Consider the following 288,358-nt stretch of genomic DNA (forward strand, 5'->3'; position numbering starts at 1 on the left):
AGACTTCCATTGACAGCTTTCACATCAGCCCAAAAGAACCATACTAACTGGGAAAACAGACCTGAGTTTGTTTTAACCCCACAAACCATTTCCAGACAGTTTACTGGAAATTACTTAAATGCTACATCTCTTTGGCCGTCTTTCCACTGTACAGATCTGGTCGACTCGACAAAATTTTTGGGTACAAGGTCTTTTTCTCTTGTAATTTTCCACTGTAGAAAGTACCGCCTCAGTGAAGGATTCTCAGCTTATCACGGCGTGAGGACTTTATTATCGCCTCCAAGGAAGTTGTATTTTTGGACCAAATAGGCTGTGGTAATACCAAAGAGTCCCTGATGCTCTATTAAACGTTCATTTAAGTGACACTACACATTCAAAATATTGACCCAAGTTGTACATCAGACAAATTAAAAATATAATAAATTTATAAGCATCAAGAAAATCATCTTTTGACACACCAAGGTCCTTACTGTAGTACCACATGTTGTAGTAATTTATTGAGTAGATCTACAGATGTACTGTAGATAGACTGTGCTTTGTTTCTGTTTGAAGGCTCTGGGAGTTTAAGCTGGAGGACTTTAGAGGCTGAATGGCCTCACCAAAGGCCAATGGCGCCTTCTCCACTTCCTGTCCCCTTACTTCTGGCTCCCTTGCTTGGACAACATCCATCTTTAAACATTGCCTTTACTTTCATCTCAACTACACACCAGTAAAGTTTCCTGACTGTGACTGTGTCAGAAATATGAACACCTCCAAACCTTTTCTGTGGTAGCTACAGTAGGTGTCTGCAGGAACACATGTTGTCATGATGACTCATACACAGACTCACAAGGTGGAAACAGTACCAGCCACATATTGTCGCAAATGGTAAAAATATAATAAATTTCAATAACTCCATAATTCACAAACGGCAACGATAAGTGATGTGTGTCCCAGCTGTATAAATTCTGCATGTTGTCAAATTGATGTTCACATGTGTTGAAGATGCGTCTTCGTTATGCAAAGATTAGACAAAAGTCCAAGATGAGAGAACATATTTGTGTCTTTTCTTTCCTCTCCCACTAATCATCTCATGACACCTCAGGAGGGCCGGACCCCTTGGTTAGGAACCACTGGACTAAACAGCTGGACTGAACCACTTCACTGTATTCAAAGTAGTTAAAACTAGCTCCACCTACATCAGCTACAACAGTAAAACGTACCTGTATCACCAACATTCTTACTGTTGATGCTGTAAGTATATTTACCGGATAATAGGCTACTTTTGTATTTTGACTTAAGTATTAAATACTTTATTGTAAAAATAAAATTTGCTGAAGGAATTGTTGCTATGACAACTGCAGAAGCCAGCCTGATAAATCCAGACATGAGTCAAGTCATCAACTATCAGATTATGACTATTGTCATAAAAAGAACAGAGCCCAGGTCCTTCTTACTGTAGCTAACTTGTAATGAATTCAGCCACTGAGTGGATTCAACAGCTTCTTCGGTCGGCTGCTGCTTCCTGCCTGAAGATGAAAATCCTAAAATGATTTACAGAATCCTTAATGTCAGTTTCATCGTCCATTATTGTAGTAACACAGTAACATTAAGAGTTTAAACATACTGACTCCACACTCAAGTCCGACAAAACCACTACCAAAGATTGTCCTGGAAATGTAATGGTTGACACAGCATCAGAGGTCAGAATCATATGGTTTTAAATGTCTTCCCTGGTGATGGGATGTGCAGCATTGCAGTGAGTGTGTAGACTGATTAGAGAACACAGAGTTTACACAGAGTTATGAGTCTGTAGTGACACTAGGGCAAATTCTGCAGCTCTGCTGCTGCACCTCCTCTGAGCTGACAGCTCGGGACTCAAGTTTCCTGAAACCAAGACAAAAAACATTGACGATATTGAAACCACATGGATGGCTCAAACCTGAATCGAACATGTTACTTTTGTCAAAACCTTTAACAATATGGTTTCAGGGTTTTTCATGTACTAAAAAAATCATGTGTGAGACCTTGCCTTTTCTAGATGTGGCATTAAAAGAAACTGAAAAGGGTGAATGAACTAGTGACTAAACATTTGGAGGAAAATAAAACAAACAAACAAAAAAAATATATAAATGTATGTATGTATATATATATATATATATATATATATATATATGACTGACGGCACGTATGAGCCTTCCTCGAGACGCACCATCACAAGAAGAATACATGAGTTGTATGAAAAGGAGAGGACTACAAAAGAGACGCCGTTACAACGTGCACCAGCTGATGCTCTCACCTGAGGCTACTGGACATCGCCGGGTAACCATCATCACCTCGGAGTTACAGTGCATTATATTGATGAACAGTGTGAGCTGCATTGACATGCTCTGACTGTCATGAAAACAGAAGACAGACATTTTGATGAAACGCGCGCAGAACATCTTATTCATGTTGCACAGCAGTGGAACGTTTCAAATAAAGTCAACACACTGAGCACAGATAGTGAAGAAATATAACTGCTACTGTGTAAAGGGAATACTGCTGTTAAAAAGAACCTGATTTGTTTAAAGTGTTTGTAAACCAAATGTTATTGCACTTTTGTTCATATAGCAGTACTTTTAAAATAAAAGTGTGTAATACACTACCTTTGAATTCATTATTGAACTTTGTGCATAACAATGAGATTAATCGCAGAAAATCATGCGATTAATTGCAATTAAAAAATTGTAATCGCTGCCCAGCACTAATATATATATATACGTATATATATATATATATATATATATATATATATGCGTATATATATATATATATATATATATATATATATATATATATATATATATATATATATATGCGTATATATATATATATATATATATATATATATATATATATACGTATATATATAATTATGGTTATATTTATGGTCCTCCCACCTCCCTGCACTTGTATTTTGAGTTTAAATCATTTGCAAAAAAGAGACAAATGTCACAATAAACAAAGTTAAAGATGAATTTCACTGATAGCATTATTATTTGTTGTATTACTTAAATAATATTCTATAGATATTGCAATACCATTATCGTAAATTCTTTGTATAATTGTGTAGTAAAAATCTGATATCGTGAAAGAGATGAATTTATGCTTCTTAACCTTGTTTTTCAGGTATTTACAATTACGGAATGTTTTTATCAAAACATAAAGAATGGAATAAAGGTTTGGAGCACAATGGGATATTGAAGGAAATTTTATTAAAAAAATAAAAAAGGAAACAGGGATAAGAAAGTCATTTTATTTTTACCAAATATTTTCAGGCAATTCAAAGACAAGGAGAGAATTCAAATGGGAGGTAATTATGAGATCGGACACCAGATATAGTGGCTAAAATGGGCCCAACACAATTAACCAATTTTGGAGAAACTGTGGTACACAAATTTTTTTATTTTGGACATGTCCTAAATTAAGAGGTGTTCAAGGCCCCTAAAGTAGTGTTACACCAAAATTTCACAAATCAACGGAAAGCATTGATGGAAGAACTAAAAGCTATTTTGGACATATTGCTAACAGCAGCAGCTAAATGTGTCACAATTAAGTGGTTAAGCTGATCCCCCCTACGTACAATATACGGCCTGAGAAAGTATGGCAAATTTACCAGATCCATCCCACAGGTCCATCGCCAAGCACCAACCAGATGGTAGTCTCCCACTTACAGAGATAGAGTTCCAGGACAGAGAGCGGGTTGCAGAAGCAGCACGGACAATGGAGAGAGGATCATGGCACAAACATCACACAATAGTCTTCCCAAAATATTTGAGGCCGGTCGCTAAGATGAACATCTTGTCAAATTCTCACTCATGTGTTCTGCTATACCAGACCTGGGCATTGTACGGCCCCCAGGCCATACCCGGCTCTTTGGCTGTCGCCGACTGGCCCACCCACGGGACGTCAATGGGAAATTAGGAATAAAACGTAAGTAAGTGTACATCATGCACAGAATAAAGCTGCATTGCTTTTATTTTGAAGGCGACTGTTTAGTACGTTAGTACGTTGGTGAATGTGTGCGAGCAGCAGTGTCACTGCAATGTGTTGGTGATCTGAGCTTACAGGAGATGTGAGTTAGCTGTTAGCCCTCAAAAATGTCAGCCAATGTTAAAAGAGATTGATACAGAGTGTAGAGTTTTTAACAAAACATGGACTAGTGGATAAGTATTTATTTACTGAAGTCAAAGGTAAAGCTGTGTGCTTAGTTTGTGGAGAACAGATCGCAGTGTTTAAGGATTACAATTTGAATCTCCATTACGAGCCGAAACACACGGAGAAACACAAAAACTTGACCGATTCAGAGCGGCACGGACCTCTGAGTCTTTGTAGCTAAGCTGCTTAAGCAACACACTCAGAAGATGTTGGTTCTCTTTGGATCGATCTACATACGTGAACAAACATTCTCCGTGATGAAGTTTAACAAATCCAGATCGAAATCCTCTCTCACTGACGATCAGCTGTCAGCTGTCCTTCACATCTCCACCTCACACATTCATCCTGACTTCAGAGCACTTGTTCAAGCCCGACACAGACTAGAGTTCTCCACTGAACGGAAACACAGAAAATTAGGTAATTGGACTACAAACAATAGTGATAAAAGTACTCATTTATCAGAAACATGATCCCTGTCAGTGTTCTACTATCATATATGGATATTACATATGTATATTTGTTTGGATCATTATTCCTGCTGCAGATGTTTCAGGTGGAGCTCATTTTAACTCCTTTATACTCTGTTGTTCAGTTTGGTTAGGAAGGCTTTAAAAAATGATAATGTGCAAAGTAACTAGTAACTAAAGCTGCCAGACAACTGTAGTGGAGTAAAAAGTACAATATTTCCCTCTGAGATGTAGTGGAGTGGAAGTACAAAGTTGAATAAAATGGAAATACTCAAGTAAAGTACCTTGAATTTGTACATAAGTACAGTACTTAAGCAAATATAATCTACATTCCACCACTGATCATAACATTTACTCTTACCACTCACAGCTTATCAAAACCATACAATGTACTGCTTTATAAAGAGGTGGAATAATATTGATCAGGATTGAGTTCCTCCACAACAGTCCTTGTTTCTCATGTGGCCCCTTGGGAAAAATAGTTTTTCCCTTTTCATGCACGCCTTTCTCACTGTCTTTATTTATGTTTTCTCTTTGTTTCTCTACAACCGTATGATGGCACACATTCTGTTGTTTTTGAGAGACATTTAACAACAGATCAGAGAATGCAAGCACGCAATAAAAGAGGGTTAAACTTAATGACATGGAACATAAGGGGAATGCATCAAGAGGGTTATGTCATTGCCAGAAGTGTGTTGTGTTTCTGCAACCTAATGCTGGGTTTGAGTGGGTCATGTCTCTGCCGCATGTGGGAGTAATAGAATCACGGGTGTTGTAATTTGTAATTAATAAATAAATGTTGGTCAAACTGTAACACTAGCCAATGTTTACTCAAACTTACGGGGGCAGAATTCAACAAGATTTAGTCATATTTTGGACCGAACCCACCTGTCCTTCACTGAAATAGACGAGCTAGGTCCTTAAAAGACATTTGTGAGGACTCTGGTTTTCTTGATGTTTGGCGATTGCTTAATCCTACTACTAGAGATTACACTTTTCTCATTCCCTCATGGTACACTGTAAAGATTAGATGTATTCCTTATCACAAAATATGTCACTTCCTCTGCAGTATCTTACACTTTTGGTGACATACTACTCTCTGACCACGCCCCGCTATTTCTCAGTATGCTCCTCTTTAATAAAACCTGTGATAGAAACTCCTTTCCAGCCTCTAAGGGCTCCGATTTATCTTTATAAGATGACTAACTTACCTTCTGCACCCTCTGCAGGCATAATTTGTGAAGCCATAAAGGCATTCACCAGAGATTATATCATACAACATTCTTAATAAAAAAAAAGACGAGCATCATCAAGCAGCTTTACTGGGAGAAGAGAAATTAACATAGCGGGGATTACTTTTACCCAAAAAACATCTTCTAACAATTTGATCTCCCTAACCAGATTAACCAATTAAATACTATTTTTAACCCATAAAGATGAATTTAATTGTTCAGGACTAGACAAGGCCTAGCAGACAAGGGGCACATGCTGGTGAGCTACATTAAACAAAAGGTGGCTCTAAGCCCCATCCCAGCTTACAGGGAGTTGTAATATTAACTGAACCCAATGAAATGAATGGACCATTCTGTGATTTCTACATCCGCCTCAATTATTTTGAGTCCCATATAGATAGGCAGAAGATTGATGCCTTTCTAACTCCCTTCGGTCTTCCCACTGTGTCAGAGGATCAGGTAGCATCAATTGATCAGCCAATCACTAAGGAGGAAATAACTGGAGCTATCCAAAATCTCCTATTTGGTAAAACCCCTGGCCCCGGTGGCCTGAGTTTTACAAGAGGTATGTAGGAGAGCTCTACCCATTACTTCTGGGTATGTACTGTCTCCTAAGACACAGAGAAAGCATCTAAAAGGTTGGAATAGCAAGTTGTGTTCTCCACCCTGGAGTCCTTCTGTTTTGGCGCAAATTTATTTGGCTGGCTTAATCTTCTTTACACCAATCGCAGAGCAGTTCTAACTATCGGTGTTCTCACAACCATTTATGAGGCGCAAGACAGGGTTGTCAGTTATGCCCCCTGATGTTTGCACTAACACCGTACCCCTAGCTGTAGCCATATGAAAAGATCCCAACTTCCCTGGTATCCAGATAGGTAACTTCACACATCAACTAATGGTGTATGCGGCCAATGCGTTAATCCGGCCGCATACACCCGAACGGCATGTCCCATCTGTATTTACAATGGTTGATCTATTTTTTTTTCATTTTCAGGATATAAGTGAAATCTGAGGCTCTTCCTCTTATATCCTGCTGTAACGTAAATCTTGTGATTTTAAATGGTGTGCAGTTGGAAATTAAAACAGAAAACTTCTAGACCTTGTACGTATTCATTTCTAACCTCTTCAGGAAAAACTCTAGAATGACATTGAACGATGGAACCCCCCCCCGTCTCTTTTCAGGGAAAGGCTGAGGTCCTTAAAATAAATTGCGTACCAAAATTGAACGACCTATATCAAACAATTCCTCAGATAATGCAACATATCTCTCTGGAAACACCGCAGACTGTATTTGAGAAAGCTACGAAGACCAGTAGATCAGGACTTCCCAAACCATTTTTTATATAATTTCATCTTTGGTCTCCAGCATACTGCTTGGTGGTCGTTACCCTTAGAACAAGCGTTGACATATTATTTAGAGCTCCATGTTTAGATTGCTTCACCTTATTCAATTTGTCACAACCAAGCTGACAACTGATAAGCAAACTCATTACATTTTGTCTCATATGCAATGGATGTGGAAGAGAATCAAATTTGACCATCTCACTCAGCCTCTATTTGGTTAAACCTCAATTCTTTCCCAGTCATTGGTAACAATCCACAGCCTTCTAAAGCTCCCAAGGCATGCTTTGGGAGCTTCTCATGATTCAAATTTGCAGAACAATTATGTAGATTACCAATTGGTAATACTATAGCATGATATTTTATGACATTTTTATAACATTTGATACTATAACGTTGTTTTATGACATACTTAAATACAACACATCATATGTTTTAGTTACTGCTAGTCTTTGAGAAACCACGTGGTTGACCATGCTGATCATTGGTGTCACATACTTACTATGGTGCTGGCATTGATGTAGTCAGAGCGGGAAGGGTTGATCTCTGCTTTCAGCTTCACCCTCGAGTGGTCATCTTCAGGACAAAAGGGACATTTAAACCCTCAACATCAATTTTTCGGAGTTATTTCTTCTTGTTAATATTCTAGATGTCTCGTGCATCATATTCAGACATGTTTGGTATCTTTACACTCACAGGGTACAGAGTCGGGGCAGCGGTTCTTCTTGGCGTTGGCGTCGCTCTGAGCCACGGAGACGACGCTGGGCTCGGCCTGGTAGGAGCACAGAGCCTCCCACTCCTTCATCAGACGGTCCTTGTTCCTCAGGTGGTCCTCCATGTAGGCCTGAGGGACGTGAGCAGTTTATGTCTCATGTATTCTCTCTAAACATCCATTGATTCGTTAAGTTATATTACATCTTCTTTTAAAAGTAAACAAACAGCAATGTGAACGGATTGTAAAGCATCCAACACAAATAATAAGAAATGACATGGATCACTGACATATTCTACATATTTGAATGTACTAAGAAGCTTCTACTTTAAGAGGCCGTAACATCCGGTACTGACCAGTACCATTGGTATCATAAAGCGCGTCATGTATCCCCACATCATCTTTGGCTAAGGGGAGGACAGGAGCGCCTTGGTCCTGGTACTTACCAGGCGCCATCAAGACGTCCTTGAACAGCAGGTGTAGGAGGCAGTTGATGCCATCTGTGTGTTTATGATAATGCAGCCAAGATATATCTATTCAACAATTGCATCAAAATCACATAAATGTTGTATTACTAATAACTACAATAATGTCTTTAAGTTTAACATTTGCCATCTCACAGCAAGTAGGCTTTGCTTTTAAGTGACTAGTCGCTTCTTTTCTTCTTAGGGGAGCTAATCTGGAAGCAGTTTTCCATCTGAATCACTTGCCTGAGGTCTGACAGCATTCTCATTGTAATGGATGACAGTGAGAAGAAATCTGAAACCGAAATGTCTAATAAGATTAATTGAGGTTAATGATTCCAGAAATATACATCTAACAACTGTGGTTGACAGAACCAAACACACTTGCATGTCTGCAAAGTATAGGATTCTTGGGACAGAACTCCAGAACAAGGCTATGGTATGCCAGAATAGAAAAGGTTTGATACTTTAGGCTCATTTTGCTGATGTCCTTTAGAATGCTTTTCTGCAGCTAGAGGCTATTAGCAGAGGTCAGTACTAGCAAGAGTTAGCATGATAAAAATTTGTATTGAAAGCAATATTCAAACCGGTAGGTATGCATTTTCTCATATCTTATAATCACCCATAAAAGATGAAGGTACCCATGTGCCACATCACAGTTGTGCTAACAGTCCCACAGACTGACCCCTGTAAAATCAACTGACCAAAATTCGAGACATCTTCCTAGCAAGGCCAATACGGGCCCCCTGGCACAGGCGCACAGTGAGTATGACATCTATTGCTCACTGGCACCCCGCACCTCATCCCCAAAGGAGATACCATCTGCCACATTCAAGCATAAATCTGGCAAAAGTAGATGAAGGTGATGAAGCTACCTTAGAAATCTCAGAGAATTTGAAGCCCTGTCATGAGGCCCAGGAGGTTGTTTCACTCTGTGTGGAGTGTGCCCTTGCTCCCTCTGGCACTGGTGCACCAGTCCCTTTGTACGCCTGCTGAATCGTTTCCACAGCCCAATGAGACAGCCTAGATACTGGCTGACCCAGGCACTGGGATTTAAAGCAAACAAACAGTCTGTTTTCTTGAATACCTCTGTTTGCTGAATGTAAACCTTTAGGGCTCTGACTTGGCATATCCATGACCCTTCTCGATCCTCCTCGCCCAGGCAGAGGGATCGCAACTCCACTGATTGATTTAGTTTACAGTTCAAGAGCACCTTTTGACAGAATGCTGGATTAGTCATCTGGCAGGAATCGACAGCAGCTCTTGTGCATGGACAGAACCTGGAGCTCTCCTAATCTGTTCACTGATATCTACGAGTAATGCATCGCTTAAGCAAATTCTTGATAAGAAGCAAACTAGTGGCTTTGAAACACCAACCAGTTTAATGGAGCTCACAGTCTTCCTTGAGCCACATTAGATGTGTTCCACAAGATGTTTAAACTTTAAACTTAAAATTACACTTACACTTATTACACAACTGTGAGCACTGCAGCATGCGAGTGCAGTTTTTGTGCTGACAGTAATCAAGATTGTCTTGACAAATACAATTAGTGACAATCAATTGAGTAATATGTGGGTGTTATGTGTAGAATCAAGAAGGGCTCGTGTCATAAATCTTGAGGATGTTTGACAAAAGACAGTAATTGAAAAATTTTGTGAGCCTAATAAAGCACAGATATCAATGGTAAGGTATAGGATAACACATCCTAACAGTTCCCACAGCCATTTGTGACCAAGTGGCAGTAAACATTGTAGCAGGTTTGCTTACCAATCTGACGCACCTTCCTGCAAGTTGAAATGATCACTTAAGAGTCTCATCTCATTAGTGGAGGACTGGGAGACACCTCCAAAATATCAGAGAACCATATCAGATTTGAAAAAGAAGTCCAGTTATCCAAGTATTAAAGGATCACACTGATTAATTGTAACTAGCATCTCTTTTCTGTAGTTCTGTCAGTCATTTCTATCGACTGGTCAAAAGTCAGTTGATCAAACAGATTATAAACAAACAGTTCATACACATTATCTAAACCACTTTAATTGGAAGTAAAATTGAAAGTGAATGCAATATTAAATAGTCCTTCACTGTGCAGGAAAACTGTGTGCGTCCACAACTATATTGAGTACAGTAGGTCAAAGTTGTACCAGGAAGTTGGTCTGGAAGTTGTTATGAATGGCGAGCATTCACATAATTTTTTTCTTTCAGATATTTTGGTTTTAGTTTAACCTGTCTAATCTTTCCCGATGGAAATTCTTTCAGCGATGTTGAGTTTACTTTGTGACCAATACTGATTGAAATGGACAAACTATGGAGCTGAAGTTGCAATAAATTGGAAATATCTTTAAAGTCTGAAACCTCAATCAAGGCAGTTTCAAATATATTTTCAAAAGTTATTATTTTTCCTCAGTCTTTCATTTTTTCTGTCCATCTCAGGCATGCAAAGTAAACCCACCTCTGTCAGACGTCAGCTTCACTTCCACCTCGCTCACTGTGTTGGATTTGATAAAGACCTGTTACCAGAGTGTGTGTGTGTGTGTGTGTGTGTGTGTGTGGTGGGGGGGTGTAAGAGAGACAGTTAATTACAGAATGCAAATTATGTTGTCAGAACAGACATTCAAAAGGTGTATTTTTCTGCTTTCCTGCGTTGCCTGTTCAGGCAGATTTAAAAAGCATCCCTCTCACACACTCCTGCAAGAAATTCTTCTGCATGAAACGCAACGTAATCGCTCAGCTCTGTTCTGGCCATGACAGCGTAATTCATGCTAAGCAGAGTCATAGTTGATGAGAGACCGAGACACAGCTTCTATCACTTGGTTGGAGAGCACACTGGCAGTTTGTGAAGGAAAGGGTCACAGCGGAGGATTCTGTACCATCCCAGTTCTCAAAGCACCACTTGTCTCTTGTGCAATGTCATCGGACTGTAGACATTGACTACCTATACATGCACACTAATATTGCACTATTATTCCAAATATAACAATATCTTAAGTTGAATACGGGTCACGTAAATAGCATATTCCATTTGGATATAACCAATGTGGCCTCATTCCGGATGGAGCATTTTCCGTTTAAGACAGAGATGTGCTGATATTATTCAGGGTTTAGAAGCATTCTTTGGACATACATAGGGCACATTCAGAATATGCATCTGAATAGGGGTTTTTACCACAGTTTGCAACACATGCCTCTTTTTCCTACAGCCTGCTCTGTGAGTTTTATATAAAGCAACTAGCTGGCAGTTTGCAGAGATGCTTATGTTACAAGTCTCAGTTTGAAAGAGCCTGATAACAGATTTGTGCCTGAGAAAACAGGAAATAATGAGACAGGCAAACGTATGGCTTCTTCATTCTTCATTCCATGTCTTCTCGAGCTATATTCATTTCACAATCTCCTGTATATGTTTCTTAATTTTTACATGACAAAGTACAAGAAAAAATACATTAAATTATCTTAAACAAAATAATCAAAGTTTACACTACTATCATTCAGTGGCGGACCGTGCATTTTATACCTGGGCCTTCTGTGCTGTCCTACTAGACTTGAGCCATGTCCTAATAAGCTCATTATGACACCACAGCTATGGTTATTTGTTTCTAGGAGTGTAATAATAAACGTATTCGTATTAAACCGTTCGGTACGAGGCTTAAGAACCGGACAATACGTTAGAATAATACTAGTGCATTTGGAAAATGCAGAAGCTTAAATTGTGGGAAATATAATGTTTTCGGTGGACTGCGCTCACGTAACAGACAACAGGCTTTGTGACCTCTGAACCCGGAACAATAACAAAAAACAGCTGAGGCTCAACAGCAACAAAGCAACAAATCAATCCAGCGACACTGCGGCGCTAGAGCACGAGCCATTCATATTATTCATAAAAACACGATAGACAAATGAACACAGTAGAAACGCTACTGCAGATGTAAAGACTCAAAATCAGTTAACTTACCACAGCTGCTCTTCACTTAAAAAGTCCACTCAGGTCTCTCCAAAGGTGTTCAAAAGCACGTAGCTTGTGCGTGTCCTGTTGTGTAGCTGCCTTGGTTAGCGAAGCGTAGCTCCAAACACCAAGAGCTCAGTTGCAAATAAAAAGCATTCTTAGCCATAAAATGTGGAATGCTTCTCCGCCGCTGTCAGCCAGAAATACCGTTCGTACAAATCCTTTTCCATGCTGGGTCAGGGCTGCTAGCTGTGGGCTTGACCGACCCTTTGATACGATGTCCAGCTTTTCTGGAAATGTCCTTCTCCAGAAATCCATTTAAAAACGCTAAAAATGTCAGGTCAATGTCATAACTTCTTACATATGTTTCAACTTGAACCCTTACTAAACACTAAGATCTGCTAGCTAGCTTTCTGTTTGACAAAAGTCACGCTGGCCCACTGACCAATCACGGCACACCTTAATGCTGGCGTACTTAGCAGGCTACCTGGGTAGCTCTGACACGTCAAAGAATACGCCCAGCATGTCAAACTAAAGATCTGATTGGTTGAAGACGATGACAATCAACAATATCGTCCTCATATACTTTAATCTGCAAGGTCTAGCTAGAGGTCCTCGGGCCTCTCTCCTTACATAGAGACATAGAGGCTGAATCTGATTGGATAAAAGCTCTCCTTAAAACAAGCTGCACTGGAAGCAGCGCTGCAGGCTGAAAGTAGAGCAACTGAGGAAGACAGGAGCTGTGCAATGAGAAAATAAAATAGCTATAACTTTGTGATTCTGTTTAAGCCAGCAGAGAAGGCTTAGTTGGCCCTGATGGCCCACCACTGCTATCATTACATTAACAAGTTACATTACTATGTTTAATCAACACACTTGTCACTTGGGACAAAACCCTTCCTAACTGCACTTTTGCAATGAGCTCACAGCTACTGTGGCGTACGTGAGGAAGACACTATTTAAAATGGCGGCGCTGCTCTACCAGTATAGCGAACCGCTAACGAATGCTAACAAACATGCACAACACTTATATACATTTTTCAGTCATATGAATTAACATATTTAGCATGGAACAATCTACTAGAACATAAAGAGTTTATTCTGCATAATGAGTACTTTTACTTTGGATTATTTAAGTAATGTGTTAAATTGAGAATTTTACTTTTAACAGAGTATTTTACACAGTGCTATTACTACTTTTACTTGGGTAGAGATCTGAGTACTTCTTCCACCACTGTATGAAAACATCAGTTTATTGAAATATTAGATAGTATATATTAAGTTTTCAGATAGTTAATTTAGTGTAGTGTCTGTAAAGTTTACCCCTCAATCATCAGCTGCTGTCTCTCTCTATTTTCTCTCTCTTTCTCTCTCCACTGTGACCTTAAGCAAGTGCATTCGCACACAGAGTTTTCACAAATTAAATTTAGTCTTTCACCGTTTCATTTAAGAGTCACGCCGTAACGTAAAGCAATCACATGGCACCTACAATCACAACGAAGAGAAATGTAGCCTACTTCATATAGGCTCACTTCTTAGGCTAAACTTCCTTCTCTACCAAACAATTTAGATATTTTACCACCTGGAACTGTAAGCTCTGCCATTTCTCCTCTAGTCTTCCCACTGTGAGCCACTCAGCACTGAACTGACTGTCCGATCAGAGCGGACTGTTTTTTTTTATTGTTAAAGCTAGTAAAAACCTAAAATATAAGTAAGAACCAGAAATGAGTATATGTCTCCTTTAAGTGACCTCAGCATGTAGAACCCTCACAGATCCTCATTCTGAATTAGCATTTCACTTCATTTCATGGAGCACGAATCCCTTCACCTAGTAATGTGGGGGGAAGTGGGTGTGCCCAAATGAGAGACTTAAGGGGTCTGAATCCTGGCGGTTACAACAGGGCGCTAACCACAAAATGATGATAATGCTGTTGGACTGGGACACTTCAATTACTAGTATTACACAATGAGCTGATGCCTGTCCATCTGCAGAGACAGACTTAAGTCGGTGCTGTTAACATACATGAGAAAATGTGTTCTCAATTGTGAAAAAGGAATCTATTTGTATTGTCATATGTGCAGGGTTGATAAAGTTAATGCAGGTACTATGTGATGGACAAAGATAACAGCCAACAAGTGGTGTTGAAATTGACATGTGTCGATAAAGTTTTATTTTGGAGAGAGTTCCACTGAGCAGAACTGATGCCCCACTGTGTTTTTTTCCTAATTTCTGATTCATAATTACAGTATATTCGGGCTAGCACTGGGTATGCACGCCAGAATCGCTGAACAATTTACAATCTGCTAACAGGTGCAGATCTTTCTTTTTTTTTTTTGTACATTTGCACCAAAGTGAAATGAATGAAACGACACAAACCCAGAGCCTCCCGAACATTCATCTCACAGCGAGGCAGCTGGCCCTCGAGCTTCAGCTTGCACAAGCTCCACTCCTCAACTCTTAAATCTCCACAGAACTCTGGAGAATTTACAACAAAATAGAGATAACGCTTCAACGGCGGGGTTGCAGGCTTCCAGCCCTCCCACCATCAACCACCCTCCCTGCAGGTTATCTTAATTGTACAAGACAGGCAGCCTCATACAGAAGAATCAAAAGAGATCAACCCGTTCAATTTAAAGCACGAGACCATGCAGGCAAAGAGGAATCTCTAATTACTTATGCTAATAGGGTGACAACAGAGGATCCTCTTCCCTGAGGATCCTCATTCCCCCCTTCCTCCTGACAGAGAGGATGGGGGGGTATATCACTGAGGGTGTGCTCTAATTAAAAACAGTATTAATCTTTTGGACGTACAGGCTGGAGAAGAGGCAGACTTCTCTCTCACAGCGTGTCCCCCATGAGGAGCAGAAGCCACTGAGAGGTAATTACTGTTATCTGCTGGTTGTTTTATTAACATGTGTCCTCAAAGAATGGAGAAGCTTAACTTGGCCCCGGCTCCGACTGATGCCACGCTCGATAGACCAGCACAGAAAATGATTACAAAATGGGGGAAAAAACGTCCCCAATTCCTTTTCTCTTGATCCTGAAAAGAAAATTGCGGTTATTTTTTTATTTTTTATTATTTCCTCTGCACTACTCCCACTCTTTAAATTCCCTCAGGGGCGCGATATTTCCTCAGATACGTGGATCGAGTGAGAGGGAAGAGCAGGGAGAGTTGGAGTGCGAGGAACGGGGAGGAGATAGGAGGGACACGATAGGAGAGAGGAAACAGACGGGTTGAGAGGAGGAGGTGCAGAGCGGAGAGGGGAGATAGATTAACACAAAGACTTTGCAGCGAGCAGAATGAGAAGAGAAGCCCAGAGAAAGCACACATGCCAGCAGCCGGTAATTACACGCCAATCATCTGCCCACAGGCCAGTGCAGGGATTAACTTAGAGGGGGAACGGTGGGAGAAATTCAATTAAAAAAAACAACAAATTAATAAGCAGTGAGTTTTTTCTTCTGGCCACAGGGACCGGCCAAGGGGCGGGATTGGACCTGTACGTGCTGGTCAGCCATTGGGAGGGAGGAGGTGGAAGGGAACGTGATTGGTGGTGTTGAAACTGAGGAAAAATGGGAGGGAAAGTGTTATGATGGCATAATAAATGCATGTTTTTAACATACGGAATTAAAGTCATGAGAGAGAGAAGAAAATATTCAAACCATTGGAAATGGAGTGATTATCACGTCTTTCAACACTATTGTGATCAAATAAAACAAATAAAGGCAACTAATCATTCATTTGGGGGAGGTTGGGGGATGCAAGGGCAACAAACAGAGCCCCCAGCATTCAGCTGTTTTTTCTTTCTCTAATAGACCCTACATTCTTTATACAAGGGGTCAATAATAAGCAGGCCGCGGTCCGGATACGGACCCAGATGCTGTCCTATCCGGACCCGGAAGTATGACTGATGGATAATTGAGAATTATACATTTTGAGGGAGCGCTTCTATTTTAACCTGTGCAGCTTTTCCAGCCTATTTTCGTCAATCGCTTAGCAGTCCAAGAAACACACCGGCCAATTACATGCGTTGTAAATCATATTACGAGACGCTACTCAGCCAATCAAATATGTGTATTCTGAAACACATCGTGAGTCGAGAGACGGGGCGAGAGAGAGAGCAGTGGGAGAAGTAAGTAAGTCCGAAGAGCAATTTCACATGACGTGCTCTAAAAAGAGAGAAGTGGACCGCGAAAACAGAGCTTTAACAAAGAATGAACGGACTCTTATTTGTTCATTCTTCCTGCTAGCGCTACAAAACAACTCTGTCTCACATAAATCTTTTGAGCAAACATACCCACTCCAGTCTGAACCGAGGGCAAGATGTTAAGATGAGTAGAGATTGTTTTTTATAAAATTGACTGAGACAGTTATGATTTTGATATGATATGAGTTAACAAAAGAGAAGAAAAAAGTCCAGCCACACTCTTTCATCTTTCATTTTCATTCATTTTTCTAAAGTCAAGCACTTTCTTTTTAAGATGCAAGTTTTTCAAAAGTTGTTTTTTGTGTATTTTATTTTAAGATGGAGCCTTTATTTTACTTGAAAGGAGAGAACATTTATTTATGTATTTCTTTGTATTTATAATCCAGTTCAATTTGAAAATGGAGTAATAATTGTTCAAATATAATTGATGTGTACTTTCTTTATTTGATTTGACAGTTGTTGACTACACAGAGACTACTAGAATATATATATATATATATATATATATATATATATATATATATATATATATATATATATATATATATACATATATATATATATATACACACATATATATATATATATATACACACATATATATATATATATATATATATATATATATATATATATATATATATATATATATATATATATATATATATATATATATATATATATATATATATATATATATATATATATATGGCACTAAATAGCGCAAGTTTATTGTAATGTTCCAGACCTTTACACGAGGATATTTTCTCAATCTGGATCTTTTGGAATTTTAATTGAATACCCCTGCTCTATACAATAGAGCTAAAACGATTAGTCGGTCATTTGTTTGGAAATCAATAAAGGGAGATAGATTTGTATAAAATGGAATTGTCTTCAAGTTTCACCTAAAGTAGACTATGACGTACACTGCAACAGCATATTAAATCAAAATTCATATAGACTGCATGTCTTTAGTGTTGTTATTTCCTACTTTTCCTACTAGCCCGCTCTCACCAATTGGCGTAAGAATGGAACGACAATTGTAAGTCATTTTGCGTGCAATAAGAACACAGTTCTTGCTTTTTGCGTGCCATTCATATCATGTAGACTTTACTGAAGGCAATGTAAATGCATCTATGTGAACGTGCTACGCTTTGAACATGTGGCATAGTATAAAATGTGAGAGATGGATGGATAAAACAGACACAGCACTGACAGACCGGTTGTTGGTTTTTGTTTGTTAGCAACATGTTTTCTTGCAACGTTGTACTTAACTTAGTTTATGTAGTTATTTTAAGTCCAGTCATGATGTTTTTCTGAAGCAAGTAGTTTTGTTCCTTAAACATAACTGCGACCGCTTCACTGTAACGACGTGGCGTTGAATGGCATGCAAAAATACTAAAATGCGCAATAATGACACTTGTATACATAGTCTAGCTATTTATAAGCCTTCCCCTAAGAGTGGCTTGAGCCTACAGACAAAGTATAGACCAGTTATGAACAACATGGATCAAAGATTTGTGGCTGTGTTTTAGTTGTTGCCCCGCTCAATCTATTTTGAGCATTGGGCTCCTTCAACAAAAGGCTCGACGGATCAGAGCAGAGAGTCGTTTCTGGGTTTTCTTCTGAAACAAGGGACTGTGATCAACTCCAATTCCTCAGCTGCACCCGGTGGAATATCGATCTTGAATCCACCTACAGCTGTCACTGGCTCATCAAGCATCATTGATATGTTATCTCTGCTTCGCTTCACATTTTATTTTTATTTTCACCTCTCTCACATTGTGCTGCTCATTTCCTATCAGCTCATTGATATCAATCCATCCATCTAATTCAGCTGCTATAATCGTGACATGATGTTTACGAGTGCCGACGGCTGCCGACGTCAAATTATTATATCAATAAGAACATCCTCTGGCATTCAGCACAGATTTGCTGTATTTCATGTTGTCATCTACACATAGACAGGAGTGTGTTAGTGTGTTTATAATATATTGTAATATACTGTGTATATATATATGACAAAGCAAAGCAATGATTTGAGACAGATTGGTTTTATTCATCAAGACAGTCCAGGCCTGTGGAGTGTGGCTCTGGTTAACTGAGCGTCAGCTCAGCGACAGGTCAATGGACTGGCCCTGGAAAAGCATTATTAACCAGGTAATTGGCGAGTAATTAGACCATTGTTTGTTGGCACTTCACTATTATGCACTATTGCCTGCCCACCAACATGATTTATGAGTCCATAATTTACATTCTGCCACTCCAATTACATCCTCTCAGCACCCATTACTGGCGCTCTATTAACGGTGATGCCTCAGTGATGCATATGGGGAAATTCTCACATAATACATTTCTGAAAACAAAAGGCACAATCTGCAATGGCATGACCTGGTGTTTCTCTGCTGTATTTATGTATGTACAATGCATGGACGTCATAGTGCCTCAGCTCAGGTGAATGGATGTTAAAGTCAAATTCTCAAACGTGCAGATCCTGAGAGGACCGCTGTGAGATTTTACGGTGGAAAAGATCACATAATCGCAGTATTTTGAATAGTTCAGATTCATTTTCATTTGTCTTGGTATTGGTTTTTCTGCAACGTGTAATCACAACAAACCTCAACATGGAGCCAAAGGCCAGCACTTCTGTACAATTACTAATGTATGCACTTAGTGGCATGGAATTAGTTAAACCTCAAAGTATATAATTTTTATAAGCAGCCCAAGGCTTATCTTGAAGGGAATTGTAAAGAACTCAGCCTCCCATTTGTAAAGAGTGGAAAATTACAGGTTTTAAGTATTTTCATGTGCAGTAGGGGCTTGATTAAAGCTTGTGTTCTCTCTCTCTCTCTCTCTCTCTCTCTCTCTCTCTCTCTCTCTCTCTCTCTCTCTCTCTCTCTCTCTCTCTCTCTCTCTCTCTCTCTCTCTCTCTCTCTCTCTCTCTCTCTCTCTCTCTCTCTCTCGCCTTGTGCTTTCAACAGATTGGTGCATTTTCCTCACCTATTCTTCTAGTGATAATGTGGTGATGATATTTTTAGGGCCACCCACAATGTTCTTGTTGTGCATCAACAAAGACAATTAGCTCAGTAACTCAGAAGCCAGGAAAGACTAACAATATATTATGAATTGTAATCATGATAAGTGATTCTTCCTCTTCTGCAATCATAACATGTTCTCCCTGTGATGAGGGAATCTATTGTTCAACTCACTGTCTGGTTTTCAGACTATACATTGCAATGACCTGTTGTGCAACTTTCATGAAGAATTAGTTTGGGACTTATTTAAATCATTATGACTTAACTTATATGCTGGTGGCGCTGCACTCCAACACACTAACGTTATTTAACACCACGAGCAATACAAGCAACAAAATGGCCAAGCGCGGCCATACATTGTTGGCGAAGTTGCCATTGAAGTCTTGCTCAAGCATTCGTTGGCTAACTGCATTTATTATTTTGACGGAATGGAACAGGGTGAAACAAAAACACATGATTGGTTGACGCTTCATTGACATTGGAAGCGCTGAAAAGAGTTGAGACCAGCTCAGCTTTGATTTGTAGCGAGTCACACGGGGGCAAGTGTCCAGGGTCAGTTAGTGTGTAGCTTCATGTCACCGGCTTCAACTGAAAAGGACTTGTAGACTGTTGCTGCGTCGCTCATAGTGTGAACACTGCATCAGGAACCAAAGCTCCAACAGTTGGACATAACAATGACTAACCATATCATTTTATCAACTGATATTTTTGCAAAACCTGGAAAAATGATCGGAAAAGTGTAAAAATAAGGGCCAATTTGAAAATAACTGTTATGATCCTTTAACGAAATATATGGTGAATCTTTTATATCAAACCATTATGATTGATTGCACGGTTTCCATATAAGTGACATATTTACCAAATGGAAGGCTAATATTCGATCCTCTCGGGAAGAGGAGGCTGCATTAACAGTTGGCGCAGAGCTGCTGAAAAGTATTATTTGACAGTAACCACATAGGTTTAATATAACTCACCGTGGGTGTATGATTACACTGATATGCACTATATTCCTTCTCCCAAGCTTAGAGGAGATGGGTTTCAGTCTGGCTCTCCTGCAATAAGTACATTGGAGCTGGAGCTTCTTAATATAACCCAAGCTTGGATTGCTACATCCTGCTTTAGCCCTGAGCGAGAAAAGTTTGTTTGTCAGGAAAGTGTGAGACGCCCAGTGAGACCTGGTGTCCACCCACCAGTGACGACTATACCTGCTTCCACCAGGGAGGGCCATTCAAGTTAGAGGCTCACACTTGGATCACACTTGAGTTGCATACAAATTGGCTTCAGACTTGATGTCTGTTTCAGGAGGTAGGGGTTGCCGAGCCCAGCCTCCGTGTTACCCAAGCACAGGGTTCAGACTGTGGGCATCGCCACATTATCTGGAGGTATTAACCTATGGGGCGGTGCTGGGACTGGAAGCTGCACTGTTTACACACATGCTGGGTTCAATTGAGGTTTTCTTTTACCATAGTTTTCCTTATCTAATTCTTATAAACTGATGGTCACCTCAGTGTAAGCTTTCCATATGGATTATGTTATCGGTGGGTTGGGAAAAAATGGAAGCAAAGCAACTTCACACTTAATCCAGTCTTGTGCTATAGCCAGAATATCGTAACAATAACCAGGGAGTGGGCCAGATCAGTCTATTCACAGTGTGAGGTGAAGACAAGGTGATCTGCACTGAATTGCACTGTCTCTTACCACACATTGTAATATGATTCATCCTCAATATCAAGATCAATTTCAGTTTTATGTTGTAGTTACATCATCTCTGGTGGGACGTTTTACCAATACTTGTCAACTTCTCTGTAGTATTAGTACTGCAAATGTGGTTTACTTAAAAAGTAATCAATCAATTTTAAGAAAAAAAGGCCACTAAAAAAATTCTTAATAATTTCATATTTACATTTCATCCAAGACAATGCAAGACTGTTTGACTTAATTCAAGGAAATCTCACTTGCCTTGTCTTAATGAGCAACTTTATCTGATTAGGGCAGTGGCGTCCAGTTCAAAAATAATACGCGATACATACAGTGGCTTGCAAAAGTATTCATACCCCTTGAACTTTTCCACATTTTGTCACATTACATGCCACAAACATAAATATATTTTATTGGAATTTTATGTGAAAGACCAACACAAAGTGTCACACAATTGTGAAGTACAAAGAAAATTATACATGATTTAAAAAAAATGTCACAAATAAAAAACTGAAAAGTGCAGTGTGCAAAAGTATTCAGCCCCCCTGAGTCAATACTTTGTGGAACCGCCTCTTGCTGCAATTACAGCTGCAAGTTTTTTGGGGTATGTCTCTACCAGCTTTGCACATCTAGAGACTGAGATTTTTGGTCTGGACTTTGACTGGGCCATTCTAACACATGAATATGTTTTGTTTTAAACCATTCCATTGTAGCCCTGGCTTTATGTTTAGGGTCGTTGTCCTGCTGGAAGGTGAACCTCCGCCCCAGTCTCAAGTCTTTTGCAGACTCCAACAGGTTTTCTTCCAAGATTGCCCTGTATTTGGCTCCATCCATCTTCCCATCAACTCTGACCAACTGCCCTGTCCCTGCTGAAGAGAAGCACCCCCAGAGCATAATGCTACCACCACCATGTTTGACAGTGGGGATGGTGTGTTCAGGGTGATGTGCAGTGTTAGGTTTCCGCCACACATAACGTTTTGCATTTAGGCCAAAAAGTTCAATTTTGGTCTCATCTGACCAGAGCACCTTCTTCCACATGTTTGCTGTGTCCCCCACATGGTTTCTGGTAAACTGCAAACGGGACTTCTTATGGTTTTCTTTTAACAATGGCTTTCTTCTTGCCACTCTTCCATAAAGGCCAGATTTGTGGAGTGCACGCCCAATAGTTGTCCTGTGGACAGATTCCCCCACCTGAGCTGTGGATCTCTGCAGTTCGTCCAGAGTCACCATGGGCCTCTTGGCTGCATCTCTTGTCAGTGCTCTCCTTGTTCGGCCTGTAAGTTTAGGTGGACGGCCGTGTCTTGGTAGGTTTGCAGTTGTGCAAACCTACCTGTGCTCTTTCCATTTCCGGATAATGGATTGAACAGTGCTCCGTGAGATGTTCAAAGCTTGGGAAATCTTTTTATAGCCTAACCCTGCTTTAAACTTCTCCACAACTTTATCTCTGACCTGTCTGGTGTGTTCCTTGGACTTCATGGTCCTGTTTGCTCCCCAATATTCTCTGAACAAACCTCTGAGGCTGTCACAGAACAGCTGTATTTGTACTGAGATTAGATTACACACAGGTGGACTCTATTTAGTCATTAGGTCAACATTCAATCATTCTGCAGTCATCAGGCAACTTCTGAAGGCAATTGGTTGCACTCAGAGAAAAGGGGGCTGAATAATTTTGCACACTGCACTTTTCAGTTTTTTATTTGTGAAAAAAATTTAAAATCATGTATAATTTTCTTTGTACTTCACAATTGTGTGACACTTTGTGTTGGTCTTTCACATAAAATTCCAATAAAATATATTTATGTTTGTGGCGTGTAATGTGACAAAATGTGGAAAAGTTCAAGGGGTATGAATACTTTTGCAAGCCACTGTACATAGATACAGATTGAATGACAAATCATGTTTGCTACTTTTGTGTTGTGTTGTGTATACATCTCAGTTGTTTCTCTCACATAATTAATACATTATTACAGAAACATGCAACAACTAATGTCTGTGCTAAAGGGCTTTCTTTGTGTGCAATATGTTTGGATATTCCTGATGCCCAATGATTGGTTGACACCACATGCTGAAGATAACTGGAACTTTACTTAATTTTATCTGTATTTTACAGATTTCTCTAAGGCAGCTGTGGTACCAATTCTGAGACCCCTTACACTAATATAGATGAACAATTTGCTGAAAATAGTACTGGGACATACGATTCTAGGATTGTCTATAATAATAACCTACATATTTGTGAATTCGGGTGCATTTTATTAACGTAAATATACGTTTATTGTCTACTGACTGTCCCTGGGGCCCTCCTGACGAGGCACAGAGATGAGAGCGGGCGGGAGTGCGGGTGTCAGATCCGTGTCGCGCCACGTCACTGTATTTGGGGTGGATGTTTAGTAAGATAGCAGAGACATTTCTGTTACAGGACCTCCACTATGCTTTAACACTTATTTTAGCACTGGCGTTTCAAGAATTTTGAGCCTTTTGGGGCCACCGAGGGTCTGGGGCAGTTGCACATTTTGCCACGATTGGTAATCCGGCCTTGAATAGAAGATTGTAATCCTTTTCATTTCAAAGTCTTAATGTTTTTAATCTTGACATATTAATAGTGAATAGGGTTTGTTAGTCATAGTTTTTTGAGAGTTAACTCCAATTTCATTTTAAAATTCAATCAAGGAGGGATGCAGAACATCCTGTAAAAGACACATGCTTGACCCGCTCATGTAGAAAATAAATGAGCCTACCAGATAAGACGGGCATTTTCCAAACACCTCCTGCAGCGTTGACAGCGAGGGTCGATGCGGCCTGGTACAGGCGAACCAAGAAGGAGACAGCTAACTGTAGCACAGGCCAGGCAGACCACTCAGATCTGAGGAGCCTCTCGGCAGAGATGCCTTCTCTTTGCTGCCTGTGGGACCTGACTGTCAGGACAGATGAACGGCTCTGTGAGCGTCCATCCTCCCACCAAACTTTCAGAGCAGAGACAAAGGGGAGCCCTCTGAGAACGGAGAGAACTCTTCATTAGCTTGTGTTTGCATGGATAACTTTCTCTCTCTCTGTGTTGTCTTTTTTGGTGTCCTCTCTCCATCCCTGATGAGACTGGTTAACTGCGAGGTAAGTCATTTTTCAGTATTATTCTAACACACACAGGAACTAATGGCACAGATGAAAGCAAGAGAGGAACATATTGTCGAAGGGCTTAGTGGAAACAAATTACAGTACAGAGATGTTGTTTATTCATTAAATGAATCTGAATTGCTGTCTAGTGTAACAGTCTTTACCTCCAGAAAACTTTTACCCACTGAAACAGAGCTGTGATTTATCTGCATATAACCTTAAATGGAGTCTCCCATTTAACAAAAAACAACAACATGCTGATATGGAACCAACAGTAACTGGGCGAAAGCCTTGCCAGCCCCCCCAAAAAAACTGAAATAAAGAAAGGCACAACTGATTCTGACCTTTTATTTCATAGTCCCAACCTTATAATTCCTCCTGTACAGAGTACAAATACAACAAATGGCTCCCACATTGTGCTTGTCTTTGCATATTCACTATGCTCATTCTGTTCACGTATATATGAATATGTGGATAGCCATCTTACACAACCCAAGTATTAGACAAGAGACTTCTCACTGAGCAGGGCAAGATTATGCAAAATTCAACCAAACTGGTGAAACTCTAAGCCGATCAGAATAACACTGCTATCTTAAAATCTCCAAGTGTGGCAATGGCCTATAGCTTACGTTGGCCATCTGTGTGTTAACTGTCACTAACTAGGCCTGTGTGGTCCGTATGTTTTCATAGTTTGTTTATTGGAAAAAGTGGCAGAAACGATAAAACAACTTGTATTTTTGTTTCTTCCTCTGTGCTCCGGGAGAAAGACCCTCAGTCAGTAGCTTTGTAGCAACTGGAATTCAGCCAGCACAAACCCCAGCTCTGGGGGTCTGATCTCAGGGGACGTCCCTGACTCCCTACCGGAGCAGAAAATGTTGTTGCAGCTGTTACACAGGTTAGACCCAGCGTTCCACCAGCCCCTGTGACTCCAGGCGCTGGGGTTTGTGCTGGCTGAATGCTAGTTGCTACGGCTAACTGCTAACTGAAGGTCCACCCTCCGGAGACGCTGCCCACTGTTCTCCTTGGGACGTGGTGTCCTGGCGGCAGCGATGACAAAACTAATATACAAGTTGTTTTATCATTTCTGCCCAAGAAAACGGTAGTCTATGATTTGGTCTGTATTCATAAACTTACCGAAGTGAAAATGAAGAGTTTAACAGTGAAATGAATGCTACTCTCCCCCTGTGTCAGACAGCTCCGGAGGAGAGACGACTCACCGCCTCCAAACAGCTGAAGTAAAGAAGCAGCAAGTGGAGAAAACTTGGAGTCAGAGTCTGCACTTGGACTCTTTTTCTCTAACCTTCAACGCATACATAAGCGTGCAAACTCATACGCGCACACATGCAGACACAAACACAGGTATACGCACACACAATGAACACACACACACACACACACACACACACACACACACACACACAGCCTTACCCAACTGCACTCTGCTCATGTGTGAAATGAGCAAGGGTCTTATCTCTTGGAAACACACCACTGAGCCAGAGGAGAAGTAGAAAGAGGGAGACACACAGCGGGAGAGGAGGGAGGAGAAAAAGGAGGAGGTGGAGAGGGGGGAGATTGAGAGAGAGGGAGGCATCACGTGGTGTGCATGCTGATGACTGTGGACTTGGGAATCTGCTGCAGACTCTGGAGGTCTGAGGCTGAGCCATTATCAACCTTCTGCTCCTCTATTAGCCTGCGCCTCTTTACTGACCTCAACAAGCATAGCACCACACCCTCCTCTCTCTCTCACACACACACACACACACACACACACACACACACACACGCTCTTTCATAATTCCATGCTGTGTGTGTTGACAGTCATTTTTAAATGACTGTTGCATTCTTCTTTTAAACTCAGTTTAATACTATACAAGTGAACTGCACTAGATGTTTTTTTGATTCAGAGTATTTGAGAGGATGCTCCGGTTATGTCCTCCAAAATCAGGTTAAAGAAGAATCATTTCTGTCTGTCTTGGCCACATTTCTACAAACGTATGGACTCCCTTTTGTCCTGCTCTCTTTTCTCCATCCCTCATCCTGATATATTTAGTCTTGAAATGGAAGCTTTTGAATGAAGCGCTCCCATAACGATGCAGGATTCAGCGTATAAAACGGAGAGCCATAGGTCAGACATACAGCTTCACTGGGGTTTCGGTGTGGGATGGCTGATTATTTCCTGCCTTGGTAAACAAGATCTGTGAGACTCAAATCAGGAAACTCTCTTACGCCCTGCTGCACGACTGGTAGTTTCCAAGGTAAGGTGGAAGCTGTGTGCTGGATCATTATCTAGTGACAGACTGGTTGTTGACTACAGATTGGATCATGAACGTACAGACTTGTGAGCCAGCCACTTCCCCTCACATGTTTCTTTCTCCCTCACTCAGGTGTCAGCTGTGTACCTCCACCACAAAGAGATCCAGAATAGTACAGTTTTTCTTCCACACATACTCAAAGAGCTTTGTCTTGCACCTGGAAATAGTGTGTGTTTCCCCCAGCTGTGCTCAGTGCCACAGACTTTAACCACGTTAACTTTCTGTTGACTCAAAGAAAAATCCACAATTGAAATCGGTTAAACAGACTTTAAAAAGACAGTAGACGCCCCACTGAGGGACGTAATGAGGAGAATTAATTAAGGCGACATGGGAGAGAGGGAATAGGATATTAAGCTGAAGAATCTGGAGGGGAAATGCTAAGTGAGCTCAGTACCACTTCAAGATTGAAACGACAAAATATAGCAGTTTTTAAATGATTTAGCTTTATCACAGAACCTCTTTGTATTATACCTTTGCTCTAGATTGTTAGATTGAGACATTTCACATGACACAGTATATGATGGAGAAGCCATCCTTAAAGTGAAACAACACGTTAAAGCGTCTTTAGCTTCTGTGCTGTGAAGTGTTTCACAGCGAAACGGAATATTTGAGTGACACAGAGGGATTTAAATTGAATCCTTGGTGTTCCATTGGGCCGATATAAGGAGGTAGGCTCTGAGTTTTGCACGATACGGAGCTACAGAGGACTCCACTCACCCACCTCCCTCACCCTTTCTAAGATCAGGAGGAGGAGAAGATGAAAGGGAAACTTTGCAGATTTTTTTACCCGTGTCACTGCAGTGCAGGCAGTATGAATGCCGCCAGAGCACCAGAGCTCCCCGCTCATTCAACAGCCAGCAAAACTCTGCCAGTCTTTTTGCCATCGTTTCGTTTCATCCAGCAAAAGTTCCCACGCATGTGATCCCCATGCTACAGTGACACAGAGCTGGTTGAAAATGGACAAAGTCTCCGTTGAATGAATTACACCTCAGCCACCTTGTTTTTAGAAATGACAACAACATTTTTGCCAGCTGATATTCAAACACACATCTCTTCCTCTATCTCTCTCTCTATCACTCTGTTAGCTACTACCAACCACAAATGGTTAAGTGCAGTTTTATGGGACAGGTGTGGCTAGATCGTCGATCAAAGTCTAATTTGATTGGATTGTTTCTTTTAAAAGCCCCAGAGTGCAGAATGAGTCATCAAACATTTCTTTTACTGAAGAGAGAATACAGTATGGTGATGGAGAAATATCTTACATATATTTCGCATATAACAAGAGATACATGAACAGAGTTAAAACTGTGAAAATTTATTTTTCATTTCACTGGGTCAACACATTTGTCCTGAAAAAATAATCTCCACCTAAATACATCAATTCATTGTGTTTAGAGGTATTATGAAAGTGATTTGAGTACCTTAAAAAAATGGCATCTTTTAAAGGTACTGAATGCTGGCTTTGTTCTATACGCTGTGTTCAACAGATGAGGCCTGAGAATGCACCTACAGGTGGATTGGTGATATTTCTAAAGAAAGACGATCCTCCTTTTGATCCATGATCGACAGCGATTACAGTCAATGTGCTGGTCTGAGTCAGGAGCACGTTAAGAGGAAAATGCACTCTCGTTTGCCAATAATTGATGCTTCAATTGATCCCCGCTTTGTCCCTTCCTTCTCACGGGATCGTTGTCGGTCTCTACATGATTGCTGCTGAAGACTGGCTGCCTTCTGCAGGCCCCTTACTCCACCCGGTGGTAAATGAGAGGCATTGTAGGTTCAACATGAGAGCAACTGTAGCTTTGTGAAAAACTAGCATTAATAGAAGGGTAGAGGGAAACCCGGAAAACATTTATGAAACATACAGAAAGCAGAGGCATCCACACAGCTCACAACAAAAAAAGGTTGATTACTGTAACTCTGTGACACAAATGTTAGTGAGTAACTAACTGGGGCTACGTTACACTTTCTCATTAATCTGTCAGCCATGCAAGGAAACACAGATTATATGAACTCAGCCAGTTGTATCATATTTCTACTGACTTGATGTAAAAACTGGAAATGTCCAGCCCAACTTCCCACCTTCGTCTGTCCAGCCATGTGATTGGACTGAAGTGATAACATGGGTAGTACTGAAAACTGTCAAGTGCCAATAGCTGGCACTGAATGTTTGGTCATATTCTTAGTTGAGTTTCCAAATTTTTGATAAGATAGTTCATTTCAATCAGACTGTCTGATAATTTTGGACTGTATTTTAATACATTTAAAGCATTAATGTATTCTTCATGTACTTCATGTTTAGACACAATGAAACAATGATACTTTGGTATTTATAACATAACTCTAATATTGTAGTGTATCAACCCTTGTATTGAAAAAAGTAATACCCCACTCTATAGGAAAAGTGTTAGGTCTGACACATTGGGACTCATGGAGGAGTGTTGCCTTGTTCTTACCCTAAACTTCCCACATTGCTCATACGAGTTTTTCAAATCTGATTCGACCATACCTTGTAACTGCACAGACTGTGAATCACACTACTACAACAAGACTACTTCTTCATAGCAGGTGAGCATTTCTGAGATTCATAATGCAGATATCCTGCCGTTCACCATTACCACGCCAATAAAATCCAAAGAAAAGGATTAAAAGTTGTTGACGCATTAAATCAGCAAACATAATTTGCATCACACTGTGGTGAATCAGATATTCAAAGCAGGGCTGGTAATCTTTAGAAGCCAGCAAGAGTACGCTAGATTCTAAAAATGATCCAACCTAAAAATCCAGCCACTGCTGCCAACTCTTTTCCAAGGATAGTAGCTAGCAGCACTTGTTACAAAACGTTCCTCAATTTATCTTTAATTTGAATAAAATTATAGCGACTGCGGCTCAGTGGTAGAGCAGGGTCATCCTTCTATCAGAGGATCGGTGGTTCGATTCCCAACTCCGCTAGTTCAAGTCGATGTGTCCTTGAGCAAAACACTTAACCCCAGATTGCTCCCGTAGCTGTTCCTACGGTGTGTGAATGTTGTATGAATGTTAGCTAGTCCTGATGGGCAGGTAGCTCCTTGCATAGTAGCTCCTGTCATCAGAGTATGAATGGGTGTGAATGATGACCTGTAGTGTTAAAGCGCTTTGAGTGGTCAGAAGACTAGAAAAGAGATAAAGTGCAGTCCATTTACCATTGGACGGACTTATTACAGTCCTGCAACAGCTACAGATCCATTTATTTTTTGTCAGAGCATTTGATTCATTCATTTCTGTCAGGATGTAATAAGAATTTCAAAAAAAAATATATATATATATATATATATATATATATAAAAAATTCAAAGGAGATTACCAACCCCGCCTTAAATTATATATATTATTTGGATTCATAGACTTAGGTGACATCATAATTCCCTGCATAACTCAATCCAACTTCAACCTGACTATGTACTGTATGCTCTACTGTCTGCTAACAATCCCACAATGCAATGTGTTGTATTTTGTAGAGGTAAAAAATACAGTCATGTGACAGTAAGTGTCCAAACTCTGAATTTACTGCTCAGCCATGAGTTGAACGAGGGAGTGATTTTGGACACAGCTTAGAGGTCTAATTAGCCTTGCGTGAGGCCATTGCATGGTTCACATACTGTAGTGTACGGCCATAGACATCTGTCTTCAGACTTTCTAATGAAAAGCAAACAAAGCAAACTTTCTATTATAAATCATAATTCATATTTAATCATTGGCTAAAATTATAGTTTTCTAGATAATCTCTTTTCCTAAATTACTGCCTCCTTGATAATGACAGACATTTGTGCCTCTGTGTAAAGGTGATACAATCTAGACAGAATGCTCTGTGTTGTACGTTCCCACACTTGCTCCGTCATTCAGACCATCAGCCCTTATTATCTCCCAGCGATCAGCCTCTCAAATGAGCGGCAGAGAGAGAGAGTAAAAAGGGCCTGAGGAGACGACAATAATGGGCGATTAGGACCATTAAAACATGACTCAGCTGTTGGAAAAGCTGTCACGTCAACTCTGCAGAAGTTGAACTTTTTTCACCCAATACAGCAAAGCTGACTGATGCTGCACATTTGAAAATCAAATAGAGGCGTGCGGTCAAGTGAGCAGCCTCAGTCAACGATCAAGATGGAGAGGTAGCGATTAGAGGGCGCAGTGGAAATTTTCAGATATTGCTTTTTGGAGGCAGACGTCGAATTAGATGCTTTCAAAGCTGATGTGCCTTTAAGACAAAGCCAGGAATGAGGCAATAGATGACAGAGTTCTTTCAACACGTTGTTGGGCTTTAACACAAAAGATTCACATTATGATTAAGATGCCAAGATGAAATGTAAATGAAGACATTGCAGGCAGTCTGGTTATAGGAAGGAGTCCTAAAAGCCGAGCCTTGGAGTCCGGTTCTCTCGTTTTGAAGTCAGTAGGTTTTTCAGATGGGTTTCTAGTTAGATGCCTGAAATAAGGTCTGCAGTTAACACAAGCTGAAGAGATTTTAACATTTTCTTCTTTTGACATGAAGTCATGTGACCGTGGTGTAGTTTGTTTATAGCTAACGTTAGCTTTATACTTCTGCTGATTGTATTTACGCTTCAAAACTCATGTATACTCATTGCATGTACCATAAACATTTGTTTGCCACATACATTCTTTTCTGCAATAATCCAAAATGCAAAAAGAAAAATCCCATTGGCTTTTTGTGAAGGGAACCAGTGTGATGCTAACTTCTGGGTGACAAAAACACGTAATCTCTGCAGCTCCCTCATGTGCACTAGGACCCATTGTAACTATACGTATCATTATTAATAACATAATTAACTAAAAGGTACTAAATGTTGGACTTACATTCATCATACATACATACATCGTAAACACAACTTCTAATTAATGTTAATGATTCTCTTTCTCTGTTGGAAGTGAAAATGTGTCAATGTTGTAGCAAGTGCATGAGAGGTTTCGGCTGACTGACAGGTGAAAGTGAACAGTATACTCGCGCATAAAGTGTTGAGGAATGAAAAAAGAATAACTAATGTCCCTGGTGATGCTGCACTCACTATCCAGACGTTGCTTACTTCAATGGCGGTAAATCCAGAAGTTTTCACCACCCTCTGCAGTGACTTCTGGTCCGGGAACAGGGCAGTTGCCAAAGCATACTGTGACGCAGTTGCCAAGGATGCTCTCAATGTGCAGCGGTGGAAGTTCACCAGACTCAGAGGAGATGGATGGACTTTCTCCAGTCTCCTCAGGAAGAAGGGTATGGCTTCTTGATCAGGGTCGAAGTGTTGAGGGTCCAAAAGAGGTTCTTGGAGATGTGGACTGTCTGTGTGTTTTATCTAATTTTTATTTCCATGTTATTCCATGTGTGTTAAATTTACCATCAATAAAGTTGTATGACAATGATCATTTTATTAATTATTACTGTTATTATTGTTGTATTATTATATTATTTTAACGTTTTATTATGTATTAATAATATTAATAAAAAGTTTTTTTTTTCTGGGGTGTTTTAAGGCAATCCATCTTGCAGCTGCCAGGACAATTCACATAAAACAAACAAACAAGTCAACCTGATTATTATGAGGCTGATATTTCAGTCTGGGCCAGTGTGGTAGACTAAGTGTGGCATAAAAAAATGTACTTGCCTCCTCATTTTTCAATCAAATTGATTCTGTAAACACATTTTGGGCCTGGGGTTTCTAGAGCTGGAGGTGTGATAGGTGTTTTGGGGAGTCTAACTGGAAGTGAGCCATTTACAAATGAGCCTAAATCCATGACGAATACAGCGCAGGGGCAACTTACAGCCTCAGAGTACCAATAAAATCCAACACTAAAACTGTCTGGCGAAGGCAATTGCCTGTTTGTTAACTTTTTATTTAACCGCTGAGATTTCCACAGTTGCTATTGGCGTGCCAGTTTATGTTAACCGGACAATGTTCGGACATTTAATTTCCTTTAAGTACTCCATTTTACTCACTACTGTCTCTCAGACCGTTGTAGAACTCTCATCATTTGGATGTGGTCCACACTGAACGACAAATGAGATACAAATGGGTTTGTTGCATTATAGTTTGGTGTGACTGAATATTGAACTGATCTTGGATGCCTGGATGCATACTTTTATGTTGATATGTAAACAAGCAACTGTCACACTTCTGTCTCTTCTCTCCATGTGTCCTCCAAATGGCATTCCTTTTGGAGACAGGCGTTAATGAAGATGGAAGACAAAGACAAACAGAACACGCCCTATGCTAAAACATGTTCAGTCTCAGACTCTCAGGGTTTTTGAATCAGGTCCATATTTCACCATGAAATGTGTGAGTGCACACTTTACATTGTGAAACGTTAAATAAACTACAGTAGCTATTACACATGCAGGCATTCTTTACATTACGCGTTAGAGAACATAGATTCTGTCAAACAGCCAATCAACAGACAGACAGATGTAGTCATCACAAGGACTGCTGTAGTCCCTGCTGAGCAGAGAGTCAGAGCTTGTGTGACATTACACCGCCACCTACTGATCACACAAGGGGCCTGAAGCTTTTCATTTCAGTCTGCATTAGAATCCCACGGAGTGATTCGGTTGCTGATGCCATATCAGAAAGAAAAGCCAGCCTGTGGCAAGGAAACAGACCAGACTCATGCTCAGAAAGCGTCACATTAATTTTTCTCTCAAACATAATTTTCTCTCTGATGGACCACAAGGTTCAAAACCAACAATGTCCTTCATGTTTCATACTAGAAAGGTATTACCATGCCACGTCAAATTCATCAGATATGCGCCATGACAAAGTTAATTATTTAAAACTATGTCATAAAATGGTGACTGTCTAGATGACCAACTAAATACAATTAATTCATGCATAGCCTATACAAATACATAGAGTAAAGGGAAAAGAGGACATGTTGGTTGTTGTAATTATTTTCCTTTTGTTCTTGGTTTGTTTGCCATGAAGCCTCTGGCATTTTACAACAGCCCATAACATCTGCATCTTTATTTAATGTATATGTAAAATGGGTTTACTAGCATACTGTAAAATAATCACATTACCATGTCACAGCCACTTCCGATGAAAATGTGGTTCAAAAGAATATTTAAAATAATAAATGAATCAGAATTTTTGGCATTAGAAATTCTTAAAAAACAAAACGGTATCTATAATCTGAATGAGTAAGCAAAAGTTATATAATTCAACTTTTAGCTGTTTTTAATACCTATGAAACAGTTTGTATTTTGTGTTAAAAGCATAAACTCCTCCCCCCCGGGCTGTCAAGACTCACCAAACGCGCTAACCCTAGATAACCAGGAAGTGACAGCAGCAGCAGACTCCAGGCTAAATAGAAACAACGGTGTTTATCAAAGGGAAGCGGCTACTTTCGACAGGCGGACATTGTGTATTTATAGACGCAGTTAAGCTTCAAAAGCTCTTCTTTTTGTTTTCACAATGGCTCCTTTCAAAAAGGAGAGCTCGACAACATTGACCACTTCGGTGTTTCTTGGTGCCGTCGTGCTGTTCGTTAGCTTTGTTAGCTGGGGGGAATGCCAAACAACTCCACCGCCAACTCGTAAGTTGATTTGTTGTTTGAAAAGTTGGTCAGTCGTTTTTAAAGTTCACAATGGTGACATTCCACTGTTATAACGTCATGTATATACGTAGTTCACTACGTTAGAACCCAGTGAAATAGTTTGTTTATTGAATACGTCACCGTTATCGTGGCTTTTCTGTATTTAACGTTGCTTTCGGGTTAGCTAACCCCACGTTTCTGTTTCTCTCTCCTCAGCCTGCTCTGCTTACAAGAGCTGTGACAAGTGTGCTCCAAATGCAAAGGTGAGGTGTTAGGTAGGATCGGTTTGAAAGACTTTGCCCGAGCTTATCGAACTGCTGTCATAAATCATGCGTTTGTGCTCCATTGTTTGTGTGCACGTGAAGCGGCTCACTTCACCTCCCACAACATGATTTACACATCACCCCGTCCTCTGCAGTCACCAGGGCTCATCAGTTCAGTGCAGCAGTGAGTTAGTTCTGGTCCATGTACTACCACCAAATCCACCAGAGTGGGGCCCTCAAACCTGGGTGACTTTGTTTAGTTTAATTTGTATTTAATGCAAGTACTGCTTATTTTAGATGTATCTAGTTCACCATATATTCTAGTGGTAAATGTCAATGGAGTTTGTGAAAGCTTTTCCATGGTAAAGAAGTATGTTGAGGACACACTCTTCATGTGAACACACAAAGTTTTTAATTGAACGGGGCTGCGATTTAAGCTTATCTTTGTTATGGATTCATCTTCTGATTACCCTCTTATTTAATCATTTTGTGGAATAGCTCGTCAAAATGTCCTGATTTGTCCGACCAATCGTCCCAAATGTTCACTTTACTGTTGCGTTAAACAAAGTACCAACGAAGCATGAATGAGAAGATGGAAGCACGGCATGTTTGGCATTTTGACTGAACAACTTATTTGCTGTCGATTGATGAAATCGACCAATCGTCGTCAAATAGACAGTTTGAGGTATTAATAGAAGCGGGTGCAGAGGGTTGATCTCGGTGTCTTGTCTTCACAGTGTCTGTGGTGCTTCACCACCAACAACTGCACAGAATACCCAGTGAGCTGGTTGCTGCCTCCGCCCTCCGTGTGCCAGCTGTCCCAGGCCCGTTGGGGAGTGTGTTGGTGTGAGTGGTTCAGTCTTCTTTAAATGTGGAAGGTGGTGACTACGTCTGCCCTTCTCTTTTATTTGTACAATTTCAATACTGCGATAAATTATCCCACCGGTGTCGATCGTAAAGGGGTGTAAACGGGACGAAAGCTTTATTGGATGACATTGGCGAAGGGAGCTGTCAGTCAAGTGGTAACTTGTTTCATGGTTTTGACTCTCAGGGAAATAAACATCTTTTGGTATCAAACCTGTATAGAATATATGCAGCAATAAGAAAGGTGTCCATAGACATCAAAACTATGCAACTAAAAGTAAAGTAATTGTTGTCGCATGCCTGTGTACAGGTGGATGTCCTGAAATGATCTAGCTCTGTGAAACACTGGTTAAATAGCTGAGGGATGCTTCTCCTAGACAAACACCGGCATGTTTGTTAGCCGAGGGGGAACGATGTGCAGAGATGTAACTGGTTGTGTTGGAGGAGTCGGCCAAAGCTCTGTGTTCCTCTCACCTCAGGTTGCTCCAGTGTCACACAGCTCATGATGCTACATCTCATTCCTGCAGGACTACTACCTGCTGGCTCCCATTTGTGGTTGATTTACAGCTCTATAGAAGTGAACCACTGCCTCGCTGCACACACCAAAACATGCTCAGTAGTAGAGACATAGAAAACAAAAGACATCAGCGATGGGTTGGGAGTTCCTTTAATATCTGAGCAGCCAGCCAGATGAAGAAACTATCAAGCTACGGCACTTTTTGTTGATGCAAATTGTTCAGGTGAGGTCATTTTTAATGAGATTACTGGAGCAGACTCACAACTGTGTTCACTACTACACAACGTTGGCTGGAGGAAGAGCACCTGCCTCCAGTGTTGAGGAGCTGAACTAGATGACCTGTGTACGGCTTTCATAACGTGCTTCCTGTAGAACTGAAGAGAAGGACTGGTCCGACTGTGACGACATCATTTAGTAGTCTAGCTCACACTGTAGTAGGGTGAAGAGTTGTGGCCATATATACAAACAACTCAAACTCGTTAATAATAATGGCCCAGGGTCAAATGCATATCCCTATATGCATTCATGTAACTTAGCTTTTAAAAAATAAACTAATTCATAACTTCAACAGGAGTGGATAGCAAACTATAAGAATGTGCTCTAAGCTACTGTAGCTGTACTAAATGTTGATGTTGAGCACAAAGTGGAGCCACAATGCCTTAAAGAATGAGGAAGCCTGTGGGAACCTCATCAGCTGTTTTATCTCTGTGTTACCACTCTCCGTCAGCAGCAGAAGCTGATGAACAGGTCGTGCTGCTGCTGCTGCAGGCTTCCTGGCTTTGACTCAGAGTCTCATGTCGAATGTCTCGGTTATGTTTTCACTGGAAGCGCAGGTGGAGCGTTTAGTTTCGTCGTCACCATCTGGCGACTTGTAGTGTTGCCCTCAAGTCAGCAGGTGGCATTGCTTCCAAACAAGTGGAGTTTGCATCCTCATTCAAAGGAAAGAGGAACCCAAAGCTCCCGCTTTCATTCATAATAAATCCCATTGTTGTCAAGAATGTGAATGATGTGTCCTTGTGTGATTCAGTGAACTTTGAAGGCCTGATCATTGCCCTGGCTGTCCTGGGTGGAACCATCCTCATCAGCATCACCGCCTGCTGCTGCTGCTGCTGCTGCAAGAAGCGCCGCTCAAGGTAACGTCGAGTCGCAGGCATTTAAGTGCAACTGTGACATGTATTCTTTTGAGTGGATGAAGTATTCAAGAGATGTTCCACTTTCCTCTGTAGGGTGTATTTGATCTGTGGTATTGAAGTTGCTGGTGTCCACACAGTGAGGCACACAGCATGTTCATTATTATTATTATTATCAATGAACACTGGTGTTAGGGTGCTACTCGATATTGGTAGATATGCAGAACCCAGCAGTCGGGACTTAAACATCAGATTTGTGCATCTTTATTCTTTTTATGTCTAAGTCTTAATGGTTTCATGTTTTCATAGAGAAAGAGCTTTACACACACAACCGTATCAAAGACACATTCTGTGTAGTCTGGATTGTGTCTACAGTGGTCATTTACATCTGACAGGGGTTCTTAAAGTCAATTGCAGCACACTAGGCATCTTAAATGAAATAATAACATCATTTTCCAACAAAACAAATATGGCTAGTGAAAATGCTGTGGCTCGTAAACCTTGGAAAACCACATAGATGACAACTCTGTCAGGCCCTGAAGACACAAGCCAAATGTATTGGTAAAAAACTGTGTATGAACTCTGAATACAGAAGGCTTCATAAAGATCCGATTGGATTCCATTGAATGTGTCACCTGGTGTGAAGCCCAGCTCAAACAAAGCGATGGATGAAAACACTTCTGAAGCTGTCTGTGGATCACAGCTGTGGTCCTCTGTGACGTTCCCTCTTCACTCAAGTGGAAGCAGCTCTGTGTGTTCAGTGCAGTAGACGTCCCATGAATCTGGGCTACGGGCACTCCACTGTTGCTCTTGTAGCCTCATCACTTTGTGTGTGTGTGTGTGTGTGTGTGTGTGTGTGTGTGTGTGTGTGTGTGTGTGTGTGTGTGTGTGTGTGTGTGTGTGTGTGTGTGTGTGTGTCTTAAATGAAATGAAACTGTCATGTCAGTCAATCAGCTACAGGACGGCCCGTCACACACTGACAGTCCTGTGGGTGTAGGAGTCTCGTTCACGTCTATCATCTGACAGAGGAACACACACACCGAATGTCAGTTTAAATTGTGTCCCTGTAGTTAGATTTCCGAGAGGCGCTTTGTTTTTCTCCCCTCCTGATTGCTCAGCTTCAGTTAAATGACGTAGTTCCGTTATCTAAGACATTTGTTTGTGTAGCAAAAGCTCTCGCTTTACTTTTGAACATTGATTTTCCTCTTTTGCATCTCGAGCTGCAGACAAAAGCATGAATAAATAAATAAACCACACTTCAGAGAGTTTGATTCACTGTAACTTTTATGTTGTTGAGCTTTGTGGAAAGAACCTCCCTCAAGCAAATGTGGCAATTGGTAGACGTATGTAATGAGTGTTTCTGTAGTTCTGAAACTCTGTTTGTGTGTCTTTTAGTCCAAGGCCTGACAGAGATGAGGAGAGGTTTGTCAGGAAGAGAGAGGAGATCAAACAGCGCGCTGAGGAACGGTAAGAACTTGACTCCAGCCTTCAGTAAAGACCATAACCGTGTTGATTTCAATAACCGCTTCACTTGATTCTCTGCATTCAATAAGTCTTTGTTTGAAGGTCTTTGTGTTTTCTATTGTCATGACTAATGCTGTGTCGCTCCCCTCTGGTTCAAGTGAAAACTACACACAGGCCGAGTTATTGAAATTGTAACTAACTCGCAATATGGTCAGCTGCAATTTGTTCCAGGCACAATTTGTGTCAAAATACAATTTCAAATGAAATATTGTGCTAAAGATGTCCTGACCTACACATCGTATTCTACAGCCTTCAGAAAACATCTGTATTCGGTACACATCCACACAAACATCAAACCACAATCATTTTAATGTGTTTTACATGAGAATTACAATAACAATGTCAAAATGATTGGAGATGCACCGATTGTTTGATGTTTTTTTTTGTTTATAGTGGCAATAACTATAATTTACAGCAACGCTCCAGACTAACTTATTCATCACCATCTATAGTTTTTTCAAATGTTCAGAAAATAAAAGATTGTATTTTAGGAAGTTAAACAGTTCATATTTCATCTGTAATATCTATTTGTATTTCTGTTCAAACGTCTTCAAGTTGTTTCGCCAAAAACTACATTTTACAAGATTACATCGCAGATCATAAACCACAATTCGATATTTGTCCTTTCTACAAGATGTAAACGTTGTAGGGCTGGTAGATATGATTATGATTAATATCACAATGTTATCAGGACACTATTCTGATATGTCCACTATATTTTGTATTCTCTATGTATATAGTGAATAATAGCAAAATCACATATACAGTAATACAACTTTTATTCGTTAAATTAGACAAAACTTCACTTAAATAAAACAAACTTAATAACTAATTTAGTTTTTCATTTGGACAACAATAACATGATGTGATCACTGTAATACTTAGGTGTACATTACAGATGGAGCTACAGAAACACTTTGACATGATGGGGAGTTTCATTGTAATGGTCGTAGCTAAATCCAAATACAGAACAACTAAACAAATGTTCCTCTACCTCTCAGTTCTGAGTGAAAGCTTGAATTATTCTTCCTTTGTGGTTTAGAGGACACTGTTAGAGCTGCAACCATCAATCAATTAGCTGTCAGCTACCACATGAATCACCGACCGTTTACATAATCCATTCATCAGTTCCTTTAAAGGAAAACAGAAATCTGAATCCTCTGCTTCTTCTGGTGTCTTTACTGCTCTGGTACAGTAGACGGCATGTCTTTGAATTCTGGACAAAGAAGACATCGATGACGTCATCTTGGTCTTTTTGGGGACTTTGGTCAGACCAAACAACTAATTGATTCATTGAGAAGAAAATCTGTTGATCATTATTTGTGGTGTGGAACTTGTCTTTGGTTCAACTCTCACATGAAAAGTTCTATTATGAGACCACAGGAAACTAAATTAAGCAAATCAATTGAATTGAATGGGCCAGACTGTCCTGTCCTAATCCTGTTCTTTCAACGCTTCGGTATCCCAGCAGGACATGCTCGGGATTTCCTGCAACCGAATCGTCCGTAGTCCCCAACAAAAGGGCCCGTTGTGTGTTTAGGATACAAGCAACTGGTGTGTGTGTGTGTGTGTGTGTGTGTGTGTGTGTGTGTGTGTGTGTGTGTGTGTGTGTGTGTGTGTGTGTGTGTGTGTGTGTGTGTGTGTGTGTGTGTGTGTGTGTGTGTGTGTGTGTGTGTGTGTGTGTGTGTGTGTGTGTGTGTGTGTGTGGAGTCCCAACAAGTCCATGTCCCAGAGGAGGCGCTCCTCCGCTCGCATCCCAAAACACCAATTGGATTGTCATGGCTGAGCAGCTGCCGTTGGGTAATGTGGTCATAAATAGAGCGGGCTACATCCTGTGGAGCGCCATCCACCGTCAAAGAGCCAGTGTGTTAGTCTCTGAACGCATCAGCATCAGTGTTTCAGACTCATCTTCCTAGTTAGTAGCTGCGCTCCCACTGCATCCGTCCTCCGAGCACGGCCGGGCGGTGTGTCGGTGAGAGGGGCAGTCGTGCGGAAGGAGAGTCAGGAACTGTGTTCTCACACAGAGAGTGTGTGTGTGTGTGTGTGTGTAAGAGCGAGCCTGGGAGTTGATTTTCCAGCCTCCCCCTGAGCTGTTCTCTCACGTGCCACAGACTCTACTGGGTTTCCTGCAGTGAGCTTGATCAAATCTCCCAAGTCTGAGTTAGTGCAGTGACCTACATAGACGCAGTGAACGGGACATTGAGAAGAGACCGGCCCCATCATGGGACAGACTCGTGTCTCTGGACTCTGCTGCCTGGCCCCTGGAGAGCCAGCTCACAGCACTGAGCCCTCATCCTCGTATATCTGAGCGGGTCTGGGGAACCATCAATAACTCTCTCCCTGTTCACTGTTGCAGTACATGGAAAAAACATTTGTTCTGCTCAGTAAAATCAACATGATATCTTCATGTTTAACCATCATATCAACAGTTGTAATCATCATTTCTCTACATTTGCTTCAGTATATTTTGAAAGCAAAAGCAGTTCTATCACTTCATCAATATCCTGCCTCTTAAAGGACACACAGTCCAATGTGGTGGTTCCTGCAGCGGGCTTGTAGCGCCAGCACAGCTTCACCCATATGAAATGTCTTATTGCAGCCAGCGGTGTGTGTGTGATGGCTTATTCAAATCCTCATTCTCACCTGCAATCACAGCTCCCCTTCCTGTGCCAGTCACTGTAATCTTACATTTCATTTCCCCAAGTTTCATTAAAGTGATCTCCAGTCAGCTGTGACAGAGACCAAACCAGAGTTCAGTGACGCTGGCTGTAAAGCGTCTCCTTCCTCTGGCTTGTGTCTGAGGACGGGAGGGGGACAGGTGTTCAAGTGTTCCTTGAGGTCCACCTGTGAACCTGTTCAGGGTGGGTTGACATGGTGAGGTTGTGCACAGGTTGGGTGAATACGGTGAGGTCCAATGAGCTCCGTGTACACAGCGGTCCCAGCCTGCTCCCTTCACACCTTTGAGTTTGAATGGGTGCTTTCACATGTCACATGGTTGGCTCAGTTCAAACAGTTTGGTTCGCTTTAAGCTGATATTCTACCTCCAAGCAGACTCAGGTGTGGTTGGTGGTGTGAAAGGAGAGCAGACCAGCCACACAAGTTCGTGATTTTTGTGAAATTAGTGTCATTTCATGTGATGTATGATGTATTTATGAAGGAGAGACTTTGGTTATCAGTGTAACATACTGTGTAACCTGCTACCTGCTCGTGCTTCTTCTGTCTCCGTGTCCAGAGGCATTATGTGTCCGTGTTGTCCGTCCGCTCCACGCTCATGAACGCCACAAACGTCCACCTGGACTCCAGGATGAACTGCGTACAATGTGCTGGTCACAGGTCAATGTGACCTCACACAAATGTCTACAGAATAACACGATGACGTGATGACATTTCAGACGGACATGATGTTTGAGGACATCACCAAATTGTCCGTATGCCTTCCTCTTTACACGTATGAAGTCAGTGTGAACACAAAACGGACCAGAACTAAAACCCAACCATTACCTGACTAAATAAATCAAACTGCGGGTGTGAAAGTGAAATATTTTGCTGACCTTTTTGTTTCTTTGCAGGAACGTGGAGAGAAAGGCGAGGCACGACCAGATCCGCAAGAAGTATGGTACGTGTGTCTCTCCATATGTCCTCGTCTCCGTGATGTAGAAACCTGCTTCTCTGTTCCCTCCATGTCTGCTTTGACTCGGATGCACGCTGAATCGGTTCCAGAGATTTTGTCATTGACTTTCATTTCCATACTCTGTGCCAGCAATGCATTATTCAGCAGTATTCAGGTCACCTATAGGCTGCAGACTCCTGTCTGCTGAAACCAGTGTCAGCATAATTCATCCTGCAGCGGGGTCAGGAGTCAGAGCGGGATGTTACAGGTCACTGAAGCAACAGACGAGAGGTTGTCCGTGAACAAACTCCTGGTATCATAGCCTGTACTGAACAATAGTGCTGAGTCATGAATCAAACGTTAACCATGTTGTTATCAGACAGCTTAAAGGTTCAGAGATGAGCCACGCCCCCTTCAGTAACCACGGTAGGACGATATCAGAATAGAAAGGATCGCTCTCGTCCCCATTTCATGTTGCCTTTTCATACGTCAGCAGGCTCATTTTGTAATCTATGTAAGTTCTGAAGTTTTAGTAATTTGTCAGGTGAGAAAGCATCCAATTAGATTGTTAATATGTGCTCAGCTTATCTATTTGGAGCTGTGAGGAGCTGCTGGCTGTGTGACACAAACATCACTTTAACAGTGTTCTTTGAATAACTCTCACACAGAAGGGTAGACACAGGTCTGCCCTGCATGTTTAACAGCTCGTCAACATTAGCTGTTAGCAGCAGAGGCACAGTCCGAAGACTTAAAGGAGGTCCCATTGAGTGCCTTTATGACGCGTTGAAGCTCTCGTCGGTAAACATGAGAATTGGGCGATGTTAAATTCTAACGGTATCGTGATGTGTTCAAATGTCATCTTGTAAAATGTAGTTGTGGTGATTAACGTGAAATAATCCAGTGGTTTAAAGGAGATGTTTTCACATAAATATAAAATAGGTATTAGAGATGAATTATGTTTAACTTCTTAACACTGGCTCTAAGCAGTTTATAATACATCATTGCAATTACTAATGCAAAGATTCATTTATCAATGAAAATACAATAGTTTATTTCCTAATAATTTGAAATCTGTTTTTTTTTGCAAATCACCTCTATAAAGGACCTAAACAGAGTGAAAGTAAATGAGTTGATGATGATAATGATACACGTTAGTCTACTGACAATAGGCCTGTTAGAAATGGACTGAAATGTCTTAGATTAGACACGTCATTCGCTCCATCATTCGCAGTTCAAAATGGGTAATTAATCGCAACATATGGCAATGTTTGATATCGCAACAGTCGGCATATTAGCATCTTGCTAAAGTGTGGGGGCCCTGGCAGCATGGTGGCAGTGAGATGGTTCAGTGTGTGGACAGCATGACGCAGTGATGGATGCTGTGCTCTCCTGCAGTCTCTTCTGCAGAGCACAGTCCAGGCCTCTGTGAGAATAAAACACTCGGTCGTGTTCGACGTTTTCCTTTAAGTGTCTCCTCTCAGCTGAGGTCAAGGATCTCTGAAGGGATCCGGTTCCTTCCTTGAGGGATCCAGGAGGCCGTTCAGCAAAAGGAGAAATAGTTTCACGTCACTGTCAGCAGAGGGAATATCATCTCAAGCGCCTCCTAAGCCCACAGCCAGCCACCAGGGGGCGATCCAGATGTTTTGGCTTCACTTTTGGGGAGCTGTCGTGCTGCAGCAGAGTACAAGAGTGATGCACACTGTAATTTACCTGTTCAGAGAGCAGGTGGGCTGAACCCAACACGGCTGGAGTCATATTCTGATGTGTGAAGTCGCCCCATGATGCACAGCGTGATGTGGAAGCAGCGTCTGTTGTTCTGTTGAGTTCATTCTGGTACTGTCAATGAGGACCAGTCTGATTTAAATGCATAGATTTGTACATTAGCAAGAATTTAGAAGCATAGCATGCATTATGGGATCTAGTGTTTTTGAAGCTTATTCCAACTAAAAGTCAAGAAACCGCGGCCCTTGCTGCTTTTATGTAGATTGTTGTCTTGTTGTTTTGCTTCTAGTTGTTTTAAATCCCTTAATGTGTCTGAGGTGCAGCACTAAATCACTTGAGGACCACCTTCATCCTTGTTTCCATCTTTGGGGATTGTTGAAAAGTCATTTTGGGAAAAGTAGAAAGACGGGGCAGATGGGGGAACAGATTGGATTGGCTTAATTCAACCATTTCAGCCATGCACTGAACATCAGATTCATATCGTTATGAAAACATTCATGGTCGAGTTTCCACTTAACTTAATGAAATGTGTGTCCTTGGACTGATGGGGTCTACCGCTGAGATCCACGGAGGAAGTAGAACGTGTAAGCAGAGGAACTAAGCATCGCATCCTCTGATCCTCTGAACTCGCTCTCTCCCTGTGTGCAGGTCTGATGAGTGATTCGGACCACCCGTACAGCAAGTTTGAGAACGAGTAGAGCGGCTGCACCGGTGGATCGTGTGGATCTGGCCTTTTGGTTCTGGCTCGAGTGATGCACGGTTCTCACACATACTGCACTGAGGGCTCTCGTTCAGTGACACCACTCAAACCACCATCTCACTCTTTTCAAACAATAACAAACTTAAACAATCTCCATTGGCTGAGGATGCAGCAATATGTTTTTCCTGCTGAGTTCTTTTGTCTTCTGAAATTTCCTCATATGAGTTTTCTCTTTTTAAATATTGTAGTTTCATATCGGTCTTTGCACTTTGTATATACAGTATTGATTTATGAAATAAGAAATGATGATTGTACCGCAGATGAGATCTGACATAATAAATTCCTTCTTTTAAACCTTGAGGTGTGTTCATTTGTTCTGAGACGACTGCTGCTGTTTTCTGGTTGCACTGTTTGCAGGCTGTAAAGAGGATCTGTGGTTTACTCTGCTACATGTATTTAGTAGTTGCCTCACAGATGTTTACTCTGCACACAGACGTTATCATCTGACTATAGATTATGATATATTGGTACAGAGTGTGAATCGTTAAATCAGCTCCATCCCTAACCAACAACATTAAAAAAGCAGCTGTAATTAAAGTTGCATGTCTGCTCAAAGAAAATGGGCCCAAAATGTTCAGAGAATGTCTCTGCAACTACATGTCTATCTTTGTAACATAAGAACGGTCATGTGTGAGATTTCTGCAGAGGTGGAAGCATCCGTATAGTTACAGGGTATATGCAAATTAATATGGAACGCAGCATAAATAGAAGATTTCATTTCCGTCAAATACAACTGCACTTTTAGATTTAATAGTTCCTTTTAGAATGACGCAGTTGCAGCCATAAACCTCCAGCAAACCACAGCACAACACACACACATACACACTGCTGCTAATAACAGGAAGCAGGGGTGTGTTATGGCGCAAGCTTGGCTCCATTTGTGCCATTTGAAATGTTCTCAGGTAACTCATTTCATTCACCTGTAACTGGATAATATGTTGTGAAACACCAGTCAATGGGACCTCCAGTCCTGCTGGGATGACATGCTTTTGTTTGCCAACCCAGAAGTTGGCATCCTACTGGTTCTCCTCCAAAGAACGGGATTATTTCAGAAAGTAATCTCTGTGGCAAACAGAAGTTTCTCCGTGTTTTTAATAATAAAATGTAGTATAAATGAGTCTCTGAATGATGTGTGAACAAACCCCTCTGTAGAAAGCTTCAGAACTTAGAGAGGAATGAAAGTGTAAAGGTTGGTGTATGTAAGAGCTACTGAAGTGGAGATTTCTGGATCAGAGTCTGAGAACAAGTCACTTAGAGTACAGTACAAGTACAGACAGTTAAGACTCTACAGGTGAATCGGGTCCAAAAATTAACTCATAGATATCAACATGAAACTTCACCTGTTCATTACTGACATTAAGAGAATATTATATTGTATTACAAGTTTTGTATTATGTTCTGTTAAAATATGCAAATGAGGCATTATCTAATGGTAACTTTTGGTGAATTTAGGAGAAATCTACAGACGCATTTAGACAAAATAGTCAAATAAACACCTGAATGTGTGTGTTTTCCTGCCACTAGTCTGAAAAAAGACAATATTATGGAAACTAAAATCAGCCCAAATCTTAAAATTGAGCAGTGGATGAAAAACAATGTGTTTGCATGCAGCGTCTCCCCAATATACTTCGAGACCTTTCTCCGGTTTTTGGGTTCTCCGTTCACCGAGAGAAGAACAGAACAGAAGTTTCCTCAAAGAAGTCAAGGTAACACGAGGTGAGTGATGGATATACAAATGATCATATTGGGTTTGAGGTTTTCCTTCAAAGTAGCGCTATGCTCACGAACTTACAACTGAACTGCTGAGATGTACACAAACACTTCATATAGTTACAGTATATCTACTCTCATCACCTGATGGGATCCTATCAACTCTGAAGCTCGTCCACTTCTTCAAAACCTCAACTCAGCATTTTCACAGAAGCCTCATAAGTCTGGAAGTCATTGGATAATATCCTGTTTCACACCATACATCTGCTGTTTCAGACTGCAGAGGCGGCCTGTTCAATGTATGTCAAAAGCATCATTAACAATGGCTCTATAATGAAGGACCAATTCAAACTAATCAAGCTGTACATTTGTCTCAATTATCAGCGCGCTCCAGTCAAAGCAATTAGGCATCTCTGCATTCCAGAGATGTCTCCAGAGCGCGCCGCTCTCCAGCAGCTTACCCAAACCGAGACATATGTATACATATACAGTGCTGTATGCCATTGTTCCTCTGGTGCCTCTGAATTACTCATGCAGCTGCTGTGGTGACTGCAGTACAGACATGATCACACTGGAGATGTCAGCCGGCGCGTAAAGACACATGACAGAAGTGGAAAGGAGCTCCGGGCCCACTGCTGCAGGATGTAGAGGGTTTGGAGAGCTCCGATCGCTTTAATCCCAACTATATGTTATTGTAAATGAACTGACAGAATATGGTATCATTGTGGCAGACATGGGCTGCAGTGTTACATGTCAGCTGGGAGGTTTTGCTAAAAAAAAGGAGGCCAAAGACAAAAAACGTAATGAAAGAAAAACGTGCAAAAATGATGCTGAGGAGTCACATTAAGGGTTTTATATGATCACATGTTATGTGCATGGATATAATACATAAAGATGTTCATCTAATGCACGAGGAAGACGTGGAAGAGGATCAAAGTAGAGATTCATTATATCAAAAGAAGTACAACACGGGTCCCAGCAGAGCATGGGCTCATCTTTACTATAACTAAAGGACCCGCTATGACTGCCAGGTGTGTTGAGGGATACCGCCGGTGTTCGGGGGGGGGGGGTTGTACCTCGAGCTGCACACGTTGGACGGGACTTGCAAGGGCAGCGGTCTCAAGCAGGAGCGCCGCTGACCATCAATCTGGCTTTCCGGTGAAAATATTCCTCCTCCTGCAACACGGTACAGGGCGGGCTCGCTCCAGTGACGGCCAGTCCCCGGGACGAATGGAAACGCGGCACTCCATGGGAGGGCTCCAATCCTCGTGTCCAGGGGCGGGGTCTGGGGGGGTAGAAACCAGAGAGAGAGAGAATCCCAAAAATGACATCTAGATTGCGGTGGAGCAGGGAGCGACTGGGACTCCGAGAGAAGAAAGAACGAAGTCAGAGCTAGATCCAATTTAAAGGATTTTAAGCAACAGAGAAAGACGCAGCAGACCACGCACTGTTTCCAGCTCGGATGCCTCTGCTTGTGACTTTTATTGCCTCTTTTGGAGATGTAGTTGTGTTCTTGAGAAAATCCCGAGAAGGCATTTGTTGTTACTAGTTGATGAGAGAGCAGTGAGAGGCTCCGTTTCCTGTTTGCCAGAAGCGCTGCAGCTGGGCTGAAGAAGCCCCGCAGGGCTGACTCAACCACCGGTCCTCCAAAACCCGCACAGACGGTCCGCTGCGAAACTCGGTGGAGAGAGAGAGAGAGAGAGAGAGAGAGAGAGAGAGAGAGAGAGAGAGAGAGAGAGAGAGAGAGAGAGAGAGAGAGAGAATGTGCGACCTGATGCCAGCCTCCCAGCCCCCGGAGAAAATCGGCAAAATGAAAAAGTTGAGGAGAACTTTGTCGGAGAGTTTCAGGAGTATTGGTGAGTAAACGGGAAGTGTTTCCATTTCTCCTGCTCTTTGTGCCAAATGTGAGAGGAGCAATGTCTCCAGCAGCAGCAGTGGTAGGAGGCTCCTCTGTAGGAGGGGATGTCTGCTCTCAGTTTGGGGTTAGCAGCCATGGAAAACCTCCATCAGCTCAGCCTGTCCACGTTCCCTTCAGCTCAGCTCCTGTTCTGACTGAGGAGACCGATGCATGGTTTATAGAGAGTTATGAGGACAATACTGGAGATCTGCTGTTGCGTTTAAGGTTGATTGCTCAATATCACCCTCAGGTCACATGCTTTTCCAGAAATACTACCATCGTCATTTTAACATAGTCATCATCATCATCATCATCATCATCATCATCATCATCTCCTTATTCACATTCTAATCTCACATAGAGGACTTGACCTCAGCATGAGTTTGAACTCATGCAGTGAACCGTCACTGTGAGTAGAAGCGTAGACCCAACTCTTCTGTTTCCACGGTGGTCGCCATTTCTCCTCAATGCACACTGTGATAACAAGGCTGAACGTCTTTTTATTAATTATCCATTAATGAATCTGCTGGTTTCCTTAAACTCAAGGTGACATCTGTCAGTTTCCTGCTTTGTCCCTCCAAAGGTCTCAGATATTCACTTTACCGTCACACATCACAATGGAGCCAATACGCGTTTTACTTGAGAAGTGACTCAAAGATAGTTGTTGATTCATGTTGTAGATCAGCTGATTGATTTATTTACTGACGGCTCAATGTTGTGTACGTATGGACTGAGCAGGACGGTCTACAGTGTGACTCTCTGCTTACATGACTACAAACACACCTTTGACATTTCTGTACTGCAGATGTACCTGTGGTACTCCAATCATCAAGCGCCATCTTCTTCATTGCTTTCTGTACTTGATCTTTCAATATCTTTTATCGTTTGGACACTTATTTGTACACCAATAAATGACATCATCCATTGATATTATCTTCATCTAAAAATGGCAGACCACTTCAGCCCATCTGTTCCCCAGTGAAGAGGCGTGATATACTGTAATCTATATGTCATATAATATATATTGTTGCTGCGGACCACTGATGGATTTTCTGAGGCTGATACTCAAAGCGGTTTAGGAGTTCATAAAAGCTGAGAACAATTCATAGGCTGATATGATGAGTTTTGGACATACACACATGACATAAACATTTTGTAATGAGGATTTCTTAAAGGTCCCGTATCATAGGAGGTGCTATTCCGCAAGTCTTTTTTGATCATAAAGCAGGTCTAAGTGCTATATAATACTGTGAAATTATTAAAACACTCAATCCACAAAGAAGTGCACACAGCCTGTATTCATATAAATATGTACAAAATCTAATTTATGTGAGACATAGACGCCAATTCTGGTACATCAGTGATTAGATCAAAGTAGGGTTTTAGTCAAATATTTCTTTGTATTAAATAATCTGCTAATCATTTCTTAAATAAATGATTCACTTTATGTACCAAACAATGTTTTCAGTGCTGGCCACTGCATCAGTTGTCTGATAGTAGAGTAATATGAAACAAATGGGTTTTGGTTTTTTGCCAACTAGAGCTAAAACCCTGCATCATCTTCACCATCATCATCATCATCTCTTTTCACTCCCAGTTTTTAAAATCTAGTTCTCATCCAACAACCAATGCTCTGCTAATGTAACCACGTATGAACAAGAATCATCACGCACACATATCACATCCCAGTTCATCTCTCCTTCTCACACACACACACACACACACACACACACACACACACACACACACACACACACACACACAGAGGGCTTTGGAAGAGATCTTCAGTTCAGTGGCCTTTGCAGCAGTGTGTGTGTAGAGAATGAATCGCTGGATGCAGCATATATGAGAAATGAACAGAAGTGAGTTTGGGTCGATGATGCCGGAGAAGAGAGATTGGCATTGACTTTCCTGCTGACGCTCGTCTCCTATTGGCCATCTTCCCTCTCATCTGAATCAACTGATCTGCGCATCGATCTGCTCCGCGGACGCTTTTAACAAAGCACGTTCAAGAGCCGGCCTTACTGTTTACGTCTTTGGGACAGTGTTGATCCAACCGTCCCAGTGGGCCGGCCCTCGTCACGCGTCAAATTATGGCCCACCTGCAACATGAAGCACTGTGGATGCATTGATTTGAATAGCTTCAGACCGGGTTAGTGGACTGATGCAGGGTTCTTCAAGCCATGTTTGATGCTCATGAGCCAAGTCATCAGAGAGCTGTCAGGTGAATGCGAGGGGGATCATGTGGAAATGATAATACACCTTTATTAGGGGTGTAACGGTTCACAAAATTCTCGGTTCGGTTCAATACGATACAGTGGTGCTACGGTTCGGTACGTTTCAGTACAGCAAAAAAGCAGAAATGCCAAATCCTCGCTGGTGAAACTCTCAAGTAGTCTTTACTAATGAAAGGTTGTGTTTGATACTTAAGATCTTCTCTAAAATCTTCCTCTATGAACTCAAACAGACACGTTTCCTGGAAAGTTTTATTTTTCAGGTTTAGTAACAGCGCCGCAGGTCTCTCTCACCTCATATTTACTTTAATATTAACACTTACACACAAAGATTTACTAGATTATGAGTCCATAAATGTGGTCAACACACGTCTCTCACTCGTTTCCTCGGTGTCATTGTGTCTGTTCTCACTCGTAGCTCTGCTGGTGACTGAAGTCTCTGTGTTACTGGAGAGCAATCCGTGTTTTGTTCCTTTATAGTTTATGGTTGTTAACTTGTACATAGTTGTACAGAACAAAATAATAATAAATTCCTTTTCTAATAATAAGAAAAGGAAAGTCCTCCGTTTTGTGTTCCATCCTCCCTAAAGCCGCTAACCGTGACTTCAGCTGCTTCCTCTGCAGACATGCAGACTTTAACTGAACAACAGCTGCTAGTAAAGACAACACGGTCAACAACACCTGTAATCAGTTGTTCATATTGAATTAACCTGGTAGTCGATCGATAATCAATGCTGTTGTTGTTTGTGAACATCCGGTCACGTGATATGACCGTGGCGAATCAGGGAAGGACATCACGTTACGTCGGGTGGGTTGCCATGTTTGAGCACAGTGGCTCCCCCAATTTCAGCTATATTTTATTTAATAATTAATTATTTAATATTATTCAAACGTATTGTTCGGTTCATAATGCGTACCGAACCGTGAGCCCCATACCGAATGGTTCAATACAAATACGTGTATCGTTACACCCCTAATCTTTATGTCTCAAATATCAAATAAATCTGCCTGTGTTCCCATCAGTCAGGGACATGTGGGGCGCTGACCCCGAGATTAAAGGTCCCATATTCTAAAGAGTTGAGATCTTCACTCTTTTTATTGTGAAGCAGGTCGAAGTGACACATTAATACTGTGAACGTTTGTAAACACTGCTTCCTTCTGGAGAAGTTCTCACAAACAAGCCGTCAAGATCACGACTTTATAAGATATTGACCGTTTTACAGCTTTAAACATGTCCAAATGTGTCCCACTTCATGTTCACTTGCAGTGTATGTGAATAACATCAGCTGACAGGAAGTAATCATGGACCCAAGCTGTTGCCTGGCAACACAATTCTGTTGAAATGTGCCAAAACGGAGAGTTTCAGACATGCTGAATACAGATGTCTTCAGACAGGCAGTGTGAGATCAAATTCAGAGTTTTTGGAACATGAAAGCATGTAAACATGAAACCCCAAACACAGGTATGAACCTGGACCTGAGCATGAGACGTCTCCTTTAAATGACTGTGGTAAAGGGATCTTTCCACAATGATGCCATTTTATGGTCTTTATTTACTCTATATTATAGAAAACAATGTTATTTGTGATGAAAGTCAAGCAAACATAAAACCAAACATAAACATAAGGCAAGCCTCACAAATTCAGCAGAAACATAAAATGAATGATAAATCTGGACAGTGAAGTAAATTAACTCAGCATTTCTGCCATTGAGATGCCCTTGAGCAAGGCAATTAACCTGGAACGGCTCCCGAGGAGCTGCAGAGCGGCCACCGGATCAGAGTGAGGACGTGTGATTTAGAGTATATGCAGTCTGCATTCAGAAGGTTCAGAAAGCTCCTTTCACTGCAGGTTGTTCCAGATTATACGACCACAGGCGACTTATTTATGTTTCATTTCTAAAAAGAAAAAAGAAAGTCACTTTGAGAAAAAACAAAAGAATCTGTCAAATGTAATGTGTCCCTTTTCTCACTCCAAAATCCATCTTTTTAAAGATGTTTTTAAGAGAAGTGTGAAAACTCTTCTCTCTCTGTGATCACCTTTTGATTGGTCAGACACAATCAATCAAAATATTGATCAATGTCTATGTACAGTGGTGCAAGGGTAACTATTAAGTTACTGGCCAATAATGACATTTTCATATCCAAATATGATTTGGGCTTCCAATGATTATTAAAACAAGGTAATCCAGATAAAGCCATCGTTGTGGCGCATTCCGTTTTGCAATGCCGCTCTCGCTTTGTCTTGTGTTATAAATGCAGCGCACCCCTTTGCTTTAAAGGGGGGCAGCTGCTCGGTGTCGTGAGCTCTACAGCGCCCCTCGCTCCCCAGACCCCCCCTGTTCCCAATACAACCGTCACCTGGCGCAGGGACCCATAGAGGGTCCGAGGTCCACCCACCACAGTCGAACAAAAGCCCAAACTCAGCCAGCTGGAGCCTTCATCTGATGGAAGAACTGTATCTGAAGGAAATCCTCTGTGTGTGAGACTATTCAATACATGCATGATGTTTCCTAGTTAATGAGTAATGTTAGATAATGGTGATCTTAATATTCGCCATAATGGAGCAGCCATAGGAGGAACTGTTTAGCAATCTGTCTTTATTTATCAGCACATCTCTGATGTTCATTTATGTAAGTTTGTTTGTCTTGTTTCAGAAAAATTACAATTAATTTTTATGAAAATCGTTCATCTCCTGTGTTGTCTACTTAAAATGTGAATGTGGGAAAAGACTTGATTAATATTGCAAACTACAGCATTTTGAATTTCCCCCAAAAACATTGCAAATAATGTTTGAATGAATAATTGAAAACATTTAAAATGTGTTTCCTGCACAGTGAGCACTAAATCTAACATGTCAGCCGGTGCAGCATCTCTACTGTCTACCTGCACACTAATCCATTGTATTGAGTGTGGATTTGCGGCTGTGATTGTGCTGTCTGGAGTGTCTGGGGAGTCTTTGGGGAACGTGTGTGTACTCACCCTCTGAGGAGAAGGAAGCAGCAGTTTAACGGCTCAGTGGCCGGACTGACAATGCTTCCAAACCCTCACTCCGACATCAAACGAAAGTCATTTCACCACGAAGCAGCCCCCAGAGCCCTCTGTCCTTTGGCCACCTGCCTTTCTCGTTAGACAACGTAATCATCATGAGGAGTTAATAACTGAAAAATCACCATTTGCCTGTTAGTAATTCTCTCTACAAGCTTCTTGAGCTATGAGAGTGATTCAGAACTCAAAGTTAAACAGTTTATCCTCTTCATAAAAATAAGGGATATTGATGCAACACTGTCTTCCCCTGCAATCAATACAGTGGATTGTCACTGTGGATAGACATAACAAATGTACTTTTTAAAGTTTTGACATTTCAGATGTTTAGTGTATATGGAACATTTTCTATATTAATGGAATCTGAAAGTTTTTCCCTGACTTTCTCAGAAAGAACAAATTACCTGCAAAGTCCCGCCCTCGAATGCAGACTGGCCAATCACAAAGCAGCATCAGCCAGCAGTTCCGACAACCACATTAGCACATCATTAGCTGGTGTTAAGTGCATGTACACATGCTGCTTTAGCTTGTTAATGATTGTAACAGTGAATAAAGACTGTCCTGACTTTACAGCAACAGAGTTGTCCCTTAATTTCATTGTCCTCTGTCTGGATCTCCAGGTGATGTGGTGGTTCACTTTTACACGTCATCATAGCTTTAGCTTCTATCTTTGTCTCTTTAAGACGCTGTATCAGTTTGACATCCAAGATATATCCTTAAGACGCATATTATAGACCTTTCTGTTTCTCTCTGAAATCACTTTTTTTGTTTCATTTTTTCCCTCAAAATTAACTAATAGTTATAATTTTTCTTGATGAAAAAACAATCTGTTGTTCGTTTTGGGTTACCTGTGTGTGTTTAAGGCGCGGTTTCACACACACACACACACACACACACACACACACACACACACACACACACACACACACACACACACACGCGTACATTTGTCATTTCTAAAGAATATCAGGGTCAGAGCCAATCAGAGGCAGAGTAGGGAGCAGGTTTGGACAGACTGCAGGTGGGAAAAAAAAGAATGGTACACACACACACACACACACACACACCCACAGACCTGCTAAATGCCAGGCGCCGGGGACCAATGAGAATGCTTAACTGCATATGACATATTTTTGGTCACATGTGAAAACAAAATGGTCGTACTTTATTTTTCCTCACCCACTGCTTGGGTAGAATGTGTCAGTGATGTTTCCATCCCTGTTAGTGTTGCTCTCTGCACTCCTCTGATGAAACTCCATGATGAAAAGTGAGTTGACACCAGGGACTGGTGAACTCCTATTCAGCTCAATCCAAACCCAGACCTGCACTGCTTTAATGAGTGCAGAAGGAATTCCAGTGACAAGGTTTATGTGCCGCGCTGCATCTCTACCGTTAGACTCTTTTTATTTGGTTCATTCTTCAAAAGATGTCAATACAGGCAACTGTCTAATTCTCTCTTCCTTTCTTCTTTTTGCAGCTTTCAAGAAGGAGGACAGCAGCTTTGATGAGGTAGGATGAAAACAAGTGAATTTTAGGGAGCTGGTGTCATCGCTGGCCCACTTTCAGGGTTACACCACAGTGGTGAACGCTGTATTTTTCACTCAAAGGATTGTCTTGTCGGCCAGATGTTGTCAGGACTGCATTGCAGTTGATTTCTTCTTTTTTTTTCCCATGTGGATCCTGCCGTTACGCAGTGCATGTGGTGTGTAATATATTCATGTGTGGAGCGTGGTGGTTTTCACTCTCATCTCAGAGACGTCCCTCAGGGTCAGGCTCCGTCACAGGGCTCCTCTAGACGACCAAATGAGACCAACCAAACACAGCTACGTCCTGAAGTAAAGACGGTCAAATGTGAAATCCTAATGTGATTCTCTCTCAGTGTAAATGCACAGTTAGTCCACACAAAGTGAACTAATGACTACAGACAGTTCACAGTTTGATAGCTGAGGTGTTGTGCACATTCATGGTCTCCTCTCATTCGCTTTGAGCAGGAACTGGGTTCTGATCTCTTTCCCTACACTAAAATTCCTAAACACACCCCCATTCCCCTGAACTGTTCAGAACAATGAAATGGATGAAATATGATGTGTAAAGGTGCCATTCATGTGTGTCATCAACCAGCCACCTACAACAGCAAACTGGGAGAGAACAAAGAGGAATCAATACGTTAAACAGGGCTGCAACATATCACAGTGTTCCTGTAGACAACAGACAATAACACAATTATTTTAGCAATACATATCTTTAATTCCCTAGTCATTAGCATAGTGACGTGTATGCAAATAGCCAGCATAGATGACTCTAACACTCTAAAAAGATGACATTTAGAATTTTTAACTGTTGGAAATCTGTATGGCTCAATATGGATTACAAAAAAATGTGATATCTGCCGATCCAATCCATGACTCAACACCTTGATGTGGTCCGAAGCTTTAGCTGTGTCGTCTGTTTCCCCCCTTGTTTGGAACCTTGCCAGTGTCTGCAAGAGGCAGCGGCATTGTTTATTGAATTAGTGATAAGACACCAGTTTTTGTGTTGATGTGGCAGACATGTTGATGCTGTGTGTTAACCATATTCATTACCAGTCAGACATAGTGTTTGTGTTAGCCATTTTCTGTAAATCAATAAGGAACACCTCCCAGTAAAAAGCAATACAGCGCCACAAACTGCATCCTCTTAAATGAACAAACAGCTGAATCAACACCTCTAAAACTCTTTCAACAGAAACATTGTAATTATCCTGAAGGTGGAATGTATTGCAGGGTAGTAGTATTAAGCCTGGGTTATACTCCCAAGCAGACCCGGACATGGACAGCTGGACACAAAGGGACGCATAGGAGTTCTGTTAATACTGTCCACTTGAGGACATCCGCAGTACATCCGCAGAAAAGGAAAAAGCAATAGCTGATAGGGTTGCATTATATATTGGGGAGATGGGGAGAAGTAAGCTCAAAACGGGTCAGATGACTCGTCAGCTAACTATAAAATCAGCTGTTCCCGGGGAGTTTTAGTCCATATTTTCTAACCCTACCACCAAAGTAATGGATTGAAGTGTTTTTCCGAGATTTACTTTCTAAAATAAATATCTTGAACGATCCAAATAGAAAATATCTAAAAAGTAATTTAAAATCTGTCGTGCACTTATAGCTGTTAGTGAGAGCTTCCCCGGTCAAACCTCTACAACTGAGTGTGTTAATCATCACGTGTTCGATTGGCATTAAATGGGCCATTGAAGTGAAACTCGGAATGCACTACAGGAATTGCATGATGTCATCAGGAGTCACATGACCAAACAACTGGATGGTGTTTTTATTGTAGCGGATCATTTTAATAATAATAAAACTCAAACAGCCTGTTCGCCCTGCAGCTGTCTGGCAAACCATACAGATGAATCAGCTGTCGTACCATCAGACTGCAGAGCAGCTTCTCTCTTCAGGCTGTGGCTCACACTACGAGTTGTGTTGTTCTCATTGTGCAACCCTGTGTTGTAGAATGATAATACATGAACATGTATACTAGATGTTGGGTTGGTGTAGATTGGGAACATTGTAAGATTTTCCCATTAAGAGGACTTTTGGGAAATCGTTATTGTTGTTGGCAGTGGGAGATGAGAGCTGGGATGTCATAGACGTCACATGTGTTTGGCACCAGGGCATTTTGTCTGGCTTCCTGTGATTATTTGGATAGGAAGATATAGCCCATGTTCTTGTTCAGCAAGGGACTTCTGTAGTGAAACAACGCGAAACAGACCATTTCTAGAAGTCACTGCCATGGGAATTAGCTCGGACCATTCGCTATAAATGGGCCTTGCTGCCAAGGAAGAATGTAAAGAATCTGGGAATGAAAAAGACTCCTTCCTGTCCGACAATGTGATGTTTGCAAGAAGCTGAATGATGGTCTACAGCTGGAGTATGTGAACATTTGGGCCTAAAACAACAGAGCGTGATTGGATATGTGTGTGTGAGCGCTTGTTTGTCACTTATGTCTGTTGAACCGATGATCATTTATCATAGTGAATCGGAAACTATGTGTCTGTTTAAACCATAAGGTAGGCAGGTCAGACCGAGAGGTCAGAGACCACATTCAGACAGCTGAGGAGTCTTTAATTGCTTCTTTTTCATAGGTTTGATGTCTTGACATAAACATGTGAGGGATTTGATTTGAGATTTGATAAAATAAAGGCCAACAAATCCTCCAACCTGAATGAGAAAGTAGGTTATTTGTCATCAGGACACCAGTGTTCATCAGGGGCTTTTCAAAAATGCCGGTCACTGTTGAAACAAATAGTTCATATGAGCATGTTCTGATCTGCCACTGCTGTGGTCAAAGGTAGTGGTTCTGAAATTAGTGGACACCAAACAACCTAGAGGGTTATTGCAGAAAACATTTATGATACTTACATGTTTTGTTCTGTTCTCTCTGACCAATCAGTGGTCTGCAGTGTATTAACTGCTCCTTCTAGTTGACTTCTGGCTCGCTTAGAACCTCCACCGAAGTAGTACCAAAACAAATACAAGGTACAAGGTGCTATTCACAACCTTCTGGAAAAGAGGGAGTCGAGTTGAAGAGAGCATTGGCGTACCATGCAGTGGAAATGTGTCGGAAGACTTCTCAGGTATTGTTAGGGACCAATACTTTTGGACGGCCTACATTCTCCCTACGAGTTTTTGTGGCACTACTTCCACTGTGCTTATCAATAGTAACTACGCCACAAGAAGTTGCATTTCAGAAAAATGTGAACCGAAGACGTCTCCAAGGAGTTTTATTCCATTAGAGAGTTCTATTCTGCCTCAAAATCTCTGACCAAGCGAGGAAATCTCTGCTCCCATGTGGGTTATTCCAAACGGCCGATAGATTTGCCCTTCTCTCTCCCTCTGTCTGCCGCTGTCTCCAATGGAAACGCATACTGAAACCCGACTGGCTTCATCTGAATCTGTGGTAAAAGTGCAGCACTCACCAGAAAGAGCCTGTGGTGGGCTTTGATTATTGAGGATGGTCTGTCTGCATGTCTGCTTTGTCTGTGGGATTGTATTGTCACAAAACAATTTGCTGTCACAGAAATGGTCTATAAAATTTAACTTAAAGTGTCAGGTTTTGTTTGAGGCTTTTGATTAGTTGACAGAAGTCGTGATTGCCGCTGAGGTAATGATTTTCTCATTAGCCATCTTTGAGTCTTTGTTCTCTGTCTCTTGTGCTTTGTCTCTTTTTCTGACTATTTGTCTCTCACCATTTTGTCTTTGTCACGCTCCAACTTCATTATCTTTTCTCACTCCAATTGGAGCTGAATAATCTCATGCGTTTGGTGTCGGGATCAAAAATGAATGCAACAAATGTGTTTCTCAATTACTGCAAGCCCTTGGAGAATCCATTAAAAGCAAAATGCTGCCATTAGTTGCAGGAAGCGTAAATCACTGTTTTTTTTTAAAGGAAAAAGAAAATCCGTGATTCTTGCTGCCCTCATCTGTTTTTTGTCACGTTACGAGCCTGAAATTATAAAGGAAGTCAACCGTGTTCATTTTTTTTGTTTTACCACCTTGAATTAGTTGGTATTTTAACACTACACAGGAAATTCATATTCATAGTTTTCTTTTGATGATACCCTCATCAAAGAACCACACAGTTAAATAATTTAAAGGAAAATTATGAATTGTTATAACTTTGGTTTTGTTTTGTATTTTTTTCTATTGCCATCATTTAGTTGGAAATGATAACATGGTACATGTTGAGATCTCCAAACGTGGCAACATCGCTAAAAATAGATAAACAGGGAAAGACTCGTGAGCACAAAGACGCTCAGACAGAACAGGTTGTACACAAACCATCATTTTGTAGGTTAACCACTCTCAGTGCACCGCTATGGTAGAATCAGCAGGTCAAAGTTGAAGCAGTTAGTTGTTTGTAATGGACATTTTGCGTAATAGTTTCACGGTTCACTTTCATTTCCTCTTCCAAATAAGTTTGACTTTACTTAACTGCAAACCCTTTGACTGGTTTAATGCCAACTTGTCTGATGGACTGATAGTATTTCTTGCCTTGTTGTGGCAAATGGTTCCAATTTCTTTCATACTAACAAGCCTCAGCTACTTTTGCTATAGAGAAGAAGACAGACAGTGGAGTCAATTAGACCTGTAGCAAATTCAGCTCGGCCACTGCCAACGGGAGCAAACTATGACTGAGCACAGTATTAGTGTCAAGCTCGTAGGTAGGCACAGTATATGCTTGTTTTGTGTCACTAATAAACATAAGATAAGTTAGCCATGCTTCCAAAATGGGGCTATAGTAGAAATGTGATCACTGACCTGCTAGATGCATATGTGGATTCTTCAGTTACCAGGATTGCTCCTTATTCTTGTGGCGGTGGGCGGTAACACTTACATTATAAATAATATTATATTATTATACCTGAACACACAAACAGATGATTGAATTAACCATGACCTCCCACTCTCATCCTAAGCTGATCTGGAGGAGGAAGCTGAAGAAGAATCAGAGTGAACAAAATGGCTGACATGATGCGTTTTCCCTTGTGAGACTGCCTCAAAGATTGAATGACATGTTTGATCGCATTTAACAAACATCTCTCTCCGACCCTCAAACCCTGATGAATATAGAAATGTCATCACTGTCTGTTTTCAGTGAGGCGGATGCATGTGCAGATTCTCCTTCCTTGTACGTCTCTCTGGTCTCCCTCCTCTTCAAGGTCAGAAACGTGACTATTGGTTGAAGCTTTTCTCAATACCTGATTCTTCTGGATAATTAGCATGCATAGAGGGCAAAGCCGCGAAGGCAAAGGCCTTTCAATTGATTTTTGTTCTGGTTGAAGTTCAATTACAGATGTTTATTTTGACGGTTTTGAAAATTCCAATCAATGGGGCGATTTGATAACGTTACCTGAAATAACAAAGAAAAAGCCATCCGTTGGCTGTTATTTCCGACATGGTTGTGGATGTAAAGCTTGACATGAATTCAATAGTGTTGAGCCAGAGAGCACCAGAAATGACTGTGGAGGGCGAGAACATTCATTAGGACCCATCAACCTGTAAATCAGCAAAGGAGGCAGTTCAACCTGCAAAGTTGAGCACATTGTGTCATTGTGTGTCGTGATGACGGTGTTTGTGGCCCACGGTTTGGATCAGTTCACCTTGCTGTGGAATGTTACCTTTCCATGTCCTCCTGTCTGCTCTGGACACACAGTCCGCCCACATGATTAGACCCTCAGCTTGTGTCTTTTGGCTGCATCCTACAGGAAAGAGTCATGGTCAGAGGTCACATGGAATCAGGATAAGAGATCAGTCACAGTAACAGCATGATGATTAGAAATGAAAGACCAGGGTTTAAGGAATGACTTTCACACACTGCAAGGTTTAACCTTTGTATTGGCTTGTAAATACAGCGCCAAGAACCCATGTTCATGAGCAATTTCTAATACTAACATAGTAACATTTGTTTTATACGTCAAAGCATGTTCTTAACCAGAGGTCGACATATAGTGGATTTTTAAAGGACGATAAAATAAGGAAAGTTTGGAGCAGGAAAGCCATTAGCCGATTAATTTGACTAATACCCATCAAGAGCTGATAGTTTGCTTTGTATATTTGGGAATTAACTTTTGTGAGGAGAAATAGATTGAAAACGGGTTAGATATGACACAAATACCACTTGTAGGCTTGTGTTAAGATTATTGAAGAATGACACTGAGCCTTTTTTTGAGTCCGTATTTTAACCATGTGAATGAAATTGACCACTTTTGGTCAAATTTAATGGATTGCCATGAGATTGTGAACAGAAATTCATAGCTTCTAGAGGATGAATCCTACGGACTTTGGGGTTCCTCTCACTTTTCCTCTGGCACCATCGCAGTTCCATTTTCAATTTTTCCAGTACTTTTATTTATGACCATATATTATAGACTTAATAAGACTGCGGTTTTGAAGCCTCTGTCACCATTTTTCCATTGCCATCTTGGCTTTTAGAACCAGAAATGACACAAGACGGTGGAGCTAAGTACAACCGAACACTGATTAGGACATTTTTAGGAGACCTAATTGTTACAATTAACTTTCATGAAGTGAATAAACACTGTGAAAGGGTTAAAGTTCTAAGACAAAAACACAACTCCTAGACCAGACAACGCCATGGTAGAGACCTATCAATCACAAGGTAGCCCCATCGTATAGAATACCGTCATACCTTTTTGGTCTATTTGACTCTAAATGGACAAGAATCTACTAAATGAACATCATGCTGCATTGAAGAAGACTTGAAACTAGAGATTGAGACCATAAACTCATGTTTACAATGTTTACTGAGGTAATAAATCAAGAGAAAAGTAGAGTCATTTTCTCATAGACTTCTATACAACCAGAGGAGTTGCCCCCTGATGGACAGTGGAAAGAATGCAAGTTTAAGTCACTTCCTCATTGGCTTCACTTTTCAGACCTGGAAGTCACTGCCTTCCAAATACTGCAAAACTAATGGCATTCCTATCAGCTGTTATGGGTGATCACTGACCATCCAATGTATGAATGAATGTAGTGCTCAGTTATGAGTATCATGTGTAGCCTATCCAGTGTCTCATGGACTAAATGCCATTTCACAGGCTAGCCTGACATAAAAAATAACATGAGAAATAGCTCATAACATGGATTTAGTGCCATGAAAATAGTCAATAGAGAAAAAGAAAATATAAAGAATGCCTAAGTATCTTATAGTTTCTTATAGTCTTATAGTTAGAAGAAATGAAAAGGTACTGATTGAACCCTAAATGACTACCAGTGAAAGGGTTCAGGAACACCTTTTAGACAAAGGACCTTTGATACTTTGCATTGTGAAAGACTTCACTTGACTGCAGTGTTCATCCTAATTCACCACCGCCACCAGACATATGACACTCTGCATCTGCTGAAGGACAGGCAGCCTCCGTGCCGTTGCTAATTGCGAGCACAATACAAATCAGATAGCTATTGTCAGACACTCATTGTCACTGTCATATCTCAGACACAACATTTCCAGCCGGTGGCCCGGAGTTAGCCGGCTACTTAGCAGAGGATTACAACCAGCCCCTATATTTCTGCAGGAGGAATGAGCTTTCACAGCAGAAAACATATGGATGTCTTATTTACCTCAGGCTTCAATTCATCCATTTTGTTCATTTGCTCCTTTTATACTCCTGGGAAGTGTGGTTATGTGAGGTCACGCTGTAACTAGTATATTGAGTATTGCTTTCTGAATGTTCTGTCTGTAACCAGCCAGGAATTAACACATTTCCTTCATGCGGTGTTTCTAATATAAGCCTCTCTAGATGCTCTCAGTCACTTCAATGGAAAAAAAAAGTCAGCTGTAGTAGAAAAGAGATTGAGTCAGAATGAGTACAGTGGTGGCAGGCTTTTTGCCCTGTGTCTGATTTTGAAGCTTATTACAACTAAAAACATTTTTTCTCACACTCTGGATGTTGCTCTGCCTAAGCTGCATCCCTGATCCCGTGCCAGCCTCTATAACATTCAGCTACCTGGCTCTCTTCCATCAGGCCTATAGAGAGACAATCAGTGTCTGATTGATCGTAGCAGTAATACAGTACGGGAGAATGTATCATCCGGCCGGCCTGAGGGAGCTCTGTGCTGTCAGCAGCAACCTTTGACTCCGTGCTTGCTTAGAGGTAGTGATCACATGAATATAGTGCAGTGTTGAATGTCTAATGGAGTTTAGTCGGTGTGTAGGATATGTGATCACTCATCACATTTACACCTCTTTATTTACAAGTATTGCAGAGCATGTTTGTGGGAGTCGGCAGTGAACATGCATATAGAATAAAGTATGATCTTAATATAACATACTGCAGTGTTGATGCAGTAAGATGCTCCCCTGGCTGCTAGCATTTGAAGCTATCAGGCAGGCAGCATCACTGAGTGCGTTGTATGTTTTTTCTTTGTGTTCATGTTACCAAGTGTTAGCAGCAGGATTTAACGGCGGCGGCAACTTTCTGGTCTGGAAAGTGAAGCTACTTTAGAGTCAAATAGACCATAAAGCAGGATATGCTTTCAGGCGTGGCTGCCATATGGTTGACAGGTCGCTACCACGGCATTGTCCAGTCTGGGAGTTTAACACTTTCGCAGTGCGTTGTCAGTTCATGAAAGTGCATTGTCACGTTTTAGTCACCTGGAAATGTCTTATTCAATGTTAGCGTTACTTAGCTCCACCCTCTTGTGTCACTTCTGGTTTCAAAAAACCAAGATGGTGATGGCCAAAATGCCGAACTCCCTGCTTCAAAATTGTTGTCCATAAACCAATGCGTGACATCGCTGTGAATGTATGTATATATATGATCAATTGACATGTGATGTTTTAATACTAAAGCTGCCTGCAATTTTTTATTCTTGTTTTTCCAGAACACTGTTCTTGCAGCTTGGCATAATCACTGAAACAGTGTTGTCAACAATAGGGTTGGGTCCCCAGAGAGAGTTGTTATGCTTTTTTTGCAAACAAGCTGTCATCAGAGAACCTGTGAGCTGTCAGTTGAGTGGAAATCAAGAAAAATGTGATAAAGCCCGGCAGGTATCAAGTAGAGAGAGAGAGAGAGAGAGAGAGAGAGAGAGAGAGAGAGAAATAAGTATCCTGCACACAAACAACAAGTTCTTGCTTCAACTACTTAATCCACACCCTTGCATTATTGCAATATTTTTGTAGCGAGCAGAACAGAGTGAAGACAACTATAATTGGCATTTTAATACTTGTTAAAGCAAAGACAGATTCATAAAAGACTCACACAGACTCACAAGGTGAAAACAATACCAGTGTCGCTGCTGTGGCTGGTAATTATGGCAGTATCAAGAAAGACACAGTGTCAAACCCTGCTATTTGCTATTTCTCCTTTTAACTTGACAAGTTGACAAGGACTGCCAGAATGCACCATTGAGCCTTGGGTTTTGGGACAGTTTTACATGATTGACATGTCTCCTATTACAGCAAGTTATGGTGGTTGCTGCTTGTCCCAACTCAACTCCAGCTAGGCTCTCTTCCTGTTGACCTACTTAGAATGTTTCGGCTCTAGTAACTGACAAAGATGCAAAGGGGCGGTGAATCAACAGCTCCAGAACGTCCATTATGCATCCACATTTTTCTGCAGCCTACAGCCGAGGCCAGGGACATAGTGGTGAGGGTTAAGATTAGGACCTTAGAAATAAGTAAATTAATATACTTAATGGAAGTTAAAAATATCCATGTGGTTGTCTGCTGTCCCGTTCCATGATCCCAATTTTAGCATATAGCCTTTTAGCTTCAGTGAACTCATTAACGTCTATTGCCGTGCACGGGTCTGCCTCCATATGACTCCCACCCTAATCCTGACCGTCACAGTTCAAGTTGTCGCCGCAAGCCATGTTTACTTGGCTCCGTCGATCTGACTCGAGACAGCTGACAGCTGGCTAATCTGCGTGTTAGCTTGCCGTGTTAGCTTCCTCCAATCTGAGGATGATGGCTGAGCTGAAAGCGAACTGAAAGACTGTTAAACCCCCCGTTTGCTCTGGAGGAGTCCATGTTGAAGAGTGATTTAACATTACTCAGTATGACTTTTCCTTTGCCTCCATCCCAGCATTAGCGCTATCTGTGTAAATTAGCAAGGCTTCCTCTACCATCACTCACACCGGCCTCAGGGTCCTGGAGAGGTAATTCTGGGAGATGTAGTGTTGAGTGTATTTCTAGATGAGTTCTCTTAGCCGTCATGGTCAGCAGGAGGCCCCGAGCGTTAGCACAGGGGCAGGGATTGCATCTCATTATAAATACGGAGCGGTCTAATCGTGTCTTTAATTAACCCTCCGCTAATCGGCCCTGGAGGAAACCTAATGGATTAAATATTGCTGAGGTATTAAAATGTAAATGGAGACGAGGAGCCGGCCCACTGGGCCTCTGTCGCGAATCACGCGGCGATGATGGTGTCGGATGTGATGTCACATCCATCATGTTGAAGGCTGTAGAGCTCCCCCATATGCTCCGAGGTTCCATGTTGTTGGCGTGTGCAGGTAGGAAATGGGGCCCTGACTGTGCACCAGAGGAAGTGATAGAGGAAGGTGATCCCAGGAAATGAGTAATAAGAAGGGTAATGGAATGGGATCTAAACCTGACGCTTATGTTGTGGGTTTAGTGGGTAAGGCAGGCAGCCAGGCAGATTGCTCGTTACCCTCGCAGATTTTAAGGCAAAGTATGACTTAAAGTCTGCACCCCCTGCCAGCTTTTAGAGGGTGCAATGTCCATTATACCCAACACAAGGAATGTGAGATGGTTTATCTAATTGTACAGCTACAGAAAAGGGAGTCTGTAGCATCAGTCTAAAGAAAAGCTGTATGTTTATAGTCTCTCTGTCAGGAACAAAGGTGAACGTATTCCATGACAATGGTAAGGCATCGCTAAACCCCTTCAGGATGAGGTCTGCATGGATAGTTGGGTCGACACAGCTTGTGACATTGTTACAGGATTCCTACCAACAGACATTTATTTATTTTACTCATGACCATGATCGGTCTCCAAACTTAACAAAGTATTTTTTCTTGTATTAAGATTACAAACTTAAACCTGCCGGCATTTGTTTTTGCCACTTGGGGGCAGCGCAAGAAGCTGTTAGTTAACACAACGTTGATATATTATCACCTTATGATGCCAAAATTGGCAAACAGTGGTTCATTTACACATTCATCAGACATAGAGCAACTATGCTTTTGGTCTCTACCAACTACCGTATCCGGCACTTTACCTGCTAAATGCTCCACTAGGTTCATCAGCTAATTGCGAACTGTGTTTGCCATTTTGTGTTGGGCAGCTAGTGCACAGTGGATCAGAGCGTTTTCACTGAAAACAGACTCCAATTAACTTGTTTAAGCTTTCACAAATGTTTGCCTATGATGGACAGTGGAGAGTTGACAGGAAATGAGGCGGGACAGATGAGGGGATAACATGCAACAAGTCCCCGACCGGAAACAACGGGGGACATTGCCATTATGTGGTCAGCGTCCGAAATCCACCATGATGCCCATTGGCTGTTTTGGGGGTCGCTACATGTTTTACAAATAAAAAACCTTCTCAATTAGTTGCTTTTCAATATAGGCATGCTACACATTGTTTGATCAGTTGGATTCTTCACCATTTATTCAACAGACACCATGAGCTGCAAAGTATCTTTCAGATTTTACCGGCAAGTCTGACTGTGTCCATTCCTTGATTATTTATATTCCTTTAGTCCGTAAGGGTCCACCGATTAAAAGAATTAAGTTGTGAATAGCGTCATGTAAAATCCAATTTTCTAGTATTTCCTATCTTTACCGAGTTTTGTGCAAAAGGAGTTAAATATCTGTCCCATACACCGGTTGAGCCCAGGATTTTAAATGCAGTTTTACATGCATCTCCAAAACTCAACACGTGCAAGAAATAAGCATCAATCATGTAGATGGTGTTGGACAGATTGTCAGACCAGACTGATAAACTCATTACTTCATAAGGAATTCTCTATCCTTCATACCAGGGCAGAATTCAGTCTTTCTTTGTTTTGTTTTCCATCACTGCTTGTCTCTCGTACCGAGCCAAAAGAATTGATGTCCGCCTCAAATGTCAAGGTAAATATTGCCTTTAATGAATGGCCTGTGTGTAGGAGGAGAGAGGAGGAATCAAATCATACTTTCTGACCTTTGCAGTAAGATAAATACCAGCTCTTCTCTGAGATTATATTGTTCTTTCCTTTTCTAAATAAGGCTGTTTTCACCAAAACCATGAGAAAAAATGGGGTCATGGTTTGGTCATGGTGTGTATTACTAGGGTATTGTGGGAGTCTGTGTACCTGCACGTGTAAGCTTGTGAAAAGCTTGGCGTTGTGTGAATGTGTTCTTGCTCCAGCATCTCACCCCCATCTTTAGACCCAGGAGGCCCTGAGAGGGAGCATGACATTTTTAGGAGGCCAGAAATGGAACATTGTATCATGGTTGGTGGATTGCAGTCTGTGAGTTAAGGTTTGACCGGTACATTACTTTACTGATGAATTGGGCCAGTTCTGGCTTTTTTGTACATTAAGTTATTAAAGGATATGGTGCAGGTTGAATTTGTATTCTCGATGATATGATTGGCAGTGGAAAGCCCTTTATCAGATGGTACCTAAGTATGTGTCAGGACTTTTAGATTATTCTTTTTATAATTTCTTTTATTCAGTATACGCCTACCCAACTCTGCCAGGAACAACCATCTGTTAAAGAAAATCATTTATTTTTGAAAATTTCATAAGTATTTATTGAGTTTATTACAAAGATATAGAGATGCCTGCTGTCTTCTCCATAAAGACAGCATTGGTTTGAAGTTGGATGTTTATTCTAAACCTCAGAGTTCCTTCTATATGTGACTTAACTTGTCATCTAGCGCTTTAGATGTTTTGCTTTAAATGGGACCATTATCTACTAAATGAACATCATGCTGTATTGAAGAAGACTTGAAACTAGAGATTGAGATCATAAACTCATGTTTACAAAGTTTACTGAGGTAATAAATCAAGAGAGAAGTAGTCATTTTCTCATAGACTTCTATACAACCAGAGGAGTCGCCCCCTGATGGACACTAGAGAGAATGCAGCTTTAAGACATGAAGCATTGGCTTCACCTTTTAGAACCAGAGGTTGCCGCCTGGTACAGCCTCACAGAGCCTCTAGCATGGCTGTAAACTCTTAGTCTTGTATTCATGTGACCAACTTTGCACACTTGCATAAGTCATTTTAAATGTAGGGTCATGGTGGACTGGCACAAGAATCTCGAGGCCATTTCACCTTACCGTCAGAGATCTGGTTTAGGAAAGATTTTATGTCGAGGAAATATTAAAGAACTTGACTAACCCTAACCTGAAGTCATATTCAACCAAAACCAATCATTTCCCAAAGTGTAAGTCGACTAAACATAACTACATAAGGACACAACCTATATGACCTACAGTTTCCTGACAAGCAACATTCTGAAATTACTGCTATTAATGCCCACTCCCGAAAAATTTAAAATTTAAAATTGGGACAGTTGAGATTTTGGTATTAGATTATAAAACCCATACCAATGAAATCCTACCTGGTTTGTCTTGCATGTACTCTAACGTTTTAGAGCCTTTGGTGTAAATTTGTACAGTGACATTCTGGTGAAAAATACTAAGTTCTGTGGTGTAAAAAGTAATACTATACATTTCAACAATAATATGGGATTGTGATGCAGCCAGAGAAATGAACCGTGACTATAGTGAGGCTCCTGTAGGTGGTAGGAAGCTGCACAGAGCTCGAGGCTCTTATGTTGATACTGGTGATTAAATGGTGTGCAGCAGCTGCTGCCTATATTAAAGCATCTAATCACCTTTGAATGATGGCGGCGACACGCTCCGTCTCCTCATTCAAATCTCGTTTCAATCAAAGCAACAAGCATGAACATAGATATGTGTCGGTGGCCTCGGACCGCTGCACTGCAGCGATGTGCCAAACACTCCACGGAAAAATGTCAAAGTTTGAATATTTAATCGACGCTGCAACACATGCTGACATGACTGCAGAATGCTGAATAAATGGACTGCTAATTAAGCAGCAGGTTAAAATCAAACATGATGTGTGTGTGTATTTGGTTGCATATAGGCAAACTACTGTGGATAATAAAGGAGCAGTCAGTTTCATTCTGAGTGAAATATATCATTGCCACAGTAATTTTGAAATGTAAGTGTAATATCAATAAACAAGAACATGACTGAATTATTTCATATGAATTATTTTGGATGGATGCAAGTAGCTAACGAGTGATCCGTCTCGCTTTTATCTCATTTCTATTGATAATACCGATCATGCATATGATCAAAGCAGCCAGCCACTAACCTTTGCTTTGTTCATTCAGACAGTTTCAGTATTATGACCACCAACTCTGCAGTTCTCCGAACCCTTCCACAGCTTTTCAGTGTATTTTTTTCTCACAGCTCTCATTAGCCTTGTTTCCAGCAGCACTCACCATTTTTCAGTGGGGTTATGTGCAGGACTATTTCGTAGCTGGGAGCAATTGCAAGGCAGCTAGCGGCAACTCCAGGAAGTTACTGCTCCCAAAGAAATAGCCCAGCACATAAGCCCTGGAAAAGTGGTCACTGTTATACTTAGATTTGTGTACGGATTCATCAAATGAGATATAACGTGTTAGTTAGAGAGCTTTATAGGTGATGGTAGGCAGATTTAGTTACCGTCAGACAGAGCCAGGCTCACTGTTTGTCGTCTCTGTGCTAAGCTCGGCTAACATGCTGCTGTCTGTAGCTTGCTATGTAAAGGGCAGAGTTTCTCATCGCTATTTCTAACAAATGGTGCCGTTTGGAGTCTCAGTGGATAGCAGGGACTTTTCGGGGAACAACCAAAAGTATAAATGTGGTTCCCTGTGTTCAATATCCCCAATAAGTTCTCCGTTGGTTCGCTTTTTGATATGCAAGAGAAAGAAGCGTTTGAAGTTTTTGGTAAAATATTCTAGGGTAATGTGTGTTTTCACTTTTCCGACGTGTCCTTTGTTATCTTTAAAAAACAGGTTTATGGGAAATAACCATTGTAAATTTAAGAAACACCATAGACAAGGCAAAATCGAATAAACATAATCTCTGCAACGATAATTACACAAAAGCATCAACGTCAGCTGATACTCTGCTTTCTAACTGTCACATATCAGCAGTGAACCTACAGTATCGGTGCACTCACTCTGTTAAATACCTCTCACACGACTGCGAAATCGACGTCTGCACATCACACAGCAGCACAATGAGCCCACAGTAGAGTGAGGTGGCTGTATGACAATCTTTTTTTTGTTTTCCCTGCCGCAGAAAGCCAGCAAAAGCCCGCTTTGTTGACAGGCTCCCTCGCTGAATCTGGGTTGGCAACAAAGGATGTCTTTCATCCTTGGCGGCTGCGTCGCTATCTGCGGGAGGCTGCAACCTTCCCTTATCTAGCTGCAGATAAAGCACTTTGTCATTCAACAGTTTACCACTACCACCGCCAGAGGATTCAAGACTTCTTCACTCTCAAACGGAGAGCTGTTTAAGATGCAGCACTTCACGTTTATAGCAACACAGAACTGTGCATCATCCCAGTCCATGTCATTTTAACCTGAGCCATGTGTAGATCATGGGACAAAGAATTGAAGCAATACACCGTTCCTTCTTCTTATTCCAAAGTGGTAATTCTAGATGTTTCCCACATCTGTGTGTCTGTTCAGTATTGAGCTTCTGGACTTTTTTTGGAAGTGGCTCCTTTCACACCAAGTCAGGCGTTGCAGCGATAACGTAGACTAGTAGGGTTCCTCACTTTTGCTTACTGTATGTAGTTTTTTGATGAAAACATATTTGAGTTTTAGTAATCTGATCAGTGTTACAATAGTTTTAGTCTTAAGTCTTGTTTTCCTCAGTAGTATTCAGGTACCATTCTGTGCCTTTTCAATGTCTGTGTCATCTCAGCATTCTGAGGCTGCAGCTGCTCTCATCCTTGATGTGTAGAGCTACAATGGTCCCGCGTTGTTCTCGTCTGTCCCGAGGTTAACAGAAAGGTTTATTCCAGTCAGCGATACAACAGACCGACTCATCAGTAAATCCAATCTACAATCCCAAACTCTGACTGTTTAAAGTCACCGGTGCTTTTGCTCTCCTGTTACCTGAACTCTCTACTGCGGCGTCATCATTCAGAGATTGAGTTGATTCACTTGTTTACCAGTCAGCGTCAGATGTTAATCTTGCACTTATTCCTACCAAAGAACAGAATGCCCCATGTTATAGCCACAGTCCTTGACAGTGTCATCTTTACATTTGAATGAATGAACTCGTCTGTTGCTGCTTCTTGTCTAGTTTTGGTGGGATTGTAGATGACTTTTACCCTTAAATACGTTACTGTTTTCTTTCCAAGAATCAGTCAAGTTGGCCAACATTACTGAAATGGTAGTTGCTGCTTATTACTTATTATATTATAACAGGTCAAATAGCTAAATAGCTTTGTCGCCGTTCACATTATGCCACTCTTTTTATGTGTTGATGAAGTGAGACATTTCATCATGGCATCATTTCTTTGGTCCTAGCTTTTGCTATCAAAATGAATACTGCTCTGCTGTGCTGGCTTATGTTGGGAGTTCAAGAGATGAAATGATAAGAAAATGTTCGTTAAGGATGCCAGTGTTTCTAATTGTAACATCATTGGAGACCTGGGAGTATTTACTGTAGAAGCTGCAGTCACATTGAGTAAATCCTCCACGGTGACACCAGGACTGCACATATAAGAGATAAAATAAGATTAGATAATCCTTTATTAGTCCTGCATGGTAAAAAACAAGAGCAGCAAGTATTCTAAATAGCAATAAACAGTAAAGAATATCAACTAAGTAAAAGTCCACAATTACTAAATATAACTAAAAGTAAAATAAAAATATAGTATTTTTATTGCACAGTAATTATTGCACTGATTTTTTGTGTTGTTAGTGTTGTGTGGTCTACTGGGAGCACAGCTGGTTGTGCAGCCTGACAGCAGCAGGAAGGAAGGACCTGCGGTGCCTCTCCTTCACACACTGGGGGGTGAATCAACCGGTGGCTGAAGGAGCTGCACAGAGCTGCCAGGGCGTCCCGCATGGGGTGGGAGGTGTTGTTCATCAGGGATGATAGCTTATCCATCATCCTCCTGTCTCCCACCACCTCCACCGTTTCCAGTGGACAGCCCAGCACACTGCTGGCCTTCTTGATCAGTTTGTTGAGTCTGCTCCTGTCAGCTGTCAAGATGCTGCCGCCTCAGCAGACCACTCCATTAAAAAAAAAAAATGGCTGATGCCACCACAGAGTCAAAGAAGGTCCTCAGGAGCTGTTGAATTGAATTCAACAAATTGAATTGTTGAAGCTCCATCCGTCAGCTTGGTCCACAGAAAAATCAAGACGGATCACTTTCACTATCTGCGGTTGTTACGGTGTGTTTCTATGTTGGCTAATAAGTGGACCTTTGGGAGACATGAGCAGAGCTCTGAGACAGACAGACAGAGGGTCTATATTATGTCTATATCTGACAAAAGGTGCAGAGAAGCTCACAACTCTTAAAAGACTGTCTGATATGGACAGTGATTAAGTGACACATTAACCTCATTATGGCCAATTCTAGATACTTCACAGTCATTACCAACATTCTGTCTGGGCTGTTGTTGGGTGGATCAGCAGTGATGTCATCCTCCCAACATTTCTCAGAAAACAAAAATGTTCTGTGAAATACCAGAGGATCATGAGACTCTAGTCACATGATCACCAGCGCTCTCATTTTACTGAATATATGACTCTTCGTGTGTCCATGCATCAGGTCACAGCACAGACGTCTCTAATTCTAAAATCGACAACAGAGCATTCACTGTTTATGGATCAAAGTAAATCAGACAATGGAGAAAAAAAAAATATATATAAAAAGATACTAGCTTGTTCCGAGTCACCCCTGTCTGAAGTGTCTGATGTAGCTGGCAGTCTATGATGACACTATTGTAAAGCTGACACTTGATAAAGCTAACAGCTGCCTACATTGATCCAATAAAAAGTGGAAAAAATACCGACGGAATGTTTTTCTATCGGTTTGTTTTCATATTCTGATTCTGATTCTGATATGAACTTGTAATCCTGTGTCAGTCAAAACCCTATTTAGCTGAAATAGGGTCAGCGAGACACTGAAGTAATAGACCAGTTCACAGTTACAAGAACACAAGGAATATGTTTTGCTTTTTAACAATAAAAAACAGAACATTTCTTTAAAAAGAAAAAATCTGATTAATAATTGATTAATCAAAGTCACCATTGACAGATAAATCGTCAACATATTCAGTTGCAGCCCCAGTGGAAGTGTGAGTGACAAGTGTAGATGTTGTCAGAGCTTGTTGTGTTGGAACACAGAAAGCGTAGCTTCATGTTTAGCTGATCTCCTTAATGTGGATGTGACGTGACATTTCAGAATGAGACTTCTCAGAGCGAGACTTGGTTAGACACGACCACAAACTGACCGGATCAAACAAAAGGTAAAGAAAGAGGTTTTATTTCTCTGTCGTGTTCTTTATATAATTTAAATATAACAATCTGAGTGGCAAACACAAGCTCTTTTAGTGGACGTACGTTGCCCCTAGCATTACAGCATTACAGCGTTCTCCTTCAACACTGGACCAACTTCAAAAACTGTTGTCTTCATTTGTCCTTTAGACTCACAAAGAATGGAAAAAATACCAAAGCTACTCTTTAAGGGTTCATGATCATTGACATGTTATCTTGTAGAAGAAGAAGAATACATACAAAGAGTCCTTTATCCGTCAGTGTAAGGCCTTTGAAGGCTTATTGGACCAACCTGTGTAGGAGACTCATTGCCATCTGCTGGCCACGCTGTGTCTGAGCTGAATGGCTACACTTTCAGTCAATCTGTCATCCTTTACAGCACTGTGACAGCCTCCCTTTACATTTGTCTCCTTTTCAGCAGTCCACATGCCTCGCAGTAATGCCTTGGGACAACAGTCTGCGTGACTGATTTATGCAATCAAGGCTATGTGAGACATTTCTCTCACCACAGCGCATGATTTAGTAAGCATCAGTACCCCAGCATCCAAGTATTCTCCTTCACGTGAGTCTTAAAAGCTGCAAGGCTACAGGAAAGGAAGCAACGAGTCGAGCCAAGGTCAGTCCAGCTTTAGAAGTCACACTTCTTTAACGGAGACCGTGGCGATGTGTGCAGGTTCACTACGGTAAAACGTAAGCCTCATTCCGAGGAGCCTGCAGTGATGAATAGGGATTATAGCGCTTCTTTAAATTCTGCAGCAGCTCTGTCTGTTTAATGTGCTCCTGTTGTATCCTCCTGCTGATTTGCATTCTGATGCTCATCGGCGGCACAAAGCTGCGGTTTCATCCCTCACGGCGAGGAGCAGACTCGTGAGACGTTTGACCACCGCTACGAAGAAGCAGCCGTCTGGCACACCCCCCTCAGGCCAACCTATTATTTTACGAATTAGTCCGAAATGAAATTGCGACGCTTGAGCTCGGGAAACAAAATGTTTTTTCCAATAAGTAGTTTTATATTTCTGATTGGCTGTACGCGTGTGTTTGTGATTTGGTCTGCTCCTCTATCGATCCGCCGGGGGCCCCAGAGGTGGCGGGCAATGGGGCGAGTGCTGCAGAATAACAATGACAGGGTGATAGAGGGGCGACTTGGAGGCTCTCTTTCTTCTGGAGAGAAGCCAGAGGCATCAGCATGGTCCTAAGGCCTAATACGGGGGGGGGGGGGGGGGGGCTGCACAGATGTGCTATCTGAGTTCAAGGAGAATTTAGGTCAGGCCCTGGTGTGAATATCACTGAACATTTGTCCACATGCACACATGCACACGTGCGCACATAAACACTCGGAAAACCCATAGAAACAAACAGCTGGAGAGCTAAACGCAGCAGCTGGGTGCTTCATCCTCTCTAGGTCATTCTGTTCCCCGTGATGGCCAGCGTTCAGCGGATATGGTGCTTCTGCGACATTATTCGCCTCTGTCCTTGTCAGTCGATTGACTCTCTTCTCAGAGAGGTAGGTTAGCTTTTTTCCTTCACAAGGAGGAGTCAAGGTCAGCGGCAGGCCTGAACTCAGTCCTACACATTCTCTGCAGCTTCTCCTTCAAGAATCTGATGGAACGTGTGTCGGCGCCCGTGCAGGGTGTACAGCCAATTATGTCATGCAGGCAGCGTAAGGTATGATTTGGGCTCTGAATGCGAACACACCGGGCTCCATGTGAGGGCCACCTGAGGCGGACCCCGCCTCTTTGATCTCACTCTGGACTTTTCCGCTTCAGGTTTGACTCCTGTAATGATATCCAGCTTCAGCTGTACTTTCTGTCTGACCATGTTGACTAAACACAAGGTTGATGGGAATTCAGTGAGGGGCTGCCGACTGTCAGTGTGATCGTACAGCTGCTGTTCCTGTGACACCATTCTATTTGATGTGTTTTGACCTTGTGTTTCTACTTGTTTCACTTCATTCTGAGTGTAATATAACATAGCATATGTTATATTACACTCACAGGCCTATTCCAACAGGACAAGTGAGAGACTATATTTACCCTGGGTATGTGTAACTAAATGTATTGTTCTGGATTCTATTTCAACCAGTGCTGGAAGTGGTTCTGTGATAGACAGTCTTCCATGAGACAATCCTGAAACACAAAAAACTGTATTTAATCTTGTTAGGGGTGACCTGGAGAAGTGGACTATTCAATGAAAGGAGCCTGATCCCTGATAATCTCACTACTCAGTTGAACGTTATGTGTTAAATGTCTGATTTTACATTGAGTTGCTTGGTTTCTCCCAATAAATCACGATACATAGTCTCTTCTGTTGTACACATCAGCATATTAATAATACTGTGAGTACAATTTGGAAAATAATGCATGCAAAAATACATGCGCTTTCAATCAATCTGAGTGACCATGAATAAATAAACTTGTAAACTAGTCTCCCAAATTTGCGGAATAATCGTAGCGTCATCTTGCCGGCAAATTAACAACAACATCAGGCTACTGTTTCAAAATCAAAGAATACTTTTATTAATCAGAGCATTCACATTAGAGCATAGCACTATCATAGCGCTGAATTTATTTTTAATTTAAACAACATATCCTCATACAACGGTTTGCATGATATCATACGAACTGTCACTTTGTACGTTTTCTTACTAAATCCAGCAACACGTGTCAATGTACACTTGTTACATGCATACGGTCTTTTCAAAATAAACTTCCGTCTTCACAGGAAACTACTCGGTTAGGTTTCGGCATCAACAGATCAGCCTGCCCAAGGCGATGTGCATTTCTTTTATTCAGTCTGTTTGCAGCGCTTAATTACATTTTTATATTTCTTTTTGTCACAATTTGTATAGAAAAATACCATGTGGACCGCTTGCAGACAACAGCACCCCCCTGACTCTCATTAAGGCTGCTGGGGTAAATGAGAACAACCTGATGGGGTCATTTTCTACTCTGTGCCACAAGTTCACACTCAAGTGACTTTACATCATTTAAAAGACAGAGCAGTGAAGTCTGGCTCTTGGGTCATCATAGGGCTTTCATCTGTAAACAGACCTCAGAGTCACTCCTGATCCACATCTGTGACCTCAAATAACTGATGAGTCTCTCTGACCTCGATATCCCAAAATATATATATATATATATATATATATATATATATATATATATATATATATATATATATATATATATATATATATATATATATATATATATATATATCCTTCTGTCAAATCCATCTGTGGGTCCCAACACATGCCACACAGCCAGACCCCATCCTGTGTGTTCTAGTAGAGACTCAAAAGGTTCCTAAGACACCAAACATGTCTTGCTGAACTACAGGACACATTTAATGAAGTGAAGCAGCCCAATAGAAGTGGATTGGGGTAGAGATTAAAATCCCCAGATCCCCATACATTACAGCCCAAATTACCAACAGCTTGTCAATTTACTCCAATTCCCTATAATTTAAAGATATTTTCATTCATCAAAGCCTGTTTTTGATACTATTCAGACTCTGATAGAAGCTCCAGGTCGCAGCTGCTCACAGCATGATGAAAATGATCGACTTTCGATCGACTTCCTCAACAACGGGACTGGATTCCGGAGAAAAATAACTGCAATAGTTTACTTTTACATTAGTCTTGTTAAGAGTTAAAATTAAAAAGAGAGAGCGAAAAATACTCACACTAAGTATGGTTGGTATTCCAGGCAAAAGTTAGCAATTGTGATATTAGAGAGAAACAGTGCTCCTAGATCGCCTTTGAGACTCACAGCTGCTTTAGAACCTGAAATGCAGTAGCTCACTCGCCACAATGTGACCTCTGACTACCCGAGCCAATCCCAATACAACTTGTGACGCAGACTACACTTGCGAGGCTAGTGTATTTTTGCTACAAGAAACCTGATTTACTCAAACTGACTTTGTAAACATGGCTGTCCATGTAGCCCTCTGTTCTCTAAACCGAACCAGGTTCAAACACTTCTCCAATTTTTCATTTTCTAACACATGATTGTAAAGAGTTGGTGACATGTCTTTGCTTGCATCTTTTCTTTCCTATTTGCATCTTAACTCTGCAATTCTGTGGGGCTCCGTCACACAATCTGACACCCCTCAGAATGATTCGTCTTGTACACCGTGTGACAGATCGCCACCAAGCCTTTATTAGATACCTCACACTGTTTGACACCTGCATCATGTTGTTAATGCTCAATGTGCAGGTGTCACTAAAAAGATAGGAGTGAAATAATATTAATAAATGTCCCTTCATAAATATTAAAAATGTCACCCCAATAAATAAATAAAATAGAATGAAATATATTTATTTAATGGTGTAAAAATGCCTGGAAGTAATTACCAATTTTATATTACCATTTTGCCAATCCTTCTACGTTAGCATCGTTTGCATCATTGTTTCCCTTATGTGAAGTGAAAAAATATCAAACTATGCAAGAATAACTGAAAACGCTGTAAAATGAATGGGTGTTACACATGCTCGGGCTATATATTATTATTATTATATATATATTGAACTATTCACATTTTTATAAAATGTGTTAATACTATCACCTTCTCCTGTCCTCTCCTCTCTGCTGTGGGGAAACATCAGGCAGTTCAGTCAAAGTTTCGCTGAGTTTTTGTCACGTGACTGTCTCAGCCAAGTCACTCATGGCTTCCCAGTTAAGCTGAGCAGTGCAGTATTTGATGTTTTTACAGGACCTCGTTGGGGCAGGCTGTTTATTTTGGGCTAAATTTCAAATGAGACATGCAGAATAAAGTGATTTTGATATAATATCATTATTTTAAGTTTGGTTGTTTTTCTTGACAGAGACGTTCATCATATATGTCTTGTTCAAGGACCATCGTGAATTTAAAAAACCCAATGATTAGTTCTGTTTGTACAGTTCCTGGCCCTGATAAATGGTGTGTTTTGGGGGATTTTCTTCAACATTCAAAACATGCTTTTTAAAGCGGCTGGCTTGTTGTGGTGTTCAGAGGGTTAAAAGGCTCAAATGCACAAAGAAAGAATATGATCCTTCAAGCGTAGTGTGGGATCTTATTCACAGTGATCAATCTTCTTGTGTTAAACGTAGACAGTAACTTTAACAGTATCAGATTTCAGACAGTCGTATCACTTAAAGCAGTATTAAAGACCCTCAGGGCAGTAAGAACATGAGCAAGTATTCAGCTCAGAAGAAATCTCACTGTTCATTCAGACCAGACGCCAACCATCAAGGACCCAAATGCCACTGAAATGAGTCTGTGATGGATAAATCAATAGGGTCTCCTTCCATGCTGGCTACTGTTTAATGAGACAACATCTCAGTGGTTGCTTTAGTGCCGTCTGTGGCCTCAGACTGTTTACACACTGTCTCCGACTTTGATCCTGTTGAATCACTTCTGGTGGTAAATGTCCGCTAACAATGCTAGTAACCTATGCTAGTCATAAGTGTTGTGCAGAATAATATGCTTTCATTAGACATCACCTGATTGACTGTTTCATAGTCAGAAATTGTAAATCCACTTCTTATAATAATGAAGTAAAACATGACTAAAAAAAAAAAATCATTCCTTTTCACAACTTCATGTTCCGTGTTCCCTCACAATATGCTTTAATACGTTTTTAAAACGCTTATTAAAGCACCAACATCAATAGTAGACCTCACATGATCCAAACTCCAAACTTGTCTTCATTTCCCTGGAGTCAGCGACAAATGAGCAGCACTTCCTGTGGCAAAGCAATCAGCTCAAATGTGCTTATTCACTTTCTTGCCGACGGTTAGATGCTGGCTTCAGCTTCATATTTACTGCACAGACATTAGGGTGGCACCAATCTTTTTATTCAACTCTAAGAAAGAAAACAAACGCACAGATTGCCCAAAATATTGTTCTTTTAAGCAAAGAAGAAATAATTGGTTTATGTTTTATATTATTATGTATTTTCTCATTGCACGTTTTGGCCAATTGTATGCATACACACAAACAATACAATGGACATGTCTGTCATTTCAGAATCATGGGCATTAATGTGCTGCGATATCAGTCACCACTCTGGTGGTTCACGCTTTACAGCAGAGTTTAGCCTTGTAGTCTGGTTTCCAGTTCATTGAAAAGGTGTTGGGTTTGGGATCTGGACTCAGCCCAGTCAAGTTCAGAAAACAAGTTCTTTATGGATACAGACATACATATATATATATATATATATATATATATATATATATATATATATATATATATATGTATATATGTATATATATATATATATATATATATGTATATATATATATATATATATATATATATATATATATATATATATATATGTATATATATATATATATATGTATATATATATATATATATATATATATATATATATATATATATATATATATATATGTATATATATATATATATATATGTATATATATATATATATGTGTATATGTATATATATATATATATGTGTATATATATGTATATATATATATATGTGTATATGTATATATATATATATATGTGTATATATATGTATATATATATATGTGTATATATATGTATATATATATATGTGTATATGTATATATATATATATATATGTGTATATATATGTATATATATGTATATATATATATATATATATATATATGTGTATGTATATATATACAAAATGTGAAACAAATGATTTTTGATGAGATGTGTTCAGCACAGGAACAGCTTTTTTGTTTTGTATTAGCAAAACAATTTAGTTTTTAAAACCCAGTTTTGTAACTTCTCTATCTGCCTCCTATTCTCCTCATTCTTTCTTCATCACACATCCAGGCAGGTTGTTCATTGTCTTTCTGAGCTGTCTCACCTTTCACCCTCGATGGACCCCCCCAGTGACCCTTATATAGTATCTGTATGTACGAATGTCTGTGTGTGTGTGTGTGTGTGTGTGTTATGCTTCCGGACTGGAGTTGGTTGGGAGGGCTTTATGTGTGCAACGCTGAATAATGAATAACCTACAGGCTTCCACCCCCACTATTCTGCCCCTCGCTTGCACACATTAAAACCCTGTGTGTGTGTGTGTGTGTGTGTGTGTGTGTGTGTGTGTGTGTGTGTGTGTGTGTGTCTGTGTGTGTGTTTACAGGGTTAAATCCTGTTAAAATGCAAATAATATCCACTGCAGTTTTTTACGGTTTTAACTGATTGCCGTCTGCTGTGACTCGGAAATCGACTCCACTTTAGGTCCAATCCGAGCCATCTTATTGTGAATTTCACACCTTGCTGCCTCACTACAACACCATAGATATGGTTTGGTTCCTGTGGCAACAGGCCTGTCAGTCAGGGTCATCCATGACGGAGGGGAAGAGGGAGGAAGGACAAAGGAAAAAGTCTCCTCCATCCGATGAATAGTATTTTGTCGTGTGACATGATTTGGACGGAAGCTTCTCCTCTGTGTGTGTGTGTGTGTGTGGAATGATGAATAGAGGGAACAGGTTACAGTGGCGTACACTAAAATACACATTGGCTGGGTTGCACCAACATGGATTAAGGCTTAAACTCAATTCAATGATGGTTTAACTTTAAATCCTGTTGCAAACTTTTAAACTTGCTTAAATTTAAGAAGGATTCAATTTAAACCGCAGTATTAATGCTGTAATGCACCAAAACCTCATACTCCAGTATTAACTCTGAACTTACTCTTGAGGAGGTTTAGCCTGAACAATGGCTGCCTTTTTGTCATGGATTGAGCAAAGTGAGTTTCTCTAAAAACGTTACGGACAGACTCAACCAATTGAGTTTCTTTCCAGTTGCTGCCGGGCAGTCTCTTCTTTCTTTACTGTGCTGTTGTCAGCTTTTGTCTTCTATTATTTGGCAGTATTGCTATTTGGCAGTTTTCAAGGTGTATATTTCAAATTGCATCTATTACACACATGAAAATAAAGATGTGAACACTGGTTGAATATCTATTATCAGAATCATTATAACTGTATTATAACTGCTATTGTGTAAAGGGAATACCTGATTCGCCCCTCGGCCAGTATGTCCGATTTACTTGAAATTCGACACACATGTCCAGATCCGCTAGATCTAAAAAAAAAAAGCCTCTCAGACCCCTAAGCTCCGCCTACCAAAATTTTCCGCCATCTTGAATTTTGTGAAAAACCCATTTCTGAGAACTCCTCCTATGCACTTGGTCCGATTGCTACCAAATTTGCTGTGGATCATTATTGGATCTATATCACAAAAGTTATCAAAAGCTTGTTGATATCTTATAGCGTTTAGAAGATACGGACCAATGAACTTCTTGGGGCGTGGCTTGTATATCAATACTCATAAATTCTCAACCGTTTGTCACTTTTAACATGCTGTATATGTGCACATCGCATGGTGGAACATACCCTGCAATTTTCAGTCCATTCAACCAATAGGGGGCGCTACAGTAATTCACTCAATTTCAGTTTTTTGGTGATTTTTCACGTTTTCAGCCTTTGTATTTTAACAAACTCCTCCTAGAGAATTCATGCGATCGACTTCAAATTTGGTCAGGATGCTCTTAAATCCTTTGTGATGAAAATCTATCAAAAGCTAGAGTTTTTATCGAAGAACCTTGACGTGGCGGGGCGGCCATTTTGCCTCATTGGCCGGGAGGAAAGAAGTTGTTATAACTCCAAGGTACATTATTCAATCTGAACAATATTTCTTATGCATGATGCTACTTCAACCCTTAGCACATTTCAAATGAAAGATTTTCAATAACTCATAGTGCCACCTACTGGCAAAAGGAAATGTCATAGTTTATACTTTTATTTACTCCTCCTAGCCAGTTCACCAGATCAGTCTGAAAAGATAGCCTTAACACGTTGATGATGCATCATCATGAATATTGTGAGTTTTCGTTGAATGCTGTTGCCGTGGCAACCCATCATTCGCCATGAAAAAGGAAGCTGATGGTTCACTGGCTTGGGATGCTCAAAAACTCATGGAACTTTATACATGTGTCATAGGTAATGGGAAGACATATTTTATATGGGTGTTTGGCTTGGCCGTTTTAAATTGCCTCAATAGCGCCCCCTACAATATTTCAAAAGAGCAGCCCCAGTGCGAACTTGGTAGGAACATGTATCTCAGAGAGACTTACAAATAAGTCTCTTATGACCATGCTCTAAACTGTACCAGAAGTCGGCCATTTTGATTTATGTGTCATTTTTCAATAGATTTAGGCTTATTTCTAGTCGCTATACTTTAACGAACTCCTCCTAGGGACTTTGTCAGATGCACTTAAAATTTGGTCAGTACAATCTCAAGACCTTTGTGATTAAAAGTTATCAAAAGCTTTACGTTTGACGAAATGGCTTAGCCGTAGCGGGCGGCTACTTTACGTGATTTCGCGTGATTTGAATAAAAGTGCGCAATACATTACTTTTTAATTCATTATTGAATTGTGCGCATAACAATACGATTAATCGCAGAAAATCATGCAATCCATCGCAATTAAAAATTGTAATCGTTGCCCAGCACTAATTTAAAACAAAAAATGAAGACGAAAGTGGTGCCAAACCCCCCAAAAAGTCAAAATTTACAATCCTGACTTCATTAAGTACAGCTTTGTGAACGGAGGTAATGAGGCAGAGCCGAGAGCCCAGTGTGTGGACTGTTGTGACTGTTGTTATTGTTCATTTGTCACAGATACGAAGAACAACTTTTGGTTCTACCATGCAAAAATTAAGACTGCTGAAGCATATCATTCGCAAATTATAAGGCTATATTTTCATTTCCACTTTATTTAAATTCTATTTACAGTTTATTTAATTTGAAAGTTATTATTTTGAATGTATATATTTTATCACCACATATTATTTATTTATCCAATTTGCATTTTTTTTGTCAGTTTTTTTGAGAGTCCCTCCTTTTTTTCTGTAGTAAAATCTAATTATTAGTTATTTTTGTGTTAATAAGCCTGACTTGTTCTTGTATTAGCTTGATTTGTTCCATGAATTGTTAGCCTGTTGGGCGTCTTGTTGTATGCAGGTTTACATACACACGATAAATAAATGTGATGATCACATTGTATCATGCCATTTATTTGACATGGTTTTTGCTTGTTAAACTGTAAGTGAATTTGAGTTAATTATTGAATACAAATCAAACCAAGAGTGAGATCAATTAGTTAAACCAATACAGTGTTAATATTTGAATGGGCCCTGGGCCACTTTGTTGGGCCCCGGGGTCAAAAAGGTTAAAAACCCCTGCTATAGAGTACTTTGTACTATTATTCATGCCAAAACATTGTTATTGTAAAGTTTTAGTATGTTCCCTAGTTGTCTTGTGACAGAACATGTTGTCCTCTTTAGATGGAGGAGGCAATAAATTGTTGTATGTGGTACTATTAATGTAATAGTAAACAGCCTGCAGTGTATGTGCTGTAAATCAGAGTTTTCAGGGATAATATATTCTCTCAGAGTTCCTCGAAGGTCATGAGCAATCTGCTAAAGAGGTGCTGCTCGTCATTTTTACTGGTAAAGTTGTAACTGCCACTCCAATTGGAGGTTAATGATGATGTTGAGGGTTTAGTGAAGATATCTGTCTGTAATTATGTTGATTCCATCTAATCTTACAATCGTCTGGCAATAACTCAATGCTTTAGGCTGGTCAGACACCCAGGTTTCACTTTTCGTCTGAGCCAGGTCCAACGCGGCTCATCTTCCCTTTAGCTTAGCTCAGCTCAGACTCACACACATTTGTACTGTAGCTGCATCACTGTAGCCTCAGCTGCTAGCTGCTGCTGCAGACACTGTTTGCTTCCTTAAACTCCTCTGGGCTGTACCATCTCTGCCGAGCAGGGGTCCTCTGGGCTTTCAGGATGTCCTCGCGGACGCACTTTTCCCCTCCGATCTGCTGCATCGCACCCGTTCTCGACCCCCCCTCCAACCCTCCGTGTTGTCCCTCACAACCACGAGCTCGCAGTCTCGCAGGGCTGTCAGCCAGAAACAACGCAGCCTCCTAATACCCTCCTTCGCCTCAGATTTCACTCCCCCCCCCCCCCCCCTCTGCTCATAGTACAATCTCATCATTTCCAGCTTGCGAAAGGGAGCGGAAGAGAGGAAAGAGAGAGAGAGAGAGAGAGAGAGAGAGAGAGAGAGAGAGAAAAGGAGGGAGGGAGGGAGATGTTTTGAGCTGGTTTGCAGGGAGAGAGGTTGGCCTGAATGCGTTCTGTCTGCTCTTCAGAGGCATCCAGGTGAGCTGTTTCCTCCTGGAAGGTAAGAGGAAGGCTGAGATTGGTGCTTATTTTGTCCTGCATCCCCCCCCCTCCCATTTTTTTGCCATTCGGATACATCGCTTTTGATTTAGAATGTGTGTGTGTGTGTTTGAGCATGGATAGTATTCCCCAGACATACCACACACATGTAATATTGTACGAGGCGATGTGCAGATGTGCACACGATGTGCAGATATGCAGACGGCATATTTGTAGGGCAACTATGGACGGTGTGTTTACGAGTGTGTGTGTGTGTGTGTTGTGGTTTTTGTTTGGGAGGGGGAAGACTGATTATGAGCTCTCATGCTAGCATGACAGCTTGAAAGTGGACGGCCCACCTGAGTCTCAGTGGTGAGGATGTGACGAGACACTGGGGATTGGAAGGAAGTAGCGGGAAAAAGGAGAAGGCAGTGTGTGTGTGTGTGTGTGTGTGAGTGTGTGTGTGTGTGTCTGTGTGTGTGTGTGTGTGTGTGTGTGTTTAGCTTTATCTGCAGTTTTTGCAACAAAATCTCAACATCTGCCTGAAACAACATCAGCATTGCCAGTTGTTCTCCCCCCCCATCACCACCAGCCATCCCCTCTTTGCTAATAGGTAGCATTTCCGTTGTGGTGGTGAAATGGGTGCTGATGTTGTCTAATGGACGGGATGCTCGGGTGCAGCATTCGTACTGCTCACTCTACGCCACACAAATTTGCAACACGCTCGTCTTTTCTCAGCCCACAGGGGATGGAATGTGGACACCGTGGGGAGGACGAGGATGAGAGAGAAGGGGGACAGGCCATTTACCATCTGTGACAGCGTTTCGTGGATGCTGCACGGCTTTTCTGCACGGCCATATGCAGCTCCTCGGGATGACAGCGGACCCGGCTGTTAGGAAAGAGAGGGAAACAGGAGGAGTGGAGTATCAGGGTGTCATGTTCGAGAGAGGATAAGTGTTGTCAGGATATGGGGCCAAATCCAAAGTGATGTCCTCTTAACTGAGAAGTAACAAAGACTCTTTTTGGCAGAGCTTCAAATCCAAAGTTGGCCTCAGTAAATGTAAGAAATAGGTTGAATCAAAGCTTATCTGTGTTTATACTGCTTTAATTGTATTTGTATTATCTGTGCATGTAGAGTTCACTCAATGTGAACACCTTCATCATCAACCTGGAAAGTACTGGTTTTCCGGAAATCTTTTCAAATTTCTGAACACTTTCTCAGTATTGGTCATAAACTGAAGCAGTTCTTGGTTTAATCCTGTTCCACTATATTAGGCATTAAATCATTTTCACTTCATAGAAAAGGTTTTGAGCAAGAAAATCTCCACGTGTCATCCTGCAGTTTTTTCCTAGTTAGTGTTTAAATTCGGCAATAGTTCATCCTCAATAATCATTTTTGTATCATGAATGATATGGCTTCCTATGACCAATCGTCACCTGCTTCCCGCTAGACCAATTAGGCGGCCGCTTTTTGAAATGTGAAAGCCAAGATGTCCGCACCGTTGCTGTCAACATCTCGTAGCAAAGAAGAGGAAACTACGTCAAGACCTCCTCCACAAGTTTGAAAAAATAAGTTGAATCAATCATGTATGCATCTTACTTTCATGAAAACAAAGTGACGTTAGATTTTTCATGGACACGCTGGGACACATTCAGAAAGGGCATCAAGTGGAGGCTTGGCTTGCAGGGTGAGAGTCCGAGAACAGCAGAACAAATACAGACACTTTATAGAAATAGAGTTTGACAAAGTTTCTACAGTCATTTCATAGACAACAATGTGGTTGAGGAACGTATCGCACGGCCTTCTGAAGCTCAACATGGAGGATAGTCTGTGCCATCGAGTGGTAACGTCTCAACGAGTGAATGTCCGACAAAGACACTTAGGTCCAGGAGGGGTTTGTGCTGGTCCTGTGCTTCCTGCCTTGTGCATAATGAAGATACATTTATGGCAAACAAAAATAGGCCAGTCAGTTGAAAAATCACATTTTATTTCTTATCCAAAAAAACAACTAGATCTAATAGTTGTTCACGCAGCTCAGGAGGAGTTTTGGGAATTCGTTAAAGGACTGAATTGAATGCTCTTCGATAGATTCTAGTGTCCCTCCGGAGGCACTTCCTGTACTGGAAACTACTGGGCAAACTTTGTGATTTAAATGTACACATGTTGTTGGAGCCACAGGGTTTGTGTTTGACCAATAAGTAATGTTCAATACTGCATAGTAAGAAGCATTGTGTGCCACTAGTCACAGTTTTAAGACATGGAACAAACATTGCTTGTACTTTGTTGACCTTACAAACAAAGTTATGTGGTTTAAAAGGATCTTCTGTCTACCTTGTCACAGGTTACATATGACTATGAGCTGTGAGCAGTTTATCCAAAGAGGTTGGGAGCCACTGATCCAGACACCACCCATAGATGACCAATCGGTCAAAAATATCAATATCAATGATGGATGTTTTCCTGACTGAAATCACATTGTGAAAACTGAGCTTCTGGATGTAGGCGGGCTTTGTGAGGCTGTATTCAAGCCGTGACTAGTTGAAAGCAAAGGTTATATTCCTCTGTATTTAAACCGCCTCTTTGTTTTCGTCTTGGTGCTTGTTTGTGTAGAGGTTACTATCCAGAGCTTCAGTGCTGGCTCCTGGAGGAGAGGGTCAGGACTGTGTAAGCAGACAGCAGACACAATGCTTTTATTCAGATGTATTTCCCCAGAGATGGTGTCAATGGCACACGGAGTGATTCATATGAAGTGGCTACAAAATTAAGGTGTTTGCTTAAGTGGCACTCGTGCTAATGAGTCAGCAGTGAATGCCCAATTAGACCTGCAATCCGCATCCAGTTAATGCCATTTTATTATGCTGATTTCATGTGGACACTGTTATGTAACATCTCTTCAGACACCGTAAGGACTGCACGGCACTACACAGCGCTGTGTCCTAATGGTCCTCAAAATGTCTTTTGATTTTTAGCTGTGCTTGCGGCTCTATTGATGGCAATCTAGGTCGACCCACTGCTTCTCCATTAAAATATCTCACAATAATGGATCGCCATGGAAATATGTACAGGCCTTCATGCTTCATGAATGATGTATCTTAATGACTTTGGTGATCCTATGTGTTTTCATTCAGCGCCAACATAAGGTTGACTTTTCTTGTTGGATTTTGAAATACACGTGAACTACTGGATGGATTGGCACAAAGTTTGGTACAGCCATTCATGCTCCCCAATTATAATCACTTAAGTGATCCCAAAGTGATCAGTACTTTGGTTTATGACAAAATACTTGACCAAAACTAATTGCATTCCCATCACCCTCAGCTGTTCTTTGAAAACAGTTGTTTAATGTTGAATGTGTGATGTATGTATGTTATAAAGATCTGCAGGAGCTGGATGATGTCATCAGAGTTAGCTCAGTTTGGGCTCAGCGATTACTCGGTAACAAAAGAAAGCTTGTGTTATAAACTGGTGACTTGGAGTGGATACTTACCAAGCAGTAAGCAATTTTCATTGTTAGCAATGTATGACCCAGCATTTTTTTTACCCGCCGGCAGGATTGAAAAGCGTGTTTTCTTAGACAATCGCCAAAACTACACATTTAATCGTAACCAAAAGCTGTGAAAACCGTCAGAAAATCCGGAACTGTTTGGGATTGAGGTTTACCTATTTTGGGATTTTAGGCACTGCTGCTTTGAATGTGTCCATTATATTTGTAATCTGACTCCTGAGGGAATTACTAAATCACTAGACTGTACCTCTAATCAATGTGTATCTATTGGTATAAATATGTTGCAAACAACAACCTATAAATGAACTAGCTTACATCAACAAGTGCATGAATAACAATGATGAATGGAATGGTAAATTATATTATATTTGTGTCCATGTGTGTTTTTTCCTATCTAAACCACTAGACTTAGTTACTGCACTTTAAAGAAGAGCAGTGATGCTGGAGAGTCTTCAGCGATGACAACTCATTCTGATACTTCTCCTGCTTAATGGTGTATCCAGAAGCTGTATGGAATCTCAGAGCAGCACTTGTCTTTAGGGAGACAGAATGAAAAAAATATCCAAAAGAATTGTAACAAAGTGTTCCTTTGTTCAGTGAAGCGTTTTCATTACAATGCTGTGCTTCTGGCTTTAGTTTCTCATCCTTAAATGACTGTTTTTGAACATGAGCTAGTGTAGAGACTGCCAGGGCTGTTAAGGAGAGAAGCTGGTGAGGTGGACGCTGAGGTAAGGAGCTGGCCACATCACGGCCATTCTCCTGAGTGACTGCGCTCTTATGAACCCGGAAGTGCCGGGAAGCCAGCCAATTTAGTCATTTATATTTCGCTGCTTCCGGTTCTCCAGAATCCCAATGAAAGGCAATGGCCGGTTGTACTACTTAGGCGGTAGAAGGCCTGGCTGAGTCACTAAGTGGCCAGAACGTCTCCTCCTCCAAGAAGTCTGCTGTATAACAGAAACATTCTTCAATCTGGAGAAAAGGCTGGCTTTGTGGCACTGGCCTCTGAGTTTGAGCAGTTAATTTGCTTACATTACAGCATAGCAGCTACACAGTGATAAATGCATACAATAAAACATGTATGAAACATGTCGGCTCATATACGTGTGATCATCACAAAGCAAAAAAACTGTCCAGACAAACAAATTAGATCTACCGGCAACTTCTGGCCAGAAATCTTAAGGAAACAGCATGTTAATCAATTAAATAATATAATTTTCCCTACACCAGTACAAATTAACAACTTGTCCAGGGTGACCATGGCTAAGTGGAGAGCAGGGCCGCCTTTCAATCAGAGGGTCAGCGGTTCCTGCTCTACTAGTCTCATGTCAATGTGTGTCAATGTCTTATTTCTCTGTAAAGAAACTGTCTATAGATGCTCATTCATTAGAAATAGATGACAAATTAAACAAAGTTTAATATATCAGTAGAATGTTATTTGTTACATAACTAGAACTTTTTGAAACATTTCTACACTAACTGATGTCGTCACTCATCGTTCATTGTATTTATACTATCCAAATGTATTATTTATTAGTTTTATTAGGAAAATACATTCAGAATGTAGAATACTTTAAATGAGTTAATATTTTTCATATAAACAGTACAGTGCTATTGTGGCTGTCAGTCCAAGCCAGAACCTCTCAATGACAGGAAGAGATGGAATATTTAAAACACACCCACATCAGGATCTCTACCCCCAAAATGATGGTGTTGACAAGTGCACATTGTTCAAATCTGTACTGATTTTGTACTTGTCTGATATCCCATTTTTACAAAATAAAGAGTGGTAACGTACTATACTTTTTTGGAAAAGAAACCTTGAAAACCTTGGAATATACCATTTTATATGTTCCCTTATATCCCAAACGTTACGAAGGCAGAAAACACAGAGTAGTTATGTCATGCAGTCCAACTACATAACCCCTTTTTTTTAGATAGAGTGCATGTCAATAAATAGCAACATATCCTTAACCCAAATAGTGAGGGTGACCACCACTCCAGTCTTCTTTTCCTTACAGCTAACAGTGTTCCTAAAATGTCAAAGACCAAACAGCATCCATTAAGGCGGGCTAATGCAAATGTTCTATGAGCTACAGTTCCACTGAATGGCTCCAAACCTTTGATTGTTCAACAAGTAATTGGAAAACAGAACCTCAATAGCTAATTTCACCTCCTCTAATGAGTCTGGTGGCCATTTTGTACTGATAAATTAAAAAAGGCTATGTTTTGGTTTTGAGGAGTGCTTGTGTGACGGGTGTTGCAACCTATCACAGTGGATATGCCTTGCTCGGTTCACTCATAGACTGTATATAATATAGACGTAGTCTCCGTGATGTCACCCATAGGTTTCTAAAGAGCCTGCGGCTCCGGCCGTCGCCATCTTGTTTCTCTGGAACCAGAAGTGACCATACATATCACGAGAGGGTGATGCTTGGAAGAGCAAGGTTCTGTGGAGGCACGTCCCGTTAGCATGATAGATGCTAAGTTAGCAACATTAGCACTCACAATCCAACTTTGTTAGTAAGGTGCCACCGTAGTTCATGAACTGATATAAATTGGGATGCTTATTTTGGCGCATTCTGCCAGACTTTAAGAACAACAAGCTAAGCTAACAAGCCAGGGATGGTGAGCGCTGATACTTGCAAATTAGTGCTGTGATGTTCTAATAAAGTAACACTAGAATTCCACTCACCGGAAAAACTGGACAGACTTGTTTAATCAATGAATCACTCTATTTGACATATTAAATCTAAAAGGTACTAGTGAAGTGCAATCCCTGTCTCAATAACATAAATCTATCATCTCAGGGAAGTGTTTTCAGTTTACTGCAGTGGTGATGTAGGTGCAGTAACAAAGAGCCACTATCTGGGGTATCGTTGGTTGTTGGGATATTTTATTCCACCACATATGCTAATAACGACTTTCATCCACAATATCTTAAGGCTTGTGTTTAAATTCATAAAAGGGTCACAGCAAAGTAACACAAATGCATTTGCATATTTTATTTTGCTGGTGCACTTAATGAGAGTGACTTGCAGTGAGAAGTGACATTGGCTTTGACAAAAGGCCAACAGAACTCAAGGATATGGTAAACTAGGTTGGTCTGTGCCAAAAAGGAAATTACTGCATTATATCACAAAATAACCTCTAAAATATATTAAAACCGATTTAAAAAAAATAAATCAATGTTTCTGTATTCGTGTGTAATGATGCACAGCCGTTACCTATGTTGCAGACAGTATTTGAAATGTATTGTGATGAAGTTACCAAGGAAAACACACTGCTGGATTTATTTATTGTAGGAATGTGAATGCTGGGAGCCATGTGCACAGCTGGGACAAAGAGATGCTCCTTTAGTTCTCCCAGCGAACAATCAAATAGACAACTGCAATGAGTGACTGATTGAACCGGCCAGATTGTAAGACTATCTAATAGTTATGTGGAAGAACAGTATTGTATATATATTGCCAAGATATAGGTTAAATTATATATGGCAACAACTCACCTCTGCCTGTTTCTTCTTCCTAGGGTGTTTGGGCAAAATAGTTCCTCGGGGGCTTGAGCACCCATTTATATTTCCGGGAAGTACCAACTACAGGAAGCGGGTAGGAGTGAAGTACATTGTTATCAATCTACTTACCTGTAGATGGTATGTCTGGACTAATTAGAGGGACCAGGCGGGTCAATATCACTATAAAGTGCCTTTGGTGTCCTCATCAGAATCACTCAGTCATCATGAAAATGTAGCAGAATAATGAAACTCTGAGGTCTTATTATAAATGGCCAAACATTTACACACATATCAGTACAATGATAAGTCTCTTGAAATGTGTTTCCTTCATTTTATACAGTTTTTTTTCATTGGATGTACGTGATTTTGGCATGTCCCACACACTGCTCTGCTAACTACAGTTTGCGTAATAAGTGGTTAAATGATACTAAATCCCCCAAAAATGTATATGGTTTTATTGTCCAAAACAAGCTATTTGATAAAACGAGTCATTTTGATCATGTATAGTCTATTTTCATAATCATATTGAACATTTTGCATGTGTCCCTGAAATTGCTGTCCACCCTGTCATTATGGGGTAATTGCCCCTTTAAGAAACCCTCTGATGTTTTCAGTTACATTACTACCACCATTTTGTCTTTCTTCATTGGAGGCTGAAACAGTGGCTAGTTGCAGAGTAAGTATTTACACTTATATTTCGTAATTTTCATCATATTATGTGTGTAGTTGGATGTTGTCAAGCTTAACATGTCCACTCTGTCGTAGTGAAATATCAATTAATATAAAAACCTTTCAGAAATTTGAAAGATATTTGTTAAACAGTACACAGTCACCTTGCTAATTGATTCATGTTGCTAACTGAAGGTCCACCATGTGCTCATTAAATGCTAACATTAGCCAAAAATGTCCACCCTGTCATTGTCCACCCTATCATCAAGCCTTCCATGACAGGGTGGACATGGTTCGTGACAGGAAGGACATGTGCGTAGTTTATGCCACAAGCTGATAATGTTACACATATTACAACAGTTATTACACACATTTTATAACAGTACATGCTATACATAGTAGGAGTGGACAATATGGACTTTTTTGGCGGTATCAGCAACCCTAGTTTGATAAGGCAAGCCTAGTTAACCTGGACCGCCAATTAGTGTGTAAGGGAACATTTTGAAGTGTCTTTTTCAAGGAATGAGCTCAAAAGGAGCTGAGATAGCAAGGAGATATCGGGAACGTCGTGATGCTGACCCGGACAGAAGAAGAAAGTACCTTGAGAAAGAGAGGGACAAATGGAATAAAGACAGAGAGACTGGAAAGAAGAAGGGTGTCAATGAGCTCAGTGAGAGAGAGAAGAGGGCAAAAAGAAAGAAATGGAGAGAGGCAAAGAGTCAAGCCAGAGCCAGAAACAGGGCCAGTGCTTTGCTACAGTCAGAGACACCACCCAACTCCCCTGCAGCTCCTGAAAATCCTGAAAATCAGCCTGAGCCAGGGCCCTCCAGGTTAGATTATTGGAAGATTAGCTAATAAGACTTATTAGAAAGTTTAGATTTATTTGAAGGACAATTATCAACTGTTTATGTCCCCATAAAATGACGTATTGATAACTAACTCGCTAAAATCTTATTAAAAATCCTTACAAGTATTTTGTGTTTCAGGCAACGGCGTCAAGGGGAAAGCATTCGAAGAAGTTCGAAGAGGAAACTGAAAAATCAGATAGAAATATTGGAGGCACAGCTCGCAAAAGAGAAAACTAAAACTGAGAAATATAAGAAGAGGTTCCATAGGGCCAAGAAAGAAAGTCTCAAGACACTCAAGACAACCGAGAACCATGGGGAAATCACCACGTGCAAAAGTCAATGCTCTGTTGGGACGTCTAAAAGTGAATTCACCCATCAAAAGAGCTCTTCTTTTCCATACATCCATGATTGAAGATATTAGAAGAAAATATGAAAATGCGAAAACAAACAGAGAGAAGCAATTGATAGCAAAAGTGGTCTGTGGAAACATTCTGAAGAAGTACAAGCTCCAAAAGCATGCCCAGACTGCTTTTGGCTGCTCTAAAAAGAGAGCAAAGTATCCTGTGGATCTTACCTACTGTGGGAGGAGGTGCGTCAGTCGAAATGAGATTAAGAAGAACGTTACATCGTTTTTTCTTCGAGATGATGTTAGTCGAATGACGACTGGCCGCAAACAAACAGTCACACGGCTGAAGAAAAAGATGCAGAAGAGGTTGCTTACTGATACAATGAAGAACTTGCATAGGAGGTTTCTCTCTGAGCACATTGGCCATGTGTCATACACCTCCTTTTGCCGTCTCAGACCCTTTTGGGTGGTAACCCCCTCTTCCTCTGACCGTGACACATGTCTCTGCAAAAAACATGAGAACTTGCAATTCATGGCCAATGCCTTGCAGAGCCAAGGGTTGCTGTCCTCAAAAAACATTGAGGAAATGTCTGAAGCAACCATGTGTGACCCGAAAGCCAAGGTCTGTGCTTACGGTGAGTGCAGTGAATGCCTCCTAACTTGTCACCCGATGCTGAAAACTCCTGGGGAAGAGAACATTTGTTTATCGCAGTGGATGACAGAGAAGATCACGAAGGATGAGAAGGTGTCAACAATCACAGTGAAAAGGAAGATAACAACAACGGAGCATGACCTTAACGCAGATTTCCAGGAGAGGCTTCTCCATTTTAGGCGCCATGTCTTCAACATTAAATGGCAGTTTGATGCCTACAAGGAGCTCAGGAGGAGCCTGACGCACAACGAGTCTATCTTGCATATAGATTTTAGCGAAAATTACTCATGCAAGTACAGCAAAGAAATACAATCTGTGCATTTTGGAGGCTCACACCAGCAGGCCAGTCTGCACACTGGAGTGCTCTACACTGCTGGTGAACAAGCGCCGCACACCTTCTGCTCCATATCACCCTCCAGAAGACACGACCCTGTGGCCATCTGGGCCCACCTTGATCCAGTTCTGAAGGTAGTGAGAGAGCGACACCCTCAAGTCAGCATACTTCATTTTTTCAGCGACGGGCCTGCAACGCAGTATCGACAAAAGGGAAATTTCTTCTACCTCTCAACGGAACCCTACAAGTATGGCTTCAAAGAAATAACGTGGAATTTCTTTGAGGCTAGTCATAGGAAGGGGGCACCAGACGGTGTGGGTGGGGCCCTCAAGAGGTCAGCAGACCGGATTGTGGCCCATGGAGGAGACATCCCTGATGCCCAGAGCTTGTATGACAAGCTCTGACATTTTTTTTTTACATAATTTCCGTTAGATCTATTGCATTTATTAGGCCATTCAATGACATTTCACAACGTGTCCACCCTGTCATGCCCAAGGTCCACCCTGTCATGTCATTGTCCACCCTGTAATTTTCATGTTTTATGAAAATAAACTAATTATTTTCACAAGTTAGCAAAACCCTTTGTGTGATTCCTTTATAAACAAATGAGGGCCAAATAAGATTGTTTGAAAGTTTGACCAGATATCTTTGTTGTTAGATTTTATTTAGAAAAGAAAGTGCAACTCTCGCAGATTTTATAGAGAAACAAATAGTTTGCCATAATTTCATTATTATCCAAATATTTTTCCCATTAACTAAAATATATTGTTGAGAAAGGGACTAAATAGCTTTCTGAAAATGTACATTTTATAATCACTACGTAATTACAATGTATTTACTCTACTTTGAATTTGTCCATGACAGGGTGGACATATTTTGCTGTTTGCATGTACATTATCTGCTTGCAGTTAATTTATAAAAAGTGTTGGAGCTTGACCAACATGCATTTCTAACAGCATAACATTTACTTAATACAATGAATATGAAGTTCAATGGAAAATCTCAGGGTTTTTTTTGGAAATGGGGAAGTCTCAAAAGCACCTTATGGTGATATTGACTCAGGCGTATAAAAGGAGCTCAATTTGTTTGTGTAGGGTGACCTGAGGGAGGATAGTAGACACTGGTGTGGTCCATGGCATGGCATGGCATGGCATGGCATGGCATGGCATGGCATGGCATGGCATGGCATGGCATGGCATGGCATGGCATGGCATGGCGGGAGGCTAGTAGACACTGGTGTGGTCCATGGTGTGGTCCATGGCGTGATGTGGTCCATGGAACGATCCATTGAACGAGTGTTGCCATGTCGAGAGGCAAAAGGGTTTATAGCTGTTCACAATGGCCATGCTTGAAGGTGGGCTGAAAAGCCTGTCATCATTGTTCAAATGGGCGCAGAACAGCGCACTCTTATCGGTCCGTCGTTCCCCGAAAAAAGTGATAACATTATAGTTAACTATTTTGGTTGCCTAAAAATGTGTTCTCTAGCATTCAGTTCTACTTGGCTCCACCCTCTTTTGTCACTTGTCCAAAAAAACAAGATGGCGACAGAGACATTGCTGAACGAGACTTCAAAACGGCAGTTCACAAACCGAACGGGGAAGTTACGGAGACTGTGTCCACAACTAATATTGTTCAAATAGGCAACTGTTTGCCAATACATGAGCCACATCAATGGCATGACATATAAGGCAGCCCGTTCCACTCAACACTACTGCTACACTACTTGATACACCTTAAGAACACCTAACTCTAACCACATGTAAGCACCATAGTGGTCAGCGATGGCCTAGCTATGACTCTTACTGATGTTTCCACACTGACATGTCAGCTCAACCCTCAATCACATATTCTTCTGTTAAACTGTCATAATGGTCCATCATCGCTTTCCGTATACCCGTATATAGTTCAAATCAACTGGCAGTGACTGATCACAGAAAACGCTGCTGCTGCTTGAGGAAGCATTAGCTATATTTAGCACAGACACTTACACACATACACACCCCTGCTGTATATCTGCCATTCAAGAACACTGAAACAAAGGCTTCGGCGCCACAGACAACGTGGATGGGAGGACGATGAGGTGTTTTTGTTTCCGATCTCTCCTCTGGTGTATCGTCTCGCTATCTTCCTAACCCAGAATGATGAGCCCAGGCGAGCCGACAGCTCCGCTTTGTCTCTGTGAAATGGAAAAGCGTTCTCACAGCCCTGAATGTGGCCCAGTTAATATGGCAGATAGCTGCGAGTTAGCAGAGCACATAAGTAGGCTTTATGGCTGATTGGTCTTTTATGGCCTGTGTGGTCCTTGTCATCCTTCAAGCTAATGTCATTAGTAACTACTTCTCTGGACATAGTTGCATTAGCCTGTGCCTGCCCACTGTGCTACTGTCTACCTTTTCCATTACTGTATGACAACTCTGAGATAAGATGAATCTCAAATGATCTCTGTGGGCCAAAGGGGTCACTGCAGCAGTTTATAAATAGGAAAACGATGCTGTTTATCACCCATGTGTGTGTTTGTATATCGTGGTGGAGACAGAGGGGGGTAGTAGTGATTAAAGAGGCTGTCCTTCTACAGGAATCAATATGGTGTAATTGCATCCGTGGCGGGGTGTTCCCATCCTGGCATCAGAGGAGAGCCAGATGTAGCAGGAAATCCACATGCTGGCATAAACCAACGAGCAACGTGCTTATTTTATTTCTCTCACTTATTTTATATTGGAAAATATTAATAAGATGTGTTTTGTGGGAACAGTTTTACTCTCTTTTTGCACATGCTGATTATTTTGGGCATGTTGATACATTTATAGTTAAGCAGTACATAATGAAGAGGAACTCAACAACAGAACGAGGAAGGCTTCTCTCGGTGTCCATGGCGACAGTGATAGTGTCCTTGATGCCTGCAGTGTGATGTTCTCAGTGCTGACTTATGTCTGCAGAGCGCAGCAGTAACGTCTCCCTGAGTTTTGGATCCACACTGCTCATTTTCATCTCAGTTAGAAGTGCCTTGTGCCCGTCCTGCACCTGTGACTCTAATGCAACCACCAACAGCCAGCAGAAGCTAAACAGGCTTTTGATTTGGTTTCAATCAAGTTCTACTTTGTATTCCACTCCTAAAGTTTGGTTTGGTTTCAGTAGTGAAAGTGCACGTGATGCATCTGTCCATTCATCGATCTATCCAGCTGTCCCATCATCCATCAGTCCATCCATTTCTAGTCAGAAGCATAGCGGCAACAAAGCAGCCAATTAGGGTTGGGCTTCAATAGCTGCTATTGAATCAGAATCCAGTTCCTAATCCACTTATCCAATCAAATCCTTTTAGGTAGTGTGTTTGGTGGGGAATGAAGACATTAGTGAAGACGAGACACGACAGGCAAAAACATTTTTATGAACTGGTCAATTTAGAGATTTGGGGCTATTTAGCTTCAGTAACATCGGCGGGCTGCCGAGTGTGGATGCCGTCTCCCCGCCGTTGGTTGAACACAGAAATCAGAGGAGAGGGAAGAAAGAGGAACGAGGAGGCTAGCACAACTGTAAATGAAACGACTCCTGATTATGTTTCTGTCACTGTATCCGTGCAAAACGATCACGTCCGCATTATAGTCTAAAAATGTCCACAACTCTGATATCTCTGCAGAGGTTTGTGCCAATCCATGTTGTTGTTGAGATGTTAAGTTACTTCAGATCAATCCTGATGCATGTACATGGAATGGTTCATTGATGTAGTGAATATGTTGGGGAGTGACCCTCTGTGAGTGTGCAAGCTGGCAACTGTAACCAAGCACAGGTGTGTTTTAGAACTCTAGAGAAGAGCAATGAAGCTAACAGAGGGTATCATATTCCAAACACAATACTCAGCAAAGAGGCTGTTGATGAAGAAGGGGCTCACGACAGGAGCCTTCCACTTAGCACTTATTGTATTCATACTAGTTTGTTGCACTTATTGTATTCGTATTACTTTGTTGCACTTCTTGTTTTGTTTGTTTCTGCACTGTACTTTGGCTCTGGGTTATGCTCTTAGATGCTTGTTTGGAAAAGGAGATGTACTTATGACTCCTGGTGACCAGTAGTACTTATTGTAAGTCGCTTTGGATAAAAGCCGGGCTGCAAGAAAAGAGAAAAACAATATATATATAATAATTTAAAAAAGATATGCCAGTATGGCAGTTCGTCTGGTTTCCTGTCACCTGACACGCACAAGTTCATCAGTGTCATAATCATCTGCCACATCATAAAGTAGATCAAGCTGAGCCACTGGGGCTGTGCTGAAGTCATGTTTTACATTGAAAGTTTCTATTGTGGCTTTTAAAAGAAGCTTTGAAATTCTGTTAATACTGCTACTTACCTTCCTTTGTGTGGGGCGAGTGGGTCATTAAACAGTTTTGTAGCTGCAATGAAAATGTTGTTTTTGAAAGGCTGAACGACAACAAAGATGTATTGAAATATAATATTTTGTTGGATAAAAATACGCTGTGAATTTTGGAAGGGGATTCTATATTTCTATTTTCAATACATTTTGACTTCTGGACAGAAGACAGTTACAGAGATGAGGATGCAGCACCTGCTCTGTGTTGAGAGAGAGAGAGAGGGAAGAGGAGGTGGACTGTAACTATTGAACCCAATGTTTGTGTAAGACGAGTGTATGGCACTAGGGAGCCCAACACCTTTCTGAAAAGTTTCTACAAGAAGTCTGAGCACTGAGAAAAAAAGCCACTATATGGGCTTAGTTATTATTAGTACAATTAATAAATGAAGCCATGCACCTCATGGTGCATGATTATAATGGGGGTTCCAATCACGACATTTTTAGTTTTAAAAAGGCTTGATCAAATCACATTCATCACATCAGTAAAAATGTTTTTCCATCATCAGTCATGACATTTCACTACATCATTGGTCAAATTATTACATAATTAGGTTTTTGTTAATTTGCGATCAGGTGTAATGCATATTCTATAATGTTTACAGGGAATGATTACATTATTGGTTGCTACATGGCTTTTGTCAACAATTGCACACGCCATGCCAATTAACTGGTCTTAAGTCTGAAATGTGTCCCTGAAGGTAGCCTAAGTCAGAAACACACACGCACACACACACATACGGCAGGATATCCATGCACACCAATAAGGTATCATTTACAGCTGACACAAGACTATCACACACTGTCCTGTGATGGAAGACGTATTCAGATCCTTTACATAAGTAAAAGTAGCAATACCACGGTTTAAAATACTCTGTTACAAGTAAAAGTCCTGCATTCCTAATGTTAAAATACAGAAGCATTATCAGAAAAATGTACCGTCAAATATATATAGTAAAGTAAAGTAGAATGGAAATACTCAAGTAAAGTACAAGTAACTTAAAATAGTACTCAAGTATAGTACTTGAGTAAATGTACTTGCTGTTCCTGACTAGACATCATGGATGTGTTGGCAGCTGTTGTTTGGAAATAAAATATATCGGTTTATTTTGCAACATGCAGGATTTCAGAAACTTGTCACTCTTCATGCAGTGCATTAAAACGTCTGTTGTTCCCAGTATTCCGTCTCTCATTCCTACTTTTGAAGACCCTTTGTGTCCTCTGTATAATTCTGTACCATAAGCCTGTGGGGAGATCATGTGTTTTTGCTCGTATGTGTGAGTGTTTCTGTCTGTCCACTGCTTGTCTTATACCGCTGGACCCTTCAGCCTAATATTGTTTGTGCTTATTTATGACTGAATGCTCAAGGACCACTCATGGTTGCTGTGTTCACACTTTTTGAAAAACCTATTTATGATTTAGGAAAGCAATATCTAAGTCAAGCCTGATGGTACCACTTTTGAATATCATATAATATAATTGTTAATCGTATTTAATTGAATAATGTGAGGTACACTAGTAATGTAATATTTGAATAAATGTGTGCTAAATGGGAAAAGGAAAACTAGCCAAATTTAGGTCAAAGTTGACATCATAAAAGTGAAATAAAAGCTAACCCTTGGGGTAGCTGATGTAAATATATTGTCTGATACTGTTTATCTATTAACAAGATACAATTCTGATTATGCTTACTACAAAATAAATACATTTAATGTGATGTCGAACACGCATGGAGACCTCTAGTTTCATTTACAGAAAATAATCACCAATTAAATCACAATATTGTTCAAATAAGATCACAATTCTTGATATGTTTGTAGTAATTGATGATGTCTTATCAGCACAAGCAGGAATATCATATTTTTATGGCTGACACAATAAAATAACGTCATCTGTGTCACTATATATTTTACACTATTATTATAAGCAACCACACTATCAATAATTGTTGCTTTTGACAAGTTTCCATATCAGCGTCACAGAGAAGGGAGCCTGTGTGGTGGGAAACGCTCTGTTGTGTCCAATGAAACCCGGCCCATGTTAAAGAACAATCCAACCCGCTGTAAGATGACTCCTCCTTGTGTATTAGAGTAATTAGAAGTTCTTCCTGCAGGGGAGCCCAGGCCTAAATATTTAATCTGGAGGGAGTCGTGGCAAAACATGTCATGCCACCTGCGTCTTTTGTGTCCGACACACACAGTCCGTCGTGGAGGAGCAGCCGCTGAGGTGCTTTGTGTCTGGAAAAGGATGGGGACGTGTGCAGGGCTCGACGTGTTCCCGGTGGGCTTGTAGGAGACAATCTGTAGCGTGTCTGCACAATTGTATGGATGTGTAGATGTGTGTCAGAGATAAGGCGGAAGTGTGTGAACATTGAGCCGGTGTTGTGTGTGTGTGTGTGTGTGTGCAAACATAGCTGACAGAGGCTGAAACTGTTTTGATCAGAGAAAAGAGAGATGGAGATGAAACGGCTCTCATCCTAGCAGAGAGGTAGCAGCAAGGCTCTATTGGGAGGGAAGAGGCCCAGACTGACAGAGAGATTAAAAACAGGCAGGATCTGGAAGATATTTCTTTAATGCTCTTTAACGCTTTTCATCTTCTCCTCCTCTTCTCTTTCTCATTCAATTTTTGACAGATATGTGTCACAAAGATGTCCACACGCAGCTGCCAGGGATCGGACTCGGTCATCAAGCCCCTGGACACCATCCCTGAGGACAAGAAGGTGAGGGTGCAGCGCACGCAGAGCGGCTTTGACCCGTTCGAGAAGCCTGCCAGCCAGGTGAAGAGGGTCCACTCTGAGAACAATGCCTGCATCAACGCCAAGGGCTCGTCCGCCGGCAAGGAGTCGCCCAAACTGCGCCGCCACTCCAGCCCTAGCTCTGTAAGTACACCCTTCACACCCAGGAGGAGCATATTGTAGCATGTATTAATACACCAGTTAGCCTTTTCTCTATGTTTGTGACCCTCATTGAATTTTTGTAACTGTACACTTGGTAGTCACATTACACAACCCTACACCAGTCACATGTCAGAGTAGCAAGAAAATAGCCCGGTTACAAATTATAGTAAAGACAATGAAGCCAAATCAAGTCCAATTGTATTGATGTAGCCAAATATCAAACCACAAATTTGCCTCAAGTGGATTTACAATCGGTACAGCATTTGACATCATCTGTCCTAAGATCATCAATTCAGATAATGAAACACTCCCTAAAAGGAAAAAGCTACAGTGACTCACTATTGCCCCTCAAGGTGCAAGTGGTATTAAAAACAGATTTTTGCATTCATGTACAGTGGTACAAGATTTTGGTATTGGAAGCGTTCTGGTTGTTGTTTGTAGTCCAAATGGTATTGACCCATTATGTCCAAGCAGGCTTTGGTTGAGTGCAGGTTAACGGTCCATGTGAAGAGCAAAAGAGGCCAAATCTATTGGCCAAATCCTCATCTGAGGACAATTGTCTATTTTAATGGTTTTGTATTAGCTTGTTAACTGGCTACTGGTGAAATGATCCAGTTGTACACATCTCTCAACTCCAGTCTTGCATCTTTATTTGCTAATTGTACTGTAAACAATGAGCATTGCATGAAAAAGGAAGTCTTGGCCAGACCTTCAGACCAATAGCCGATAGATTCATAGGTTGGTGAGCACTGGTCTTAATTTCCATACAGGAACAATGCTAACAAACCTAGCAACCTCACTGTGACAAGTGTTGTGAAAGGGACACAGAGTCACAGTGTCTGACTGTCGTTCACCAAGAAACATCACAGAATGTAAACCCCCAAAAATAAAAGCAGAGATAACACGAGCAAACACATGAACTGATGATGCGGTTTAAGTTGATGAACACTGGCTGAGAAAGCAGTCACCATGTAAACACAGCTTGTAGTTCTGAGGGAGGATGGGATAGAGGTGGTCATTTTTTTCGTTAAACTAGTTTCAGACTAGTTAGACTAGTTAGAACATTAAGTCAGGTGTACAGCAGAGCTTCCCTTCAAAATAGTTAGAGAAGTATTAACATGTAATCACAAAGAAGCAGAGGAAGTGTTGAATCAGTAAACTGGGCCTTGGACATTCATTGATTCTCATGTTGCATTTTGCTGTATATAGATGTAGAGTCATTTTCTCATTGACTTCTTTACAACCAGAGGAGTCGCCCCCTGATGGACACTAGAGAGAATGCAGCTTTAAGGCACTTCTGCTTCTGCTTGACTTTTCATAACCGGATGGTTTGCTGCCTTGGTGGTAACAGTAAAAAGTCTTGTATCGGGTGGTTAAAACAGCTTACCCAAGAGGAAAACCCAGGGAAAAAAACAATCAAACACTGCTTGGAATGATGTAGTCAGATACGCCTTTGTCTCCCAAGTCCAAGCAAGAAGCAGGCTGGATGTATACCAACCACATTGCTCCCATCCTGGCTCTCAAAGTGACTGCATAAAGGAGAGCCTCACAATTCTGCCTGTCAACATGTATTCAATTAGATTGAATTCAGCTTGAATTGATCCAGGCGGGGTCCATTTGTGTATAAAACTGAATATAAGTGCGCTTCCATCCACCATTTTCATTTTGTGCATACAAAAAACCCCTGAGTGGAAACGGAGGAAATTGAAGAATAATGGTGGAATATTTCTAAAAAAGGTTTTTACACATGACTGAGGTATAAAAGTATCGATTGAAGCGACAAACAGCTGCACACATAAACATCTGTGTGGAGCGATGAACCTTCCTCAATCTAATATGTGAAACAAACATTTCCATCATTTTTTCCACTCTTTGAGGTTTGACTCAAGCTCTTTTCCTCAAATCATCTTGTTGCGACCTTTTCCTCGAACATAGTTGAATGGCTGCTGACTGGAGACTTAGAACCACCAGATATTTATTTTCCTTTTTAGATCCTCTACAAATTTGCGTAATATCAGTAAAGGGCAGATTTTTTTCTAAAACATATTTTAACATCAAACCCGTAAGACTTCAACAGTAGCATGCACTTAACTTTGTCTTTTCATTTTCTGTCAAAGCACCAATTACCTTTTTATTTCTCAGGTGTTATTTCTTTTCTCCACCTGAAACTCATTTCTGGCCTGTATTCAATCACATGGTTAATTAAAGGCTGTATACAAACACCATCATCTTCTTAATCATGCAAATGAGATTTTCAGGTTTTTATACATGTTTGGTTCCTTTTATAATTCCTACTCCAAATGTGAAATGCCTAATGAATCTGCAAACAAAAAAGATTTAATAAGTGTGATATGAGGCTTGACTGATTGCCTGCCAGCATCGCTGCAAGACATTAATGAATTGTTTCATCTGTGATTATGAAAACGTCTAAATCGGCCCTTTTTGTTGAGGTAGCTTGAGCCACGCAACCCTCGTGTTTCACACACAGCCTCTTAGATTGTCAGTGTAGTGGATTAGATGTGGCCTGTAAATGGAGATAATCGGTTTTAATCAGCATTGACACTCTATGTGAATGCTGCACTCGCGTCAGTTGGCCAAGTTAGAAGCTTCGTAGGAGAAACCCTCCTTCCACCATTGTACATGTTGTATAATGCCACTTTTTTATGCCTCGGCACAGGTGATAGCTGTGTTTTTTTTTTTTTTTGTTTGAATCACAAAAGATATTGCACTCATGATGTTACAGCGCAAACACGCCACTAAACTTTTGTAGCTAAGTGCAGTTTTGCATATTTTTAATCAAATACCTTGATATCAATATTGCTAAGATATTGTATGGTTGACTATTGGTGCTTTCACACAATATTTACAACATACCATATCGTATCGGCAATATGAGTAAGCAAAAGTTTATTCATAGAGCACCTCTCACTAACACCAGTCCCAACCTGCTACACCAAAAAATAAATACGAAGTAGATAATGATAAGTCCAGAAAAGTATAGCACTTTACTGCTGCCTTTAAATCCAGGAAAATGCAACACTTGTGCCATACTGCAATATCCAAAATCTAAGATCATTTCACTATATCGATATATTGCCCAGCTGAACCAAACAGGTTAGGTGTGAGAGCAAAGGTATTGCTTCATGTATCAAGAAGTTTTTAATCCCTCTTTCAACTGTTTTAATCCTGACTGGAACAAGGCGAGAATAATCACACACACGCACATGCACATTCACACACACACACACACACACACACACACACACACACACACACACATATATACTGTGTGAATGAGGCTCTAGTCTCTCTGAGTCTGAGGGGATGAAGAGGAGAACCTTTGCAGATCTTCACATACACACATACACACACAGCAACAACCCCAACCAGAGAGATGACACATACAGAAGACGGGAAGACCTATATATAGATATGGCAGCTGTTGGACTTTGTGTGTGTGTGTGTGTTCTGTGTTCTGTGTTCCGTGTTCCATGTTCCGTTCTGTGTTCTGTGTTCTGTCTGTTTTCTGTGTTGTGTGTGTTCCGTGTTCTGTGTGTGTTCCATATTCTGTGTTGTGTTCTATTGTCTGTGTTCTGTTTTGTGTTCCGTCTTCTGTTCTGTGTTTTGTGTTCTATATTCTGTTCCTTGTTCTGTGTTTTGTTCCTTGTTCCGTGTTCTGTTCCGTGTTCCATGTTATGCTCCGTGTTCTGTTCCGTGTTCCGTGTTCTGTTCCGTGTTCCATGTTCTGTTCCGTGTTCTGTTCCGTGTTCTGTTCTATGTTCTGTTCCGTGTTCTGTTCTGTGTTCTGTTCCGTGTTCTGTTCCGTGTTCTGTTCCGTGTTCTGTTCTGTGTTCTGTGTGTGTTTCGTGTTCTGTGTTAAGTGAACTGCTTTTGTGTTTTTACATCTGCAGTAGCATTACTACTATTGTGCTACTTTGTCTATGGTGTTGTTTTTATCATATGGTTAATATTGTTCCCTCTGATGTGAATAATATTTGAATGGTGCTCTTCAGTGTGTGGATGAATATGTGTTTTAGCGCCGCAGTTTTGCTAGATTGTGCAGAGGCCTGTTGAATCGTGTTATTTGGGTTTTATGTTATTCTCCATGCTTTGTTGTCATATAAATATGTGTGACTGGTTCTTGTGAGTTTGTTCTTGTCATTGTGTTAATTACATTTATTTTGACTAAATGCATTGTCCATTAATGATGAAGCATCCCGTTATGCTTGCGTCATAATGAGGTTCTTAGGAGGTGGTTTAACCTGAAGGCACTGAAGGCCCAGGTATAAAATACACGGCCTGCCACTGGAGAGCACCTTTAATCATGGTCATGAAGAATACATACCACATTAGGCAATCACGTAAAGCTTCCAGTAAGTTGAAAGTTTTAGAGTTGCGCGAGTTTTCATATCAACTCATTTCCTCCGAGCTGTAGTTGTTGCTTCTTTCTCTCTGAAACGTCGACAAAGAAAAGTGTCTAAAAGTTCCAAACTGACGACTAAATGAAAAGTAGTCTTCAGAGTTCTTACATAAAGACTCTCTCTCCTCCTCCTCACTGACATTACACCTCCCAGATGATCCAGTGGGGAGCTTCCACATTGTAATATCTCTCGAAGACTTGTAACGTCTCCTGCAAAATCCTCAGAGACTTTTCTTTTCTGGGTTACTGAATTAATTCTTTCATATTTCCTTCCTTCTTTCTTTTTTTTTCCTTTAGCCTACAAGCCCCAAGTTTGGAAAGGCTGATTCCTATGAGAAGCTGGAGAAACTGGGAGAGGGTTCATATGCTACAGTTTACAAAGGAAAGAGCAAGTAAGTAGAGTGTGCATGTCCAATCATGCCTTATCCTCTCACTCTTCTTTATAGTTCATAACTCATGCCAGGCAGTGGATATTACATTATATTATACAGGAGCAGTGCTGCAACTGAGTGAATTCATTAAATATAACAGCAATAACAGTTACACTGTGTAATTTTTATTTAAATAATTTGTCTGTTGTCTGTAGAGCATACAATGTCATTTCTTTGACTATAGGACGGATGTTTTTGTTTATCGATTCAATAGTCATGTTCTATTTTTTATGGTTTGGTGCTTTCCTCCCAGGTTCTGCTAATTGAATTCTAGAAAATGAAAAGTCCACACAGTGTAAATGTGTGAAACTCCACGAACTCTAATCTTCTCAGTAATGATGTTATTTCACTACAACAGTTTTGATTGGTGAGCTTCATTCAGTTGTAATCCTGTGGCCTTGTACCCGGGTCTCACTCCACTGCTGCTAAATTACATTTCATTGACTTAACAGTCTTCGCTGTTCTCCGGCTTCGCTGATTTTAATAGATTCTTTTTTCAGGCCACAAAAAAAATGCAAGGAGACAGGATTACCATACTTTGTTGTCTTCTGTGTCATTGCCAGGGTGAACGGGAAACTGGTGGCTCTGAAGGTGATTCGTCTGCAAGAGGAGGAAGGGACACCCTTCACGGCCATACGAGAAGGTAAAAGGTTCAGGATTGTCACTGTAACTACAAAATAAAATAAAAATGGTGACGGACATTATACAAGATGGTCAAAATGCCAAAAACCAGTGTGGGATGTCACCGTGATTACATCCGCTTCCTATATAGTCAATTATTGTATCAAAGCAAAATATTCCTTGAGCAAGACTCTTAAATGGAGCTGGTCAGAACTTCCTGTGGTTATACTGTGAAGCCTGCTGTAGTAACAGTTTTAAGAAATGCCTATCGACAATGTTGATAATAACCTATGGAAATAACCCTCTAGCTGGTTTAAAAGTTGTGGTTTTTTGGAAAAAAACCCACCCAAAATACACTGTTGACCAGAGCTAGAAGCTTTGAAAACAGAAACTTACTATGGTCCTTGTACAAGTCATTTGTGATGAACGCTTCCATCAGGAAACATAAACAAAATGACATGGACCACACTTAAACAGAACTTAAATGTTGTGTTCACATGTCTGACATGTGATGACTTACTGCCCCTGCACAGACCATGTCCTGCCTCGTGTGGACTGTCAGTCGTGTGTGTGTGAAGCACTTGAGGCTCTTCACTTTACTGGCTGCTGAACTTTAAGAAGAAACACACTCACCTCCACACGCATGACTGCCATTTGAATTTAGATGAGAAAACGATTGTGTCTGTTTGATCTGTGTATGATCCAGGCCTGATGAAGTGAGAGTCATCCCAGCCTACACACACACACACACACACACACACACACACACACACACACACACACACACACACAGTCCAAACTCTCCCTGTGAGCGGATCAGAAAGCCGCTTTGAAATTGAACTAATTCAGCAATTACTGAGCAGGAAGCTCCGAGCACTGCCATGTGAGCAATATTAAAGACTGCTGCTGAATAAAGTAATATATCCAGAGTACAGGAGAGGTGTGTGTGTGTGTGTGTGTGTGTGTGTGTGTGTGTGTGTGTGTGTGTGTGTGTGTGTGTGTGTGTGTGTGTGTGCTTATTAAAACTGCACACACTAATGCCCATTACTAGAGATGTGGTGGGTATGTGAGTACAGGGAGGGGGTTGGATCTTCAAACGGGTGACAGGATCTTTGAGGTATCATACTGTAGCGCTAACCTCCTGCTTACCGCCATATCTGATTTTCCCAACAACCTTTAGGTAGTCATACAGGATGAATGCATTCATGAGGCCCCATCACTCGCCAGCTCTCTGAGGATCTGTTTCAATGTGCCCTTGGAAAAGAACTTTGTGTTTGCTAAATGAATCACATTGGCAACTTTGTGAAAATCCCATTCCTGCCTAGTAATAAGAACTGCACCCATTACCTTTCTCTCATTCTGCCCTAATGGAACTGTTCCCTGTACTACCTCTGCTGTGGCTGGAGGACACATTCTGTCATCTGTTTGTTTGCCTGCAAATTTGGTTCTGTAATGACCACAGAGAGCTTTACAGCATTGCTTAAAGTAGCCACAGACAAAAGTGACATTGTTGGTGCCGCTGTCGCAAAACCTACGTGATACTAGAACAGCTTCATGCTCATTTTAGAAAGGCCACCGAAAGAAAACGTGTTCTTTCTCTCTTTTATAAAGTGGACGGTGAATCACAGATTAGTGTTAGCGGTAACTAGCAGAGCTAGCACTGCTTTCGCTAGAAGCCACAAACCAATATAGATGTTTGTGTGGATGTTTCTTTCTGTGTGTGCGTTTCCTATGCGCTTTATAATTAATTCTCAAAGGATAACATGACACCCTTTAAGAATTACACATTTAAGTGAACTTCTATGAAACATAATGACATAGAATTGTAATACAAAGGGACTGCAGTCCCTGCCATCCTAATGGAAATAACCACAGTGTATTAGCAGCTTAGGTATAAGGCCAAGGATTGAGGCTTTGGTTTAATGGCAACTGACTGCAGCTCTCAATTTTCTCTTGGTTTGGGGTTCTAACTCTACTGTTTGCCTTTGTAAGAAACCGTGAATAGTCAAGTCACAGGTCATTATGTTTTACATGAGTGAGGCCTTCAAATAGGCCTGGTAATAAAACATTCAAGTCTTTCAAATCTCAAGTCAAGGTTTTTAGCTGTGTAGAAGTTTCTCACCTCGGAAATTCTGTAAACCTTTGCTTTTGTATATCTCGTCCTATTATTTGCAAAATCCTCCCTGCTCTCAATCTTTGACTCAGATGAAGCAAATCTCATGTGAATGTCTTAATAAATCTGATCCAGAATGTGCTGATCACACCAAGCCTCCCCAGTAAGACTCTAAGCTTTGCCAGTAAAGTAACCATCTCCCCAACACATCATCTCACTGCTCCACTTATTACCAATGTCCATTGCATCATAAATATGTTGACAAAGAAGTGTGAGAACGCACAGCTGTAATTCACCCTGTTATCTTTCTCTGTTTGGATTGTTTCTTAATCCCCTCTAACTATGTAGCGAGGCTTAAGGAGGGGCCGCGTTGCATTCTAATGATGCAACTAATGAAGGATACAGATCACAGCAGTTCCTCTGGTATCTCAATACGTGCCTCACATCAACTCTCTGTCTGTTCCGTCTCTGCAGCATCTCTTCTGAAAGGCCTAAAGCATTCCAACATCGTACTCCTCCATGACATCATCCACACCAAGGAAACCCTGACTCTGGTCTTCGAATATGTGGTGAGTCTGCACGTTGCCACATTAAGATCAGCCACTCGGACCCTTTATGGGTGGATGGCAGCGGTCTGACATTAGGTTTGTTCTAAATGAAGGGAACGGAGGTCAAGGCTCGGGTCTTGGTCGTTTTGACCTCGTTGTCTGATCTCAGATTGAGTTTCAGTTTTTAATACTGTGCCCACAGAAAGATGAGCTGTGGGTATTTTCACTGGCATACTCTTGTTCATAGGGCACTTTAAGAATGATATAACAGCCTGAACTTATTCCAATAAAGGATGGAAGAGAGACGCACCAGAGGCTGGTATGTCTCTGCTCAGTACAGGAAGTCAGACCGACATTTTAATGGAAGGTTACTGTTTTACAGCAAAGTATTCTTCTCTGTGGACTTATGGCTTATAGGAAAGCTTCCTACTACAACACACTGTTGACTGCAGTTTAGAGATGGTAACAACTCAAATATACCAGGGATAGAGGTGGCCACTATAATCCAGCTATGTTTGACACTTAAAGGTGTATTTGTAATTTGATGAGTGTCAGAAGCACAATCAAATACTGAACCTCAGTTTAGTTTAAAGATCGACCCGTTTTAAATGGAAACGCTCACTCAGCTGTCATCAAAAGCAGCGACGTAGGTTACCAAAGCAAGCTAATCATCCATTTCAATACCAGCAGTAGCTCAGTTAACATTAGCTGTGCTGAGTCTGAAAATAACTTTAAGAGTAAGTTCGGAAAGAGATGATATGTATATATTTTGAACTATAATGCCACGTCTCATCAGAGAGCATAACAACGTCCTCCCATAGTTCAGATTTTTTGAAGTGTGGGTGAACTGTGTTTTGCGAGGTAACATTTCTGGTTTTGTCAATGGAGTCTGTGGCTTTGAAGAGAGCTATATAACTTCTTCAGTTCAGAAAAGGCTGAAGGTTCTGAAGGCAGCAGCTGAAACATGTGTTAAAGCAAAACAAAACAAAAAAACAGGCCCACCTATATTCAGTGATGTTTTTTATATTTTATGTGTAATATTTTTACCTTGAACCCAGTTCCTCCGTTTCAGAAGCATTTGGGTTTGTCTGTAGTCTTTGATGATAACACTAGTCCATATTCTTCTAGCAAGCAAAAAGCAGCATGAAACTTTTTCCAATGTTGTGAAAACTGAATATTACTTTTTTTTATTTTCTTGAGCTGAAGAGTCTTTCAAAATCTTGTCCAAATCCCTTAAAGTCAGAACAATAATACTGAATTGTTGGTCAGGCCCAGGGACAGAAAATCTTCATCAGACTATTTCTACTAGTTGATATAAAACATACATTTCAGCTCAGCTTTCACATGGTAAACATTGTACGACTAAAAAGAGTCAGTACCTCAGCCTTTTGGACAGAAGTGATAGCTGTGAAACTACAAGGTTCAGAATAGTTCAGATCCTCTGGTATCCCTTTGCATATGTAGCCGCTGACAACCATCGATGGTCACATTGATATTCAGCTCAATCTTTGATCTTCAAACGCTGAGTGAGGCCAAATCTCTCAACCAGAACAAGCTTACTCAGCCTTCGTTTTAATGAGACTGAAAACGATGCGATGCTCCCTTTTGGTAGATCGAACGCTCGTCAAAGGGTCAGCTTCTCAAGGAGGTTTGGTGAGACGTGCTTGGAGCTCAGCAGGTCATGTTTGAATAAATAATGAGAGCAGAGGTAGGAGGTCAGTTAACCCTCCTCATAAGATCCTCCCTGGTTATTCATGTCTTTGACTTTTTTCAATTTTGATGCAACACAATTATTTGAATATGAGGAATTACTTGCTTTTCCATTCATGAATTCAGCCTGGTGGCAAGTGGTATTCATGTGACCTAAAAGTTTAATTCCAAGTTGTGCAAATGTGGGACTACTGGTTCCATGTTGATTCATCATCTGGTGTTCGGAGCTGTAATCAGTCTGTGCTGTTTTCCATACAGAGGGCATTCCAACCACAAACATCAGTTAATTGTTCGCCTCTCAACACTAATGATGATTGACAGGGTGAGGGTGAAATACATTGTGTGGGGAAAAGACAACAGTGAAATGTATTACTGAGAGGTAAAGGAGAAAGTGAGATGGACAGGCATGTCCATGCTGGAGCATCCGTCTGAATTATTCAGCAGAGGAGGCTCCGATGATGCCGGCAGCAGTAGGAGATATTTGAGATTAAATTCCAGTGTGATTCCAGAGCTACCGCTCCTCCATCCTCAATATGCTATAACACAGAGGTGAAGGGAAGGCCAGTGTAGCACTGCATGGATGGGATCATATCAGTCAGTAGATGGAGGGGGGGGGCTTCTAGAGAAGCTCCGATTTTAAACAAATCACCTCACGTCTCGGATGGTGAACACCACTATAAAATAAACTACATCAGCCTTTAGGAGCGTCATGAGGAACCCTTGGTGGGTTCTAGATGAAACCCTTTGGAATATAAAAGGCTTCTTGGTAGTAGCCTTTTATAAAAATACGTTTAATGAAATATAAATAACAAAATACATTTTTACAATCAACACTTGCAAATTACAAGGTAGTACAACATGTAAACCATGCTTTAATTTTTACCTCTTTATTTAAGATTAGTTGTTTTCTTTTTACAAGCTGTACAAAAAACATGCACAGACAATAATGAATATGAAACAACATTTAAATCATACTAAGATGAAATGATACAAGATAAAACTACTGGAATATAAATGGGTTCTTTGCAGAACCACCTGGGTGGGTTCTTGTTTGCACCCTTAGAAGGTGGGAAGGTTCTCTAGAGAGGGTTCTTGGTGGAACCATTACACCATAGAGGGGTTTCCTTTAGAACCTATCCTAGCGGGTTCTGGTTGGAACCTTTTACAGATGGTTCTAGCTAAAACATTTTATGTTGGCTTCTAAGTAGAACCGACTGAAAAAGTTCCAGGTGTAACTGTTTAAAAAATATTCTACCAGAACCCAAAAAGGGTTGTTCTTTGGTTACAAGCAGAGGAACACTATGTGATTTAAATCAGCACCTTTATATCTTTAAAGTGTATCGATCTTATTCTTTGCCTGATCAAGGGCGCTTCAGCATTTACTCATGTTGTAATCTTACCTCCACTGTAGAGTGGAAGCTATATCATCCTTTACTTGCCAAACATTTTAAGCTTAAAAAAAAACTCTTAAGTTGAATATGTTTGCATGTGAGAGAGGACCCTTTACACATTGTGATCGGTTTACATAAATAAGTGGTAGACACTAGTCTGCTCTGCATGTTTAACAATAGACTATTCAAATAAATAAATGCATTACATCAATAACCACCTATTTGGTAACAGCCAGATAGCTAGCCAGCAAGCCTGTCATGTTGGTTAAACTCTTGATTAACTACTATTCATGAATTTCAACTCTCTGTGTGGACCGTTGTCTACCCTTCTGAGAGTGAGAGTAATTTAGAAAAACACTATTGACATGTGCTTTTGTATGCCGTGTCCGACCAGCAGATGCACTGATATGCTTCGATACTTTTGAAGTTCCTCATGTCAGAACTACACTACAAAGTAAATCAAAATGTCCTCACATTCGGCTTCAGGCTATGTCCCTGTGTCGTCCTCTCAGTCACTGATGGCTGATGGATGTGCTAGCGTTACTGTAAAATCATCCGAAGTGTGGCTGCTGAATGTTCACAGATATCAATCAGTGTTTACAACACTACTAGCAATAAACAGGAAGAACTACTCATTTGTGTTCAAACCAGGAGTGGAAAAATGGGTGAGGCAGCATTAGGTGGATGAAGACAAAAGTATGTAGACAGACCTGTCCGCGAAGAGCAGTTGATTTTTGGAGATATTCCCTAGAGATGTCCAATTATGGACTTATCTGCCTCGCATTGACATCCAACCACAGTAACGTTGGGTATTCTCAGACTTATCTGTCACAAGCTTCTAGTCTTTTTCATGTTGCAGTATTAATATTATGCTTTCTTGCTTTTATTTCACAGCACACAGACCTGTGTCAGTACATGGACAAACACCCCGGGGGTCTCCATCCAGACAATGTGAAGGTAGAGTATTGTGTTGTTATTCTGGTCCCAAGACATGTAGTTTAATGAGCACGCTATTTAAAATGCTAATACGGTGTGGATGGAAAAAGCAGAAGCAATGTTTCCACCAGGAACAGATCAGGAGGACGACATAACAAGAAACAAGCAGCAGTGTAACCTTGAAACCACCAATAGAGTCATGTGACCTGATATTTTAGCAGTCCTTCCCATCTGGTCTCCTCCAGTCCATATCAACTCGCGGGGCAAGGTTACCTTGCAGGGTTGTACAGAATGAAGTTGTGTTTTTGTTTTTCTGTGAAATATATCAGATAGTTTGACCTCTTCAGGCCGAAAACTGATTGAATAAAACAATCTGTGAGGAGAAAATAACTGCTCACAGCTCAGTGTGACAAGGTTTGACTTCATCTCAGAGGGCCACAAACCCAAACGTTTGGTCCCTCGTGGTCCAGTCGTTTTGATGGCTCCTTTCTTATTGGCTATCTGCAAACAAGTCATTGGTTTCTTATCCGTCTCTGAGGAAACTTTGTACAACAAACCAGAGCAGAGACCAGAACAAAGTGCTTGCAGCATTAATAATATGAGCATTTGTGACTTAATTTACTGTGATGATGTGTTAAAAAGCTAGCAGGACAAAAAATATTATAGTATTATAAGCATAAATTATGTGATGCTGATTTAAAAATAAGAATACTGAGGTGAGTGGGTTGTCTCTCCAACACACATTTAAGCTGCATGAGTCTGATCTCACTTTAGCACAACTGTATCTGTTAAAGACTCTGTTAGTAAAGACACTAAAAACAATTTCTTTGTCTTTCCACTGGTCAATTTTAAGATTTTGCTGCCATAGCATATCTTCTTTCAGACTAGAGGAAAGAAAATGTTTAAAACACACATGTACTGTATTGGTCCCTCTGTTTGCATCTGTAGATGTCTCAAAATGTCTCAATGTAAGTAATTAACTGGATCTGTTTCATTTATATCTGTAGTGTCTCCCCTTCAGTTCACACTGAGATCATCAGCCTCCACAAACATTTTTAGCATCAACCTCATATATTTTGTAATATTTGTAGTTTTGTATTTTGGGACTAAAATGACAAAAATTATTTAGATTCATCTCGTAAAACTAACACAAATATTCTGCTGTAGCTACTCAACAGTGCTGCAGTTCAGCATAATGTCACAACAAAACACCAGACTAATAATTCTAAACGTTAACCAGAAGGCCATTTTAAGTCAAAGTAGATAGCCCATGAAAACAATAAAGAACATAATGGAACAGAAAACATAGAGGCCTGGCTACACACAGATGAACCCGTTCAGATCTCCTTTTCCAATGGACTTCCATCCATTTGATTCAATCCAACCTTTTCTAGGATGTCTGAGATCTGAGATCTGTGATTGCTGTCATTTGACTCCACCCGCATGCACAAACCTACTTGATTAGATGTCCTTAAACCAATCGCAGTGTTCCACATCATCTACAGTGGACTGCAGGTAGAGCCACACCTGCATCTTCAGAAAGATGGCCGGCTGAGTGGCCTAAGGCACATTTCAACCTTTTAATAATTTTGTTTAATGTATGTTTAAAGTAAACACAAGGCGTTTTTATACGTATACATGTCAAAATATCATATGAAATAAGTATTTTAACCATTTTCATTGCAAATGATTTAGGATACACCTTGACAATATATGATTTGTTTGTGGTTGGAACATCATTTGGTTCTTAGCAGGTTAAACTATATTTAAACCTGGCTAGTTTGTAGATAGGCTGCCATCAAACTCCACTGCAGCTCAAACAGTAAAGAATCATTTGAATGACAGTGCCATCTCATTGCCTGTCCCTGACGTGTGGGACACAACCCCCTGTGAGACCGGTGATAGGATGACGGACTGGTCCTCTCCTCTAACAGGACATGAGTGAACACTCTGATAATTCCCTCTTAGCAGTAACATAAATGAACAGGTATGAAGACATGATGATGGAGTGAATGAGGCCGGGTGATGATAATGATGTTGGTGTAGTGGGGGTGTGAGGATGTTCCCTCACGCAGGAAGGTGACAGTTCAGGCTGCATCTGTTATGTAACAGCTCGTACCTTTTACCACTGAGGATTTACATAAGTAGTACGTGTTCTTCCTGCTGACAGCCGCCTCGTTGAGATTCAAATGAATAATTAAGGATTATTCCGAGGTGTTGCTTGGCACCCGCTGACTTTGTTGCTTTTTGGTGAGACGACTGAGCTGTGCTTTCTAATCCGTTGATAAGGCTCACGACCCGGTTCCTGTGCAGTCATGTAACAGAGGCTGCACGGGAACTCAGCATGAAAACAATGGTTTTAATAATCCGCCACACTGAGAATGGCATCTCTTTTCTTTTGGTATTTTCAAGAGAAGGCAGTAACAATAAAGCTAGGGTGGGTAATGCATTTTGTATGCATTTAAATTGTCTTTACTAACTGACAGCAACCGATAAATCAAATGATCTGACAAAAAAAACTGAAAAAAAAACTAGACTGTAGTGAGCCGGTCCAATCATTTAATTTGGAATTAAATGATATATGGATAAGGCAGTTGTACTTATTCTTAGCTTCAACTATACAATTCCCTTTTTTGTCCCAATAACCAGATAGACCTCATTAATTGCTTAATACAACACGTGATTATCATTTTCTTAATTTCCATGCAATGGGTCAAATTGACCCCTGTAAGGTATTCAAATTACATTTTTACTGTCAGAAAATATAATTTTGTAGCCAAATATATCATCAAAAACACATGTGAACATTTGCAATCAGTATGTAATCTTTCAAGTTCCCTTTATTACACTCGACTACACTGTTTTCCTTTACAAAAGTGACGTTGAGGTGTCAATGTTGTCATCAGTGTGATGTTGCCAGGTTTGGTATTACTGTACTGAACATAGACCAAAAATATAAACCTGTGCTTACTGACTGCATCTGGCAACATGTCCCCTCGCTGGAGACACAGCAGAGAAGTACAGTTCCAACACAAAACCTCAAGTTACAGTTCAGATTAATCAAAAGAGATACATGCCAGTTAATGATTTTTAGAGATTGTTTTTAAGTTTCTACACAGACACAAGTTCCATATCAAATTGCTCATCTCACTTTAAAAGAAAGTGGATATGTATGTTTGTCAAACTGTTGCACTTTTCTTTTTTGAAATGCTCATATCATCCATTTTGAGAATATCATCAAGTGTCACAGCGTTTATGGTTGTTTCAGTTTTTGACCTCAAACAGCACCATGAACTGTTAATGCCTGTTATTAGTGTGTTGTATAACTGTGAGGGAGTGCAGTCACTCAGCCATCCTCTTATTTACTAATCAGAAACCTAGAATTAGTGCCTCAACTGGTGCTAGATCAAATTAACATGTAGAGACACACACTCAGACTCTCACTGCTAATGTAATTATTGGTCAAGGACCAGAGAGCTGTGTGTGTGTGTGTGTGTGTGTGTGTGTGTGTGTGTGTGTGTGTGTGTGTGTGTTCCTGCAGTTTAAAATTGAAGTTTCTGCTTGAACTCGAGGAGCCAGAGTAAAATCTATCGGAAACTATCTTGTTGTACTGCACCATTAAGTCTTCTCGCCCCATGTACTCAAACTGCAGTTTGTTAGCTGCGTTGCTGTAATTGAACGCAAGTGAGTATGACCTCATCCAGACTGCTGCTGAAGTGCTCTTCTTATTAGATTATATGCAGTCAGCTGGATGGCCGTGTCTCAGTGACATCTCCATAGATCAATGGGAAACTGACACCCACAGACCACGTCTACAAGCCAAATAACAGCTTGCGTTTGCTCTCACAATCACATTACAAGGGAAGCTACTGATAGCACATTATAGTGTCATGTCAATATCAGGGACGGGGCATCGCAGCAACCATCTGATACGTGGTGATTGGTCTTGGCTAGTCGCCGATCTGCACCTCAACAGAGATATGGGTTGCACACTCTATATGTCTCTATAATACTTGATATAGAACACTCTGTGTCAATGAGTGAGCATTGAGTGAGCAGCCCAGCACATGAATTGTTGGTTGATAAATGTAACTGATGATGTAACTGAACTTTAAAGACTGACTTTTGCAATAAAAAATGAGGCCACCACCAGGTTACATGAACCAGGTGTTTACCAGGGACTACACCAAACACCACTGTAGGATGTAAATAATAGATGCAAGACATAAACTCCACTGTTAAGCACTCTGAACATTATTTTCATCAACACATATACAGTGAGCTGCTTAACATGAAACTATGCCATTTTTAAGAAACAGCTCCAATAGAGGACCAACTACCAGGATCCTACTGACCCAGAGCAGCATCTGAAGGAAACCATTGTGTAGTCTAAGCTACTGTAAGATATTTTATTGACTTTCCCTTTAGAGAAATGTGAGTGAATTTCAGTTTTCTCTGGTAAACAGTTATGCAGTGAATATGTCTAGGGCTTTAATTGTGAAAGGTAAGGGCGCTAGGAGTGGACCTATTCTGCACTGCCTTTGTCTATGGAGCCACTCCGGTCTTTCTACTTGATGACATCACAAGTAACATATTGGAATTCTTCATTTAGGTGGTGTTCCTCTTTACCAAGGTGGGGGGAACCACTGTGGAGTTACAAGATAGAAATAGAAATAGATAGAAATTAAGCAACTTCAGAAGTTTAGATTGGTGAAATTGATCACAACCCATAGACATATGATATAACATGAGGGACAATAAACAGAGGTTGCTTTTTTATGGAGTCACAAATAAAAAAAATGGTTAAGATAGCTACTTTAATCGTGCCCTACATTTACATGGGAATGACGTCACACTTTGTTAGCAATACCTGTGATAACGCATTACGTGGTGTTTTGCCCATAAAAACACAGTAGCAACATGTCCACAGATAGAAGTTTGACAATACTGAGTGTGTGCGACTGATTTAATGAAACACAAATAAGACATAAGTGCTAATAAACAGTATACAGCTTTCATAACTGTTAATGCATGGAGCGGCCATCTTGGATTTCGAGGTCTGGGTTGGTGAGCTTCTTCCAACTTTCTGTGTTAGAAATACCTAATAACCCTAACTTCAGGGGCATAGTTGAAATTTCCGACTGGCAACTTGGAAAGTCTGACTTCTCAGTTCAAATGGAGCGGACCAAAACACTTGCCGTACAGGATAAATGGAAATTATATAGACCCATTTACCACATTGTGCCATTGTCTGTCATTTGTCCATCTGCCTGAGGTGAAACAAATTGTACACTATGCTATAATGGAACGTGTCTGAAGTTACCACTTTTTCACCAGTTTGTTGGCACCATCCTGGTGGTTAACTATTCCTGACTTTATGAGTTGAGTATGCAGCACAAGACATTTTTGCCACAATAAAAGTCCCTTATAATGGCTGGGGACAATGCACCCTAGAGGATACACTTTGTTTCTCATCTAACTGATGAGCATCTAAACTGTGGTGTTTCAGTAGTCCTATAGTTACACAAAGAGGCCCTGCAGAACGACACAGCTGCTCATTAAAACATCAGCCAAAGACAATTCTGGGCATATCTGGAACTTAACAGTCCTCAGTGGCCGGTGCCACAGTGCAGGTTGATGCTTTCTCTTGATTCAGCCCATTAAGGACATCACTGTACAGATGCTTAGTGGAAAAAACGAGGGCTCTTTCCAAGCCTGCAGGCAGATGGTGGACCATTTTCACTCCATTTAACACTCCTTCATTTTAGCTCTCCCTCACTGATTTCACCACTTTTATCCATTTCAGCAAAACACTGCTTTGGAGATTTGTCAACGAAGCCATCGGTTAGTGTTTTAAGTAATTTTCAATGTTGGATTCATCTGTGCTATGATAGTCTGAATCTTAAATCTATTATTTAACCAAATAGACCCCACATTTGGACCAATAGAGTTAAAGCAGCTTATGTTAATACCCATTTCACAATAAAAATGGGTGACTCATATTTATTGTTTGTTTTTCACTATGAGCTTGCAGATGATACAGTGACCTGCTTCATTCGCAGTTGAAGCACAGTTGTAAAAAGATCACATCGACACACCATTTCTGATATTTGTTTAAGAGACCCTAATCATTGTTACGCCATGTTTCTTGGGATTACATGAGCCTTGTGGTTACATTGGTATTTATAGCAGATTCATTAAAAATCATGTCAAAGTTTGATGCAGCCTATAGGGAAAAGTTGGGGATCAAATATTTTAGTTTGAGGTCCAGATTTGGAGCACGGGCTGCTACTGCTTACTATTGATCTATAGTAGCCATCTACATGATTGAAACAATAATTGGTACATATACTTTCCTGTAGTGTCACCAGCAGGTTGACATTTGTGGTTTTGAGTAAAACCTTCTCAACAACCATTGAAATTTGAAAATTAAATACAATTTGGTTCAGACATTCATATCCCCAAATGTTGACTTTTACTAAATTAAGAGACCCGTGACTTTTTCATCCATCATCAGGTCAAAATTGCAGTTGTCCAATACGTTCCTTTGGTATATGACCAAACACATTTTAATCAACATCAGCTAGATCTTTTGTTAAGTGTTTGTTATCTCTGCCTGTAAACGTTGAATGAGAGCAGTGCAGAGCAGTGGACGTGAGCTAAGCAGTGGGGCACGCTCACATGCACTAACATGCACTAAAAGGCATGCACTTAAAAGAATGTGCACCTTGTATGGCAGCCTCTGCCATCAGTGTATGAATGTGTGTGTGAATGAGTGAATGTTGTGTAAAGAGCTCTTTGAGTGATTGAAAGAATAGAAAAGCACATATTAATGTAAGTCCATTTACCATTTATCATATTATTAATCGTTACCAAGATCAAACCTTATATCCGTTGATGACTTGACTGTTTCTGCATCATCAGGACAATTTCATACTTAAGCCTACACAAGAAATAACGCCGAGTGTGCAAAGTGTCATTAAGTTTACTGAGCATGCTTGTATTGTGTGAATAAACTTTACTGATAGGGCTCTTGGAATTGAAACATTTTAGTAAGTATGTTCTCTCTATTTACCTTTTTGTAATGCTACTAGTGGGACTTTTGTTTTGTCCCAGATCAGTCAGTCTATCGTGAAGCTTATGAGCTAGTGTGTTCCATATTAACATCCCATTAAAACACAGCACCTTTCTTCTCTTCCTGTGTTCTGTGCCGTCTTGCTTTGTCTTTGTGTTTGTCCTGGTGAACCCCACCGTGCTGCTGTCACTTTGATGCATTGCCTCATCCCTCTGCTGCACATTGAATATCAGACAAAAGAGCCCAATTCCACTGCATTCTACGGATAGACACCTCAGAGCTGACCAAATCCACACACTTCTCCTTATTCCTTATCTGGGTCCACTACTTTATCATTTGAAAGATGGGGTGTGTGTTTATTGGTTTGCTGATGATGGATTGTTGTTCCTGCAGTAGGGTCACTCCTCAGGTGACAGAATATAATAATGGTTGATTTAACTACCATCACACTGTTTATTTCCCTGCAGTTATGAACTAATAATGTATCATGATTAACACATACACATACACTAGAGATCCTGCAGGGTTTTTCTCTTCATTGAAAGACCCATAAACTCAGAATCTCAATGTGTGTCATTAGCTCGTTTTACTGTAGCGGGCGTCCAGGGTTCTTTTTCCTACAGATAATGCAACAATGCAACAATTAGATTAGCGTTAATTATTAGCGTTGGGTACAGCATGTGAGTACAAACAATGAGACACTGTATTGAAATTAAAAAGTACAAAAAGTAAAATGTACAAGCTTGTATATTTTGGGAGGGAAGCAAACTCCCATAGCGCATTGCAGTAGGAAACAACCAATCCCTGCGCTTAAAATCCCGTTGCTATGCAGCTAATGACATTAGTGGGCTCTCCACTGATTATACATACACAGATCAGTTTAGTCTTCATCAGGATTACCAATCAGCCTGCTGAAACAGTCGAGGACCTCGAGACGAGCTCTGTCGCGTCTCTAATAGAAAACCTGTGATACAAACCCTAGGTGTTTTTATATATACATTCATAAGCACTGTAGTATTTACTGACATCAGACATCACAAAGTTATTGTGAAGATCTTTTAAAGATTATTTATGAACCATGTTGCTGTCACAACCCTGTGTATTGATGAATCCTCAAGTAGATCGGTATTTCTTTCTTAAGGAACTTTTAGGTTGTTACCTGAATCAAATTGCCACCATCACTGCAGTGGCAATGTGATTGTGAGCAAGTGCAATACTGTAGAATCAGAATCTGTGCTTTTAGACTGAACTACAGACACATTAGCTTTTCCACTGCCACCTTTCCTGCCAACACATTCTCACTTCCAACTCATCAAATACGGCAGCTTGCTCAGTGGCCCTACGCTTCAAACTGTGACTACATAAACCTCTAGCCTCAGTTTGGCACACCTCACCATGCATACATGGATACACTGTCTTTTCAAAATAAACTTTTTTTGCTAGCTGTGGGTTTGGCCAACCCTTTGATACGATGTCCAGCTTTTCTGGAAATGTCCTTCTCCAGAAAGGCGTTGACAGTAACTCTGCCACCAAATCTGTTTCTCCTCCTTCAGCCATTGAGTGTTAAAAAACAAAGCTAGGTAAAAAAAAATAATCTACACCAAGGAAAACGCTAAAAATGTCATAACTTCAACTTGAACTCTTACTACTACTACTACTAAGTTCTGCTAGCTAGCTTTCTGGTTCACACCAGTGACGCTAGCCCACTGTCCAATCACACCGCACGTTAATACTGATGTACTTGTCGGCCACCTACACAGCTCTGACTTATCAAAGAATACGCCCAACATGTCAAACTAAAGATCTGATTGGTTGAAGACTATGACAATCAACAATATCGTCTCCATTTACTTACTGCAAAGTCTTCCTAGCGGGCCTCGGGCCTCTCTTCTTACCTAGAGACATAGAGGTGAAATGTGATTGGATAAGAGCTCTACTTAAAACAAGCTGCACTGGAAGCAGAGCAACTGAGGAAGACAGTAGCTGTGCAATGAGAAAATAAGCTAATGGGAAAAATATTTACAATACATGTAATGTATTTGTGAAAAATGATTAAATTATAAAATAGCTATAACTTTGTGATTCTGTTTAGGCCAGCAGAGAAGGCTTGGCTGGCTCTGACGGTCCACCACTGGTTCCTTTCAATACGTTTGCCCAGATGGACATCTCAGTCACTTATTACACTTGGTGTCAACCAGCCAAATGTTCACCACTGGCATTACTAAGCCTGTCTGAGGATGAACCTACGTAATTCATCTTGAAGATTGTCATTCAGAATAATTTTTGTTATTATAGTCAGAACAGTGCATCTGAACGGCCTCCTCAGACGGCTCTCAACACTTCACTTTTCCTCAAATATTAGAATGCAAATGCGCCGTTCCAATTGAAGCAGAACAATAAAAAGCCTCTTTTGAGAAAGCTTTGATTTTTGAATTAAAGAGCTGACTGAAGAGAATGAAAGAGTGATTTTTTTTCTTTTTTTTTTTTGTTTCATTACCGTGCAGTTGCACTCCTAACAAGGCAAGAGCTTTTCAGAACTCTATTTGATATACATGAGTAAGCACACATTTCCCATGCTAATTTTCTGCCCTGCAGTTCATCTCTCACCCGCCGAGTGCAGGAATAGTAAACTGTTGACCCGGTGACTCCAGATGCCAGACAAGGCCCGTTCCTGATTGGGCTCCACGGTGCTTCAATCAGCTTAATTGGCTGGGACTATAGTATCAGAGTGAGCAGAGAAATGAGAGGGGAATGCTGGAACTGGAAAAAAAAAATTTGAATGCTGGTTTGTGCACGCCTCATTATTTGTTGATTGACACGTCTGCAGGGGGTGGTGTGTGTGTGTGTGTGTGTGTGTGTGTGTGTGTGTGTGTGTGTGTGTGTGTGTGTGAATGGGGGGGGGGGGGGTCTCAGAAGGAAAACAAAACAAGTTTAATGTAGCTCTGACTTTGGATATATTAGGATTTTGTTGATCTTCATTTTTGAAAGCTCATACCGACAGCAGCACTACACTTCATGCAGCATGCATGTTTTAAAAGCTAAACTTGTTTTTTGGATGCAGTTTGGGTTCATAAGCTCTGGAGGCTGGTGGAGGAGCTGTTTAATTCCAGCAGTAGCATAATTGGCTGTAAAAAAATAAATTTCACTTGACATCTCAGCAACAGTGCAGTAGTGCATTTGAATGGGTTTATTTTTTTATGAATGAATTTGTTCCGTTATTATAGTTCTCATCCAGTTGCTTTATTTAAAGTACTTTAACTGTTTTTTAGCTAACTTCCCTTAAAAGCACCCGTGAGCATGCAGCACACAAGAGTTTTGCTAAAATACATAATTTCAACAGAGAGACAGTGAAGCCGTAACATCTGGATTCTGTTCCAGAGGCTAAAAAGAACGTTTATTGCAAATTACCATCTCCAGCAAGCACATAAGCCTCAGGTTAAACTTCACAGTTGGGAAAAAAAAAACAACCTTAGGCCAGTCAAATGTACAGGACAGAGACAATATTTAGTGATCAAAGCAACCATGGGGTAAAAAACGACATTAGAAGAGAGGGTAAGTAGATTTCATGCCTATTTTACACATGATATTTTGTGGCCACCTGGGCGCAGTGGAAGAGCCTGTGAACATAACTCTGACATATTTTCACTTTCCAAAGTTGTTGTACCAAACTAATAGATTTATTTATCATTGATAACCGATGGTACCTCAGGAAAATGTCTTTCAGAAATACTGGTAAAGGAAACTTTCAGTGAGAGACTGCATTGAGTGATACATAAAGAAATAAGTCAAATCAAGTACAAAGTTATCAATATTACCAGGGTAGTCAACACAACACAACGTTCTCTGCTTGATAGCACATAAGGGACATGGAAAATCATTTGGTGAGGGACAGAAATGTGTATTTTTCCTATCCCTCTGGGTCAAAGTTCACTGGTTCTAACTGTTCTGCCTCTTGCTGTCAGCACTCCTGTCATGCTGTGTGCAATCAATGCGCCGCCCTTCATAGAAAATGAAAAGGAGGCAGAAGCCCAGCTCAGCTCTGTATGTCTGCTGTGATTTCAGCTCACACTGTCACACCTCCATACATTGCTGCTACCACTGTCTAAACCATCCTCCCCCCCCCCCATTAATGCAATATGTCACAATCCACAATGATGTACTGAAGAGGTCATTTTGAAGCAGAAGTAGACGCTTCTAATTTCCGACTTATTTCACTCCAAGTCAATGCAGCATTGTCCCATCAGTTTTATCACTCTTCAAGGCAAGGCAAGTGTATTTGTATAGCACATTTCAACAACAAAGCAATTCAAAGTGCTTCACATAAAACCATTAAAAGCATCAAAACATAATGTAAAAGAAAAGGAGATTTAAAAACATTAAAAACAGTCATTAAAACACTAAAAAGCTAACAACAGAATAATAGTTGCAGTGCAGTTTAAGAAATAAAATACAGTAGTAAAATGCAGAAATTGATTAAAATCCTTGAATCTGGTTCAATCAAAGGCAGCAGCAAACATAAAAGTCTTCAGTCTTGATTTAAAGGAGCTGAGGGTCTCAGCAGACCTGCAGCTTTCTGGGACTTTGTTCCAGATATGTGGAGCAGAAGAACTGAACACAGCTTCTCCATGTTTAGTTCTGATTCTGGGAACAGAAAGTAGACCGGTCCCAGACGACCTAAGGGGTCGGGATGGTTCATAAGGTAGCAGCAGATCAGAGATGTATTTTGGCCCTAAACCATTCAGTGCTTTATAAACCAACAGCAGGATTTTAAAGTCAATTCTTTGTTGGACAGGAAGCCAGTGCAAAGACCTCAGAACTGGAGTGATGTGATCCACTTTCTTGGTCTTAGTGAGGACTCGAGCTGCAGCGTTCTGAATCAGCTGCAGCTTTCTGGTTGACTTTTTACAGAGACCTGTGAACACACCGTTACAGTAGTCCAGTCTACTAAAGATAAATGCATGGACAAGTTTTTCCAAATTCTGTTGAGACATAAGTCCTCTAATCCTTGATATGTTCTTCAGGTGATAGTAGGCTGATTTTGTGATTGTCTTGATGTGGAGTAGTCCAAGTGGAGGAAGTTCTGTGTTTCACTTATGGCTCTGTATTGATTTGTATGTGTCTATATATAACGTGGGGTTCATGTCTGTTTTCACTCTCACTTGAATGAAGTCACAGCTCCCTCCGAGTGATGATTAGGATATTCTACCTGACCTCAGCAGCCGCCCAGTTTAACGTGCCACAGCAGAGAGATGTAGAGGATAGTTATTAAAGTCCTCATGTGAAAGATCCACATGTCCTCATTATCAGAACTGTCTTCAGCATGTTGTTTGTACACAAAGATCTGTACCATTCTATGTTCTCCTGTGTTTTCTAGCTGTTCCTGTTCCAGTTACTGAGAGGCCTGTCCTACATCCACCAGAGGTACATCCTTCACCGCGACCTGAAACCACAGAACCTGCTCATCAGCGACACTGGAGAGCTCAAACTAGCTGACTTTGGTGAGTAGGCTGGATGCTGATGCTCTTTTTTTTCTGTGTATCTGTTACATGTAAGGATGAATATCCCCTCTGTTCTACGGTTCTGAGATGATGTCAGATGAAGCAGCTTGATGATAACACAGTCTCTGCTGAACTTCTCAGTACTCATATGGAGACATTTTGATCACAATCTACAATAAATTGGCATTGTGTTTTTACATCAGAATCAAGTTGTATTCTTAGTTATTTTTTATTTCTCATCCCTCAGATATTTTATCATACCATCACCGTAGCTAACCCCTTTGAAGAAGCCGTGAAGTCCAGTGTGTTAATCCCGTGTTCCTGTGTAAATTGTTTAGTCATCTCTTGTTACAATATCTTTTTTTTGTATCAAAATCCCTCTTTTCTCAATGAATTCTGTTTTGCTGTTACTTTTAGCCCAGTTGCCTGGAAAAGAATGTTTTTGTGCAAACATTGTTTTCATTTCCATCCTCCTAAACTAACAAAGCAGGTGAGGGTGAATAGAGTTGTCTGCAGATCCGTTTCTTGAAGTGGACCTATCTTTCATCACCTATGTCTGTCATGCAACTTGTGAAAGAACTTATTGAAAGCTGTGTCCAGCATGCAGTCTGCCATGTTCTAAGCATCTATGAGGCATCAAAATAAGACACAGATATCGTACTGACTGATCCCAGAATAATGGGATTCTTGGAGAAAGACCTGCCATTTTGAGGGGCTTTTTTTTGTACTGTTTGGCCCGTTTGTATGATCTGTTGGTCCAACCATCTGTCCATCACTTTGGCCAAGATGACAAGATCTTGACAATAAGGTGACCCCTTGACCTGTCATTCACTTTGCCTTTCATCGCATGCCAGAATTCCCACACGTATGCAAGACAACAAGATCAAAGACCGGGTCACCGTGAAAGTTACTGAGCACATGCTCTCATCTATTTTGTGTAGTGTTGGGAACCCCTGCTGAAATGGCACCATATGGCTTGGATCCATGCTCCGTAAATACTGCCTATGTGGCCTGTCTGGCATCATTAGGGGCCAGACTAACTGGCAATCCAGCCTTCTGTTCCATCCATCCATAATACATCCATCCAACCACACATAATCCATCCATTCATTCATACATAATCCATCCATCCATATATACACATCTATCCAGTTTCACTTCCCTTTTTCTATTTCCAACATGATTCCTAACTCCCTCAGACCTTTCCTTCCCTTTACCATCCATCTCCTTACCCCTCTATCCCTCTGCCTAGATAGACTGGGGGAGGGGGAAGGTGGCAGCTTCATCAATAATGCAAACCATGTATTGGTTCGGAAACATTACTGCAAGGGGAATGAGAAGGAGAAAATAATGGACAAAATACCAAATGAGCAAGAATGAAAGTCCCTGGTCTATTAGTCTGTCACTGGAACTCATCAACAAACATGCACAAAACACAGAATCAGCCTTTGCCTGAGGGATGCCAGATGAGGAAGGTGAATGCTGTTTGTGTGTGTGTGTGTGTGTGTGTGTGTGTGTGTGTGTGTGTGTGTGTGTGTGTGTGTGTGTGTGTGTGTGTGTGTGTGTGTGTGTGATTGTGTGGCTGCCAGGGCTCCCTGTGGTCCCAGGCCTTGGCAGCAGGAATACTAACGGCCGACAGCTGAGGCCTATGGCGCTGGTTGGGGTAAATGAGAAAGATGAAGGGCGAGTGTCAACAGAGGAGGGGCTGAGAGGTACAATAAGAGGTGGCAGAACACAAGCTGTGTGCTGAAAGGATGGAGTGCACAAAGAGGAATAGATAGGGGTTGGCTGTAATGAAGACATTTATTAAGATGGGTTATGGGTGAGCTGGAAAATTAATGTAGATTATATTAGATTAAATAAAACTTAGTTTTCCCAGTCCTTGATTTTCTTTCGTCCTGTGGTGCTCATCAGTGCTTTTGCTTTTGCAGTAGTAGACTTCTACCTCCACCTCCTTATGGCAACAACTATTCTACCACGGACATTGATTATGGATATTCATCGATACAATACTTAGGCACGCTCCATCAACTGGTTTGGAGAGAATTAACTAGGCTACAGTGTAGTTTGGTCAGAAGTTGGTGCTATAGACTTTGCTTGGCTGTAATCCACCAGTAAACATCTAACCCATTCATGAAAGAAAAATGAAGAGAGGTCTTCAGGAATTTGTTTCAATTTTGAAAGGTTTGATTATTCTTTAATTTCAGCTACTATTGGTTATGTTTTCATGGAGACAAGTATTTGCGCACTATTGGACTATCTGGGAAGACGCTGATAGCAGAAACAGCTGATCACTCATGTGGGTTAAATGTTAGCTATATCAGAACTTATTCAGCAAAGGTGTTCCATAATCCATTTAGCGCATCAACTCCACTACCACCTCAGATGAACGTGTAAGTGTTTTACAGCAATTGAGGAAGATCAAATATTGCCGTTTCCATACAGTTTTTCTAGTACTTTACCTCAAAATGTGCATAAAAAATATGTGAATAGAAACACGGCTAATGATTCTTAAAGTGTAACTCCACACTAGATATTGTATGGAAGTTTTGGTGTATTGACACTTGATATGCGGTAAGGGTATGGTTACATTTCTTTAAGCTGGGTGTGGTCAGTTGTGGCCTGGTGTACTTGGACCAGACCCAGTGATTGTTCACTCCTAGTTGGCAGCTGGATTATTTGACCCCCTGGCCTCTAGCATCAATCAGGTCGATGTTTTTACACAACCGATGCTTTAAACCACGACAAGGTATTTAAAATACCTCTCCCGAACCGTTCGGTACAGGATGTTCGGTTCATTATGCAGCATTCTTTTGGTACGCCTGCTTTCCCAACTGTCAAAATAGTCTATTAATATCTACTACTCCCACGTGTGGAACATAAATTCAAGAGCGCGAGTTACTCGGAAAGCGATTAGCGGCACTGTAGTATGCTAGTCAGCAAAGCCCGGTTAGTCAAGCTCAATGAATAATGATTTTTGTCAAACTGTATGCCAACATTGTTCTTCTGAAGTTGGTTATATTTGTGGATATACTTCAAACATTTTTATTTTCAACAGCATCAATTGAATGTGTCTGTTATGGATGAAACAAAAACAGACTGGAAGGTGAGTCCTTAACCAAACAGCGTTCGGGCTGCCTCCCACTGCAGATCCAGACCCTCTACAATGCTTTTTAGTGCTGTTTATTGGTGAAGCCTGCGTCCTGCCCAGTACGTGTAGGGATAGGCTCCAGCCCCTACACTGGACTTAGCAGGGAGGGCTGATTTTTCATCAGCTACAGTGGCCAGAGCTTCATATCCCTGCTGCTGGTTGTGGAGTCGATCCAGATGCTCCCCTCTGCTCCTCTGTGGATTTACTCACTTTTTAATGAGCTGCACAAACAACCAACACATAAATGAGGCTTCGAGGAGCTCATGTTTCATATCAAGGACACAGCTAATTGAGGCCGACTTAAGCAACGTGTGGGCGGTGATTTGTATTGTTTGAGTAGAGGAGCTATGTGGACCGTAATGATTGCATCACTCTCTGAACACACACACAAACCCTACAGTACTTAAAGTTAATCCTGTATGAACCTACCATAAAGTGGAGGGGGCATTTCTTACTTCCAGTGTTACTTGCACTATGTTTGCTCATTCAAAAATCAATTAAAATTAAATTAAAAAAACAGATTAACACATAACTAAACTAGTCAAAAATCTAAAATGTAATTAAAGTGAGTAGCATTAGAGTTTAGATGATTTAAAAGACACACATGTGGTTTTGTGTGGTTTACTACTCTACAGATGCCTACTTATCATTTACATCACACATGATGGATAGTCTAAAAAACAGGAACAAAATCGATGCAGCAGAACCGGAGATGTCGTTGTTTTTATTCCATGCATTCTTCTTCCCTTTCAAAACCTGGTGCCTACATTACCCTCATTGCAACTCCAATGCCAACAGCTGGCTACAAAGGTCTGTCAGGCTCACTTCTTTCTCTGAACCCTGGTAGGCTGTCTAGGTTTTCATTTCTAGTTGTGTTACAGAGCAGTGTAACAAATGTGGGCCCCAGTTTTGTTTCTATTTTGTGGACATAGAGGAACACTTAGGCTACTTGCATGTTCCCACACATATTATGCTGGACATAGTACACTTTTGCCGATTGATTTATACTCATTATATTCCACTGAGTGGCAGTCTGTGGTGGTAAAATTCCAAGAAAGGCGCCAATGCGGCAACAAAGGCAGGGAAGTTAGAAACTGTAACTGCTTTTATTTAAAGGAAAACTCCACAGGGTACCTTTTAATGTGAGTATTGGTCACCTCAGGACAAAATTAGTTTACTAACATGTTAAAGAACTTCAGTTAGCCAGTTCTTCAGTAGAATTTAAGGATTGCTACTGCATCATTAAAAGTGGTAAATCTCTGCTGTATATATATATATATATATATGTATTTATTTATTTTTGATATACCTTCCTGGAGCCACACTCACATGCTGGCAGCAAGCGCACATTGTCGTCACACACAAAATGACTTCAGCCTTGAGACAATTTTCTGATGACAAACCCCTAATTATAGAAGCAATTGAAGCAGCAGATGATCATTGCTCATAGCCCACATACTCCAGGGCCTCATGAGAGCTGAATGTGCTCACAGTTGGGATGAACCTGCTGAAAGGCTGCTTGTGTTTGCACTCAAACACTGAAGCATTGCCATATGCTGTCAGTGTCCATCGCCAGCCTGGTGCACAGCAGCCAGAAACCTAATCTGAGGTTCATTCACTCACAAAATGACCGAGCTGTGTGTGTTTGGGACTCCGTCCATGTGAGAACCTGTTCCAGACAGTTCGGGGAGCTAGGTCAGGTTTCCGGCTCGTTGAAGAGTTGGGGACTTCTGGAACAGAAGCAAGGTCCCAGGTCCTCTCCAGTGACCTAGTCAGCCAGTTGTACCCACTCACAGTACAAATTGACTTGTTCTTAGCCATGCTAGTGGCATGGCTCTAGGGATGCCAGTGTTGGTCCGCTGGTTTGTAGGTCCACTTTAGTCCAGACTAAAATATCTCAGCAACTACTTGATAGACTACATTCTCTAATTTCTCACTTTGGTTTGAAAACTGATGACATTCCCATCAGCCTCAGGTGTACTTTGTGTTTAGACCTAATTAGCAAATGTTAACATGCTAACACTTTAAGCTAAGATGGTGTTAGCATGTGGATGTTAACATTTGCTAATTAGGGTAATAAGCAAATGTAAACATGCTAACACAATAAACTAAGATGGTGAACATGCTTAGCGCTCATTTTGAGCATGCTAATAGACTGTGGGCTAAACTACAGTGGAAGTGCATCAACATTAGAAAGAAATACATGCCAAGTGGTCAATAAGATTCTCTTGTAGCAAATCGAGGGATCCGTTGAGGATCATTCCAGATTGTCACAACTTGGGCCTTTCCATCATGTATTTCAGGTTTGATAACATTGTGCTGTAGTTAGTTGCCAGGATCAAGGAATATGGCAGCGTTGCTAATATTGAGTCAGTTGGGGCAAAGAATGCCTTTAGCTGTGAAAACCCAAAATCATCAATGAAGGCACTTTTGCAGAAGAACAAAGCAATCAAATGAATGACAATGTTTCAGTGACTCGTATCCGAGAACAAGAGGCGATGGTGAATTAAATGCCTTTCTTTGGGGTAATGTGTTAATATCTGTATAAATACCATATAAAAATACATTTTGATTGGACCCGACAGCTCCTGAAAACGACACGTATAGGATTTAGAGCATCATACATTTTCTTGAAGCATGATGGCAACTGCAGATATTTCTATGTGTTGGCACCACATAGTGTTTGGGTCAAGGCATCAACATGGTCGCTGTCACAAACAGCACACCATCTCCCATGTAGCGATGTGGCACTATCTTCGATAATCATCGTTTACATAATGTATTGGCAAGTCTCATTCTTGTAGGAGCTGGCAATGCTTTAGTATTGAGGCGGCTCTAGAAATGGAATACAATCTATAATATAGATAATCGTCAGGCACTCTACTTCTCCAACATGCTTGCCACTAGGGGTGTAACGATACACGTATTTGTATTGAACCATTCGGTACGGGGCTCACGGTTCGGTATGCATTACGAACCAAACAATACGTTTGAATAATATTAAATTGCTTTTGAAAAATGTAATATAGCTGAAATTGGTGGAGCCACTGCGCTCAAACATGTCAACCCACCCGACGTAACGTGATGTCCTTCCCTGATTCGCCACGGTCATATCACGTGACCGGATGTTCACAAACAACAACATCATTGATTATCAATCGACTACCAGGTTAATTCAATATGAACAACTGATTACAGGTGTTGTTGACCGTGTTGTCTTTACTAGCAGCTGTTGTTCAGTTAAAGTCTGCATGTCTGCAGAGGAAACAGCTGTTGATGGAGCGATCAGTGAGCGGCCGTCTGAAGTCACGGTTAGTGGCTTTAGAGAGGACGGACACAAAACGGAGGACTTTCCTTTTCTTATTAATGTTTGTTTTGTTCTGTACAACAAGTTAACACACATAAACTATAAAGGAACAAACCACGGATTGCTCTCCTGTAGGACAGAGACTTCAGACTTCAGCAGAGCTATGAGTGAGAACAGAAACAACGACACCGAGGAAACGAGTGAGAGACGTGTGTTGACCACATTTATGGACCATAATCTATTAAACCTTTGTGTGTAAGTGTTAATATTAAAGTAAATATGAGGTGAGAGAGACCCGCAGCGCTGTAACTAAATCTGAAAAATAAAACTTTCCAGGAAACGTGTCTGTTTGAGTTTATAGAGGAAGATTTTAGAGAAGATCTTAAGTATCAAACACGACCTTTCATTAGTAAAGACTACTTGAGAGTCTCACCACCGAGGATTTGGCATTTCTGCTTTTTTGCTGTACTGAAAACGTACCGAACCGTGGCACCACTGTATCATATTGAACCGATCCGAAAATTTTGTTACACCCCTACTTGACACACGGGAGAAGTTTCAGATGGTTGCAGTCCACAACCTAACCACTAAATGTTACACCCTGGCCATAATATTGGCACCATGAATAGGAAGGCTAACAGGAAGGACTCTATCATTGTTGAAACAATGACAGCATTTAGTCATTGTACAGCAATTGTGTTGAAGGGCTGTGATGATTATTTTCGATAGATCTGCTAATTATTTTCTCTCAAGATGATGTATTTATAAAACAGTTTTTTTTAAACCCAATGTCCATAACCAATATATATTCAGTCTGCTATGACTAATCATATGCTGTAATGGGCAAAAGATGCATTATATCACACATTTTAGAAGCTGGAACTAGTATGGACCAGTTCCACATTTCTACAAACCTAGCTCAAGCTGAAGAAGCATGCGTTGCAGTATTGAATTGTGCAAAATTGAACAAAAGCTTAGTTTTTTTAAATGTTGCTTTCACTGAGCTAGCTAATGTGTATGTTTATTTTCTGGGAAGTTGGTCTTACGGCGCTGTGAAGTAACAGCTGCTGGGATAATGATGTGTGAGAAGTGAAGCAATGTGACAATGGAGCTGGAGGAATGTCGCAGGCACCCGGACCAGACTGTTTGGCTCTCCCCAGTGTGCATCCAGCCCCTCGCCACTGCACAGGGATGTGTGTCTGTGTGTGTGTGTGTGTGTCTGTCTGTGTGTGTGTGTGTGTGTGTGTGTCTGTGTGTGTCTGTGTGTGTGTGTGTGTGCGTGCGTGCGTGCGTGCGTGCGTGCGTGCGTGCGTGCGTGTGTGTGTGTAAGTATTGTAGAATACTAGAAAGCAGAGCTCATAACAGTCCACTTTGTGTTGGGAAATGAGCTGGGACGACGGCAGGTGGTGCACTGCACACACACACACACACACACATAGACATGAAAGGATGTTGGACATAAAAGAGGCCGGATTTCTATTAAAACCTTGATAATTAAGCCTGCATATTCAACCGAACAATTGTAAAGTAAACAGAAGTAAAGAAAGCCTCGGGGTCGAAGGTTATATCTAAGAAATAAAATAGTTGGAGACATAACTAGACGGCAGCTGATTATCTTATCTGTCAGTTCAGTTCAGTAGAAAATTTAACGCGGGTGTATTTTTCTACTGAGCAGCCGAGCACAGCAGTGTTTACCTGCTTTGGTTCCTCATCCATATTAGATGTGTGTATTTTCAGCTGAGCAAATGCAGCAGAAAAACTGCCAAAGGAAATTCCGTGTGCAGCCAACTGTCTCATCTTTATCTATGACCCATTTACACCTTGCATTAAAATGTGTCTCGTATCTAGATTATTTCTAGCTATGATTAAACACGTCCTGGTATTAATATGTGTCTCCAGAGTGAGATCCAATCACTCTGTACAGCTCAAACAACCAAACGGGGCGAGTGAACCAAACATTTTTCAAAATTCTCTCAACAATTCACTGAAGTGTTTAAATCTTCTAGACCTTTTGTGTATAAAAATGTTGCAGTATACATCTGAAACTTCCGTTTGTGTTACACACAATTTGTGGTTCTGGTGGAGTAACGTATTGGAAATACTTCAGTGACTGATTGAGTCGTGCCGTCACAGTGAAGTTGCCCGGTTCTGTACCATCATGCCTGTGCGTATGTGGCAACTCTTGCTATAGACAGTATTACCATTTACAAACGATCCAGAATTGACGCACAGCAGAGGAATGGAAATCAAATTGCTACAGTGTCTTGACGGAAAAAGTTGTGCTTTTTAATTAGAGGTACATTTGTATAGAGCACTCACATTGACAAACATCTGACAGCTCTGGCTTGATAACATGGCCCATTGAATTCCATCAGAAACAGTGCAGCTCATATCAGTGCTATGGTAGGGAAAAGTGAAGACAGCTGCATGTAGCTCCCTCTATTTTGGTTACACTGGTACTGTAGCCTGGTTTGATGGAATACCACTGATTTGTTCGGGAAAATATCTCAAACTTTGTTGAAGAAGTTATTATTGTCCCCTGTGGAAATAGTTCCTACAGTGTTTTAAACCGCTTCTGGCAGGTTGCAGTACATCTCTCAATCTGCTGCATGTTAGGGAGGAAGAGGAGAAGCAGGATGAAGCTACAAACCGCTTTTAAAATCCAAATGAACTTCAAAAGAAAAGTGGGCTGTTTCCCGCGGCGACAGACACTATTTTCATCCTTCTCTTTGTTCATTCCTTCTTCCTCATGCTTTCCTCCCGCCCATCTCTTCCCCTGTATACTTCGTAACCCCCGGTGCTGTGCGTGAGATAGTGATGTATAATTCACCGGTGACCTTCATCCCAGTAGTTACCTGGACAGGATGCAACCGATGAAGGTGGCTGAAGGTGTGCGTGTGTGTGTGACAGTGTATGTTTATGAAGCCATAGGTCAGGGCTTTGAAGTATAATACCCTCCTCTGCAGTCAGAACCGTGGGGTTTGTAGGGGCCAAGTCAGGGCTAGGTGACTTCCACACCACCATCATGTTGCTGCTAACTTACCAATAGAACACTGTGCAATGTGATCCAAACGGCAAAGCACATGGAAACCAAAAACTAAACTAATATCAGCCTTTTTACCTTCAAAGTGGGATTTGAACCAAGCGGCAACCTCCAGGTTTGAATAAATGAAGTCAACGATGAAGTGAAAATAACTGCAGTTCATCAAATGGCCACTAGAGACTGGCTCATAAACCAAGTCAATCCCCGAAACCCTCAATGTTAAAATGTTAACTTTACAGTAGAAATAAAATTAGACTACTTTTTTGTTTAAATTACATCAAAGGCTTAATGCTATGTATTACTAAGGGTGTGGCCTCTTTGAGTGACAGGTCGCTACCACGGCTACCACGGCACATTTTGACATTTGCTTGCACAAACAGACACTCTTTGGACTCATTCATTTCTTTCCGGAAGTCATATTTTGTTTTTAGCATCCTAAATTGTATCACGGTTAACATGAATTAAGGATGCGCGTGGCTAACCAAGTTAGCCAGTATGGTCACTTCTGGTTCCAAAAACCAAGATGGCGTCATCCAAAATGCCAAACTCCAGGCTTCAGAATGGTCGTCCACAAACCAACAGGTGACTAATTCCACTTCTTATATATACAGACTATTATTGGAATACATCTCTATTTGCCAAGAGATGTTAACACTTTACACTCTTTCTCTACATACACCATGGTGAGCTAACAGCTAACTAGAAGCAATACATTTAATAAACAAGTAAAACATGGTTAGCTGTTATAAATTGTCACCTGTAAATAGAAGTATTTGAAGTATTTGTACCCAGTAAAGGGAAGTGCACATGAACACAGTGAGCTGAAACATTCTGGTCGCCTCCAAGCTGTCTGTGGGTGGGAAACATTTTGTTGTGAAGCATGAGATGGAGGAGGAACAGCTAACTAAGGTCAGGATGAATGTACAAGCAAGTAGCAAGCAAAGACTGAATTAGCTTTGTTTTGTTTATTCTGCGTATTCCTTGGTGTTTAGTTTTAACTCAAAGCAATTATAACTCTTAGCTTTGGCTACTGTTACTCTTCCATGAGTGCACTAATTCTGCTGAATGCCACTTTGAAATCCATGAATATTGGTAGATCACAAAATTAAAGGACATGCTAGTGATATTCTACATTTTATAATTAAATTTGTAATTAAATAATTGACAACTATGGCAGTCAATGTATCTACTGACAAGGATTGTGTGTATATGAAAGCCTGATATATATTCTTCCTCTGTGCCATGGAGCGCCATTGTTGGTTTTGGTCATTATTGAGTCACCAGCTATTAATTCTTGTTTCAAGAAAACCAAAATATGTTCTTGGCGAAAAAAAACAACAACTGGTGACAATATGTCATAATTCACAATGAAACCCATAATAATACCCTTCCTCTTATTATGCTGACTGATTGGCCACAGTTTCTTTCAATGATTTATCGATATGTGTTTTTTTGTGTGCAGCGGTATTATTTTTCAAACACCTAACATAAAAAGTGTCAGGCTGCTGAGCTTTATGACAGACTGCATGCCAACAAGCTCCACCAATCAGTCAACTAATGGCCATAGTTCTACATATAAACATAGAATTGATGACAACAGCCACGAATGGCCGTTAAACTTAACAAATTGCCAGTGTTTTTACAATCAGTTGTATTATTTCAGTGTACTGCAGTTATGTGAGTTTGTCTGAGATGTGTTGGCACACTTCAAGAGTGCACTTAGATGTCATTAAGGGGTTTATACATTAAATACATTGCATTGATGCATCATTGAAGTGAACAGGAGCCACACGCACATATGTTAGCACAGAGGTTACTTCCTCAAAGAAAAGACACAAAAGAGGAGGTAGGAGGTATGCATGCCTGTATGTGTACTGACTCACCAGAGAGGAGCACTATGTTTTGAATTGTCACCCGGCGCCTGGACAAAAAATCAAAAGAATGTAGGAAATAAAGTGTTTGACGCCCAAAATATCCTGCTGAAACTAAAACCTACTCTTTTGGCTTATATTCTAGATAACGGTGCAGTCAGAGTAACATCCATTTGTCTGTCACTTCAATTCAAGCCCATTCAGTGGAATACATGAGTTCAGGAGTTAGTTTACAGTTTAAGTGTGATTTCTCTGTTTGCAGACTTTGACTGTGCAAACCTTTGGGTTTGAAAACACTGATGCATTCTGAGTGTGGGCCGGTTTTAATGCACTGAAGGCTACGGTGACTTGACCTAAAGATCAGAGTCGGTTTGAGTTTTAAATCCAGCATGAGAGACCCAGTTCAGGGCAGAGGCTGCTGCTCATAAGGCTTTTGGTGAAGGTTCATGGTCACAGTGAAAATGAGCAAATCATGTTTTTATAGATGTTTATAAGCTTAATGCATCCAATGGCTGGAAGGTATGAGTACACTACTACCATTTTGTGATCCGCTTTGTAATGACGTTTTATTTTTGACATTTACACATGAAGAGTTCCATAACAAAGGACAGCGCCAGAGAAATTGTGTTTAAGTTTAGCTGCAGTATAGGTACTGTACGGGTCAAGAGGAAGGTTAGAAAGCCAGGTCAGAGGATGTGACAGACCTATTCTGGTCTACAAACAGTGGACCTCATGCAGAAACATCTTCGTTCATTTCTCTGGAGAACTCCAGCAGCACTGAAATTGAGACGAAGGTTAAATTAACTTCATTAAAGTAAACATGATTCTGCAGAGCGTCAGTACTAGTGTTACAGGAGAATGAAAAATCATGGAAGAGCAGTATGTAAGCCATTCAGAAGCTGAATGCACATCACATCACATTAATTTGGATCAATGGACCAATAGTATTTCTTTGATAATCCAATCAATACAAATACCATAAAACAATTAATAATCAAAATGTCATATTCATGCCTTTTCCTCAAATTTCAAACTTATGTTTCCTTGCGTTGGAATATCTGTGGACTGTGAAAATAAGATGTTTTATTTGGTTAGAGTGCTCTCGGCCACTTGTTAAGTTTTCTCTTACCTAAGATAGAAACAACATGAAGGAAACATTGGTGAATCCCAGAAATCAGTGGGCGCTGACGAAATAAGAACAAATCCTGGATACTAGCTGATTTTACTTTACCTTTACAGCTCTCCATGTAACAAACAGGCCGGCCTCCTATTACTGCACCTTCTTCTATGATGAGTGCAGTAATAAGCGGTTCACACACACACAGGGCGCCTGCAGTGGAAATAATAGCATCTGAGTGTGAGCGAGCAGATGGCTATTCTGCATTAGAACAGTGTGTGGATATTACAGAGCTTGGGCATGATCAAACCCCTTTTCTCCCTTGCAACACGAGAAAATGTTAAATACTCCCTCCCTCTCATTTATTCTCCCCTCTGCTCCTCCTCCTCCCACACTCAGGGGACTGGCAGCAGGGCAGGAAGTCCTTTTTTTACCAAGCTAAATGCTTTAATTAAGCCTTCCGACCACTTGGGAAGAGACAAAGAGGTAATGCCATCAGCCTCATTAAAGCTTGCTGCATCTGCACTCTGCTCTACCATTAGCAGCCATGGGAGCACTGTCACCGGATACTTATCTTACTGGGTTTGTGTCAGCGCCTAGATAAATGCTAGAACAGGGTTAGACGTGTCTGACGTGCATGAATTTACCATAAAAAACCCTCGGGAAGCACTTTTTTGTGGTTCTCATAAAGCCTTATGATGATTTGAAATTACAGGTATAAAGATAGCAATCTATAGTATCACCATTTATAAACTGTCCGATATCCGATTCACTCGATGGAAAGCTTTGGGTTCATCTCACTGATATTCACAACGTCACTCTGTTTCTCACTGAAGCCTCAAAGGTCTTCCATCATGATTTCCATTTGAAAGGGCAATCTCAGGCTTCTTGCGGTTGAATGTGCAGAAGTCAGGTCTGCTAAATGGAGGTTGATCGCTCCAATGACTTAACAATGGAAACCGAGAGGTAGGCTGCACATTGAATATTGAAAGCTCTCGAGAACTGAATGAGATGATGAGTCAACTATCAAGTCAGGCAAGCATCAATGCTTTGGAAAATCTGACAGTCTATGGTGTCTATGATCTGAAGAAGGGATTGGGAAGAGGAATGACATTTTGACCCTTTTAATGAGCAACTTAACACTAGCTGAACGTGTGCTACAGTGTGACATCACACCCATTAGTGATCCTGGTTTGAGTCGACAGACTGCATCGGAATGTAAATAATAGCAATTGTAATTTCCTAACCGAGAGAGCACAGCCAACCTCTTCATTGGATAGTACGCTGTACAGTTGCACTTCACAATGCTGAACTTTGCTCTTTTGCTGTAAACGACTTGTAACTTTCCAAACCCCAGCAGTGGAAAATACCTTCTGATTTAGAGACTAGTATGAAGGGAAACCAGTGTTTTCACAGTGCTGAAATAAAACAGGCTGTGGACAGTTTTTTCTTCAATCAATCAGCGATTTGTGCGTGGGTCGTCCAGCTCCTTGAATAACGTGAATAATGCTCCACTTAGCTGACATTAGTCTTGAGAGCTAATAAATCCAAATTTCACCCAAATCCTTGCTTTAAAATGACCCCGAGATGACTCAAGTGCAGCTTTTTTTAAAGTTTGAGGTGCACGCGAGTGTTGAAGAGGAAGGCACAGGAGGGAGACACTTTAGGCAAAGGATACTGTGTGAGGTAAAAGTGACAGGTGCATAGCAGTGTTCTCAAAACAACAGGAGGTTATCTCTTGTAGTCTGGCCAAACCAGTCACCTCAAAGAATGTTGGAATTGTACCATTTTGCAAACCACATGATACGTTGGATGTTGACGTTACTTAAAACGAAAATGTGTTTCACAAATAGTTTCATATCACGCTTGCAGTAACGAACAAAGCCACGGGGTTTAGGCAACAAAACGACTTGGTTAAGTTTGTGGTCAAATAATAACGTAAGTCAACAACTGTAACAACGTAACTACCGTAAATAAATAAGGAACAACTGGTTTGAGCGGTTCACCAGCACGGTGAGCAGGTGCAGCAGTGGCTGTGACACACAGCTCATGGAAGCAGTTAGGGTGGTTTATTCCATCCAACATTGCATGCAGGGTTGGACATGGTAGCCTCTCAAGGCCTAGAGCCTCTTTTTTCTTACTATGTTCTGATGCTATATTGTTGCCTTTTCATTTTTTTTTTTATTTACAGCCAAATCTGAGCTGTTTCGTTTTCTGCCTTGCATTTCCTATCTGTTTCCTAATTTGAACAGTATGCAACACTGACTCAATTTGCCCACACAGGGCATTTCTTCTAGAAGCCTCCAGTGAGTGCTGCCGCTCTCCAGTGTGGTGCTTTGTTTTCAGGAGCGTAGTGAAGGTCAGTCAGTGATAATGAGTGTTGTTGTGTTGCTCCCCTCAGGCCTGGCCAGGGCCAAGTCGGTCCCCAGCCATACCTACTCCAATGAGGTGGTGACCCTCTGGTACCGGCCTCCAGATGTCCTGCTGGGATCCACGGACTACTCCACCTGCCTGGACATGTGGTGAGTACTCCTAACCCCTGACCCTGAGATAATGTAGTTCCATTGAGATCTACATTTTTCCACACAAAACCCATTAAAACCCACTTACAATTAGCTCCTCCTAACCCGAAGGTGCGTTCCCAGTAGTATACTGTAGATTTGTTGTGTATCTTAATTTCTTTCTCATATTTTTTGTGTCTCCTTGGTCACCCTTCAACTCCTGTATGCCTCCTCCCACTGACAGTGTGGACCTGGAGAGGCAGGATAAATTAAACTCACAGATGGCACTTCTACAGATATGGCAACACATTTTTACTTCCAACTTATCAAATACCTCCACTTGGTCAGTGGCCCCATGCTTCAAACCATCACGCTAATATCACACTGTGAAAAAAGTCCTGCGTTGGATATGTTACCCCTCCTGTTATCTTTGGGCTCAAGTTGACCCCATTCAATGTTTAACATCCCATAACTGTAGTAGTGTGAGAACCACTGATAGTTCACACGACATGGGGGAGCGGAAAACATAATTCTCGCGAGAACTTTGATATTTCCCACGCTGTGTTTTATTTAAAAAGCTATTTAGGTAGTCAACACTGCACTGTACTTTGGCTCTGAGTTATGCTCTGGTTCATGCTCTTAGTTATACATAAGATTTCTTAAAACCGTTTGGAAAGTATTGACTCCTGCAGCCACAAACGTTTCACTGGCACTACTCCATCTCGGTCTCTTTAATAATATTCTCATGGCGTCATTATAAGCTACTTGTAGTCTCTGTAAGCTTTTTTTGTTGTTGTTTGACCACAAGTGTGCAGTAGAGTGGTGTACAACATGCTCTGAGCAGAGACATCTTCACTCCATCTGTACACATACCAAACTAACGTGAGAGACTGTTTGCTTGTGCATACATCCTACGACATTGCCTAGAAATGTCCTTATCATCGGTCATGTGTTCTGTTATAAAATGAACAAAATATTTTACTTCACTTAGATTGTTATCAGACAATTTGAAGTCAGGGAAGTTTAGACATTCGTCCTCTTTGGTTCGACAGATCAGGATTGCACTCTTACTGGCACTGTATTTGACATGTCATGTTCCACACCATAGACAGTACATATAGTGTGTGTGTATGTATATATATATATATATATATATATATATATATATATATATATATATATATATATATATACCATGAAAGTTATCATTGAAAGAGTTCAGTTTTTCCAAGTCTTGCTTTGCTAAGAATGTCTCTTGTATACATAGTATGTCACAATTCTCCAAAAGGTTGTCAACAACCATGCGGCGAGCTTTATCCCCTACGCTCTGGTGTGTCTCATACAAACACTAAAAGGTGCCTGCATGCATCATTATCAGACGCTATCAGACGGGCCCTGACCAAGAGGTGGTATTTGACGTGTTGGGAGTGAGAATGGGTTTGTTATGTATGAAACTAAATATAATTTGATAAACATTTGAATGGACTCCTAGCAGCCTGTGAATAGAGCAACAATAGACACTGACATCCTTTCCTCCAGCCACGTAACGTGAAACCAATTGAAATAGGTGTGAGTGATTGGGGAATTTTTACTGATCAACGTTGCAATTTACATTTTAAATGTTTTGTTTTCCAAAGGCATCGGAATAATCTTAGCTAGTTTTCTGTTGAGAAAAATATAAATTTAGCTGTCATTAATGAAGATATTATATGATTCTCAATATGCATTATTAACAATCTCCATCATCCTAATAATTCTGCTCACAGCTCTACGATGAGCTACTTTAGCTAATGTTAGCGTCACAATCTGATAAATATATAAAACTGTCGTATGAGCGGCTCATTGACTTAGCAGCTACCAAGCTAGCTGGTATCCAGCAGTCAGATAATGACAAGAATTGAATCTTTGAGTCGTTGTACATATGGTAAAGGGGTGGGGCATAAATCTACCACATTTTAGTTTGGGCTAAATTATTTGAAAGCTATTTCAATTAGATTAATCAAGTTTTTATACAAAAAACACACACAACTGTGCTACAAATGAACACTTGCAAGTAGCGTAAGTGAAATGTCACAACTCACCCCATGCGTGGGGTCAACTGTAACAGACAGTCTGTTTGAATGCAATTAATTGAATACAATTCAATGAATATACTACAGGTGGATACTGTGTCTGGATATATCTATGAAAGATAGATATCTAAACATCTATCCAGTTATCCCTCCCTCATCTAACCAGCCATCTATCGTAGCCGGAAAGCATGTGTGGATATTATCTATCTAGCAATCTCTTTCCTTCCATGATAGATGGCTGAATAGATAACAATGTGTGGATATCTATCTGTCTCTCCATCTATATCATGGATGGATGGATATATATATATATATATATATATATATATATATATATATATATATATATATATATATATATATATATATATATGTATATATATATATACATATATATGTGTGTATATATATATATATATATATATATATATATATATATGTATATATATATATACATATATATGTGTGTATATATATATATATGTTGCTTTCAAGGAATAAAAAGACAGTCATCTTTGTTTTCCTTAAAAGAAATATTATATAAATGTGGGTATTGGTGGATCTCCTCACACAACCTGTCTTCAAACAATCAATACCAACTGGACCTGAGTGTGGAACACAACCTGAGCATGGGCAGTAGACAGGCTTGCGTTGTGTAGTACGCAGACATAAAGTCTGAACTGGCCCGAAGGAGTTCTTGGAATACGTCCGTTGCCATGTTGTGTTTTTGCAACCGATGAACAGAAGTTTCCATATTTGGAATGGGGAAGAGTGACATAGAGAAGCCGTATACAGCTCTGGCAGCTACCTGTCAATCATAGTAGCCCCGCCCTAAAGCACACCCTGTTGGTCTATATGGGCTGTTTGACTCTAAATGGACCATCATTTACTAAATGTACATCATGCTGTATTGAAGAAGACTTGAAACTAGAGATTGAGACCATAAACTCATGTTTACAATGTTTACTGAGGTAATAAATCAAGAGAAAAGTAGAGTCATTTTCTCATAGACTTCTATACAACCAGAGGAGTCGCCCCCTGATGGACACTAGAGAGAATGCAAGTTTTAAGATACTTCTGCATCGGATTCACTCGTCGGAGGTTGCAGCGTGTTTAGCTGCAGATCAGAACATTTTCTCCAAACAGCAGCAAATTGAAAATTAACAATCCAGTTAGTACAAGTTATCAATACTTTGATTGTGTAATTTAAATTGCACTTATTTTAAATAGTTTAAATTGAGAGCAATTTTGTGACATTTGTTTCATTTATTTTTTAATCAAACCTTATTTATTACATATTGTAAAACTGGACATTTCTTTACTAGTTAGAGCTTTGAGACATGTTTGAGATCCGTTTAAGATAATTTCATCTGTGATAATATTTTAAAATAGGCCTATTGTAGCATGCCTACTAAAAACAGGAATACAGCAACATGACTAAACAAGACAAGACAAACGAGATTATGCTTTTTAATAAAAAAAAATGATTAATCTCCTACTTTGTAATCTCGCAATCGCTCCAGAATTTTAATATTTGACTCTGATAGAAAGATGCTAAAAACATATAAAGTAAGATGTGATTCATCATCTGGTCTTTTCCTCGTGTTGAAAGATACGATTTTAATTCAAGTTGAGCAGAACTGCAGCAAAAGTCCGAACAGGAAATGGAAAATGAGGATGCCCCAGAGTGGAAGTATTTGGCCCCCCCCCCAGTGTCCTTTTCCTCTGAGGCTTCCCTCCAACAATAGTGATGTTGGACTCTAAATTGAGCCTTGGTGACCCCTTCTGTCTGGATGGTCAGCAGGGACATCCCATGAACCCCAGCTGCATTCTCCAACATCCAATTAAAAAACAGCCGGGGGCTTTGGGGGTCTGGGAGGCAGAAGGAGAGTGTGTCTGCTTCAAGGGTATTTGCAGGTGGGCAATCTACAGGGTGGTGTTCCATCCCACTGAGAGACACCCTGCGATGCATACACACACACACACACACACACACACACACACACACACACTCACCCCTGGTCACTTAGGAAGCAGTCTTCCATGAAGAAGCATCTCTTGCAGGACCAAAAGGTGGTGCAGATCTGTTTTCCTGCCATGAGAAGCATCCATCACATCCATCACAGCAGCCTACAGGTTACAGGCTGCCATCCGTGAGGAGCGGGAGACGTGATGGAGGACCGCTCTATTTTTACCGTCCTGCAGCTCTCCCACACGGCCGTCAATCAGAGTCAATGCTGAGATCACTCAAATGTGATCATGCACAGATTAAATGCATCAACTTGCATGGTAAAGGCTTGTGTTCTATTTTTTTGTTGTCTCCATGAAAAGACCGAAACCAACAATGTGTTCGTCCATCTCTTATCCCAAACTCTTCCTGTGGCTCTCAGCTCCGAGCCCATTGTAAAGACAGCGAATTATCAAAAGGATTGAGCAGATAAGACAAAAGAAACTGTGTAATTCTCAAAACACCCGTGTCTCTGTGCTCCTTTGTTATTTGCAAATATTTTGATCAGGTAATATAGAAACATTTTGTGCAAAATTGCCCCCTTTCTATACAAATGCGCCTCATTGCAAAAACAGTCCAATTCCAAAGGATCATTGCTGATAGTCACAGTCATACACTGAAATGATTAACGTCTTCAGAGAGTTGGTGGAAACTGAAGCACATTTAGATTGGGTGTCCACTCAAACTCATTTATTCATGTATGATAGATGATACATTTAAATAATCGATGAAGTTACACTGCTGTGCCTCGTGAGTAAATGTAGAGACGCATTCATGGCGTTTACTATATTTTTGAGTTTAGTGTATTTTGAGGCTTTATTGTCACGTAGCAATAAATCAGCCAGGTATGCTGTCAGGAGGGTTCATTAACTGGTTTGTGGACTGTCGCTTTGAAGCCTCCATGACAGGACAACGCCATGGTAGCAACCTGTCAATCACAAGGTAGCCCCGCCCTAAAGACTGTCACAGTTTGTGTAGAGAGGAGGTCGGGTTGGAAGGATGGGTTAAACAAAGACTGACTTTTACCCGGGAGAAGCTGTTTGTGTCACGTGTGAAACCAAAAGTCAATGCGTTATATAAGTTCCGTACCTAATTTAACAACGTTATCTATGTAACGGCTTCACATACGTAGGTAACAACATTCTGCTGCCTGAACATAACTGAGAAATTCCATTCACAACGATGAATGAAATGGTCACGTGTCGTTCTGGGAGTTATCGCAAGTAATTTATTCTGTGGTTAAGGTATTCATGTGCAGAGGAAACAGAGCAGGCAACTACATAAATGTTAAGAGCTGGCTGGAGTCACAATAACAGCAGTGTTAAAACACAATGCTATGGACACATACGATGTGGTGTGAGCTAGCAACGCCTTAAACATTAGGAACAGAATTAGAAAAGGGAACATTACGTTCGTACTATGCATTTTGTAATTAGTGAATAACATAATAAGTTAAACTGTTGACACATTTTAGTTAAATACATTTTTTGTATTTCTAGCAACACACTTGTGTCAATGATATTTAAATCTTTCTTGAATACAAAAAAACGTGATTTTGTGTTTCAAAGATTTGTATGAAATGCTGAAGACATTTTATTTACATGTCTTTTATTAACCGTAGCAACAGAAACCGAGACAGAAGATCCCACCATAATCCCTCTTTAGGTGACAAGATCAAGGCGTTGCCGTCTGCTGTGTGTATGAATGTATACGAATAGATGTACTTATGCACAACATACATATAAATACATCCTCACACATTTTATGATATGACATACAATTAACTTTAGATTATGGTGATCCACCTCTCCTGTTTACTATTCGATACCTGTATGTGTAAACATCTATATTTATTTGTAAACCTATGATGAACAAATGAGCACTGTTTATGCACACACACACACACACACACACACACACACACACACACACACACACACACACACACACACACACACAGTGTTTTCCAGTGATTGCAATGCTTGTGCTGTTATTCATCGTGTATCGCTCTCTCTTCAAGGGGAGTGGGCTGCATTTTCATTGAGATGATCCAAGGAGTGGCTGCCTTTCCAGGGATGAAGGACATCCAGGACCAGCTGGAGAGGATATTCCTGGTGAGTGTCTAAGTGTGTGCACTGTATGTGTATGAGTACAGTATGTGTTCCTACCCTGCAGCCTATACAGCCGTGCTGCTGGCTCTCCTTTCTTTCAGTCCAACAACAGCAGGACTATGAGTGTTGATAAAGATGTAAATAGAATACCTGAGGTTCAGCGATGATACCTCACTTTGAGGAATACTAATACCTTTTGGTCTTTTTACAAAATAACCCACTTACCTACGAACACACACACTGGCATTAGGAATTGGATGATGTGAAAGGACTTCTACATCTTGAGCCTGTTCTGGACGATAATATATCATATTGACACAATCCATCTAGTTAATGCTGTATAGTAAGAGCACTAACACACCATCATAATTTAGTTTGGATGAACTAATATGTTCCTTTAGAGAGGTGCTGTGTGGTGGATCTACTTCATGCCGATGTGCAGAGTGGGTCATGTGGTTTTTGAAAAGTAACTGATCCATGTTTAGTGAATTTGGTGTGGTGTTTAGTTACCTTAGCAACTTTAGTTACCTATTTTTATATATGGAAATGAGTTTGTTTGTATTCTACAGTAACTTGCAAAATAGTGTTAAATACCAGCATTAAAGAAAGAACCCTGATAAGATAGTGGACTGTGATCCTGCCTGAAAAAAAAAAATCCTTTACCCAGACCTGATGTATGATTTTTAGCAGGGAAACATGTTTTGTGTTTCACTTTAAGAAATATGACTGTACATCATTCATTTCCCTTTAGAAGGCCATGCTCAAACATGAAGGAACCAGTCTTAAACAATGCTGATATCACAGCTGTATCCAAATCAAGAGTTCCCCATGTTCACTCTGATTTGCCCCTTTGGGCCAATGCTTCAAGTGTTGTGAACGTTTACTCGACTTGAGAAGAGGTTTTTTGATTGTTTATTAATCTTCAGAAGCAAATGGTTCAGCCCTTCAGGAAGAACCCTTTTTAAACACAAATGCAGCTCACCTCTTTGGTTCCTACATAAGCTGACATGCGGAGTCTCGTGTTTTACCTGCAAGACATTTTAGTGCCTTTACTGTCATCTAGCCGTCTTTGATGTGAAAACATTTAAGTTCCAGACAGTGACATAAAAAGCGTGAGCGTGTCCCCAAATGCATCGCCGAGCGCGTCGTCTGCTGACAGCGCTGTCAGCTCATCACAGTGGACAGCAGTAGGGGAGCAGGTGCAGGCTTATGATCTGGTTCAGAGGTAGTCCAGCTTCCATCACCAGAGCTTGGAGTGTCGGAGGGACGGAGCAGAAACAAAGATGGAGAAACGTGGCGGGTGTCTGCCTTCCTTCTCCATCACCATTTTCCCTATTTGCATTGTTATTACAGTTAACTTTTCAGTCATGTAAGTTTGAGACAAGATCAGCTACTTTCTACTATTGTGGAGAAGTTTACCATGCAGGTGGAGCATACTCACGTATGTCTGTGTATTAGGTTTGAATCGAACAAATATCACCTGGATCGTTCTGATTGCAGCGTCACTATGTGGTAGAAACATGAAACTTCCCCAGTTGATTACTTACAAGTATTGTATTGTACTGTATTACAAGTTTTCTGAAGTTCTATGTTCAAATATGCAAATGAGGCCTTATTTAAAGGGAACTGTTGGTGAATTTAGGATCAATCTAAGACGCAAATAGACAAAGTAAAATAAACACCTTAATGTGTCTTTTTGGATGTTTTCTTTACACTAATTCTTTTTTTGCATGTAGTGCCACCTTGAATGAGATGAAACTCAGGGTTTGCAGCGTGAATGCACACAGAAAAAAACAGTAGGAATTCTATGATGTTTTTGAGTCAACATGAACCACAGGAACACGGCTTGGGTTAAGAAGTTGCATACCATATAAATATTGTACGTATCTCTGCATTGAATTGTAGGATGGCGTATATATATTTTAAAGTGAAGGGAGGTCTCATGAGTCCTTGAATCACCGCTCTGCCATCCCCCAATATCATTTCATCCCCAATCTCTTAATTGAAGCAGAGTGTAGCAGGGCAGACATAATGGATTTATATTCATAGGCTGGAAGGCCCTGAATAATTAATGTAGAAAATTACAGAGATGAGAGTATGAAAGGGTCTGAAGTCAAGTATGGAGACAAAGGATGTTCACTGCTGTTTGGCCTCTGGGCTGAAGGCTAAAGATATGCATCTGAGAGATGGGATGGATTTTTGGATGAAGGGTTGAGCTGAGGTGGAGGAAGCCCCGCAGGCAGCAGTTCTCTCTTAGAGCACGTAAACCGAGCAGGAGAGGAAGAAAAATGCTTCTTATCGATTGTCTTTTATGCCGAAAGGGAAAGGCGGAGCTTCCTGCACACATCTGTAAGAGGCTGCAGCCTCTCTCAGACACAAAGACGCACCATGATTGGATAAAGAGGTCCGACAGTGGGATGGCCGCTGGCCAGACTGATGATGGGGCTCAGCTGCACACTGCTTCCCTACAGAGGCTCTTCAGTTTGGTCCGAAATCTTTTACATGTTTTACGTTCTGGCGCCATCATGGAGGTCCGCTGATGAATTGAAAGTACGCAGATAATGTCTACTGTACGCAGGCTAAACAAAGAGCCTTGAAAACCTGAAAGAGAACACCTGATAAAAGGTGATGCAGTGTGGATCCATTCAGATCCACAAGGACAAGGATTTTCACTGAAAATGTTCTATACACATGATTAATTCTACACAAGAGACTTTAAGGCTAGAGATACATAGTAAACAGTATTGTGTTCTACCCGCATCTCTTCTATATATATATATATATATATATATATATATATAATATAATAATAATATAATAAGACCAAGAAAGTACTGGCTTCCTGTCCAACAAAGAATTGACTTTAAAATCCTGCTGTTGGTTTATAAAGCACTGAATGGTTTAGGGCCAAAATACATCTCTGATCTGCTGCTACCTTATGAACCATCCCGACCCCTTAGGTCGTCTGGGACCGGTCTACTTTCTGTTCCCAGAATCAGAACTAAACATGGAGAAGCTGTGTTCAGTTCTTCTGCTCCACATATCTGGAACAAAGTCCCAGAAAGCTGCAGGTCTGCTGAGACCCTCAGCTCCTTTAAATCAAGACTGAAGACTTTTCTGTTTGCTGCTGCCTTTGATTGAACCACATTCAAGGATAATAATCAATTTCCTGCATTTCTGCATTTTACTACTGCATTTTATTTCTTACACTGCTTTTTAGTGTTTCAATGACTGGTTTTAATGTTTCTAACTTGTTTTTAAATCTCCTTTTTTGCCTTGTGTTTTTATGCTTTTAATGGTTTTATGTGAAGCACTTTGAATTACCTTGTTGTTGAAATGTGCTATACAAATACATTTGCCTTGCATAATGTGCTTAGATTTCATATAAACGTAACTTCCATTTACACAACATTAACTGAACTTTCTTTTGTATTTGTTTATAACATAACTCATCTAGAAAATACTGATGGGCCAAACTGAGCCTTTGCAATTTCTCATCCAAATCACATTCTCTGTTTCTGTTAGTTTGTATTCAGCTGTCAGCTAGAAGTAAAAGAGATGGATGAATATGGAAATGCAGAGGTGTGAGGTTTGGCGAGGCAAAGTGTGATCACAGTACCAGCCTACCTGTCAGAGTAAGCCTGATGTTGACATTTCCATCTGTCCTGCCTGCTCTGTGGCCCTGTGTGTGCTGTCAGAATCGGTCAGAGTTTGGATGCACAGCCTCAGAGACTCACGTGAAGGGCACCATCGATGAATTATGTGGAGTCAGAAGCATCTTAAAGGCCATGTTGTTTGAAGAGAGGAAGAGGAAAGGTCAGCCTCCGTCACTGTTTTAGAGGCACCCTGCCAGGAGTTGAGTCGGCACATTGAACACAACGTCCTCAGAGCTGGACTGTCACATGGTGGACTGGGGTATCTCTCATGTCAGCCAAACCTTCAGCGGAATGGGCCGCTTACATTCTTGTGAGCTCTTGAAAGGTGCTGTTGCTCATTGCAGGGTTCTGTGATAGTATCCAAGGATCATTTATTGTCATTCTGCATCACAGGGTTCCATCCATCCATCCATTATCTTCTGCCTATCAGGGGCAGCAGGCTAAGCAGGGTATTCCAGATATCCAAGGGAGGTGTCCAGGAGACATCCTGACCAGATGCCCAAACCACCTCACCTGGCCTCTTTCAACACAAAGAAGCAGGGCCTCAACTCTGAGTTCCCTCCGGATTTCTGATCTCCTCCCCCTATTGCTAAGGCCTATGGGGGAAGCTCATTTTGGCTGCTTGTATCCGCAATCTCATTCTTCCGGTCACTACCCAAAGCTCATGACCAGCGGTGTGGGTCAGAACGTAGATGGACTGGTAAATCGAGAGCTTTGCCCTCCGACTCAGCTCCCTCTACACTGCTGACGCTGCATCGAACTGCCTGCCAATACAATGCTCCATTTCTACACTCCCTTGTGAGCAAGACCCCGAGACACTTGAAAGCCCTCACTTGGGGCAGTGTCTCACTCAAGACAGGGTTGCAAAACTAAATGCATTTGTAGCCTAGTCCATTTAAGCTACACAATAAATACATGACAAAACAAAACAAAAACAGAAGTGCATTTTTTTATCAGGAGCAATGTAAACAGCAATGTAAAATTCATCATCAGGAAGACATTGTCCATCAACTTTAACTGATGTTTGATAACCAAGCCTCATTGATGTAAACACATAGTCCACCTCCTCTCGTCCCACCAGAGTCCTGCGTTCTCTCCTGCAGTCCAACTGCCAAGGTCAACTTGATCCGGGATGCCAAGCTGGAGCCAGGTCTCTGTAAAGGTGTAGGCTTGACAGTGACTGACCTCCCATCGCTGGGTTCGCCTGAAGTCATAGCTCATCCATCTTACTTTTCTGTGACCGGACATCAGACAGCAGGTGTATGCTGGGTAGAGTGCTATAGCCTTAGTTTAGCTGGGTCAGCTTAGCGTCCAACCCACCTCTCCTCCCTCTCCTCCCTCTGCTCCCTCTCCTCCCTCTGCTCCCTCTGCTCCCTCTACTCCCTCTGCTCCCTCTGCTCCCTCTGCTCCCTCTCCCACTTCTCCTCCCTCTGCTCCCTCTGCTCCCTCTCCCACTTCTCCTCCCTCTCCTCCTTCTGCTCCCTCTCCTCCCTCTGCTCTCTGCTCCCTCTCCTCCCTCTGCTCCCTCTCCTCCCTCTGCTCCCTCTGCTCCCTCTCCCACTTCTCTTCCCTCTGCGCCCTCTGCTCCCTCTCCCACTTCTCCTCCTTCTGCTCCCTCTCCTCCCTCTGCTCTCTGCTCCCCCCTCTCCTCCCTCTGCTTCCTCTCCTCCCTCTCCTCCCTCTCCTCCCTCTGCTCCCTCTCCTCCCTCTGCTCTCTGCTCCCTCTCCTCCCTCTCCTCCCTCTGCTTCCTCTCCTCCCTCTCCTCCCTCTGCTCCCTCTCCTCCCTCTGCAGTCACACAATTAAACAATCTTCCAAATTTGACGTATTTGGAAGAGAAAATGAAGCAGAAAGGTGAAATGACAAGCATCCATCTCAACGTACTGGTTCAACTTTGTCCTGCTATACTTCCAGTAGTTATTTTCGTTATAGAGGCACTCACTTCCATACTTCTCTTTAAGCTAACCTGGTTTCACTGTTAGTTTGTTTTCAATCTGTCTGATCATCTGACCGATGGTGCTTCCTTCCCCTTCATTGTCGAGATGCAGCTGTGTTTCCCAGATTCAGCAATATCTTAATCCACAGAAAAATGAGAAAAAAGTAGTAAACTGGAATTGGTCTTTAACGGGAGGAGTTTGTTGATTCATTTCCGTACTTCTATTGATTGTTATTTGTACTCTTAGTATTTGTTGTTATTAGTACAACAGTTGCTTCAATACAGAGGGGGACGTGAAGCATATATCTTTTGCTACGAGATGGATTTCTGAGTATTTGTGCACAAGAGGTCCCTTCTCCTGTCTTTGAATTTATTGGAGTGCAAATAAAAGGCTTTAGGACATCTAGCGTTGACTTTGCAGATTGCAACCAAAGGAAACTTCTCCAGTGTGCCAAGTAAAGAACTCGAAAACAGGAATGGCCCCATGGAGTGTTTGGTTTGTCCTTTCTTTCAGTGATGATATAGACGACTCATTCTAAGGTAACGAAAAGACAAAGATTATTATTTCCAGGTGATTATACAAGAAAGGAAAACATACGTATTGATATTGTTTTCCATCTCTACCAATAGATGCTACACGCTGCCCCTTTAAGTTTTGGAACAGGACGATTTTTTTTGTGATTTGTATGCTGCTAGATAATCCCCATTTAGACAGACACAGCAAAAATGCTGAAAAATAAATTGATGAATACATACTGTATATCCTCCAATAGCTTTCCTGTCCTCTACTCGTTTGTTTTCCTCCGGTCGGCAGTAATGAAACAGGCCTGTGCTCTTCTCTAGATAATCTTTAACACGGCTTTGTGTCTCTATTTTTCTCTCTCACACACTCTCTGAGAATGTCTGTGTGAATTAAAGCTGTGGTGGATGAGGCCGGGCCCAGGCGAGCTGGTTAACTAGCTGTCACCACACAGATCATGTCCACTGGGTGGACTATATGAATATGGACAGGTCTATCTACCGGAAATAGCCTGTCAGGAAGAAGTGTGTGTGTGTGTGTGTGTGTGTGTGTGTGTGTGTGTGTGTGTGTGTGTGTGTGTGTGTGTGTGTGTGTTCAAAAGACAACAAGCTGCCTCCTTATATTAGTGTGACTGAAATAGAGGTTTGTGGTGAAATGAGCACGGACATCTGACAGCTATGGATAATATTGTAGCTTATGTTCCTGGAGATAAGCTTTGGTATTTACACCAACACACTGGCCAGTTCACATGAGCATAATAATCAGATTATTCTCATTAATCAGATTAGTGCATCACAGCAATTAACATTGCTACATGTTTCTTAGATGACAGTTTCGTTAGTGTTTGCAGCAGAGTCTGATTAATGGCTCTAGATGCTGTCTCCCTGTTCTCATACACTGCTCATAGCTAATGCACTGTATTTTTTTCATCCCACAAAATGTATGTAATAATAATGGCGTAATTGTGAGCCAGGACAGGTGACATAGTATTAAGAGCGACAAATTCCATGTAGGGAGGTTAGGGTGGTTGGGACTGGAGATCACCGTTTGTGCTCTGTGTAAAACCAGAAGTCAATGTTGTTTTATTTCTCACGTTACTTCCATATTTTAATACTTCCATAGTTATTTTAACCCAGACGTGGACTTCTATGTCACATAAAGGCCTTTACACAGCAGGTTCATCAATATATTCTGTATTCGTCTGTTGTTTTTGTCATGAGTACGTTCACACAGAATGCCAACATTACGGCGGCTAAAAGCAACAACATTTCCTTTCTGATAAGAGTTGTATTTTTTTAGCTTTTGCACCGTGATTAAAGAGATCAACCAATCACGTTCTGTAGTCCGAACCAAGACGGCAAACTTTATTACTTCTTTCAACTTTGACGAAAGCAGCGAAGACCAGATCCACTCCTTCCGTTCTTACCCTACACAATAAAAGCCCTGGACATTTACAACGAGTAACTGTTCAGCAGAAGGAGCTGAAAGCAAACTCAATGAAATATCTTACAGTAGCTTAGGCTATACAACATAACAACAATAATGAGTGTGTGTGTTCATGCTAATGAAGGAACATGTCACCCAGTGCAACAGTGATGTGTTTTATGGAACACAGAGGAAGAAAATATATCAGGCTTTGATACGCTCACATTACTTGTTCGTAGATACGTTCACAATTTATTAACAAGAGGAAAAGTCTAGACTTTCACCAGTACCATCCTTTAAATGTTCCTTTACAACAATATGTATAAATACATATGCTGCTGAAAAGAATACGATGCCATGAGAAGCCTTTGTGAGAGAGCCTCCTTACAGTAGAACCATAAGAACATGGTGCTGCAGAACAACTCTTAATAGGGTTTGTTACTTCAGCATGGTGCAAATACTCACCCTCTGTCTGAGACCCTGTTTATTTGGAGTGTATTCCTGCTATGAAGACTAAGCCAGTGCACATGCGAGCTGATCTTCCCTCAGGAGAAAGCGAGAGGCTGCCGGGGAGATAAATAATACCATTTCACCAACAGCCGCTGCGTCAGTGACATGAGCGTCCATCTGCTGAACCCAGACAGGATAGTCGGGGCTTACTGAACACATTCTACCCGGCGCAGTGGGAGACAGCTGATCCACTTGGCTCTGGTTCTGATCCGTTTGACCCCTGCCTGGAGGTGACCCCAATCTGATGGCTGTTGGGGAGCAGCTCGGGGTGGGACTGGGACTGTCAGAGCAGAGGAGGATTGAGGGCTGGGGTCAGTGTTGGGACAAAGACAGAGATAGAGGTAGGAATGTGGATGAGGCAGGGGTCAGTGCTGTGTTTATGTTCGGATCAAGAGATTGATCTCTGAGGCAACAAATACAAGATACAAACCTGCACCTCCCAGGAGGACAGAATGAAGGGGAGGGTTAAAAAGAGCAATGTCAGCATGAAACTCATTTCATTTTGTGTTTGTATTATAACTTTTCTGAAATGTTTTGGCAAAGTGTGCAAATGATTCTTTTTCCAATGGTAACTTTTGGTGAATTTAGGAGAAATTTTCAGATTCAATTTGTTGTAAAATAAACACATAAATGTGTATTTTAGATGTTTTCAGTCGATCTGGCTCACTGTCATAACTCACTGGGACACCTAAATGGAATGCGACCATCGGTGATGTCATTAGTAACACCTGTGCTCGTGCTGCCAACACAGGTGGAAATGGCTGTCATGAGAAAGAGGCCTGTTACTTTCTCATTTTAAGTTTGCAGAACTTTGCTTTTCATTTTACACGTGAATGTCAGATGATGTCATTAGTAGGCGTGTAACGGTACACAACATGATGGTTCGGAGTAAGTTTGCACACTCACCAGGAACATAAAATCCAAGGACACGTTTGCTTTACCATTATATCTACAGGGTGACCGTGGCTAAGTGGAGAGCAGGGCCGCCTTTCGGTGGTTCGATCCCCGGCTCCTGCTCTGCTAATCTCATGTCAATGTGAGCAAGACACTTAACCCCAAAATTGCTCTCATAGCTGCGTCTATGGTGTGTAGATAGATACTGAATTGTAAGTCGCTTTGGATAAAAGCGTCTGCTAAATGACTGTAATGTAATGCTTTCATTTATCCCATTTTGAACAGACTGTAGCGCAAGTGACATGGACAGACACAGAAGCAACGTTGGCAAATGTTCGCCTCCCATTGACTTCCATTCTATCAGAGCAAAGGAAAGAATACAAATGTGTGCTTCCATTCACATCCCCTAACGGTTTGGTATCAATACGTGAACCATCACAGTCCTGTTTTGAATCGCTGACTGTGAAAAGGGAAAGATGCAGGCAGCTAGTTGGGAGGGGGTCTCTGACAAAAGATGTTTTCAAGTTACATTATAGTAAATGCGGGACACTGCTTTTTTGGAGCTTGACCCTTACTAGTTATTCTAGTTTCATGCAATTTTCATTTTGTAATAATCCATCCATACCATGAAACATTAACCACGTATGTGTTTCAAACAGCAGCTATAATCCTGCAGAAAACACATTTAATTGAGAGTGCAGAGTCCCGTACTGGCACTCCTGTCTGTCTCTCCAAACTGGAGGCAAACTGACCGACATCTACTGTAGCTAACCCACTGACTATGGAGAAGTACCTCATACAACCCCACTTCATACCCGCCAAAATATCCCTTTAAGGACTGAAGATTATCTGCATCATATATATTTCTGAAGCTCTTCATGTCAGCTGCCTTGTTCACTGATGAGTCTGTCTGAGCTGCTTTCAGGACATGGACAACACAGACCGCTCTAATCTCTCCATTCTCTCTTTGGTAACATACATATAATTGGGGGTTCCATTCTATTTGTTTGTGTCTGGCTGGCCGGGTGGTCTGTGATTGAGTTTGGGGGGTGTCAGAGCATGTATGTCTGGCAGAATGTGCATGCAGAGCTCAGGGTCACGGCCTTTGACCTCACAGGAATTCCTCTGAGGCAGAACTTTCTCCCTCTGATCCGTCGATCGGTCTGCACACCCTCCATGCTCTCACACGCCATGAGGCAGCCCTGCCCTCCTTCATGGGTTGACATGTCCTTCATGTCAACATGCTGTCTCATATATCCATTACCCTGTGTGTTTACTGTCCCAGCAAAGGTTTTCTATCAGAAGTCAAACGTTCTCTATCTTTACATTGAAAGACTTGTAGCAGCTGTGTGAACGAGTGTGAGCAAGAAAGTGTGCGTAGGACGGGTGGGTCAAACAAACACGTCACTTATGTTACTGTCATTTTATGAACATCGGTTACACAAGCATAGTTATTTTACGTAACAAATGTACTTATTTGAACCTTCTTTCGTCAGACAGAAAAGACTTAAAGCTTAACTTTTATGCCACATATGAAGTAGTACTCCACAACATCTGGACACAGACTCTGATGTGTGAAATCAGTAGAGTTCCACTTTAATGTTGAAAACTAATGTATTAACAAGGTTGTTCTTAATAATCGAAACCACAATCCACCAAGTAGTTCTTCCAAACCTTAGCCTTTAGCGGTGGCAGGTCAGGCATGTGACATATTATATGAAGTGCTGTATTTGACATTTAGTTTGAAGGACTGGTGTAGAGGGAAAGCAGTGTCTCCTCTAAACGGGCAGAGAGCAACTCAATCTACATTCAGACCACAAAACAGCTGTGGAGTGATTGATTGATTGATGACCATCTACCCCCAATTACTTACATTTGGAAAGTATTATCTGAATCAGTAAAAATGACAGGAGCTCTTCCTCTCAGCTGAATCCATTATATTTCCATAAAGGAGAATTAGAAAGCAAGAAGCCAGTAGTTTTTGTCAAACAATACCTTTAATCTATGCTGTAGGTCATTACGTCGAACCAAAAAGCTGTTAACAGATAAAACACCATTAAGCTTTACATGCTTTTTATTTTATATTTGTTTCAATAAAGTGTATTGTAATAAAGACATATTGAAGAGGGTTGAAATGTAAGCTTTGTCTCTTTATGGGGACTACCGGCCTGTAGACCACCATCCTCTACGTCTCCAGACCTGGTAGTCAGGGTAAGAAATGAAAAAGATGATTCAAAGCACCGCCCCTTTACAGGGTGTATAAGCCATTAGGCTTTGATGTGGGATAATACTTCATTAAATTCTCCAACACAGTCCTACTACTGCTATGTCAAATAGCTAGTCTCATATCAACAGCTGTGACATCATAACTACTACTGACATGTGTGACAAAACCTTGTGGAATTGTATAATTTGCCGTTATGATGACCTTCCTCTGCTGTCGGGATGTGCAGTGATGTTGCAGCTCTGTAACACTCCAACAACCTTCCCTCTCTCTTTATAACTCACCTTGCCCACCGCTGTCTGTGGAACACCATCAGGATCCCGCTCATCCAAGCTGGAAGGTCACACTGCGACGGAGCACCAGACATGTGTTCCCTTCCGTAGTCCAAAGACATTCACACCAAACAGTACATGTTTGGTGTGAATGTCATCCATGGAGCCTCTTTTACTGTGTGGGTATGTTGACGGTAGATCAGCGGCAGGTATTCAGAGAAAGAAACCCAGAGAAGAGGCTCAGAAGGTGACGGTACTAACCACTGAGCACAGCATGTGACAGAAGAAACAACGCTTTCAGCCTTCATCTCCACACCAGATGCTGAATTTTTTTTTTTTGTTGATTGTCCCGTTTTAAGTTGCATATTCAAGTTAAAGGGGTTACATTATGAAAAACTCACTTTTTTAGTTCTTGTGCACATGCATTTGGATGTCTGGAGTGTTCACCAACCCACAGTAAGCAGCTCAGTCAGTTCTATAGATCAGGAAACATCATTCAACAAGCCAGTGAGATTTAGTCCCCCTCATTAGAATATCTGAGAATCTCCACCCACTGCTTGAGAACTACAACTGCGTTCCAAATGGCATACTTTCCCTCTTTACTTTTAGTCCATACTGCAGCTGCCCTTATGATGTATGTATCGTTTTATGCAGTGTGCATTCAATTTGGACATACTTCATCATAACATGGCACCTTGAACTTTGACCCTCTTGCTCATATATCTACTGCGCCGAGGATTGTGGGTCAGAATAGCCAGAAAAGCATGCTGACTGTCATTCTGCAAAGTGATGCGACATGATGCAGTAGGACATGCTGGTACTTTTGGCATACTGCATTTGACGTACTATGTATTATTGGGCCATACTAAATGTGTTTCTGGCATTTTTAGAACAGCGCTTGTTTAAAAGTTTTTAAAAATATGTTGTATTTCAGGGATTCACAGATCAACGTTTTTGTCATACAGTCAACTGCAGACCAAACCCTCCAATGTTTTAAAACACAGTATAATATGCAGGCCAAATTATGCGTAACTCTAAAGCTGGTATTCTGAAGACACATGCAAATATAAAAATCTCATAATGACATATATGAAGAGGGGTACACTTCAATTAAAGTCACATCTTCATCTGGTCAGAAATACTTCACATTGTGACTCCCCTCCTACACATGCAGAACATGTGTCAAAGCTGCATGCTGGTCTTTAATTATTCGTTGTAATTTCAAATGAATACAAACTGAATACGAAAAGAAACATGCTGTATTTGGTTCGACTCTCCACAACCTCAAGTTCTTAACACAGTTAAAAACATAATTGCATTGACTCCCATACAATCTTAATCTTATCTTTCATCAGTGGCGGGCCGTGTGTTTTATACCTTGGCCTTCAGTGCTGTCCTACTACAGTTGAACTCTTAATAACCTCATTATGACGCTACAGCTACGGTTATTATTTGTTTCTAGGGGTGTAACAATACACATATTCATATTAAACCGTTCGGTACGAGTCTTAAGAACCGAACAACATTTGAATAATACTAGTGCATTTGGAAAATGCTGAAGCTTAAATTGTTGGAAATATAATGTTCTTTCGGTGGAGCCACTGCGCTCAACCTGGCAACCCACCCAAAGTAACAGACAACGTGCTGTCTGACACGCCACCACGGAAGAACAACATTGTACCCTGGTGAGGGTCGTGTGTTCTGGGAGGCTACGCTAAACTAGTGCAGCAGGAAACCAAAAGCAGCACACAAGCTACAAACTCTCCCCGCAGCGTTTAGCTGTTCCCTACTGATTCAAACAGGGCTGAAGCAAGGCTTTGCTGGCCCTGATGGCCCACCACTCTTTCACCATAGTATTGGCCCAAAAAAATCTATATAAAACAAAAGCTTTGAAACCAGTGGTAAAACTTTACTAATTCAATCGTTTGACCGAAACTTAATGTTTTGTCATATGTTGATATAATCCATGATATTCTCCCGGTATATTGCCCCTAAACACAAATTAGGTTTATAATAATGGGACGTTTTTAAATGAAGTTCAGTTGCTGAGCTTGCAAATGGAACTCTCTTTGTCCTGACTGCTCTAACTGAAGTCTCTCTGAGGTCGTCCTCCTGGTGCTTTACTGCCCTCTAGTGCCGTGTTTTGTTATTACAACAACTATGACTCCCATAATGGGCCAACACAAGCTAGCCTCTGACCTGTTTTGTAAATTCCTCTGGTTTTCATTCTGTTTCACTTTAGCTGTGCCCCTTTAAACCCTTCATTGTCTGACCTGGGATTTATCTGTGTATGGAAACATATATCTTCTAAATCCCCCAACCTTTTTCTTCTCCTGTGTCTGTCAGCCACGTGAAAGACAGCCATCAGAAATATTGTTATCCCTATGATCCCACAGCACACCTCCACTGTAAGCAGTTTACTCAGAGCAGCTACTCTGCTGTAGGAGTGTGCTGCAGATCAGAGACAAAGCGAACAATCTGGAATCTATTATGCTGCTTAACTGCGATGGATCATGTGGAAGGCATGTCCGCTGCTCTGGGCTCTGTCATCATAAACCCCAGGCTGTGTGCGTGAGAACTCCAGCCAACCTCTCCATAAACGCTGCACTAATCATGACTATTGCACCGGCAATGGGAATGGAATTTACTTCCTCTCTCATGCTCGTACCAATACAGTCAATGAACGACTAGGAAACCATATCTATAATCCATAATGCATCATGTACACTTGTTACCTATTGCTTCTCTGACAACCTTCTGATAGACATCAACCACTCACAAAAGCTTTGTATTAAGAGTTAATCATTTATAGTTTTTTTTATATTTGTAGGGTTTTGTGAGTACTGACATCATCACTATTCTTTCTGTATGATCTGTCTAATGTGTTAGCTTCTCGTGCTAACTGCCCCGTTAAATGTTACCCAGAAATCCACATAGAAGATGGTAAACTGGGGTTTATGTATTTAAAAAGTGCTGGAGCTAATCTCAAAGTGTATTTATTTGTTCTCATCTCAATCCTCGGTGTGTGTTTCAGGTCCTCGGTACCCCATCTGAGGATACCTGGCCTGGAGTTAACTCTTTGCCTCACTTCAAACCAGGTGAGACCTTTCATGACATAAAGTAACTCACAGCGTCACACACAGTGAATACAGTCAGTACCTTCTGTTACCCTCACTGAACTGATCATACTCAACGACACACTTAACCCCAAAATAGAGAACATGGTGTTGGCCAAAGGGTTAGCATGAAGCCCTTTTTTAATTGGACATTGAATATACTGAATAGTTAGCATGTGTTACAAATATCTGTATGATAAAGTGGTTTTTTTGCTAAAGCGTAAGCTTTTTCTATCATTCTGTGTTAGAGACATTCTTTACTTAACAGGCTAATACTAGGCTAATTTTTTTTGGGATTGTCTTGTAAGAATAAGATGTATAAGAGTAGCATATGACCAAATCTGGGTCGAAGAACCAAATTATATTTGTTTAAACCTGAAAGGTAATGTCATTATCTATTAAACTACCATAAATAACAGGTTGCTCCAATAACTGTGAAGAAGGTCATTTGGTGTGCAGATGAGAGGCCACTGTTTCCAAACTAGAATCAGTGTCAGTTTAAACCCACGTCTGTCCAAAATGTCATCACTTCATCATTTATCCCATTAGACATCTGTATATTGGGTGGCCCATGGTAACCTTTGACATTTGACCACCAAAATCCAATCAGCTCATCCTTTAGTCCAGGTCGGCGATTGTGCCAAATTTGAAGAATTTGGCGTTCTTTGTCGCGTTCACAAGAATGGACGGACAGACGGACAACCCTAAAATATAATTCCGTCCTGCTGTCACTAGCACAGAGGCATAATCATTCCCTTGAAGATGTATTGCTAGTGTGCCACTGGTTGAGCTATATGTATGCCTAAGGTTGCCTACCACTGGCCAATGACCTACCAGGGACACATCAAAATGAACCAATGGGACAGTGGACCAAAAGCTCACTGTACTCCATAAATGCAGCAGCAGCAGGAGGAGGCTTGGCATGGGGGTGGCAGCTCTGCCAGGGCAGCCATGCCCTCTGGGAGCTCATTAGGGCTTTTTAGAGGGAACATGAATAGAGGGACTGCAGATTAGTGTTAGCTGATGGAGGGAGAGAGAGAAGGAATGGAGGAGAGGGGACAAGCGAAGACGGACGTTAAGAGGGTCGGAGTGATGGTGTGGGGTGGCTGGGCATCACAGAGCTGCGTGTCGCCCCCTCCCATCTCCAGTGGCCAATTAGTGACCAACTGGGGTGACTCTCGTGGTCACGCGCACACACAACACATCCAAATGCACTCTCTCATCCTGTGGCCATGGTGACGGTCGGCTCTTGTTTGCCTCTCACACACTGTGAACAGCTGTCTGAGCCACAGACACACACACACACACACATGGACAGCTTTGCCTGGTTCTAGCCTCCAAGCATTGCATCTGTTCATGTGATGTCTGCACATCTGATGCTGTCATGGCTGCACTTTCAACAAACACAGGAAGACAAAGAGGATGCAGGGCTTTAAATATGTATCAGTGATGCGATGTGAGATATATATATTTTTCTTTTTTATTTAAAACCAAAGCAAAATATCTTTGTTCTTTTATTATTAAAATTATGTGAATTATAGTTCAGCATATTTCATTTATCCTTCAAGTTTTTTTTAAAGTCTGCAGAATATTCCTTTTGTGTCCTAACACATTTCATTAAAATAAAGGTTTTTAGAGGGGTCAGCTCTGTGTGTAACACACAATAAATAGTTCCGCTTCCTGTTTTACCTCACATGTCCACTGTCCACATGTGACTAAAATGTAAAAATGCATTTTTATCTGTTTATCTTCCTCTTCATTTATTAATGGAGCTAGTGGGCACAGGACATGACAGGATGTTCACTTGTTCCAATGTCAGAGTTCCAATAGATAGACGTTTCAGTCAAAACGGAATATTAAAAGAAAAAGGTTGTTGGCCTTGAGTTTGGGCTAATATAAAATGATAATAAACTGGTAACCTGGTAAATCCAAGTTATTTGCAATGTTCTACTATCCTAATATGTATTGATGTGTCTGAGAAGATAAGACCACAGTTTATTTCATGTCCAGTCTGACGGATCCACTACATTCCAGAGGCTGCAGTGGGCAGCAGATGGCAGTATTGCGTCAGTGTGGAAAGCCTTTCCTGTTTCCATATCACTGAGCTCCTCTGAGCTGACTGTTATCTGCACACTTTTCCAAAACACAGTGACTGCACCACTCCGCTGGTTATGATTCATCACATTCTCTCTAGTATATCTCCTCCCAAACGTTGCTCTTGAGGTTGGATCTCAGACAGGACTGTGTGGTTGGACCTCAGAGTGGAGGCGCCGCTTATTTTTCACATGTTTTGCGGTTATGGAAAGGTTCCACAGATACTTGCCTGTTTCCAGTCATATGTTATGCTCTAGCTCCCCACCTATCAGGTCAGACTTTAAACTGCATTCTGGGGAATATAATGTTAATAATGCATATGATTTCTTTAGTGTATGATCACGTAAAAAATAATAACTGTTGTGTTGTCGTTAGCTTGGAATGGTTATATCTACATAGGAGCGGGTCCTCCATGTTACTCTGCCATGTTTCTACAGCAGCCCAGAATGGACTAATGCCTGGTTCACACTACACAACTTCAGCCCTGATTCTCTGCTCCCAGACAGATTCTGGAGCTCCCAGACAAAATCCCCAGATCGGAGGCAAATCCACGTGTGCTCTCGCACGTTGACACTCGAGCGCCATGTGCGAACCGTCCAAAGACGTGAGCTGAGAGTCTTGATGGTGCCCGCAGATACATTCCATGTATCTAGCATGTTAAACATCTGAGAGCTTGTCAGGGAGCTACAGCCAATGAGAGCAGGGACACAGGGCTGAGGGGTCTCCTCATCTGTAGCCGACCTGTGTGAGCTGTGCTGTTATTGCACCTAGGGAGTTGGGCGTTTGCATGAACAAACATAACATATTACACAGTGACTGATCAAGATTGGGGAAATTATAATGACGTGTGGCAACAGGCTATTATGTGAGCATGTGTGAGGGGGGGACGGGGGGGACGACAACATCAGCAAGCACTACTATGACTGTGTCACTTGTCGTGGTGAAAGTCAAGTCAGTCATGGAGTGTGAAAACCACAAACACTTCAAGACAGCAAGTTGTGTAGTGTGAACAGCAGTGCGATCTGACTGCTTTGAAAGTCATGTATAGTAGGATTTCTTCTAAGCCAGATGGAAAAATAATGAACAATGCAACTTCTATACGCATGCCTCATCCTCACTCCCAGGACCCTCACGGTATCAATATCATCATCAACGCAGACATGATCAGAGATTATAAAATAATCTGCAGACTGTCATAATAGTTACATAATTTGTTTCTTTGCAAAAATTCAATTCTGATATTCAAATTGCTTTACAGGTGTTCATGGTTCAAGTAAGTAAATTCAAAATCTATCCATCAATCCCTTCATTACCCGTCCATCCATCCATCCTTCTGTCCGTGTATTTGCCCATCCATCCATCCTTCTGTCCGTGTATTTGCCCATCCATCATCCATCCATCAAACCATCCACCTAACCTGCATGTCATTGGACACTGTGTGAGGGAGAAACCCAATGCAAACAACCCAGAGCCCTCTTGTTATGAGGCAACAGTGCTAACCACTGCACCACTGTGCATCTTCTAAGTCCTACGTGTTTATCATCTGAGAACCCCTGCAGGCATTGACAAATGGACAGAAGGCAGTTTCAGAGACCTTGAAAATGGAATATATTTAGTTTTACCAGCACCCAAAAGAAGTTCATGTTTTATGATTGATGATATCAAATGGTATAACTGCTCTAAAATACATTCATATGACCACTACATGTTGTATTTAAATGTCACATTGAAATGTAAATTCAAGAAAATATGAATTTCATATAAAAAATCTTCAACATTGGTTTTTAGTTTTATCTATGAATATGAAAACGTATTCATTCAAATACAATACAACATACATAGTACATACGTTTTAATGATGGTTTCCAAATGGCAGAAACTAATCTGGATTGATCTGCAAGGATGCCTCTGTGCAGCTGAAGTTAACAATAATTAAATAGTGTCCAAAGAGATATTTTAAACAATAATCATCATTATTACAAAAAGAAGAGATGACCTGCAATATCTGCAAACCCATGCCGATCATCTTCCTCTCAGCTCCACACCGTCCCTCTGTTCACTTCACCTCTGGCTTCCAGGAAGCGGTGGCCAGTTCAGACCAGCCCTGGCACTGAACTGGATGACTGGACCCACTGTTGGCTTGCTGACAGTTGGGTGGCTGGCTGGTAGGATTAGGCTGGCAGTGTTGGGAGGTGGACTACCTCGCTGGGTGGCTGGCTAGCTTGAGTGGTGGCCGGTCAGTTGGCAGCTCAGCCCGCCTGTGTGTCCACATGGCAGCTTTGGCTGAGATTGAGAGAAGAGTGCAGAGCCTAACACACTCACAGCATATTAAACATAGTTGTCTTACCAAACTCATATCAAAAGTGTGACAATTTATTGTGATCTGGCTGTGGAGCAGAAGTACATAGTTCATACAGTATTACTCATTGAGAGGAGCCACTCCTTAATTTGGAGATGATTAATCATATCTACAAGCAACACTTGAAGCGATTTGCCTGGTGTTTAATAGTCATATTTAAAGATAATCCTTCTAGAAATTAACAGTAATTAAATAGTGTCCAAACAGTCATTTTAAACATTAACCGTCACTATTGCAAAAAGCAAAGATGACCTGATATATCTACAAACCCATGCCCATCATGTTCCTCTCAGCTCCACACCGTCCCTCTGTTTACTTCACCTCTGGCATCCAGGAAGCGGTGGCCAGTTCAGACCAGCCCTGGCACTGAACTGGATGACTGGAACTGAGAGACGGTTGGGTGGCTGGCTGGTAGGATTAGGCTGGCAGTGTGGGAGGTGGACTACAGACAGCCGTTGCCTGAGGCATCATGTTTTCAGGTTGTCCGTCCGTCTGGTTCATTCTCAGGAACGCCTGTAGGGGATTTCTTCAAATTTGGCACAAACTGATCAAACTTTGGGGGTCAAATGTCAAACTGTGACCTCACAAAACACATTTTGGCTCATAATCAATAATTAATATGCTAATTGTTACAGTTTCACACAAATGTCTACTAAGATGAGACATTTTGGACAGACGTGGACGTAAACTGCAACTTGACTGGTGTGAGGCAGTAATTGTAGTGACAATTGTAAGTGACAGCGCCGCCGGTATTGTTTTCACCTTGTGAGTATGTGTGAGTGTCATCATGGTAAAATGAGGTCCCGGAGACTCCTACTGTAGCAGGAACTACCACAGTCCGTCTATGGACAGACTCGTCACCATATCGTTTTAGTCCTTTTTTGTATCAACCAGTTTGTGCGACTAAAATGGACTATAATATTTTTTGTTAATTTAAGGTTGACGTTTTATGCAGGATTTACTAATTTATTCGTATAAAAAAACACCATGATTTTCATATAGTGATGATACACAGTACACACACTGCTTCCAACCAAATAAATGTCCATCACTAACAAGCATTCACTGCATTATATATGGAACTGCCCTTACAAAGTACGAGTTACATGCAGTGTGCATTCAATTGGGACACACTACTTCGTCATAACATGGCACCTTGAACTTTGACATTCTTGCTCATATATCTGCTGGTTAAAGGATTGTGGGTCAGAATAGGCTGAAACGCTTGCTGGCTTACAAACTGCAGAATATAGTAGAATGTCCTGGTATTTTTATATCTCACAGTCAATTTTGAGTTTCATTTTGATAATTAACACTGATTGGAAAAACAGGCCAATTGCAAGGAAGACACTTAACTCAGTAAATGATAAGGGTTTTTGAGATTTATGGTATGTGATAAGGCACAAACCAATGCAACATTGAATTGACAGATTTTTTTTTTCAGATAATGAGGTTAGGGTTGATGTGCCGCTGTATCAAACAGATCAGCATGTGTGTAACGTTAATGTGATGACAAATTACTTGATTATTTGTTTGCTGTCCTCTTCTCATTGCAGACCGCTTTACAGTGTACAGCGCTAAGAAGCTCAGACAAGCTTGGAATAAGTAAGTGAACCGCTCAAATACGAGTTTAGTGTGTGTGTGTGTGTGTGCATGTATTAGAGTAGTGTTATGTCATGGGGTGTTGTAGCTGACACAATTACCCTCGTTCCTGTCTTTAGAGGCAAACTCCCATGGGTAATGAACACACTCTTTACACAGTCTTTGCAGCTCACATGCTCTCCCTCTAGCCTTCTCCCTTCCTGCAGCATGTGTGTGTGTGTGATTCCGCTCTGGGACAACAGACGCATATGGCAGGAAGAGGTCGTGGTGGCACTGTCGGGGGCTGGTCCCAGATGTGTGCCACTGTGTGCCCCAGGCATACATCTGGAGGGGAGGCCGCAGAGGGCAAAGGGGAGTTTGTCTCTTTTTCCACAGGCGGTTTTAAAGCAGCACCACGCGAGTGATCTATGTAAAACTCCAGTTGTCTAATCAGCTGGAATCACAAAGTGTAGCTGCTTCAGCGAGGATCCATCCCTGCTGACTGGAGCCCTCATCACCCAGGACACCTCATACCTGTGTTCCTCGTGTGATTTATAATAATCTGTGTCCTTAATCCCACCTGTGCCTACGTTCCCAATTACAACACACATTTGTGAACACGATGTGCCAAAAATGACATCTCTGTATGAAGCTGAATCTTATGTTGTGTTGCATTTTTAATTCCTGAGATTTTGGGTTACATGCTGCACACAGAAAGAGAGCAGCTTTCTGGTACTCCGGAGTTATGGAAAAATGTAATGATTTAACCGGTACGATTGTTTGTTTTGTATATTTTATGAATATTACATCAGCTGTCATATAAAAACTTTGCAGCTCCAATTTCTAACATTTGGGAATAGAGAATGGATGGAGATTATTCATTATTGTGCATCCAGCATTTAAAGAAGTCTATTGAAAACATTAGATGACTTGTAAAAAGCAAAGTATAGTCAGGTGGATTTCCCCCCTCCCAGTCTCCTGGCCCTTTCTCTCGTCCAGGAGGAAATAAAAATGTGAGGAAAGAAAGTGAGGTGGAATGTTAATGACCATCACTTCCTCTCTGCTGCCTTTTATCACAGGCCAGGGAGCGATGGATTTGATATGAACCTAGACACTCACTTTGTCTCTGCCCTGAGAGTTGGCTCACCCTCTCCTGCTCTCTGGTTTCTGCTCTCTGTCAGCCATTTTTGTCTCTCTGTGCTGTTTTTCCTCATTCAGCTGAAACAATGTGAGTGATTGATGCAGCTTTTTGATGTGCTTCTGAACTTTGATGAGTAACCTTAACCAGGTGTTTATTATAGTGACCATGTGACCATGATCTTTCCCCTAAACAGAACCGAGTTTGTGCCTGAACCTAACGAAACCCTAACCACATTCTTGTTACGTAAAACACACGTATCTGTAACAGCTTTGTTCTCACTGAGCAGCAAAGACACAATCACATCAATACTTTATGCATCAACACTTGATACATTTGAAAACACTGACTATGATCAAACATGTTGATATCTGCTTTCAATAACCCACATCGGTGGACTACCGCTATATGTAGAATGTGACCACTATGAAGTTGCGTGCTAAGGCCTGTTTGCCCGTGTACATTTCCAAGTTGCCTTCACAACACCCTCGTCGTTAAATGAGTCAGACGTGGTGAAAGGTCTTCATAGCATGTCTGCAGATAAAAGACAAAAAGGCTGTCTTCCAAAAACAGCTCCTGCTGCAGCTTTGCTCCACAAAGACACTGGACTGCCACTTTCTGCTGTGGTGGTGGTGTGTGTGTGTGTGTGTGTGTGGGGGGGGGGGGGGTTCCTGTTTCTCGTCTTTCCCGGGCAGAGATAGGCAAAAATACATCAAAATGTATTTTGATACAAAATACAAAATACTCCTCAAATAAATGTATTAAAATAAAATATAAAATACTGGTGCCAGAAAATGTAACATATGATTCATGTATTTTGTATTTAAAATATAGGAAATACTTTTTTCTGGATTTTCCATTTTTTTTCTCTCTCTCTCTCTCTCTCTCTCTCTCTCTCTCTCTCTCTCTCTCTCTCTCTCTCTCTCTCTCTCTCTCTCTATATATATATATATATATATATATATATATATATATATATATATATATATATATATATATATATGTAATGTATATATATATATATATATATATATATATATATATATATATATATATATATATTAATATGACTTAACAGCCCATAAACTTTGGCTTTGTATCAACAAGAAAATATGCATCACATATGAATAGCATCACACATTAGGCCTATGTATACTATAAAAGCAAAATATAGAATTAAAACCAGTTGTACACAGGAAAAAGCCTAAATAAATTACTGTACTGAGACATGTTGTCCACCTGGCCAACTGTAGAATGTATGAAATAATAAAACTAAGAATACTTTCATAATATGCCTTTTAAATAAAATAAATTGGATATTTAATGTTTTTTAGTTATTTTTAACAAATGGACATCTACTGTCATAGCCTGGCTAACTGTGAACTATATTATCTGCCAGTAATTGATATGGCATTATGACATTCACATTGAGAAGATACAGCATCACTTGTAATACAGTGCAAGATTAGATGGTCAGACGTCTGTTGATAAGGTTATCATGAACATGCAAGCTCCCAATCTCCCTCTTCCTATAGCTAGCTACTCCACTGATAAGTTAACTTGCTAAACACTGGCTATGCACTAGCCTAGACAGCATGCTAGCATAATTAGCATGTTAGCATCGATCGCTAGCTTGATATTATAACCATCACCATGTATATACAATAGGCTATGTAGCCAGACCCAGACATAAATTTTATTAATTAATTAAATCAAGCTAGTTGACATTTGTCACACTCAGATCAAATGTTTACCTTGACAGACAATCCGTTGAACTTGAAAATCTGAAGACTGAACTCGTAAACTGTTTTTTGATTCGTGGAGAAAGTATTTTGAGTATTTTGAATACAAAATGACTCCACTCTAAAGTATTTTGTTACAAATAACGTTAGATTTTTTTTATCGGCCTTATCAAATACATATTACAAAATACTCAAAAGTAATTGAAATACGTATTTCAAAGACAAGTAATATAAATCCTGCCCATCTCTGCTCCCAGGTCCTTGGTGCAGTTTTCCGATAGATTACCATGGAAAAGCATTCGCCATGCACCGCTGAAGAAGGAATGCTTCTCTCTGCTGTGAATGTGCCATCACCTGGAGCCGTTTGATAGTTTTAGGAGATACAATCGATCTCACCACAGATGTGCACTTAGTCACTCGGCCTAGCTGACAGCAATAGCATGAAGGAATGTGCACCTATTGTACATCGACACCAGCATGCTCGTATCCAGGTGATTTCACACCTAAACACATCTACCTGTTTGTCCTGGTGCCTGCAGAGAATCTACAAAGTAAATCCTTTGTCAAGTTAAATTCACTGTTAAAGAGTAAATATGGATTCTGGGGGTTTCATTGGATATAAGGAGAATATTTTATACCCCAATAGTGATAAAGGTTTAGGGGGTTCTACAGCATTTCATTTTCATAAAGTTGGGGAGACGCCAACAAGACAGATGGATGACTTTTGAGTCCTTATTTTCAGCCCCTCCCTACCTATGTTTTGGCTTCAACCAGTCAACCAACCAACACACACTGGACGGTCTCCATATTGATGGTCCCAAGAAGATGAAAAATGTTGATTCGGCCTGCTTATCTTTTCTCCTGTGCCAACATTTATTTTACTGAAGAATTAAAATCGAATAGACATACAAAGTACTGGGCACATTCATGCTCCCCAGAAGACGACCCCTTCCATTTTAGACACTCAATGCATTGTTTTGTCTCTTAATGTCTTCTAGTGTTATATTCCTGCATAGAGCCACATAAGCCCGTCACTTTTTAATGCACTGGATAGCCCGACACCTCAAACTGTGACGCTCCACTATGGTCACAGTTTTAAACATGTTGTTAACTTTGTGAATTCATTCAAAACTACTTGGTCAGGTTTGGGCAAATACACACATGGTTAGATTTAGGAAAACATTGTGGCTTTGGTTAAAATAAATATGTTTGTAAGTAAGTTAAGTAACTAACAAAAATAAGTCAAAGTTCACAAAAACCTACTCGGCTTTATCGGAAAAGATGTTGGTCCTTAATTACATCGTCTTCTGTCTCGACCACCAGGTGATGTGGTGGTTCATTTTTACACTTTAGCTTCTATCCTTATCTGTTTAACCTGTTTTCATGTTGATATCCTGGATACACCCTTCAAACACATTCTGCTTCTCTCTGAAATCACTTCTTTTCAAAAAGTTACATAACATTTCTTCAGGGAGTGCAGTTAGTGACAGTGTGGTAGCTCTGACAGCTCGGCGGAGTAGCAGCGGGGGTGGGGGGGTGGGGCTTAGCAAAGGGTAAGTTCTAACAAGATCCTCTCACTGTCATTTTAATTCATACTGGTGCAGCTTCGAAAATATTGAATAGCTGCACTATCTCTCAACTGCTTCAAACTGAAGATCCAGCATCAGCATTGGCCTTAAAAGCCCATATCATTAAAACAGTGATGTAGGAGACCTTTTTCCATCAGTATAGTTTCCCACATAGACTAGTTTGTCTTTCAACTTTGCAGTGGAATTACACTGGATGATCCATCTGTATGAGACAGAGGCAAGAGGAGGCCCTGATGGACTTCATTAACTTTATCTCTGCCTCTTTGCTGAGTGGCGTTGACGAGTCGAACAGAGATTTATCCTCCCTCTGTCTCTCTGCTGATAAGTCGAGCTGAGATCCCCATTGAGAGCCATGGGAGTGGCTGTCAGAGTGCTTGACTAGGGAGCCGACCATGTGAAGCTTGCAGAACATGAGAGGCACTCTGAGCACTGCGAGCGGCGGGGCTGGCGAGCTGCGCCGAATAACATCATGTTTATTTAATGCAGTCGATGCCTAATTACTGACTGAATTTGTTGCTCTTCGTTTATTTTCAATCTCTTTCTCCCCGTCGGCGCTGCGATGCAGGGATGGTTCAGGAGTTCAGTGACTCCCAGTACGAACGCACACTCAGACACTCGCTGACATGCACAAGCACACACACACACACACACACACACACACACACACGTTCACAAAGCTACGGCTTTAATGAACACTTTGTGTTTCTCACGGTGACCCAGTCGCCATGTGTGAGGCGAGCTCAAAGGAGCAAGGTGTAAGCATGTGTGTGTGTGTGTGTGTGTGCTCTCTTGCGTACGTGCGTGTCTAAGAAGTGTTTTTCCTCTTGAGTCAGCAAACCTTCAGCATAATTAAGAGACTTGTTTTTTGTTGTCAGCAGCTCTGTGACTTGGAGGAAATGTGTTTCTTTCTCAGAGGGATGAATGAATGGTATGATAGGTAACTCTAGGCTTCATCTGGATGAAGTAGAAGCAGTTGTTTTCTAATGATGTATCTGTATATACTGTGTGTGTGTTTGTGTTTGTATGTTTCTGATCATGTGTGTTTGTGTGTGTCAGGTTGGGCTACGTGGACCATGCCGAGGAGTTGGCTTCCAGGTTCCTCCAGTGCTTCCCAAAGAACCGGCTGTCAGCCCAGGCGGCGCTGAACCACGAGTACTTCAGCAACCTTCCTCCACGGCTCTGTGAGCTGCAGGACAGTACGTAACACAACATGTACACCAGCTGTCTGTGCTGTCAGGACTTTACTTGAAGTAGTGCATCATAAGCGCATTTTATTCTTTTATTCTTGCCGCACCTCCCCAGGGGGGCAGCAGAGAATTGTATTGTGGGTAGGAGGGAGAGAGGTGAGGCAAAGAATTTACATGAGGTCAAAGGGACAGGTGCATGATGGTGTTAATAAAATGTGTCCTCATACAACACTTTGAAATCATTGTGAATAAATGTCCATAAATCTGCTCAGAAACAAAGACGCTCCTTATCACGCCAGAGCTTGTTTGGACGTTTTCCGCAGTATCAAAGTAATCCAGTGATAGTTGTCTGTACATCCATGCTGGTTTGCATGGACTGCAAACAGGAGCTGATAATTGCTAATTCAGCATACTTTTAAAAGGTGCAACTTTGCCAAATTGTAAACAAATATAGGCTAAAAACTAGTTGTAGCTCACATGGAGGCGGCTGACAGAATGATTACATATAGTAGTAGTACTGCAGCATAGTGTAGTATTGTGAAAAAGAGTTAATAATGTGATTTAGTTTGATGATTTTTATCATTGTGTGTTATTGTGCACAAAATTATTACATTTTGTGCAGCCTTCCAGAAAACTTGCTGTGCATTTAGTTGTCTTATAAATGTAGGTGATTTATTTATTCATGTTCTTTAAATTGAAACTAAGCTAAAAGAAATAACAACTGCTCACTGGTAGTCATACCATTTAATTACATCCAGTAAAAGTCAAACAATATCTATAATTGTGCAGAAGATCTTGTTAGCTTTCTTAAAATAACAGTTACCTTGACAGTCAGAACGCTCTCTGTCTCTCTATGGCTTTGACTCCGTCTCTGTTTAGTTTTCCCCTCTGCTCCTCTCTTACAGTATCCTCCTGCTCTACTCTCTCTCTGTCTTTGTAAAAAAGGTGGTGAGCAACAACCCCGGGTTGTTTTTGTTCACTCAGAGAAAGCCTCTGTTATTATGTGGATGCCGTAGGGACAGTAAGCCCGGCTGGACCTCTGCTGGCCGCAGATACGTGCTCAGTTTGATTTTCTATCGTCTGGAACTCACTGAGGCACTCGGTAAACCTCAGAAACACGTCTTAGCTTTCAATACATATTCACTTTAGAAGCAGATGGTAATGGAGCATGTTTGTTCTCAGTATGGTCACAGTTAACTCTATATATTAAAATCAACTCTATTTGTTCCTGGACTATGCACCGTTGTTTGTCAGTTCACCATCTATAAAGTTCAATTCAATTCAATTTATTTTGTATAGCCCAAAATCACAAATCACAAATTTCCCTCAGAGGGCTTCACAATCTGTACACAATGCGACATCCTCTGTTCCAGGACCCTCACATCGGTACAGGAAGCCCCAAAAAGTCAGAGAGAGCAACAGAGGAGGGATCCGTCTATCAGGATGAACAGAAGTGTGATAGATGTCATGTGTACAGAATGAACAACATAACAGAGTTACAACACATTCAATGCATATGACACAAATTATTCCTATAATGAGAGAATGATGATGGAAAATAACGACTACTAATAATAACAGCAGTCGTGGATATAGTATATGAATAATAATGCAACAAAAGTAGTAATGGTAGCAGTAATAGTAATAGTAATGTGATTAATAATAATAATAATAATAATAATAGTAGCAGTAGGTGTCAGCAGGGCCATTGCAGGAGACCAGGGTTCAGGTATAACCATGATCCATGGAAACCTGCGAGGCAAGAAAGCACAAAGAGTCTGGGGAAGCAAAGTCAGTAATGTGCGTTAATGGGACATGAATTCATACAGAAGGAGAGAGAGAAGAGGAGAGAGGAGCTCAATGTATCCTAGGAAGTCCCCGGCAGTCTAGGCCTATAGCAGCTTATCTACAGGCTGGTTCAAGGCAAACCTGAGTCAGCCCTAACTATAAACCTGAGCCAGCCCTAGCTATAAACCTGAGCCAGCTCTAACTATAAACCTGAGCCAGCCCTAGCTATAAACCAGAACCAGCCCTAACTATAAACCTGAGTCAGCCCTAACTATAAACCTGAGCCAGCCCTAGCTATAAACCTGAGCCAGCTCTAACTATAAACCTGAGCCAGCCCTAGCTATAAACCAGAACCAGCCCTAACTATAAACCTGAGCCAGCTCTAACTATAAACCTGAGCCAGCCCTAGCTATAAACCTGAGTCAGCCCTAACTATAAACCTGAGCCAGCCCTAGCTATAAACTTGAGCCAGCTCTAACTATAAACCTGAGCCAGCCCTAGCTATAAACCTGAACCAGCCCTAACTATAAACCTGAGCCAGCTCTAACTATAAACCTGAGCCAGCCCTGGCTATAAACCTGAACCAGCCCTAACTATAAACCTGAGCCAGCTCTAACTATAAACCTGAGCCAGCCCTAGCTATAAACCTGAGCCAGCCCTAGCTATAAACCTGAGCCAGCCCTAACTATAAACCTGAGCCAGCCCTAACTATAAACCTGAGTCAGCCCTAACTATAAACCTGAGCCAGCCCTAGCTATAAACCTGAGCCAGCTCTAACTATAAACCTGAGCCAGCCCTAGCTATAAACCTGAGCCAGCCCTAGCTATAAACCTGAGCCAGCTCTAACTATAAACCTGAGCCAGCCCTAGCTATAAACCAGAACCAGCCCTAACTATAAACCTGAGTCAGCCCTAACTATAAACCTGAGCCAGCCCTAGCTATAAACCTGAGCCAGCTCTAACTATAAACCTGAGCCAGCCCTAGCTATAAACCAGAACCAGCCCTAACTATAAACCTGAGCCAGCTCTAACTATAAACCTGAGCCAGCCCTAGCTATAAACCTGAGTCAGCCCTAACTATAAACCTGAGCCAGCCCTAGCTATAAACTTGAGCCAGCTCTAACTATAAACCTGAGCCAGCCCTAGCTATAAACCAGAACCAGCCCTAACTATAAACCTGAGCCAGCTCTAACTATAAACCTGAGCCAGCCCTAGCTATAAACCTGAGTCAGCCCTAACTATAAACCTGAGCCAGCCCTAGCTATAAACTTGAGCCAGCTCTAACTATAAACCTGAGCCAGCCCTAGCTATAAACCTGAACCAGCCCTAACTATAAACCTGAGCCAGCTCTAACTATAAACCTGAGCCAGCCCTGGCTATAAACCTGAACCAGCCCTAACTATAAACCTGAGCCAGCTCTAACTATAAACCTGAGCCAGCCCTAGCTATAAACCTGAGCCAGCCCTAGCTATAAACCTGAGCCAGCCCTAACTATAAACCTGAGCCAGCCCTAACTATAAACCTGAGTCAGCCCTAACTATAAACCTGAGCCAGCCCTAGCTATAAACCTGAGCCAGCTCTAACTATAAACCTGAGCCAGCCCTAGCTATAAACCTGAGCCAGCTCTAACTATAAACCAGAACCAGCTCTAACTATAAACCTGAGCCAGCCCTAGCTATAAACCTAAACCAGCCCTAACTATAAACCTGAGCCAGCCCTAGCTATAAACCTGAACCAGCCCTAACTATAAACCTGAGCCAGCCCTAGCTATAAACCTGAGCCAGCTCTAACTATAAACCTGAGCCAGCCCTAACTATAAACCTGAGCCAGCCCTAGCTATAAACCTGAACCAGCCCTAACTATAAACCTGAGCCAGCTCTAACTATAAACCTGAGCCAGCCCTAGCTATAAACCTGAGCCAGCCCTAACTATAAACCTGAGCCAGCTCTAACTATAAACCTGAGTCAGCCCTAACTATAAACCTGAGTCAGCCCTAACTATAAACCTGAGCCAGCCCTAGCTATAAACCTGAGCCAGCCCTAACTATAAACCTGAGCCAGCTCTAACTATAAACCTGAGCCAGCCCTAGCTATAAACCTGAGCCAGCCCTAGCTATAAACCTGAGCCAGCCCTAACTATACACCTGAGCCAGCACTAACCATAAACCTGAGCTAGCCCTAACTATAACAGTTATCAAAGAGGAAAGGATTAAGCCTAGTCTTAAAAGAGGTTATGGTAAATTTATATTCAGTTTACATATCTCACACATCCAATAACCGCCAACAGGGTTTTGATCTACAGCTGTCTATTTAGAAAAAAAGTGTTTCCCACTTTGGAATTACACACTATTTCTCCGAAAGACCAGATGTCCCAGTGAAAGCGCACATAACTTGAAATCGTGAAAATGGTTTCAAAACTCCACTGTTCAATACGCATGCATTTAACAATCTGCAAATAAATACAAATGAATGTCAAAAATCTGTATGTGAAATATTTTTTTATTCATGTTGACATTAGTAAAACTGTTCCATGTGTTCACATTGCCTGGTGTGTAGTATAGAACATGTTTGCAAATTACACACAAATCGTACACATTTGTAAATTTTGTTTTTTATTTCGAGATCAAGTAATACACATTGGTGACAATTTTGAGATCAGTCTCATGCCGGAGATTTGAATAAATACTGTTTTATGTGTTTTATGCTTCAGCTAAAGCTTCACAGTAAGACTGTATTTCAATTAATCCCACAGAATTGGGTTATTGAATGAAGATATGTCAGAGATGACATGTCCATATTATTTGACACGCTACATACATCACCAATCCCTTAAGCTGTTATTCTGACATGGTGGCAATTTTAATGGAGAGTTCCATTTTTTTAATTCCTGCCGATTAGGATTTTTCAGCATTATTAATCCTGTTATCAGCCCCCAGCAGGTTGTCATGTCTGAAAAGAATCAGAGAGCGACGGCCACTAAGAGAGGGAAAGAAGAGAGATGGCTCATTTAGATTCTTGTCATGCTTGCTCACTCTCTCTCTCTCTCTCTCTCTCTCTCTCTCTCTCTCTCTCTCTCTCTTTCTCTCTCTCTCTCTATTGTCCCTTTATTGCTCTCTCTCTCTCTCTCTCTCTCTCTCTCTCTCTGATTCTCTCTTCTCCAAACGCACATGTGACACACATAAAGCAGTACAGCCACCGAAGGAAGAATGGGAGTGACTTAAAACAGTTTCTAAAATGAGGACAGGAGTGGATAAACACAAAGTATCCTCCGTGTGTGTGTGTGTGTGTGTGTGTGTGTGTGTGTGTGTGTGTGTGTGTGTGTGTGTGTGTGTGTGTGTGTGTGTGTGTGTGTGTGTTTGTGTGTGTGTGGATTTACCACTTGCAGTTTTGTGGGGGAAGGATGTGTCAAAATTATGCAAATGAGAAATGAATGTAGATAAAGAACTGGCTAATTACTCCAGCTGTGAGTGTTTGACTACAACCACAGCATGGTAATCATGTTCCTGGAGCCACTGTGAGCAGCTCAGTGAAAGCATGCCGTACCGCTCATAACACCCAGTAACGCCGGTATGGAGGATGTATGGCCAAGAAAAAAACTTGTCAGAGATGGTGGAGAAATTGATGAACCTTTCACGTAAATGTCCCATGTTATCCCTGCGGGGATGAAGCGTATGTTCTCTATGGCCAACTGTACACTCTATTGTCATGTGTATTATGGGTTTATCCAGACAATACCCAGACAGATTACCATGGACAATGGCAGAATTATTGAGACAATGAGAGCTCCTGAGGTTGCCGTTACTGTGTGGATTGGATTGTGACATTTTTAATTTAGATTTCAGTGAGAGTGTGTGGGGGTCTGGCAGTACAAAGTACAAGAAGTGAGAGCAAAGGCCTTGGGGGGGGGGGGGGGCTCCCATCTCTCTGGACTTATATAGATTTGTAAGTGAAAGGACAGAAATTGCCCAGACAGAGCAGTCCGTTTCCCCTGCTGCCTTTATTTCCTACTTAGAGAGGAGGATGTGCTCTTCCCAGATGGAGCATGTATTTCAATCCATTTGCCTCAAATAGGAATTAGTGCTGAATAAACAACTTTGCATCCCCATTGTTTCCCAGAATATAAACAGAACCACAATGAGCCAATGGAATAGAGTAGTGGGTATTTTCCTCACCTTGAATTACGATTTCATATCTTTATTTAATGGTATCCACAACTTAGGACAATATCACAATGTTATGGCCAACATTTTTAATGATTACAACTTTGTTGGCAAGTTTGAGACACCGTCAGTTCGGGCTAGCTGGATAACTTTAGATACTACGATACAGATGGGTTTTCAATCTGTGAGACACGCCTCCCCAAGGCAATAGGGTCCCGCTGCAGAGCTCCAGGCTCGGTCACCACCATCGCCAGTGGAACATCACATGTGTGATCACATCTGTTATGGTTGCAAATCATGTGTTAATCACTCTTCCTTGAAAGGATGTGTATTGATCTAACTTATAAATTAGGTAACATAACACAACAACGTATCCTCATCCAGCGGTTCCAAGAAAAGTTACGTGCGCTTAAATGAATACGGTCATTTCCAAATAAACTTCCTTCTCCGCAGGAAACTCAGTTAGGTTCAGTCAACAAAACTACTTAGTAAGGTTTCGGAAAAGATCGCCGTTTGGGTTCAAATAACCACGAAAGTGCCATAACTAATTGTGAAACATACGTGACAAAAATGTCAACGTTGACTCCTCGTTTCACAACGAACAGCTGTTCCCTGACTCAAAGGTCGTAGTTTGTTGGACTCATCCACCTCCTCTCCGCCCTGAGTGTGATTTAGCTCTATGCTTCCTCGTTCACGATTACGTGGATACTAAAGGAAATTATTTCATGGGATATCTACGAATCTAGCTTTTGCTCCGAATGTTGGATGAGACCAGCCTGAACAAAATAACTTGGACTAAACTCCAAGGCCATTCGAGTGCATAGAAATGATAGAATGTCAAGGAAGAGTCCGTTACCAAAGCCTGAAAGGATTATGGGTTAGTTCAGGTCATGGGAAGCGCCAGGTTTTAACTTTACTTCCTGCAGTGAAAAGGGGCTAATATATGACATAACAGGAACCGATGAGACAAATTACCTTCTTTCTTTAAAACATTTCACACGCAATGGTCACATCGCTTATAGTATTTTCCATGCAACTTCCTGTGCAACTATGTTTAGCGTTCATGTTGCCTAAATATGTCTCAAATGTTCAAATCACATTCCAAACATATTCCAATATAAAAAAGCACATGTTAAAATGTAACTTAAAATACCTTTAAAGATATTTATTTCTATGACAACACCATTTGAAAAGACTCTGCAAAATTAATATTCATGTATTCACTTCTTAATACCCATTTCTGTTTTAACAACTTTTTCTGAAATGTTCGTTTTCCTGTCAGCCCGCACGCTTCTAATCTGCCTGCGTCTTCTCCCCCCGCAGTGTCTTCTATCTTCACCGTACCAAATGTCAAGCTGCAGACAGAGAGCGGGGACAGCATACAGGTGTGTGCACGAAGGAACAGTCAAGGCAAGGCATCCTCTGGCAGCAAACACTGACCTGAGGCAGCATGCTGCACACGACTGCCTGACAGGTACGTGCTCATTACCATGCAAGAAGAAGAGACAAACGGTATGAAGTGTGGTGTAGCTATATCTACACTTTAGTTTTATATTCATGTTCACATGAAATAGCATCCCCTTTGCAAAGCAGAGTGTAGGCTAACGTTGCCTTGCATCATAGTTACCCACATTTTGCCCTTGAAAAAGAAGAAGAATGTGTTTCTGTTTTTAACTCTCAGGGCTGAGAGCATGCTCACAGGACTCTGGGTTGTGTGGATTAGCCTGCATTAGGCTGCTTTAACCATTCAGAGATTCTTATAAAATGTGTAAACAAAATGGGGGGAAATTGTGCTCATGATGCTCAAACAGAACAAAAGCGTTCTTTTAAAGTGTCCTCGTCAATCAATTTCTTCAAGAATGGAAAGTTTTTCTACTTTTTTTTCAATATCATTATTGTATAATACAATAGAAATGCATACAATTAAAACAGACAAAAAAATAACAAACACAGCTTTACAAAAAAAAAGCAACAGCAGCAGTCCCAACCCAGTGAATTTACTAAATGTGGTTAGTTAATTATTCTATTGCTATTGGGAAACCAGTCCTTTACAACCACATCAATAGAATACCTCTAAACACATGTCTCTCCAATGGCAAAATGCAAGAATTGTGGCTGAAGAAGGTCCACTGTAAAGAAAAGAGCAGAAAACAACAGATTCCCTGGAATCTTCCATTGTAATTCATTTTCCTCATTTTCTACATAACAACCCCATTTGAAAGCAAATATGTTGCAAAATATTTTGATTGAGACAATAGACTGTAAACTGGGAGTCAGTTTCTGTCAGGAAAAGAAACAATAGATTCAATCATAGCAATAAATAAATATGTAAAAATCGTGCCACTAAAACATCTTAAAAGTCAAATTAGCTTTGAAAAGTGGAAATATATGCACTAGAAAATAGACCATAAAATGTTTGAAAACAATACTCTAATGCACATTGGGCTTCGATTGTGCATATTTGATCATTAGCTGTTCAGTTCATCAAGTAGTCTCAGTGACAGCTCTCTGAACGCGTCTCTGCATCCCTTTCTAACACCGATGACGCCATGAGATCTGTGCCGTGTGCGCTGAAGCAGAGAATGCAGTAATAGATGGAGGAATGGCTTTGAGTGGGCAAGGAGGGTGTCCCATTCTTTAGAGGCCGGGGTCTCATTCACCACTCGGATAAAGCCGCACCATTTGCATGTAATAAGAGGTACAGAGGCCAGCCACGGGGATAATGGCTGTCCTAATGATGGACTGGATTGTGAGGGCCAACACAGGGCCGCAGCACAGCGCTGTGGAGCACAGTACATCTGTAATTACTGACAGGTGCAAAATCAACTCCGCTACTAGCGATCTCCAACTTTGTCTGATACTCTTCAGCATTTTATCTCTTGATGTTCCCTCTACCAAATCTCCATGCTCTGTGTGTGTGTGTGTGTGTGTGTGTGTGTGTGTGTGTGTGTGTGTGTGTGTGTGTGTGTGTGTGTATGTGTGTGTGTGTGTGTGTGGAGGGTGGAAGTCACCCCACTGAGAGAGCTGTGTCCTCTCAGCTGCTGCATTTACATTGAAATCAGCCTCTTTGTCCGAGCCGTTCTAAAGCCTGACAGGCTGGGAGAGCTTCCCTGATAGCAGCCTAATCCCTGTGCACACATTCACATTAATACACTGACACATGCACACACACACACACATTCACACGTTCCCACAAACATCACTCGTGCACATGTTTGAACTGGATTTCCTACCAAGTGTTTATAGTTGCAATGACTTAGAGAACCCAAACAGTACAGAACATGCATTATTCACCATTATGTTACTGTTTGACATGAGCTGAGTTAATGTCATCCAGCTAGAAATGTCATGAGGAATCAATGCATTGACTTGCAGTGTCGATGTTACAATCATGTCATAGGAGACATCATTAGCTAATATTAGTAATATGACAGCGGGCTAACGCTAGCTGGCTAACATGAAGTGCTAACACTATGGGATTACTTGCTAGTTAATATTCTAATTATTATTTGTCATATTTCTATTATAAGTACTGCTTTTATTACCATATGACTGCTACTACTGCCATCACTGCTCTCATTGTATGTGTCATTTTATTATGTGGACACATGACGTCTATTTTTCACTTCTGTCCATCCTTGAAGAGGGATCCCTCCTCTGTTGCTCTTCTAAAGGTTTCTTCTTTCTTTTCCTCTGTTTGTTTTTTTGGGGTGTATGTATTAGTGATACGAGCTTAGCAAACCCTGATGTACAATATTACACTATTATGCAACAGTTGGAAAGGTTCCTCTTGGCTTTTAAAAACCGCCTCCCAAACGACAGGACTTGTTGCCACTGAAAACACTTGGTTAAAGGAAAACTTCACCCACAACTGATTGTTTGTAAATGAATTACTCGCCTTGTGTTACCGTGAATTCTTATAGAAAAGAAACCAAAAAAATGCACAGTAGTGTTGAAGAATTGAAGTAAATGGAGGCTGCTTATAATAACAGCAAAACTATATCAAAACATTTATTTTCAAACTCTCTTCACTCAAACCTTACTATTTAAAACCCTTCGGACACTAAGATACCATAAGATAAGATAAGATACAATATTATAGTATATAAGACTGCAAAGTATAATGAGCACATTGAGCATTTGACTGGATGGATTTAAAATCAGAGGTAAGAGGGGTGAGGAGAAGGGGAACAGGGAGAAGGGTGGAGGGAGGGAGGGAATTAAAGAGAGATGGAAGCAGGGGCTTGCGGGAGCAGGGCAGGGTTCCTTTTTGTTCAGGCAGCGTTGTATTATTTATAGGAGGTGGTGGAGGCAGGCCGCTTCAGACGAAGCGGAGCAAAGGAGGCGAGCAGCTCCCTTTTCTCTTTTGTGGGTCTATTCCCAGTGGGCAGGCTTTGTGCTGGCTGGATGGCTGCCTTTGAGGAAACCCGGGCAGCCATTGAGCCGAGAGTGAAGGCCGGGTCTGACTCGTCCGCACCGAGACACGGCAACACTACGGCACTACAATGTCTGTCACTGCTGTGGCCAGAGAGGAAAAGAAAAGGGCGGGGAGAGAGTGACAGAGGAGGGGAGGGGGAGTGTTTGATTTTGGCAGGGAGGGAAAAGGAGGTAAAAGAGACTGTTTTTGTGTTGAGAAAAGAGATAGAGGTAGTGGACTGAAAAAATGGAGGCAGGGGTGGAAAAGAGAAGAAGGGTGGGGGGGATAAAGGCAGGTCTCCTTTACAGTATTGCACTGCATTGATCCATGTTTATTCATGATTCTGCATTATTCACAAGATTAGCTGATGCAACTCGGTGCCGAGGGTAGGCAACGCCCCCCCCCCCCCCCCCCCCCCATCAATCCACTCAGTGACCACACAGTTCAGTTCCGAGTCCCAACAACAAGTGGGAGACAGCTGCCCTGTCTCTGAGCTTCAACACACTTCACTGACACTCCAGGCTGTGAAGAATTGGATGCAGTGCGCTCACAGTCGGAATACATAACAAAGCATAAAACATTGATTCAATCAGGGAGCAAAAAAGCAACATGAAAGAGGCAAAATCAACAGCTCAGTGCCTCGATCCAAAGAGGAATTTAGTCGGTTGTGTTTTGAAAGCAAATCTTCAGCGGATTGAAGCCTTGTTACACATCTATACTCATCTATAATCGCTGTCGGGTGGAAACCTTGTAACTCCATATTTCATCACCTGTTTTTCATAAATCAATGCTATTGGTCACCATCTGTCTATGGGTTTTACAAATGTTTAACCGATGGAAAGTCTTAAAAAGAGCTTGTGTCTCAAATTCGTAACCTTGCTTATCCAGTTGCCGGGCAGAGTGGTACCTGGTGCTTTTTTTGGTATCCCCTCAAGCAAGGGAGCTGAGCCAATACTGGGTTGTGATTGGTCAGAGAGAATCATCACTCGCGCTACATGGGACATCATGCATAAACCTGCCATTTTTAAATAGCCAAGCTGACGTCAATAGCAATCGCAGTTCAACCCAGATTTTTAGCCTGCCAAACCACGCCGTGGTCTTCCTCTACTTGGTTGCCGGTTGCCACACTGTGATTGTGTCACAGAAATTTCACGTGGCGTTGCTTTGAAGATCAGCTAAGAATCCCGCCTACATTGAGGGGGTGCTATCTACATCAGAAAAAAACAAGAAAAGTTACTCCCAAACGTGAGATCGAGCCGCACCGTGACGTTGTGCTCTACGGTGAGTTTTGGTTTTATTGCCTAAACCTAAGAAATTGAATCCACAATGTTAACCATGCGATTATTGCCACCATATTGGAGCGTCATAGTTTGACGTGCTGGGCTGCCCTGTGACGCCAACAGTCCTGGCCGAGCGTTGGTATGTGACTGATCAAGTTGGGTCTCCGGTGTTTTGTGTTTGTGGGATTATACCTTTTAGTTTGTCAAGAAACATCAGTCATTATCTGCAGCACCACAAGAGGCCGTTGTCAGGAAAATGGTTGGTTTGAAGTGTTGGAAGACACGGCCGATGCTGTTGTTCTCCTGGTGACTGTCAGACTGTCGATGCATCTGGTTACTTTTTAACCTCATGAACAACAACCAACATCTCGTATTTTTTCAAATTTCAAATGTTTTTCTTTTTTTATCCCGACAGCTGATATCATGTGGTTGAGTGCTGCTCTCTGTGCTTGTGCTGGTCTTGTGGCCGGACTTCACACAAAGCAGCAGACTCTCTGTGCAGTCACCCTTCACAGGTCGGCGGCGGGACACTCCGGCCCTCGAGCATCACTGTGTCACTTTGAAGATAACGGCTGCAGGCAAAGCTTGACAGTAGTGTCCGGAATGTAGAGGTGCCAGCTATTTATCTAAACACACACACACACACACACACACACACACACACACACACACACTTGCCTGAGGTATCATCCTAGTGACCGTGCTACAATTTTGAGGGATAAAATGCAGGGAACCGTCATAGCTGTGCAGGCATTTCTCTTGAAAGTGAAAGCACCATTTGTCCCCTGGTGTGTTTCTACCCTGGCGTCTTTCTACTTGAAGCCATCGGTGTCCAAAACGTACAAAGTCAACGGGACAGAGAAGAATATTTCTGGCTCTATAGTGAGAAGAAATAGATTTTGTGCGGTCCATAGAACGACCTGTCAGAAAGTTTTTCTAGGTAGAGGACAAAGTGATTTAAAGTATATCCCTGCTGTGAGCCGGAGGGGTGGGGTGGGTGGGGGGGGGATAACCGCAGGCATAGCCTTGAGAAATGGAGAGCCTTCAGTCAAATCAGCCAGTTTCACTCTCCCACTACCTCTTATAACTTTACAGATTGACTGCCCGCCAGTAATGTGGGCTTTCAATTCATCTCATCCTCCCGGAGAAGCATTGTGAAGGCACTTGATGTTGAACTGCAGCTCTACCCAATTTGTATGCAGTGCCTTTCCAGCCCCTGTTTACCTTATTTATTTACATCCTGCTCTTACGGACGCCGACGTTTGCACTACGGGCTCTCATTAAACCTAACGTGAACGCGCACAGAGCAGGAGCTTCAGCTTACCTGTCGCAGAATGTTTTTATATGAAGAGATATTAATGTTGCATGTGCATCCTTTAACATTATCTTCTCATGGGCCGCGTGGCGTTGAGATCAAAATGAATATTCCTCATCATTCTCTCTTCACTCCTCTCCGAAATCATCACACAGTCTCTCTGTCATTTGCCAACACAAGCTACACTCCCACGATCATAAGCAGGTTGTCATGTTTGCTGATGTGTGGTTTATTAAACAAATTAAAAATCACATGCAAGTTTTTCATTAAGTTCAGTTGACTGTGTCTTTAGGAATTATGCTGTTATTGCACAATTCCACCACTCACATTCACGTCCAGTGCCAATACTCTGAGCCAGTGTAACAATGTAGTGTGTCACACTAACCTGACCATTAGCCCTAGCTTATCTGTGGGAACCACCATCATTTCCCAACACGTCCATAGTTGTCGTGCAGTGATATTACTGGATATGAAGTGAGGATTTTTAAAAGACTGTCAATGGATGTAAACGTAATAATATTCCTGGTTTATGTTGGAACACATTTTGAATTGTCTTGAGACTTGAGGTAAAGGTAGTTAGGTAAGTAGGGCTGGTCCATTAATCAAATTGGCTTCCGAGATAATCAAGATAAAACCATCATTGTGTTGCATTCTGTTTCACAATTATGCTCTTTTTTTTGTCTTGTGTTATAAATCCAGCGCACCCCCATACGGCGGTTTGTCTCACCGCGCTCGGTGTGGGAGCATCCCCTCGTGGGACGAGCTTCCTGGCCCTCGATGCACACATTTGGCGGTGCGCCGCGGCCGGCTATAGGTCGGCTTGGAAATCATATCTATACGACCAGTGTGTTTATGATTAAATTGTTTACTAGAGCACAAAGTTCTTCATAAATCTAGACACTTAATTGTGCTCAACAATTGCTCCAGATTGATGCATTTAACTTTAAGATGTACAAAAGGAAAACTTCAACATGCGTCATGTTTCCAAAGTCAATAAAATAATTTAAATATTTAGTATTAATACAGAAGTAATGTTATGTTTGCCATAATCAAGCCGCAGGTCTTGACACTGAATGGAACTTCATAATTTACAAAAATAATTTACAAACAGTTTCTGATTGGATTTGGTTACACTCAAACAAATTGCTCCCAAATCTAAACCTTTTACTGGACTGAAAACAAAACAAAACACAATATATATTCATAAAACTAAAAAGATATTAAACGTGCAGAACATTTTTAAGATGATCTCTGCATGTTCTATGTGTAGCTAGTCTGACTAACTGTACTATTGTCACCACCACTTCTTCCAGAGCATCCCTGCTGATACTCTATGACAGTACCACCGCCTCTAATGCTACAGCCATTACAAACAACAGGAAAACCTACCATCATTTCAAGAAATAAAAAGTTTGTGAGTTTGTGTGATATGTGAGCGGACTCACATGCTGTATTATCATCATCACCTCAGTACAAAAAAAGCCTTGTTTGAACTATGAAGTGTGTACTGCTGCTGTGTTTGACCACGGCTGCCTGTTAATTGGTGCAGCATCATGCTGCTGCTGCTGCCTGTGCATATCTGTGTCAGAGTCTGCATATCTGTGTCAGAGTCTGCTGGGGTCTAATTATCCTCCAGTCCATTTGGGGTTCTTTTTTTTTTCTTGAAATGATGGTAGGTTTTCCTGCCTCTTAGATTTTTTTAGGTTTAGATTTGGGAGCAATTTGTTTGAGTGTAATCATCCAATCAGAAACTGTTTGTAAATTATTTTTGTAAACTATGCAGTTCCATTCAGTGTCATTTTTCCCATCCATCCAATGATGCACTTTATGGTTCCCGCTATAGATCCGCCTTGGCTAAATATCTAATCATAGAGGGTATGATTCAAATTTAGTTTCATATTTATTATTATCTACAAGAGATCTTCCTCATCGCCAGTGTTTTGGGATATTTTCTGAAAAGAAGTGAAATCTTAAGCAATGAGGTAAAGATGAAACACTAAAGTGTGTTTTACATTTTGTACTAGTTTGTCATCTGCGAGAGCCTTCATCGTTTCAAGTGTTAATTGTAAATAGGAATGTTATATTAGCATAGAAGTGATAGCATTGCCATGTGTAGTAGTGCTAACAATTTTACCAACACAGAAAGTATCACTCCCCTCCTCTCCCTCTCTCTGTGCGGTGGATAATTGACAGCTGGGGGGATTGGATGTGATGAAGCGTGCTCTCTCAGACGGTCAGAACAGAGGCAGGGTTAGGTGGGACAGAAAGAAGAAGACAGGGAGAAGAAAAGAGGGAGCGATGGGAAGGTATAGAAGGAGGACGCAGAATTATTGTGGTCAACTCCCTCTGGGTACACACTTACAAACTTCTCCTACTTGTTGTCAAGTGAGAGGAAAAGAGAGGAGATGATGAGAGGACAAAGCCAGGAGGGGAGGAGATGAAGTGGGGGTAGAGGCTGGACAAAGGAGGAGGAATGAAGACAAAGCAGAAAGTAAACAGAGCAAAAGGAGGAGAGAGGAGAGGTAAGGGACGGACGAGGTGGAGGAGGAGGATGGAGGGAGGAGTCCTCCAGGAGGTGCAGGATTTGATTTCATGTATAATTTGTTGATGGAGGCAGCAGATGCCATCAGGCCGACACGTAGGAGGAGATCCGACTCCCATTATCATAAGTTCCCCTCTAGTCACAATAACACTCTTTCTCCCAGCACTCCATCCTTCCCCTTCCACCAGTTTGTCATGGTAATATTGGGAGGATTATTGATATATTTCTGTATGTTTCTGGCGGTGTAGTGTTCTCTCAGCTCCTCCACTCTTTGTTGGAATGGAAAATGCACACCTGCCTTCTGATAGAAGAGGAGAAAACAATTTAACAGCAGTTCGGGTGGATGCATCCAAATAGCTGTAAACAAATCTCAACAATGAAGGATGTGTCCCAGCGATGCAGACCAAGTGCCGTGTCAATTTCTCTCCCATCCCTCCATCTCCCAGTTTTTTCTTTCCCCATCTCCTCCTCTTGCCTCCACCATATGGCTCTCCCTAATGAGCATTGCACACGTACCTCCTTCCCTTTTTTGCTCCTCCAAAAAGGAAAAGAACAACCAGTTCCTTCTTATGTGGTGCAGCCAACAGCCCCTCTACAGCAGCAGATCTGGAGCTCCTCGTCTCCGATGAGTGAATTAGTGTCAAATAAAGCATGCTAATGAGTTCCACTTTGCCAGTCTTGCGATTAAAAGCATTGTGGGATAATGAGTTGAGCTCAGATGGATGTGGCGAGGGACGGTGTGGTTGCATGTACTGTATGCATGTTGCACCTCTACCTTGAATTGAAGTGGCACATTTTCTGAATAAAAAGGGTGTATGCTTTTTATTAGCATTTGGTTGATTCACATATTAAAAATGAATGCAGTGGTAGAAATCTAGTTGAAAGTAAGGAAGTCAAAGCACCTTCACTTTATAGAAATATACCTGCTTCTGTTCTGAGGGCCAAGCAAAGTGGCATCTAGTAAGGTATGTGGCACAATGGTGCAGTGAGGACTTGGCTACTTATTTAGCTGTTTTCAATTTGATTTGAGAAAGCATTGCAGAGCTGTGACCCACTTTGTGTTCGGCTCTGACAAAGCTGCCAGGAAAAATCCAAGTGATCCAGACCAGGAGTGTCGTCTATTAAACTGCTACTCCTGAATCCACACCACCAATTATTCTGTATACTGTACACCATAGCAGCACATGTTCCCCCATAAAAATCCAATTGAAGAGTCAATCTAACGGTCACAGTGTGTGGACAGTGGAGCTTTTGTCCACTGAACATGTAGCTACTGTACTGAGGAGCTTTTGTGTGTGGAGGGAAGTGAGCATGTGCTCGTGTCTGCCTTCAGTCTGCATGTTGCGTGGACCTGTTCACCAAGTAGAAGAGCAGCATACATATGTATACGTTTTCCAATTAGAGCATATATACTGCTTTCATTAACATGATTCAAAGTGTAAAGACCCTCCAGTGGTCCCCAGAGACTCAACATACTGATGATTTCTTCTGTTTTTCAGGGCCTTATCTGCAGAGGGCCCTGAGGGTCGTGTTAGAAAAAGTCACGAGGTCATCAAAATCAAAAGGGTTTATCTTCTCAATGTGCTCTGAAAATGACTTCATAATTTGTTCATTAGATCATGATGTTGTGTTCAATGATGGAACTAAGGGAGTGGGATCTTTAACATGGATCTTGTTTATCCTCTGGGGAGCGCTAAGGTGCTCAGAGAATGTCATTTCAATCTAAAATGTTGATAGCCCTGCTAAAGGAAAAGTTCAAATGAGTCAACAGCAGTGACAGTCTGGGTTTTAGTATTTCCGTTTGGTTTTCTGTTGCTTTCACAACTAACCTATTAGGTTGAGTTGAAACAAACTCTTAAGATTAAGGAGTTTTGGTCCAGCTGCTCTTTGTGGATAGTAGGTGGCACACTTGCGTATTCTGTTGGATGGTGATTTTTAAGATGGGAGCTGAGATATGTAACGTTTTCATCTTTAAATCTCATCGTTCACATTCTCTGGCTCTACTTGTTCATTTGGTCTAAAACCCAAGAATCACTAAAGAGCTGTATTTTCAGACATCTTTCCTGCTGGGCTACATGGGTAATCCCTAGGGCTGTACTGAATAGTTTGAAGCTTTGAAGTTTCATTCATAATGTTGATATTCAAAATATTATTGTTAATAACTTACAAAAACATTGCATACAGCCACCAGCTTCCCCTCTCTGACTCTCAAATACACACAGTGAGTAACGCTGTGTCCTTGTTTGCTGGTTGTCCAAAAGTCATAATATATTGAAAAAAGAAAGAAAAGATAATAATTTCCAAAATTCACAGCATGTTTTTGTCTTACGAGATACTGAAACTACATTATCACCGTAACACAAAACCAGACACTTTTTATATGCTACAACAATGTGGTGGGGCATAGAGAAAACAAGAAAAAGAGAGAGAGAGAAACTGAATATATATATATATATATATATATATATATATATATATATATATATATAGCCTTGAATTGCCTCTAAAGACTCACTGTATTTCAATATGTGTATTTTTCACAATGACATGAATAGAAATGTGAGGGAAACACTGACCAATGATAAATAATACTTTGGTAGCAAATGATACAGTTTTTAGCACAAAACGTTGCAGCTTTAATCCAAAAGAGCCGAGTCATCCTCCGGCATCTCACACTGGTCGTTGGCTCCAGCATGCGGGTCTTGTGACCGTACTGTACCAGATTTGTTTTCCCAGCATCAGCGAGTCCAGGCAGGAAGTCAGCAGGAGATTTACTCGATCCGAATTGGACATGACTGGCAAATTATACTCTCGCCGGGGAGTTTGCGTGTTAGCGGCACACTGCAGCCCTGTATATGAGTGTCCTGGAAACACTGTGCCCTGTATAGGGAATCCCACACTGCAGGGGGAAGAGAGTGGCAAGACATGAATGTCAGTGCATGAAAGGGAGGAGTGTTAAAGGAGATGCAGGGGGAACACTTCCCTGCCGATGGGCCTGTTTTCAGAGAGTGCAAAGCAATATTATGATTATTGATTCCCGTTTGAAGTTGTGTTCAGTTGACCTGCCCCTGCAGTGAGATACGAGTACTTACTCTGCCGCTAAGACTGGTCAGCTTACGCTTCCTCAATACTAACACTTAGGGGCCTGGCTGACCTGAGCTCTCTCATGTTATGTTCATAGTGTTGCTCAGGTAATACGCACATTTTCAGAAATTACATCAAAATAAAATGTGAATCAGTGCATGTTTGCGTCCACCTTAATTAAAAAATATATTCAAAAGGGTGTGATGAGGGGTCATCATTAAAGCTAGCGTGGGTAATGTATTTTAGAAACATTTCATGGTTATATTTGTTGAAATTGTCATTACAGCCCGACAGCAATCAATCAAATGCTCTGACAAAATAGAACACAGAAACCTGGTATCTCTGGTCTACTGGTACGCTACCTGACCTAACAGGTGCAGAGAAAGTATCAGCTCGCGTAAAGCTTCGGGCTCAGGTGCCAATGCATTGCATTGACCTGACATGCTAAAGGTCAGCTCCTGGTCTCAGAAATCATATCTTCTCTCAGTTTAGGACGTTTAGGATTTTAGGTATTACAGAAACATGTCTCCTAACTGCTTTTGGGAAAAAAATCTTATTACAGAACTGAAATGTAGCTATTACAGAACCGTCCTAACTTCTGTTCTGTAATAGCTAAGTTAGGATAGTTAGGATGGCATACACCCTAATTCAAAATAGCTGTTGTTAGGCCTAAATGACAGTGACAATGTAGATGGAGAACAACATCAAATCAAAATATTGAAATATAATGATTGAAAGGCTACTCAAACCAAATGATGACGATTTCAATGTCCTACACAATGTATAAATGGGTATGTATCGACTGGCACGATGATCGTTTTTTTATTTTTTATTTGATCAAAGTGCTATGTCCGTCTCTGGATAGAGTTAATAGAGGAGAAAACTTCCCAAAAAGGAGGTGATTCCTCTCCTTGAATCGATACGATTAGTGCCTCTGACTCCTAGCTGATTTGAACGCCCTCTTGTTTTGTCCATGATAGCTAACTAGCCAGTGACAAGTGAGAGCTGTTAAGGCTTGTCCATCTCGAGTAGCCTAACAGACATTCCGCACATAATTCCGGATGTAGCAGAGTTGTTCCATGTCAATGCTCTGTTGGGCGATAGGGTTGTTTCCAGGCTTTCTACTCAGCTGTTGTTATCCTATAAAGACAAACATAACAACAGGCTGATGGAAGATACCTTGTATGACCTGAGTGACTTTTTAAGAAATCTTTGACTTACGCATTTAAAGATTGAACACAGAACTACTACTACTACATTCAGCGCTGGCCTTCACTTGCTCTCCCAGAGTTTATAACCAGCTGCCCCCCCCCCCCCCCCCCCACACACACACACACACACACACACACACACACACACACACACACACCAGCCCGGTTTGGTATCTAAGTATCTTATCCAGCAGCAGCCCGACAGTGCTGAGCTTTATCGGGGCCGTGCAGGGCTGTGGAACTGGCTGGTACAGCACACTGCTGCGGCTGGTTGGCCCTGCTGCAGCAACACATTCCTCTCTGTAAAAAAAACACCCTGCGTCTCTTCTCCCTCCACCCCCTGCTCCATCTCTCAGCCCTCTTTGCTCTCTCTTACTGCTCTCCTCCAAATGCTCCATATAGTTGCTTGTTCCGTCCTCCTGAACTCATTTCCGAACTCTTCCAGGGAAATTCTGAGCGCTGACTAGTGTTTATAAAATGCACTATACCCGTGTGCCTGATTACAGCTTAATAATTTGTTGCAGTTTCCTTTTAATGCAGTAGAAGTGAATGACGTTTAGTTTGTGGTGAATGACGCTGAAAAGATTCTCTCCAGAAACAGTGTCCCTAGTGCTCAAAACAAACTCATTATTGATGTTTAGTTTTTATGCCTCGGCATCGGAGACAGCCGTGGCCGGAGGGGATTTCTTCAAACTTGGCACAAACATCCATCTTCACTGAAGGATGAACAGATTAGAATGTGGAGGTCAAAGGTCACTTTGGCACAGACATACAAACCACAAGGTGGTCATTACATTTCCAATGCTGTGATCAGCATAAATATAATCCAATTGTAGTGATGTTGCAACAGAAGTTTTAGGTACAGAATTAGAAATTGCGGCGTAAAGCTCTAAAGCCCACACTATCTGCATGTTTTGACACCAAGGAGAGTACATTTTGATCATTTGGCTAAATTGACACTTTAGACACACAAAGTATTCTGTTTGTTTCTAGTCACGTTGGTTTTAAACAGGTTGTGTGTTGCAGCTTCCACTGCAGCAGTCCTCCATTAACTGGGGCCTGTCTGGGTTCAGTAGAGCCTCTGAGGATTCCTTACAAAGCCTCGCTCTGCTGATCCTCTCCGGGCTAAATGCAACCCAGCACCTCCCTGCAGCCCTCTCCGTGTCTTCCCATGCCCCCAGCCAGTCTGCCCTGTAATGGGTTCACTCTCCCATACAATCCTTTCACTCCTCAATGCTCTGAATATCCCTTTTGCTGCCTTTCTCTCTGACCGGCAGCCCACCCCCTCCTCCTCCTCCCTCCCGGCCCTCTCACCCTTCCTCCACCCCTTCTCTCTATCCCTTTAGGAGTGTGTCCATGAGTTTAGAAGAGGGGGGACTGATGTGTTTCTCAGCGGCTGGTCTTGTCTGATGCAGTGAGGCCATCTCTCTCCCATGGGGAACATGTTATGTTGGACTTTGTCTCCATGAGCTTCACACTGAGCCCTTTGCCCTTGCAATAGAGGCTGAATCGAGTCATACCTGCTTTTTTTTGGTTTTGGAGAGTGAGTGCTTTTTGAACAGCAACATGTGTGCACTTAGTTCTCACCTCACACTTTGTCAGTTCTGACATGTTCCAAACAAAGCAAAAAAAAAACAGCAGACATCGAGTGCACAGTCACACAATCTGAACGATTCTTCGCTCGTTTCTGCACCGCCACAGTGTTTCCCCACTGTTGGCAAAACTATAAAAACATTTTGTATATTTAATATGTTGTGCACCAGAAAGAGCAGAGCCTTTCTTCTTTGCCATTCCTCTGCCTAATGTATGCATGTGACTGGATGAGATGGTTGAACGCAGTGTGGTGAGCAACAGAAAGGAGACGGTGGATTGCGAGGGAGCTGTTGCATTATTCATCATGTTGGATAAGGTTTAATTAAAAGTGCTGCTCGGCATTGTGAGAGGAATGAATGTGTGTTTTGCCTCGCCTGTCGCTGCCTCATTCATGTTCGCCATGCTCGACTTATCAAAGCAGCCCCTTGGCCCCTCCCCTTTGCCAGTGTAAGTTAGCATAATGCCGCAGCCCAAAACCTTGTGATTAGTGGGAGAGAACGAGCAGCACAGAGCTTCAATGCGGCAACTGCTGCCTCTCACTTGGCTTTGTAAAAGAATTCCGGTGGCACAAAACAGAGAACTGTAGCAGGAAGTGTTTATGTGTTGATGCGGCGTTTCTGTCAGACATTGTGAATCCAGAAATGAGATTGTTTGGTGTTTGCATGTGGATGGCACCAGTATGTTTCCATCCAGATGGCGAACAAATTATTTTCAAAAAATGTCTGTCGAGGAAACACACTTCATCAGCTGGTGTTCTGTGAGTATTGTCGAGACAGCACAAGAAGATGAGAAGACAGCAGTTGCTTCCCTTCTTATATTGCATTCATGTTACTTTCAGCAAAAGTTACTCAAACAGGTGGAAATATTGCATTTGTTGAGGACTATTTCCAGCGGCGGATTAATCCACATTTGGCGCTCTATGTGGCAGCAGGACAGTGTTTGTGGGATTGTGTAAAAATAAACTACTGTGTGTGTGTTCATGGTTATGAAGGAGCATGTCACCCAGTGCAACAGTGTGGCTCATTGATGTGTTTTAATAACCCATTTGCACATCCAACTCACCAAATACCACAGCTTGGTCGGTGCCCCTCTGCGTCTGATATCGACTCACCGAGGCACCCTTCAGCGCCCGCATGAGACACTCCAATGTAAACCCATCTGGGTAATTATTAGACACTCAGAGCTGCTTAGAGTGAGGAAGTCCATCGGGTAGGTGGGATGGGAGGATGGACGGATCTAAATAACACAGGACTTTCACCCAAGACACCGCTGTCCGTGTCCCATGTCATGCCAAGTCAACGTTTAATTTTGTTGCGTAACTGATGTGCGTAACCGCAGGTTACGTAATACGATGTATTTTATGTAACAAACTTACTAACTTATTTTAACTCCAACCACAATCTTTTCCTGAACCAAGCTAAGTCAATTTGTTGCATAAGTAAATATTAAGTAAACATATGTTTATTTTGAAAAGACAACATGCATGAAACGTGTCACAGCCTCGGTATTTGATGAGTTGGAAGTGAGAATGTGTTGATTTCGAATAGTTTTTAGACAACAATGGAGCTCTATGGCACAGAGGAATAAGAGGCGCTGGATTCACTAATATTTGTACTTGTATATAATTAGTAAGATCTGTTTGTTGTTTGTTTGAGTCTATTATTGATATATATTATTAAACATTTATAGAATATCAACATTTTAATAATGCTAAAATCCAGCCCTACAAGATAACCTTACTCAACAAAATATAATATAATTATGTTAGCATAATATGTTATATATAATATCTTCATTCACTCTAGTTGTCCAAACAGAGATAGATAGATAGATAGATAGATAGATAGATAGATAGATATCATTGTTACTCAATATATTTTTTTCCAGCTGCCTTTAATAAAGACCATTTCCCAGCCATCAGCCTGGAACTGTCGCAGGTTAAAGTAGCTAGTTTGTCAGACTGAAGAGTAAAAAGTCATAATAACGTGGGCAAAGCTGAACAGCGACAGCACAGATTACAGCTTAAAAAGTTTGCAAAATGACATTAGAACGGAGCACTGGTGGATGTCGTGGATAGAGAAGAAATGATGGAAGCTGTTAAATGCCTTCAAATAAATTGTTTAACTAATATTGAAGACTGTAGTAGATATTCATGTAACTTAAAATATGAATAGCACCTCATGAGCACGTTTCAGTTTATCTGATAGACAAGAAAAGAAACCCTCTGTCAAAGATAGCATTGAGCTGCACAAGTTAGTCAAAGCTAGCAAGACCCTGAGTCCACATTTCAAGAAGACAAATAAGAAAAAGGAGCAGGACCATCTCATACAATATCATAATTAATTTAAGAAAAACTACATTTCATCAGCTTTCATCTCATTCACTCCCGAACAGTGCTAACGCTAAGCTACCAATAGGCTACCTCAGAAAGGGAACCAAATAACACTTACACGCATGCACAGAAACAGGTGTATGGAAATGCACTCAATAGAGACCTTCTCATTTAAAGTTGGGGGAAAGTTAACTTAATCCTCTGATAGTGTGTTTAGGATGCACAGCATGAGTTGTGTGTTGGAGCTGAGCTGCAGAGGAGTCTAAACAAAAGACAGCCAACCCAGTCAAAGATAGAGCTCTGCGTGGCCTGGAGGAAAACCAGCAAACACACTCATCTTCAGCACACACACACACACACACACACACACAGGCATGAACAAAGAGAAACAGGAGGTATAGATTGACTCATCGTGGTGGGAGTACGGTGCAGCGATGTCACGCCTGGTTGTTGGCTAACAAGGCCCTGCGCTTTCTGCACTGCAGGGCCTGTTATTAAGAGTGTGTATGCATGCGTGTGTGTGTGTCTGTCTGTCTGTCAGCAGCTGTGTGTGTGTGTGTGTGTGTGTGTGTGTGTGTGTGTGTGTGTGTGTGTGTGTGTGTGTGTGTGTGTGTTACCTGGGAGACGGACCTAAAGCTCCAGCACTCTGGGAGAGAGAGGAGCAGTGATGGGGGGAGGGGAGGGTGGGGCTGGATCCCACTTTGTCCCAGTGGGACACAGGGAGGTCCAGCCTCCTCCTCCTCCTCCTCCCCCTCCAGCCCCGATCCAAGTCCCGGCGCAGCCCGGGCTCCTGTGAAGCCCGGCACCGGGGTTGTTTGGCGGGGTATTAACCCTTAGTGGTGTTCACCCAGTTGTAGCTACACATCTGTTCTCAGCAGGACATCACATCTCTCTCTTGTTCAGGAAAAACCTAGCAGCTGATTATTCACTCAGAAGCACACTTTTTTCTGCCATCTAGAGTAATCTGATTATGTTGTGACGTTATTACTCTGCTTATTTGCTTAGCTGAATTCCTGATCCGACAAGAGAATAGTGAGCATTTCTCACATGCTATGCCTCCGGGCAGCTCAGCTTCTTTTAATGAAAGGTTAGCGCTGAACAGTTATTCTGTACTACCATCGCTCCCTCTGCTCACTGACAGTCACCGCTTCATTTTCTACCCTGCTGCCGTATTAAGCATCAGCAGCTCATTTAAAAATGGTGGGGTTGGCTGACATGAATAACAAAATGTTCCTGCTGCTAGTTTCTGACCCACAAAACGTCTCATCATGGTGCTAGCTATTCTACTGTATTATGTATAATCTTGTCATATGATCCAGTCAGTGTGACCTACTTCTGTTATGATGGGTATGAAGCAGTTTGATTGATTGTACAAAGGAGCGGGACAGACGGCATTAACAGCTGTATCACACATTATCTGTGTTAAACAGAGACGCTACAATGAAACCAAAGCACAGAATCAGCACAAAGACAGTACAGTGTATTTTACTGTAATTGTGGGCCTGGAGCACAGCTCCTGTCCTGTTACGTAACCGAACATTTCCTGATTTTGCTGCTTCAAAATAAAAGCTTTTATTTACCAAAATGGGTTTATTACCGGAGCTTTGTTGGCTGCTATTCTCCAATACATCAAGGCTGCTTATACTACTGGGAGGAAGAGTAAGCATTAAACTATTGGGGGACTTTTATTGTGAAGAATTTGTAGGAAGGCAAAAGGCTTTATCCGTCCCATGAATGCTGCTAAATCCCATAATGCCACTCGTTAACGCCGATATCCCAGTTTGGATGTTTAGGAAGGAGGTGCACTTGGATGGAAATGGGAAACAGACCGGAATTTCTAAATAAAAGCCTATCTTTAACATGATGTATCAATGTTTTCACTTTGCATCGATCATATTAGATCGTTGATCATTGAATCGATACATCCATCCGGATCAATGTAATTTCTTGAGATAGGAATTAAAAGTCTGTGCTTGCAGGATATCAGCAGAACCTTCAGTCTAAAATACTAGTGCCACTATTGGCCTTGACAAGCCTTTATCACTGAGAGCCCAGTGTACAGTACGTCTGCTTGCTCACTGCAATGCGGCCTGGTAATTAATCTTTTTAAGTGTAAATGGGATCTCTGGTGTTTCGTCATGGGCCGTGAGGTTCATAGAGATTATTCGCTCTTCAATCTCTGCTCATCTACTATGTGTGTGTGTGTATCTGCGGGTTTGTGTGTTGTTCTAGTGCTGAAACAAAGTGGATGCTCAAACAGAAGGCACAATTACTGCATGATATTTTTTTTTTCTTTTTCTTTTGGAAGCCAAAAATATCCTCTAATTGTTTGTGTAAGCAGCCTGAGACTGACTTGTGGGGCTCCCAGCAGGGGTGTATATATGGAGGCAGGAGGTGGGAGGAGGGGGAGGGAAAGGGGGAGGCAGTTGTAGATCCATATTGTCATCCTCTGGAAATCCTCCTCTTACATGATGCGGTGTTTAAGTTGGACACTATTGATATAGTCCAAGTCTTCAGAGTATATGGCTTCGACTTCACAGGGAGAAAGTGAAAATATTACATTTAGAAATGCTCATCTTAACAGCCTCAGTGCCAGACCCCATGCTTGGAAAATGAATTATACATATGCTTGATTAACCAGCTGAGTCCCTGTGCACAATCCCTGAGCAAACACAAGCCTTTTTTTGGAATAAATTAAACCCCAAAATTTCAGTTTCAGCATCAGCAGGAGCTTCTAAATAATTATGTAAATATGAAACAAATTTCCCAAGCACATTTCCTCCTCTGCAATCCCCCTCCATCATTCTTATGCATGCCCCGTAAATTAACTAAACTATGCAGATCGTTATACTTACACAAAATAGGCTAATTAATACACTTGACAATAGTGTTCTCCAGAGGGGGCGATGCTGAACTAAATCTTCATCACACAGAATTGTAAACTGGAGGCCAAACAGCAGCATGTTGCACTGCTTTCTTACAGAATCGGCAAAAGGACAAAGGACGAATGATTCACAAAAGAATTGCGTGCCTTCATTTCCTCCCGTTTAATCGTAACGCAGGGTTCCTTGTACAGTTTGAGGAAGTAAAATAGAAAGAACAAGGGTTTGGATTGAGACCAGATTTGCAGTCTCTCATTTGGTTGTTTGTGTTTTTGTCTGAAATTGTATCTGTAAAAGAGGGGAACACATAGAGCTCATTATCCAAACCAGTGGGCCTTCAAATTACAGTCCCTAGCCTTCCAAACCATTCCAAAATCCCCACAACACATCCCCATGGCCGGCACCGAGAGCTGGACAGAGCCAGTGGCTCTCTTTGGTCTCCGCAACACTGTTTTTGTGTCAGCGCTGCATTTGAATATGGATTATAGAATGTACAGCTGCGGAGGAGGAGGGGGTTGGACTAATTACATAGCATGTTATAATGACCATCCCTATTCCATCTCACTCCCCTTCTCTCCTTCAGAAAATCTAATGAGGACAGAGCATGAATCTAATGTAAATCCGCTATCTCTGGCGTTGAGGGATATGTATGATTGCATGATTAGATTCAATAGTGTACTGCTGTTTATAGCTTATTTATTGAGACTCTCCGTAAGAGAAAGTGCCAGTCTGTCATGTCTACCCACACCCAGTAGACTTGAGACCACACATTTATTGGGCAACGCAAACTTACAAAATAGAAAATTCCTTAGTAGCTTCTGTTTTTCTTTATTATGGTTTGTTCTGCACCAGACCACAGCGTCTCAGAACTGTGTACCCTTGGAAGGGACCAGCTGTGTTTGAAATACACCAGCGTAAGGGCCACAGACCCATACTGTTTCTGTAGCCAATATCACCAGGTGGAATATGTCATTTACAGATGGTGAAAAATTAAAGGAAAAAACATTATAAAGTCTCTTAATGAAGCTTGACGCATCCACGATAGTCGCTAGTGTCCGCACGGCCAATGTCACACCATCAAACAAGGCCTTTCGCTGGGGATCTGCCTGGCAGGTCCGTGCACATCCAACATTTTCTAACTACACAGATGTGGATCGGCGGAGATATGGAGAACTTTGAGGTGCTTTGTTGGTTTGCGGCGAGGAGCAACTTGCAGGAAGTATTAAAGACCCAAAGTTTCCTTACACGATTGTGCGTTAGCTCAATCCTTGTGATTGTCCTTGCGAACTGACACTTAACTTGTCTCAAGAACAGCTCTTAAATTGCACAGTGCTCACTTGTCCAAATGGACAATTTCAAAGTATACTATAAAAACTGGGAAAATCTTCTGTGCAAAGCTGACAGTTCAGCCAAATAAAGGCAACCAAGGAGAGATCATGGAGTATTCTAAATATACAGCATGAAGAGTTTTATTTTGTATGAATGAAGTATGTTTTACAGTCAGTGGGGTAAAATCACTTTGTACTCTTTAAGAAGAGCATATCAATTTTATGTTCTGTAGGTTAATAAATTATAATAATTGTCCAAAACCCTGTTGATTGTATTCATTATTAGAGGCCTACATGTTTTGAATCTGTTTGTATTGCTTTTAGGAATGCTAATTTAATATTCCTACTAGAAATTTGAATGAACTGAAAAAAATATGAATTAATTATAATTTTTTTAAATATAAAAATACCAAGTTAATTTCTTCTGCACATTGGATTGTTCCAATGTTTGCTATTTGAACGCTATGAAGAAGTCTCGGCCAGCCTCTCTAGGACCCTACTTTAATAAGAAACACCCAGTGTCTAATAAGATAAAGACACATACATTATACATATACCCAAACACTATTGGGTATACTTACAAATATACATGCTAAAACAGACACAGAGAGATGAGTAGACACATACACATGATTTTATGCAAGCTGCAGCCTCTTACTCAGATTCTCTCCCCCCACCCTGAATACCTAAATTTGCTCTATGTGCCATGCCCACTCTGTCTCTATTTGCCTATAATCCCATTAGAAAGAGAGAGGAGAACTTACAGAAATAGAATGGTATGTTCAAGCTGATTTCCTCACTAAATGCAGCCATTTAGGCTTCAATAAAAGCAGCTTTCACAGCCACCAACAGCAGCCTCTTCACTGTGATGGAGGAATACTAACATGCTTAGAAGAACCATTTACTGTTGTATACATGCTCACAGGCGTTTCATATTGTTTACCGGGTTCAAGCTTGATTAAATTTGAAGCTCAATATGTGCTGCGGTATTGTTGTTTCAGTCGAGAATTGGCATAATATGCTACATGGTCCTGAAGATTTCAGATGTACAAATGTCTGAAACTCTCTGAAAACATCAGTGTTGCATGTTTAGTGTTTATTTTCTCAACACATTCAAGCAGGAACAATAGCTTGTCAATACTACGGGGTGACCGTGGCTAAGTGGAGAGCAGGGCCGCCTTTCAATCAGAGGGACGCCTTGTGTCCTTGACCAAGACACTTAACCCCAAAATTGCTCCCGTAGCTGTGCCTGCGGTGTATAGATACTGAATTGTAAGTCGCTTTGGATAAAAGCGTCTGCTAAATGACTGTAATGTAATGTAATGTAATGTACTATCTCCAGCCAGACAATTCGAAATGTCAGGGTGGCTTTCCAGACAAATGTTCTGTGGAATAGGATACAGTGTCCAATAGGATACAGTGTCCATGTTCCATTGTGGGCAACACCCAGTCTTTTCAACACAAGCTGTAATTCACAGGAAAGTGACACCACCGCTGCCAGAACGCCACCGCAACTATCTGATCTCACAGTAATGCTCTCGAGACCAACCGCCCATTACATATTTCTGAAAGTGATGTATGAAATGTATGAACAGTGTGTGTGTACAGCTCAAGTGGGCTTGCGAGAAGCCTAAATAGAGAGTAAGCAACAGACTCCAAGGGACAACACAGAGATCTAAAATTAACCTACTGGCCTTTTGGCTCTTCACTTGGCTGTGCAACCCCCAAACGGTTGGCTGCAGTGGGAGTCTGCTCTCCACACACACTGTCATTTCAAAGCTTCATGGAGCGCAGAGTTCAACCGCCCAGTATTTACATTCACCTCTTCTAAAATATTGTGTTTTTGAACACAATATCATCAGAACCATGACAACATTGGTTGTTAGTTTAAACACTTGGAGTGAAATGTTTGCTTTGTCTTGACAACCAAAAGGTTGAGGTTGGACCAGATGGTGGGCACTGGTGAAGTATATGCAGCTATACGGCATCAACCTGTTCTCACTGTCAAATTGGTCAAATAGCACAGCTTGGTCAGTTCCCCATCCTCTGACACAGAGGCGCTGTTCAGTGTGTTTGTGCGACAAAACTGACATAGTAGAAAGTGCGAGATAGTCCACACAGGGTTGGTGGTGCATGGCTCAAACAAACAGAGGACTTGTACAGGAGACTGAACTAAAAGTTAACGTTGACTTTTAGTCTTTTTTGGCTACTTGATCGCTGACGACTCAGAGGTATCATGTGATACCAACATCGTTATACAATTGACTTGCTGACATGCCTTGCTAGAAGCAGCAACCAGACGTCAGATATCTTACACAGAGACAAAACATTCAACTTTGGACTTGTCAGCATTTTTTTAATGATTAATTCACAATTGTAATATTTTATTTTAAGGAAAATCTCTGTGGATGAGGATAAATACTTTTCACTATCCATCTACATCAAAATGTTATGGAAAAGAGGTTTAACTAAAGAGGTGGCTCATTAGAAAATGGTTGCATGAACCTTTTCGTAGCAGTCATTTGTAACATTGGGGAGGACACTTTACATTTCTCATAGGTAGAGATATTTAATGCTATTAGGATTGCTTTTCATCCGGACACCTTATTGTGCATCATCACGTATTTGTAATGGATTTGAATATTTAGATCCCCATTGTGCCTACACAACAAGAGAGTCAGAACAAGAGTCAGAACAAATCCAGCTTCATACTTAAGGATGCTGTGTTGGACGTACATTTCAGAATGCATACATGCAGAGTTATCCGTGCCAGTAAGTGTGTCTGCACATCCCTGAAGTCTTAAATCTATTCATTTCAAATTCACCAGCCTTATAGAAATATGACCTTGTCTTAAATCATATTTGCAAAGTCTTCAATTCAATATTCGTATTTGATTATGTCATTTGTTTTTCTTCTTCAATGCTCGACTCAATGTACTGACCTCCGTTCTACCTGCTACCTATCTATGAAGGCCTTTATTCTAACATGCTGTCATACCGTCCTACAGAGACAATCAGACAAGTGTCATCACTTTACTGAACAAAACCTCCTAAAATCAATATGCCTGATGCTAAAAAGTGAATGTGAAATGAACCCCAGGCAAACACACCCTCGTGCACACTGTAAGTAAAAATATGACAGCAACCAATTCACTTCGTTTAGTTTTCTTTTGAGGAGAGGAAGAACATTGCCAGCATCAGACACATGAAACTCTTTACCAACGTAGACAAAGAATTAGGGGTCTCTGCTCCTGAATCAAATTCTATAAAACTACTTTATTATGTCTTTCTTACCAATCTTACTGAACCTGCGACTCCTCTGCTGCTATTTGAAGAACAGTTGTCGTTGAATGTATGATGATTTAATCTCTCGATGCAGGGAGTGGTTGGCAAGACCAAAAAAAGGTAAATCAGAATGGAAAACAGGCTTTTAAATTAATACCAATCTCTTTTTTTTTCTGCTATCGTCTTCATGACAGATTTATCTTGAGAGAGATTAGGCCAATGTGTTGATGTCTTCATTGTGAGCCTCGGTTGGGTGAGGGTTTAAGCCTTGCTGTATAAATAGCCTGTCAAAGAGATCAAACTGTGCAGTGTTTCTGCAATGTTCAAGCTTTAATGTTTTAACTGGTTATGGAGAGGCATTGAATTCTTCCCTAGAATATTTTATGGAGAGTAGGCACAAGATACAAATGTATTTTAAAATCCTGAAGTCGTAAGTGGTTGTACTCGCAATTTTTTTTCCCCTTACATTTTGATGGGGCCCTAAATTTAGCACGTCTGTCCATCCAAGCAAGCTATCTCAGCAATGTTTATTTCTTATGTCACATCATCAAAAGGTTTTCACCTCCTGATCATCACTTGGCTTCCCTGAGGCCTTTAGACTTCAATAGATGTTCCCTAGATACTTCCTGTCCTGTTTTTGCCTGTCTAACGTCGCTGAATTTGGTGTAAATTTTCAACATCCCCAGAGGATAACTAGTCTTTTTTTTTCCATGATCCCTTGACTTGTCATTGTACACATGTATAATCAGTACATGTTTTTTAGTACATGTTGAGTGCATGTGAGTGTCCAGCTCATGGATGCTGCTCTGTACTGCTGTCATATGGTGGTTATAGCTGATGCCGGAGTCGTTGCTGGAGCGTAGCACCCACAATCCAGTTCACCCACAGATAAACACTGTTAGCCTTCAACGTTAGCTGCTAACCGCCGGCTCAGCGGTAGCTGCTTTGAGAGCCATGTTTGGGCAAAACAATCTCGTTCAGTATCATATTTTTTTTTATTTATCCGCACACATGGTATGGCTGTAATCGTGTATCTGGTTGATTCTGTCCAACATTTTAATCATGTGAGATGTGATGAACATCGCAGCCTCCAGGGACTGCTAGCAGGGCTCTAGACTTTTGTCTTGTTACTGTTTTTCTTGGCACATGTACCTGACGTGTAGAGAGACACACACACACACACACACCAATTTTACTTGTAAACACCCTGAAATAGCCACTGGAGCTGTCGTGGTAAAGATGATGAATTTAGTAGAGCTTTTCACCATGATTTTGGCAAACACTCAGCTGGCTCAACAAAGCTAACTGCCCTCAAATGAAACACCCTAACTTGTGATCAAGCCAAGTTTCCAAACTGCTTTTTTCTTTCCTCATTGGCTTCCAAAGGCATAATCAGGCACAGCTTATAATAAGAGACTTCAACAAATATTCATTTAATTACTCAAACATGGACTGAGAGTAGCCTATATCAGGGACTTGTATAAGTAGAGACAATGTAAGACTTGTATATGTATGACTCTGTTTTAAACCACATTGTGATTAATGTTAATATAAAATACTTGCATAGCATCCATAGCATGAGTTACAATTAGCCAGTTAATCTGCATGCATAAAGGTGGCTACAATGGAGGCTGCAACGTACTGCTTGTTTTTTAAGTGTTTTTGTAGGTAGAGGAAACAGATTGAAAAATAACTTTTCGTTTTATCGCCCAGCCCTACTGCTATGTATGGATTAATGACAGAATGTTAGATTGTGCTAATTGAGGGTGATGGTGGTCCCTTTGGCCTGGCCAGTTGATTTAGAGTGGCCAGTCACATAAACAGTGAAACCTTTACTGTAAATGCCAGGCAGCGGCCTCTCACGCCTCCTAACTTTAGTACTTTATCCATTCTTCTCTTCTCTTTATCCTTTTCGTTTAAATCTCTCCAACGTTTTGCTTGGCAAATGCACCTCCCCAGCTTTTTCTTCTTTGCTTTCCTTTCCCAGTAACATTCAAGTGCTCTCCTCCTCACATCTCTGTCCTCCACCCTCCTCTGAGTGTTTCCATCACCTTACATAAACCCCAGTGAGGGGGAAGCCAGCCAGGGCTAAGACAAGAAAAACATACCCCCAAAGAAGGATTTATGGAATGGGAACCTGGCGATCCCCAGCGAGTGGGTGTGTTTGGAAGTTTGTGGATGAAGGCGTTTCAACCCGGGGCGTTCTCTGACCCTCGATATACACTCATTAGTCCTCGCCACAGCCCCACACAACAGAACACAAGCTGAGCAGAGGAATGGTGGTGATTTAGCTGCACTCTGCTTGCCATGCTGTTAAAACTGAATACTTTGGCTTTTATGGAAAAATCTGTTCAGAAAATACACATTATTGTTTCTGTCCCAATTTGGCTTTCAGATGTCCCATATCATTTGAACCCTATCCACAGAAAGATGGTCCCGAACGTTCAGAAATATGTTGAGGTCCATCTTGCCAGAGCAGAGGTCTTTTGATTGACATTTGAATCAACCAGCGACTGAGTGTTGCTTTGACATCCTATTGAGCTGTCATTCTAAACAATGCTACTAGAAGAGATCATGAAAGTATCCTTGATGACTTTATATGACTGGTACATTCGTGCGTTGCTTCCACACATTTCCAACAACCACCTCAAAAATCTAAAAAAGGTATTCATCATTTTTTCCAAAAAGGTTAGGTTGCTGGTCTGGTTTTGCTGTGAGACGTTTGTGTCTTGACAGAGTAAAATCTATGCATCGTTTGTTAGTACATTCATTTGACTGCCTTTACAGATTGTCAATGACAGTTGAGCTTTTAGAATCAGGATGATTTTGGTTTGTTACTGAGATCTGGGACAATGGCGACAGTTCTAAAACAAAATTCATCAAACCAGCCAACAGTAAAGCTAAGACTGGTTCCTGACCTTCTTGGATTAGTTCCGCAGTTTACATAGGTCAGTTCATTCACGGCTATTTCTGCCGATTGTAGAAACAATCAACCAATCAGATCAGCGAGAGGATTTAAAACAAGAGTGTCATCTCTCTGGAGCTCTCCCCTCTCACCAGCAACTTGTTCTCTGCTGCAGCTGCTGTTTTGGCTATTAGTCTAGCGACAGATAAGCCTCTGGGGGAAAAGGGGCAATATTTCTTGGTCTCCGGTGCAGCCAGCAGATATCCGGGGCCAAGACTTTCTGTTCCATAGCTGCTCATTGCTTACAGTACGTTTAGCAACTTGAGATGCGAGACTGGAGTTGGAGTTGAGAGACGATGTGTACAACCGGATTGTTTCACAAGTAGACAGTTTACAAGCTAATTTTAAACCAATTAAAAGCTAAATCATCATCAGACGGTAAGCGGTGGGTGCGGAGACGGACTATTTACCTGTGTTCAACCAATGCCCGGTCAATACAAACGGAAACCAGAATGCTTCAGATATCAAAATCTTGTCCCAATGAACATAAAAAAACGACCATGTTACAGTATCGAGAGTAAATGTAATGTGTTGCTTCGTTTCTTGGTGTGAATTAAAAGGGTCTCTGATGCAGAGAACTGCAGACGTCATTGCAGATGAGCTGTAAACCCAAAATGCATGCAGGAATGGGTGCATAATAACTTGCACCTGCACTAGAAAAGCTAGGTCTCAGTGGATTGTAAACGAGAGCAGGAAGGTGTTTGTATGTTAGGTTTACAGGTGTGTTTGTATGTTGGGTGTATAGTTTTGAATATCAGAGTGCATTGCCTCTATGTATATGCAGACATTTTTGGGCAGTGTGATTCCAGCTATTAACTGCTGATTCTGAAAGATTTTGCTGCCAGGACATGGGTTAATAGGAAACACATGAATGTGCAGCATAGTGTAGGCTGTCTGTGGTACAGAGAATAGTGTGTGTGTGTGTGTGTGTGTGTGTGTGTGTGTGTGTGTGTGTGTGTGTGTGTGTGTGTGTGTGTGTGTGTGTGTGTGTGTGCATTCTTTAAAGACTCATTTTCATTTACTCTGGCCCAGACAACTGAGACAAGAAAAACAAAGAAGAAAGTGTTTGTGTTAGAGCAGACAGAGCTGGCAAGTATGCAGGCTGTGGAGCTGAGCGTTCACTTTCCCTTTTCCTACCCACTGGATCTGGACCACTTTTTATTTCACAGTCACATTACTGGGTAGCCATGTACAGACAGAAATACACAGCAGTTTGTTAAACTAAACCAGAATACTTTCATTCCTGTCCTCTTGGATAAGAGTGGTTCTTGGCGTGCCGGCCATGAAAATGGTCAAATAAAATCGTCCTTAGTTACTTTACATATTTTGACATCTTCAATCTTAAAAACAATATTGCTGTCAGCTGTGGAAAAAGCAAGTCAGAATCATTCATGTACCTCATTTATGTCATGTTCAGAAGTGAAGCGCCCACCACTTCGGCGGTGCCATTCAGAGGTGGCGTGTTAGGGCTGTAAGCTATGAGCATGAAGCTAAAACAACTTTCCCAGCTAGAGCAACGGGCAGTGCCTCAGTGGAATCTGCTGTTCGCGTAGCGAGAGGCCCCCAAGGTGCACCGGTTGTTCCCCAACATACCGGTTCATCACAAATCCTCCTGTTCATTCTTTGAGGATTCACTACATTGACGTCAGGGGAAATCGATGGCACCAGTCTACTTTGGTTCAGTCATTTGTTTGGTTTTTACTCTCTCAGTTAGCCTTCCACATCACAAAGTTATTGATCCACCAGCTTGTAATTGGTCTGCCAGACCAGATGGGTGTTCTAGTTATAAAATGTAACGGTGCTGACAGAGCTAACAGTGTTAACCTGAGGGGTGACTAGAGGGTGGGCATGAAGGAGACCTACGTTTGATAAATGGTCTGGACTGTGTCCACATGCTGTCAACACCTCACTGAGATCCAAACTCAATGCGAGCCAGGCCAACTCGATGTGGTCTGGCTGATCGGATCCCAATGCGAGCATCGAATGTGTCCTGGCATGATCAGACGACAAGAGCCACATTGTAAAGACAGGTTACTTCCTCAAAGAAAAGACACAAAAGAGGAGGTCGGAGGTATTCATGCCTGTGTAACCACAACCTAAGATAATGACGCACGCATTAAAAAAACTATTAGTATACTATACATAATGATAAAAAGCAAATATGATGTTTCATTGAAATCATTATTGAATAGTTAACATGTGTTATCTTTTGACAATAGAATGATTAAGCTGTGACCATAGGATAACAAGAATCCTTTGATTGGTTTCTGATGAAACATGGTGCAATAATGCATCGCAGTGCTGTGTTCCACCATTATTCAGATGACACTGATGAGCTCAGGGTTATGCTACAGTGAAAAGATCAACACAAGGTAACATTGGACCGTGGCCTTGTTTGTTTCTCGCATCTTTTAATTCTCTGAGGGGGCTTTTGAGAAGTCCACTTGGCTAGCCTGAATCGGAGTGAAATTGATACTTTTGATTTGTTTTCTATTTAGTCTGGGTTGGTTTCACAGTGCACTAGTCTTCCTCTCCTCTCACTTTCGTCCTTGTTGGGTGCTGTTTTGCTCTTGTATGGATTTCCCCACCACCAATACAACGCCAATGCTTAGTACAGCAGCAGGCTGCAGATGTTTTGACCCAGATCCGTCTGTATCCCACCATGTTGGTTTTAATAGTTAATCCAGACTGGATTACTTTAGAAACCAGAGCAAACAGGGATCTTTCCTTATTGAATAAACTAAGTAGCCTCTGTATTAACAGGTTTCTACTAAACAAACACTCTGTGACTTTGGTCTTGATTAATGTTGGCAGTCATAACAACCGGCAAGCTGTGGAAAATCCCTGTGAGTGTGTGTGTGCATGTGGATACTGAGATGTTCAACTGGAGCGTTTTCAGTCTCTTCCTCCCTGTTTCTGTAAATTATCAGGATGCTGTAGAGACAGAGGAGTGTTTGTTGGTTGTAGATGTGGAAGCTCAACACAGACTTGGCCACAACACTGCATTCCTCCTAAAATCACTGGAAAGTACAGTCAAGTTCCAGTGGAGAAGTCTGGATGAAAAAATATGGAAAAAAATCTTCATGTAAATAACTTCTAAATCCTCTATTTACTCGCATCTACTCACTCCTATCCAACAAATACCAAGTCAGGCTCCTCACCCTCTCATGCATACACACACACACACACACACACACACACATATATATATACATACACATCATAAAGCAGCTTATTAAACCGTCAGCACCTTCTCAGCTCAGGGTGTTCAGTGGGCGACACTTGAGGCCAGACTGACTCAGTTCATTAAACAGGATCAGACATAACGGGACCTCCCTGCAGGGGGAGGGGTCAGGTGTCGTGACCCCTGGGCCTCTGGGTCATGGGGTGATGGAGGGAGGAGGCGTGGGTCTGTCGGTCTGATTCAGTCAAGCCTGTTTGAGAAATAGAGCAGAGTCATGAAGCACATTTTTCAGGAATCAGGTTTCAGCAGAAAGTGCTGCAATATCCACGTTACTGAAGTGCATGTAAACACAAAGTGTGTGTGCTGTTCTTTGATAGTGACAGTTCTTTGATGGATCAGAAATCAGGGAGGAACATTGTGTGTTTGGGAGAAGAGTGCCTGGTTGAAAACTAGATGATGATAGAAGACGGTATGAGCAGCAGGGGAATAGAAATGGAGGAAGAGAAGGATAAAGAGCAAGAGGAACTGCAAAAGTGAGTGCAGGTGAAGTAGAGATGGCTGAGATCACAGGTTTGGGATTGGACCAGTTTAAGAAGGAGATTTCCACTCTGGCCTGTTATTCAGGGCTATCGTATCTGCAGAAATCTGCAGTTCGGAGAAACAGTTGTGTTTGGCTTCAAAAGTCAGATTTTAGCTCACGTCCACAGGTCAGCATCCAGAGTTTAACTTTATTACGTTCTCTCCCGTCTGACTACTACTGTTGCTACTGTGAAGGACGTAGACACCTAGACATAGCTTATATACAGATATACACTGCATGAAGAGGCTACTAAAAAAAACAGCTGTTTTGAATGTACAGAAAGTTAAATTATATTAAAATAAAGGTGCATAGTACCTAACACCAGCCATGCCAGCATTAGTGCTACATGAGGGATATCTAAGGTTAAGTAGTTAATGGATTATAAACTGTGGTTATTTGATTTAAATGTAAGAATAGATGTTCAACAGTAGAGCTTAATAAATGACAGGACTGATGAACAGGAGATGACTGTTAAGAGGTCTGTGTGATGTAGAGAACAGCTTGTCATTAGTGATGAAGTGTAGTTCACTATGATACACACAGGTTAACAGCTGAAGTGTTAATGGGGCAACATGACAGTACAGAATTTATCTATAATCAAGGACAGACAAGAAGTTGACTGAAAAATAAGACGGATATTTTACTTCTATACAAGAAGCCCAGTTTGATTTTTAATTTTTTAGTTAAATTTTGAATATTGTATTATTCTTTATATTGTAAGAGTCAGCAAAAGTAACATTAGCGCCATTAACGGTAGAAAAGTCAGCGTCGGAAGACTTCTTAGTCTTTTCTGCGTTTAGTCTGTGATTAAGGAGTGATAATTGCAAAGCCTCAAAGGCAGACTGAAGAAGAATCAAGGAAGATCTTGAGCAGAAAGTGTGGGGTTTCTAGGGGGTTCTATGACACAACTGTAGAGGAGTGTATATTTAGTGGTTTTATCCAGAATTATTGCTACCTTTTTCAGTTTTAAAAAATGCAAATAAGCGTAGTTGTTGCCTCTGTTAGTCTTTTTGTTTCTCTTTGCATTTCCCTCTTTCCCATTTGGTCCTTTTTCTATTGTTGTGTGTGTGTCTATTCCAATGCAGAGTCGTTTAACGATTTAATTTTTGGGGGGAGGGTGAGAGGATCTCTATTAAAGGACAGCCAGCAGCTGGCCACGCCTGCTAAATCCTCCACACAAAACCCACCCACCAGCTCCATCTGCTTCCCAAGTGGAACCCCCTGACACACACACACACACACACACACACACACACACACACACACACCTACTTGGTGCTCTTTGATCCCAAGAGAGCGGAAGTCTACATCTGTTCTTAGTACATCAGATCGCTTTAAAACAATGAATCCCTTGTTGGCTTAAAGAGTGTATGACGTGTCAAATAACACAGCTTGGTCAGTGCTCTTCTGCGTCTGACCGTGACGCAAGTTTAGCGTGTTTATGCAACGCACACAACAGCGGCACTCTGTGCAGAGCAACTGACGTAGTGTAAAGAGCAAGGTAGTCCACAGAGTGGGTGGGACTGGAGGTGGACGGATCAGACAAACTCAGGACTTTCCAGCAGGGCACTTCCTGTCCCGTGCGAAACGAAAAGCAAATGTTAACATTTTGTCACATTTGGTTAAGTGGAGAGCAGGGCCGCCTTTCAATCAGAGGGTCGGCGGTTCGATCCCCGGCTCCTGCTCCACTAGTCTCATGTCAATGTGTCCATGAGTAAGACACTTAACCCCAAAATTTGCTCCTGTAAATGTGTCTACGGTGTGTAGATAGATACTGAATTGTAAGTCGCTTTGGATAAAAGTGTCTTCTAAATGACTGTAATGTAATGTAATAATGACTCGTTTGTCACTCGTTGGTCCAATGAATCAATCGTATCTTTTCCTAAACCTAACGAAGTTGTTTTATTGACAACATCCTGTGAAGACAGAAGTATATTTTGAAAAGACACTCTACATGTAATTGACACACTAACACGTCCAAAAGTGATGCGAGAGCGGTATGTAGAGGTTCATAGTTTGAAGCTTTGTGCCACTGACCAAGCTGCCGTATTTGATGAGCTGGAAATGCGAATGTGTTGGACAGTGAAGTGAAGAGTGACGACACTGCATCTCCTGACACAGAGGTACCTTGACTTTGACAGATGAGCTGTGAAATGTTGTCACACAACAAGCTATTGACCTTTAGTTAGTCCTGTCCTTTTGCAGGAAGAACAGGAGAAAACGCAACTACAGGCCACACAATGTTCCTGAAGAAGTCTTAACTTTATCATATCCATCACAAAAGCACATTTAACCCATTCTTAGCATTAGGATGCAGTGGGCTGTTATGAAGTACTTTGGTTCAGTGTCTCAATCAAGGACATTTGGACATACGGACAATGGAGGAAGAGGATTGAACCGTGATTAAAGGATAGATCACTCTAAACCACTGAGCAGATCATCAGTACATCCCAAACGACTTTTAAATTCCTTTCAAAGCCCTTATGGAAATGTCACATGTAAAACTTGCTTTACTTCACGTGTGACTTAAGATTTTAACATGTGAGAAGGAAATATTGTATATGTGAGCTGGACATGTTCACAAGTGCTATATAAAAGAATACATATAAATGAAACTTTTATGGCTGCAGTGGTCACTTAAATTAATTTGCTCATGTTTCTGGTAACGGAACAACATATACACATAAAATGAGGATGCATGTAAAAGATCTCCTATATTTCAGCTTTTATTTGAGGGGCTCTAGATGTGCAGCTTTTATGACAAATGTAAGATTTGTTTAGACCTAGAACTGATTCTAAAGACCCCGTACACTCATGGTAAACCCACACAGGAGACATTGTACTGATTAGACCTCTGCAGACGAGTACAGATCTTTCTCACTCCCCTGTTGGCTTTGGTGCATCGGTTAAGGCAGGAGAAATAACACATTTATTATTCTTATTAGTACATGAAGTCTGGTGAGCTCACACTATTCAACCTAAGCAAAAGGACTAACAAGCCAGAATAACTTCCTTGAACTCAAAGCTAGATAACCAACCTCACAAAGCGTTCCCAATGCACCAGACAGCAACGCTGTTATTGTTTTCACCCATTGAGTCTGTGTGTGAGTCATGGTGCATATTCCTCAATACATTTCAATTTCAGTGTATTATCTATGCAGGACTATTATCTATGCTCAGGAGAGTCAAGCGATCTCACAATCTAACTCAGCAAACAGCATCATATTTTGGGTGCTAAGTTATGGCTGCATGCTCAAGGACCTCTTGTGGTTGTGGTGACTCATAAGTTCTCAGTTGTTTTATACTGCCATTGAGTGCCTGCTGACTCCTCACTCAGTAGTTTTGACCGGCCCACAGCTCGTAGGGGCCACTAGTGATACCAAAGCTGAGTGCATCGCCAATCCCCAGTCGCTACTCTGCGCCCAGAGAAACTGTGGGGAAAGAGTTTTCTCACTTTTAGTGTTCTGGACAGTGTGTCAGGCTATTAGCTCTCTGCTACCGAAACTACCAGTACACATACTGCTGTACCTCGCCGCTGCTGTACTGCTAAGTGGGCAGACAGCTTGTTTTTGGCGAGGTTATTGCCGATTGACTGCATTCGTCGCTGCTTGTTTTTAAATTTTAAAGGAAGTCTATTTGTATTCATTGAATAACACATTACAGCTTTGGTCGTTGCAGAGAAACCTGGCGAAGATCTGCCCTCTACTGAGTGCACCTTTCTAGTTACAATTACCATTACCAATTATATTGGACATCATCTAGATGCACATGCATGTACAGTAATTTCAGTCCAGAAACATGCACAGAAGGTATGCATGTTTGGAGTAGTGTTACAGGAGCAGCAGATAAACGAGGCGCTCATCCAACATTTGAGATTCCTGACATATACTGGACTGCTTCCACTGGGAACTGACTACCAAAGGCTGGGCGAACGACACAGAGAAAAGTACAGAGAGAGAGGGAGGCAATGTGAGGTGGTAAAGAGGAAAGTCAAGGTAGAAAGAGAGGCAATGAATTATTTATTAGACCTCAGCTCCCTCCTCTTCTTCATTCAGTCCCCCTTCTCTTCTTCCTCTCCTCCTCCTTCTCTTGTACTCTCTCCACCTCCCTATCCTCTACTCCATCTTTCTCAGCATTCTCTAGTCTTTTTCTTTTGTCTTTTACTCCCAGCTTCTCCTCTTCACCCTCTACTCCCTATTGGTCATCTTCCACTTCATCTTCCTCTTCACCCCATTCAATCTTCCATTCTGTCTTTGTCTTCATCTCCTCAGTGTTACTCCCTTCCCCTCTTCATGGTTGACCTTTGTCAATTAACCAAATTACATAAAAGCATATTTCATCACATCCCACTGGTGGTATCTAGCCATGCAGAATTGGTTTTAATTATACAAGTTTTGAGATATCGATTGTCTGCAACGAAAAATTGTCTGGAAAATTATTGACATCAATAGAATTATGAATGTCAGTAAGATTATTAATAATAACAGGGCACCACCCTTCGAACAGGGACCAATAACCAAACTATAAACTAAGTCTCATAATTAGTATTCACTCACAATGTCAATAGTCGGAGTACTATTAGACATTCAGAGTGAAAGTGAAGGTTTAAGTTTGAGCGACAGACCACATATCCAGCTATCATCACAATACACATGCACAAAGTAATCACAGACGGCTGCTCTTTAAAATAAAACAGAGTTTATTAAGTTCCAACAATAATGATCTAATCAACTAATATCTAAACTAACAACAAAACTATACATTCATGAGCACACTGTCTAAAATCAACAAACTATGGTAAGAGGGAGATTGTGTGTGTGTGTGTGTGTGTGTGTGTGTGTGTGTGTGTGTGTGTGTGTGTGTGTGTGTGTGTGTGTGTGTGTGTGTGTGTGTGTGCATGCATGTGTGTGTGGGGGAGAGGCGAGACAACAGCTCAAACAACGTGTGATGTAATCTTAACGTATGTCACGTGGAACTACACGTTGAAGATAGGCCGAACTATCAAAATGGAGTTTGCGCGTGACCACCTCACAAGACTACAAAATGGCGCGGGACTCTAACATGGTGATAGACAAAAGAGAGTTGTGCTATCTACATGTGCCTGAAGCAGTTAGCTCACCCCCGGAGCGACATTAGCTTAAAGCTATATGTGTGTGGGTTAGTAAAAGAAGAGAGAACGCAAACAAAACAAAATAAATCCTCCAAAAACAAAATAAGATCCTCCCACCGCGGTGAAGTACGGAAGATTGTTCTCTCATCTACAGAAACACAGCTGACGACTCTTTGATTTGCACAGCCGCAGTTCTGACCTTTCAACCGATGAAACAGCAGCTTCCGGTCTCACCAGCAGTGAAACATCATTAATCTCTGCGATTATTGAGCATACACACCATGTTATAAAAATGACACAGTAACTTAAGCAACACAAACAAGATAATAAACATAATCATAATAGACTAAATCTGCCCAGACTCTCTCTGTGCCACGAAAGATGTTTTTGTGGTTGAAGATGTGGTCCTTTTGAGTTCCTCAGCGGAACAGGCGGCGTGGCTCTGTGCGGCACGGTGATGAACTCTCTGTGTGTCAGAGATACTTTCTTCAGCTCAGTAAAGGGATGTTCTTTCCTTACAACCGGCATGGATCGACTTGAGGGGAAGAGGTGTTGTCCTCTTTCTCTGAAGAATCCGTTTTTTTCAGTTCTACAGGAAAATTGTCCGCTTCCTCTTCCAGGAAGCAAAACAAAAACAAAACAAACAGTCCAGTAGATTTGTCCAGCGAATGTAAATGTGTTTAACCAAGGATTTTCTTTTAAAAACAGAAACGTCGCGTTCTTGCCTCCTTACTTGCGAACTAAATCGCATAGACTGGCATAGAGTTGGGGGAGTAAGATGGTTTTGTATAAACAGGGCTGAGCCACAGGGCACCTGGGGTGTCTGTGGCCCTCGGCCAATTAGAGTACAGCGTTGCATTTGGGTGAAGAGTTCACACCTAGATGTGAACTTCTTTCTGGTGGGGGTTTGGTTGCTATCTACCCAAATCAGGATGGGCCAAGTGGTGTTGAATCTTCTCCAGTCAAATAATACCTGCAATAGATCCTTTATGTGCCCAGATCTAGAAAAAAAAGGTTTATTTGTAAAGTAATGTGAAGCGTGATTGGCCCACCACTGCACCAGACAGCAGGGTTTAGTTGCGCAAGGCTCTCAACATGGAGGCGCTGAGCGGTGCTGAATGGCGCTGAGGCTAATGGTGGTAGCTATGGCAGCAGTGCTGACAAAGCTAACAGTTTTAACATGGCAGGAACTGGAAGGTGGCTGTTACTCATCCCCCCAGCGTGGGTCTGGGGTTGGTACCATGAGTACCAACATAGGTTGGTACTATGAGTGCAGTCCACAGCAGCGGAGATTAGCTATCAAGTGGGTACACATCTTCCATTCATATGATGGCTATCAAATTAAATGCTCTATTGGTATTATTGGTATTAGTATTATTTAAAGAAAATTGGTATTGGATTTTTAAACGATGCTCAGCTGTAATACCAAACCTGGAAACCTCTCTGTGACAAAAAGACTTTAGGAAGAAATTGTTCTTTGAGAAATGGTTAGATCCACACTCTAAAGCTACAAACTTTTACTTTTACATTTCCTTTTATGTGCATATCAATTAATGAGCTTTAGAGGTGTTGGTACCTTCCAGTCTTTGAGCTAAGCCAGGCTATTCATATACTGACTCCAGATCCATATGTGCACTGACATTAGATTGATATCAGTCTTCATATCTAACATCCAGAATAAAAGCAAATAAGAATATTTGTTAAATGTTGAACTATTGGTTTAACTGGACTTGGTTGCAACCCAAGACCAGTAGCCTCAAACAAGTCAAATATACAATTGTCTTGAGAAGGGACCAGTCTTGAGTCATACCATCAGAAATCTTGAGAACTCCTTAAATGCAGCAGTAGAATCCTTTAATGTAGGGGTGACAATGATTCAGTTGAATCGCTACAGTTGCAAAAAAATGTGATTATGAAACAATCATATAGGGATGCTTAATATGCAATTTTATGTGGAATTGCTTGGTTTCTCATGACATAAACCCTTTTTTGGGGAAAACACCAGCCTATTAATAATACTATTGATACAAATTTGAAAATAACTTTCAATCATTCTCCTGTGTGCGTGAATAAATCACCATATAGACTACGTTGCACTATACATCTGCTGACCATTATCTTGGCAATATCATCAGCAAGATTACATAATAGCAATATAAGGCTACTGTTTCAAAAGCAAACAATACATTTTTTAATCAGAGCACTCACATCAGAACGTAGCACTATCACGACTACTACTTTAGAATTCTTTGTCTCTTTTTCTGTCGTTGATTTTTCATTCCCTTTTGTTAAATTTATTTAGGGTCGAAAGTTCCCTTACTATTTTTCTAGAGATAAATAAAACTTAAACGGCGGGGGATTATAGAGCCGACGACTTGGCCAATCAGATTCAACTTTGTAAATTCTTAGTTGGGGATACACCTAGTTCAATACGTCGTACAATGTTTTTGTGACTCATGAAACCTGAAAATGTCTTCACAAGAAAAAGAGTAAATTGGATATTTGATTACTGATTCACTCATTGTAGTACCTTCACACAATGACAGCACATCTAATAAATTTGAACCCATATGCTCATTACTGTTGATTTCAATCTGCATGGAAACATGAAATGGGGGATGTGATTACTTTAGTGTTTCTACAATGCCCGTTTCAACAGATTGTGTGTTCTGTCTCTTTTTCTGTTTCAGGTGGCTGTTGTAAAAAACAAAAAAGATGAAGACAAGAGATGGAGGATCCAGACGAATGGAAGAGCCCCAGTTCTCTTTTTATTTATTACCTTAACAATATGTGTGAGCGTGGGTGTATGTGTGCGTGTGTGCTGTGTGCATGAGAACGAGATTTAGCACTGGGTATAGATATGAATGCATGTGTGCATTATGAACGGTACCTAAGATTTCAGGCTATCATTTGCAAATCAAATTTTGTTTACTTTTTATAAGGTTCCAATAACCCATATGTTGTTATCACAGTATAAACAAAAGGACTTTACTATTGGTACATATTGTGTTTTGTGTTTGTAACTAACCTCCTATTTAAGAATGTATATTTGTATGTATGATATACTCATCTAGAAACTATATAATGGACAATTTTAATATCGCTTCATCTTCTCAAGCCAAGACACAACAAACACATAAGAGGAGACATGCATACGAGTAAAGCTATAAATCAAAAACAATGCAGTCGGTTAAAAAAGAATGATTCTTAATAGTTCCATTTCAACTTTCTTACCAGGTTCAACTCTAATTTGTTGAACCGCAGACAATAATAATGTTGGAGGGCTTTCAGGTGGTGCAACACATCCTCTGGCAGCCATATTGGAGGTCCTGATCTTGTTTTACATTTTTTTAATTTGTGATAATGTTTGATCTTGTTAGCTGACTAATTGTGCTATTTGTCAGGTAACTACCACCATCAACGAATATGATTGAAACACTAAAGCCTCAAGTTGGTAAATAAGTAGTAAATAGAGATTAGTAGTTGAAAAACAAAGCACATATTGTCCTTTGGCAGATATTTCTCTTATTTGCTTTCGGCTGGGCGATTTAGATACTTTCCCAGAAGAAAACGTGATCAGATCAGATTTATATGTGCAGACATCAGAAACCTATCTATCCCAGGACGAGCATTAGGTTATGAAGCTAATATGACATAATGGCCAAACAGTGGAACTTTCCCATAGACTTACATTGGGAGAGAGACGTCTATGGATAATGTTTGAGGTAAATTAACTTTCCTGTAAGAATGCTTAGATAGCCCCTATTGAAATCATTAGGTCCTGGAAGTTGTAAAATGCATTAATAGCCAAATCCAGAGTTATTTCCCTAGGCTCAGTGAACTGTCATTGAAGCCTGAGATGGAGGCGGGGGGGCCTCCCAACCGCTAAAGGAAACGCCAGCGGCTCTATGGACCCATCACCATGGATGCGAAACATCCGGGGAATTTCTTATCATCGTTTAGCCCTCCAAACAATCACGCGGTCACATCGCGGTGCAGAACTCCTCAGTTGCACCAGTGCGATGTTCCACGCTGCAGTCATAGTAATATATTTCAGTCAATGGACTGTTATTCTCCTCCATGTTGTTCTCCATAGTTTATAGCAGCATGGATTATGTTCAGCTCTTCTGTCACTCTGGACTTGAAATCGTCATATGTCGCGTTGCGAGTGTCTCAAAAGACTTTGAAATTTTATTTTAGGAACCGAGACAACTCTATAGGAATCAGATTTCAAACCACTTCCAAATAATGTTTGAATTTGATTTGCAAAAATCACATTTAATGTCTGGCAAAACTACAAAAGTATGACCCTGGTGGTAGAAAAATGATAGTATTAGATATCTTTTTAATTTTTCCACCGGACCTCCATGATGGAACTTGAACTGGCTGAGATGACTTTTGTGTTGCAACTGAAAAGTCTTTCAAACATAAATGATCTCTGCTGGAGATGTTGAAGGTGCACACATAAAATAACAGGGACAGCACCAACCAGTGTGCCATACTGTAATTGACAACAGCTGTAATTGTGTGCGTGTCTGATAGAGAGGCGTGTATGTGCTAGTGTGTGTGTGAGTATATTAAACATGGGCAATAGCTAAGCATTGGGGCTTCCATCCATGCAAATGAGCTAATGTACAAACGGTAAAACACCAAGGCAATAGGTTGTGTGGCCTATTGTTTGACCCAGCCCACGACAATCCTCCCCTTCACTTTATCTAATAACCATCAAAAGATCTGCAATATTGTATTAAAAACAGATGATCTATGTCAATAACTTCAACTTTTTGTTAAGCTCATGAGTCAAATGTTAAGATTGATCCGGAGCTTTTCGTATCTGACAAATCAAAAAAAGTGTAGGGATGAGTGCTTTTCAGTGAGTGGTAGTGTGTGTGCAGTGTGTGTACTGTAGGTGGTGTCCCTTCACCACCAACAGTGGCTCTTATGGCGAGACTTCCCCTATATGTGTGCCCCTCAACATCCTACACGTTCTAAATGTTTTGCAACTTTTTATGACGAAGGTCAAATGTATAACGTAGTATCATCTGCAAAGAAGTTTATACTCTTTCTTTTGATGTTTTGTGTGAAAATATCTGAATGTTACAAGCTTAGATGTATGGTGATAATTGTGAAGTACTATCAATACAATGGCTTCCTCTTTATCAATCAGTTTGAAATTGACTGAAACAATAATATCGGCCCTGAACTGTTGATAAGCCGAAGAGATGAGGCCGCAAATGTGGCGTCAAGGAGAATTGGAAACTGTTGATACTTATGTCGCTCCACGACCTATCAAACACACTCACACACACTCACACACACATATCCACATTCATAATGTAGATGTCTTGCCTTCTAAGGTAACCTTCCTGCACCTATCTGCTACAATACAGTATAACCCTGCAGCGCCTCCATGCCCCCCTCCAGCTGATGTTTGCTTTGCAGTCTGTCGCATTCAAAGATGGTAATTTTTCATGTCTATCTTAATACATCACTCACGAAATGTAATCATTCCTCCATTCATAACAGCCATAAAGGAATATTTTTACAGTACCAAAATGCATTCCAAAGTTCAGCTGTAGGTAATATTCTTCAGTGGCAGTCTGAGTTAGCGAAATGGAGTGGGTATCTCCGTCCAAGCAATTATGTGTAAATTTATTAACCGTTATTTTTCTAAAGAGCTAATGGACCAGAGCTTAATTGACGATCAATATTGGATTAACATTTGTCAGGTGCCGGGGATGATATGGCCAGGTGGCTCTGGTGCTGGAGGTGTAAAATGACAGTTGTTTTCTAACCATAAAAACATAATATGTTGTGTGTTTTTGTTTTGTTTTTTTTAATCAATTTGCTCATAAAAACACCTGAGAAAGTACAAATTGTGAAAAAAGGTTTTCACGCTTCGCGAGATGGAAGGGTTGCATAGACAAAAAACAAACACACTTACTCAATAAATCAGATGGAACATGAAGCAGGTGACTTAAACATCAATCAAGCTTCCGCTCCCACTGAAGAGATGAAAAATGGCGGCAGACATTAATAGCACCAGATTGGGGAATTAGCGCAACCAACTGTTTACCTCGATGAGTCCCAACCCCTAATATTTGCATAACAGTAGTGGATGGAAACACATACAATTTGCATTTTCTTGTGGCAATTTTCTGGAAAGTCGGTTGCATTTGTGTTACATTTGGATGGAAACTTGGCTTCCGACTGCTGAATAATAATATTGGCTGAATATTGGCTGAATTTTGGAATATATTTTTGAATATAGACTGTGGATTTGTTCCCCTATCCTTGACAGTGTAGACACTCAAGTTAAGATTAGAGATGTTCCGATACCATTTTTTCCTTCCCAATACTGATTTCCATACATGAACTTGTGTATCGGCCGATACCGAGTACCGATCTGATACCAGTGCGTTAAAAACACAATTTGATGTTTTGCTAGTTCTGGCTTAATTTTGGGTGCAGCGATTTATCTGGAGCTAATGATGGAACTAGGTAACGAGTGAGCCACCTCCCCTTGCGTCCTTCTTCTGATCTCATCTCTGTTGAGAGTTGCACTTGCGCTGTACCAATCATGCAGGATGTACGGATCGGGGTAGCGAGTGACACATGTCGTTGTTCCTGTACAGTGTAAAGGAACTGATAAATGATATGATAACGTGATGTCCGATCGATGCATAAACTGATACTAGCATCGGTATCGAAACAAATCTAGTTAAGATAGACGTGAAAATATCTGAACCCATGTTAAAGTAGAGAGGAATTGGAGTTTTTGTGCTTTGGCATTTTACCATGACTGTGTTCCAGTCCAGCTTCTTCAACCATAGAGGCAAAATAAATGGTCATGGGCTGGACTCTCTCCAATAGCATTTTGAAAATGCACTTTAAAGAAAAATCTCTTTGCCCTACATTCCAGCCTATATGGGTGCTAATACTGTATATACAGTATATGTAACCTTTCTTTGCCTGACGCAAAGCAAAGCAGTCCTTCTTACAAATATGAATTTCATCCCTTGTTTCAAACCTTTACCACAGATTGAGGAGAGCTCATAGGAATGCTGTACTTGAAGTTATCTTGCGGCTTTTCAGTGTCATCCCCAGGCTGTGATTGTGCGGCAGAAGAAAAAGGGGAGGAGACGGGGCGGGTAATGCCAGTAAAGCGGCGTGACAGAAGAGGGTTAATACCATCGAGCTGTGCGAAGATTGCAGAGCCTCATGTGGCTTTAAGGGATTGCAGACAGTATTAGCAGCTGAATAATTATTTTTGGCATGTTTCTCCTTGTGCATACTTTCGGCGTGGCACACATCGCTTTGTTTGCCCCTAAACACTCTTACTTCTGTGGAGCTTTGTTAGCCCGCAGTCTTGTACAAAAACTTATATTTTTGAGTCCTGTGTGGTTAGAGACTCTGTTCAAGCTTGAATGTTAATCATATATTTCAATAAAGTCCAGTGAAGGGAATACTTGGTGGAATTGCACATTTAGCACTGTGACAAGGGAAATGAGAAATAATCTCAATAGAAATGTCAAAGGGGTAAATCGATAAGGTGTTGACACACCTTCTATGAAGTGAAATAGTGATGCTTCCACTTTGTTCGTACACAGGGTTGCAAAGGTCCCCTTAATGCTATCAAAGAGATATGATATATGAATAAAGATATAAGGTGAATATAAATATATGGCATCTATTTTTGGCATTCTTTATCATGTGGCCCGAATTGGAATCGGAAGGAAAAACATATAGGTTGGATCCATCGTGCATCCTCGCTGTGCTCAACAATGAATCTGTGTTTGCAACTTTTTTCAACAAAGCTTCTCTCGCATTTTATTTTCTCTTTTTTTTGTATGGTGCACTGAACACACATTATTTTCTTTCACAAGTGGTTTGGAAAACAGAAGTGTCGTCAGTCACTTCACCGAGTGAAACAATATAGTATACAGTAGAATAGCTGTTGCATTATTTGTATGTAATGTTATTATGGAAGATGTAATGTCCTTCTGTAAATGTTGTTTAATGTTGTTTTACCTGAAATAAAATGTATTAATGCTTCAGATGTGTCCGTAGAGATCTGACTTTGTGGCTGTAGTACAACATCTAATGTTGCTTTGGGAGAAGCTGTGATTTTTCAGTTGGATACTTTCAAAGGCTTGCTGACTTTCAAAGTTGCCTACCCCAGCTTTAAAGTTTAAATAAGTTGCAGTTTGATGGCATGAATAATATTTTTAATTAAGCAAAGTGATCACTTCATGAGTCATGTCAGTAAAAAACTACCAGTAGTAAAAACTTACAACTAATAACATTAGCCTGTTTCACAAATAATCCTATGTGTTTGGTCAGATTTTAATTGTCAGGCTATTAACAACAAATAAGCTAACTCTTAATTTTGGCCATGTGCATCATTGTTTCGTGTCCCCTGGAAACAGTCCCGCTGTGTGACCATGGGAGAAGTTTACCTTCAGGGCAATCATCGTGAAGTGATCTGTTACATATATTGTTATCTCAATATAAAGTAATTTTCTTGTTATCTAAACAGCAGGTCATCTTCTCGATGAAACAACTTCTTATTGTTCAATAAGTATATTATTTGATTATCATAAGGAAGCACCTTTTTTTGATGAATTAATTAACTTGTGATGTGAAGATAAGAGATAAAATGGCTGAGTCAGACTTCTGTAGGAGAGCTGATCATCGATGACAGGCGATTATATCGATATTGCTGCCTGCATTACATATGAGTATTATTTCTATTTCAACAGCATTTAGCTGTGTTTCAACCGTCCTATTACAACTATGGGTACTCTCAGCTTTTATACCCTCCAGTTTACTTTTTGGGCTTCTATAATCATCTATAGGTGTCTTCCTCCTCTGTCCATTCAGCATTATACAGAGCAGTGAATTATGGGTGGATAGCCTCCTCCATCCATTGATATGAAGGAGGGTCCTGTTTTAAATGGTCATGCAGCACATGCATAGCTGTAACCTGTAGGTATTTGTTTTTAACATAACAGGAATTAAGCTGAGATCAAATACGGATCCAACAACTGAATAGCCCACAAATCAATAGATGATCAATACACATACTGTAAAAAACTAAATAAAGAATAATGCACTATTAAATATATCTGACATCATAAATATATATCTACATGTATATCCTGAAATAAGTGAAAATTACAATAATTTACAATCTCAATGTGATTGAATTACAGTTACCCAAATGTAACTATTGATGTATCTATCTCACAGCAGAGTAGTGGCTCTGAATGTTTTAACTCATTTACGACACAAACACACACTGGTACGATCCTTAAAGATGCTTAGCAGACCTGTACGTCAGCATTTAGGCCAATAACAGTGCAGAGCTGGACTGATATGAACCTGTGCAATCCAACCAAACATGGGGGAAGATGCAGGCCCTCCCTATTCCCCCACCACCACCACCCCCTCCCGTCTGGTAGGTCCTACTGAAAGAGAGAGAGAGAGAGAGAGAGAGAGAGAGAGAGAGAGAGAGAGAGAGAGAGAGAGAGAGAGAGAGAGAGAGAGAGAGAGAGAGAGAGAGAGAGAGTAAAGCTAGTAAAAGTGAGACTGACATAAACAGGAAGTACTTCAGTGCAAATGTGGATGAATCCCATTGTAGCCTGCTGATAGTGTGATACTGACAGAGCTGATAATCGTCAGATAAATGCATTTTTTTCAGATGTAATTATCAGTAGTACCTACAATGTATTTTAGTAGAGGAATGCTTAGGGAAGATTTGTTGACATCATTTTGCTGATTCATCACCAACTTAAAATATCTATTACATTGTTTTTATCTGTTTTGTTTCAATTTCATTCTTTTTTTTCACAAATAATTTTCTTTGTCATGCTATTCTGAATTACCATCTCATTAATATCGCAAATGCAACACACATATATTGATAACCGTAGCTATGTTTCTATTTTGTTCTTTTCTTTGCCTGTATTTACTATAAACATTAACTTTATCTAATTAATATGCATACAGCCATTAAGTATTTGAGTTTTCTAACATATTCCCTTACTATTCAGTGTGCGATATTAGAGGCTTTTATTTAGAACGTTTTGACCGGAAGTGCTTCTGAGCGGCGCTTAACTTGATTTTCTGAGCGCGAGAGAGAAAGCGCGAGAGAGAGAGAGAAAGAGCGAGAGAGAGCGAGAGAAGAACAGGTTTGAACGGAGACCGACGCCGTGTCGGGCAGACCGAAGACTGGAGCGGACCCGTTGCTGCGGGAGTACGGCTCGTCTCTTGTGGATTTCAACCGGAGGAGCCGAGGTTGTCGTTACATTCTGGGGATTTTTTTTATTCACATTATTGTATCGCCTCGGCGCGGAGGGAAGCCGGAGGAAAGGAACTGTGGAATTCGGCTGGAAGAAGCTGCTTTTAGCCCGCAAAGAAACGCCAACAAAGAGCCTTCAAGGAAGTAGCCTGCTGCTCGGTGAGGTAACGTGAGTTAGTTAAGTAACAAATAGAAAGTAGGCTACGGCGGACACGGTCTCCACCATGGTGCACTACAGACTCCTCCGCGCGGGTTTGACTTTGCTGTTCTCCGTTCTGTTTCTAAACGTCAACGGGCAGTACGGCGGCGGGGACCGTGGAATGTCCATACCGGAGCACGGGTTCTGCCAGCCGATCTCCATTCCGCTGTGTACGGACATCGCGTACAACGAGACCATAATGCCGAACCTGCTCGGTCACACCAACCAGGATGACGCGGGGCTGGAGGTCCACCAGTTCTACCCGCTGGTCAAAGTGCAGTGCTCCCCGGATCTAAAGTTCTTCCTCTGCTCCATGTACGCGCCCGTGTGCACGGTGCTGGAGCAGGCGCTGCCCCCGTGCCGCTCTCTGTGCGAGCGCGCGCGGCAGGGCTGCGAGGCGCTCATGAACAAGTTCGGTTTCCAGTGGCCCGACAGCCTCGCGTGCGAGACCTTCCCGGTCCACGGCGCCGGGGAGCTGTGCGTGGGGCAAAATATGTCGGACCGCGCCGAGCCAGACGGCCCCGGTCCCGGCCAAGACCCCACCGTGCGCACCGACCACATGAACGGTCAGTTCCGGTGCCCGCCCTCGCTCAGGGTGCCCCCTTACCTGAACTATCGCTTCGTCGGGCTGGAGAACTGCGGCGCTCCCTGCGAGCCCCAGAGATCTCACGGGATGATGTACTTCAGCGAAGAGGAGCTGAAATTTGCGCGGATATGGATCGGCATCTGGTCGGTGTTGTGCTGTGCTTCCACGTTATTCACCGTGCTGACCTACCTGGTGGACATGAAGCGCTTCAGCTACCCGGAGCGGCCGATCGTCTTCCTCTCTGGCTGCTACACCATGGTGTCCATCGCCTACATCGCTGGCTTTCTGCTGGAGGACAAGGTGGTTTGTAACGACAGGTTCGACAACGACATGAGGACTGTGGTGCAGGGCACTAAGAAGGAGGGCTGCACCATCCTCTTCATGATGCTGTACTTCTTCAGCATGGCCAGCTCCATCTGGTGGGTCATCTTGGCTCTCACCTGGTTCCTGGCGGCGGGGATGAAGTGGGGCCACGAGGCCATCGAGGCTAACTCTCAGTACTTCCACCTGGCGGCCTGGGCCGTGCCCGCCATTAAGACCATCACCATCCTGGCCGTGGGGCAGGTGGACGGAGACGTGCTGAGCGGGGTTTGCTTCGTGGGCATCAACAGCGTGGACGCGCTGCGGGGCTTCGTCCTGGCGCCGCTGTTCGTCTACCTATTCATCGGAACGTCCTTCCTCCTGGCAGGCTTCGTGTCCCTGTTTCGCATCCGCACCATCATGAAGCACGACGGCACCAAGACGGAGAAGCTGGAGAAGCTGATGGTGCGGATAGGGATCTTCAGCGTGCTCTACACCGTGCCGGCCACCATCGTCATCGCCTGCTACTTCTACGAGCAGGCCTTCCGGGAGCAGTGGGAGAGGACGTGGATCGGCCAGACGTGCAAGACGTACGCCGTGCCGTGTCCCGTCCAGAGCCACCCCAACATGAGTCCCGACTTCACCGTCTTCATGATAAAGTATCTCATGACGCTGATCGTGGGCATCACCTCCGGCTTCTGGATCTGGTCCGGGAAGACCCTGAACTCGTGGCGGAGGTTTTACACGAGACTGGCCAACAATAAACAGGGCGAGACCACGGTGTGAGGTGGTGTGACCCCGTCCCTCACGCAGACTGCTTGGTGACAAATTGAATGATAATCCACTTCATTATTTTCTTGTGATTTTTCTCGGACTTACAGAATATACTTGGTATGTTTTTTTAATGTACATAAACATTTGTGAGATTTTTGTAAGTATATATTTGTATTTAAAGATTTTTTTAAAAACTCTTTTTTTTTTGTAAAAACACCTTTTTCATACTTTGGACATAATGGAATTGTACTCACAAAGAGCCAGCTGACCGTCAACGATGCCGAGGTCCCATGACCTGACTTACTGTGGACACCGCTGGGAGTATTTCACATGGAGCTTGTGTCTTTGATCAGTGCACGACTGTGAGCGCCGGGTCTATTCTAAGCAGAGTCCCGTGAAACCCGAGTGCTTCCTCGTGGCTCCCCGCTGTAGTTTGTGTAGTCGTTCTGAAGGGAAGCGTCAGGGAGGAGAATCGGTGCGCAGGTTGAACATGTGAATGGTTGTGACAGATGCTTGTGGTCTGGAGCTCGGGCTCCTGACAGTTCTATCATTCCTTTCCAAATAAAGCACACATTGTTATGCCAGGTTAAAGGACCACGCCGGTGTTTTTGCATGTTGTAGTTTTGACTTGTGTGTATCTTTACAATAGGAGCTCCTCTCAGGCAATACTTTTAATTCTGTCTGTCTTTTTTTTGAGGTGCAGTTGGTAAATGTTCTTACAGACACTTTAAAATTGGGTAATTCTGCATAGTTACCAACACGACTGCTTAAAGGGACAGTTCTCCCCGAAATCAATTATGCACATTGTATCGGCTGTAGAGATGTCGCCAGTATAAGATGGTCAATATCTCCAACACTCGGCAACTCACTCCAAAACGATGTAGAAAGAGAAATAGCACTACAGGTTAGATTGACAACAATTTCACACCTGTGACCTGAATGAAAGCAGATAAGATGTTCACTGATGAATTCAGCTGGGGGGGGACACATTGAAACATATGAAGCGGTTTGTGTGTTAAATGAGTAGATGAACTACAAGGGTCTGAAACGTGCTCAAACACCGGTGTGTTCCTTCCTAACGGATTCAGAGCACACTTGATGTGCACTTGTATTCAGTGGACAATCCGCCTGCAGAGGGAATGTGAGTTGTGTGTGTTAAAGCACACTGTGAACCATGCTTTCTGCACACAGTGCCATTTCAAATGATTGGACACCCTTTGGACTTGTTTATTACTACTACTACTGTTTATTTAGCCAATAATCCCCTTTTTCTATTACACAAAAGCAATAAGAACATTTGATTTATTTTTTCATTCACAAGATGTTTGAAAGAAAATGAACCAGAAACTATTGATTGTTGATGAATCATTTTGTCGTTTTCTGACATTTAAATAAAAGTGGTTAATTGTTCAAATAATCCATCTACTAATTAATAATGAAAACAGCCGGATTGTTAGTGTGAGATAACTGGTGTCAGTGAGAAATACTCGCTCCAACCGTCACATCTTTCACTGCTCCAATCTCCATGTTCAGCTGCAGTTTTTATAACACCGTTCAGAACTGTTGTCATTTTGACTTTTAATGCCAGCAAAAGCACATTTCAGCAGGACTTGAATGCATTTCGGGGCGTAGCATGGGTTCACTTTTAGAGAACAGGAGCTTATTGTGGAATGTGAGGCTTATAGACAGCTTCAGGGTCGAGGTAGTCCTGGTTTCAGAGTAACAATAAAGGATCATATACCTTTCCTTGACCAAGAGAACACAAGAGTTTGAGTTCAGGTGCTGAACAGTGAATGCACCTGCATGTGTTTAATTCTGGTTGTCTTTTTATAAAAGCCTGATGGCACAAGGGATATACGTTTGAAAACTATGTTTTATAACGACTACAACATTTATGGAATGAATCCTGTAGAGTAAGACATTGTACGAAAGCTTAAAGGGTGTCCAAACCTCAGCACAGTACTGTAAACACGGTCGTATCTGCAGTTGATAGAGGTTGAGTGATCATGCACATATCATAAATGTTTGTAACAAAGCCTATTTTTGATTCACTTGTACGGGCACATTTAAAAAAAAAAAAATGTTTTAACTTTTTTGAACCTGGAGCTTGAATATGTCCGTTATTGTTGTTGAGAGGAGACTTGTGATGGCGGTGAGCGTGTCTCCCTGCAGGAGAAAGGAGGCCTTGTGAGGAGGCGCCAAGCGGCTGCTGTCAGTGCAGCTCGGCTCACGCTCGCATCAGGACTTGTGTTCTTGTCAAATGCTCCTCCACACCGCCGTGCTTCCGGTTCATAATAATCCTTTCATTGTGCTGACAGCTCTACAATAGTCGCAGCTTTGAAGTAATTTCCTTTTGCATTTGCTATGAAGAGAACCTTTATATTTATAGAAAACAAATCGTATATATATATACACTACATTGATTGCTTCATGAGAATAAAAAAAACATCTCACCATTGCAACTGTCAAGCTGTTGTAAAATGTCTTTTTTTCCCTTGAATTGGTACAAGAACAGATCTGCTGGTTCACAATTATTGAAGTGTATCGTGACTCAATGCTCTCATGCCGCGGTGCTCTGAAAGGCCTCCTTCCTGTCCACACTGGCTTTGATGAGATCCTTCTTAGATTTCAAGTGATACCAGACACATCACCAGTCCTCATTCTGTGCATTCTTCTGACGTTACTGTGAAGCTTTGAGTTTCACGTTGCCATTGTCAACACTATTCTGCTTTTTAGCTCAAAGGGTGGAGGGAAAGCAGCACAAATAAGAAATCCTGTGCTCGACAGAATTAGTCAAATCAAGTTGGTATCATAAGATTCATTCTAACTGCTGAACGCTCAAGTTACCTTTGACTTGACTTTGTACTTTGTGCAGACGAAGGACTGGATTTTGTTGAGACCATCCCTGTCACCAGGTCCCTGGGCTAAGGGAGGTGGATGTTTCCAAAGCAGGTTGAATAGTGAAAATCTGTCCTGCCACTGTGGAGATATCAACGTCTGACATCAAGAAAACCACACGTTTGAGTTGGCTGTAAGCTGTGGGTGATCTCAACATACACAACTGGGACATTTGACCTAAGGGAACAAAACACATCGCTGAGAACATGACACCCTTTGAAAGGTCTCCTTAATGTGTCATACTCACATTATACTGAGCTGGGGAACAGAGAGAGCTGCTGATGGTTTCCTCACTTCATTCATTGGCACTGCGTTACACACTGCTTTGTGCAGGGTGGACAAATGACGTCCAAAGTATACTTGGGTGAAGTACTCTGGATCCTGTCACTCTCCACTAAAGCTGTCACATTATCAGATGTTCACTACAACATTATTCTGGCCAAAAGAATTCACAATATAATATATACGTTATTGGATAAATAATACTTTTGCTTTATTTAGGAGCAATAGAAATTATACAAAGTAGAGAATGTATTGAAACAATTGCTTTTCGTTTTTAGAAAAATCCACATTTTGGTTGCATCCATCAAAACTAAACCCATTTAGTGCATTTATTTGACATTTTGCAATTCAAGGCTCCTGAAAATAAGTTCAACTGTCCCAAAGTCAGTGTTAACAGTCAACATGTCCAAAGGTTATCTTCTCAGTGACAGAGTTATTTACATCAGACACAATTCAAATGATTAGAAGATAAATTATTGTATTTTGGTTAAATACTTGCTTTGATTTAAAAAAAGAACTGAAGCTGCTTAGTGCTAGTTTTAGGAAGTTAAACAGCTCATAATTCATCTCTTTTATCTATTTCATATTGCTGTGAAAACGTCTCCCTCAAACAACTGGAGTTATTCACGGTCCTCACCAAAAACTACATTTTACAAGGTAGCATTTGTTAACAATACAACTTGCCTTTGACCAAGAGTCATATTTACTGAAGAACTCAATGCAATCTCTATTACTTAGCTCCGTTATTTAGCCAAGCAGGACATTAGCAGTGAGCTAACAGCTAACTGTGGAATCAATGATCTACTTGAGTTTCTTGAGGACTTGTTACAGCCCTACTGATATTATCGACATATCGAGGAAAATAGAAAATATTTTATAATAATGCTATCAGTCAAATTCATCTTTAACTTTGTTTATTCTGCGTTTTGGCAAATTAATTTCATTCAAAATACAAATGCTGGAATGTGGCAGAGAGTCAGTAACCATAGCTGTATATATGAATGTATATATGATTTAAGAGGTGCAGGACTATTTACACAATATCCATTATCAACGTGATGTCCATATTATCATTATTTTTTCGACATCATGGTCGTCAGCAGTTTGCCCATGTTCCCAGTATTTAGATCAAACACAATCAGTGCTACAGTATCTTTGTATTGAATGCACAGAGATACATTGATATGAATCTTGTCCTCTTCCTCTGGAAATAAGACAGCAAACAAGCTGATTCCATTTGAAAGCGATGTAAAAAGACACAATTTTAGCTTCTTTTTTAGTTCAGTGGGCTCAGACTCGAACACTCTCATTTCCTGCATCACTGAAATGCAGCTTAAACCCTCCGTGACTTTTTGAAATAGCTGCAGCTCTTATAAAGGCTTTTGACCCGGGTGTGGGTCAGCTGCCTGCTGCCGTCACCATACTGCTTCCCCTTCCATCGGTTAGCCAGCCTTCACATCCATCCCTTTGACATGGTCCGTTGTATGATATGACTGTACACAGTCTAGACACAGTACTACTGAATAGTCTGTGTTTTGCAAGGTGAGTCCTCAGTATATATTTTACAGGTTAACACCAGTCTTCTATGAGCTTCATCGATAGTAGGAGAGAGAAGACAGAGAACACTGGCGGGAGAGTTGTAATGCAGATTGTATCCTTCATAATATCAGGACCTGGAGCTGTGGCTGGGTCAGGGGCTCTGCTCAGTAGCTGTAATACTCACATCTGGTTCCACTGTATGATCTGGTTATGAACATAGAGCATATTGTTTTACATATGTCATGCTTCTGGGGCAGCTAAATGTGGAGTCAGGCAAGAGCAGTTTTCTGTCTGCTGTTGCTTTTCGTACTGAAAAAAAAGCGCTTATACACACACAAGTATGAACACAGATATGTATATGTGCATATATAATTCATGCATGCAACGAGAGATATACCCCATACATGAACTAGAAATGCTAACTATACTATGTTTTTTACATTTACCAACAACCAACAAAGTTCATATATGTTCTTGTTTTGAAGTGACGGGTGGTTTGGAGATGACGTTTCAGCTTGCTTGGGACCATGGCACTGTTGGAGAGCTTTTCCACACACCAAGCATAACAGAGTCGGTGCAGTCGGATCCCCGGTGAAAGTAAATCCAAACGAAAGATAACTTTCGCTGTATTGCCTCGAGCCCACCGTTTTTTCTGTCTTTTGACCACCACTCACACTAGGCTTTTCATCTGGGTTAGAAGGTTGCCCAGGGTCCAGTTCAGAGTCTGCATTTTTCCTTTTCAAATATTTCTCTATCGCCATTCTTCACCTCAACCTCTCCCGTCATTTAATTCTACCGTCTTAAAATATCAAGGTCATTATTGCGCTACCTACTACCACCCACTGGCATGGAAGAGTATTTATTACTTAGCCAGCCACTATATTGCAGGCTCAGAAGCTCAACAATGGCAAATTATTTGCAGCTACTAAATTATATTTTTTTGGACCGATTAAGTGAAATTAGACATTTTCCCACGGCACACTCTGACGATCTCTCACGGCACACTGGTGTGCCGCGGAACAGTGGTTGAAAATCACTGAAACAGACCATAAAGCAGGGTATGCTTTAAGGCGGGGCTACCTTGTGATTGACAGGTCACTACCACGGCTTTGTCTGGTCCGTCAGTTGTCCATGTTTTTTGTCACTATGTATGAACAGTATATGTTCTTGGGTCAGGTTCAGGTCAAATTTGGCATTACCAGTCAGGTTCAGTCAGGTTGTGGATCAACAGTTGGGGTCTCAGTGCAGAACTGTTCCTTGAGTGTAATGGATTGACTCTGTTTCTCCCTGATGTCGCGTGTGCTCTGTGTTTCAGCCTTTGAGCCACTCGCTTGTCAACAGCTGCTGTTATCGCTGTGGGTCTTTCTAGACCCGCCTGTTGTCTTTAGATCGCAGACTGATGAGCATCACCTTAGGGTGCACTATATGAAGAATGCCAAACTAATTGGCTGCATCACCACCCAGCTTAAAAAGTCACATGATATGTTATAGTACCAGTTTTGCAAGTTTTTCTTTCCCTAGGCCAACTTGGAAAGGATTGCTGTACTCCCAGCAAGATGTGTGTAGTCCTGCTGCTATGTGTTTCTGTGTTTCCCAGGAATCCCTGTTTGACACTGAGGAGGTTTTGCAAGAAAATGATCCACACAAGGAAGTAAGCATGGTATTAAAAAAAAGAAGAAAAACTCTGCATAATGCTGTATAGCATGCTTTGCCTGAAGCACTTCACATGATGTTAAAGGACAATACAGTCACACATTACAGCTCACTGCTTTCCCGTCCTTCCAGGCGGCTCACGGCTTCACTTCATTTAAATGTGATGTGAAAATCGACTTGCAGAGTTAGATAATGCATCATGTCAGCTTTCATTGTCATGAGTTATGTTATTGGAGCGTGATGAAGAGTGCGTCTACAGTGCATTGCCAACAGGATTACCAATGAGAACTTCATTGAAGGGTTAAAGATGTATTCAGATACTTTATCTTAGTAATGTACAAATGAAAAGAAAATGTTCCATTACGAGTAAAAGTACACAATGAATGTAAAAAGTGTCAGCAGTAAGTTTTGATAGTGAAAGTACTAATGAATAATTTGTGTTATTGGTTTACTATCATTCATGCATTAATATGTAAGCAGCAGTGTCATGTTGTAGGTCGAAGTGGAGCTAATTCTATCTGCTCTGTTTGCCATTTTAACAAAGTAGTAAAAGAGGAAAAGTAGTAAATGGAATTAAAAGTACAATAATTCCTCTTAAATGCAGGGCTGTAGCTACACTTAACAATTGGATCAGTACTTTTTCGAGAAGTTACATTGTAATATTCACATTATTTTTTTAAATACATAAAAGAAATACAAATAAAATAACAATAGAAATGATACTAGAGCCACTCAGAATGAAAACCTGTTAAATTGAAAGATATTTAGTCCAAAAAGAATCAGAATAGGTCTAGAAACTGTGTGCACAATGTGTCATTCTGAGTGGCTCTAGTATCGTTTCTATTGTTATTCTATTTTTATTTCTTTTATGTATTTAAAAAAATAATGTGAATATTACAATGTAACTTCTTGTCAAGTCACAAAACCCCAAATTCCGCGAAAAAGTACTGAAACAATTGTTAAGTGTAGCTACAGCCCTGCATTTAAGAGGAATTATTGTACTTTTAATTCCATTTTCTTTTGCTTGAAATGACCATTTCTTTATCAGTAGTGTTACTTTGAATTTGCCAGTACACACAACCAGTTTGTATATATTGAACATTTGAACACAATGTGCTATCAATAAGAACGTCAGCATAGTGGACCTCTGCTGTTCTTTCCCGGTCCCAAAGATTTCTATTTTCTCCTCATTGTTGAATTCCAAACTGCCTCGAGGTCAGCGGTGTGTCTCTGCAGCTTCAGCTTCCACAGCGGCAGTGTCTCGCCAAATGAGCTGGCACTATGCTGCCTCACGCTGTGAACTCCACCTGCCTGTCTCCACCTGTGGATGACTGATGTGTTGTTTTATATACTTCTTAGGCTGTCGCTCACTCGTACGCCCACATATGTCACTGCCTGTGCTGCGCCAGTCACATCACTTGCTCCCGTTTTATCTCCTTTCCTGGTCCCATTGACAACGCTAACACATGCATGTGCTCACATAATTTGCATTACAATTTAGATTAGGTCTGTTCAATCTCTGAATTTACACATGGCCTTTTTTTCTGTTGAGATTGCCACACAGTGCGAGCAATGAGAGGCTCTCCATTTCACCCTGAGGAGCTGTTGTCAATTCTTTTGCACAAATCATCATGAAGGTTTGTGATAGTGTGTGACGGCGTTATCAAAGATCGCATTGTTAAGCTATTCTCTGGAGAGTCAGAGAGGGAGCAGCTCCAAACACGGTGTCAATCACAGGGGGCACTGTGTGTTGGGAGATGTGGGGAGAGGACTGGGGGGGGGGGGTTTGCATGATTATCTTTCACAGCTCCCACCCGTATCTCCACTCCATCTGCCCAATCTACTCTTTCTCTCTCTCTCTCTGTTGCTTTCCTCTGCCGTGTACATGAAACCAGCCACCACATTTCATGAACATTTCAATTACGGCGATGCAGTCGTGTTCTTAAGCTGCCGCATAGCTTCACAACCAAGACACTTATCACAGTCGCAGGTTGTGTTCTCTGTAAGTGAAATATGACCAAACGGTCATATTTCAAACGGGACATTTATTCAACTTCCTACGTGTCTCTTAAGAAAAACAGATTGATGAAGAAAAGATAATTGTTTATTCTTAACAGATGATATGTGATAATAAAGTCTGGACAGAGTCTTTGGCGCTTGGACTCTACAGGGAGATTTGTAATGGAGGGACATCTGCCCTGAGCAGCAGCAAGATAAACCCCCCAAAAGGAAAAAAAAATAAACCACAGCCTGATATTCCCCCAAAAGAATGTTTACTTACCAAGCGGTAAGTAAACAGAGCTACGTCAGAATGTAACAAATATACTTAATTTAACCCAAAACAGGATCTTTTCCTAAAACTAACCAACTCATTTGTTGCCTAAACATAACTAAGTAGTCCTGTTTCACAACATTAACCACTTGTTTAAAATGGTGACCGTTTCACATATTGAATAGAAAGATTACATGTTCTTTTGGGAGTCATTGGCAACGACCTACTCTTAGGACGTGTTGCATATTTTGTCTACATGCGTGTTACATCAATGGCCCCTTCTGTCTTCAGACCTTCAACCTACTGCCTCCAGTGCTCAAATCAAGTCCTGTGGATTCTTTATGAAACTATGATTTAGGGGATCTTAAATTGTGTGGCTCACTGCAGTTATCTTGACCTAATATTGGTTCATGAAACCTCTTAATTCGCAGCAAATTCAAATCTTCCATAAACATCCATCTTTCTGATAGTCCTTATTGAAAAAGGGACTATCAGCCTCAAAGAACATTGGGTCTCTCTTTCTTTACATTTACTTCATTAGTTCTTCAAGATAGAAGTTTTAGAAACATTACTCTTAAAAACGAACAATGGTGCCGATCAGCCAACTTTATGTTCAGAGATAAAGTCAGGTTTCATTCAGCCTTGTTTGATGCCGAGTGTCACAGCACCTTAACAGCTCCCAAGAGGAAGAAAAAAAAAGTTGAAAGGAGGAAACCTATCAAATCCAATCTCTCTGCGTCTGAGGCTGTGCTGAATGAAACTATGCGAGCATGAAATCCCCTAATGGAAGCCGTCTGTTTTCAACCTTGACTGTCTCTTAAAGAGCTACAGATAAGAGCTGCCAGGAGAAAAAAGGCCTGAGTAGTAAAGCTACAGTTTCATGCCTTTAAGAGCTACAGAGGGAGAGGAAAACTGTCACTGTGATGAACGGAAGAGCCACGTGGTTTTACTGGTTCAATCAACTGGTGTTTATATCTTGATGGATCCATAAAGACTTTACAGATTCACAGTAAACAGGGGTGTCCTGAGGGGTAGAGCCCTGTGAAGTAAACTTCCCTCTTGTTTTTGGAACACTCTTTGGAAAGTTGAACGACCATTTTCCATTTGCCTTTATTCACTTTTCAATCAACTTGAGATTTCTTAAATTTCCCACAAAATCTTTCAGCAAAAAGTTGCACATGACTGTTGCATGTATGTGGTGAACATTTTTCACTAAGTAGGTATGATAGCCACTGCCACTGTTAGCTTCCAGCTGGAAGAAATCATAGCTAAACCCAGAGGTATCATGTGATTGGTTGGTTGTAATATTACTCACAATATATCTACTTTTTTTGTGTATTTATTTGGTGGATTGTTATACCTTTTGAAGGCAGAACAAGTAGGATTTTCCATAAAACAACAATGTATAGGCTCATACAAAAGTAACCAGGAGCCAGATTGTAAGAATGTATCTGAAAAAACACAAACATAGCAAGGCAAAACACAAGTGGACGAAGCCCATCCCAAAACGAGAGTGAATCTGGGGTTGGCTTTCACCCGCTGGCGAGCACTCTAACCGCTGTCAGTGGGCATTTAGTGTTTTCTACCTTTACATCAATAGAATGAGGAAAATTAAGTGCCAACACTCTTTTATTCTTCACACCACACTGAGATCCCTGTTATTGCGCACACGTTGTTGAGGATTTCCCCCAGCAGTCCTTCATAACAAGAGTTAGGACTGCTGGGAGGTGACTGAGCCCAGAGTTCCATCTCCTTCACTGAGCTCTGTGTGGCGGAGCAGAGACAGAGGCAGAGCCGTCCTAATGGGAAACACAGACCTGGGTATAAATATCCACACTGCAGTGCTCTGTTTGTGTGTGTGTGTGTGTGTGTGTGTGTGTGTGTGTGTGTGTGTGTTTTGCCAAAGGGGAGGAGCAGGGGGGGGTTTATGCCGGCACACTTAAGGCTATGGCGAGAGTAATGAGAACCACGTTGACGGGGGTTAGACCATGCTAAATGACTCATTCTATAACAATGCTCCATACCCAAAATGGAGTGTGGGATCAGACGTGCAGACGAGCTTTGTGCTTAACCTTTTACTATGCAAGTTGCTGTTCATATTTAGCAATCATATGTTGCTGTAGTATGCATGGCGAGTGATTTATTAATGAATTCATATTGAGCTGTATTTATGTTATGTAATCTATTATTTTGGGAAGTCATGCTTTGAACACAGGTGTTATTCAGTGCATTGGCATTAGTTCTGTACGGTATAGAAAGGAGAGTAGTATTCCTCCCCACTTTTTTCTCAGCTGTCCTGGGATACAAACTAACAACGTTTGAGACTTAACTTCACTAGTGTTTTGGTAAAAGAAGTCAGTGTGTACAGTATAAAGGGCTTCCAAGTGGGACAACGGTAGCAGTGAGTCTTAAGGGGGCTGACTGAGAGCTCAGTCACATGGACAGCAGGCCTGCTTTATTTTTGAATAAACGATTTATTGCAGAATGACATAATAAACAAGCATGTCACATTTCACCCTCTATGCCATATTTCCTATATTTTCATTGAAGTAAATGCCTCCCTGTACTGTGAAAAGGGTCAGTGGTGCTGTTGATCTCACTGAGAATCAACAGTCATGGCTGAAGCTCTGTGTTGAATCCAGCAGCTTTCACATTGATTAGCTCAGCTCTCACCAACACCCAAACAGAAGACTGCAGGCGGCTGATATCGGTGACATCGGTGCATCTTGTGAGAAGCAGAAAAGATGAGTGTTTCTGATTGAATTATCAGTTTGTGAGCTGCAATACATTTGCTTTTAAATTCTAGAAATTAACATTTTAAGTTTTGAGAAGTTCTTGAGAGGGACCCGGACTGAGGATTCAAAGAGTCTCTGAAGAGTCTCTGAAGTTACTTTTGTTGCATTAAAGTGAAACTGAACGTACCTAACAATGACCACTGTGGCCACAAGCAGCAATTACAGGATGATGGCACCTTGAATTTTCCTTCAATCCCCAGGAGTTTCTTGAGGCACTCGTTTTAACGACATCATCATTAAGCAACCCGATCACATGGGACCTCAAGGTGAGCTGCAGTGGTTTAACTTCTTACTTCCCCCTCTACCTCTTCTGCTCTCTCTTGCTCAGTGTGTCACATGTTTAGCCATTCCTCTGCTTCCCTTAAGGATAATGGTACACGTAATAAGTGTAGTGTATTTGTTAGGTTGGAGGCGAGGCTTAGTGAGTTAGAAGCAAGGCTCCGCACCATGGAAGCTCAGTCGTTAGCTACTGTAGTTAGCCCCCTCTCCCTCCTGTAGCCCGTGCGGGCCGACTAGACGTAGCTTCTACTAGCCGTGTCCCGGCAGCCCCCGAGCAGCCGGGAGGCTGGGTGACTGTCCGAAGGAAACATGGGTCTAAATCGAAGCACACGGTTCACCATCAGCCACTTCATGTTTCAAACCAGTATTCCCCACTCAGCGACACACCCGCTGAGAAACCAACTCTGGTTATCGGCAGCTCTGTTCTGAGAAACGTGAAGTTAGCTAAACCAGGGGCCATAGTTACATGTGTTGCCAGGTCCAGAGCAGGCAACATTGAGTCCTATTTAAAACTGCTGGCTAAGGATAAGTGTAAATACAATAAGATAGTTATTCACGTCGGTGGTAATGACTCCCGATTACGGCACTCGAAGATCACTAAAGTTAATGTGGAGTCGATGTGTACATACGCAAAAACAATGTCGGACTCTTTTCTCTGGCCCCCTCCCAAACCTGACCAATGATGAATGTATAGCCGCATGTCATCGTTCCACCGCTGGTTGTCGTGGTGGTGTCCAGCAAACAATATGGGCTTTGTGGACAACTGGGAGACTTTCTGGGGAAAGCCTGGTCTGCTTAGGTGTCACGGCATTCATCCCACTTTGGATGGAGCAGATCTCATTTCTACAAATCTGACCAAGTTTCTATGTTGACCTAATCCATGACAACCCAGAGTTCAGACCAGGAAGCACTCTTACACACTTCTCTGTGCTTCCATTAGAGCAGTTACACTCCCAAAACCAGAGAGAGGTTTGCCCCACGGCTTCTTAAAATTATGAAATCAAAAGTAAACAGTTAAGGCGTTAAACAAAATAACCTAATCCAAGTTAATACCAACGCCACAGTGCAACAAAATAGGATAATTTATTGTGTACTATATCAGATCTCTGTCATCTAAAGCTGTATTAGTAAATTATTTAATATCAGATAATCATATTGATTTATTTTGTCTCACTGAAACCTGGCTGTGCAATGAAGAATGTGTCAGCCTAAATTAATCAACTCCTCTAAGTCATATTAATACTCACATTCCCAGAGGCACCGGCCGAGGAGGTGGAGTAGCAGCCATCTTTGACTCAAGCCTATTATTAAACCCTAAACCTAAACTAAATTATAACTCATTTGAAAGCTTGGTTCTTAACACCCAACCTGGAAAACAATACAGCCAGTTATATTTGTTATAGTGTATTCTTCATGATGGCAGGTGAGGCTCTGCCACCCCTGACCACACGTCCCTGCGTAGAGCTCTGGGTGAACACAGACGGATACAATTTCCTGATTCAACAATGGCAGGACGTCAGTGATTTGGTTGAAAATGAGGCTGACATCTGATTGGCTACAGATACTGTAGGTCCATGTTGAAAAAAACGCATTTGCGAATCCTGCGACGTCAGGGGAGTCTCAAAAAACCCACACACAAATGTGGAGCAATCCACAAACAAATGCAGTGCGATCCACACACAAATTTGTGATTTTTTTGTTTTTACATTTATATAAATCGTAATTTATTTATGTGTGCATTGGAATGTATTTGTGAATCGTTCTGCATGCATTTGTAAATCGAATATATTTGTGAATTGTTCTGTGCGCATTTGTGAATCTTTCTGTTTGCATTTGTGAGTCTTTCTGTGTGCATTTGCAATTATTGAGACTGATCTGACCCCATACCGTAATGCCAGAGCAGCCTATTACTCATCATTGAGTAATAGGCTCATCATGGGCTTGTTGATTGATCATCAACAAGCCCAGGTTTCTCTTCAGCACTGTAGCCAGGCTGACAGAGAGTCACAGCTCTGTTGAGCCAAGTATTCATATAGACCTCAGTAGTAATGACTTCATCAACTTCTTTAATGATAAGATTATAACTATTAGAGAGAACATCAATAATTTCCTGCCCTCAACCAGTACCGATCTATCCTCAAATAGAGTAACCTTAGAAAGAGGAGTAAACCCTGATATATATTTAGACTGCTTTACTCCCATCAACCTTCACCAATTGACTTCAACAATTTCTATGTCTAAACCTTCTACCTGTCTCTTAGACACTACACCGACTAGGCTGCTTAAAGACGTTTTACCGTTTAGCACGTCTTTACTAGATATGATCAATCTGTCTTTACTAACAGGCCATGTACCACAGTCCTTCAAAGTAGCTGTAATTAAACCTCTTCTTAAGAAGCTCAATCTCGACCCAGAGGTATTGGCTGACTATAGACCGATCTCTAACCTTCTCTTCCTCTCTAAGATCCAGCAGTCGCAAATCAGTTGTGTGACTTTCCATGTAACAATAGTTTATTTGAGGATTTTCAGTCAGGATTTAGAAAGCATCATAGCACAGAGACACCTCTGGTAAAAAATAACTAATGACCTCCTATTTGATCAGATAAAGGACTTGTCTCTGTTCTTGTCTTGTTAGACCTTAGTGCTGCGGTCAACACCATTGACCATTACATCCTATTTCAGAGACTAGAACATTTGATTGGCATCAAAGGAACCACACTAAACTGGTTTAAGTCCAGATCGATCTCAGTTTGTAAACGATGAAACCACGATGAACACCAACGTTAGTCATGGAGTTCCACAAGGTTCTGTGCTTGGACCAATGTTATTCACCTTATATATCATAGATCATATAGATCAAGCCAGATGAAACCAACCAGCTCACTAAACTTCAAGCATGTCTTTAAGACAAAACTGAAGTTATTCTATTAGGCCCAGAACACCTCCGAAATCAATTATTTAATGATATAGCTTCTCTGGATGGCATTGCTCTGGCATCCAGCAGCACCGTAAAGAATCTCAGAGTTATCTTTGATCAGAATTTGTCCTTTAACTCTCAGATAAAACTTATTTCAAGCAGTGCCTTTTTTCACCTACGTAATATTTCAAAAATCAGGCACATCCTGTCTCAAAGTGATGCAGAAAAAGGAGTTCATGCATTCGTTACCTCTAGACTAGATTACTGCAATTCCTTATTATCAGGCTGCTCTAATAAGTCTCTTAAATCTCTTCAGTTGATTCGGAATGCTGCAGCTCGTGTACTAACAAAAACTAAGAGAAGAGATCATATTACTCCTGTATTAGCTTCTCTGCACTGGCTCCCTGTAAAATTAAGAATCAAATTTAAAATCCTTCTCCTCACCTACAAGCCCTTATTGGTCAGGCACCATCATATCTTAAGGAGCTTATAGTACCATATTATTAGAGAGCTGCGCTCCCTTAATTCAGGGTTACTTGTGGTTTAGTCTTAAAAAGTAGGATGGGAGCCAGAACCTTCAGTTATCAAACTCCTGATGTTTAGCTCATGTTTATAGTTAGGGCTGGCTCAGGCTTATAGTTAGGGCTGGCTCAGGCTTATAGTTAGGGCTGGCTCAGGTTTATAGTTAGGACTGGCTCAGGTTTGCCTTGGACCAGCCCATAGATACGCTGCTATAGGCCTTCCTAGGATACACTGAGCTCCTCTCTCCTCTTCTTCATCTCTTTCTGTATGAATTCATGTCCGACGAGTCTTTAAGTCTAATAATGGTTGTAATTCATTTTAGGGACATTAATCAATATCAAACATACTGTGTCTTTCACATTCCAGCTCTGTTTTGTAAGACACCTCTAGCTTGCTTTTGATGTTATAGATGAGCAGCATGAAACTTCATGCTTGACCTTGGAAGAAGTCTGTAAAATACTGTTGAAAGCTCGAGAAAAAAAGGGACTTTGACTTTATTATTATTCAGAGAATATTTACTTGCAGTGAGTTTTGTAATAGATCTTAGTCATGTATATTGCTAGTTCATTTGTGACGTATACACTGTACTGTATACACTGTATACACTGTACAGGCTGTGCACCAGCCTGAGACGAGACGAGGGCAAAGCCTGCCTTCTTTAAAACTTGATCTCTTAGATATGATTTTTGGCGAAGCAGTGAGCAGTTGGATGGAGGGAGGTGGATTGTGTGGGTATTAGCACTGTGTGAGGCCCGAGCATGAAACTCTGCCAGAGTGTGGCTGACAGCGTCATCGCTGGCTTGGGAAGCGAACAATCTGCAGCGTGAGTGTTGTGATTTATACAGAACAGCTGTCAAAGGAGGTGGCAGAATCATGGCACTAAGTAGCAGTCGGTGACTTTCAGCAAACAGACAGAGACCTATTTATGTTGTTGTGTCTTCTCTACCGGAGACCGATGTGCTTTCTGATGAGTCCCAAATACTGCAGTCCTTCTCATGGAGAGAAATAAAGGGGAGGGCTGGGAGGAGAGACTTCAGAGGGGAAGGAAAGAGAGAGAGGAGGGGGGTGGGGGGAGCAAGACGTGGAATCCCAGTCCGGCACCAGCCTTTATTAGTGGCGTCCCAGTAATATAACCACCTCTCAGAAGACAGCCATAGAATTTCCTGTTCCTTCCAAATCTCTGCCAAAAATGAGGCCATCATTACCTCTGGTGAGGAGAAACCCTGCGGCAGCCCATATAGAGAGGAGAGAAAACCACAGAATGAGCCAGGCCAACTGAACACCAATGCTGTAGCATGGGCAAGGAGCTCGACATGCTATTAGCATTGTTCCTCCCTACTTTTCTTTTTTAATCATACTGTATAACAGTATCTGTCACCATCTCCAACTAATTCTACACCTTTTAGCAAAAAAGTTCATGTGCTATTCTCCACATGAGGCCTCTTCTCAACACATATCAGCAACAAAACCACAAATAAATAAACTGTGGATGTAGTAAAAATGTCTCATGTCATGCCCTCTAGTCTAGAGAGCATCACTCGAGCACTACGGACAATATTTTGAAGACCTAAAACATATGTTTTGATGCATTGAGATATTCCATTGTGGATGGAACCATATGAAGTAATAATAGAAGGATAACTGAGAGCTTTAACACAATCTGTGTTTCGCTCCAGAATCCTCAAAATCCTGCATTTGAAATGTTTCCCATTTGGTGCTTACATTTGGGGTTTGCCTCATGTGTTTTTTGAGTCGTGTATATATATTAACAAAGAAAGAGCACCCTATTTAAAAGGAGAAAAAAAGGAGTATGAACAAACGGCCAAGGTCTTCAGACTTCTATTAACTAATAATTCAACCCTGTCTCTCCTAACAAATTGTATATTAAAGTAATTTGCAAAACAGCTGTCAGAGAAATAGTAATTACTACTTTAACTACGTTCACTGACAACTTTTGGGTTCCCGTTCAGCAAGAGTTCCACTTTGTGAAATATAGTAGGCCAAGGTGGGCATACAAAGAGCAGGACTACAGAGTGGTTTGGTTTGGACTACTACAACATGTGGTTAAGGTCAGAGTTTTAGTTAAATACTATGTTGAAAAAGAAAACATGCCCTGCTTTGTCAAGACTTTTTGGACTTTTTTTATTATTTAACCGAGGCCATCATCCTTACTTAATTCTAGCCAAGTTGAATAAAAGGGTATAACAACAGGGAATCATGGGTTTTGATATTTCAGTAACTTTCTTACACACACTATATGTTAAAGTTACTGTGAGGAACTTTCAAGTGGTTGTAAAAAAGTCTCAGTTTAATACTGATGCCTCTTTATGACTTACTTACTGTAAGTAAGTTAGAACATCAGAGAGAAGATTGTCTATTTCTATACGGTTATTCTTAATGCTTATCATCGGTGCAGAGACCAGTCCACCGTGGACAGACCCAGATCGTCCAGCAGAGACCAGTCCACCGTGGACAGACCCAGATCCTCCAGCAGAGACCAGTCCACCGTGGACAGACCCGGATCCTCCAGCAGAGACCAGTCCACCGTGGACAGACCCGGATCCTCCAGCAGAGACCAGTCCACCGTGGACAAACCTGGATCCTCAGGCAGAGACCAGTCCACCGTGGACAGACCCAGATGCGGCTTCGCTGCAGCCTTGGACCTGTGGTTGGAGCTCCAGAGGGAGGAGGAGAGCTCAGCTACCGGCAGCAGCTTCTCCTCCTCCTCCTCCAGGAGCAGAGCTTCCAGTCCCTGCTGGGAGCCAACACCAACACCACGCTCCTAACCAACCCACCCAGGCCGTATTGCTGGGTAAAGGGAAGCACGGGAGAACCAGAACCAGGACTGAGGGGGGCAGGCAGTCTTCTACAGTAAAATGAGAAGTTTTCTAAAGGGACTCTGGTGCTTGGAAACACTGCTACTTTTGTTAACTAATCAACACAAAAAATCAACACAAAATGAAAGTTATTCAAAGTAACTTTGATGTGCCTTTGTGGTGTTTGATGGATTGGTTGGCAGCTACTGCCATTAACCATTGTGTATTTCATCTCTTCTTATATTATCCTATTTGTATTTTTTTATTGTTTTCATGCGTGGGAATGCATTGTTTGTGTGTGTTTGCAAACTTGCAAAGACAAATTTAATTTAATTTAATTTAATTCTAGCTTCAATCAAGTGTTATTGAATTAAATAACTAACTTGTACTGAAGAATGAATAAGAAAATATTTATTTAAAGTATATCTGGAAATATAGAGAAAGAGAGTATAGGACGTTGTAATTTGACAATGCCTCTAAAGTCTTGATTCTTTGTTTTTGTCCCCTTGTATTGGTGTATATGAGCATCCTGTATTGGTGTCCTATCCGGTCTTTGGTGTTGCCGGACTCATCGTGCATGGATGAGTGTTGTGTTTATTTGGAGCTCAGGCCCAGAGGCTCTCTACGCTCACAATGACAGGGACCTCATTCATCCATGTCCTGCTGAAACCTGAGATCTGGACCACTGGCACAATACCACAACACTCACTCAACCAGCCAATTACCCGTATATCTAGATTAGACCATTTATAAAGAGGAGGAAGTCTGAATCAAAGTGTGCCAGCACTATTTCCTCTCATTATACAGATGTAAAACGAGCCGGCTCATTTGATATTTCTTTCTGCCTTGAGGGTCAGGGGATCTTTCCAGCCTGTTAAAGCTCTACAGCTCTAAACTTCCTGATTCATTCCGTTCCCGATTCATGAGTAGACAAGCTGCACACCTTGCACAATAATACCTCAAAAATGCTTGTTGGCTACTTTGGAAACACCCACTGGGTAAGCAGGACATTTCCAGTGTTCAGAGACCATGACGATTATTAAAAGCAGCAATTTGAAGCAACGAAACAAAGCACAAATCTTTTGAGCAAACGTACCCACTCATCCGAAATAAAGCCACAGAAAATCTAAGAGTCCAATATAATCAGAATCCTAACTCATGAATTCTCTGTCCAACAATGATGTTAACAGAGAGAATAGAGCTGAAACAAAAGGCTTAATAACCACAGACAAAGTCCATGCTCACTAATTTATCTTTTTAGAAGATGAGAATAATATAATATCATGGTTTTCATCACTTCACCCTGAATGAACTGAATTTAAAGCTGCAGGGCAATTCTGTCAAATTATTTTTTTCTAAAATTACATTTTTCAAAAGCTTTCTGTTATTTAATTTATTCTTAAATGCATCCTTTATTTTACTTGAAGCGAGAGAAGAGCATTTATTTAGATTATGTATTATTTATAATTCATTCAGTTCAATTTGAAAAATGACATAAATATTGTTGAAATATTATTCAATTGAACTTTCTTTATTTGATTAGACAGTCAGATGTTGACTACATACATGCGTTAATACAACTGTTGGCTACTTCAATATGTATGGGACTAAATCATAAAACAAGTTAATGACCTTTAATGAGGAAATTCTCTCTAAATGGACCTCGTTAAATTTAAATTTAATACCCCTGCAATAAATGATAAGCAATGAAAAAAAGTGGAACCGAAATGTTGAACTATGTTGTACATTTATGAAATTACACTGAGTTACAATTTACGATTACTATTTAAACAAAGATTAATTATAAATCATCTATTATCAGGTTATTCTGTACATTTTGTTTGGTGTTAATGTTTGAATTTTTTAATTAAGACACAAACAGTTCAAATTTGCTCAAAGGAGCCTCGTGTTGTGATTCCTGAGGCGTTTTTTTTAAACAAAGTCATCCATTCTGTCTGTTTCCTCTTTGGCTCAGGGAGGTGCGGAGAGGCGCAGCTGCAGGGGGACGTGGGAGATGAGTTGTGCTGTGGCTGGTAGCCCTGGGCGGTGCAGGTTCCCGGACAGACCGAAGGGGGTTCTGCAGTCTCCTGTTACCAGTGGAGATGAGTGAGTCGGGGTGAGAGGTCAACAAAGCTTCCTCCTCAGTGTGTAGTCAACAGGGAGGAGACCATGAGGTCCGATGGATCCATTTACGCCTTTGTTATTGTCCTTCTGAAAGCTTTATGGGCTTTTCCCATTGGACTTCAAACACCAACACAGACTTAACAAAGTGTAGCAAAAAGGTGAAAGGTCATCAGTGAGCACAACTGAACTTGTAACGGTTAAGTTAAGTCACGAGAAATGTTCATTTGCTAATTAGTTGATCATATTTACACGTAGGCTAATGAGAAGACTTGAAAGTCGTGAGAGTCGTGCTTCAGGCTCCAAAACAAAGGGTTCATCATATGGGGACTCAGAATGTGTCCAGTAAAATAAAATTTAATTTAAAGTCCACAATAGAATATGGTATTTATTATTTACAAGTAAAAACTGTTTGAGGTGCTAGAGGAGAGGTCAAGGAGTCAACAGAAACACGAGTGTGTTGGTTTGTTAATTTGTCTTCAATATACTGTTATAATTGACAGAGGGAGGCTTCTCCAGGACAGGTCAAGGGTCTTCAAAACCTTTAGAAGTGTGGACGCCATAAATACTTAAACTGAATTCCACAGCCTGTAGATATAGACCTGCTTTGGTCAACATAGAGAAGGATTGAACCAGCTCAGCCGCCAGAAATAAATGTTGGCTTCGTACGTTTCTGCAAACCACGGATACAATGAGCGATGCGCAGAACAATGGACGTAGTACATTACATGGAGCAACTGTTATTGAAAGATACATGGTATAAGAACTCTTTAAGTATAAAGAGTGAGGAAGTCCAGAGAGTGGTAGATGTGTCAAACAAACAGGTCTTTCATCCAGGAGACCACCGTGCTTCTCCTGTGAAACCAAAAGTAGACACCAAGTTTACAGTTATGTGATGATAAGAAAGTATGCAGCTGTTATTTAATTCTACTGGTTATGTTAATATGGTTGTTACATTATGTTATTACGTTATCATTTTATATAACCATGATCTTTCTTTCTAACCTTAACCATGTAGTTTTGCTCCCTAAACCAAATCGATCATTTCACAACGTGCGTTTCTGCCAGCGTGATATGAGGCTGAAACATATTTAAGAAACGTATTGTTGGTTCAGAAACGTATCCTGGGTTTGCAGAAACTATTTTTTACTATTTTGTAAAAAATCTGGGTCGATTGACCGACAGCCTCAGTTACTGTCACTAGTAGTGACCAAATGTATCAGATCATCTGAATCTGAATCTGAACTTTGGATACTTTTTAAAGAAGTGATTCCAAAAACGTATTCAGGGTTTATGATTGTTTAATTTTTGGCAGAGTTACACAGACATTCCGGCGCTCCTCAGAGTCCTGACTGTGTCCCATCCTAATAGTCCATGCATTTCATTCAGATGACCTGAAAATGCCCAAATATTACTAATACATGCAGCCCAAGTGCCGACCTGAGCTGGGTGTATTTGCCTAATCCTGTTAAGCTAGCTGATAGCGCTGTGGGGAGGGGCCCCGAGGTGTTGTGGGAGACCCTGATTGGGTGTGATGTCATCTGTTTCTGCTGCTTAGCTGGGCTTTGCCTTTAAGTGCTTTCCAGTATGTTTGGAGATCAAAAGCCACACTCGCCAGAGCAGCTTTAATCACCTCCTCTGCTAGGGGCAGGTGTGTGTGTGTGTGTGTGTGTGTCAGTGTGTGGTATTGGTTGTGTGGTACGGATATGCAAAAGGTTGCTGGCATTTCCAAAGATAGCCAGGCTGACATTTCTATTGACTTTGATGTTGATAATCCCTCACAAGTTCCCCAAAGCTAACTGATATATTATGTGTGTGTGTGTGTGTGTATGTGTGCAGCCACAAAGTATATGGTGTATTTACTAGCAGGTTGTTGGGTCAGAATCAACATTATCAGTGTGTACCTATAAAAATGTTCCAGAATGGAAAGCAAACATGTTCTTCTTTTTTTCACCAGATTCAAAATCCAGAATAACATCAATGATTTTTTTATTGATGTTGTTTGATCCTCATGAATTCCCCACAGACAGATTACAGTGAAAGGGCATGACGTCACGGTGTGAAGGGGCACTTTAATGCTGCGTTCATTTCTGGTCAGGCGTGGGAGGTCGAAACATGGAAAACACCTCTTCGAGATCCGTGTGTTTTAACTATCAAGGTGGAATCATGTAAAAGTAATATTTGTTTGATGTCACATTGAGAACCGCCATGTGACAACCCTAACCTATTGATGAAATGGAAATGTGTGCTTACGTGTAGAATATAAATCACAGCCTAATCTCTACGATCAGCCAATGTGAACCCTGTTTGAGTCACGCATCGCTTCCTTTTCACATCTGTTGCAGCAGACTGTATCACAATCGGTTGAGAATCACGCTTTGCAAACGTGTTAGTTGATTCACTCCTCACACACATCGTGCTGTTTTCACTTTTCAGACTGTTGAACTGGCAGTAAATGCTAGTTTTGGTATGCGATGGGACTGGTTCAAACAGATTATCCGTCAAAAAAGAGCAAGCTGACGCTCAGAGTTATGACAGTCAGGTTCAACAGCTGTAAATGTGCCAGTGTTACCATATAACAACGCTCGACCTGATGGCATGATGTTATAATGTTATATGTTGTTTTGTTTAGATAAATTATAGATTTCAGCCTTAAGTGTCTAGCCTAGCGCTATTCTCTGCTTCTGTGAGCTCCGTCTTGATAGGGTTCTTCAGTTCAGTTTAGCTTGTTGGTGGATGGATCCCCACAAATACAACACTGCTGGTATTCCACACAAGTTCATGAGCTGGAGAGTAGCACTCACAGCAGTCCTGAACAAACTGTGAGCTGGGAGACTGGAGGGGGCATGATGGGATAGTCCTTTCATTACAAAGACGAAATATGCTCAATAATACAAACACAGAAGTGGAATCAACAAATCTTAACAATACAGAAAAATAAAGAGGTAAAAACACAAAAGGAGCATACAAAGGCCATTCCAAAACAAACATTGTTAAGGTCACCAGAACACTAGCTAGAGCATGTCCATTTGGAAGGCTATATTTCACTTGGGGAAAAAACTGGAATCTGGCCGTACATTTGTGTGACAGCAAACAGACGTGTCTGATGAGCCTCATCCAGTGCCTGTTTTCCTTGTAAGCTGATGACATCCTCCCTCCACACAGAGCTGTGTTTGTCTCTGTCAGAGGTTAATGGAGCTGTGTCATTAGCCCTGCAGGAGAGCGAGGGGCCAGAGACTTCAGAGGTCCGTCTCTGTCTGCCGTCTGAGTTCCAGACAGTATATATCTGATCGTCTGACAGCGACGGTAATTCGGTCTTCATATTTTGTGTCGCCGTCTTTTTTTGATAGATATTAACTTTTGGACTCTAGAACACTCTGGAGTTACTGAAAATGTATCACGTGTTGGAAACAATCCTACGTAGCCACCACTGGAATCTAATTTAACAAATAGTATTACAATAAAACTAATAATGTTAGTGTAGCCTGATCTGCAACTGTGCAGAAATAAATCAACTTTAAACAATAGAACAGCTGTGAAGCATTGATTTAGAATTTGAATGTCAATGTTATGGACGAAGCTTACAACTATTTGGTACAGCCCTAATACAATTATGAAATAAAGTACTTCTGGGTAATTTATTTTGTCATCAGATCAAGTTGTCCTCCTCCTCGACCTGTTTCCTTCTTTTTTTCTGGTCTATCATTCAACTTTTTTTTTTACACAGTTCTTCTCTCGGGGGACACAACAGTCGGCGCCTCGATTAATGTCCCAAGATGCATTTTTCTTTATCATTCTCACTCCTGTGGAACACTTTTTTTCTTACAGTGAGCCCGTACCAGTGAGCCACATCAGATTCAGCAAAAGCTTCTTACTTTACTTATTATGTGTAAATGACCAGCTTAAACATGATGACTGCCTCCTGTAAGGAAATGAGCGAGTGCTCACGAGAATTGTAAATTGGTATAATTAACGCCCATATAATACAATATAGTGCTGAAGCCCTGCTTTCAGAAATCCATAAGGGAAAGTCTATAGTTTTTAACAGCGTCAGCTGCAGAATTGAGAGACCTGCTAAAGACAAGGAATGGGGACAAACATTGAGTGTTGTTAACGCTGTACCTGAGGGTCTTCTTAAAGAAAGAAGTGGTTCCATATGAAAGGCCATCGATGACTGCAACAGGAGTGACCAAATAATTTAAAATGTTCATATTGATATTGGCGGACAATAGCATCAATAGCCAATTTAAATGAATGGTGATATCCTTATATCATTGCATTTAGAATTATACTAGCCTATGATTTGAATTGCAGAGAATAGAATCGGTTAATTGCCAAGTATGTTTGCACATACAAGGAATTTGGCTTAGCGATTGGTGAATAACAATAAACATAGTGCAAAAATATGACATTATTTAAAAATAAAATGTGAAAATTTATGATAAAATAAACAAACGCTAAAATATGTATGTTATTAAAGTGTCAAGTGTATATAGTCAACATAATTATGAGGTGTAATTCATATTGGGTTTTCAGACTGAAAATTGCTTCAAAGTGATGATATATGCAACACATTAGTGAGAAATGTACTGATTGCACATGACTCGTACGACAGGTCTCGACCACTCGTTAATTGTGCTTGTACTTGAGAAAATTAAAAATAAGAGAAAATTGGTGAATGTGGCACATGGAACGTGGAATGTTCTCTTAAATCACTCGTCCGAGCCACTTAAGAACAAATCTGTTCACACGAGGGCTTCTAACATGACGCCCAATGTCTTTTAACACTCTTCACAGCTCCTTACAAACCTCTACCGACATCAGCTGCAGAGACCAACCAGAGGCGGTTCTTTTTATGTTATCTGCTTCTCTGCATGCACCTTTGATGCCAGCTTCAGTGCAGTCAGTGCAAGAAACTAGGCAATGTTTTCCAGGGAAGGTACTGACAGTACATGGTTTGCACTTCCATTATCATTAGTGGCTGTGCAGACAGAAAATAAGCAGTATTAAAAAGAGGAAGGAGAGTAGAGTTAAACAGAGTGTGACCACCTAAGCACTGCACCCTCATATTAGTAAGTGGGGCCTGACAGCAGTCGGTGCGAGTATGTGCTTGTCTGTTGATGTCGGTTTTCCGCTCTGCAGCCTGAATGAGCAGGTGCTGGACTCAGTCACTGACACCAGCAGGCTCTTATCAGGGCAGAGTGGAGTCCCTGTGCCTTAGCTCAAATGAGTGTTTTTTTTTAGACAGGTCATCTCCTGCTGGAGGAAGCCCTGTGATCTGATACGCTCTGTCTCGGCCTCTCCTTCACCTTTCCTTTATTCCACCCCCCCCCCCCCCCCCCCCCCCCCCCCCCCCCCCCGCACTGCCCTATTCCCTCCTCTGTAATAATGATAATACCTTCAGACATCCACCACCCTTCTACCTTTCTCTGCTTAGTTTAAAGGGCCTCCGCTTGCCATAGTATAGAACACTGTACCAAAGTGACTAGAGCTCATGATACACAATCTGCTGTGACATTTGAAGCTGTATTGTGGAAAGCTAATGACCAAACCCACCTTAACTTTTACTGAGAACATTGCTGAATACAGTCACATTCCCCTTTTCAGGGATGTATCTTCTTCAAGCCATTTTTGTTTGATTATTTTCTGAAAATGTCATCATATACTACTTTAAATACTGGTTGAAGAGAATAAAGACACCTGCAAAAAGAATGATCTCTGGAACTTTTAACCTCCTTTAACTAGAATATATATATTTTTTCTGTAAACAGATCATATCGCGGCCAACTTAATAACTATTACTGCTTCATTCATGGCACTGGACGGAAGCTGCTGTGAGCCATTAAAAGTCCAACACAGCAGGGAATATAAAGGTAATTTCGGATGAAAAACAACAGACTGGAGTTCTGAACTAAAGCCGCAAATCCAAAATAAATGTCCCCCTGCTTTTTTTTTTGATAACAATAAAATGATTTTCTATTTACATCATACAGATCACCCCGATTGGTCATAATTTAAGTTATTTTAATTTAAGAGCAGTTTCATGATTGCATGCATTTATACCCTGTCCTTGTCATTCCTATTAAGGAGGCACAGAGCTCAGCAGAGAGAACGGGAAGTGACAACAACAACCCACAGAAGAAATGGAAACATAGATACTGTGTTTGTGATTGGGAAATACGTGAGCATCAGCAGCCTCCACAGCCGTGTCTGCAATAACTCCTTTATCAGACAAAGCGTGTTTTGCAGATTGAAAAGGTAATGTTTTTTGTTGTTTTCTGCGTCTTTTTTTGTAATCATTGGTAGGCAACCACTTAATGAGTATCATTAGCTTTACACAAAAGCTAATGATAGTGAACAGTGAACTGTACGGTACTGTACGCTAATACAGTAATGATACAGTTTAAATTAATGAAAACAATGTACAGAACATGACATCTCCAGAAGCGCATTCATTTTCCTCCAGGCCTGTAGTTTTCTGTTCAGATCAAGGTAACTATGGTTGGTATGTATGTATGGTCATACATTTCTGGGTATCCAGCAAAGTCACAATAATGACAAAAAACACTAACGACATTGGGCACTTTTCTGCTCTGAGTTGGAGTTCTTTCAACTCAAAGAGTTCAGGACGCTGCTGCCAAAACACGAGATGCTTAGAGAAGAAAAATGCAAGGCGCTCAGCAATGCAAAAGAAGCTCTCATTGAAAACTTTTTTTAAAAAGCGCCCCAGGCTGCTAAAACATCTTAAAATATGTCTGATCGGGGCCTAAAGGCGCCGTACAGCTGAAACACCGACAGAGAGGCGGCCTAAACATACTCTTCCTCCTCCTCACAACAATCAATCTTAATTCCAGTCAGAGGAGTATGTGTGAGTTCAAATAATATGTGTAATGCAACTATGAAGCAGAAGTATTGCACTCTCTTTGTCCCTCTCTTTGTCCCTCTCTTTGTCCCTCTCTCCTCCTCAGACTGGAGCAGTGATCTGTTAAAAGGCCATCACTTCACTATAGCGCAGAGTGCAGCTGCCCAGACTCAGGTTACAGCCCAGCATTTACAACTGTGGATATATGGAACACGAGGAATAATAGGGATTGTGGGTGGAAGTGAGATCAGACATCAGAGCTTCACGGTGCTGCAATCTGACATTTTAATCACTAGAACAGCCAGGACTCGGTCATGTGACCGTTGGAACTTTCCCTGATCACTATGTTCTTAGACTTTTATCATCAGGCAAACAAAGTTCTCTCCTTTGTGAAGTTGAATCAGAAGTGTTGCATGGGAGTCGCCAAGTCTTCGACTGCACAGGGCCTCACACCGGGTTGGATACAATTTTTTTCAAATGACCCAAATGGAATACCTGTGATTTGAACTTGATGAAGCTTCTCCCAACGTTTATGAAATCCCTGCATCCGATATTACTATTACCGATACCATTACTGCTTTTATTAGGGCCCAAGCAACCGACAACGTTGGGCCAGCGAAGGCCCTATTGAAATTTGAATACACATAGTACATCGGGCGCATATTTGGGGGACTTGCCATACTCGAAAACTCACCAAATTTGGCACACTTGTCAGGCCTGGTGAATATAGCCATATGATATAGGTTGCATATTTGTGTGTAAATAAATGGCTCTCTAGCGCCCCCTAGAATTTGGACCAGCGACGCCCCTCGTGCAGTATGTCCGATTTACTTGAAATTCAACACACATGTCCACCTCCGTTAGATCTACAAAAAACCCTCTCAGATCCTTAAACTCCGCCTACTTAGATTTTCCGCCATTTTTAATTTTGTGAAAAACACATTTTTGCAAACTTCTCCTACACGCTGATTTCGATTGATACCAAATTTGCTCTGAATCATTACTGGATCTACATCATAAAAATGTATCAAAAGCTTTTTGATATCTCTTTGAAAATCATGGTTTTCTGGTTTAAACATGTTTTCTTCACTGTGCCTAAAAGCAAATAGCACTCCCCATAGACCAAATTAAAAGCAATACTTTCAGTAAAATTGTATTTTCACTTAAGACCAGAGGTTTACATGTCACGTGACCACCATGTGACCATCTGCATATGGTCACTCCCTGTGTGTTCTGATGTCCGCCATAACTGTCAAGTCGATGAAACAGTTCTGCAAGAACTAGCATCAACCCTTTGTAAATCAAATCCTGTTGCGGCTTGTTTTCGTGGTCACGGCCCACTTTCCACTGCTTGGAAGCGAAAGACTTACCACAAAAAACATTTTAATATTGTAGAACCTATAGAATTTGTGCTTGATTCACAAAACAGGAAATCCTTTCAGTACGTTTCCATACTTAAGTCTTTACAGCAGATCCTAAGTTGTCAAACTTTTCTGGATAAAGCAATCAATTTGAAATCTCCCCATCAAGTTAAATTTGATGAAATTCAGTATAAATCCTTTTATGATAGTATTAATTACAAATACAATTTGCAATTGTCAAAGGAGTGTGGTATTTCACTTATTTTGTATGTAGATGATTTTGAAATCTGTAATCCACTGGGCACCTCCAGAAAAAAAACATAAAATCTTTGGGGTATATTGGGCATTGGGGAACTTACCTAGTAGTTTTCACTCATCACTGTCTAATATATGTTTAGCTGCACTTATTCATAGTGAGGATGTTAAGTGCTATGGTTATGACAGTGTATTGAAGCCCTTAGTAGATGATCTTACTATATTAGAACAACAAAGACTGTTTATTGCCAAGTTGGGGAAAACCGTGAAAGGCTTTGTTCATTGTGTCGTAGCAGACAATCTTGGGGCCCACAGTATCGCAGGTTTCTTGGAAAAATGTTCAGGTAAATATGTTTGGAGATTTTGTACAGCCGAAAATGTAGATATTCAAACAAAAGAAGTTAATTCAGGAGCATTTTGTGTAAGAACCGAGGGCATTCATGTTTCTCATCTGAAAGCTATTGAAAAAAAAATCATTGGATAATCATTTCGGTGTAAAAAGGAAGTGTGTGCTGTCAGAACATCTGTCATATTTTAGTGTGATATAGCTCACGATCTCTTTGAAGGCATTATCGATGTTGAGCTTGCTCTTTGTCTTACTGTGTTCATTTCTAAAAAATATTTTACATTAGCCGATTTAAATGAAGCCATAACAACATTTCCATTTAAGTGGACTGATAAGTCCTCATCTTGTGCCAATCAGCTATGCCACAAAAAGAACAATTGGAGGAAATGCACATGAGAATTGGAGCCTACTGAGATTTCTTCCTCTCTTGATCGGAAAAAGAGTTCCTTCAAACGAACCAGCGTGGCAGGTCCTCTGTGAATTGAAGGACATTGTGGAACTTGTTGTTGCACCTTTTCACACTGACGACTCTATTTCAAAATTTTAATCTGAGGCCATGGTTCTCAGCAGGAAACCGGTGGATTGCCCACTCCGGGTAGGGAATGAGTCCTTACCCCAAGTGAAGGAGTTCAAGTACCTCGGGGTCTTGTTCGCGAGTGAGGGAACAATGGAACGTGAGATTGGCCGGAGAATCGGAGCAGCTGGGGCAGTATTGCAGTCGCTTTACCGCACCGTTGTGACGAAAAGAGAGCTGAGCCGCAAGGCAAAGCTTTCTATCTACCGAGCAATCTTCGTTCCTACCCTCACCTATGGTTATGTGGACTGTGTCATGACCGAAAGAATTAGATCGCTGGTACAAGCGGCCGAAATGGGTTTCCTCAGGAGGGTGGCTGGCATCTCCCTTAGAGATAGGGTGAGAAGTTCGGTCATCCGTGAGGGACTCACTTCTTTGCGTGGAACGGAGCCAGTTGAGGTGGTTCGGGCATCTGGTAAGGATGCCACCTGGGCGCCTCCCTAAGGCACCAATATCAGACTGCATATTATCTGTACATGTGTAGATTTTCTAAGCCATCTTTGGAGGTTACTGATGTTTCAACACTTCCCCTTGATGTTATTAATGAAGATTTTGGACTTGCAGTGAAACAGAAACACCCACATATGGACAATGTGAACCTGGCAAAAAATGTATCCTACAGCGGCTTTAACTATAGGATTGGAATGGTGGTAGCCCATGGGTCGCTGGCTTGACTTCCAGAGTTTTGGGAAATAGTTCATATGATCGTTCTACAAGAGAAACTCATTTTCATTGTCAAAAAAGTTGATGCCTGGTACCTGGAGCATTATCGAGCTTATGACTTGGTCATATCTTCTCCTAAAGAACTACGGCTTGTTGGGGTGCATGAACTGACAGATTCCTATCCTTTGGCTCACTACATAGTTGGTGGACAGCGCCTCATCTCTCTGAAGAGATACATTCATGCATAAGGTTGTATATCAATAAATTTGTGAATATGAATTGGATGTTATGGTCAATGTTATGACACTAATATTACTGTTTTTATTCATGTTTTTAATAGATCTTTTTGGATGGGCTGACATGGCAGAGACGAGGCCAGCCAAGTTGCGAGTTATTCTGAATCCCGATGACACCAGGAAGCTAATTCTGCCTGATGGAATCCCAGAGACAATAGAGCAGCTATTGGATGAATTCAGGAAAGTGTGTGAGTTAAATGGGAATTTTAGACTGCAGTACCAAGACAGAGACTTTGGAGATGCACTAGTGAACTTGACATCTACTGCGGAACTTGAGGATTTGACAACTGTCAAGGTCATCCCAATAACTGATGATTGTAGCGAAGGATTTAATATCACTGCCTCTAATGAGTCAGTGTGTATCTATTACTGTAACTCCAAGGGCCCATTTGTTCATTGTGTAGTGTTTGCATCTTCAGTCAATTGGCAAAATTGGACAGCATCATTTTGCATTTAATAATAATTTTGTGTGTTTGTGCTCTCACCTAGAGCCCTGAGGTGAATCTAAAAAGAGAGTGTCTGCTTAAGTGCCTGGTTGTGTACCTTGGGGAAGATGGGGACAACCTTCTCAAGGAGTATCTGGTAAGTAGTTTAGCATTAATCACATAAGCTTTAGACAAGATAAAGCATTACATATTTAAACTTTCAAGGTCATACATGTTCTTCAGTCCTATACAAATACTCAGGCTTATTGTACATGCATGTTAATATGCCTATGCATATAATTATTGTAGAGTTCTCTGTCCCCCAGTGGTTCTTAACAAACAGTTATTTTTACTAAGGTTTTTGATTTAGAGAATGGTGTAGTTTTTTTAAAATGGTACATCAGAAACTGGTTTCATCAGGATAACTTTTTTAATAAGTGTATTGTCTTTTATCAGGTTGTTCAGAGGATGAAGCTGGAACAGAGCTTGAGAGGTGTGAAATGGCAGTTTTTGTCATCAGGGAGGAGGATTGCCTCCAGCCACCACACGACATTGGAATTGTTATTGATGGTGTGGAAGTTCTTAATGATTTGCCATCAGTAGCGCGTGCATGTGCTATGTTATTTGTGCTCATTTATGCTCTAAACTTGAGCTATCCAAGTCAGCTCAAATACACTTTTGATGCACTGCTAAAACTAATCATGGAAATTGAACCAAAGAAGATGACACGCATAGTGTTCAGTCTGAGTGTCAAACTCTAAATATTGAACCAATGAAAAGACAGTTGAATACAGCATGCGTTTTGTTGTTATGTAACTTGTATTCAAATTCAATTCAAATTCAAATATTCTTCATGGGTAATTTTATGGAGAGATGTAACCATGTTCATGTTAGTCAGTGAGTATTTCATTTTTATTACTATTTTATAGTAAGTAAACTAAATTAGATACTGAGTGTAACAAAATGTTTTATATTCTAGCAAATTTAGATATTGTTTATGGTAAAAGTTTAAGTTGTAAAAAAGCAACAAGAAAATATTTACCATCTACATTAAGTAACCTTTTTACCTTGGACTAAATTAAATATGTGATTATTGTGTAATTAAAATGATAGTTTGTACTAAAATAGAAATATAACTTGAGATTACCTGTAACAAATTAGAGTGTTTTAATTAGTTTAGTCTGAAGTAAAAACTTTGCTTGTATGTAATAGAAAATATAAGGTTTTTCCAAATTGAAAAATAAAGTTGCATCAATATAAAAGCATGTTTTTTCTGGTCTATATAATTAATTATAAAGACCAAAAATCTTTTTTTTTTTCACAAACCCGAGCAACTAGTTTATGTGATCAGTTTTGCTTCTGTCGACATCGTGAGGTTTCCACAAAACTGTCAGAGACACTGTTGTAGAGACAGTGACTATATCACTTGTTGTGATATAGTCACCAGAGCGGCGGAACGGATTCCATGGTCAATTTTGTTCCGGCATATGAGAGAGAGTACTAATAGCCAACCAGTTTGTATGGAATTCACCCGAGCAACTGGTTTGTGTGATCAGTTTTGCTTCCGTTGACAAAAAGTCAAAACCGTAAGGTTTCCACAAAACTGTCAGAGACACTGCTGTAGAGACTATATCACTTCTATCTCTCTCTCTCTCTCTCTCTCTCTCTCTCTCTCTATCTCTCTTTCTGATATAGCCATGATGGTGACATCACAGCTTTAATGATTGCCATGGGATTCCACCATGGAAGGACTTGTTGCTATGGATACCAGATTGAATATTTTTGTTTATGTTTGAATATAATGATTTCTGATCCATAACATATGGAAAAGAATAAAATAGAAAAGAAAACATGTATTTATGTATGTATATCTTATTTCTCAACTTTTTAAAAATGTTTCTTTCTTCTGATTGAGGCCACAGTTTAAACACTTAAACCAACGTTTGAAGAAGACTCCAGGAAAACAAACCCTACATGGCCGTCAAGTAAATCAGAAGTTTGGCCAGTGTGGTTGAACTTTCATCACCTCCATTCAAGAAAAGTATCTTGGGACCATGCTCTAAACCATACTGGAAGTTGGCAATTTTGATTTGTGTATAATTTTTTGATAGATTTTTGTCCATTTGTAGTCGCTATACTTTAACAAACTCCTCCTAGGGACTTTGTCTGATCCTCTTCAAATTTGGTGAGTAGCCTACAATCTGAGAACCTTTGTGATTAAAAATGATTAAAAGCTTTATGTTTGGTTGAATGGCTTAGCCGTAGCGGGCAGCTACTTTACGTGATTCCCCATCAAAAAAGCTGATGTAACTTGTTCCAAACGGTCCTAAACTTCCCATGCTTGATAACACTCATGGCCTGAGGATATCTACAAGCTAATTTTCACAAATACTCACAGTGTTACCTGCTGGCAAAAGGAAATTTGCATTTTCTGATAAACGGCAACCAATTTACATGACTTTTACACAATGTGGTATCCAGTTCATATAGAGCAACATAATGCATGTTTGCGCGTGTTCTGTAGCCCCACACAGCAAATACAGGACGTGGTGGACTATTTACAAAGCATAATTTCCAGCGTCAGGCAGTCCACACGGGAAAAAAAATTCCGACTCGTGGGCGCGCTGTCCGATGGTCGCGGGCGTTCACGGCTGCGCTGGCCAGAGTCCCCACCAGCACCCCCGACAGCACCCCCAATGTGTGGGAGGATGCGAGGGCCCGTTCAACGCTGCTCGCAGCTATAATTAGGTCCCGAGCAACTGACGTCGGGCCAGCGAAGGCCCTATTGAAATTGTAAGAGTTATTATTATTAGGGCCCGAGCCACCGACAACGTCGGGCCAGCGAAAGCCCTATTGAAATTGTACTGGTTTTTATTAGGGCCCGAGCAACCGACAACGTCGGGCCAGCGAAGGCCCTATTGAAATTCTAATGTTTCTTATTAGGGCCCGAGCAACCGACGTCGGGCCAGCGAGGGTCCTATTAAAATTCTAATGTTTTTTATTCTGATTCTTATTTTTGTACTTTGGGCGCATATTTGGAGTATTTGCCATACCCCAAAACTCACCAAATTTTGCAGACTTGTCAGGTCTGGTGAAAATAGCCATCTGACATAGGTTGCATATTTCTGTGTAAAAAAATGGCTCTCTAGTGCCCCCTATAAGTCGGACCGGCGACGCTCCTCGGCCAGTATGTCCCATTTACTTGAAATTCAACACACATTTCCAGATCCGCTAGATCTACAAAAAAGCCTCTCAGACCGCTAAGCTGAGGTGAAAGAGGGGGACGGACTTGGAGCTCGAGGACGCGTCCGTTCGACCTGATAGGCTGGCGCCTGATCTCGGGAGCGGAAACTGGAAGAGGATGGCGTCGCGGGCGATGCCCCTTGGGATCTGTAGTTCCTCTCACGTCGCCTCTCATGCATCCGATTTTCCAGCCCGATCCTGAGCTTGATTAGCTCATCCAATGAATCAACCTTATCACCGATGGCCAGTTCATCCTTCATGGCTTCAGATAGTCCGTGAAGGAATACTCTGAGCGGTGTCTCACTCCACCCGGACTCGGCAGCGAGCCAAGCAAGAACACTTCCTTGGCCCTGTCTCAGTCGGAGAAGGCGCTGAGCCGCATCATTGGAGTCCACTGGGTGGTCAAAAACCCTCCTCAGATCCTCCACAAAGTTCACATAAGACACGGTATTAGGCCAATCAATCCTCAATGTACCCACAGTAATTTGACCACATAGGAAACCTTGGACCTGTCCGAGGCAAAAGTCTAAGGCTGACGGTCAAATACCTGTCGGCATTGAAACAGGATGCCCCGGCACCTCACCAGAGTTCCGTCATAGGGATCCAGAGCTGGCACGTGGGATTCCCGGACTGGCTGGGCGGGGACTGGAGAGGATTGTTTGGGTGCTGGAGCCGGTGGAGGATTGGCTGTTCGAGCTAGTTCCTGCACGAAGCAGCCAATCTGGGAAACCTCATATCCAATGGATCTCTGTGATGTGATCAGTTCTTGGTGTTCCTCCAGCAGGGTACTATGACTGGCTAGCGTAGCTTGGACGATGTCTGCAGTAGCTGCTCCTGTGGTAGCTGGATCCATAACTGGTCAGTCCATTCTCTGTTCAGGGATCCTGAAAGTGTGTGTGTGTGTGTGTGTGTGTGTGTGTGTGTGTGTGTGTGTGTGTGTGTGTGTGTGTGTGTGTATACATACAGACTAGGAATGTTTCCTAGAAACCTCCTGTTGTCCTTGCAGCCCCTTTATGGACTCGGTGAATCTCCAAAACTTCCCTAAGAACTGGTAGAATACCGCTACAACCCCTTGAACCCCCTTCCCAGGACCCCTGTGAGACCTGGCTTCACTGATCAAAAGGAACATTTGTATAGGAGCATGAACAGGTGGGCTGTAACCATCAGTGGACCATCAGGGTTAAAATCCCTCTAGTTGCATTTAGAAGAGGCAGCCTGTATACTCACATCTGTTGCACCACTACGCCGGCATGCGTTCTCCCCTCTTTCGCCCTTTTTTTCTCACGCCTCTCCTTCCTCTGTTCAGGCCTCTGGCAGTAACCCCCGGGATATGCAGTTATCTTTCATCCTGCCACTCTATGTTCGCTGCAATGACAAGTATCCCTATCACATAGCACAGTGCCGGATGTTTCAGCACACAGCACAGGAGGAAAAGGCTTCTGTGTGTGTCTGTCTGTGTGTGTGTGTGTGTGTGTGTGTGTGTGTATGTCTAAAGGCATGTATGTCCCTCACCACCTTCACGGCTCCGGAGATAAGACCACAGGCAGGATGTTGTGTTAGGAGCTCATAGCTGGAGGCTGATGATAACTGACTTCCACTACTGTAATTGCACTCTAATTACACTGCTCCCTATGTGTCTGCATGCGTAAATACATATCTGTGTCTCCTTTCATAGGTTTAGATGTGAGGCTCTACTGCTGACCAGGAGAGGAGTGCAGCAGTACACTGAAAGAACACTTTAAGTGAAGGGGTCCGTCTTCCTGGTATAGAAGCAGATGAGTGTCTGGGGTAACTGTGATCCTTCCCCTCCTGCTCTCTTGTGGTGCTCACTCCCAGGGCTCAGTAACAATCCATCATCTTGTCAAACTAGAGACCAAAAGACTATATCCTATATCTACCCAGACCAACTTCAAAACCTGTTCATGGTACATGAACATGTGCGCTATGTTTGTAGCATTCGTTATTTTGATCTGTCATGTACTAATTCTGTGTTGACCGAGAAAGCATTTTTTTTTTCATTTATCCTACAGAGTTAAGTAGATCTCTAATTCCGTTAATTATGTAATCTAAACACCCCAGAGTTAGACCTTTGTCGTCATTGTTACTATGAGGGAACACTTGGTTGAAGCGAGAGGGTACGCTGGCGCACGCTGGCTGCCGCTCCTTTTGACACTCTGTTACCGCTTGTGTGATTTATGTGACTTTTTATAGCTATTCTATTCAAACCCGTTTTAGTTATTTACGTATTGTGATTGCTCCCTGAGTTGGATTACGACAGACTTTTTGCCTACCTCCCTGAGTTGGAATACAGTCTGGATTAATTTGAGAGCCTAGCCTACCTCCTGTGTTGGAATACAATAGGAATATGGCGGACATTTGGTCAAACTGAGAGCTTACCTGCTCTACTGGAGTCTTTGTTCTGTAATGACTATTGGTGTGTCTTTTTTTTAACTGTTGGTGCCTGTGGTCGTTGCCAGACGGCGCGGCTTGTTTTCTGTTCTGTTTTTGACATCGGTGCTGGCAATGATTTTATACACCGCCCTGCAGCTACGGCGTTTGCGCAGCTTCATGGTTCCATCCGACAAGGAGTTTATAGCCCACGGCCAAGAGTGTGGGATTTTGAAAAACAGACCTCACTACACCCATAAAGGTTCGCGCCGCGGTTTCAACATGGAATCAGGAAACAAAACAAACCTAACAGTCATCATTGCAAACATCGCGAGACTACCCAATACTAGGCACAATGTGTTAGGTTTTCCTGTATGCTCCTAGTGTGTGCTCCTCTGTTCTTCCCCTGTCTGGTTTGTTATTGAGGGCCATGTGCTTATGTTTTGTTTTTGTCAGCCTACAGTTTTCATCCCCGAGTTCCACCCTCTACCACGCCCCTCTCCCTAGGCTCAACTGTGGGTAATTCTGATGATCATCTCCAGCTGACTTAAATACCTCAACTTTCCGCCAACACGCCGTCAGTCCGTCTGGTTACCTGTCTGGATTTTGTGCCACGTGAGTCTGAATTGTTGGTTTAAGAGAAGATCGTTCTAACCTCTGGCTGTTCTCTGCTCTCCTGCGTCGATCCCCGGGTATTCACCAGCATGAAGAGGCCGATCCGTGTAGTACCACGGAGTACACCGATCGACGTCCTGTTTATTCCCTGTCCGGACCGTTTACAGGTGTGACATGGAAACATGGAGTGGATTGCAGTGTATTACGGAGCTTGCAGAGACTTCCACCCTCAGCTTTGTCTCCTACCACCATGGAGCTGCTAAACACACAATCCCTCACTAATAAATCCTTCCTCATATATGACCATATTCTGGACAAAGGGCTTGACTTCATGTGCCTAACAGAAACCTGGCATAAACCAGGGGACTACTCCGTACTTAATGAAGCATGCCCCCCTGGCTATAATTACATGGAGAAAGCCCGCATCTCTGGTCGTGGTGGTGGAAAATAAAAACAGCTGGGTGTGTTCTGGAACGACGCTACAGACACTCTGGGCTCACTGTCCATAAACAGGCTTTCCGTGAGCATCAAAGGGCCTACTCCAACTCCCTTAAAGATGCTTGCTCACAGTACTATTCCAGCCTAATCAACAAAAACCCTGGCAACTCTAAACAGCTTTTTTCAACCATAAACCATCTCCTGAAACCACAACCATCCTCTTCAACTGAGGCTACAGAGGAGCAATGCAACAGCTTCATTGACTTTTTCAGATCCACAGGTCAACAACATTTGCTCTCTGATGTCCAGCTCTCCATCTATGCTTCCCTCTGACACCAACACCTTATCTGCGAGTGTGCTGTCTCCTCTACATCTCGCTGAGGTTCAGGAGAGCCATGTTGAGGAAATCCTCAAAAAAATGAAATCCTGCACCTGTACCCTGGACCCCATTCCTACTGCTCTGCTCAAATCACATATCCCCACTCTCAGTCCTTTCATCACCAAAGTTGTTAATCTTTCCCTTCAGTCTGGCTGTGTCCCACCTACTCTCAAGGTTGCTGTCATCCGTCCCCTTCTCAAGAAGCCCACCCTGGACCCGGAGGTTCTAGCCAACTACAGGCCTATCTCCAACCTTGCCTTCCTGTCAAAAGTGTTAGAGAATTTAGTTGCTTCTCAACTTCAGGACCACCTCAAACACAACAACTTGTTTGAAAAATCAGTCAGGATTTTGTTTAGCCCACAGCACTGAAACAGCTTTGCTCAGGGTGACGAATGACTTGCTGATGACAGCCGATGCAGGATCACCCTCACTCCTCATCCTCCTGGACCTGACTGCTGCATTTGACACAGTGGATCACACTATCCTCATAGAGCGCCTCCACACCACCATTGAACTATCAGACTCTGCACTCAAGTGGTTTCAACCTACATTTCTGGCAGAACTGAATATGTTTCACTGGGAAGATGCAAGTCCAGACTGCTCCCTGTCTCCTGTGGTGTTCCGCAAGGGTCTTTCCTCGGCCCAATCCTCTTCATTACTTGCATGCTCCCCCTCGGTCGTGTCATCAGCAGACATAGGATGTCTTTCCACTGTTATGCTGACGACACACAACTCTACATCAAAACTGCCCCAAGTCCCTCTGCAGCCATGTCATGTCTCACCGCCTGTCTTGGGGAGATAAAGGCATGGATGAGCAACAACTTTCTCCAGTTAAACAGTAGCAAAACCGAAGCCCTCCTTGTTGGCACTCCACACCAGGTTCAGTCATCCTCCATAACTCATCTCACCTTCGATGGTCAGGTCATCCCCCTCTCCTCCACAGTCACTAATCTGGAAGTTAGGTTTGACCTTCACCTGACCTTTAATAACCATATAAAACACCTGTGCAAAACCTCCTTTTATCATCTCAGAAACATCTCCAAAATCCGCCCCACTTTAACCCTGTCAGATGCAGCTCATCCACGCCTTTATCTCCTCAAGACTGGACTACTGCAACTCACTCTTCACTGGGATCACTGGCAAGAACATCCAGAAGCTGCAATACATCCAAAACAGCGCTGCCAGGATCCTGATGAGAGTCCGGAAATATGAGCACATAACACCCATTCTACACTAACTACACTGGCTCCCTGTCTCATTCCGGATTGACTACAAAGTCCTACTACTCACACATAAATGCATAAATGGACATGCACCTCCCTACCTACAAGAACTCATTACTCTCCAAACCTCCACCCGCACCCTCAGATCTTCGAACAGCTCGCGCCTCCGGGTCCCCAACACCAAGCTCCACACCATGGGCGACCAGGCCTTTGGCTCGGCAGCGCCGCGCCTATGGAACAGTCTCCCTGACCACCTAAGGGCAACACAGACACTGCACAGTAAATTTGTCGGAGTAAATTTTACTCAAATTGAAAAAAAAATTACTCTAAAAAATATAACATTTGTCCCAGTCTAAATAGAGTCAAATCTACTCTTGCCTCAGAGTTAATAATTCAGAGCATTTTTTACTCTATTCAGTGTTTATATTTAACTCTACATGATGATAATTTACTCTATGTAGCATAAAATGAAAACAACTCTACTGCCATTTTACTCTATATAGAACTCAATTTCACTCTATATAGATCTAAATTTCACTCTATATAGAACTAAATTTCACTCTATATAGAACTAAATTTCACTCTATATAGATCTAAATTTCACTCTATATAGATCTAAATTTCACTCTATATAGAACTAAATTATGATTAAACCTGTGAGACCAACTTACTCTCTGGAATGTTATCATTAAACCCAACAAGTTAAATAAATCAGAATCAGTATTTACCAAAGCACACTTTATTATTTATATAATAAATGTGCAATATATCAAAACAGATATTTTACAGAATACATTTTGGATCTCTGTAAAATGAAAAATAAAATTTTGGCCTTTTCACTATGACATCATAGGAAACAGTATGGCACAATAAACAAACTTGCATCATCACACCTGTATGACATTTGTATATCAAATGCTTTGTAACAGAAAATCTCTTTCACATCAACTACATGAGGTCCCTCTTTTGTGCACACAACTTTATATGCATTAAAATGCTCATCAAGACACACTGTTTGCAGAGCAAATGTAACCAACAATAACTTCTCATCTTTAAGAACAACATGGTGGATTTTGTGAAAAACTGGCATCTCACAATGGACTTTCAGACAAACGACTAAACCTGTCCGATACATATTTCCATGGTGTTTGGCCCATCTAACATTTAAAACCTTGGCGTCAATTGGTACCTGAATAGTCTCAGCCATCTCATAGCCCCAGTCTAGCACATTTAAAGCTACCATTTTACCTGGACCAATTATCACTCCGTTGGGATCAAATGTCTGCCACCTGTATGCTATTTGATTTTGGTGTTTCTTAGCCAACGTTTTAGTGACATTTTTGAAGCTTTTTAATTGTTTTTTAAAGAAATTATGCTTTGCTTCATAGCGCATGCACCAACTATGCAAAAGTGGTCCAATTTTAAGAATACACATAGGGTAGTGCACCATAAAATTATGTTTTGGTAGCAGCCTTTTGTTTGGAAACAAATGCTTGAACAACCTGTGGTGTTCTGCGATTAAGTGTTTCAAAAAAATAGTAATACCCTTTGATAACTTTGGTGAAAATACAATGTTTACAATTTGAAGCAAAAGCAGTAGCAAATACCAGTATTGATCATTTGGACAAACTAAGTCTCCAAAGATAAGTGGTAGATTGCGAAGTAAACACCAGGATTGGATTGCATTCAACCCCAAGTCATTTGAGTCCTCTCTTAACTTAACTGTAGGAGGTTTGTTGTTTTGCTCCATATAACCATAGTTAAAACTCTTAATTCTCCTGTCTATTTCTTTTGATGTTGTGTACTTCTCTATCAAGTGCAGTAATAGCAGTTTCATTTCATATTGTGCCACTCCCTCCAAGATATCGTGCATAATATCGACAGAGAAGTTTTCACATGTATTGAAATATTGCAATGAATTTAGAATGCAAGAACGTTTAACGCCCATCACATAGGGAAGAGTGGGATTTGTCTCCATCATTTGGCAATGTGCCGCATGAAGTGCGCGAGTTCGCATAACTATCTTGGGTGAATCGTCATTAAACTCAGTCTGAAAGTCTTCTTTCTCAGCAAGACAGAAGCGGCAACAATATCTGGCACTGAATGATTCAACAAAACCAAACAAACTGTGAAGACCAAGGTTGTCACCTGTAACTTGGACAATAGTTCCATACACTGGCTGATCATACAAGGGGACCCGAATTCCATCCTTCTTAAGTATTTTAATATCCTGCATAAGTGGATCAAGTATTTTAGAAAAGCCATACGTTTTAACGTCTTGGGCATGAAATAAAGCGACCAAATGAATATTAAGCAGATTTGAGTTGTACTTGGGAGAAAAATTCCGCAAGGTGAAATAGATTGCGCCTAATTTCTGTATTCCCCGTTTTGATCCTAAAGGATTTGCAGTTTCAAAATCATCATAGAAAAGCTGAATCTGAATTGCATGCTTCTGTTTTGAAAATAGATCATGACTCTTGAAAAGATCTCCATCACACAAGTCATGAAGATTTTCTCCTGAACTTGAATAAGTCTGCATCATCTCCTTTATGTTAGGATGTTTATAAATAAATTGTAAAGTTTTCAATATAGGGATGTAAACAAATTTATCAGTAACAACAACCTGATCATAAGTTCCAGTGGTGCGATTGCGCAGGGTATCAAATCTTGTACCAAGAACATATTCAACTAGGTCTACCCTCCCCCACTTCTCTGTAAAATACTGCCTTCTTTTACTCTCAGAATTTAATACACCATAGGGATTTTCCATTTTTTCAAAACACTGATCAATTTTGCTCTCAATGTCACTTTTGATAGGCTCCTGTAAAGATAGACACTTCTTCACAGATTCTTTTGCTTGATTATGGATATCGTCAACAATCTCTTCCATCGAAATGACCAAAGAGTTAACGGTTGTTTCACTTACGCCTGCCACTTTAAGTTTGGCTACTGTTGCAGCGCAGCTGTCTACAAGACTCTTTTTGAGAAGGACTGAGTCAGAAGGTGAACTTTTTGCTGGCAGGTCATCAAAATTACTTGCTGCTAAATCTTCAGATGTAGATGGGCCTTCACCAGGATCAGAACAAGGTTCATGTGCTTTATTTAGATGCTTTCGAAACCCAGAAAAAGTGCCATAAACTTGTGAACAACCAGCCTCACCACATTTAAAACGAAGGGTCTTTCCTGAACAAAGTCCGTGGATCAACTTCAAGTGTTTTGTCAGGGAATTGGCGTTTGCCCGGGGTTTTTTGCAAATAAAACAATACATCTTCATATCAACTCAATGCAGCATTCGAGCCCTCAACTCTGCAACCCTTGGGTTCACCTTAGTGGCATCAACATCGATTTCATAAATCGTGGTTTGCAAGAAGTTGTACACATTTACCAGATCCTGGTTGTACGAAGTACCAAAGACAAAATGAGCTTTGAAAAGCTCATCAAAACAGGCAAGTGTGTCTGGTGACTTACAAGGTATTGCATGTTTGTCTATCACAATGAAGTACTTGTGAATCAGACTCTTCTGGGTCCCCACAGCTAGCAGGTATGGTTGAAGGCTTTCCATGATGCTGTCCAGATGCCCCTGGATGCTCGTCCCAGTCTGTGACAAACAATAATTAATTAGTCAGCTATAGAATTAGTCACAGTTTGCAAACAGTTTAAGGAAATGTCTTTTAATTACAGATATACATGATCTTACCATTATTTGACCGTAATCTTAAAATGGGATTGAAAGGTTTAGAAAAGGAGACAGAACAGTGAAGTTTTTCAAGTTTAATTGAACTGTAAGCTCACCTTAATGAATTTCACAAGACGGTCACTGGCTTGTCTGGCTGAGAGTTTTCCTGGTCTCTTGCGGCCATGTGGTGATGGTGGTAGAAGGTGGACAAGAACCAAAATGGATGACCTGTCACTGTCCCATCCTGAAAGTAAAAATTCATAAACAAATATTCACTACAAGCTAACAGTCAATCCATTTTTCCATTCAAATACAATTCTCCCTTCCATAAATATGATCCTTTACTTTTAGCATACCATTTTCCACGTCTGTTGTGCATTCAGCATTTTGAACCAGGTCTTGAAGATCGGCCGTCTGTGTCAGGCCACGGCTTTGTTTGAGGACTTTCTGTTTGTAGATAGTAGGCCACCTCTCCAAGACCTTTGAAGCAGCAGCATCACCAAACATCAGACCAAAGTCCTGGTCAATCTGCAGACAAGATAGAATATAGAGTTAATTACATTTGAACAAATAAATATAAAAAGTAGCAATAAAAAGTGACAGCCCTTGTTGCCATACAGTAATGTTTACAGATCTTTATTTGAAATAAAAACACTACCCATCTGTAAAACTGCAGTTGAAATATTTACATTCCAAGCAAGTGAAAAGTAAACAGGTCAGACATTTTTAATGTACTTACATAGCCAAACTTGCTCCTAGGATCGGCCAGGTATGGGAACATGGTAGTGATGCCCCTTGCATAGTCCTCTTTAACGCGCCTTGAAGGACTTGTCCTACACACAAACACACAGGCTTTACTGTATGTGCTCCAATCAAAAGTATTGATGTGTAAATTCCACCTACTAAGAGAGGGGTGTTGTACTGTGTCAATTCAAGACAAACATTTGTATTAGGCGTGCAGGTATCAGGTAACATGACAACATACCCATGTTCACTTGTCATATGTGCGACCAATATCTTGACCATATCACGTCTTCTGGCATCGGTTAGGCTTTTTGTTCTGGCATACTCATTCATGATCCTCTCTCCTCCAGGTTTGTTCTTCAGGATGTCTTCAATCATCTAAGTGGGAAGAAGAAGAATTAACACAATGAAACGTTTAAAACAATAATGACATCAAGTATTCTAAAGCAGAATGGCTATCATTTTACAACTTCAGTTATTCAGCCATTTACCACTCAACCTTCAAGTTGGCATTTGTTTAAACCTTCTGAAAGGATGCAAGAGAAACTGCAGAGCTTACCTGAGCTAGATGACTTCCCTCATCTCTTTTTCTTGTAGCAGGACTATGCTGCAATATAGTGGTGTCGTCCGAGTCCCTCTCATTGTCTCCACTGAAGCTTGCAAAGGAGCAGCATGAAGGGGAGCTCAAAGAATCTAGAAATCATATTAACATTTAACTGATGTGATTAACATTGTGACTATAACACAATATCAGTGCAGACATCCTTTATTACTAGAGTAGAGGAATGCAAATATTTCACATTGTTATCATGCCCACTACAGTTCCAGAAAGGGTGGAACAGGTGAGCACAGAAACAAAGATTTCAAGTAAAAAAAACAAAAACGGATATATTCAATTGTCTTGCATATTCAAAACATGTTAGATTGACCAAGCTGTACAGATAAATATGAAGTTATAAGCTAATAAGTAACTCACCCTCAAGATTTGGGTCTTGGGGTAAAGAAATCTCCAGCACACCGACGTCTTGTTTCCTTAGTAGAAACTCAAACACCTCCTCATCAACTTCGGTCTTCGATTCATCATAGACCTTTAAGTCCAAGGTTGGAAGGTCAAATTTCTTGGTAACTGTGAAGACAAAATAACAAGGGACAAGCTTAGTGATGAATCAGTTGTGTATTTGCAGAAAAAAAAGACAGAAATTAGAAGGCCATCTTTACTTGAAAATTGTAATGCCAAAACTGACTTAGTGTTCCATGCAGACCATTACTATTCTAGGGAAAAGACTTTCAGTTATGCAAAACATAAACTGACAGCCCAAGTAGATTGTTCCACAGTTTAGTGTGTGCAATATGTTTCACTCACCACTATCCAAAAAGGATTTGAAGGTTAGTTGCCCCTCATAACAAATGTACTTCTGATGATCTCTGTACTTCACTCGTACAGCCTGCATTCTTCATGACAAAAACAATTCAATTAGTTTCATTATCAGAACCAGCCAACAATTCAGTATTTTTAACAGTTACAACTCCAATTAAATGTACAGAACCAGTATAACTGCCAACATTAGTAATACTATAGTAAGCTAACATTAGAAAGACATGATGCATGCACTAATATGTCTCCACAGGGGTTAACTATTTCATCACAAAATGAGGGACATTTTAAGCGTCTTTAACAGGGCCTGTTCATTTGCGCCGCGCACTATTTGCTTGAATCGCGCCATTGCCAATTCGCGTCACTCCAGTCTCATAGTGTCTGTGCACAGACTTTGTATGTAATCTACTTGCGCGAATAATTTGCGCTGCGTTTGGTGTGAACGCAGCATCACAGTAACAGAAATGTAACGAGTTGTCTTCATCTTGAACAATGTCTACTTCACCTGGTTGTCTCTGACTTAGCTGTCTCTAGCTCGCCACAGAGTAACAGACCAATCAGCTTGTGCTGCGGAATTCTACCCGCACTTCGCGGGTGGCCCGTACCAATGTCAAGCCCAGCTAGTTTTAGCAGTCAACAGAGTGATGTGCATTTTTCCAAAGTACGACACACATGTTGCATAGACCAGGGTGCTGACAAACTGCAGCGAAACACAGTCCATCTCGTTTCAGTGTAAAATACACGTGTTTGCGCCAACAAACGCAGCTAGAAACAGTCGCTTAAAACGGTCCTTAACAGAGCTCTTTTCAGAGTAAAATACACGTGTTCGGCCCAACATAACTGCAAATTGTAACGGTCTGTCTACATAGCCATTTTCACAGTAAAATGTACATCTTGCACCAACTAATTGCAGCAAAAGACGATCTCTCTAGAGTACTATACAAAGAATAAAACACACTTGCACCTGCTCAGTAAAGTCCGCTGGCTACTGATGATAGCTAATAATAGTTTATTGAGATTTTAATACAGGTGTCGACAATCCACCTGGCGTTAATATGTCCATAAACCACCAAATATTTAGCGAATTCATGTTAATTTGTTAGAAGCTAACATTTGACTGTGACTATGTGAAAAAGTTAGAAGCTAACGTTAGCATCTGGCAACGCCAACAATCAGAAGCTACGGTTCATAGCTGACAATGCAAATAGTGAAGTAACGTTAGGTTGGCTGCAATGTTGCTACAAAATGTACCGTACACACGTGAAGTTAACCAAAAATAATGACCTTACCTGACATGTAATTACAAATGCTGTCTTCTGTTTCTCACTTCAGCTCTTCCATCCCATAAACCGTTAGCTCATTCCACCGTAGCGAGAGGTGTCATGGCGGCAGAAACGAAACCTAAGGACGCGTTATGGGAGTGGTCACGCTGTTTTACTCCAATAGATTTTATTCTGAATATTTACTCCCACTCTACTGGCTACTGGAAGTAATTACACTCCAACATGATTAAATATGACTCCTTGAGAGGAAAATAATAGTAACTCTGTAAAAATTACTCTCCCGTTTTTCCTGTGTGGACTCTTTTAAGACTGGCCTAAAAACCTTTTTATTCAGGGAGGCATTTCTGACTTTATGTTAAATCACTGTCAGCTATTTATTTTGTGTTTCTGTTAATTTACTGTTTTCTATTATGCTTATGTTTATTACTTTTTTATTATAGTTTGTTTTAACTACGTTTTAACTATGTTTTTACTATTTACTGGCTCTGTGGCACTCTGAGATTCCATGAATGAAAAGTGCGTTACAAATAAAATGCATTATTATTATTATTATTATTGTTATTATTAAAGGGGAACTCCACTGGTTTTACTCATCATAGTCCAGTCAGCATGGAAACTGTCTAAAGTCTGATGATTGTCAGAATGGGGCTGAAGACTACAATCTGGAAGGGTGGAGTTAGAAAAAAGGGAACTTGCCAGAACTCCATAGCCCTCAGCTCATCTCCGCTTGAGGCTGGTGGCAAGCATCGCATCACACACCCAAATATCTGGGGTTGTCACCTTCTGGTGTCGTCTCCACTAAATTTTCATTGGTTGGATAATCGCTTGTGTTTCTGTCATGTGGAAAAAGCACTTCTTTATCCATTCTTTTCAGGGGGGGCGTGTGTTAGAGAGCGGGAGATACGGCACTCACACACACACACACACACACACACACACACACACACACACAACACAACGCACCCATCATATACAGTCTTTTTAAATTTTTCCTGTCTCATTTCTGACAGTTGTGATTCTATAACGCATAAAGTTGGTGGTTTGTGAGTCCGGTTTGGTTCTCATAACGGGTCGGGTGGGTGCAGGTATTAAAAAACCCTGACCTACGCACCACTAGCATTTTTGATAGGCTTAGAGTTTGAACATATCAGAGTTGGCATATGTCTATATGGTTGGGTCCCTTTGAACAATCAAGAATTTCAGTTGACTAAGATTTCCTTTGGTTGACTATAGTTCTTTAAATATCACACCATACTGTCACGGTTGAGTTTTTAACTGCAGGTAAATGTGTGGAGTAAAAAGGATATCTCTGTTTCTGCTGTAATGATTTGGACCCTTTTTTTAAGCTGCCCATTTTTAGTCAGACAATGCACACAAGCTACAAACTCTCCCTGCAGCGTTTAGCTGTTCCCTACTGATTCAAACAGGGCTAAAGCAATTGCCACACAATCCCCATTTCTCCAGAACATAATTATTGCTTTGTAAAAGAAAACAGCCCAAACAGATTAAATTATCCGGACAATAACCCCGCCTATGACGGTATGCTTCGTAATTAACGGACAATGCATATAGTCCAAATCAATATAATTAACACAATGACAACAACAAACTCACAAGAACCAGTCACATATATTTATATGACAACAAAGCATGACAAATCAATCCAGCAAACCTGCAGCGGAACACGCACTCTGCTACACACTCGAGGGCATGGGCCATTCAGATAAAAATGTGTAGCGTAGCTCCAAACACATTCCCAGCCATAAAATGTGCAACGCTTCTCCGACAGGAACACCGTTCATACAAATCCTTTTCCTGGCTGGGTCAGGGCTGCTTGCTGTAGGGTTGACTGACCATTTCTTACGTTGTCCAGCTTTTCCTGAAATGTCCTTGAGAAAGGCGTTGCCAGTAACTCCACCACTAAATCTGTTTCTCCTCCTCCTTCAGCCATTGACAACAAAGCTAGGTAAAAAAACTACACCAAGCAAAAATGTCATAAATTCTTCCATATCTTTCAATTTGAAATCGTCTACTCCAACTAAGCTCTGGTGGCTACCTTAAATTTTGTTTCACAATAGTCAGGTGCTCGCCCACTGACCAATCACAGTGCACGCTGCACCTTACTGCAGCGCTGACCTTAAAACTGAGCTGCACGTTAATGCTGACGTACTTGTAGACCAGCTAGCAGGCTCTGTCACGTCAAAGAATACGCCCAACATGTCAAACTAAAAATGTGATTGGTTGAAGACTATGACAATCAACAATATCGTCCCCATACTTAAACTGCAGAGGCATTCACTTATGAGTCTGAAGGCCCTCGGGCCTCTCTTCTTACCTAGAGACATAGAGGTGAAATCTGATTGGATAAAAGCTCTACTTAAAACAAGCCGTGCTGGAAGCAGAGCAACAGAGGAAGACAGTAAATGTGCAATGAGAAAATAAGATAATGGGAAAAAATATTTGTATAAATTAAAATACATGTGTGGTTCCAGCAGAGGAATGATGAGATGTTTGTGAAACACTGCCATGAGGCATCACTAGGCTCTTCAGCAGGGAAAACAAGAGGAGATGTAAATTTGAAATACATTTGAATCTAGAAGGGCTGTCAGAGAGGACGTTTCCATAAGTGAAAAATAATTTGTGTATCCAACTGTGATTCAGATTTGCTCCAAAATTAAAAGGGATCCTCCTTGGCCTACACCCTGACAGTATGAAAATCCGGCCAGTTGTTTTTCCAAAACCATTACTGAAAAAAACAACAAACCGAACCGAAAATAGATTTTATAATGCACAAGGCAGTACTCTGCAAATTTGAACATCTTTTTAAACGTAAAACACTGTTGTTAAGCACTCCTTATGAGTGCTGTATATTGAACATACTGGAGGAATACAGTAAGTGGTGTGCAGTTCTGTGTTGTCCGTACTTTGTTGAATGATATCATTCTCTGTAGGCTCCTGTGGGAAAGGCTCGGCCTAGATTCATCCCAGCGTTTTGTTTCACTTGATGTTGTTTATGTCCTCTCTCAATTCACTGTGGACTGCTGCTGCAGCATCATGTACAGATACAGGGCTCACACATGTGGTCAGCACTACTATCTGTGTGTATGTATATCATTGTCCCATTACACAGAACTTTGCATAAATTAAAAGAAAAACCTCTATAAATAGTTTTTGATCCAATTAATAATTGTGAGATTTTCAACCAAACATAACACAAGCTTGTTCTGCAGAATTCTTCTATCTGGCTGATTAAAGGTGTGTTGAGACCTGATCCCTTGACAGTAACATTTTGCATAAATTCCTGTGAATAAGACCATTGTATTCTGTAGATTTACTGACAGGCAACCTTGCCCTGTTGACCAAAACAAATTGCTTTTTTGTTGTCCACCCATGAAAATGCAGTCATACTGCAACATTTGAAAGATAAGCTTTATCCAATATAACAATTTTTACACATATTACCTACCAGATGAAAAATCCCTCCCACAGATCTGGCCCATCTGATTTGGTTTGCAGTTAGATGGTTTTCATTTTTAGTTTGTTTACAGACTTGCCAGCATAGAGCATACTAGCTATGGTGTGTGTGGCTATGTATCAAAGACAACGTGAAAACAATGTGAAAATGGGTAGCCCGTTGTAATAAACCTATAGAGAATTATGAGCTGAACCTGCAGCTCTTCTTGGCTTTATGGAGCTTTATAGAGTTTCAGCTCATTGTTTAGCTGTCTGGTCCACAACAACGTTCCTGACACGTCCAAAGCTGACGCTAGATGCTATTCTCAAGTCTTAATTTCTTCTTCAGCGTATATATCCATACAGAGGCAAAGTCAAGCCCCTTCTGGTTGACCACCATGGGACCTTACTTAAAAAAAAAATATATGTACGCTAGTCAATGGCGACAGACAAATAAATATTTCATCCCATTTGAATTGTGCCATGAATTTAATATGTTTGTCAACTTAATAGATAATTTCATATGTCAAGAAAGTAACATTTTGTCCTGAAACTGTTAAAGCATAAGACTGTGACACCAACAACGGGTCTCACATGTTTTCTATTCTCAGCTGATAAAAAGAGTCGCTGGATAAAACACATGAGTTAAGATAATGTGTTTGGTGTTTTGTGAATGATGTGTTACCTAGCTTTCTAGCAAGTCAAGGTATTTACCATGCTGGTGACGTGCATTGTTCGAGACGAGGGTTCAAGTTCATTGATCAGTTTCACACAAAACTAAATAATACTATGACAAATTTCTATGACAAACGAAGACTTTTTTGACTTTGACAATCATCACATGTGTAATTCATGGCAAAATTCAAATGGGATCAAATAATTATTTGTCATTCGCCATTAACAGCCGGACATATTTTCTCAATGGGGGACACCAGACGGGGCTTGACTTGAAGTTCATCATCAGGTGTAGTACAAAAGTGTTTTGTGAATGGTGTGTTCAATTACTTATGCTGTGAGCTCTCCAGGCTCAACGCAAAGTTTTGTATCTTAGACATTCCTGATCGGCACGTACCTAATGCATCCGTAAATTATTGTTTTACATCACAAATACAGGTTCATAGAGTATCTGGAGTTAGAAAGCTCAAAGACAGGAACTCAACATCAAACTCCAACTGAAAGCTGCGTATACACTCGAGTGATGACTAAAGTGAAACCGCAGAACACTTGAGTGTTTGGAATTATTTGCTCGTCCTACTTCTCTCCTCTCTGAAAGAGTTCATGAGGGACCAACTGAGTACAAGGAGTATTATAACGGAATAATAATATATGGGCAGCCAGGCAGACAAAAGGCACTAAAACAAAGAAAGAAAAATCTTGAACCAAACTTAAGAAAAATAAGAATAAAGGGACTGTACAAATATTAAAGTACTCTAGAACTCAAGTCTAGTATTAATTTCAAGCCCAGTCTAGACATTGTTTCTATTTTCAAGTGTTAAACGGCAACCACCTTGTTCTAAAAAGTGAAGCCAATGCAGACTGCCACTGTAAACATGAGTTCACAGTGACAGTGATTGTACTTAGCTCCACCCTGTTGTGTCACTTCTACTTAAAAAAAACCAACCAAAATGGTTATGGCCAAAATGCCGAACTTGAGGCTATTACTCTTCTCTTTTTGGAGAACTTCATGTGAAATAACTTCTCTGACTCGCGTAATTCTCCTACTCTTTGTTGTCTTTCCTCGTCTCTCCCCCGTGTGTGTAAATCTCACTCGAATTGGGAAGCTAAAACACACACTTGATTGGCTGAGCAGCCTCACGTGATTTACAAAACATGTAATTGGTCGTTGTCTTTCCTGCACTGCAAAACGAGTGCCGTAAAGGCTGGAAAAGCTGCACCGGTTAAAAGAGAAGCTCTCCATTAAAATTTAATAATTTTTGGTTTTATGTCCAGGTTCCGGATACAACGGTGTCTGGGTCCGGATCCGGATTGCGGTCCACCTACTAGTGACCCCTGGGCTAAACTATGGTGAACATGGTTAACATTATTGTAGCGTCCAAACCTTTAGCAGAGTAAAACCTTAAGTTGACGCGTGTTTCTGGTCATATGCACATAGCTCTCACCGACACCGCTCGTAGGTGAAAGCACATGTTTTATTGATCCAATTTCCTTCGTACAAGTTAGTGAAACAACTTCCTTTCTTCCTAAAAGTAGCCGATTACCTTGACACACTTTACAGATCCACAGGTTATCCACATATTGTTCCACAACTTAATCCACATAGAACGTTCCATATGACAGTCGGAAAACTGTGCGGCTCCACTCTGCTCTAGCTACTACTAACAGCCGTAACTAACTCACAAAGTTTCCTTAAAGTGCCGGCAGACTGTCACTTACGTGTATTTCTTACCACAACAAATGATAACAGCATCCTTGTAACATTCAAAGTAGAAACAGATCTGACTGAAGTTAAACATGTAAATACAAGTAAATATTTTACAGCAAATTGAATTTGGCTCTGCTCAGCATCAGCATGTTAGATATGTCACTGTGAGCATGTTAACATGCTGATATAAGCATTTAGCTCAAAGCACCGCTGTTCTGAAGAATACATTAATGTATGGATGAAGACTATTCTTGTTGACATGTCAAGGTCGTTTTTTTACATTATGCAACAATATTGTATGTCTAATATAATTATCATCATATAATGTAGTATTTTTTTCAGAGTTGTCGTCACAATTAAAGCAAATAAATTCAAATATAATATGGTACAATTTGCTTTTCTGAAGAAACCAACACTTTTTGCTAAAGTAATCGAGTTTGTCTGCTCAGCATTTGCAGTATTTGATTTGATAACGCTATAACACTCTTTTTCTGTGAACAACTGTATGGAGAACATTGATTGAGCATGGTTTCTTCTTTCTTTTTTGTCTCCGTCTTGACTTTGCTTTGAGCTCATTTGTGTGTTGACTTCGACTTGATGCTTGGCTATACTGATAGCAGAGATTCCCTCTTCCAAGATGGAAAGACATGTGGCACATCATGGTCATGGTTATTGGATTGGTTACCAGCATATTTGCCTGACGATCAAACAGGAACAGAAGTGATGTGCTGTAAATAGCGACAAATTCCTCTCAGGGTGGTGGTCGAATAATGAAGTCAAATAAAGAAGGGACTTTCACCCATGAGAACAGTGTTTATGTCCTGTGTGAATTTGACTTATTTTAAGTTAATGGTGTGTCACTATGTCGCATCAGAATGTAGCTTATTTAACTATGTGTACATGTAAAAAAACATACGTATTTTAACCCAAACTAAACCTAACCAAGTTGATTGGAAATGGAAGTTTATTTCGAAAAGACAATCTATGCTGGCAACGAGTGGAAACTAACACGTGCAAAATCGACTCTAGAGGGGTAAACTTCATAGTTTGACACATAGAGCCACTAACCAAGCTGCTGTATTTAAAGACTTGGGAGTCTTGGTTAAATTCCAGGTCAGTTTTGAAATTGATTGTAAATAAATGAATCTACTAAACGCTCACCTTTTTCATCATTTACATTTTATGTAAACATAAAATAACTTAACATAAACAGTAAAGAACAAAAAAAAAACAACTTTGATCATAAGAAGATAGGCAACTTAGTGGGAAATAAGACATTGGACTTCATGACAGTGTTGGCTCTACCTTCTCTAAAATCATATTAATCCCGTCTGGCAGGAATGCTTCTTTGTTTCCACTTCCAGTACAGGCCCGTGTTTGTTCCCACGTGTGTCTGTAGAGCTCTCTCTTCTTTGTTTGAGAGTTTCCGCTTCTTGACACAAGTCTTACACAGGAATGTTAATGTGATGACAGAGTGACAGCACCTGCATGAAGAGTTCATGTCATTCCCCCAGGAAGCTCATGAGAACTGTAACTGTGAAGGCTGGTTTTGGCAACATGTGCACATTTTGTTCAGGCATTCATGGTCCTCACAGGATGAACCCTGCTGACTTTGGTGATACCCTGACTTTTCCTCTTGCGTCACTATGAGGTTGACATTATGTGTTTTTAGTGAAATGTCTAAACTATTGGATGGATTACTACAGAATTTGGTTCAGACATTCATGCTGTCCACAGGATGAATTGTAATAACTTTGATCCATAAACTTCTCAGCCAGCACCATCATCAGGTCATTTTTAATAACTAATGATGCTCCCATCAGCCCCAGCTGCACTTTAAGTTAAGTGGTTATTAGCAAATGATAGCATGCTAACACTTAGAACATGATAGTGTACCGCTGTCTACAACCTCAAACAGTTTCTGGCAGGTTATGAACACTTTGTCTTAAGGGGGCACTCACCCAGCTTTATAAAGCTCAGTTTGCTACTCATGGAGAGTACAACACAGTTGTATAATGTCTTCTGGAGGAGACACATTTTCTACTTGATTAAGTTTGTTTTTGACACATCACAAATATGTTTTAATTCATAGTCCTCTGAAGTCTGCATAGAGAGGAGGTCAGGGTTGGTCAAACACAGGACTCTCACCCAGGACACCGCCATCTGTGTCCTGTGTGAAACCAAAAGTCAATGTTGACTTACTTTAATTCATGACCGTAACTTCAATAACGTAACAAACCTATTTAATCACGACTTGCTGTCAGTCATGAGAATCAGCAGCATGATGCAGGATGACAGTTACCACAACATTCAATGTGTCATTGTGTAATAAGTCAGTGTGAAAAGTAAGCACATGATGCAGGGGCATGCGGTCAGGGAGGCAAGTAAAAAACAAATAATGCTAAAATAAAATAAATATTAATATTTCTCTACTGATCTGTGCTATAAATGTAATTTCTGTATGATTCCAATCATTCCAAGCATTTTTACAATCAAAATTGCTGAATTAGCGCATGTCCTGTTCAAACAGAGGAGACACGTGAGGTGAGGCAGTGACGAGCTGAGCCTCAACCTCAGACTGTGAATCCCTCACTGACTGGGTTGAGTGCGTGTCTTTTGCGTTCTCATTGTTTGTCACCACTGTAATATTTGTAGATACTTTTATTATATGGCCTTTCTTTCCATAGAATAGGTACTGTATTTCACGTCTGTGTAGAACATATTTAGTGTTGCTGATCTGACATTAAACCGTAGAGAAAAAGCACAGAGGGGGCAAACACTACCTCTGCCTCAAAGAAGAGGGCAAGCGAGAGCCCACGGGTCGGGTTTATGCTTGTTCTGTCGTTGCTCTTCTTCTACACTTTTCTTCTTCTTATATTTTGCTTTGACCACAAAAATGTAAGATTATATATCCAAGCTTAAAAATGTATCAAAAAACAGGGGAATATGAACAAATCAGCAGCAATTCAACGTCGGACAGGTAAAGTAACCTTTTATGTGTTTGTTGTTCTCTTTATACATCCGTGGTTGTTACACACATTATTGCGGAATCTCACGATTTTCGCGGGTGGTGCCCGCGAGCGCTCGGCTTCTGAAACGCTCCCGCTGGGGCAGATCGCGGCGCCCACGCTCCCAGTGTAATCAAATATGTACCTTACCTATGTGTGTGTAAATAATGCTGATATGAAAAACAACCAGTAGTCAATGTGCAGGCTGCCAATTAAATAGTGATTTAAGCTACTCTATTGGGTTCATATATTTGTAAATCTGACTTATGTAGTGTCAGTGCCTCACCAGCCACGAACCTCACCGCACGTCACTGACATGATGTATCATGCATCAGATATCTCTCAGGAGTTGATGTAAACCAAACCAGAGGAAAAGTGCTGTGCATGTTTTCCCAGTGAGGTGGGATTGTGTTTAGAAGACAGAATGACTGCAGTGTCTCAGTGGACAACACTCTTGATTGCACATGTGGACAGAAGCCAGACACAGGACTGCAGTAACTATGTCTATTGGTGGTGTATGTGCATGAATGAACGTTTTGGAGACGGCAGCTTTGTGTGTGGCATGTGAGAGTAGTGAGAAATGAACTCTGACCAGATTAAAGTGTATTACTCAATCTGGAAGTGCTGCTGACGCAAGCCTCTAATTACTTTGACTAAATGGTAATTTTAAATAAATCAGGGTGGAAGCTTGAATAGAAAGCAAACGGGATGTACTATTTTGCTAAATGTCTGCACAGTGCTCCATATATGACCACATAAAATGTTGGCGGTTACAAGGTGGTTGCCTTGCAAAATTCCAGTAGAATAGAGTGAAAAAACAAGGCAACGTAGGAGTGTGTGGAAGTCAGTGTTGTAAATCAAAGAAAAGCAGTTAAACATCGAGTAATGACCAAGAAGTCTCCATTCAAAACAATCTGCATACTCTATGGACAAGCACAGCCATGAAGTGGAGAAAAATCACAAAGGGTGAAATGCACATATTTAAATGTGGTAGTATGCAAACACAAAACTGTTCTATTTCTATATTAATGAACGTCACAGCAAAAAAACAGTCCAGTTCACAAAGATCAGCACTAATAGCCAAACAAAGTTACAGTGAAGTTATGAATGTCTTCACAGAGTTGGTGGTAACTGAAGCACATTTATAAGTCTGCTCAAACATCAGCATTGCTGCTCTGATGCCATCTTAATGTCGTTCGTGCTGGACAAAACAAATTAGAGACTTTTTAAAAGAATAAAAACAACTTTAAACAAGCCTAGTAACTTTTTGGGCAGATCTCAGTTAGAAGTCGTTACGTTGGAACGTTCCAGCAACATCTGTTTCATGAGGACATGATGAACTTTGCTGTGGCCTCAGAAAATTTCCAGCCACACGTTTAGAACAATGGATGAAAGACAATATGAAGTTGAACCAGATCCACTAGAGGATAAAGCTTGTTTTTCTTATACAGCGAGTTATATCATAATACGTTTTCCATGACAAACTCCCATTATTAAGGTTTACACATTAGTCTTTAGCATAGCATTACTCATACATCATTACGCACTGATTTATTATATTTATGTGTTTACACAGACAACATCTTCTGCTCTTAAATCCACCCACACACAGAGTACACATATTGTAACCATTGAAGGCTGCATTCCTCCAGCCCCGCTGAGCCTCGCCGAGCAGAGGAGCAGAGAAATGTCTTAGATCACTGTACTCTGACATGTTTGGCTGACCTGATAGGAATCCACTGATAAGAAAGAGAAGATACAGCAACACTGAGAGGACCGAGCCCAGGGTGTGAAAACACACCGGAGCGTCGGATTAAGCAAAAACAACACTAACAAGCAGCTCGCATTGCAGCCGCTCTGTCGTGCATGTTTGAGCTCAGCACTTCTATATGTGAAGCTTGTACGCTTTCACATGCATGATGATATTACTAACTACGCACAGATTTTCCTAATGACTATGTGTCTGAGATAAGAGCAAATGGTAGTCAGAGAATGGTGAATGATTGAGTGTGAGCGTATGTATGTGCATGCACACCATGTGGGTGTGTGTGCTGGCGAGGATGTGAAGAGCAGAGCAGCGGTGCGAGCGTTGACGGGATCTGTCAGCACAGCGAGTCACTGACAGGGAGACAGAGAAACCTGCCCAGTGAGACATGGCTCCTCGGTGTCTCCTCAAATGGAATTCCTGGGAATTCCAGCCCAGCTCAGATTGTTATCAGACCCAAAGACACCCTGCCACTCAGCTAAATTATGTAGTCCTGACCAAGCAAGAGGCACTGTGCTGGAGATTGATTAATCGCTTACAAATCACGCACTGTGGTGTTTTTAAGTCCTAATAAAATCAGTATAAAAAAACAGTTGCAATAGTAACTAAAAGAAGGTGTGGTGGTTTAAACCTGTCAAACAAAGGACCGTCATCAGGTCTAAAGAAAATCTTGACATTTTTGCAACACAGGAGAAAATTTGACGCACAGTAACAAAGCTGTTAGTGCTTTAAGAAAAAGCTTTTTCTTTTTGACCTTGTCAATTGTGTATTGTTATTAAACTTGCATGAACAGTTCATAAGGACCACCAGGATAGAACATGAGGAATTGATCTGGCGTAAACTGGGCCAACTGGCAGTAGACTTCTCCTGTGTCTGGACTGGATCCTTTTCAAAACCTCTGCAGTCAAATTGGACTGTGTTAAAGAGCTCTCAAAAGATAACTCTGGTGATACTCTTTCTTAATGTCAACAATTCCCATGAAAAGTTGCTTTTCCAGTGGAAAAAAGTCCTAAAATTATGTTTTAATTAATTACATGAACACTCATTAGTATACAATTCATAACAGTTATAAATGTTTTATTCTTGATTATTAAGCTTGTCTATTATGTGTTTGGTGATTGTGTTTTCATACTGATGGATTCCCCATTTGTAAATGTATTATATATATATTACAAACTAATTATTAAGGAGTTGTAGATGATTAATAACATCCTTTATAAAGTGCTAGTAAATGATTAAAAACTTATTTAGATGTACATTATTCATGCATTTATATAATGATTTAGATATGCACTAATGGTTAGGGACTATGTTAATATATGCTTTATAAACACATAATACTGCAATTCATGATAAATTCAGGTAGTTACTAGTCATTTATTAAGTATTTTGCGTGACCTCATCTAAAGTGAGGACTATCTATGCCTTACAAAGCATTTATAAATGACATTGAAAGACCATCAGTGCCTCAAAACCCACAAAAGTCTCAGTTATCTTCTCAACAGAAAAGACAAAACACAAAGTGATCAAGAACATATCAATATTTATTACAAGATGCAAACAATATACTCGTAAATACAAACCTCTCAGCCATTCATTCATGTAAAAAAAACAAGAGAACATGGCTGGATATACCATAATTATTGCTTTGTTAAAGAAAACAGCCCAAACAGAGAATCAAATGTACAACCCTAACCCATGGACGGGATGCCTATAGTCAACATCAACGTAATTAAAATCATAAAAAACGACACCATAGACAAATGAACACAATAGTAACGCTACTGCAGATGTAAAAACACAAAAGCAGTTCACTTACCAAAGCTGCTGTTCACAGACAAAGTCCATCCTCCTTTCTTTGTTAATAAAGAGTTTAATACCGCGTTGTACAGAACATCGGTGCGGTTCAGTTCCAGTCAGAGGTCCTCCTGCCAACGATCGTTGAGTTGTAGATCCACTCGGGTCTCAGCAAAAGTTTTCAAAAGCACCCTAGCTTCTAAGTGTCCTGTTGTGCTATGGTGTCATGTTGCTGCCTTGGTTAGCCAACTCAGGTTAGCGTAGCGTAGCTCCAAACACCAAGACGCTCAGTTGCAAATAAAACACATTCTTAGCCATAAAATGTGCAACGCTTCTCCGCCGCTGTCAGCCAGAAATACCGTTCGTACGAATCCTTTTCAAATGTTGGG

The 288,358-nt window shown here is 41.2% G+C and overlaps 3 protein-coding genes and 1 pseudogene across 7 annotated transcripts; all 4 read left to right on the forward strand.

The window, feature by feature from the left end:
- The first annotated feature begins 34,004 nt into the window (after positions 1-34,004).
- Positions 34,005-44,958, forward strand: LOC137891101 (pituitary tumor-transforming gene 1 protein-interacting protein). The gene is made up of 7 exons (XM_068735537.1): positions 34,005-34,270; positions 34,487-34,533; positions 35,271-35,379; positions 36,942-37,047; positions 38,440-38,511; positions 42,138-42,184; positions 44,549-44,958. The coding sequence occupies exons 1-7, from the start codon at positions 34,150-34,152 to the stop codon at positions 44,596-44,598; spliced, it is 552 nt and encodes a 183-aa protein (XP_068591638.1). The 5' UTR covers positions 34,005-34,149; the 3' UTR covers positions 44,599-44,958.
- A 3,174-nt stretch (positions 44,959-48,132) lies between these two features.
- On the forward strand, positions 48,133-225,218 carry cdk14 (cyclin dependent kinase 14). Of its 5 annotated transcripts, XM_068736160.1 has the most exons (16): positions 48,138-48,226; positions 55,021-55,052; positions 101,678-101,923; positions 106,659-106,753; positions 107,356-107,435; positions 110,001-110,095; positions 114,070-114,132; positions 126,561-126,684; positions 141,575-141,695; positions 147,775-147,868; positions 162,336-162,399; positions 165,770-165,784; positions 168,427-168,475; positions 173,977-174,116; positions 181,377-181,527; positions 219,852-225,218. In XM_068736160.1, exons 1-15 carry the CDS (start codon positions 48,145-48,147, stop codon positions 181,490-181,492), a joined length of 1,416 nt encoding a protein of 471 aa, XP_068592261.1. In that variant the 5' UTR covers positions 48,138-48,144; the 3' UTR covers positions 181,493-181,527; positions 219,852-225,218. The 5 variants fall into 5 exon arrangements, with proteins under 5 accessions (XP_068592262.1, XP_068592261.1, XP_068592263.1 ...); XM_068736161.1 differs by lacking the exon at positions 165,770-165,784 and having other exon boundaries at positions 48,133-48,226; XM_068736162.1 differs by lacking the exons at positions 48,138-48,226; positions 55,021-55,052 and adding an exon at positions 84,674-84,841.
- A 2,103-nt stretch (positions 225,219-227,321) lies between these two features.
- fzd1 (frizzled class receptor 1) lies at positions 227,322-231,792 on the forward strand. Its single transcript, XM_068736159.1, has one exon. The coding sequence runs from the start codon at positions 227,689-227,691 to the stop codon at positions 229,333-229,335; it is 1,647 nt and encodes a 548-aa protein (XP_068592260.1). The 5' UTR covers positions 227,322-227,688; the 3' UTR covers positions 229,336-231,792.
- A 3,396-nt stretch (positions 231,793-235,188) lies between these two features.
- Positions 235,189-241,913, forward strand: LOC137891058 (uncharacterized; annotated as a pseudogene).
- Positions 241,914-288,358: the final 46,445 nt, after the last annotated feature.

Source organism: Cebidichthys violaceus, unplaced genomic scaffold (assembly GCF_023349555.1).
Source record: "Cebidichthys violaceus isolate CVI_PGR_0920_01 unplaced genomic scaffold, fCebVio1.0.p SCAF_7, whole genome shotgun sequence".
NCBI classification, from domain to species: Eukaryota; Metazoa; Chordata; class Actinopteri; order Perciformes; family Stichaeidae; genus Cebidichthys; species Cebidichthys violaceus.

What these genes read in the sequence shown, in the direction of transcription:
- LOC137891101 (XM_068735537.1), top strand. Translation starts at nt 34,150, where the DNA reads ATGGCTCCTTTCAAAAAGGAGAGCTCGACAACATTGACCACTTCGGTG. An exon ending in AACAACTCCACCGCCAACTC is followed by an intron (nt 34,271 to 34,486) that starts GTAAGTTGATTT and finishes CTCTCTCCTCAG; the next exon opens with CCTGCTCTGCTTACAAGAGC. An exon ending in CCAGATCCGCAAGAAGTATG is followed by an intron (nt 42,185 to 44,548) that starts GTACGTGTGTCT and finishes CCCTGTGTGCAG; the next exon opens with GTCTGATGAGTGATTCGGAC.
- cdk14 (XM_068736160.1), top strand. Translation starts at nt 48,145, where the DNA reads ATGCCAGCCTCCCAGCCCCCGGAGAAAATCGGCAAAATGAAAAAGTTG. An exon ending in GGAGAGTTTCAGGAGTATTG is followed by an intron (nt 48,227 to 55,020) that starts GTGAGTAAACGG and finishes TTCTTTTTGCAG; the next exon opens with CTTTCAAGAAGGAGGACAGC. An exon ending in AGGACAGCAGCTTTGATGAG is followed by an intron (nt 55,053 to 101,677) that starts GTAGGATGAAAA and finishes AATTTTTGACAG; the next exon opens with ATATGTGTCACAAAGATGTC.
- fzd1 (XM_068736159.1), top strand. Translation starts at nt 227,689, where the DNA reads ATGGTGCACTACAGACTCCTCCGCGCGGGTTTGACTTTGCTGTTCTCC.